Source organism: Aulonocara sp. 'chitande type north' Nkhata Bay, linkage group LG5, assembly GCF_057382095.1.
Source record: "Aulonocara sp. 'chitande type north' Nkhata Bay isolate Kocher_YH1m ecotype deep benthic linkage group LG5, A_spYH_male_GT1.1, whole genome shotgun sequence".
NCBI lineage: Eukaryota > Metazoa > Chordata > Actinopteri > Cichliformes > Cichlidae > Aulonocara > Aulonocara sp. 'chitande type north' Nkhata Bay.
In genome coordinates this window covers 45,741,397-45,975,557 of record NC_141348.1, presented here as the reverse complement: position 1 = coordinate 45,975,557, position 234,161 = coordinate 45,741,397, and the positions used below count along the sequence as shown (strand labels likewise).

General features: G+C 39.9%; 7 protein-coding genes across 14 annotated transcripts; 5 read left to right on the top strand and 2 right to left on the bottom strand.

Moving 5' to 3' along the window:
• Positions 1 to 2,769: 2,769 nt before the first annotated feature.
• On the top strand, positions 2,770 to 19,042 carry LOC147331492 (importin-9). Its single transcript, XM_086293852.1, has 24 exons — positions 2,770 to 3,072; positions 4,737 to 4,798; positions 4,909 to 4,995; positions 5,591 to 5,792; positions 6,027 to 6,115; positions 6,303 to 6,389; positions 6,549 to 6,668; positions 6,810 to 6,910; positions 7,318 to 7,376; positions 7,467 to 7,618; positions 7,711 to 7,809; positions 10,488 to 10,594; positions 10,677 to 10,816; positions 11,094 to 11,256; positions 13,348 to 13,574; positions 13,735 to 13,883; positions 14,293 to 14,421; positions 14,537 to 14,812; positions 14,933 to 15,099; positions 15,456 to 15,589; positions 15,681 to 15,800; positions 16,084 to 16,197; positions 16,311 to 16,387; positions 17,871 to 19,042. The coding sequence occupies exons 1-24, from the start codon at positions 2,925 to 2,927 to the stop codon at positions 17,979 to 17,981; spliced, it is 3,120 nt and encodes a 1,039-aa protein (XP_086149978.1). The 5' UTR covers positions 2,770 to 2,924; the 3' UTR covers positions 17,982 to 19,042.
• A 1,777-nt stretch (positions 19,043 to 20,819) lies between these two features.
• Positions 20,820 to 28,756, top strand: LOC147331491 (protein shisa-4-like). Its single transcript, XM_086293851.1, has 5 exons — positions 20,820 to 21,137; positions 24,253 to 24,430; positions 26,868 to 27,004; positions 27,097 to 27,288; positions 28,097 to 28,756. Exons 1-5 carry the CDS (start codon positions 21,059 to 21,061, stop codon positions 28,135 to 28,137), a joined length of 627 nt encoding a protein of 208 aa, XP_086149977.1. The 5' UTR covers positions 20,820 to 21,058; the 3' UTR covers positions 28,138 to 28,756.
• A 148-nt stretch (positions 28,757 to 28,904) lies between these two features.
• On the top strand, positions 28,905 to 41,233 carry LOC147331490 (uncharacterized). 2 transcript variants are annotated; one of them, XM_086293849.1, is made up of 4 exons: positions 28,905 to 34,795; positions 34,888 to 35,163; positions 36,483 to 38,171; positions 38,250 to 41,233. In XM_086293849.1, the coding sequence occupies exons 2-4, from the start codon at positions 34,888 to 34,890 to the stop codon at positions 38,274 to 38,276; spliced, it is 1,992 nt and encodes a 663-aa protein (XP_086149975.1). In that variant the 5' UTR covers positions 28,905 to 34,795; the 3' UTR covers positions 38,277 to 41,233. The 2 variants fall into 2 exon arrangements, with proteins under 2 accessions (XP_086149975.1, XP_086149976.1); XM_086293850.1 differs by lacking the exon at positions 28,905 to 34,795 and having other exon boundaries at positions 34,804 to 35,163.
• A 204-nt stretch (positions 41,234 to 41,437) lies between these two features.
• On the top strand, positions 41,438 to 46,714 carry LOC147331489 (mitochondrial import inner membrane translocase subunit Tim17-A). The gene is made up of 6 exons (XM_086293848.1): positions 41,438 to 41,506; positions 43,441 to 43,540; positions 43,821 to 43,884; positions 44,239 to 44,367; positions 45,034 to 45,144; positions 45,832 to 46,714. Exons 1-6 carry the CDS (start codon positions 41,481 to 41,483, stop codon positions 45,906 to 45,908), a joined length of 507 nt encoding a protein of 168 aa, XP_086149974.1. The 5' UTR covers positions 41,438 to 41,480; the 3' UTR covers positions 45,909 to 46,714.
• Positions 46,715 to 47,794: 1,080 nt separating this feature from the next.
• Positions 47,795 to 69,211, top strand: LOC147331488 (ras-related protein Rap-1A-like). 5 transcript variants are annotated; one of them, XM_086293841.1, is made up of 8 exons: positions 47,795 to 47,929; positions 55,089 to 55,177; positions 57,214 to 57,282; positions 57,594 to 57,650; positions 58,790 to 58,930; positions 62,941 to 63,084; positions 63,408 to 63,538; positions 68,134 to 69,211. In XM_086293841.1, exons 2-7 carry the CDS (start codon positions 55,121 to 55,123, stop codon positions 63,495 to 63,497), a joined length of 558 nt encoding a protein of 185 aa, XP_086149967.1. In that variant the 5' UTR covers positions 47,795 to 47,929; positions 55,089 to 55,120; the 3' UTR covers positions 63,498 to 63,538; positions 68,134 to 69,211. The 5 variants fall into 5 exon arrangements, with proteins under 5 accessions (XP_086149967.1, XP_086149968.1, XP_086149972.1 ...); XM_086293842.1 differs by having other exon boundaries at positions 47,844 to 47,929; positions 55,084 to 55,177; XM_086293846.1 differs by lacking the exon at positions 47,795 to 47,929 and adding an exon at positions 47,979 to 48,166.
• Positions 69,212 to 103,606: 34,395 nt separating this feature from the next.
• On the bottom strand, positions 103,607 to 117,351 carry LOC147331487 (PAK4-inhibitor INKA2-like). The gene is made up of 2 exons (XM_086293840.1): positions 116,934 to 117,351; positions 103,607 to 106,827 (listed from the first exon to the last, which is right to left on the bottom strand). Exons 1-2 carry the CDS (start codon positions 117,003 to 117,005, stop codon positions 105,574 to 105,576), a joined length of 1,326 nt encoding a protein of 441 aa, XP_086149966.1. The 5' UTR covers positions 117,006 to 117,351; the 3' UTR covers positions 103,607 to 105,573.
• A 10,801-nt stretch (positions 117,352 to 128,152) lies between these two features.
• Positions 128,153 to 225,539, bottom strand: LOC147331486 (A-type voltage-gated potassium channel KCND3-like). Of its 3 annotated transcripts, XM_086293839.1 has the most exons (8): positions 225,178 to 225,539; positions 223,135 to 224,294; positions 152,626 to 152,788; positions 140,170 to 140,271; positions 133,659 to 133,754; positions 132,536 to 132,637; positions 131,943 to 132,196; positions 128,153 to 130,236 (listed from the first exon to the last, which is right to left on the bottom strand). In XM_086293839.1, exons 2-8 carry the CDS (start codon positions 224,235 to 224,237, stop codon positions 129,999 to 130,001), a joined length of 2,058 nt encoding a protein of 685 aa, XP_086149965.1. In that variant the 5' UTR covers positions 224,238 to 224,294; positions 225,178 to 225,539; the 3' UTR covers positions 128,153 to 129,998. The 3 variants fall into 3 exon arrangements, with proteins under 3 accessions (XP_086149965.1, XP_086149963.1, XP_086149964.1); XM_086293837.1 differs by lacking the exon at positions 132,536 to 132,637; XM_086293838.1 differs by lacking the exons at positions 132,536 to 132,637; positions 140,170 to 140,271.
• Positions 225,540 to 234,161: the final 8,622 nt, after the last annotated feature.

The following is a 234,161-nucleotide window of genomic DNA, read 5'->3' as shown; positions in this document are numbered from 1 at the left end:
CAAAACATTGCTTGTTTCTACATAAACCAAATTCTTTTTGCTCAAACAAGAGGAAACGGTTGTTTTAGTCTTTGGTTTGTTCTTAGAAATCGGTATATTAGATCAACATTACACGAGCTGAAGCAGTCGCTGTCTAACACCTCAGCCACGCAGTGAATCCAGTCCTTAATGATTAGTGGGGGGATTCATATTTTATTAACCTTCTTTTCTTTTCTTTTTTTTTTATCACAAGTGGTAACTGTTCAGAGTATATCATGTTTTATTCATATAGAGAAAGAACAAAGAGTGCATAACAAATTAAAAAATAAAAACAAAGTCACATATACACTCACCAGCCACTATATTAGGTACATCTTGCCTGTACTGGGTTGGACCTCCTTTGGCTTCAGAACTGTCTTAATTCTTCATGAAGAAGGTGCTGGAAAAAGATTCCTCAGAGATTTCAGTTTATAGTCATATGACAAAATCGCACAGTTGCTGCACATCCATGATGCAAATTTCTCATTCCACCACATCCTAAAAGTCCTCTGTTGGGTTGAAATCTGGTGGCTGTGGAGGCCCTTTGAGTACAGTCAATATTTTAAACACGTTGAAGAAACTAGTTTGAGATTATTCAAATTCTGTGAAATTGTGCTTTATATAAAGGAGATGGTTCAACTGTGATCATAAAGGAATGGATATGGTCAGCAACAATACTTGCTGTTTAAAGTTTGGTACTAAAGGGCCAAGAGTGTGCCAAAAAAAGTCCCCACACAATTAGACCACCAGCAGCCTCAAGACACTCACACACAGCAGGATTTATCCGTGCTCTCATGTTGTTTAACCCAACGTCTGACGTCTGCAGAAAACAAGACTCATCAAGACGGAACATTTTTCTGCATACCTTTGTTGTAATGAGTTATTTGGGTTATCGTCTTACCTGTCTTGCCTTCCTATCAACTTGAAGCAGACTGGCTATTATGCAGAGCACCTCTGCTCAGTGGATATTTTCTGTTTTTCAGACTAGTAGTAGTAGTCATTTTAATTTAAAAAAACTCAAGGTAAAAATTATTAAAAGAAAATCAATTCTACAAATACGAAAATATAGAACAAGTGAAAGAGCAGCATGTTCACAATGGACTTGACAGAAACTACGAGGCACCTCAGACTTGACTAAAAGGTGAATTTCAAGAAATGATTGCTGCTTTCTGGATGAGCCCTGCAAAGTCTTGTCAACTTTGGTTCTTAGTCAAGAGCTGGGGTCTGAAAGAAGTTTGGAGGAGGACCTCAGTGACCTAGAGCCACAGTATGGTATTAGAACTATTGTTCTATATTGTGGTGCTGGCTGATCCATGGAGTTCTTTAAAAGCAAATGATAAATAAATTAAATCTGTGATTTGCGATCATCCCAAAAAGTCAAAGATTTTCTTCATACAGCATAAGTCAAACGTTTCATGGCATTATCGACTAATGTGGCAGCGTGGCAGATCCACATGTTGGCAATAATAAATATTCTCTTTTTGAGAGATGTAGCCAAAGAGTAACATGTAACGAGAGAGAAAAGGGAATAAAAGAGGACCTAAGATGGAGCCTTGAGGAGCACCACATTTAATGGATTTTCTGTAAGTATATAATTATAGGCCTGGAAACCAATGTCCCTTCTTTAGTTTGGGACATTGGTTTCCAGGTCCATGGACTATTGCTTTTACCAAGGTATACCTCATAACTGGCAACAGAGCGTATGGTTAGTTTTGATACTTTTTTTATGCTTTTTATATTTACATATTTGCCAAAGTCACATACGAGTGGGGATTTTACAAGAAAAAAATTATATTTTGTAATTGAGTTTCTACAATATTTGCTAGTTTTCCATAAGTCATTTTTCCTGTATGTTGTACATCTTAGAGCAGTGAATAATAACACAAGATTTTTATATTCAGACATCCAAACCGCCACACATTTTATGATTAACAGTGTGAAGGGAAAGTATTAGGGATGTAAATGTAACAGCCTTGCAAATTGCACACACTGTTTCGCTGTAGGATTATATGGTGAAGCTGGTAGCTCAGATTCCTCCAAGATTTTGCAAGTTGTTCACACTTAAGGTTAGGCTACGGTTACTTTGACCTCTTTATATGGCGAGACAAATATAAATATATATAACTCCATCCATCCATTTCCACTTCTGTCATGGGGCCAGGTGGGGTACACCCAGGACATGTTACCAGTCTTCTGGAGAGCTACATATGCCGTATAGCGCATAGAAACTGTTATGCCACAGCAGATCATCTGCCTCTGGCTCTCACCCCAACTTTCCTCTGCATGTCCTTCTCGACTCTGTCCACTATCCCTCCTCAGCACATGTCCAAACTAACTTTGTCTCCAAACTGTTCAACCTGAACTATCAATCTGATTAACTCATCTAATTATCCTGGCCACTCCCAATGAAATTGTCAACATCTTCAACTGGCACCTCCAGCCTCCTGTCTTCATGTTAGTGTGCCACCGTCTCCTTACCATACATCACAGTGGATCTCACTATCTAAGTTTCCATGAACCATGCCTGCAATAACACAAAATCTTTAATATAGCCTTTACTATGAGAGCTCTACTATACGCAATACTACAACTAGTATAATAATAATAATAATAATTATTATTATAATTATAATTATTATTATTATTATTTACCTGAGCTCAAAATCATAAATTTCCTCCGCTCCACCAGAGGGCGCTAAAATATAAAAACAAAAACAAAGGGAGAAAAACACGTGGGCCTAACCGGACGACAAACACACTTCCTCCCGCAAAAACCCCGCCTCCGCGTTTCCATGCATTGGCGCGCTTCGCCTCTGTGGCCGTGGCTCGTCGCTCCTCCCCGGGTGGTGGTGCTACAGCTGCTGGTAGACTGACTGTAGCGGGCTGCGGGTGAAAACACAGCAGGCATGAGTGCAGCGGGTAGCGTTCGGCCCGGTTCGGTCCAGCAGGGACTTAAAGAGGCTCTGATCGAGACGCTGACGGCCATCCTGTCCCCGGTCCAAGAAGTGCGCGCCGCCGCGGAGGAGCAGATCAAAGTGCTGGAAGTGACAGAGGGTGAGTGGCAGCCGGGGTCTGAACAGCGCTTTGAGAAGTTAACCGGGGTGTTGTCGCTTATTAACAGCACGGGGGCCTCCGCTTCGCGCCCAGTGCGCGAACAGCTGACGGCCGCCGTTATTGGGGCTAACTTTGTGACTAAGCTAGCAGTCATTACGTTAGCTGAGCGACTGTCCTGGCTCCCCGGAGCAAACATTAGGCCACATTTCCAGGAGTTGGTGATGATTAAGATAATAATGATGATGATCTTCGATTGGGGTTCGAGACTGGCCGGTTGCTTTGCTCAGGCGATCGGTTCGGACAGCCGGATGTGTCACAAGTGTGGTCAGTAGCTCGGACCTAGTTACCAAGTTTGATGAAGCACATGGGAGCTGTGTGCACCCCGGCCTCAGCAGCACGGCGGCGGGATCGACTCTGGGTTCAACATCTGCGTCAGTAAACCAAAGGGAAAGACAAGAGTCGCGTGGTCTTTTCAGCCAGGTGCGCGTGAACATCTTGATAAAAAATATTACCACTTTTTTCTGTCTCTCTCCTTTTTTGAGAGCAGCTACTTTGGTCACGTTCACGCAAACTCCAAAATCCGCTGTTTGACCGCCCGGACAATAGCGGATTCGCCGCCTGCCTAATATTAAACATTCATTAATTGCGCCGTCACTATGCTAACAATTGAATGCCTTACTGACAGATTGTTTTTTTTCCCCCGCGAAGATGTGTCCCCGGGGGGCAGGGGCTTCTCCCAGACTTCCAGCTTCCTGCACCATCAGGACCAGCAGGGAGGGCAGTACACACAGGATGGCCAATGAAAGAGCTGTTAGTGTTTCATATGGAGTGGGAAAAGTCTGAGGCTTCAGTGTAGGAGGAAACCATCAAAGTCACAGAATGTGTGTCAGAATTGTATTAATGAGGGGGGAAAAGAAAGTAGTAGTGATGCTTGTACTTAGAACATGTTAACGTAGATCCTGAAGTAATCTTGTGGTGTTGCTTTATGCAGTTCATCTGTTGGCAAAGTTTTAAGACTTGATTACTTTTCTTCTTTTTTTGATAGAGAAATAAAAAGACACTTTCTGTCTGATTTTTAGTAAAATTTGGACAGATGGATACTGTAGCCAGGGGGGTGTAGCTCTGACTCTGCTAGACCTCCCATTGTTTGTCCTGCAGTCCTCGTGCTGCTGGTGAAAGGCTAATTGTGCGCACTGATGTCGGCTGTACTGCAGTATCGCAGCGAGCCGACCCTTTCCGCTGGCCCCGCTCTAAGGCAGCCGCGCTATGGGATTGTCAGCACTAACATTGTCTTCTGGCGCCTGATGTCACCCTGATGTCTTTGGCACCCTGCATGCCATGTTCAGACTAAAGCATGCTCCGCTCGAGTTTTTTCCCTCTGCCTGTATGGTGTGTCTCATGTCTCTTACTTAATGTCACACACTGATCCCTTGTCATCCTGTTGCTGCTGAAGGATGCATATTTTCATATTTTGCCAGGCTCTTTAAACCATAGTGAAAATTAATAATGGAAATGTGTAGGATTAGCAAAAACCTCATTTATAAATTCAGTATTTATACATCCACATTTGGCTTTTTCTATATTCATCATGCTCTAAGCGAGCTGATATGCATTTAGTTGTGTATTTATATCCTGTTGTCCTTGCTGATTTGTTCACATTGCAGAGTTTGGCGTCCACCTGGCAGAACTCACAGTCGACCCTCAGGGAGCACTTGCCATTCGTCAGGTGAGCAGGAGAGAAACTGAAAAAGAAAAAAAATGAACCTTTACAACAAACACCACTTTTTCTGTTGTTCCTCATCATTTTCTTGTTTGTGTGGTTGGCTGTGTTTACAGTTGGCATCCGTCATCCTGAAGCAGTATGTGGAGACTCACTGGTGTTCCCAATCGGAGAAGTTCAGGCCTCCTGAAACCACAGATCAGGTAAACCCTGCTTCATCCTCAATCTCAGGAAGCATGTTCAGGCATCTCAAACACTTTTAATTATGTTGCAAATTCAAACTTTAGCTACATCATTTCTCACGCATTATGACAGGTGAAGAAAAACCATGTTTTAGGCCTGCTTTCAGATGTATTAAAAACCAAAAACGCTCTGCTTCAGGCACTGCTAGTATTGTTCCAACAGTGCAATGGCAAAAGGATGATTCATCATTACTGAGGGGGGTAAAGACATTGTCACTTACAGCAGGGACTCACTCTGTAGGCCACATGGTGCTGTAGTATCTGAGAGGTGGCTGCCCGCTCAGAGAAGTATAATAACTTATCCATAATTGAGAAGAAGTAACAGCAATGCTTATAAATCCTGCAGTGGTATTTAATTTGCCCTTTTTAAGAACAGCCTTCGGTATCCAGCCTCGTCTCAAAGAAGGAAAGTAATTGTAAAAGTGACCTATGTCTGATTATTAGTAAGTATAATCAGTGGTCAGAGTGAGGGAGCGGAGGGGCAGATCACCCAACTCTACACCCCTGTTACACGATTGAAGCCAAAGCGAGTCGGACTTTTGTTGTTCCCCTCCAGGCGAAAGCCGCCATTAGGGAGCTGCTGCCCAGCGGTCTGCGGGAGTCCATCAGCAAAGTCCGCTCCAGTGTTGCGTACGCCGTGTCGGCCATCGCCCACTGGGACTGGCCTGAGGCGTGGCCGCAGCTCTTCACCCTCCTGATGGAGATGCTGGTCAGCGGAGACGTTAATGCCGTGCACGGGGCCATGAGGGTGCTCACGGGTATGTAGTAACATATAAATAACACAATAAGTCTATCTGCTTGGGGAATTTTAAAGGTTGCACAAACATTTGATCCGTTTTGGAAGTCAACGCTTAAAGTGACTGTGATCTCAGGAGCAGTTGAGTTTTTTTGTTGTTTTTTTAGCTTAGACTACAGCTAAGTTCTTGAAGATTAGCTTTATGCATTTCCATTTTTCAGAGTCTTTAGTTTACAACTTCTTTTTTTTTTTGCAGAGTTTACTCGAGAGGTGACAGACACCCAGATGCCGCTAGTGGCTCCAGTCATCTTACCAGAGATGTATAAGATCTTTTCCATGGCAGAGGTACTCCTATATCTCCTTATGTGCTCCTTATCTCTATCAGTATTGAGCCTCTGTGGATGCAGGCACACATTTTACAGCTGTCAGTCTGAACAGTCCTGTTTTCTGTGACTGCCATTAATGACTGCACATTGCATTTGTGTGATACACCGGCATGGATCGCCTCCCTGAACTGTTTTCACTTTTGCAGGTTTACAGTATTCGTACTCGCTCCAGAGCAGTGGAGATATTCACCACCTGTGCCAACCTGATCTGTGCTATTGAAGAGCTTGAAAAGGTGAGGCGGGGTCAGCAAACGTTTCAGTTTTAAGTTGATGGCCTTTCAAAAAGGCTTCTACTCATGCATCACTTTTATATCTGCATTAAAGTGGAAGGTATAGACCTGAGTCGCTGTTGCTGTGTTTTTTAATAATCGTTCTTATTGACCTGGGTGTAGGGTGCAGCCAAAGCGTTGATCTTCCCTGTGGTGCAGCAGTTCACAGAAGCGTTTGTCCAAGCCCTGCAGATGCCCGATGGGCCCACGTCTGATAGCGGCCTCAAGATGGAAGTCCTCAAGGTGAGAAACTCTGTGCACTTGGACCCTTTTGTCGGACTGATTATGATCTGCAAACGTTAAGTCAGTCTTTTAGTTTTCTTTTTGTCTGTGGCTACTTTCCAGGGTTCAAATCCTTGTTTTCTTTGCTTATTCGTCTCACAGGCAGTGACAGCATTGGTAAAGAACTTCCCCAAACCCATGGTGTCCTCCATGCAGCAGATATTACCCATTGTGTGGAATACACTGACTGAAAGCGCAGCTTTATATCCTGTGATCTGTGTATTAGCTGTTTCCTCGCTCCCAGCAATCGTTTGAAGAGCATTTGTTTTGGGGCTGAACACTTCTTACCTCGAAGTTTGACTTCCTTTTGGGCATCTTGCAGACAGACAGGTCATTTGCTGTGACTTGTGATCTCTTGTTTATTTGACAGTTTCTCTAAACCACTAATCCACATTACTGTCGCAGTTTTTAATGTATGGAAATCACCTGCTTACTCAGCAGGATCAAAACCTCCTTTGACATACTTAAAGAAGCACTGGGGTGTGACAAGGTAATGGACTTCACAGACAAGCTGTCTGTATAGGGTCATCTCATATAATAATTAAATTTACAGCCATTAATGAGAGAAAAACGTTTTTGTGAGTGCATTGATCCTTAACCAGATCTTCACTTATGTGAGAACAGAAGTGAACTACACAGAGGAAGTGGACGACCCAGTAGACTCAGACGGTGAGCAGAATTCAAGTCTTGCTGTGTTACACATGGTTATTAATATTGTTATCCACTTATTTATTTATTTGGTTGCTTGTGTTTTTGCAGGTGAGGTTTTGGGCTTTGAGAATTTGGTGTTCAGCATCTTTGAGTTTGTCCACACGCTGCTGGAGAACAACAAGTTGAAGAGCACGGTGAGGAAGGCGCTGCCTGAACTCATCTATTACATCATCCTGTACATGCAGATCACTGAGGACCAGGTGAGAAACGACTGCAACATCTGGTAGAAGATGCACGTGTAGGTGGAAGTAAAAAAGAAAAAACTAAGTATATTTGTGTTGTTTCTCTTCAGATCAAAGTGTGGACAGCTAACCCGCAGCAGTTTGTGGAGGACGAGGATGATGACACCTTCTCCTACTCTGTCAGGATCTCTGCTCAGGACCTGCTGCTGGTGAGAGAACAACAAAAAAAAGTATCACTGCTTAGTAGGAGTGCAACGATACACAAAATTCCCGGTTTGGTTCAATACTTTGGTGTCACGGTTCGATATTTTTTTCGATGCAAAAAAAATGTTCATGCCTTTTTAAATTTGTAATTTATTAAAATTATAAATATATATTTTAACTCAAAAGTACAGTTTTTAAATTTAATGTTGCTGAAACAACAAAATAAAAAAAATAAATCTATCTGATCGAGAAATCATTCGTCTTTGGAAAAGAGAGTTTATTACAGAGAAATGGCTCTTTCCAAAATAAAAGCTATACTATACGCTTCTTCTGGGCTATATTCTCAGCAGCATATTAAACATATCAGGTCCCCATAAGGAGAATCATGTGCTAATGGCTGTCTAAATGACTCGGGTAAAGTTTGTAGCATGTGTGCTTGTTGTTTTTCTCTGCTTCCACTTGTCTTTGCACTAGGATGCTGTCGGCGTAAATCTACAGTCATATTCGTTGTGTTCCCACTAGTGCTGTCAGCGTTAATCTCGTTGAAATGACGTTAACGCCATAACGCGGCAGATCTCCGTTAACGAGCTACCGCGGATCGCCCCGTGCGTGGGGCTGGACGGCGTCAATACGTTAACAAGCTAACTGCGCTAACGCACTAGTTCCCAACAATTGAGCATTGCGTGGCACATCCAACATACTGTTTTATTTTTGTCCATGACACGCTTACCATCAGCAGTGTTGGGAAGGTTACTTTTAAAATGTATTCCATTACAGAATACAGAATACATGCCCCAAAATGTATTCTGTAACGTATTCCGTTACTTTACTCAATGACAGTAACGTATTCTGAATACTTTGGAATACTTAATATATTATCATGCTGTTTACAACTACGTGAATGTACTATTGCTGTGATTTATTACTGTTACTGAAGGTCCGCGGCTCCGAACCCGTAGTAAAGGGACCTCTGACTAATACGGCGGGGTCCCTGTCGGGCTCGTAGCCGAAAAATAGCTTTACTTTGTTGGGGGGGTCAACTTTGCTTGCGAGAGACAGAGAGAGGCGTTGAAAGACTGCTCCAACGGAACTTATTGTTTCGGAGGAAAACACGAACACGGTGTACAGTCGAGTCTTAATAGCTTACTTACAACTGGGCTCGTCAGGCACTCTTCTTGGCTGCAGTGGTTATTATTATATTTACATGCTTCCAGCTCCCGTTTTTGCTCGATGACAACTCGTACCTTTCCACTCGCTTTTTTTCTCCCTCCTCGCGCTCACAGACCCATAACGTGTATGGCAGTCCATTCTCCCTGCAGCACGGACTACACTGCCCATGATGCTACATTCTTTAGAGCTATGCTTGTAGCATTCTGCCTGTTAGCTTAGCACAACAACAACAACAACAAAAGGCACTCTCTCACCCAGGAAACACGCAGAGAGAGAGCGTCACCCTGTAACCATGGCAACCGTAACGCTGCCACCTGGAACAACAGAACATAGCTGTCAAACAAAACCCAAACAGTCCTGACCCGCCACGATATGAAACAGGAAAGTACTGCCGTGTAATCCATTTATTTCAACAAAGTAACTATATTCTGAATACCACCTTTTTAAACGGTAACTGTAACGGAATACAGTTACTCATATTTTGTATTTTAAATACGTAACGGCGGTACATGTATTCCGTTACTCCCCAACACTGACCTTCAGGGTCATACTTCACATGAAAACCAAAATAGTTCCAAAGGCCAGATCTGAATGAGGGTGGGGGAGGTTCAATTTGCCATGTTGCAACGAGCTTAGCTTCTGTCTTGCTAGCTTGCGCTGCGCTCAGTGGATCTGCACTCGACAGTGCAGCCTAGGCGGAGTAGTGGAACGCAGATCCACTTAGCGCTCAACACAGACAGCATCGTCAGATGAAAAGTTGATAAAATAAATAAAAAAAATTGTATTGTTCATACATATGCATACGACCGAAAGCACTGTATCGAACGGTTCAATATCAATACGAGTATTGTTGCACCCCTACTGCTTAGGTAAAGCAATCTTATTGGATAAAGGTCTCAGGTATGAGAGCTGTTATTTAATTGGCTGACAGATGACGCCTGCTTTTAAACACAGAGGCACTTTTTTTTGTAAATTAACAGCCTCCTTGATCTAGTTTAGTTTGACTGACTTGAGCCATTTCAGTTCCAAGATGGTTATAGAGAGGTATTTCAATAAGTTTGCAGGTTTTATCTTACAACTTTCAGTTATTATTTATATAAAATGAAAAAGAATTACAAGAAGTCGAACTTATCTGAGGCTGTAAAGCAGAGAACATGAGGATGTGCGTGTCTGCCAGGCAGCTGTATTTAGACTGAGGGAAATAATCCTCTTGGCTCTGCTTTTTCTTCTCCTACACACACACACACACACACACACACACACAACCTCCACGGACACTGGAGGCAGATTTTAAAGCTGTGAAAGAAATGGGAACAGTTTTGTTTTTGTTTTCACTATACACTGTGTGTGTTTCATGCAGTGTTATGATAGAAGAGGTTAGATCTGTGCAGTCAAACACATCCAGAAGTTTGTTGTGGTGTCAAAGTCGTACTTGCTCATGATCTCGCTTTTCAGCCTGGGGTTCGCCCTGATCAGGTGTATCATGACGGTAACCTTTGACCTCTTTTTGCAGGCCGTCGCTGCAGAGTTTCAGAATGAGAGCGCAGCAGCGCTGGCAGCAGCTGCAACCAGACACTTCCAGGAGGCAGAGCAGGCTAAAAACGGTGGCAATGAGCACTGGTGAGGGCAGACTCGGTCACAGCCAGTCTGGCTTTCTATGTTTTCGCTTTCTGTTCCTTATGTTGCTTTTATTTTAAAACAGGTGGAAGATCCACGAGGCCTGTATGTTGGCCCTCGGCTCAGTCAAGACCATCATCACAGAGAACGTGAAAAATGGCCGCATCCAGTTTGACATGCACGGTTTTTTGGCCGGCGTTGTCCTGGGTGATCTCAACCTGACGGGTGAGTCCGGTCAGCAGAAAAACAGGAACAAAGCTCCTGAGTTTTTTCTGCAAGAGCATGGAACTTCTGACGAGAACTAACTTTGAGTCCTTTGTTATATCTCTGACCTCGAATGATCTAACAAGCCGTGAAATTCCCCCATAAACTATAAAAGACTGCATTTTAATATTTTAGGTTTTTTTAACAAGTCAAAGCCGTCAAACTGCAATGAAACGTGAAAACGGTTATTTCACTCTTTATGTTTCTCACCTCATCTTGCTTGTTTTTTCTTTCCCAGCGGCGTCTCCCTTCCTTCTCGGTCGTGCTCTGTGGGCGGCCAGTCGCTTTACAGCCGCCATGTCTCCCGAGGTCATCCAGCAGTTTCTCCAGGTCACAGTCAGCGCCCTCCATGACTGCCGGCCGCCTTCTCTCCGCATCTCCGCGGTCAGGGCCATCTGGGGGTGAGCTAGCCGTTCATAATTGTAACCAGGTCACCGCCAAAAGAAAACCATCCTTTTATTTTGTGATTGAGCAACTTTGTCTTGGTCCACGGTACAGGTTGTAGCCTGTTACATTCGGGAGCTGTTTAAAAAAGCAGGCAGGTATCTCAGATTTGCACAAAACCTGGGAACAGAAGGAAAACCACTATCCTAGACTTGTCCGAATCTCATAAAAGATTTCTAAAGGAACCTCTAAATGTCCACTTTCAAGTAGAGCAGGGCGATATGGCCAAAAATATTTATCACGATATATATTTGAAAATTTGCGATAACGATATAACCGACGATATAATTGATGCGAGACAAAATACAACTCCACAACATTACTAGCGCAAAAAGACAACCTTCCTTTTATTTTCACTTAAACAAGAAGCTGGTTTTTATGTACATTAAAGCTTTATAAAAATGTAACAGTGCAAATGCAAATTCCTTGCTGAAAGTTTAACCAAAAGGCATTTCCAGTAGAAATGGGCTGACATATCCTGAGCATAACCATGTATAATATCCACTGAAGTTAAAAAAGAGGTGCTTTGCAACATTAAACTGCAGTGTGCAGTACGTATTTTTCGGACCATAAGGTGCACGGGATTATAAGGCACATTAAGCGAAACAAAGCAGTCAGATAAATCAAACTTTATTAAACTCATTCTTCTTGCTTCCTCCACTTCTGTACCATTGATTCCTTAATGTTGAATTCTCTGGCAGCTGCTCTATTCCCATGTTGTTGCAGTATATTAATGACTAACCTTCTATTGTGGATGGATTATCTCAGTTGTTCTCCTGACTGAAGTTTGGTCCGTTTACAGCATCCTGCCATGCGATTGCATTTGTCTCTAACTATCAGGAACCTAAGTGTTCGTCCTCCAGCTTCACTGTTTATGTTATGCTAACATAGCTGTGTCACTAGCGATCACGTAGCACATCATTATATACCAGCTAGCCCAACTTCAGTAACCCTACAAACGTCACTGCTGTTTAGTTTCCTGTCTTCATTTATGTTGGAAGTGATAGCAGAGCTGTACGTTTGAATTTTTCAGAAATCTCTCAGTCAGAACATGCTATATCATGCTTAGGTAACTAGCGAAACTAGCGAGCTAACTTCCGCTAGCTTCCTGCTAACTTCTAACTCCGTTAAATGTAATAACTTTTGTTTTCATGGATGCCTGGAAGTTAAACTTCATAGTTACACCTGGTAAAGCAGCAATGCTGATCGTTTTATTAAAGATGAAAGAATTTAGACAGTTTTTAACTCCCAGTGATGCTGCAGTGTTCGTTTGACCTGAAGATTACGGAGTTTAGGACCCAGATTACTCCCAGATTTAAGAGCATCTTAGTCCGACAAATACGACAATAACGACGGCCGCTTGCATGTTCTGCAAAAAAATGTGCTTTGTTGTGTATCTGACGGACAAACACCAAACCAGTTCCACATCACTGAAGTTGCACCATTTTTACAAACCAGTTCTGGTTCATCTGTTTCACTCAACAATCGGCCATGTGCGTATGAACACAAAGGCACTGCGCATGCGCGTTTTACTCCCATTCTATCGCGATATTTCATTTTCCTATCGTTGCCTAACATTATACCGGTATTACCGTGAACGGTATAATATGGCCCAGCCCTACTTTCAAGCATCTTGCTCTGTGTGGGTCTCCCATGCCATCATCAGTGACTTCAGGAAGTTACTCAGCCACAACATAAATTAGTTAAACTATTTAAGTGATATTAAGATAACCGACTAGTGGCTGTATGCTTAACTTTACCAAACACATTGATTTCTCGTCTAAATTTCAACAGGTAATCAGATAAGTTAATTTCTTTCAGCAGCTGTGCAGTTGGGTTTTATGTTTCGTAGGTTTTTCGCATCATATCCTTTCCTCGTCTGAACTTGAGTTGTTTCATGGTTTCTGTGCTTGTTAGTTTTGTCCATCACTAAAATATGAAACAGATCATGAAGTAGAGCCAACAGTCCCACATGAAAAGGTGTTACCTCAAAGCAGTGACTATAAAGTTATAAAAATATTAAGGATGCTGCGTGTTCATGTCTCCAGGTACTGTGATCAGCTGAAACTGTCGGAGAGCACACATGTCATTCAGCCCTTCCTCCCCAGCATCCTAGATGGACTGGTTCAACTGGCCGCCCAGTTCAGCTCTGAAGTGCTGACGCTTGTCATGGAGACGCTGTGCATCGTCTGCACCGTTGACCCGGCGTTCACCACCAGTGCCGAGAATAAGATCTGCCCCCTCACCATTGCCATTTTCCTTAAATATAACAACGGTACTTGACTCACACCTTCTTTGACTGTTGAACTAAATTCCCAGCATGCTCTGGTCATCAGCACCTGATTGCAAAATCTTAAGTTGTACCACCTTTTCCAAGCAAAGTGCTTCCCGGATGAGGACATGGTGTGATAAGATTTGTGTCCTCGTGTCCTCAGACCCTGTGGTGGCATCCCTGGCTCAGGACATCTTTAAGGAACTGGCACAGATTGAAGGCTGTCAGGGCCCCATGCAGATGCGTCTCATCCCCACGCTTATCAGCATCATGCAGGCTCCACATGACAAGATCCCCACCGGACTGTGCGCTGTAAGTACCAGGTGGCATATACAAAGCTGTTCAGAGAATTACGAGGTGCAATAATGTGTGTCAGTCTGCTTTTAAAAAATAATTTATTATGTTAGTTCAAAATAACTTATTTGAAATGATTGCACAGTGACATTTGCCACATTTAAAGAAGAAAAAGTATACAAGTAAGAGTCTTCATGTAACAGTGGGCATAAGTATTGCTTCAGTCAGCGTGCAGACCAACAAAAACAAGAACTGGCCCAAGAAATGTGGATCAGTGGAAGCCAAAAATGCCCTTTGTGGGGGTTTTTGTGTTTTAAATATGTAATACTTGACATTTTCTGCATCCAGCTGAGACGATTGCTGAGGATAGATCATGATTCTTTCTGAAAACATCGGTTTCTCTTTCTGTTCTCCTGCTCTGTCGCAGACGTCCATTGACATCCTGACCACAGTTGTCAGAAACACCAAACCCCCTCTGTCAGAGCTGTTGGTGTGCCAAGCGTTTCCTGTGGTGGCACAGTGCACCCTGCGCACTGATGACAATGCGATAATGCAGGTAAACAAAACAAAGACGAAGAGGTCCAGAAATAATTATGTCACACGTGGTCACTTTAACTGTGTAAAATGTAGCATGTGGTGTAACACATTGATCACTTCGCTCCTCTCTCCAGAACGGCGGTGAGTGTCTGCGGGCGTACGTCTCCATCGCCCTCGAGCAGGTTGTCCAGTGGCGGGACGACCAGGGAAACAGCGGCCTTTGGTACGTCATGCAGGTGGTCAACCAGCTGCTGGATCCCCGGACGTCCGAGTTCACTGCCGCCTTCGTGGGCAGGTTGGTGTCCACTTTAATCTCTCGGGCTGGAACTGAGCTCGGTGAGCAGCTGGATCAGATCCTCCGAGCGATTCTGAGCAAGATGCAGCAAGCCGAGACCCTCAGTGTCATGCAGGTAGGAAGGAAAGATGGTTGATGGCTTTGCCGAAGGGCCGCAGGCTGAATTTCTTTATTTTAATTGAGTTCCACTGGATGCCGGTATCTGAACCACCTCCTGTTTCTCCTCCCTCTCCAGTCTCTGATCATGGTGTTTGCCCACCTGGTTCACTCTCAGCTGGAACCTCTGCTGGAGTTTTTGTGCAGCCTGCCTGGACCGACAGGGAAACCCGCCCTGGAGTTCGTCATGACCGAGTGGATGAGCAGGCAGCACCTTTTCTACGGGCAGTACGAGGGGAAGGTCAGGTAAGAAAACTACAACGATTTTACTTTGGCCTACAGTGAAAGAAGATCTGAAAGGAAGAACATGCGTCATGTCAGAACATGAAAACCTTCAGCTTTGAGTTCAGGCTGTGTTGTTTTAAAAGTGATTGGGATGAGTGAAAGGTGGATCTGACTAAGAACCTGAATACACAAACTCTCAGCTTTGTCTATTATGGACTGTATCTGAAGAAGTGAACACCATGGTGAAAGCACTCGTGCATTTAAAAAAAAGTGCTTGTATGAATGGGTGAACAAGGCATGTTGTATAAAGCATTTTCAGAGTGTAAAAGCGATGTATAAGAACGTGTCCATTCAAATGTACTCTTGAATTCCTGCAGCACGGTGGCTCTCTGCAAGCTGCTGCAGCACAGTCTCAACACTGATGATAAACGTCTCCAGGACATTGTGGTGAAAGGTGAAGAAATCTACAGTCCAGACGACGGCATCCGCACACGCTCCAAATCTGCAAAGAGTAAGACACTAAATGATTTTGAACTTGAACAGAGAGACTGCTGAAAGCAGAAGTTTTATCATGAGAAAATGCAAATGTTTCGATTGAACAGATCCAGAGCGTTGGACCAACATTCCTTTGCTGGTGAAGATCTTTAAGTTGATCATTAACGAGCTTTCGACTGTAGTCGAGGCAAACGCCAGCAGGACGAACGCCGCAGACTGGAGCCAAGGTGAGTCAGTATGTACTCGTGGACCCCAGTACACCGTCACCAGAAGTCAGAAACTCCACACAGGCCTGTTGGGGGAGCTCCAGTCCTTTTACAAATGCACTCGTTTATTCAATTATATTTGTAGTTCCTAAATGTGATGTTGACTCAGGTCTCTAGAAGTGCATCATGTTGGGCAGGTGAAGCCTTCTGACTTACTGAAAAATCGCAGTTTGTTCAGTTGTTCTATTGAATTGCTGGGACAGCAGACCTTTCAGTAACCAGCTGTTATTTCTGCTCATCTTAGATTCCAGTGGTATGTGGGAGGACCAGGGGGAGGACGAGGTGGAGGATGATGATGACGAGGACGAAGGGCTGGCGGGGCAGCTCCTTTCTGATCTCATTGCCGCTAACAAATACGGTACCAGTACCTCCTCACTGGATTTCATCTTAATTTCTTCTAAGAGCAGCTCCCTCTCTGTGTTCATGACAGAACGTTGTTTCACCTCAGCGAATAAAATTTTATTTTTATAGATGATGATTATTACGAGGACGACGATGAGGATGATCCAGATGCCTTGAAAGACCCCATATATCAGATTGACCTGCAGGTAAGTGTCTTACTTCAGATCTAAGCGTGGGTGGGACACACTGGTTGGAGCTGTGGAGCGACAGAGAATAATAATATGAAAGCCAGCTTCTGTGTTTTTACTGCTGGAGCTGGTTTCCTCTGACATTTTATTGGCCTCTCTGTTGTCTTTCACTTAGTCAAACACAAGTCAAAGACTTCTGCTGGTTCCCTTTGAATGAGTAACAATAATTTAGATATTTATGCCAAATATCATGTAGATTGAACATTTAGTCTTCATTGATAAACTATCAATGAAGACTAAATGTTCAATCGACTTGCTCAGATTAATCTTCACTGGTTGATGCATAAGCATAAAAACATGGATCTTTGCTATTTCATAAATGAAAATGTCTGCTTGAGATAATTAAACCTCATTTAACACAACTCTATTTACAGTGCTGTACTTTTCTTTTGGCCGTAGCTGAAATCTACTTAAGTGATGCCAACAGTATATCTGTGTATGTATAGATTTTTAGCAGTTGCACATAAGTAAACCTCCTCACGAACTACCTTTCTGTTACCCATCTTTCAACCCGTGTAGATATTCTGCTCACGTGTTTGTAGCTTATACTGCCATCTTGAGTATCAATAGTGAGCTATTCAAAGTATTAACAAGGGAAATATGTATTGACTGTATTATGCACTTAACAGCCACTTTATTAGGTCACCTTGCTAGTACTGGGTTGTACCCATTATGCCAGCAGACATACTGTAATACATTATGTTCATATATAAGCTGCCCGGGAGGCTGCAGCCCTTAAGAGTGGCCAAGGTCATTGCTGCGAGTTTACCAGCGTTTTCTGCCCTAGAATGTCAAATCAGATGAGAAGACGCTCTAATTATAACAGAGCTTTAGGATAAAATGGCCTGCTGGATTAATGTTGGAGATGAGACACGCAATTTGCACTTTCATCTGCTGGTAAACAAGCATTTTTCAGGATGCATGGCATTGGGTCGAGTTGTGTACTATTGAGGAACCGAGCCATTAATAATGTTAGTCGGAACAACGGTGTTTACCGGCTGGTTCGTGTTGAACTGCTGCTGTAAACGGGGTAAATTGAGATGAGGCTGATAAGCCCTGTGAGTGCTGACTAAAACTGAATTCCATGAAAAAGTGCATTATTGGTTCCGGCTTTTTAAAATATGCTAATGTGCTGCTTTTCCTGTCAGTGATTACGATGAGTTCAAGGTTTGGGTTGTACAAAGAGTCACTGTGACAGCTCTGAGACCATCTTCTGAATCCTTAAATACAAACCATCCATTTATTTTTAGGTGGGTACAAAGACCGGCCGGAACCATTCATGCTTTGAATCGCGGGTGTAAAGTCACAACACCAAAAACTGATCGCTTTATCCTCGAATCCAACTGAATGTTTGAGCTAAAGCTGAAGAAATGTTTAAGTTGTTTTCCCCACAGGATTTACCACCTGATTACCTCCACTGTATCCTCTGTCTCCTCTTCAGGCTTACCTTACAGACTTCCTGACACAGTTCGCCCAGCAGCCATGCTACAGCATGTTCTCAGGCCACCTCAACCAAGCCGAGAGACAAACCCTTCAGTCTATAGGCCTCTAGCCCCGCCGTCTGCAGCTCCAGCACATCATCTTCCATCATCAGCCCCGTCACATGACCCTCACAATGAATTTACAGCAAAAGAAAAAGAGAAGTTGATAAAAGAGGAGGGGGATGGGGTGGGAAGAGACTCATGCACGTGTCCATAGCTCTCCTGTTACTACATTCTTGTGATGGGATGAAGGACTCTGTTAAAACGAGCAGCGTGGCGAGGTGAGCGACTGCACCGGTCAGTTCCCGAAGAGAGTCTCACCATTTTGAAGGAACTTCAAACTGGACGAGAAGGTTGAACCTTGATGTATGTACGGACTTTTTCGCCACGTGTTGTTTGTAATTTAGCCCGTTTATTTTTGTGTGTGTTTCTGTACAAACGAAACGAGTGAGGTGCAAGACAGAGAAACACTTCCAGGAGAACTTCACATGGACTGAAGGAAAACAAAACACCGGGATGTTCGAGAGGGAGAGAAACATTGGCGGCCTTATATTCCATAAAACAGACTGTTGACAACAGGAAATGAAGCGCTTTCAGACCCGCTGACGTGTATCTGGGTACGGTGGGTATTTGGGAATTAACACTGTTGCCATGGTGATTCACAGCCTTGTCATTTCCTTGTACCCATTGGCGTTTGGGATGAAAACATTTCTAAATAAAAGTCCCAGCAGGACAACATTTTCAGAATGATCACCAGATTCCTGTCTTTGTGTCCGACTTCAACTGAAACAGAAAAACGCTTCACCTACTCGGACTCTGATTGCTGACATGTCTGTTTTGACCTTTACTTGGAGTCCAGGGTGGAACAGAAAGCAACAAAATTATTATTAAACTACAGAATTAACAACTAATCACTGATTCAAAGAAAACAAATACAGGACTTAAGATCTCGCAGGTTTGCCACAAACATAAAAGCATCGTCCACTCAGCAGAGTGCAGTGTCTCAACAGGGCTACGTCCTGAGGCTTAAAATGCAAAATCTAAGAAGTCGGTGCTTTTCAGCTGTGGCAGATCTGGAAGCCCAAGAGGTAAAAAGAGAAAAGCAGTTCTAGTCAAAAAAAAGAGGCCAAAAGGTTGTGGATATAATGCCAATATGCAAACAGATTCTTTGAAAATGAGTTTCCTGTAGATTGGTTTCTATTTTAATAGAACTCATGACTAAATTTTCCAAGAAAATCTAAAAGGATGTGATGTTTATGCTCGCTCCTGAGCTCCTTACCCCAATGGACCTTTGTGGGCAACACAAGCTAATGTGGATTTAAAAACAGAATCTGCTAATCATGAATGTCAACATGCCAAACAGTCTGAGCTGTTTGGCATGTTGCAATTTTGGTCCACTGTTCTTTGCAGAGGTGCTTTGATTCAGCCGTATTGGAGATTTTTCTAGCATGAATGAACTGTTTAAGGTCAAACTAAAGCATCTGTCCTCCTGGGAAGGTTCACCACTGTTCCAAGTTTTTTCCATTTGTGCATAATGGGCTCTGCCGTGGTTCACTGGAGTCCCAAACCCTTAGAAATGGCCTTTTTAACCCTTTCCAGACTGATACATGTCATTGAATGTGTTTCTCGTCAGTTCTCGACTTCCTTCAGATTGTGCCATGTGTTTTTGAGATCTTTTAGCTTACTTCACTTTGTCAAACAGCTTCTGTTTAAACGAGAAGATGGAATAACGTTTTTCGCATAGGGCCAGCTGTGTTTGGATAACTTATTTCCCTTAATAAATGAAATCATAAATTAAAAACTTAATTTTGTATCTACTCAGATTATCTTTATCTATTGTTTATTTATTTTTAATGATCTGAACCATCTAAAAGTTTGTTAATATATAACACTACTTAGATGACTATAAAACACCACAAAAAATGTCCATAACACACATTATCGTTAAGCGTGTTTGGTGTGTGCAGAGTGGAGTGCTTCTCCTTTCAAATGTGTCATGTCTCCCAGCTTAACAGATTGTAGCAAAGCTACTAAGAAGGTCAAACAGGTGAGCAGGATCAGCTGTGTGGGCAGAGAGAGTATTTAAAAAGTTTTTCGTATCTCTATGTTTTTTCCTTCCACTTAATGAAACTTCATACAAATGAGGTTCATAGTTGCATATTTTCACAGAAAAAATAATGAACCCGGGCTTATATGGCTTAGTTAGGTGGTTTATTTTAATCTCCTATAAATAACAGGTTTTTCAAACATGTGGTCATTCCACGGTTTCAGGATATTTAGCAACAGTGTGACATTAAAGAAAGCAGTTTTTTTCAGGTACTTGCTAAAATCCAGACAGTGCAGGCTGGGGGTAGGAAGACTCATTCAAGGCGGCTCGACAACGCGAGCTCTTAACGAGACATCCTGCAATATACTAAGCATTCAAAACGATGTTCACGTCAGTTATGGAACGCCAGGGTTGACATAATGAATTGATTAAATACACCATTAAATAATTATTTAAATGTGTCAATAATTGATTAATTAAATATGTCAAAAATATTCATTTAATTAGTTCCCATTTAAGTTAATTCTTACCAATTTTAATTAATTATTGCCACATTTAATAAATTATTTAATGGTGTATTTAATTCATTCATTACGTCAGTCCTGGCGACCCATAGTCAGTGATTATGCTTTTTGATATACTGCGCATCATGCAGATAAAGACCACTGTGCATAATGAGTACCTTTGATATGTTTATTGCTAATAATAATTATCTTTTTGTTAAATGTGAAAGGCTTACTGTGTATTTGCGTACTTGAGTAAAAAGATGTATTTCCGTTCCATTATGATTTGTAATTATACTGGTGACGCGGTTTGGTTTTTGTTGTTGGTAACTGTCGACGGCCGAGTGATGGGGCATAATTCTAACGTTTCAGTCGTTCCGTGAAGGCAGCACACCCCTCGTCCCGGGTGAGCGGCGTCACAGCAGCGCTCTGTCATTTCCACGGATAAATTACGGACTGTCAGAGCCGTCCCGTCCCCCGTGCTGTTCCCTGGCCAGGATAATGCACGAGAACGACCGTTAGCGCGCCTCTTTCTGCTCGTGCACACCGATGAGAACACCTGCTCTTTAAAATTACTCGGTTTTAAATCCAAACGGGAATGATCTTTCCGGGGGGAAACATGCCCCTCATCTCGGTGACTTTGGCGGTGCTCGCCGTCGTCCTCAGCACTTCTCAGGGTAAGATTGTAGCGTTCCATCCAGGCCCCGCCGCTAGCTAACGGCAACGGAGTAACGGTTGATCCCTGCCTCCGTTTTTTTTTCCTTTTCTATTTCCCCTTTCTTTTCTGCGGCACTGCTGCTTATTTATCCCGCACACCGAGCCGCAGTCACCGTGATCTCAAAGCGCTTTTGGCTGTTTAATTGTTGGCCCGGAGCCTCGGTGTTTATTTTAGGCCTAAATCACTGGAACTAAACGCTGTTCAGCGGACACGTTTAGCTTTCACTGGCTCCTTTATGACGGGAACTATCGTGCAGCAGTTCATGTTTAAATGAACTGAACTGCCGTTGCTCGTTAAATCTACTATAGTTAGCGGAGAACCGGGAGCTAGCTAGTTTTGACTCGTGCTTTACCGTTAAGATACCTGTTCAGGTGAAAATCTGATTTATCTTCATGTAACTCATGGCTGATACCGCGCTAAGGGACTCAGACGTGTTTGTACATACTGGAGCAAAATTAGAAGTGTGTTAAAGCTTAATATATCAATAGAAATAAAAAAAAAAAGCTTTATTTCATATTTAAAAATAATAATTAATATTAAGCGTTCATATAGAAAAATGCATATATGACCTTTTAGTGGAGTTGGGTGACGTATAAGTTGGCTGATAATATACAAGCTTTTTGCATTTAAGCAAGAGTTGTCCACATGTAGTCGATGCAAAGAGTCTTTTCCAAGTCTTTATATATTTTATACGCAGGAAATAACCTGGTATATCGCTATTGTTATATATAGTGTCTAATATGTGGTAACACAAAGCAAAAAAAGATGTTTTCTCCAGCAGAACTGCTCAGACTAGAGTTTAAAGACAGTGCTGGAAGGCTAATACTTAAAACTACTTTTTAATATAACTTAAAAAAAACTGTATGAATGCACAGATAATACCAGGTAGTATATATATCAAGATCTGAATCATTTTTGCGCTTTTAGATCTGCATCAGCTGCTGCCTGGACTCTGTGTAGCATAGCAGATTCAGTGAGCAGTATACATCCCTGTGCACTTTATGGTCTGGCTTCCTGGCCCTTTAGACAGCCTAAGGGGACTACAACATTGACATATTTTTATATATAAAGCTACAATGCTCCCTGCTTATCTGTGAAATCTCCCTATCACTTGCAAACAGCTGTTCTGTTTGATTTTCGCTTGTCTTCACGGCACCCAGGATTTCTGCAGAACCTGGTAGATCTTAAAAAAATGTCAGATAAAGCTGAATTACGATCTATCTCTGTGATACGGTTTAAAGCACTGGTGAAATAAAGATTAAATATATATGTGGTTTATTTTTCAATCCCCAAGTTTGCATAATATGTGACGTCACGGTGGCCACGTCTGTCTTTTTATACAGTCTGTGACTCAAACTCGGGCTTAAATTTAAAAGTTTAAATGTTTATTGCCGTAGTAATTGCAGTTTGTAGAATGAACTACACTGTATTGTACAGACCACGCTGGTTTAAATGGCGTGGACTGATTAATACAATCAAGTAAAACTCCTGCCAGTATGATGTGTTAAACTTTGGCTCATAAAGTTAAATTAAAACCTCTTTAAATGGTTTCAAGTACAGAATATTGTAACAGAGGTAGGATTCACTGCAGCCGGGCTGCTTCTGTTACTCAGCAAGTTAAGCTGTGTCGCAGTTGGCCCAGTGGTGCTTTAGAGACGGGCCACACCAGTGCAAGCATCTAAATGATGCTAACAGCAAACAGTAATAGATTTTTTTTTTTTTTTTTAAATGAAAGCTTGTATAAAGCTGGACAACTTGCATTGTCAGGGCTAACACTCAAAGGTCATGAACCAAATTTAGTGTCAGCTAGTTCAGGAGCCAAGTCTATACAAGTCTTGGCTCGATACTGTGGCCTAGACGGCCTTTGTGAAGTTTCCATCAGTTTAATGTGCTCTGCTCAGTATGGAAAAGCAGCTCTCTCGGGCTAAATGTGTCATCTTATTTACATACGGGCTGCAGCTCGGGTTGGATGACCTAGTGTAATGTTTCTGTGTGGAAAACAAAATCACCAGTACTGTAGTAAAGTTATGTTTTTTTTAAAATGTGAACACAGTTTTATTAAAATGCCTTTCATTTATTTAAGCGTAGCACACATTGGTTGTGTTGTAAAACTCTTGGTTTTGCAGTATGTGAACCAGTCGTGTGTAGTCAACCCCCCAAAAGCCAAATGTGAAGCAGAAAAACCCAGAGTGTGTCGGTTTTCTCCCAGGCTCCACATGAAAACTGATGGATAAAAAAGCAGTGAAGCCTTCACAAACACACTGTGACCTGTAATTTAGCGCTGCCTTAAATTATACGATGTGGAAAGGATAATCATGCGTTCGTTTTTCAGCTTAATTAAGGGCTTATAATGTGTTTATTCTTTGAGGAGACGGCATGTGTTTCGCAGGTTTGTGTGAATCATCATTTTTTTGTAAGCCTGTCGACTGCGGAAAATAAACTGAGTTTTCTTTCATCCAGATTTTGTGGTGGCTGTGTGTGGATCTTTCTTAATAATGGCAAAAATTAAGGCCTTAAATTAACCGTTAAGGTCAGTTTTCACTCAAAAATGCCAAATATTTAATATGTACTTCATATTCAGATGAAGGACTTTGGTGCTTTACCTCGTCTTTTAATAGAAGAGGTAACTGTCAGATTTACTGAGAGTGAAAGTGATCTTTAGTTGCAGTCATTCAGGTCCTTTAAATCTCCTGGGTACCTTCCAGTACTGGAGCCCGAATCAGTTTTCAGCCTCTGCCACAGGGAACTGCTGAATAATGCATTGTGACTGTATGGTCTGGAATAAGAAAAATATAAGAAAGAAGTGCCAGGAAATGTTCAAAATACATATTTATGATTTGCTCGAGGCAACCCTGAGCCGGATCTGTAAATTAACAGTCAGGACTTTGATACAAACAAACAACGGCGTGTCAAAAAGGAGAGATAAAAAGGAAGATAATCACTTTAAAGAGCCATGTGAAGTAGCGCTTGCTGTTTTCCTCATTTCTCTGCTTCCTTCCATAGCCAGTTATTTGATCACTTCCCCTGTTGTGTCATCCTCCCTTTCACTTTGTGTTGCTCTTGTTGTTTTGCAGTCAGTGGGAACGAGCAGTGTCTGTGGTATGTGGATAAAAATGGCACCTGGCACAACGGCTTCGACTGCCCTCTCATCACGTTCTGCTGTGGGAACTGCAACCGACGCTACTGCTGCCTGGACGCCTTCAAGATGATCACGGAGAGAGAGCAGAAACGCTGCATGCTCTTCCAGTTCAGGTGGGTGTAGACGCAGCAGCAGGGGCTTCAGGTTTATTACTTATTTATTCATTTACTTGACACCAAGCGTCACGGTTTGTGTTCTCGAGTCAAGGCAATCACTGCAGGAGCTTTTTATCCCCTCGAAGCATGGTTTTCCACAAAGCTCCAACTTAGATTCCAGACCTTAAGCATAGACGCTCAGCTTCTGGGCAACTCTCAGAAAGTCTGTGAAATGTCATTATTTCCAAATAATTTGTGACACTTGGTTAAATAAACTGAGAAAGGAGGATTTGCAGATTGTTAGCTTTAGTGCAAACCTATAAAATGTTGAAAGTGAGAAACAGTATTACTGAAAGGATTGGGATGGGGCCTTAAAGACCGGAAAGGTTGTGTAAAGCCACGAAAACAGCTAATGGATCGATCAAAGTTTAGGATAATTAGCAATGGACAGTTATCCTAGAAAAGCTGAAACTGTATACTCATCCATCTTCTTAGATGCTTATCAAACTTAGGGTTATAGTGGGGGCTGAAGCTGATGGCTGCTGACATAGGGTGAAAGTCCATGTGCACCGTCACACGCTAATGAGTTAAATCTATGCTGTAGGTCAGGGGTGCCCAATCCCGGTCCTCGAGAGCTACCGTCCTGCAGCTTTTAGATGCATCCCTACTCCAACACAGCTGAATCAAATGGTTTGATCTCTTCAGCATGCCATCATGTTTGGCAAAGGCCTGATAACAAGCCATTCATTTGATTCAGGTGTGTGGGAACAAGGATGCATCTGAAAGCTGCAGGACGGTAGCTCTCGAGGACCGGGATTGGGCACCCCTGCTGTAGGTGCATCGTAACCACAAACTTCTCTGAAATCCCACTTTGTAACCTACGCTGTGAACCTCTCTGGAAATGTAACAGCCCACAGTGATTATGATTGGCCGGTTCTGTACTGTCGTCGACTCCTGTGCATTTCTGGCTAATTCTTCACTGCAGTTTTTCAACATGAATCGTCACATTGGTATAAGGAATAATAATCATAGCCACAATATAAGGATTCACAGATGTCAGGAAATTCCTGGAGGTAGATGGCTGAAACCATCAGAATGAAGTTGAAGAAATCTACGCAGAAGTGGAAAAACTTGAGGGAGAAATACTTTCAACTCTGGAGGGAACAAAAAACTGACCTCAGCCAAGAGAGGAAACCCAGGACGGTAAAAGAACCGTGACAGTTTATTTGTTTATGTCATGGCTGGCACCGCATATTAAACACTGTGACACAACCACAAGGTAATCAACACATAAAACACCACGCAAATGCACAAGGGCTGGACATGGCGTCGGCCACTTATGTGGATTACATCGTAGTGAGAGACAGACAGCCACGCAGTCTCACATCCACATCTATAGGCCGATTTAAACCTACAAATTAACCTAACGTATCTTTGGACTCTGAGAACACACAGGAACCGTAGAGGAAGCATCTACTTATACGCTCTCATGGCACTGCAAACAAAAGGATATTGAAAATGGATGTTAGCTGTAGATTCATAACTAAAGCCAAATGATAACACTTGTTAAAAATGGTAAAATGTAGGACACAATAATTGTAAAACATGTTTTCTGTGTGTTGCAGTGAAATGGAGTAAAGTCATTACACCTTAACTCTACTTAGTAACTTATTTGGAGCATTTAGCTTCCTCCCCTGGTTTTCAATCAGGAAGTAAAAAATGTAGTTTAGAAGAAAATTAACAAGTAGATCTTTGAGTTTGTTTTTCACACAAACCATAACAGAGTCAAGAATGCGCAAGTAAAAGTCCTGCCACAAACACGAAATGACAAAGGGGTTAGACTTTGTTACAAATGTCACTGTGTCCCCTCTTGTTGTGTTATGTTGGGAACAGCTGGATGAGGTTTATGATCATGCACAGACTTGTGCACGGCCTGTTCTGTTGACTATAATATCTGGTCAGTGGTGGCTCATCTTTCTGTGAGTCTCCTGTAATGAGAGAAATCATTTAGCTGGGAAAAATACTGATGCTAGTCTAAGCATGTTTGTATCTGAGGCTGCAGCATGACAGTTTTTCTCCACAGCATTTTAAACCATTCGGCACTGTTCAGCACCCAGCAGATAACGTGTGGCTTATTGAGCCTGGTGGGAGATCAGATCAGTGGGCAGAGGAGGCTAAGATAAAATGGAGGGCTTTGTTGCTTCTCTGAGATCATGAGGTGGTGGAATCGGGTCGAGACAGAGAGGTGGAGAGTTTGAGGCATTTGCTGGGATGCGACGTTGGGGTCAGTCTTTGCTAAATCGAAAGCTTCACATCACAGCCACCTCGGCTTTAATTCCCTCCAGAGTGAGTCATAATTAGCAGCACAGAGGGGGGAGGAACAACATGAGGCTGAATGATCAAAGGAAGAAATGAATCCTTTTTAACTTACATCCTCCACTCTTCTTCTCCTCAGCCCCACCACTTTAGCTGGAATTGCGTCTTCCATCCTCCTCTTTGTGGCCATCATTGCGACCATGGTCTGCTGCTTTATGTGTTCCTGCTGTTACCTTTACCAGAGAAGGCAGCAGAGGGGCAGGACACCTTATGATGGTGAGACCTCTCGTTGTCATGTCGATGTCTATGCAGACGACCATGAAGTATGGATTTTCCTTCGTAACTGTGCGATCTTCTTCAACCCACAGCTCAGCAGATCCCCATGGCCAGCTACCCGGTTGAGCCCATGTACGACGCTTATGGTAAACCAATTTGCCCCTCAGAGTATCCACCTGTTGGTTACCCTATGGCGCCCCAGTATCCTGGCATGCCTCCACAGTACCCAATGATGCAGCCTGGACCGTACGTACCACGCCCCATGGATCCTGCATACAGCCAGGGTAAGACCTGCATAACTTCCCTCAGAGTGAGCTCACATGGCTGCAGGGTTTCCTGGTCATGTCAGTATATGTCAAATCACAATCAAGAACAAAAACTGCTTTTGCATGTAAAGCAAAAAATGATGTGCCAACATACTGTGTACGTGGTTCTTTGGGTGATCACCTGATAATGTTTTTTTTAAATATTAGAGACTTTAGTGCAGTTCACCCCAGCATGTGTTGAATTTTGTTCTGTCCAATGGTTGGACATTGTCCTCTCTGATTAGGAACATTTCCTCCCTCAGAGGAGAACTGTATAGTCTCTTCACTAGTTTCACATCTTTGCTACTTTCACAACATTGTGTCATATTTTAATAGTGAGTCTTGCTAAATTTGAGGACTTTTCCCCTAATGCTCCCAGCCGATTAAAACTTTCACTAATCCTTTGAACAGATTGGGACAATTTTCCAGCTGACTTGTGTTTAATCATGTTTTTTTTATTCTCCAGCAACTGTTCCCATAAACTGTAAAATTTAGCATGGATGTTTTTCGTGCCCTCAGTATGAATATTTATAACTTTGTTTTCATCAGCTTCATTAAATCACCAAATACATAAATGTCAGTGACATTTAAAACTCTCTCTCACTCTTACCCTGTCACTATTTTGGTTTCCCAGCCATGTGTATTCTGTGTAGTTGTAGTCTGTTTCATGAACATGCCTAGCTCTGAGCTAAAATACTGGTATAATCTGGGCAAAAACTTCTAGATTTACAGTGAAAGGCTGACTGTGTGTGTGCATGTGTGTCTTCTTTTTCTACTTGTTTTTCAGCCCCACCACCGTACTCTCCACCTCAGTATCCTGGTCACTGATGGGCTCCTCTTCACGCACACAGCGAGACACTACTGCAGCTGAGCAAAGGGACTGTTTCAAAAGAAGGCAGCAGCACTTTCTCCCACACACAGACACACACACACATGCACACACATGCAGATGCAGTTAAGCACACAGTCACACGCTAAAATAACCGCTACGGCTCGATTAGCAGTGGGTTGCCTGTGAAAGAAAACAGGAGGCACTTTAAGTTCTGTTTTAGTTGTTCATTTGCAGCGTCGTCCTACTTTTCCACAGTATTAATGTAAATCAAAGTCTGTCCTGCAACCTGACGCCTGACTCCTGGGCAGGCGTCACATGATCCTGAAAGCGAGGCGACTTCTGCGTCTTGGCGCTGTTTCATCAGCCTCGTGATCTGAAACACTCACCTCAGTGACAGGTTGTCGCCAAAAGAGAGTGCTTGTTACCTTCTAGAAAAGAATGCTGTCCCTCTTTATTTGGTAAAAGAAAAAAAAATGTTTTACCTCCTCCCCCTTGTTAAGTTTGAATAAATTGATAACTGCCTGTGGTTCCATTCCAGGTAATCTCTGCCACTGATCCACTTTCTCCGGTTATCATAGCATCACGTGCTTCTTCTTTGTCTTTGATGTTTCTAACCAGAGGTGTGGACTCGAGTCACATGACTTGGACTCGAGTCAGACTCGAGTCATTAATTTTATGACTTTAGACTTGACTTGAAATAATGTTCTAAGACTTGTGACTTGACTTGGACTTTTACACCAATGACTTGGGACTTGAATTGGACTTGAACCGGTTTACTTGAAAAGACTTGATATTTTACCCCAAATATAAAATTTAACATGCATATTATATGGAGATTGAAAATGTGACGTCATTCACGGGTAGAACCGCAAAGGATTCTGGGAACTCGTGGCAAGCGGTACTAGCGCACGCAGGCTTTCAATTGAAACCAGTCACACAGCGATAAAAAGAAACACAAAAATGTCAAGAAGCTGTTGTGTTATTAACTGCAATAGCTGGTCGCATGACAGCCACGGGAAGCCGACGGGTAAAGAGATCGGTTGTTATCGGATTACGTCGTTGAAGAGAAATTGTTCAGCCATGTTTCCGAAGTAACAAAGAGGCGACTGGATTGCAGCCATTCAAAGACCAATTATAACGTCCCAGAACCCTCCAGCTCACAGGTTAGTCTGCTCCAAGCATTTCCACAAAGGTCAGTCTGCTGTTGTAGTTAATGCGTCATTTTTCTTAACATAATTGGTGATATAGGTTACAAGCAAGTCTGGTGCTGAACAGAAATGGTCGCGCTATGCTCCTTTGTTTATTGTGCATAAATAGTGAATTGTCCTGACACAATATTGTGTTTCGCTTCTGTTATTATGGTACACTGATAAAAACATATACTTTTATTCACAGGGTAAAACAGTTGTTTTGTATCACTAATTGTCCAGTACGATTACAGCATACAATATTATTGTCACTGCTACATTTCTGTGATGCTACCAGAAATTATTTCCACTGCTAATTAATTACTGTTGAGCTCAAAGGTCCTATTAATAAACGGTTAAGGAATGTGTATTTATGACGACAATTTGTGAGACTGGTAAACTTATGATACGTACGATGGTCTTTACTTTCTACACGGTGCATTTCAAGGTCCTGCACCCATCCGTCGGTAAACTGTACCTGGGCTTGTTGCAGTGACCGGAAGTTACTAAACTTCATGAGTGTATGCACTCACTCCAAGAAGCGTATAATTATAAATATGCATATAAATATGCTACGATGAGATAGCTGACTTCATCTAACTAGCAAATGTTTTCCAGGCTACGTTGGTGATGCAGTTTTTTTTTTAAATTATATATTTTTTAAAATATCATTTATTTATGTATGATATTTTTGTCATGCGATTTTAAAGCCGGTCCTACAAGCGCATCCAAGAATAACATGCAGCTTATCTCAGAACTGTCGGTGAAAATTATTCTTGGAGCTAGGTTTAATTGAGCTGCATTTTAAAGAGGTGCAATTTCACAATTTGTGTATATTTTCTAAGTTCACTATTTTGTCATGTGTTGAGAAAAACACAGATTTAAAAATTACATGGTCTAATATTTACATTTAGCATATAACTGCAACATGCTTTTTTTCGTTTTTTTTTTTTAAAGACTCGAAAGGACTTGAAATTCAAAATTTCAGACTTGTGACTTTACTTGGACTTTTACACCAGTGACTTGAGACTCGACTCTGACTTGCCTGACATTACTTGAGACTTGACTTGAGACTTGAGGATAAAGACTTGAGACTTACTTGAGACTTGCAAAACAATGACTTGGTCCCACCTCTGTTTCTAACTAAGCAAAAAAATAAATAAACTGGAAAAAAGGGATCCACGTTTGATTGCAAAAGTGATGTTTGGATCTAAGGCAGGTGGCTTTATAGATCTAAACGGTTCTCCCAGTTCTTTGTAAGAAGCCCTTTGTCAACTGTTGGTTTGAACTTTGTCTCGTCTTTCTAATATCTGACACAAGTAATTACTTTGAAGTAGTTTATTAGTGGCACCCTTTTTTACGATCTCAACATCAGCATGCTTCCTGGTCAAAGATACCTGTCCGCTTCTGCTTCTTTTCTGATTTTAAAATAAATTAGAAATTAGTCTTGATTAATTCCATAGTGACGGGTAGGGTGTTTCACAGTGAAATCCGTGTTAACGTCTATTCCTTCTAACATATCAGGACAGGGGAGTTGCAGGTCACGCTGTTTGATTAAAATAAAATATCCCGCCTTACAGTAACTAACCATGGGAAAAAAGAGATTAACTATTTAAATGAATATTTTGTAAATCTGTTCTTCAACTAAATATTTTATGATATTGTAACGAGTTATTTTAAAACCGTGTATTTTTATTGTACCATGAGATATGACGTTTGGCATCTTTCCATTTACTATTTATTACTATTTAAGTTACCTTTAACTGTGAATGGGTTCTCACCATCTGGACTAAGCTACGAAGCCAAAAACGACTACTGCTGAAAGATCCCCTCTCTTTAAAGGGCTCGTTTGACATTTTGGAGAAGGTGTTTGCTTTCTTGTTGACGGGTGCACATTTTGTTTTTGTTTTTTGTTTTTTTTGGGTTTTTTTGTTGCTTTCCCCCCTTTATTGGCACATTTGATATATTGGCAAAATGTAGTTATTGTCTGTAATCCTCTGCTTAAAAACAAAACAAAATTCTACATTGAATCAAGCAGTAACATTTTCTGTAGTTGTATTAATTTTGTGCTGCATAAATACATGCAAAAATAATTAAACCTAAAAGACTTTTTAATAAAGACTTTTTGGCTTCCTTAACACAGGTGTTGCAGCTCATAATGGTGTTGCTCATCGTAACTGCTTCCTGGGTACGTCAGTTTATTTGAATAAACTTGTACACTGATTATGTTTTAAAAATGTGAAACAGTTGCCATCAAGCCACAACAAAAAAAAAAAAAGTAGTAAAAAGTACATTTATCTTGAAATTTCGAGGCCTTGTAGTTGCAGTAAACGGTTGAGCTGTTGGGAAATGCACTCATGTGGTACCCACCACTCTCTGCTATCAGGTCAGTCCCTTTCTGCACATGTGTGGTTAATTATAGGAGAAGCAAGTGGCCGATAGCCTACCTCAGCATCAGACTAGAAGCAGGGTAAAGGTCTTGGTTTAAAAAAGAAACTTCCTACCGAAACTTTTAAAAAAATCTGAATGCTAGCACAGGGTGTTGCACAGAATAAACATATGTTAATAAGTGTCACTGTTTCCAGGCCTTGAGATTCGATTCTGGGGGAGGTGAAGTCTGTTTTCCTCTGTCAGCGTGAATTTCTCCTGATCATAACCTCAACATGTTCCCATCCGTAACCCCAGCCAGTCGTCCTCTAGCCGTCCACCTGCCAGCTCCTGGCTCTAACAGCCTTCTCATCTGGCTTTAAGTCGGCAAGAAAGCAGACGGTGGATTTCCCAAAATGTCAAACTGTCCTTTTCAATTTGTCCTTGCAGGTTTGGGCTCCAGTGAGGTCAGGGCCCGTAACCTGTAATCTCCTTTAGCTTCGAGGGCATCCCTGATCCTTCTTTAAAAGGTTCGAATTGGAAAAACACGATGCCTCCTAATAGGTGATCCCTGGATTGTCTTTTCAGGTGTAGTGTATTAAGCAGCTCAAACATAATGTTAATGCCTGAGAGCTAATATTACTGTCACAGCTAGTCTGCAGCATAAATTACTCACTCCGATGCCGACGTCCAAGTGTACAGATTTGTCGAGCCTTTGTAAAGCACAAGGAAGACGCTGGGATTTTCTTTGTAAAGATGCTTTCATAAGTAGTTTGATATAACATCAGTGATGTTTCTGTTCATTTGTGCTTCTAAACCAACCAACTCCATGAGTGTGTTTTAATGACTTACATCAGGTTCAGAGTCTAGGTATGGCTTCATGTCTGTCGTCATATGGATGGTATGACACTGTAAAATAAAGTGACTGGAAAATGTTTATTTCTTTTAACATAAAATTTAACTTTGGAATGTAACAAATTGCTGTCTGTGTTTCTTTCTGAGTTTAAAGAAAGAAGTGTGATTTTTTTTTATCTACAACACTGGCCACTAGATGTCTGCATTCACCCCCAAAACAGCTTAAATGTGGCGTTTGAAAGTGTTTTATATATTAACAGGGAACTTACACACTGGATGAGTTCATACCAGCAATACAGTGTGATTCAAAATACAATCATAATTCTAAAAAACATTATTTAATTGTTTTTTATCATAACTTTATTAAAGTAACCCCCCTTTTTAAATTGTTTTTTTTTAAATATATGTACTTATTTTGCCTGTAAATATTTGCATGTAAATATTGGGAGGAAAGAAATGAGAAAACAATGTAGGATCACAGGATTACTCACTGGAGGCAGAAGTTACAGCTTTTTATACATGACATAAGTTATGTTAAGTAATAATAATTTTTAAAAAGTCCCAATATTTCTACTCTTCACATGCTCTCTGGATTAAACAGTTTCATTATTGTCCATTCTGTTATTCATGGCTTTTAGTTTAAATAAATTCTTCTCCAAACAAAATTACTTTTTTTCACATAACTTTGTTTTTGAAGTTTTTAATACAATGCAAAACAAAATAAGCTGAAGTTAAGTAGACTTGGTCAAGACGACCTGCTGAGGTTCAAATTAAGCATCAGAATGAGGAAGAGAGGGGATTTAAGTAACCTTGAATGCGGCACGGTTGTTTGTCCCAGACGGGCTGGTATGAGTAGTTCAGAAAATGCTGACCAGCTGGGATTTTCCCACACAACCATCTCTACTGTTTACAGAGAGTGGTCCAAAAAAGAGAAAATATCCAGTGAGCAGCAGTTCTCTGGGGTGAGAGGAGAGTGACCAGACTACTTCAGGGTGACAGGAAGGCGACAGTAACTCAAATTTGTAGAATATTAGAAAAATGTGCCTTGATTTCTGTTGTGACATTCAGACGGTCGATCATAATTTGGTAAAAACATCATCAACAAATGGATCCGCCCTGCCCTGCATCAGCAGTTCGCCCTGGTCGTGGAATAATAGTGTTAGGGGTAATTTTTTGGACCCCTTTGTACCAACTTTGTGTCTTTTAAACACCACAGCTTACCCGAATATTGTTGCTGACCACATCTATCCCTTTATGATAACAGTGTACTTGTCTTCTGATGGCCACTTCCAGCAGGATAATGCGCCATGTGAAAAGTCTCTCATCTCAAACTGGTGTCTTGATCTTGACAGTGAGTCCATTGTACTCAAATGGCCTCCACAGTCACTAGATCTCAGTCCAATAGAGCACTCTCGGGATGTGGTGTAACAGAAGATTCATATCATGGATGTGCAACCAAGAGATCTGCAGCAGCTGTGTGATGCCTTCACGTCAATATGGACCAAAATCTTAGAGGCACGTTTCAAGCACCTTCTTGAATCAAAGCAGTTGTGCAGACAAAAGGAGGTCTGACCCCAGAATGAGCAAGGTGTGCCTAATGAAGTGTCTGTCGAGTGCACAATACCATAAAGTGTCTTTAAAAAGTAAAAAAGCTCAAATTAAGTATAGTAAATATACAGTGAAACACTAATGCAGTGTCACATCTTTGTATTAAATAATTAAATATATGTTTAATATATTATGGGAATATTTAGTATCATATATACAGTATGCATATTTTAAACATATATTCATTATATTTGTATTTATTTTTATTCCATACAATATTTTATTAACTATACACTGGCCTTTGTATTACAGCAAAACGTTATTGACTGTGTGACTACAATAGAGTAGCGATCCCCACTGGTTTAAAAGCGAGCTCTTATAAAACTTTTTTATTTGCGAGCGACTGTATAAACATCACTGAACTGGGCTCCAATATAAATACAGATTGTGTAATAGGAAGTCTGTGTAAGCCTGCTCTGGCATCTCTGTAAACTTCAGCCCTTCCCATTACCTTTAAAGGAGTGTGTACCCTGAACTAAATATGGACATGCACTTTCACAGGATTTCGAAGAATGTCCCAGCCTCACAGTCCACTTTGATGATGCGAGCCTCTCACAGTTCGTCACTTGTAACCCTCGCTGCAAGACTCTGAGACCAGCCTCTTTGCACCAGGATTGATGCCTCTGGTGGCTTTTTGGTGAGTGGGACACGACACAACAGCAGGACATCAGCACATAGGAATAGTCAGCTTATAATTTGAATTTAAATCGTGGGATTTGCTTGAGCTAGATGTCCAGACGAAAGATGAAAGGCCTGACCTGTATAGGTCGCCAGGTCAGCGAGGACCCAGACCTGGACAACCTGCTGTCCACCCTCTCCCCCGAGGAAATAGAGGAGCTGAAGATGGACATGATGAAGGTGCCAGACATTAACCCCGAGGAGGGGCTCATCATTGCAGAGGAGAACCAACCTGCGCAGCCACCTATGAGCAACAATGTCTGGGATGCAACGACGAAACAGAGAGACACCAAAGGGAGGCTCAGCCAGAGGGAACGATCATTTGAGGTTTGTGAGGAAATATGCTTTGGCTTTGACTCATGAGTGTTTTATGATGAAGTATGATCCTCATCTCTCTCTTCATATGTTTATATTCGACTTCCCTTTGCCAGTTTTGAGCGATCGTGGCTCAAGAGTTGGCAGTTCGTCTTGTAACCGGAAGGTTGCCGGTTCGAGCCCTGGCTCGGACAGTCTCGGTCGTTGTGTCCTTGGGCAAGACGCTTTACCTACTGGTGATGGCCAGAGGGGCCGATGGCGCGATATGGCAGCCTCGCTTCTGTCAGTCTGCCCCAGGGCAGCTGTGGCTACAACTGTAGCTGCCTCCACCAGTGTGTGAATGTGAGAGTGAATGAATAGTGGAATTGTAAAGTGCTTTGAGGGCCCCGAAAAGCACTATTAAAAATGCAATCCATTATTATTATTCATTATTATTATAACCAGATTTAAAAGGAGCTATGAAATCAAACTGACTGATAGGCTACAGCATTGCATAATACCCACAGCCCCCTGGATAGCTTTCATGTCTATTTTTCATTTCACTTGAAGCAACTGGACCTCATGCACCCCGAGTCCCATCAGCTTAAAAATAGTAGTCCCCAGAGTTGACTCCTGTGCCAGGAAAAGCAGTGAGTCCCCATCTATGACCCGCCTACATCCACTCCTTACCCTTAATTGTCATCTGCCAAACAAGCAAAGCACAAACATCTTCTCCAAGAGGCATTTGTGTAATTCATTGGAGATGCTACACAAATTTATTGCCATTAGTATTAGCATGATTTCAATCAGTTTGTGTGCTTAGAAGAGAGACACTTAAGTGGTTGGAGCAGCGGCTCTGCGGAGCTTCTTAATCCCGGCCTGGTGGAATTCCTTGGTTGATTGCTCCTACGCTCACTGCCTTTTAAGGATGCATCTGCCAGGGCCACGGCCTCACGAAGCAAAACAGATGGAGGCTCACAAATCAAACACTTAGCGAGCTCCTCACTGCAAATGTATCCCTGTGCTAAAAAAAATGGATAGTGTCCTTTTGCTGACTGTAAACACACATGCCCTATTGTGAGACGCTGTTGTACAATAAAAGACAGCACATCTGCACGATCAGATGTCTTATCATACTTTACATGTCATGCAATATTTGCTGTAATTCTGTGATACTACTTTTTCTGTGCTCTGTAGCTAATAAATTGAGACTCTGCTGTGATTTATTGTGCTTAGAGCGCTGCATCATTTGACATGCTGCTTTTCACAGACGTTAAATGACCCATGTAATTTTTTGTTTTGTCATACTGATGAGGAAAAATTTCCTTATCACACTCCTCATCTTCTTGCAGGGAGAGCCGAAGAAAGAGAGCCGGAAGCAGGAGTACCTGAGGAAGATGGGTCTCAGCCAGGAGGGAAATGACGATATGAAAGTGGGAATGCAAAGACAAGCTAGTGTCTCAAATGAAAGAGATATCAAGGCGGAGGACAGAAACAGCAAAGGTCCTGAAAGTTCAAAAGAAGACGGGAGCTGGTGTTCAAGTCGAAACAGGAAGCTGGATAGCAGAGAGAGCGACACGAAAGAGGAGGCCCGTGACAAAGAGAAATATGAGGACAACAGGCTGAGAGACAGAAGAGAAAACAGAGTGAGCACAGGCAGCAAAACACAAGACATGATCTCAAAGTTACAGGAGAAAAGGGATGAGAGCAAAGAGAAAGAAAGGAGGGAAGACTGCAGGAGACGAGATGACAGCAAAACCAAAGACATTATCTCAAAGCTACGAGAAAAAAGCGAGAAAGATGTGGGCAAGGAAAAGGAAAGAAAAACGGAGAGTATCAAGACACAGGGGCTTGTCTCTAAAATGGTGAAGCAGAGCAAGGCATCGGAGAGCCAGCTTCAAGAGTGTAAACCAGAAGAGAAGAAGGCTAAAGCAGAGGAGAAGAAATCTGAATACAAAAACAAACCTGATGTCAAACTCGAACGACAACCTTCTGAGAAAGACGAGGTGAAACGTGACAAGATGGAGAAAAGAACAGACAGAGAAGAGTTGGTTAACCACAGTGACCATGTGAAAGAGAAGTTTAATGCTGAGCGGAAACCAGAGGAGAAGGTGCAAAGAGAGGACAGTAAGGTTAAGAAAGCTGAGGATAGTGGGAAACTTGCTAACTGTGCTTCTAAAAACAGCCCTAACAGCAAGGCGAAGGAGGCAGAGGAGGAAGACGAAGACTCGAGCATGTTTGATGAGCTCATGCAGCAGGTGCGAAGCAACAACCCCTCCCTCACTGAGCTCAACGTCAACAACTCAGAGGTCATCAAGACGAAAACGCTCATCGAGTTTGCAGAAGCTTTGCACAACAACACCCACATCAAGACGTTCGCTCTCGCTAACTGCCGTGCAGACGACCATGTCGCTTATGCCATTGCCGGCACGATCCGCAGCAACAAGACTATCACCAGCATTAACCTCGACTCCAACCATCTCACCGGGAAGGGCATCCTGTCTCTCATCCAGGCGTTGCAGCACAACTCCACGCTGACCGAGCTGCGCTTTCAGAACCAGCGGCACATCTGCGGAGGGAAAACCGAGATGGAGATGGTCAAGATCCTGAAAGACAACACCACCTTGCTCAAGCTGGGCTACCACTTTGAGTTAGCAGGACCAAGAATGACCACGACAAACATACTGAGTCGCAACATGGACAGGCAGAGGCAGAAGCGCCTGCAGGAGCAGAAGCAGGCCCAGGCCAATGGAGAGAAGAAGGGAACACTTGAGGTGCCCAAGAGCGGAGGTGGAGGATCTCTGAGGAGTTCTCCCAAAGCTTCGCCTAAACCTTCACCCATCCCTTCACCTGTGCCTTCGCCAAAGCTTACTCCAAGAAAAGGAGCTGGAGGTCCGGCTCCACCTCCGCCTCCTCCTGGGGGTGGACCACCACCTCCTCCACCTCCTATGCTGGATGCAAACCGCCCAGGTGGTACGAAGAACTCAAGGGACCAACTGCTTGCCTCTATCAGAGGAACCAATAAGAAACAGCTGAAGAAGGTACATCAGAAGGGTTGACGAAGAGGTTAGCTCACCGATGCTGTGTTTGGATTCACTAACGTTTTATTTTTCTCACAGGTGCCGGTGCCAAAGTGGCTGCAGTGATATTTCCTGCTGGAATATAAAGTGAAGAAGAAGAAGAGCAAGGGAGGGAGAACAGACATCTCACCAGAGGGTTTCTAGGGGATAACCTTTATAAATTCCCCTGGCCGGTTAAAGTGCAGTGGGGCAGATGAAGACAGTGAAACATGAGACGTTTGGAAGAACAGCCATCACTATGAGTTCTCCCAACAACACTGGACCAAAAAGACTCTGTGGAGAATGAGTGATGAAGGCCTCTCTGCAGAGAGTGCCATGGGTTTGAGGCTGTTTGTCTTCCATTCATACTGACGCTTGGCTGGTTATTTGCACTAGATAATACGAGGCCGATCATATAACATGTTGGCTTGTATATGCATCTGAATGTGAGTGTGTGGGAGAGTGTGTGATGAGCTTAACAAGAGATTCAAACAACTCTATAAAACTCTAATATTCAACAGTATGTAATTGAGATTAATTTGAAAAGTTATTTATTTGTGGAGAGGAAATCCATCCTATCAGCTGTAAATCTGTAAATCAAACTGGGAATATCAGGGAATTAACAAACATGGCGGCCTGACTTAAGAAAATCTGGGTGGGTGGAGAAAACAAAAAGGTCAAGGTGGTCTTTGATTGTGTGTCTCAAATCTCAAGACATCTCAGGCAGGTTTCGAAAGCAGCCCATTGTCCCAGGAGTCCTGAGACATAACGAATGAGTCTTAGCATGGAAATAATTACATCGTGCATTTTATCAGGAAGTGCAGGGAGATAAGTTTCAGCATCTGATGTTGCGTTTTGTGCAGAATCATTCTAGCCTGGGTTTTACATCAAAATGTCAGAAACGCCATTAAATCAACACTACTGTTGGTTAATGTGCTATTTAAAAGTGAATATCAGTTCTAAAGGAAATTTAATGTGATTAGCAAAAACCTGAGTGTTGTAATGAAGCACATACATTATTACATGTTTTTCTTACAGAGCCTGTATGTTTTCAATAAAAGATTCTGCTATGTTTGCAAGTTTAATGTTACCCGTCTGATAGAAGTGATTGGAATCTGTTATTATATTATAATTTTTAGCTACAATAAATGAAATTATGTATATGATAATCTTGTTAATTCTCTATATATGTGCATATGATTATATTTGTACAAGTAAAGATGTGCTCAGACGTTTACATCACTGATCATGGGCATGTTTCAGGCTTTTAATGTTTTCTTTTAACTGTTCTTTATCCATGATGCAATGACTGTACAGCACACAGCTTTAATTACTTTGAAAAACAAGAACTTGAAAGGCTCACCTCTAATCTTTCAAATATAACTCTTGTCAGTGTAGCACAATTGGTCAATCTTTTTCCTTGTCTGACCATAAAACATTTCTCCAGAAGGCATTTGGTTTGTCCATGGGGTCAGCAGGGAAGTTTAGTTGTGCTTTAAGGTGTTGATTTTGGAGCAGGGACCCTCTCAGACAATTGTGATGGCATGCTTAGAAATGGTTCCATGAAATGTTCCCAACTTGTATAAATCTACAATTCTCCTCAACTTCATTGAGTTCTTTGGACTTTGCCATTATTCCTAGAATTGGGGAATTCAGTGGTTGCTGTCTAACAAATGCTTTTTATGGAGACAAAGAGGATCTACCAATTGTAATCTCTCGTGATCATTAACAAGAAGCAAATAGGCCTCGGCCTTGTCGAATTAAAAGACACTTTAAAACCTTCAGCAGCGCTTATTAAAAGGTTCGAGTCTGTGTCTGTTTTCAGCCTGTGTGTATAATTTTGACCCTGTGTGGATAGGAAAAAATCCAAAAGAAATGCAAACCCAATTCTTGCATTTTAAAGTAAATAAATATGTATGCTGTACAATCCTTCCACCCTGGAAAAGGAGCAGCTCGAAGAAATCCTTATGAGCCCCAAATGATCATCACATCCATCCCTATGATGAGTGTATGGAAGCTTCTGACCACAGCTGTATATACATTCAAAAATGCAATGGCTTGTACTCGCAGCAAGATTTTACGACATCACTATGACTTTTGTGGCTAGTTGGGGTCCCATGACTTACTTAGACTAAGGTGGAAACTTGCGGTGTCCGTATGCCAAAAAATACCTTTCCAGGAAAGCAGGAGGCCTCTCGTGTCTCGTACTTTAACTACTGAAATAAACATGGATTCACATTTTTTAAATTTATGTATCTGCATTTCTTGATGGATTAATTTTAAAAACCGCACGGCAGAACCTTTACCAGACACAAAACATTATATCAACTAGTGAATGTTTTCGTAGCATGCATATCTGTGCTTCTGCAGTGGACCATGAAGAACTTTTCTTCTATCTGTTGCTCTTTACATAATGTGTTTAAAGCTACGTGGAAACATTGGGAGCTGTCTAGTGTCCACCCACCAGCTGGAAAGGTAGCCATCATCCAGAGAAAAAAGAGAGCAGCAGCAGCAGGCCAGTTTATCTCTCTGCAGCCTTGCCTCAGTCTCTGCATCCACAAAATGCCTATATTTGGTCATTTCTCAATGAGGGCTTGCTCTGTAAGTCATTCCTTTCTTGTTCCTAATAATGGGCAGTGAGCCAGCCTTCTGTCTTTTAGCTGTAGCTGCTACTCTGACCAATAGTCTCAGAAGGAAGAAAAAGAGGGGAAGGAATGAAATGTTGAGATTACTGGTTTTCAGTGCCATCAGAAGGCCTCTAAGTACATTGCATTGCTATTACTAAGAAAACACTAGGAGCACAGCAGAGTGTGATTATTTTGCTATGAAGAGTTCTATTTGTGTTGCAGAAATGTGAAAAAAAAAGTTTATTAAGGGGTGTTCTTTTGTTTTTCTACCTGCTTCTTAACCTTTGTCACTGTAAATAAGACTTTATGTGATCAGTGTGACATTGCTTCTGTTGATAGAAATGTCAAAACTCTCTTATACCTGTCTGGCTGTCCTTTAATTTGCTTCATGTTATGTGAATTAGCAAACACTCAAGTATAATACAAGTCTATAGTGCTTGAACAGTTCTACTTTTTTACTTTACACTATTCATTACAAGATCTTTTTTTGTATTTCTGTGGATAGGTTTAAGAAATAGGCTGTAATAAACTCTCTGGACAGCAGCCTGAAGCTCATCCTTCGTCCCTGCATGCTCTGTTCCTTTAATAAATGACGTTGTCTCTATAGTGTCGTTACGTCAGGTGTTCGATAATCGTTACGTCAGGCGGAACAGCAAAGAACAAAATGGAGGAGTATGCCAGAGAGCCGTGGTGAGTCCTAAAATTAAAATTAATCCGTTTCCCACACCGTTTCAGCGTGTACTGCAGTGGGCTGCGTTTTGAATACATGCCATGTTAGTTGTGTTTAATGTTTTTATTTTATATCACGTGACACGACCGAAACACCTCGAAACCGGCCGGCTAGCTGCCGTTAGCAGAAATGCTAACTTCGCATACACAAGTGAAGGTAGTTTGAGCGAGCACTGCGTCGGGACGGCTAAGTCACGTTGTGACCTTGTCGGTTTTATTGCCACATGTCATTGCTTTAAATTTACTGACCCCACAAACCGGTGCTTAAAAAAGGCATATAACATCTATTGTAACCGCATACTGGTAGCCATTCGGGAAAAGTTGGAGTAGTTATTTTAGTATTATTTTGCTTTGGCGCACAAGTAAGCTAGCTGGATTAGCTACTTGTGCGCTATCTAGACTGCAGCCTGATGGCTTCAGCTAGCTTGAGACATGTCCTGTTCAAATAGTTTATGAACTTTTAACAGCGTCACTGAGGATTTAAAATAAATGTTTTTACAAATACATACATTTTTTCTCGGTGGCTGTCCTCGTGTATGCTTATTTTGGTTTAGGTTTAATTTATAAGAACCGTGAACTAAATAAACTTCTTAAAAGTTCAAAAAGGTTGGCCTGGTTCGCTGTTTTTCTCCCACTTGTGTTTTTAAGTATTTTGGCCAGCTTTTAATAACAATTTAAGATCGCATACTAATGGTCAGAAACACGAGACACAAGGTTACTGTCCTTCAATATCACTGCAAAATGTTCGTTTCGTGATTTAAGATGTAGTGCATCTGTTTACGTAAACGAATGGCTATGAGTAAATAGAAGATCCAGTTTTACATACATTATTTAAAACGGTTACATTTTCCTGATTTTGACCAGAAGTCATATTACATTGTATGCAACCATCTAACCATGTAAACCCTTTCTAATAAAGTCGTATGTGAGAAGTAAACGTGCAGTCTGTTTGTTTAAATTTGAGATGCGGTCATGTGAAGTATAATCCTTACTGCTCAAACAAACAAAATGTTGTAATGCTGTAATACTTCATGTTTTACGCTGGTTCAGAGGTGGTTATTAACATAGGACACAGAGAGAGTGACCCTGTGAGTTTGTGTGCGTTCACGCGTACGTGTGTTTTTCTTCGTCTGCCTCCATTTCACCCTATCCCTAGCATCGTTTTCTGTCACACCAACCCTCTGCATGTCCTCCTCCACTACATTGCCCCTCTCTGAGGGCTTCTGCTTCTGCTCATGTCTGGCAGGTCCATATTCAGCATCTTTTTTTTGTCAAATATATACACACTAACCGTCCGCAGCACACGTTCAGACCATCTCAGCCTTGCCTCTCAAACTTAGTTTCTGTTTAAACTGAGCTTTCTAATCCCGTCCATTCTCTCTTAGTTCACTGCCAGTGGAAATCTTAACATCTTCAGCTCAGCCTCCTGTCTTTTTGTTAGTGCCATTGTCTGCTCATCATACATCTCAGCAGGTCTCATTACTATTCTTTTGTAAACCTTCCCTTTCACTCTTGCTTCTGTCATAAATCAGCGCTGACACTAGTCTCCATCACCACCACCCTGCTGAATCTCTTCTTCACTTCTCTTGTGCATTGTCGGTTGCTTTTGGATATATTTAAACTCCTCTGACTACTCTTCACAGCTTCACTGTTACACCGGTCTCCTTCTCAAAGGCCAAGTCTGTGTGTGTGTATAGTTAGATTTTAGAGTTTTCAGATGACCTATATCTTATTGTCATATTACCAGTAATAAACTAGTTCTTCTTCCTTTACCTTTGGATTAATTTAGACTTACAGGGAACATTAAGAGATTGTTATGAACATGCAATGAGAGATCTCAAATGTCATGACATTATTAACTTAAACAAACTAAAATGTCTGTGTTCTGCTTTTAGCCCCTGGAGGATTGTGGATGACTGTGGGGGAGCTTTCACCATGGGAGCTATTGGAGGAGGAATATTTCAGGCAGTGAAAGGCTTCAGAAATGCACCCTCGGTAAGTTCAAGGACTGTTTTCTGGCCTCAGTCAAAGCTGACATTCAAGGTACTGTCCTTGGGGTCAGTGTCACACTCAAAGACACTCGATGATAAAGCAGTGTTTCTGTTCCTGTAAACAGGAAATTTTCTTTTTAATCCAACCTGAATTTCAAAGACCCACAATTTTTTCAACTTATGTTATTAGTCATAATCTGAAAATTCTGAATCTTTGGTCTCAGAAATCCTGACCTGACAGTGAATTTCCACTGATGCATGTTTTTTGTCTCTCTTTTTTGTAGGGGATGAGCCACAGAATGAGGGGTAGCTTAACTGCTATCAAGACCAGAGCCCCACAGCTCGGGGGTAAGAACAATTGCTGAACTGTTTCAAAGGTCATTTCTCTTCCTTTGTAAAGAACATGGGCTGTAGTCAGCAGCATGTTGTACATCGTCTGCAGTTCCGATGGTGACAAATTAATCTTGGGAAATATTTCAACTTTGTATATTAAAGTAATTATCGTTTAATTAAATAAGCTGCTATTGGAGCCTGAAGGCATAATCTGTGTGCAGAATTATTAATACTTTATTTGCTGTTGAAGTGTGTTAGTGGTAGAAGTCACTTATGTAAATATGTGACGCGGGTGATTGCTTGACAAAGTGACAAGCGTATCTTCAATGATAACTTCTTCAGCTGATGCAAATCTTTGGCGTGTTGCAGGTAGCTTCGCAGTATGGGGAGGCCTCTTCTCCATGATTGACTGTGGTTTAGTAAAAGTGCGAGGGAAGGAGGATCCATGGAACTCAATAACAAGTGGGGCCATGACAGGAGCTATTCTTGCTGCAAGAAGTGAGTAGTCAACAGAAAGCTTGCATACCTCATACAAACAGCAAATGTGCTTTCACATGCATGTCCACATTTATTACAACCCCTCCTGAGTGTGAGATTTTCAGGCTTTTTTCTTCAGTGGCTTCTTGTGGGAGTTTCTTAAAAAAGAAACAAAACCTGCAACAGCTGGTCCAGTAAACCCAGTTTTCAGACTTTCCTGCAATCAGTATGAGGAAATGGAGTTGTTGATTCTTGTAACTGGTCTGCATGTTTTCATTTTTGTCTACTTCTATTTATAGATTCGTTTTTGCATCACTTTCTGGTCATTTTGCTTACTTTACTGGAGCAGAAAAACTTGAAGCTTATTTGTACAGGGACTGTGGGGTCCTCATATAATTCTGAACAACTTTAACAAAAGATTGAATAGACAGAAGTGGTTTACACATTTGCCCGACAATGGTGAGCAGCCGAAAGTAGTTTGAAAACACTTGTGCTATATACCTTTCATTGAAATGGATTATAATAAGTTGTATCCAAAAATAGTGGAATAAAACTGATACAAAAATTGATGGTGGGAACATTTTCTAACAAACAGTACCATCTCAGTCTTGTTGAATATACCTTTTAAGTGCAGAAATGAATGTTTTATGTGATTTTAGTCAATTAATGCCCTTGGTTTGTCCATAGATGGACCGGTAGCCATGTTTGGCTCTGCCGCCATGGGGGGTATCCTGCTGGCATTGATAGAGGGCGCTGGAATCCTGCTTACTAGGTTTGCCTCTTCACAGCTTCCAACTGGTGAGTAATACTTTGGTGATCTTTTTATAAATTCAGTGAAAGAGACTGAAGAGTGTTTTATGTAACGAGCACCCATTGTGATAAATTACTGTACATAAAAGTCTACCTAACCACCAGAAGCCATCAGGCGTGAAAGAATACTTAGATGAAAGATGACATGACTGCGGCAAAGAAAAAAAACACTGAATGTACTGCGACTTCACCTCTTGTTGCCCAGCACCTGATATGTTTATCTTTGTTGACTGTACTTTAGGAGTGTTAGTCAACCCCCAGCTTGCTCACATGCTTTGCCGAAAACAGTATTCAGTCACCACACAGTAGCATGGATTATAAACATCAGGTCTAATATGTGTGATAAATCTCATCTGATTCTTCTGCAAATTTTCTAAATTTTACTGCTTGTGTTTGAATTGTGGGACAAAAATTATCAAATTATAAAATTTATTCTGAAACAGTGTTTATCAGTGATGATACTACAGTTATGGCAAAATGCGAATATTTGAAGATTGAGTCAGCTTTCTGAAGAAACTGACTATTTTAATTTGTGACTGTTTTTAAATAATTGGAAAAAAACACTCAGTCGTCATATGTCAGTGAGGACCTTTGGGAAGTCTTTTTGATTCATCAGTTTGCTCTTTTAGACTTTTGGCACCGATCTCACTCTGAGTTTTATTTTTTCCTCCTTAGGACCTCAGTTTGCAGAGGAACCTGCCCCTGCTCCCATGCCCACCTCTCCCTTTGGAGACTACAGACAATATCAGTGAGAGGAAGTCCTCACCTCTTTATCCTCTAGGCCTTTTGTGAATTCCTTGCTGAAGTTAAAAAGAAGAAATGGCGGTGCAGAGTACCACACATCAAACGGTAGAAAGTGCACCCAACTTTATGGACTGTCGGAGAAGTGAACGACAAAACACGTCACCATTTTCCTTCTTTCAGGAGCCATGTACACATCTGCCTTTTGCCATTGTCAGGCTTGTCGTGTGCATCTGTTTCACCTAGCTGTGGTAAAATACAGACAGCTGAGAGTTGTTGTGAGGATGAGATGTGCTTTTCTATTTTGTTTACATACAGTATAAACTGCATGTATCTTGATAGAGAATCTGAGATGTTGAATCTATCAAAAATATGTCACACATGGAACATAATTAATTATATGTACATACAGTAAAGCTTTCACTTATGTTAATCTATATTTGCCTTTTTTGTCATGCTTGGGTTGGCCAGCAACACTTGGTTGGCCTTTTTTTTTTTTTTTTAAATTTTTTGACTTTATTCAGAGTTGTGAAGGCAAGCATCTTACCACAGACACACAGATGCCATTCCTGGAATATTTTAGTTTGTTTTACAGTGATTTATTTATTTTTCAATGGTAAGGAGTTGTGTCAGATTGTTCTATTTTATGTGATGGTGGTTTTTACATTCAGCACAAGTGAGAAAAAGACTGCTAATGACAAACTGAGGCAGACATTTAATATTAAATGGAGAACTCAAGCAAGGGATTGATGTATTCTGTATTAAATCTGTATGACAGATTGTACTCTGGTACATTAAAGAAATAAGTTGTAAAGTATGTCTTTTGGAGCTTTATGAATACATTTATGGACTGTAGATTACAAGCTAGAGCAGGATTTTGCTTCTCCACTAGAGGGAACTCCTTGCAAAACAAACAAAAAAACCCCACTTTTGCCCTCTTTGCCTGCCCAGCTTGGTGCAGCTGACTCTTTAAAGATGTATTTACAAAGGACACATAAGGAAGCATTTTCCTCTCACATTCTTGCATGTGCGTGTCACGCACCAGTTATCTCTTCTAGAGCCAGTGCTTCAAATTTACAGGTGGACACCGGATGAGAAACTGGACATTAAAGGGGACAATTATGCAGCTCGCACGGCAAGTGGGCTGTTTGATTTTTAGAACCGTACTCGTGGCAAAGTTTCAGACTTTACTTCTGAAGCTGATAAAATCCCAGAACAATAAATAAAGATAGGGAAAGCAACAGCAGCTTCCCCTAAAAATATTTAATTATAAATGGTCAGGAAATTGTGTAAAATACCCATCATAAGCAACCTTCCCAACCATAATGTTTAGTTTTGGGAAGCCAAAACACATTTTTAACACAGTCACACACAAAGCATGCTTAATCAGTCCCAAAACTTGTTGGTGATTAGTTTACTGTTAATTTGTTGTGTCAGCTGTCAGCTCTACTTTGGCTCAATCATTAAAGGGAGTAGGTCATTTTTATATTAACTGCTTTCAAGGACCTTTTTCCCCTATAAAGTCATCAATAATCATTAAAGTCTTATAATTGATGGCTGGTAAAGTTTTAAGAATCAGCTTTGACTGCTTTTCAATTAAAATAAATTTTAAGTGTCTTCGTGGGGCTCTTGAGACTTGATTTAGACTTTATCTCACACAATTTATAATCTTAGTGAAAAGAAATTATTTTGTACACAAACTTTGTTTTTTATGTTTTGTTTTTTTACATTTGTTTGCATTTTTCACATAACTCACAACCAGAAAGTGCTTGACTTTGAGCACTGCTTAATTGTACAACAAAGGTTATTTGCTATAAAACAGTTATAATGCATGAATCCAGGTTACGTGAGTGTGTTAGTACTTAGCGTTACTGTGCAGTCCGTTATCATGCAAATGACGCGGGGCGCGCGGCCGATGTGTCATGCCCTTTTAAGAAAAATGAGAATCAGCGGGGAGTGACGTCTGCTGCGCGCACGGGCCCGAGGCAAACTGACACTTGCGGAGCGGCGAGGAGACAGCGAGCAAGATACGGTAAGTGCAGAAAGCCAAACTTTACTACGTGCTGAATGCGGTCGAATAATAAGTCATTTGCACGGGACTACGTAGCGCCGACGCTTGCGTGGCCATTAGCGAATTCATCATCACACGCCGTGTGTGTCTGTGTGTGTATGCGTGTGTGTTTTTTCGCCGAATAAAGGAGAGGAATTGCCCGCAAGTACATACCGGAGTGTGCACTCCCATTTTAGTCAAGGCCAGACGGAAGGGCAGGTAACGTTAGCTGTGGCTTTCCCGAGAAAATACACTGCAGTGTGGCTTGATTTAGTGCTTGCCACGTCTGGTTTGGTCGGGAATAGTAAGGTAGGGTTGTTTGAGGCGGGCTTCTGACAGGGTGGTTGTGTTTTGATAGTGCGCAGAGGTCGGGAATGTGTCGGCTAGTTAGCTCGCTTGCTAACGAGCCGCGGCTAGCGGTTTGTGAAGTGTCGGCGGCCCGCAGCAGGCAGTTAAAGCTAGCTAGTTAGCGGCATTTTGCTAACAAGCTTGATAACGGGACTTAGGCTAGTTGCTGGTTTGAAACTAGACTGCTTGCGGACACATGCCGGCCTCACTCGCGTGGATTATAGATTATGCCATTTTAAGGGTTTATCTGTAAGCGGGCTTATGATTTGACCAGAATTTGATTAATGTTGCTGGAGCTCATGTTGTAATAATCACACATCGACAGTGTTGTGCTGTGTGGTTTAGTCCGAGCCACAGATTGCAGGGACTTGGCATGACCTGAAGTGATAAGCATATGCCGCTGCCTTAAGCAAATTAGGTAGATTCACAGTGAGATAACCAAAGAGCTCAAATTACTTTCTCTTGTCTGACTCCAAGCTTCGTGACAGCCTATCGCATATTATTTCTGCTTCAGGGGGAGAGATGTGAAGCAGGAAAGGTGTGTGCCCCATCCTTGAAACTGTAAACACACAGCAGGTCACTTTCCCAGTTAATCGGCCCTTTTTACAAAGAGGCTCACTGCCTCAAGGGTACTTTATTTCACTTTTTCTTTGTTGAAATTACACACTTCCCCGAACCTGACTTTAAAGATGCCATCTATGCCAATAACCCCTACCCTCCCTCTTAGTAAGCAAGCCAGCCTGCTGTCAGGATTCTTGAACAGGAACAGAGACTGGAAGAGGTTATTTTAGTAGGTAGCTACTCCTTTTCCATCCTATCAGCATGAAGCCTTTTTGCGCTTAGGAAAGAGGATGTGGTTACAGGTCAGGGCCCCAGTAACACAGATGCATTCAGCTGACAAGGCTTGTCAGTTACGGGTCTTTGTCATAATTAAGTCACAGAGTTTGTGTGCCTGGCTGCAGTTTAGCTCTGACTCATGGGGGCATTTAAGGTTGTAGGAGATAAGAAAAAAAAGAGAGTTGTATAACTTGATTATTGGATTATTGGGTTATTTTATGTTAGTTCATGTTTTTGTAAGAGAAGAGTGATCGGCGAGTGCACCTAAAAACTCTTTGACACCTGTCTTTATTTCTTGAATGAAGTTAGTTTAATTGATAACACAAAACAATTTCTTCAGAAAGTATTTTACTCTAGTTACCTGTGAAAACATGGAATTCCCCTTTATTGTAACTCTGGTGGTAAGCGTTTATTTTACAAGCTTGTAAATTCCTAATTTCCTAGCGAGGTTTGTAATTTGGTAGTAATTGCAGGAAATTACAGACAAGTTTAAGTTGATACACTTCAAATTAATTAGTTACAATTAATTGCCAAGCTACTTATACAGCAGGACTTGAAAATCTGTTACAGGTGAAATTTCATGTAAAGACAAACTTAGACCCAACTAAACTAAGATCAAAGGAATGTTTGTAGATATTTTTTGTCAGCAGCCTCTAAAGTTAGTACTTTTTTTTTTTTTTCTTCTTTTTTCTTTCTTATGTGTAGTGAACTGCGGTTTTTAGTCGAGGTAACATAGGAGCAAGCACTTTTGAACACATAAAAACACCTATTAGCAGAAACTGTTGGAGCAACTGTTATCTCACCCTAAACCACAAGTAGGTTTTTTTTTTTTTTTGACAGCGTAGCTCATCAACATGTAGTTTGTCAAGCAAGCGAAAACCCACAAGAGTTGGTATTGTGCTGCTAGCGTAACCAGCGGATGTGTGCATGTTCACCATCCGCACTGGGTGGAGGATACGGAGGGCAGCTGTCAGTCATCCCATCCTGCTGAGTCAGTTTGTGTGACAGCTTCGTTGCTGTTGGATTAATCTCAGTAGACCAGGAAATTGTGGATCCTGGGAGGTTGTACTTTAGCTGAACAGCCTCCTGTTCACTAAATTAAGTTTTGCAGTTTATCCAGACTTGCATTCGTTGCATGCTCTTGCTACCGGCGCCACCTAATCCAATTCCCAGCCTTAGATGGATACATACCTTTGGCTGTAGAGGGTGAGTGATGCAGTGATGTCACAGAGGAGCATGTTTTCTGTGGCATGTGGCCTTCTCCCGCTCCTTATTTGCTGGGGTTACTACGAAAGCAGATTAACAGCAGTGGTGTGTTTGTTTTCTTGGGAATGACAGTGTGTAGTTGAGGGCAGTGGAAAGAGACTGGTTTGGTTTTAAAAGCTGATGTCCTTAAATGGCCCTACGTGTATTTTTGCGGGTATTGTGACTGTGTTTGCAGGCTTGTGCTGTGTGTAGTTTCCCTGATATCATGCAGGCAAGGTGTCAGAACGAGAGTATTCTTTTCACTCACTTTAGTACCTTTTTGCAGAACAGGCTGCAGGTAGCTGCAAGTTCAAGGAAAACTCAAAAAGAAACAAAAATTGTGTTGCTGGCAAATTAAACATGAAGCAGAGTCTCTTTGAGCTGTAATCAATATGTTCATTTGGGGTGTGAAAGATGGCACCAAGTCCAGTGATTCTAGCATCAATTAAGACACTCTGAGCTAAGAAATTTGGTCTGTTTCTCAATACTTTATTAGTAGCAGTATTTCTTTTTTTTTTTTTTTTTTTTTTTAGTGGTTTTTTGCTCTTCATTTGTATTTGAGCTTCCGTGTTAGTTCACCAGCACTTTGACTCATTGTTTTCATACATAGACTGCCATATGAAAATTTGGGAAAGCAATCAGATTTGAGATTTAAGACCTTTTTATATTTATTTTGGCACAAGTGCAACAAAAGGACAACTACTGATGGTGCACGTGCATAAGTAGCAACACAACTGTAAAATTATTAAATAAATAAAAAATGCGGCACATACATTACTTTACACTAAGATTATTGATATGTTATTGACAGGCTGTGTTCATCAATGTCACGGGTAAAAGCTGTGTTTCAGCTTGTTTGTTTGTGCATGCATGGATGGTTGTGAAGCTCCTGCCTGAAGGTAGGAACTGAAACAAAAAAATATATCAGTGCTGCCAACAGTGCTAATTGGTGAGAAAGTGCCGGCTGGGTGACTGTCACCTATGTTTAGCAGCTGCAGTAGTTTGTCTGGTACTGTTTTCACTGTGAGAATCTCTGTGCGCGAGTCATAATGCTAAAGAAATGTGCTCCCAGTGACAGGTCATGTAGGGGGAACTACCACCAAAACGGTTTTAGGTTCTTTGCCTGGTGTTCAGGACAGGATTTGTCAGTGTGACAGTATCACAACTGTACAAGAAATAGCCACAAAACTTTACAGGTGTGTACACGGTTTTCCCCTGGCTAGAAAAATGAGGTGTCTTTTATTTGTGGCCATTATTTCAAGATAGAGTAAATTGAAATGTTGAAAAATAATTTTATCAGTATGGCATTGAATAATGGAGAAAACCTTTTGATGGGACACTGCAATATTGTATACGAGGGGGAAATCCCTGGTCTGACTAAGATCAAAATGAAGGTTAGGTTTGACGGTTATGGTTTGACCTATATAATATTTAGTAAGAGAGGCCCATGAGGTTGCATTTCATTCTCAGCATGCTTGCCTCTGTTCTGTATTATTTTTATTAATTTGAAATTATGTAAAATAATTTTTTTAGAAGTTGGGTGTGGTCTCAGTACTTATTGGCAGTTCAGTTACTTTTATTTCCAGCACATGATGGCCTGTGACTTTTTTTTTCTTTTTAAATATATATTTGTTTATATGCTGTGGTAAGCACCCATAATTGCAATAAGGGAAACCATACCCTGTCAGATTTGCTTACAGTTAGGTAGGTGATTACAAAACTCCTTTAAATGTCAGTAACTTTAAACTTAACTTCTTTCCAGTATCAGAGAGACTGTGAAAAACCCTGAAACACGGATTGTAGGGCTTAATTTCCATTTTGTTCTGAAAATAGCATCACATTTGTGTGAAAAAGGGGATATGAGATCGGAACTAATGCTAAACTAGTCCAGTAAATGAAAAGATTATTTTTAACTTGCTGAACAGCAAACTCTTAGAGGAAACAAAATTTTGGCGACATCTCCATCTCTTGTGAAATGAGGAATCTCTCTGCTAACGTCAGAAGTAATTCTTACAGTGCTGAAAACTCCAGATGTACATGACAGATTTGGATTCTTTTTTTTGTGCTTTTACTTTCTAATTTGACTTTTGTCTCAACCAGCAGTCCTTGTTCTGCTGTGCAGCCTTGGAGTTCTTGGTGTAGTGGCTCTTGGTCGTGTTGTCCCCCTTCTTGTTAGGGGTCCCTCCAGCTTACAGCACCTCTAAAGAGCAGAAAAAGGACTGCTGTCACCAGCTGCAATTCATAAAGGCAGAGTTGGAGTTTTTTGGAGTTTCTGATTGTGGAAAGAGCTTCTCTTTGGAAAGGCAGATGAATGATATTGAACATCAACCTGTTTACCGAGCCAGGGATTAGTGAGACTTGAGACAAGAAGGGCCAAGGATGGCTAGTTACTAGTAACTGATCCTTCGAAATAAGTCTGGACTGGCTCTTATTCTGGTTTATCTTTTTTTTTTTTTTGAGGGTGATCCACACAGACCTTGTTTTGTTGTCATATTCGGCTTTGCACACTTCTTTTTTTTTTTTTTTTTTTTTTTTTTTGTACAGTAGTTAATCTGCCTGGTAGTTTGTGGTGCTTTCTTTCCTATTGTCATCTTAATTTTTGTTGGCAGACAGTTTGTAGGTGCATTCCTCCTAACATTTTCGTATCCTACCCGGTGCTGATAATAACATGTTAAATATCCTTGCTAGGCAGCCTGTCCAAATAAAGAAAACTGTCTTTTTAAACCTTTCTACACCTTTTTAAAAACATGTAGTTACTTTATTTGTTGACACATGCGAGGAATGGACCCTTAGAAACAATTGCTTCATATGCACAGGCTGCAAACTGAGGTTTGAAATGGTAAAGATGGGAGCTGGAATTTGACTGCACTTTTTTTGGAGGAACACTCATCCTCCATAATGACCTTTGAAGCTGGCACATAATAATCTGACTGCCTCTGTCACAGAGCGAGCCCCTGACGTCATCCGTCTTAGCAAGGGTCAGTCCACAGCATTCACAGTGGAATTGTGATGTGCACATAGCTGACAAGTGAAGTGTAGCCTAAATCTTAGTGTGACATTGTCTGTACCACATTGTATATGTGACACACTGCATGCACTTGACTTTGTGCTTGAATGTTTACATGAGCATACAGGGGCGCACGTTTGGATAGCACTCGTGCATCCCTGTTCTTTTTCTTCACCGCCCATTGGCTCCTCTCCCTTAATCATGCAAGGAGAACTTCTCTTTGAGTGCAGAGGATTAGAGAATATGAATTATGCACACTCTGGCCTTCATGTCCCACATGGTCCCTGCTTGTGATTGAAGCTGGAGGTCCTTCGTCCTTTGACCACTCCCCCTGAGAGTTTGTTTAGCGTGTGCTATTTAAAAAAAAGCAGTGCAGAAGAGGATCATCTGCTTCCAGAGTAGCTGATGATTGGGCTTTTGATGTTTGCAAAAGAGTTGATGATTAATCGAGGCTATATAGTTGTCCTTGGGACCTAATTTCAGCATGCGCTACTATCTTATTTTTATTTATTTTTTTCGTTACAGCCTTGATGTCAACAAGCGGCACTTTTTAGCCCTTGATCCAAAAGCGCTTGGTTCATTAAAACATAAGCTGGCAGTCAGCTGCCGTGTCTTTGAAGAAAACCGATATTAAAATGTTTTAGTGTTCTCTAAATACATCCCTACCACATTTTGTGGTTGTATCAGTAATTTAGAATATTGTTTATATTTCAAGTTGAATGTCTTTTTTTGACTGCAGCTTTGACAATTACTGGAAAATCTCCTCCTATTTAAAATATTGTTTTTTCTAAACCAGCTTTGTTAATGGGGGTTTAATTTCCTCAACTATAATAGACATGTTTGTGTATAAAATGTTGAGAAGTAACAAAGATTTCAGCCAAATAAGGTACCAGACTGATTGCTTTTAAAGTACACAGAGTTTATTCTTATTGCTGTGTGTAGACACTCATCACAGGCCTGTTCTGAGCCAGGAAAAACCCTGAGACACTGCTTGATATGAAGTTAGATCAGTAGATAAGGAATCAGAAATCCCCACATTGCTTAGCTACATCTAAACCCCTTCTGAGTCTGTAGCCCAGCTTGTAGTGACCCAGTTGGCTACCCAATCTGACTTTACGCCACAGTGTGTGCCAGTGATTCGTAACCTCCTTGTTTCTTAAAGGGATATTTTTACTTCACAATTTCCTTCCATCACATTTTCCACTTCCCTCAGCTGTTTTCTGTCATAAGCGAAGGAGACCGCCACCATATTGCTGTTTTATAAAACCAAAAATTGACTCAGTGACTAACAAATCTGTAAGCAGGGTGTGTTTTGTGTGTGAAAGCCAAATGATTGTGTCATTACGAGGAATATCTGCCAGATCAATGTATCATCTCCTCTCTCCTTCAGTTCCCCCCTACACATACACATCACAGCTGGTTTTTGTTAGAGAGGGGGTCACATACTCTTCACCTCCTCCACCCTGAAGCAGCTCCACTTATGGGTGTTCCCTCCATTGTTGTCCTGCTTCTCCTCTATATCCTCCAGGAATGACTAGAATCCTTTCTTTCTGGAGTGGGAAAAACTCAAAGACCAGACAGGAAAAAAATCCCTTTGATTTGCCTGAAAAGAGATTTCTTTTTTGCTTTTTTCCCCACTGTTTTTTCACACCTTTGCTCATTTTGTTTGTCCAATTTTTATTTTTCCCTGTTTGTCCAGTGCAGACTGTTGGGCTGTCCAGTGAAGCAATCCCGCCATGCGTGAATACAAGCTAGTGGTGTTAGGCTCTGGAGGTGTGGGCAAGTCTGCTTTGGTGAGTATGGCCTTCCAATCCTCTTCCTGCATCTGCTGCCTCTATTACTCCTGCCATGTGTTCCCTAAAGACTTTGTAGATAATTGTCAATAAAACAGCAAGAGGCTTTGCTAGCTTTTGAAGGAAAGCATGCGGTGAAACATTTTTAATTATGGAGGTTTATAGAGCACAGATGAAACTGTCTTTTGACTGTTTAAATTTTTTCCTAAAGGATTTATTGAGAACATGCTTGTTTGCTGACAAGGGTTTAATCTATCTCCAAGGCCTGTGTTATCGAAACTAGCTGCCTGTATACATATAATGCATATAATGGTTTTATTGTTAGGGTTTTTGAAATGTTCAAAGAGTGCCAGTCCTAAGCTCATCTGTGTTTACATGTATAGACATCGTAATCTGTTTTTTTTACTTTTCTTAAGGTTGATAGAGAACAGAACCAGAGCAGTGATGTATTTTATTGTCAGGAGACCTCAGATGCCTGTGAAATGTGTCGTATGCTTTGCTCAGCTAATTTCAACCAGGTGTCAGATTAATCCCTCAAACAGGCAGGATTAAGATGTTATCAGGTGAACTTGGTCTACCCCACTAATGTAAATCTGCCGCTCAGCACAGCACTTTTAACACAATCCAAAATTGGACATTGCTGTTTATTTGGAGAGTGACACATTTATCATAATTTAGGCTCTATGTACCATATGAGATTTGAAATAAAGCAACTGATATGCTGATTGAAGATCAGAAACATTGGCATTATAACCATTTTTATGCACAGGCCTAACATGTACTTGGAAAAACTAATATAATTATATATAAAATGTTCATTTTTTTAATACTGCCCAAGTCTGAAAGCCATGCACATCACCACAGATGGCTTTCCTTCTTTGTGATGCTTTGCCAGGCCTTTGGTGCAAGCTGACTGTAGTTGCTTGTTTGTGGGGCTTTCTGCCTTTAGTTTTGTCTTCATGTAAATTCCTTTCTTGATTGAGATCAGCTGATTACCTTGACCATTGGAGAATATTTCTGTGTTTTTGTTTTGTTTTTTCAACCTCCAAAACTTCTGGGTTGGTTTTGCAGTGTGGTTAAGATTTCTGGCCATCTGTACTCTGAAACACTGGCCTGTCAATGATCTGAGCTGACAGTATATTCCTATATGCTTCAGAGTTAGCTGCCTCTGTCTTTTGTCATATCACTGGTAAATGGTGAGTGCTATTGGAAGCTACACATCCTAATGTAGTCCTATTGACATCAGCATGTTTTTACAGATGGAGATGTGTGCCTCATTCCAAGCCTTCTCCATATTTATTTCTTCACATTATTCTCTTACTGAGTGATTAATTTCATTGGTCTAAAAAATGCTGTTTCCACACTGAACTGGCACCTCTGCATTTCTAGGTCTAATCTGGCCTAAACTACTGGATACTATATTCAACATTTTTGAGGCTAAATTGTTTTTACCTTGTTTGCCCTCTGTTTGCTGTCTTGAAGTCTTCTCATTGTGGTAGACTTGGATAATAGACATCTAGAAGAGTTTTAGTACATCCAGCCAAGTGAAGAAAAGGATTGTTTACCATGAAAAGGATCCTGTCTTCCACTATTGTTTTATGTGAATGTGCAGGCCGTTTTTTGTTTTTTACATTCAAGTAGCAAAGTGTTGATTTGGCCACTCTATTTTATTTTTTTTGCGCCACTCAATTTTTCGTGCACTGAAAGCTCTTAACTCTCTGCATCTTCTGGGTTCACAGCAATGATTAAACAAGTACAAATCCTAAACTGGGGATCAGCCCTTGTATTTTCTACATTTTACTATTCTAACTGAATATTTTTTGATAAATAAAAAAGTTCAAACAAATGCAGATTTAGAAGTGTGCCAGTAGAATAATTATGTTGTGCTTTTGGTCACAGCTGGGCTTCATGAACATCCTCATTCCTGTCTAGTTGTGATGATCGTAGGTGGACAAAGTGTTAGATGATATGGCACTTTGGCTGCATGCGCTACTCCAGCAGTTTGATGTTGGCTTTCTGTGTGTCTCCCCTTACAGACAGTTCAGTTTGTACAAGGAATCTTTGTGGAAAAATATGACCCTACAATAGAAGACTCATACAGAAAGGTGAGTGTCCCGTGAGAGGCAGAGTGCTGGCTTGAAATGAGCTGATTGTTACCAGCTGCTCCTCAGGTTCACATATTATTGTGCTCGGAAATTTTCTCATTCAACTGCTTCTACTCTGTTACCCTCTCATTCCTAGTTTTCATTCTTTATATTTTCCTGTGACTTCATACTACTGGTGTGGTTGCTTTCATGTTTCCCCTCAGTGTTAGCTGTCTCTTTCAGTCTTCAGTGTATGACCTATGAATATAACCTATGAATTTTGTTTGCTCAGTGACCTGAAATTAAAGATGCTCTTACATGTTTTCTTACAGCAAGTGGAGGTAGATGGACAGCAATGTATGCTTGAAATTCTTGACACAGCCGGCACAGTAAGTAAACTCACTGCCACTGAAATCTTCAAATGCTCAGCTTTGCTGGGCATATGCACTCCTGAATATATATTTTAGTAAATCTAGAGGCGTTTCAGATCGGACAATGCGTTAGGTAGTGTTTGGTAATTTGGCCTCTAGGGAAAACAGCCTTATTTATTTAAAGCTAAATTGTAGTCAGAAAGCAGTCGATTCTCTCTGCACACACTGTTTACCTGCATTCGACCGTGACCTGCTCAGATGCTATTAGTCAACGCTACTCGGGCTCAATCTGGGAGAAAAGAAACAGACTCCTGGCACCAGAAATCTTTTTCCTCGCCTGCAGTTTTTACATATTCATAAATAATATTTGATACAAGGTGTGACGGTCTCCCACACTGTGAAACATTAAAACAAGTTGTATTTCACAGATACATTGGGCAATGAGATCTTTAGTAGCTGAAATGACATCCAGTTATGAGCTGACACTGTGATGCCTTTTTATGGTGTATCTATGATTGGTGTACAAAATATTCTAAAACAATCTAACATTAGTCTTATTCTGCCCCCCCACTGGTGTCCTCGTGCAAGAACATTTCTGAAACATTTGTCTGTGTGGGAACTGGCGACTGAGAAACACATCATCTCTTATCCTAGAGATGTGCAGAAACTGTTTTAAGTGTGCGTTTGTCGGTAACAGACCACGTTGCATTGCACTGTGTGTGTGTCTTTGCTGAAAAACCTGACAGACATCCAAGAATTGTAATCCTGCACAATACTGTTTCTTTATCCACTGGGATTTCAACCAATCCACTGTGATTATTCAGTTGATAATAAAATGGTGTTCAGTTTCATCGACGTACACTGGCCTGAAATTGCTTATTTTCTTTTTTTTTTTTCTGTTTCAATTCTGACAAATGGACCAGTCAAAACAAAAGGGACAATCTAGAGCCAACACATCTATGCTTGACAAATGATTTAATGATTATTTAGACTTAACCATCCAGCAAAGTTTGTAATCTTGTCACAGATATGCAATGTAATCGTCAAACTGGTGCAGCGAATAAAAGAGTAAAAAAAGAAAAAACAATAAGTAAAAGTTGGAAGCTGTAGGACAGCGCTCATAGTCTCTCCATCTTTTTTTTTCCCCCCTTGTGTAGGAACAGTTCACAGCTATGAGGGACTTGTACATGAAGAATGGCCAAGGCTTTGCCCTGGTATACTCCATCACAGCACAGTCCACCTTCAACGACCTCCAAGACCTGAGAGAACAGATTCTACGAGTAAAGGACACAGAGGATGTAAGTATACTGGCATAAGCGTACAAGCGTTTTATAATTTTATCAGTTTGTGGCTAAAATTTTCTTTAATCACGTAGGCTGTGGAAAGCAGAGTAGTGGCAACGAGTACAGTTAGACCTAAACGCCCTGTGTCCGTGGGCTCAGCCGCCTACATTTTTCAGGGGCCTGATCAGACTGTTGCTATAGATACCATTCAACACTATAATCACTCTGTGTTATGCAATTAATTGCAGATTTGTATTATCTGAACATAACACAATCAGTGTCACGGTGTTATGTTTATAGAGTATAAACAGTGGCAAACTTGTGTACTCTGCATAACTGAGCACTGATTAATATTAACGTTGTGTGGGTATGTCCCTGCGGTTTCATCAGTGTTTGTTGTAGACACCGAGCACTCGTGCTCACGGGGATTTTTCTGTATACTGTGTGGTTTTCTCCATCAGGCCTGCCTCACATCGACGCTGCAAATAAGAGCATGTGTCATCTCCTTATTTTCCAAGCTTGTTGTTTGTCACCAGCACATTTCCAGTTTTCTATATATCTGCTAAATTGTGGGACTGCTGGAGCGAGTAAGCCCTCTATCCCCTCTCTGGTCGAGTCGATAGTGCGTCAGCAGGATCTAAGATGCCCTTTTTTGGTGATCTCTTGAGGGAATGAATGTTACCATAACCCACCCTCTTGGTTTTGCTTCCTTACGTCTCTCTGTTCCCCGTCAGCCATCTGCAAAGCCTCTCTCTAGCCTGGAGCAGAATACCTCTCTTTTCTCTGGCACTCTATGTGGGTGATTGGACTGTCAGGCATGAAGTGCAAGGAGAGCCTCAGCTCATCAAAAACTGGGTTGTGAGACTGTGGTTCTTCATTAGGCTCTCCATGGTTTGGGAGCTGAGGTTAGCCTCAGGCTAACAGATGGATTGCAGGACCAGTGGCTTCTCGACACGCAAGGAAAGAGTTGATGTTTCTTTTCTTCTGGAAATCTGTTCCCTTTGAAAACATCTTTTAGTTTAAACAGTTCAGCTTATCTGGCTATTATGGCCACTCTGCCAGCTATCAGTCCACTGGTCATTTGTGCCCTTACCTTTGATAGCCATGATATCTGTTTATCCTTTTTTGCCCCTTGCAAGAATGCATGACCAAAGGAAATGCTGGGCATGTTTTCCCTTTTTCTTCCAAGAAGGCAGATTTCTTAGTTTGAGAAATCTTTCAAGTGACTGCAGAGCTAAAGCAGAAACCGTTGATGCTGCTACAGCTGTTCTTATTCTCAGCTCTGACATGCACCATTTACTGCAAAGCGGGTATAATGTACAGATGCACCTAATATCACCAGGCTCAATTAAAAGGGCTTTTAATGGTTGTACATTCATTGAACACAGTAGGGTCAAATTCCATCTCTTTAGAAGAGCCATTAGTGGCAAAAATAAAGTAAGTGAGCAGACACTAGTGAATTAAAAGCTCACTTCCTTCATTTCCTTTCACACTTCTTATGTAAGAGAGGTCTTATGACTTTTCCGGGCCACCTCAGTCTCTGCCCGTGTGACTAGGATGGTAGTAATGCCTGACTCCAATGCTTGTGACTCACTGCTCCATTTTAAAGAACTAACTCCATTCATTTTTGTCGTTCTGTACCCGCCTGTTCACTGTTACCCACAATCCAATCTTCGGCGTGCCATTGTGGGCGGGATACGACCTGTCTGTAGCATGTTAATAAAGTCTGAACAGATTCTGTGGGTTGTGTGGATTCTTCAAGTAGGCTAATGCTGCCTTGTGTTCTGCTGACGCTGAACATTTTTTTTTCCTTTTTCCCTGCATACCTCCATCCTTTCAGCCATCTCACCATTCTTTTTATCCCAGCTTGACTCAAGAGTTTATGTTAGGAGGGCATACCACTGGTTCTCCCGGGACCCGTGGGAGAAGTGTCATTCAGCAGTTCAGCTTGAGGATTTGTTTAGATATCAAACATCAACCACCAACTTCTGTGGGGTTAATCTAAACATCTCAGTTTCCTGTCGTCTGCCCCATAGAAAGGGCACAAAATACTCACCCTATATCTTACTTTGTCTCAAGAAGCCTGACGGTAGTGCTCCAACAGCAACCTCTGAAAAGAAGACTTACTGGGGGGGAAAGAGTATGGACAAGTGAGCACATGTCAGGATACTGGTATTTTTCTTAAAAATATGTAGCTTTTCCACATCCACAAGACATGTCTGGGGGGCATTTGTAGGTCCTCAGAAGAGAGTGAAGGCAGGATTTCCCATGCATAAATTTATTTGGCGCCACAAATACTTTCCTGGCTGATATATTATTGGTGCCTCTTTTGTTGCATGCAGAATTTTTCCATCAGTTGATTCCTAAGCTGTATCACAAACGCAGATATCCCGTGAACGAACCCTGTGACAACATCTTAAAGTCTTCCTCACATCTGAGACGTTTTCTAACATCATACAGTTTTACAGTGATTAGTTTATTAAGCCAAGTTTCAATGTGGAAATGCAGCCCAGGCTGAATGAACACATCCACACACAGACCTCTCTGTGTCATATAATTCCAGAGAGCAGCTGGAGCATGGAATCCAGCTGAAACATTTGAAAATATTCAGGAAGGAAAGCGATGTTATCCCGGTTGGGCGGGGCTGTCATAACTTCCTCCGGGCCAGCATTCTCCCTAGATAGCCGGGCAGGAAACAGCAGGCAGGATGAGACTCATCCCGACACCCTGACTGCCCAGCTCTGCCTACTTTGACAGTTGAGGCTGAAGTTTTGCCCAGAATACTGTCCTCCTCAGGCTTTCTTTTTTTTTTCTGTTTTCTTTTCTTTTTGAGGGGACCTTTGGTTATTAAAACATTTGAGAGAACAAAAGAAGCAGCATTGCTGGTTTTAGGAGGTTCCAAAACTGGCTGCACTTAATCTCAGTGACTGTCCCCTCAGCTTTGCTTTTAATTTATTTCCCTTTTAAAGAAACAAAAGTTAAAAATAAACCACCTTCCTCGTCAGTTCCTATTGATTCTTTAATCTCTCTGGACACAGTTGTGTAACCTAAATGATTTTCTTTACTTTCCCACCGGGAAGGAGATCGTTTTTTTTTATTGATCATCTTTGTGACCCTCCAATTCAGGCCTCAGAGAAAAGCACACTCATTGACTGTTAATACTCATCTCTTCAGTCTTTTACTTGGGTTGTACATTTGTTTGCAGATATTGCTTTTTCACTACCTTTCACTCCAAGAGATTTAACCCCTTTGTTTATATGTGTGTGTGTGGCTGGTGTGTTCAATAAAAAAGCCTGGGCCTTTATACTGTTAACCGTTCCCTGAGGTAGAGTTAAAGGGTGACAAATGGATTAAAACAATCTTGATAATGTTTGTTTTCTAACATTCCCAGCTGCACCTCCCAAAGAAGGGTCCTTTTCTCCCTGCAAGATGGCATTTAAAGGTTTATGGTTAAGTTTACAAAAAGTAAAGTTTTTGTATTAAAATTTTGTATTTAAAGTCTAAAAGAAAAGTTACTGAAGCCTTTTAATGCAAACGTGTTTATAGGAAACACGTTTGCTTTTCTCCTATATCTAATTTCCTCTCTGTAGGGGAAAAATGGCAAAAAGGTATGAACGAAGAAGTTATACAAAGTCAAAAGTAAAAGGAAGGTTCTTCTCCTTCATGAGGAGACTTTGATTCATGGCTCATTATGTACGGTCTTGTGATTCAAGCTGTATACGTGTATCCTGTATACTTCTAATTTATCTGTGTTGGATGTGAACCTGGACTACAGCCTCAGCTGTGAATAATACAAATTGTAGGATTTATATTAAATCCTAAAACAGCCTGCTGACATACAGAGTGGAGTCTAGGTTGTAAGGACAAATGGATTTAGAGGAATCTGAACAGTTTTTCTGAATAAAATGTTAAGTTTTACATTAAAATAAATTTTAAAAATGCATGAACAAGGAATATGTGACCAGACAATGGGGGATAAATCATGTGGGCACAAACAGAACCTGCTTGCTCTTACCTGTCCTCAGGTGCCGATGATCCTTGTAGGGAACAAGTGCGACCTGGAGGATGAGCGTGTGGTGGGGAAGGAGCAGGGCCAGAACCTGGCCAGACAGTGGAACCACTGTGCCTTTTTAGAGTCCTCTGCTAAGTCAAAGATCAACGTCCTTGATGTGAGTACAAACGTCCCCTCCAAAAATGCAACTCTATATATTTTCAGTTTGTTTTCCATCTCAGTCACAGATGGATGTGTGTACTGCAATCATCAGTAGAATTGTATTTATTTAAGACACATAATTAAGGTTTCTCTGACATGTAGGTAATAATGAGTTTAGATGGATTATACTTCATTCTCTGGGCTACATCCTGTTAAACCTTCTGTCTGCAAACTGTCACACAAATCCATTTAGTGACGAGGCTATGTGTGGGTACTTAAAGGTATAAGGTTTAGAGCTTTATTAACATTTTATCTGTGTTGTCTCTCTCTCTCTCTTAGATCTTCTATGACTTGGTCAGACAGATAAATAGGAAAACGCCAGTGGAAAAGAAGAAGGCAAAAAAGAAATCCAACTGCGTTCTGCTTTAAAGACCTTTCTCCCTTCAGCCCCTGCAGCAGCTCTGAGCCAGGTGTGTGTGTGTGTGTGTGTGTGTGTGTGTTTGTGTCTACAGTTTCAAAACACATTAGTCTTAAATACCCATGCAGCCGGCATCTTCACAACTTCATGATTCATAGACAAGCTGTCAGATTAATTGTTATGTAATGGCTTTGATCTTCCTGCTGTCTCCGATGGTACTGCATACATCAGTTGTCGTTTTAGTCATGTGGGTTTGTTTGCGTGCGGTTAAGTCGAAACAACTTTAACTTTATAGTCTAAATAAACTGTTCACAGTGGTTATTGTACCTGTATAAACTCAAAACATGCAGTTTAGAGATGGAGCCCCCCCTCCAAGTAGCTGGAGGTATAACTGAGGGTTTAAGTAGAGACAATAGATTACACAATTATAGTGTGTGTATTAGCAAGCAACATGAGGTAATGCCTGACCTGGCTCCCTGTGATTCATTTAACTGGTTACAAGAGAGGTTCTTGGTTTAAAACGGTCTGAAGAGGAACTTTTCAACCTAACAGCAGATACACAACACTGATCTGTCGTTAGCTCTCTTACAGTCTACAAACAACTTCACTCGTCATTCAGTGAATATTATTTCATTGATACTGATGACGCATAGGCCCCGTGAATGTCTAGAAATGAAAGCATCCGTGAATTACCCTTCAGACCTGTGAAATGCTTTTTAAATCTTCATTCCTGTAATATGAATGAGTCAGTCTGCGATAACTGGAGATAAATTTCAGACCTCAGCAAGCTGCAGCAGCTCGTTACGTCTGGGAAATCCTGATCTGTCAGCATGTTGTTTCCCAGACGAAGAGCTGCTTCTTTTGAAATCTTTTTCACAGGATTTAAAAAAAACAAAACAACCCATGTTGAGTGGTGTTACGACCCGTCTAGCGCCAGGCAATAACATGAGTGAGGCACCTGCCCCCCAATGACCCAAGCAGCCACAGGAAACAAATCCGTTCTTTATAATGTGATTTATTTATAAAGTGGTAAAGACGGACAACAAAACGGGAGTGTCAACACTTCAGGGTGAGCCGAGGCCAAAATAATAAACAAAAACAAATCAACACAAATCCTGCACCCCTGACCTTACCAAAACAAAGTCAAAAATAAAGACTGAGTCTGACCTCCTTAACTGGAGAAAACTGGTGATCAAAAGAAACGGCAGCTCAACCCTACCCACTCCACTTCCACAACTTTCAAAACAGCACTGCAGCCAGCGGCTGCCACAGGTATACTGCTGGGTCATGAGGAGAAACGCGAGGACCTCTCCCGCCGCGGCACTCCAGCCTCCTTTTAACAGTGGTAATGAGGAAGTCTGAAAACTGTCACGCTAAGTGCTTATTTCTGTGAATCCTTCCAAACAGACAATCTTGTCTGTTAATTTTAGAACGACCGCAGGCAATAATTAAAGTCAATTCGTCAAAGTCTGGACTGCAACATGAGAGCAGATTGGAGCTGCAAAGCATTTTCTGTAAACACTAATGACATGTTTCCTTGTTTCTTCTACAGTTGTATAAATCTTATATGAGATTTTAATAGATGGCCAGCACATTGAGTAAGCTGTTAGCTACTTGCTTTTGCTTCATTGTTAATCAGAATCTGCAAAAACTACTAATTAAGTAAAACTGCGGTCAGAGAGCAGCCATCCTTTTTGTCATATTGCAGGCATACATCTTCAGTAACCTAAAATAAGTCAAAATTTTCATTATGTCCCGATGGAACTGTGCCCATTTAACCCACCTCTCACCAGTTTCAAAAGTTTCCACTACATATGTAGAACGTTTCCTTCAGGTGAAACTCAATCTATTCAGTTGAGGAAATCTTGTAAGAACTTAGGATGTGCAGCCACCCTCACATGGAGATTACTGAATTGGGCCTCATTGTTTCCAAACTTTGAAGGTAGTGAAGCGTAAACTGTTCAGAATGCTTCAAACAAACTAGTTTGCATGATGTGTCATTTGACCTTCTGTCAAAGGCTAAACCTGTTTGCTGAAGTAGCTGTGTGAAAGGTTGAATCTGGATCAGACGCTGTACAAAGGAGATGTAACTGTTAGCTTTTGTGAATTTGCAAATGATGTAACACTCTGCATGAGCTGTTTGGTCTGTGTTTGCCGACAGCACAGGAGCCTATTTTTGAAGCAGTAAATGCCCAAATATTTGCCAGCGTTTGGTTTGGGCTCGGGGACTAAATCTGCTGGTGATCGAAGGGCTGCAGGATGGAACATGAGTGGGTTTTAGGACTAAAGCCTGGGTGTCAGTGAAGCTGATGTGTCCTTGAGCAGGACTCTGACCCTTAACATTTTTTTTAGGGATCTGTGCTTTTTTTTTTCTAAGTAGACAAATAAGTTCTTCACAGTCGGTCAATACATTTCCCTGTCAGTAATAAAGTGGCATTGCATTTCCGCAATAATAAACAGCTGACTTTAATATAATCTCCAAACATGAACTACTTCTCCCGAGTCTGCTTTAATGTTTCCAGATCAGTAGTTGGCTATGTTTTCTTTTTTTTTTTTTTTTTTTTAAGTATACTGAACCCACAAATAAGGAGTACACATCCATAAAGCCTACAGATAAATAATAAAGGACTGACAAGCCTATGGGATATTTTGCCATAAGGATTGGAGCAAAAAACGAATCTAATTGTGAGCAAGAATAAAAAGCTTAAACAGTTTATTCGCTGTTAATTGGTGAATGATATTGTGAAAACAATCAAATGTCATTAAAAGAGCAAAATGGAGCTCATATGGCCTCTTTGTTGTTTGAAATTAAAAAGGGTGTAGCTGAACAAGCGACAGTTTGCACAACTTTTTTTTTTCTTCCTCCCTCCAGTATTTTGGTTAGAGTGCAGTCGCTTTTAGAAGCTCTTACAATCTGTTAGCTGGTATTTTGAGCTCTGTTGTCAGAACAAAACCCCAGTGTTGCCAGACCTGACAGGTTCACACAGCCAACAGAGAGATCTTACGTCTTCAGTTACTTTTAACTTCCAGGGTGGAGGAATAAAACTTTGATTTTGCAGATAAAACTGGATTAGTGAAACAGACAGTGCCATTGTAGCCAGCCCAGACAGCAGGGTCGCTGAACCACCCACTGCGTTCCTCCTCTGAACCCATCTGTGTTGGTCAGTTAGAGCTCCAGTGTGTGAGAGCGGGGGCCTCTGTTAGCATGCCCCAGGGTGGCGTCAGCACTCCCAGCACCCCCCACCTCCACCCTACCCGACTCTCACGCCGGCCAGCCCAATGAACCAGCACTAACGGGATTTCAACCTCGCTGTTCCACTGCTCACAGCCCACCAGCTCATACGCTGCGAGAGGGAGAGAGGGGATACAGTGCCAGGCACAGACGGGACGCAGAGAGTTAATGGGACATGTCAGTTTGTGGCTTCCAGCATGTTGACCTGATGAGCTCATGAACTTTGAGTCTCTGGTTTTATCTGTCACTGTATTCACTGGGAGAGGGATATATTTAGGGAGCTGTTAGCTTGCATGGCCCTAGATTCCAAACACCTTAATGAAATAAAGCTATCATTAATATTCTTGAAGGAGCTCTACTATGTGTCTGAAGAGGTCTGTTAATGAATACTTCATCAGAAACCGAGCAACAACATATGGAAGTTATGAAAGCTAACTGTAAGACTAATAAGAAAAACAAGATTTGCTGTAGCCAAAATGTGATTATAGCAACATGAGAGTAGACCGCATGAACACTTGAAATAAGAATGGTTACTGCAGGGCATCTGTTATTGCGCTCATTACCAACTTATTGTCACTGCCTCTCTGAAAGGTAGCTTGGCCTGCAAATGAATCACGAGCCTGCTAGTTGCACTTGTAGCATCATGCATATACTCCTATTATGTTATTTGTGTTCTGTTCTCATTTTGGTGTTTGTGAGTTGAACACCAGCGGCTCTCGGTGTTCGCCCAGACAGACGTTCATTTAATTGCAGCAGCTACACTTAAGCACAGGGCGAGCATGAGCTAAGAGCTCAGACTGTTAATGGAAAGATGGCACCTGAGCAGTGTTTAAACATCCCAAGCAGAAACTCGGCAGACCTCATCACATGACTTTTGGCACACGGACTGATTGAAGTTTTGCTCAGCTGAGAGAAGCCACAAAATGCTGATCACTCGGCTTCCTAAAGCCTTTGGCACTGAAAGTGCCTCTGAGGAACATAGTGCAGGAGTACTTCTCTGTGCTCCCTGTTGGACTGCTGGCTTCACTTTCTGCTCTGAGGTGTGATTTTCCCCTGAGGCTTTGTGTTAGACATTTGATCTCTTTTCCAAGGTCTGGTTAAGATGTAAGAAAAGCGCTAAGAAGTTTAAGAATGGAAAAACTTTGTATTAAGGGTCCAAAAAGCAGGTTATAAGTTTTTAATTTTATTTTTAAGCCTTAAAATCCCAGGTTTATACACATCATTCTTGTAATCATTAATGCTTTTACTTTAAAGTGGTATAATATATGCTATATGCCCGTGTATTTTTTTTTCTAATGAAATTGCAACACTTGCAATGCTGCTCAGCAGCCAGTAGAGGGCACTGCCGCCTTAATTTTCTTTCAGAGGGTGATTTGAGTTGGCTATGGAAGGACTGACAGTGTGCTGTCTTGCAGAAATGCTGTAATGAAGAACTGTTGCCCTGATTGGAACGTGCCAGCATTCCAACAGCCCTGACCCTACCCTTCCTCCATCAGCCATAAACGGTGAATCAGCTGACTGAACTGCTCCTATCAAAGATGAGGATGATCTACACCAGAGAGAATGAAAAGAGAAAGACAGTAAGAGAGAGTAGACTCTGGTCTCTCGCCTCCGAGGACCTTCCTCTGTCTCAGTTTGAGTGTGAACGCTGAACGGGAAGCGTCCACCTCTGCACCAACAACAGCACCACAAACTGACGATGTTCTGATTAAAATGCAGCAAAGCCTCTGAAAGTTAAAAAAAACAACAAAAAAAAGTCCACGAGCTGCCTACATGGCCAGCCCCTTATTTTTATTTTTTGACAGCTTAACATAAAGAAATAACAGCATTTAAGAAGGAAAACAAAGTTAGAACTTGGATTCAGTATTTTTCATCTTTTTCAATATTGTATTTGAAAGACATGGAAGTTGACCTCTTTAGTTGTATGATTATAAATATTCTTCAAAAACGAGCATGAATAAAGCATCAGTTATTACGTGTAGATGTTTTCAAGTGAAATCAAAGTGGAAAAGTGAGAATTTTTTTTTTTTTTTTATAGCCATACACCTATTCTCCATGCCTGTCATGTCAGTGATGGTAGATCGAGGTCTATGATATGTATTATTATTTTTTTTATTACATTTTTTTTCTTTGTTTGCCCTCTTGTTCATGGACTTCTCTTCTGCAGATATCTCTCTCTGATGTGACTTAATTTTATACTCAGTCACCGGGATTTCATAGCTCCCATAATATATTCTAATGCCATTTTTCTTTTTGCATAACAATGCTTCAGAAAAAATGGGTCTTTTATAGAAGAAATATGGGGAAAAATAAGGATTGATTTCTATGTCTCTCGAAGCTGAAATATATTATACTAAACCAACTCTAATAATGCTTCTTGTGTTTTTCTGTCAATAATGTTCCAGCTTTTATGGATTATTAAAGTACATTTTAGTACATTTTCATTATACTGGTCAATGTATTTTTGTGAATTAAACTTTTATTCAAAGTGGATTTGACTTATTTGGGATGAAATATGAGATCACAAGATTTTCTTGTTTTCTGGAATTCCACATTGAACAAAAATAGGAATTGTATGGGAATGTAATGTTGGTGGGAATCAGTTACCCAGTGATTTTGAATGGAGAAACTGTTCAGTGCACTGTTATTCCACATGCTTTGCTGTACTCTCGATGGCCATTAGGTGTCAGTATATGAACAAGAATAACACATGGACACGCTACCTCCTAGAAGCTCTCACAGTAAACCAATGCAAAGCCAGCAGTTCATTTTTAACGTATAATGCTGCTTTTAATCGGATAATGAAACTGCACACAGTGCATCTTCAACATCCTGCTTCACACCAAACACTGTGAGCATTTTTCACACCTTGTACTCTGAGCCTGCTTTTTAATCCCACTTTCTCACCTGAAAGACGGGATTTTCTGTAATCTCTTCTCTCTGATTTCCAGAGCAAAGGAAAGAGCAGAGATATAAATACAACAAACGATGAAAGGTTAAATCGTGCATTGCGTGGAGGTGAAGCAGCATACATGTAGGTTTTTCTAACCTCAAGAAAATAAGTGCGTGCTTGTACTCTTTTGTAATGCTAAGTCATGATTAAATAGTTAACATATAAAATTACAGCCTGACCTGTTTTAACCACAACATGCAACTGTGATCATAATTTTTCAACCATATATATATATATATATATATATATATATATATATATATATGGAATACAGTATACTTATTTTGACCTACTTTTATATTTGGTCTTTACTTGAGTTGCTTTAACTCTCTTCACTATAAGGCCACTGCCCCATTGTTTGATTGGATGGCCCTCTTAAACAGAAGGCTTAAACATCAGGTGTGTCGGCCGTCTGTGCTCACACCCAGAACCGAGTCCTTAAGATGACTGTATTAAGTTCAACTCCTCTTCGACCAAGCACTTAGAGCAGTCTTAATGTTGGGCTTTTGGTTCAGATTTGTCATGTTTAATAAAAACATCCATTCACTTATAACAGTGGAATGACGAAAACCAAATAGCATATGATTTCTTAATTATTCTGTAGTGAAAATAGTTGATAAACTAATTTGGTTAGCATTCACTGTGGTACAGTGATTTCTTTCTCCTTAGGCAGATTCTTCATGTTAAATGCTTGACAAGTCAACAAGAAGCAGCCAGCTTGCTATTAGTGCAAGTCTCCTTCAAGTTTTTCTTGTAGGAGGGAGGAAAAAAATGCTTCCTCATCTAAGCTCCTTATGCCTCCGAGGGGGATGTCTGTGTCACGCAGAGGAGGATGCTAAAAATCTGCTGGTGAGGACTGTGGTGAAAGGATCAGAGCGTATGACTCACTTCTTCTTGTTTTTGACTCTTATCACCAACACCCCAGCCTTCATCAGGCTCCTAATCCCTTTAGCGGCTGAGAAGCGGAGTAATATCAAAAAAACCACTTTTGCATTCATTACACTCTTATTGAAAGAATGCCCGCTGCCATCCGCCTGACTCTAAACTCTGAGCTTCCTTCAGCTTCTCCGACTCCCCTCGGAAAAGTAAGAAAGACTCGTTGGTACCAAGTGGGCTTGAGTAAAATCAAAGCACACCCATGCAAAATGTGATCGTCCTCACAATGTATTACTTTCAGAACCTGGATCAAACGTGGTAACACACCAGTCATTTCATTTAATCTTTGTTCTTTGTAGTATGAGCCACGTGAAGGCTGTACAAAGTGCATTATCTGCTTATGAAACCAGTTGTACCTGCACTTTTATCCTAGAAGGCAACAGCATGGACCACATGCATACAGAGTATAAAAACACTGAAATAGAAATGTTGGAATGTCCTTATTTATCTGAAAAGAACAGCTTTAAAGGTCCTTTAAAGGCGTTAACACGATGCTGACCGCTTTAAATGAGTCAATGTACGTTTGGCCAATCGGCTGGCACGATTCCTGGCACTGCTCTAATATTTCCTTTAAACACTGCTGCATTTGTAAAGCAACGCTTGATGACATTTTCTGCAGCATATTATTGACCGTCGTCTTTTGACTGAAATGATCAGAGTCATTAGTGTCGTTCTTTCACTCCAGTATCATCTCCTGGAGGTCCAAGTTTGCATTTACTGGATGAAGTATGTCAATATGTAGCCTACTTTAGAGATACGCTGAAAGCTTTTAGACATGCACACTTGTCGGATTCTCCCCATTTTATTATTCGTGTTATTTTTACATCAGGTTAACATTTGAGTTTTTAAAAGACGTTATTCCCATAACCATCGACCTTTTTCACATTTGAGATTTGACTTTTCACAGTAGGGAAAGCCCAGGTAAAATTAGCAATGGCCCTGCAAGCATGACCTCCCTTACTTATAATGCAGCACCATAAACACACCTGTACTGTGAATGAGGGCAGTGTGGCATGTAAAGACATCTGCGCCGAATAAGATGTAATTGTGGGGTTTCCATTTTGATAAAAGGTTTAGTGTTTCAGCAAATCTCATGTAAACTACCATAAATAAAAGGAAATAAAGCTATAATTGAGTTAAAAAATTCTCCACTTTTGACTGGATTAAGCAAATAGAGGCAATTCTAGCCTAAGCAGTTCTAGCCTTCTGCACTTATTTACCAAATACTTACATGCTGTACATTTATCCTCGGGTGGGTAATGTTTGCAACACTTTGTGTGTTAATGTTTTAAGTCAGAAATACCAAACAGAGAGTCCCACATTATCCTACATAAGCATGATCTTCTCCTACGTTTTACTGGAATCTCGTCACTGATGTATGCACACATATTTATTTAGAGGGAAATCTTTCTATATTGTTTCTGGTCTTAGCTGTAGGCTGCCAACAACAAACAGGTTTGGATGAATCCTTAAAGGGGGACTCCAAACAAAAGCAAGCTCTCATCCACTCAAGGTCCCTGAACCCATTATAAAAGATTATATATTTATTCAGTCGTGTCATCCCTCAGCACCGTATCCCCCACACATGCACACAACACACACACTTTTCCTTTCCCCTTGCCAGATCAATTAACAGATTAGTGGTTGTGTGTGATAGATTGAAGGCGCGAGTCCAGGATATCGTCTCTGTCTAATGCATTTTCTGTAGAGAGAGTGAGCATGAGCTTTACTCTCGGGGGAATATTGACAGGTTGGAGTGCAAGGTTATGTCTGCCCTCCAAGGATTCATCATCTGCCATTTCCTGTCTGTAATATATTTATTTTGATAATGCATATTGATGCTGTTCTGATGTTCAGATAATTCTCTTATATGCCACATGATTTACTGAGAATAAGCCCTTTTATAGCTGTTTTTTTTTTAATTGTAAGGTTTATTATTTTGCAATGATGCACACAAAAGATTGTGCAGAAAACTCATAATTTTTTCTTTTTTCTTTACTGATTTGGCGATTATACTTCAGTTACATTGGTTTGCTTCATTCCCTTCCACGCACTGTTAAATGTATAATATTTTCATTAGCACGGGCAGTCTGCCTCACTGTGATTGCAATCACACGGTTTTGTAATTAAATTGAAGGCCTCCAGTTGTCATTATCAGCTGTTTACATAAGAAACAAGAGCCCATGTTTTTACACTGAATTCCTCATGTATTTACACAGGCAGCCGTGCAGCACAGTCACTGTCTTTGTTTACACACACGCTCACAAAAAAATACAGCAGTATATATTTAGCAGCTTTGTGGTATGACTGTTTTGACAGAAGTTTGCCTCTTTTTATTTTGATGCTACTTTTAGTCCAGAGCAGATCACTGGGAGTAGTGTAGAGAGTCTGTTGGTGTGAATATTTTATTTAATATTCACATCATCAAAGTAAAAGGCAGAAAGTCCCACATAATATATCCATCCTCTTCTACTCTCGCGGGGGGCGGAGCCTATCCCATCTGCCTTTGGGCGAGAGGCAGGGTACACCCAGGACAGGTCGCCAGTCTGTCGCAGGTCTAACACATAGAGACAGACAACCATTTGCACTCACAATCACAACTATGGGCTTACCAAGTTACCAGTTAACCTAACCCCACTAACTACATGTCTTTGGACTGTGGGAGGAAGCCAGAGTAGTGGGTGAGAACCATGCAGACACAGGGAGACCATGCAAACTCCACACAGAAAGACCCTGGCCTGATGGTCAGGAACGTCTTGCTGTGAGGCAACACCGTGTTTTACAGATGAATTGCGCCTCTCTCCTGACCTTCTCTGTACATATTGATGATGATTTGAACCAAAAATGTTCAATTTAGGTTCTGTAAGAACTGATTTTAAGTCCAGTTTTTGTATAATTTATAATTTGACTTCTTTACCCTTCCACTGACACCATCCTTGAAGAGCCTTTGTCGAACAGTAGACCTGTGTGAGGTTTTTGCAGTTTTTTTCTTATTTCTTCAAGACCTTCAGATAGTGTTCATCTGCTGTAGTTTTTCAGGCCTGCCACTTGTTCAAGAATGCACTGCACACCACGCTGAAATATGCAATGTTTTTGGCTAACAACTCTTTAGGAATCTTGATGTTGGTTCAAAAATGTTATCTTATGCCTGAGAAACTGTGACTTTGACATTTTTCATAGATTCACCTAAAGAAATGGGAACAAAATGTATTATTGTGACAAGCTGCGGGTAAAAAAGGCCTAAAGATGCCATTTAAAATTGGTTCTTTGCTAAGTTATCTGTTGTGTATAGTACCAACATTGGTTCATCCCTTGAATGATTCATAGGTGAGTGAGTTAGTTACAGCAAGTGGCTTAAATAACAAAAAATAATCCTATAAAAATGGTCAGATACAAGGACTGGAATGAAAGTGAGTGAAAAAGCAGCCGATGCACAAAGAAAAACTTGTAAAAGAGCTCCAGAAAGCCTTGGAAACAAAATATATATAAATGTGGTGGCTCGAGACTTTTGCACAGCACTGTTTGTATATCAGAAATTCTCCCTCCTGGTCCAGTACCTAAAGTGTATTCTGATCCATGACCTGAACAGTATGTGATGACAAGAGCACAGTGAAAAAAAAAAATCAATGTCAATGTATTTAAGGAGCAGAGCGGCAGCCGATCTTCGGGGACCTTCCTGTGCCCGTTGGCTTGAGTTCCAGTCAATTACTCTTTGGTCTCAGCAGTGCTATGTGTCTGACTGGAGACTGAGCTGATGCATCACTGTTGGACTGACAGTGAATGAAAAATGACTCACATTATGCCACCTTTGAAAAGTAGTTTTATCACATGCAACAGACAGACAGATGGCTGGATTAGTTGACGGCAAAAATCCAGCACCCTATTTAGAGTGTTAACATCTTTCGGGGTTTCTTCTTCTTTTAAGACACAATGTTTTGTACAAATGTTTAACAGTGAGAGTGAAATCATTCACAAAAGCATCCACAACAGGTTTTCCATCAACACAAGCAAGAATCAGCTTCTTGTCTTTCCAGCTAGGCCTTTCGCTTCGTCTTGAAAAAGCTCTTACTCATGCTATAAATGTTTTCATTGCTATTGCTTCCTTCCTCCGCTATGAGTAGACTGCGACATGTCCAGGCAACATTTGTGACTGTTTATTACAGATATTCAAAGAAATGAGGAGCGCTAGGAAATGCAAGCATATGGCTGTAGCAAATGATGAAATTACAGGCCTTGACGGAAAAAGAATAACCACAAATAATTGTGGTCACAAAAGCAAACCCACAACAAGCCTCACAGAGTCGCTGTGTCAGCAGTTCTCTGAGGCTCTACTTGGACACAACAAATCTTTTGAGCTAAAGTCTAATGCCAGCATACCAACACGATGAAGATAAATCTTTAACACCATATTTCAGCATGTTAGCATAGTATTGTTTGCCTCTTTGTTTTTATTAATTAGCTTAAAACAAAAGTGGAGTATGTGTTCATAAACCAAAATACTGGGCACTTAAGCTCCATGAAAACATTAAAAGAGCAGTCATTAAAAAGCCTACTGGGGCTTTGTGGGTGAGCCAGGATGATTTGAATTTCCACTTTCCACTTCTGTAGTGAAAACTCTGGAAAAGAGCAATGAAGAAAACGTGTGTTTAGTTAGGGTTGTCTATTTTTTTTAAAGAGCTGATTTGAGTTCAAGCCTTTTACCTCAGTATAGGAAATTTGTGCTATTCCTTGTTTGCTCATATGCATTATATGGACAACAGTATTGCAGCCACCTATACACTTCAAATAGAGGACTAGCTTGAGCATAGAAACCTGTGTCATGAAGCTCCCTGTGCACAGGTTTTGTGCTGATGTTAATTGTAGAAAAGGTTTGGGACTCTGCAGAACATTGGAGAGCATTGGAGACTGTCATACCCCAGCGCTCTGTAACTTTATTTGGTGGTCATCCACCTGGTGTCTGAGCTGCTTTGATTGATAAGCTTTTTTTTTAACAGCTGAACATGGAATATCTAAGAGGGAAGAAATTTCACCAAAGGAGGCGCTGATACCAGTAGCACACTCAGATTTACTACGCTCTTTGGAGTGATCCAGTATTTGACAAATGTTTATGAAGGCAGGCTGAAAGTGCTTTATTTTACACACCTGTGGCAACCAAAGACTAAAAACACCCACATTCAAAGTTTAAGAGGTGTGGTCCAACACTATACCATATAGATATGATGCATCTATACTGGAGCAGAGAGTGTAATGCTGGTTTTAACCTTAGACCCAGAATAGACACAATAATGGAAATACGGTAGATGTTAATGCCAAAGGAATGGCAACCAAAACAGAACCATTTATCTAATAACAGGCTAGCAAATACATATATGTCCTGTAAATATGATTATATGCAGTTCATCCGACTCATAAAACTATGTTGTTTTAAAAAAAGACGACAAATAAAGCCATGTTGTAATAAAAATGTGTGTGTGATGGGTTCAGTGTAACTTTCTTCATTAACATAAATTACACAGTCAGTAGGGCCTGTATGCAGAATGCGTGATTATTCAGGACAAGCTGACCCTCATACTATAAAACACATTTGCCTTATGAGACTTCATATCACTCTGCAGTTATTTTTTATGCTTCTTAACTGTTTACAATTTGTATCTTAATTCATGTCAAGTTTATTATATTATCTTTGACTTTTCCCCATGACGTTATATTTATTTATTTATCCATAATTTAATTTGAGTTATGAGGGTTTTTTCCCTCTTTGTCTAAAATTTCTATTGTTACATAAAATCTATTATTTCTTTTCTCTGCTGTATTTTTTCATTTGAGTGTTTGGGCCATCTTTTTTAGCTTTAAACGTTAATCATTACTATTTTCTCCACGGCACATCTCGTGTTTTTCAATCCAGCAGCTAAGTACATCTCCCCTAACTCATCATCTGAAAATGTCAATAGCTCATTAGAGGAGGCTCTCTTCTCTTCTGGCTTTTTCATCATTACCTCATTCTCCCTCCTGGTCACTAGCTCCCACATGTCTGCAACACAATGAGTGTGTGTGTGTTTGTGTGTAAGTGCTGATATGGCTGTGTGTTTGTGTCTATGTGCCTGGTCTTTAGAGAGGGGTTGATGGCTGCAGAGGTGTTAGTGATGTTTCAATATCAATTTACTCCAAAGCCCGAGTCTCGGATGGTCTCCCTCTTTGCTAATCTAACCCCGTCCTCACCCCCCTGTGATATTTTAGCAGGTCAGTGACCTGAATATGTTTCATGGAGGTGATGCTGAAGAGGCTTTATGCATATCTGTCACCACATTTATGCAGGGTCTCTAATCAGGAGTGTTTCCCATCCTTTTTAAAAGTATTTTATATTTCCATCTATATCTATCTATATGCTCTGCAGGAAGAATAAGATTTATTCTTATATGTTATATACATAATATGTATCAGTGAAGAATTAATTTGACTACTATCTTAGAGAAACAAAGGCAAACAAAGTGTGTAGTTATGTTGCACATCATTTTTTTTGCTTTTTTCTATGTTACTGTTGGAGCACACCAGGTAGGCAATGTGATCTTTAATTGTGATGCTCAAAGCAGAGACACGAAGCAGCTGCTTGTGTTCTTTGTACACAAAAGGCTTAAAAACTGAGGTGACACACCGTGATGGCGACCTAGCAATGTACGCTGGAGAAAAACCGGTGCACAACAAACCGTACTCATTGACTCTTGATGCCATTATCCACCTTGAATTGGAGTCAAGGCTGCAGAGCACTATGCCGCTGATTTAAAATCCCTAGAGAGCAGAGGGGAGCTCATATTATCACATGACTTTATATTATGGGGATAGAGGAGCATTTTTCCTCATGGATGAAAACACATTAAGGGCACACGCTGGCCAATAAAGCCTCTCATCCAGTAATGAAACCTTATCCCAGCCCTCTTGGCATCGCATGTAGGATAGGTTTACCCTCCTGAGTGCGATGGCCAGTTGCTGCCTCCAGTCACGATTGTGGGCCGACATTGAGGGGAAAAATGGTGGGACAATGAAAAAACAAAAGTGGGGGTTTAGAGGAATGGGTTTCTGCAGCCATGGAAATGCAACACAGAGCATGAAATCAGAGCCACTGGAGATTGCTGCTCGCTCAATTGTGTCCTCCTCTTTTTCTGCTGACTTGGAGGTTTGTGGGTGTAATGAATACCTTGCCAGGGATTGTGGAGGCTTCCCCGGGCTGCTCTGTATTCACATACAGCTCAACACAAGGTAGACTCTTTGACTGTACAGATGGATGTTTGGATATTTTTTCTGTTCTCCTGCTCTGCTATTTGATGAAATTCATTGCTTGTGGAAAATGAGTTTTATTGAGAGCTGGCTTGGTTTCATAATCTGCCCACACTGCACAGTGGAGATAAATCAGCTCAGAGAAAACCAGTTTCTTAGACTTCCAGTGCACACCTTGGTTACACCGTGCCTTTGGTGAAACAAGAACAAAAACACCAGCAAATACACAATTCAGTAATTAATTATCCACTTACACTGTAGCTTCTCCTGATGTGTCTATCAAGGACATCACAAAATGGATTTATAATTTCTCTTTTTCACAATAGCCTTCATTAACAAGCTGTGTATAATCCTACCAGCTCTTCCATTTCTAACACTCAGCAACATACTCGAATTACAAATAATACCTTCTAGTGTTTGGAGAACTTGTATATTAAACTGTATAACTGCATGTAAAGTAGTTAAACTGGTCTTGGACTACTCATCATCTCCCTTAGTTTTTGCGAAGCAGTACTGATCATATTTGGAAACGAGCTGTAGTAAAGCAGCCTACATCCACAAACTTTGACACACATCACTGAATTAGTGCTAAACAACAAGAGTAATACAACAGAAGAACTTCTCTCACCAAAACTTGAAAATACATTTCTTGGATAGTCTCTACCCACTTATATGTAAAATAATAACATTAGGTCCTGGCAGAGAAACGTTTTCCCAAAGACTTCTAGTCTTTTTGCAGGTTCCTGTCTTCATGTGGGTCTTTTAAAAGAATGCAGGTTTAAGGCATTTCCACATTGGCTTTACTTTTCAGACCTGGAATCTACATCCATCTTTTATATTGTCTGTGAAGCAACTTCAAGTAGCCACTCCAAGAACTGTTTTTGCACTTCTGCACTGGCTTCAGTTTTCAGCCCCGAAGGGTGCTGCTTGAGCCCACGACCTGCTCCAATTTCATGTGCTGATGGTAACCGAGATCAGAAGAGAAAAACTCAAACTGTAAATGTAATAGTGAATAGCTTCAATGCTGCTATGATGTTAAATGCCAGTATTTTATGCAATCTTTCAACGAGATATTAAATTACTTTTGTAAAAAATAAAAACAGACCAATAAAAACAGATTTTATTATTAATATTTTGATTCATGACCACACTGCAGAAATCCATTTACCCTAAATCCATCTCCAGACTCATGTGCCTCATGTCAAAGGGTGGGAGGAAGAGGAGGTTGCGGCCAACTGGCTTCTCATCACAGAGTTCTCATCACCACTCCTCCACACACACAATAATAACTGTGTCGTAGTCCTCATGTGGCTCTCTACACACAGAAAGATGACTGCTCTGAATACTGAACGGCTTATTGGAGCATGATTACACACTAAAAGACCCGCAGCTAAATATCACCCACATGAACAGCCATTTTCCCCCCAACAATAGCTAATTGAACACAGTATGCAGCTTTTCAAAGGCGGCGCTGGGGCCTATTGAAACGGCGCAGGTTGATATTTCATTCAAAAGGGGCTCTCAAGAACTGAGTATTCACAGCTGTTGTGCGCGTTAAGTGGTCTGAATGGCTCTAATTTCCTGTAGTACAGTGAGGACTGGGTACAATGCTCCTGGTATGTTACTTAGGAGCTCCAAACTGCGAAAGATTTCAACAGATGATCCTGCAGAGTCACAAGGATACACAGTGTTGTATAAACAAAGCACGTGAGGCACATCATGGTCAAATTCTGCATCAAAAGAAAAACAATTGCATAAAAGTAAAGCCATCGCCTCTGAGAGCCTATTAGTGTCCAGACATGAGTCAAGAGAAGATGATCATACACCAACTGAGCACTTAAAAGCTTGATTTTTGAGTAAGAAACAACAGGAGCTAACACCAGACAACAGCACAGTTTTGTCCTTTACCATGAAAACACCAAAGTTGTCCTTGATAAAACAGAACACACAAAGAAGCACCAATTAAATGAAATATTTTTTAAGACCACAAATCACCAAGAGGCTCATATCCTCTCTGGCACAACAAATATTCACCAGGATAAGCCTTATCTTTGAAGTACTTGTTGCAGAGCTGTTGCACTGAATTGCATAACTTCTCACTGTGCCGTAGTGTCTTACTGTAGCTCTCACTTACTAATAACCACCCAGCTTTTTGGTACAACAGCCCAGCATGGAGTCTGAATATTTGAAGAATCCGCATTGAAATTCAACAAATCTGCTTCTATGGCGCCAATCAGCCAAAACTGGGATCCTTCTCCAAGTGTGTAATATCTCTGTAGAGCCCTGCTGCACAGAGTGTGTGTTTGTGTACACAACAGCTTTTAAACTGCATGTGTGTGTATGTGCTCTGAACAAAACCTTTAATGGTTACATTGCGCAGTCATGCATACTGATTATCATGGATAAATTGCTGAGCCTACAGACATATGGAAATGGCTTCAAAAATGGCATCTATCTCTTGTGATTTGATAAAAATGAAAAATGTAGACAGATTGGCAGTAAGATACTTGTTCATGATAGCTTTATGTAACTACCTGCTCAACTTCTATTAAAGCTTAGAATTATGCATAATCAGTGGCCAGGCGACAGATGGATTTTCATTTCATATTAGTTGGATTGTTGTGTTAGATTGTACTAAAAGATGCTCTGTGGAGGTGGATATTCAGTCTCTTCAGTTATTGTACTTTGTTTTGAATCTCTTTTTTAAAACAATTATCCAATGGTAACAATGTATTTAAAATATAATACAACAAATGATGTTAGGTGGAGGTTCCAGCCTCACCGCGACCTTGATAAGGGTAAGTGGAAAAGAACGACTACATGAATAGAAATCAGTACCCTCAACTTGAAATCTTAAAATATGTATTGGGACAAATGTCCAACAATAAATAAGTAGAATACCTACCAGTAAGTTCTGGTTTACTGTTTGTTTTTAGCTTCCCATTTAATATTAAAGTGAATTACAGATGGAGTTGATAAGTTAGCTAGCTAGCTAGTGCTAGTGCTAGCTAAAAATTCCTCAGTTCTGTCCTTTTGTCCAAATATGGTCACGTCCAGTCTAAAAACAACGACAAAAACATGAGTATGGTAAAAAATGCAAACTTGGTAGCAATGTCCATCTGATACATACATCCTATAATTCATAGGAGTTTGGTGCTCCTCCTGCTTGAAGGTCGATGGAAGCTGATTTTAGCTTCTAGGGGTTTCTGTCAGTCTGTCTGCTCCTATCATGTTTTCATTTCTACAATGATACGATATGGGCTTTGTGCAGGCTGTAGAGGCTCTAATGTATTCACTAACTATGGCAGAGAGGCACTGACAGCAGCTTATTTTAATAGTGGATATTTTACTGAGACATTTAAAATTTGAACAGCTAGCTAAACATTGAGATTTAGTCATTCTCATGGTTCTTATCACAGTTATTCTACCTGAATGCTTAAGTACTAATAGCTGCAGTTGTTACTACACGGAGCTTCTGCTGTCAGTTACTACATTAATATGCACATTAGTTTTCCTAAACTTTGATGACATCTGGTACATCTGAAACATGCTTATTTGATGTTTATTTCTGATTTCCTGCGTTGGTGCAGGTTTATCTTTGGTTCTTCTACATCCAACAAATATCGTATAAACCAGGCAACAGGTGGAGATTAATGTGATTTTTTTCTGTGTTTAAAATCTCATTTTACAATGAAAGTTCAAAGAGAGCTGCTCTTTAAAAATGAAAGATGACAGAGGTAGCACAGCATTCTCTTTGTGTTGAGTAACTACCGGCGACTATTGATTGGAAACATTGAGGTTACGTTTTTAAAAATATGTTGCTTTTTGTAAAACTACCCTGTCACATGCTAAAAGTCTATAGCCATGCTGTGATGCACAAGGTTACATCATCATGCTAACATTATAACATAACTACTGTGGGCATGCTGATGCCACTGTCTGACATGTTCATCTGTATAGTGAAATTTTCTGGGACATTTCATGCCGAAACACAAAACACTCCACAATTGTCTGTACCGTGCAACCTTTCAATGCATTTTTAGGGTGAGTCTTATTACTGTTTCATGAACAAAATACATGCCAAGCTAAAAGCAAGATGATGGTAAGTTTTAGTGAGATGTCTGTTAAGATTGGGGACATACTGAGGGGAGTTTAAGGGGACATGGGCATTTTCTGGTTCACACAGTTCAGTTGTGAGGACAGCTCGTTTGGATGTCAAAGAACAAAGCAGCTCTAGTTTCTGCTGGGGGGAAATCCTTGATTAGTGGCTGCACTGTGGCTTCGCAACGAGTGGGCTGTTCATGTTCACAAAGGCAAATTGGCTAAGATGGCCATGAAAGAAGACTTAATTTCTCTCCTTGGATGGATTTTCCTTTTGGCTTTTGTGGCCCAGATAAGCATATGAAAGCTTCTGTTCCTTTCAGTGTGCACACGTGTTTCTGCTGAAGATGCACTGATGTTTGAAACTGTGTCATCTGCTAACATCATCAGAGCACAGCGAAACTCCATTGGGAACATCACACCGCCAACAGAGTTTAAACTCAGTGCTTAGACGAGAGCAATGCTGCATCCAGCTCCACTAAAATAATCGAGTCTTTGCTTGAATTACCACCTTCGTTTGGTATTTACCTCATTAAAGACTAATTTGAGTGAACTTGAAAGAGGTTTGGATGAAAAACAAAGAGGTACACCATCCCCTCATCATTTTCTCTGGGCCTCTGGGCATTGGGTTTATGGTCTGAGTTCCTGCTTTGTAAATAAACAGCCACTGTTCTGCTTTTACTTCACCAAAGGGAATATTTTCATCGAGTTTAATGAATGTGAATCTGCGCTTGTACATGTGTGTTTGGGATTTTATGTGGGTCTAATTAATGTTTTAGTTGACTTATGTGTCTACTAGAGTGTTTGTGTACATGCAGGCATTTTGGGTGTGCTGTGCGAATGAGCCCGTGCAGTTGTCTGGTTTCCCTGCAAATAATAGCAGTCATTTTTCAGACAGCCACCAAAAATACATTCAGTCACTTTTTAAAAGGACTTGTCATGTTTAACACACCGTGCTGCTTTTTTCAAAGACGAGAACTGTTAATAGCAACAATTGCATCTGTCAGTGTGTTATTATTATTAACAACATATACGAGGCTTAATTGTTTAGGTGCTGAAAATGGTAAAATGACACAACATTTCTGCAAGAGTGTATGCACAATAGGGAGCACTGTGGGTGAGGAACAATACGTGTGTCTGTCACTCATTTTGCAGTGTTACAGCTCAGTCACAGCTGCGAGAATGAAGACGGGCCCCATTAAATTCAGACAAGCAAGGCTGGAGGAGCTTGGAGGGGGGGATGGTAGCAGCTACAGGGTTTTTTTTAATAACCCACTGTCACATGTCCTTTCTGCACCTTGTGCTGCCATCGCCTCTCTCTCCTCCAGTGTTGCTGGAGATGCGGTGAGCACTGAGAGCACTCCATCTGCCACCGCATCCAAATATGATCCACACATGCTATCAGACAGTTTTATCAATGATAAATAGGGTATTTAAAAAAAACAAAACAACCCACAATGAAGCCGTGGGAAGGATAACAAACAAAAGCATTATCAATCATACAGTAGGAGGGCATAATTTCTCGTGATGAGGCGTCCTGTTTTGTAAATGTTGGCTAATGTGAGGCTCGATGAAAATATTCCCTTTGGTGAAGTAAAAGCAGAACAGTGGCTGTTTATTTACAAAGCAGGAACTCTGACCATAAACCCAAAGCCCACAAGCCCAGAGAAAATAACCTTTGAGCCACTGTGTTAAAATACACCACACTCATCTACTAGTAAGAGCCCTGCATTAAATTAGAAATATCATTATAATAGAATAACATAAGGCAGAAATAGAGTTTTTACTACTCTAATGAGCTTGAAAATCAATATTCTGTGGGACCACCTTTATTCTTCAACACAGCCTTAAGCAAATTTCTGTGTAATTCCTTTCTGTAGTCTTCAGGAATAGTTCTCCAGGCTTCTGGAAGAAGATTCAAAGCTCTTTATTGGATGTTGTCTGCCTCTATTTCTGTTCTCTATCATTCTCTCTATCAGTAACGTTGATGTTTGAGCTCTGCGAGGACCATCCATGACTGATATTGTTCCAGTGTGTTTTTCTATTCAGGTATGGTTTTACTGCATTGGAATTGGGTTTGGAGTCACAGGCATAATGAAAAAGCTGCTTTAAATCAGATGCTTCCCACATGTTACTGCGTGATGGATCAAAATACTTTTCTTCATTTATAATGTGTTCCTATTTTTACAAGATCCCACTGTCTCAAATGGAGACCAGGACATACTGCACACCACACTGAGATATGCCAGGCTGTCAGAAGGTTTTTGGGAATCACCTTAGTGGTGCAAAGGGCTCTTTTGTGCCTGTCAAACTGTGTTATCTTTGGTGTTTTTATAGATTATAAAAAAAAAAGAAAAGAAATAGGAACAAGTTATGGGATTCTGCAATTGGCTGCTAGTGACAAAATGCCTAAAGACACAATTAAAAAATTGCTAAGCTATCTGTAATGTGTAGACACAACACTGATTGATCCCTTGAGTTAGAAGTCTTTTATGCCTAAAGGATAGGTGAGTGTCAAGTGGTTTAATAAACCCAAAAAGAAATCAGTTACAGTATACAAAGCTCACTGCAGTTTGTTATAAAAAGTACAATAATGTTACAGTAACATAAATATTTACATATGTACAGAAATTCTACTTGGATACTTGAGGGAATGTACTTACTCCACTGCAAAGAAAAAGGCTCTTTATAAAGGCAGGTGTATGTGCCAGACATGTGAAAAATAAAGTTTTGATATGAATACCTCTTTTTGTTGAGTATGGAGACAGACTGAGAGATTATTTGAACCAGAGTAACCCAGGAGAGCGACGACACTGCGAAGCTCTGTCTGCTGAACACACGTTGAGCTATGTTTTCATGTTGCCCCGAGCAGCAACTGGTTAATAAAGCCAGTAGGACAGTCTGTAACACTATGAGCCCTCTGGGGACAGGCTGACTGCACAGACACGCATACCGACATGGGCATGCAGTAAACACACAATCACACACACTTACAGGTTCATGTGCGTGCACATAAAGGACAGGCGTGCACTCAAGCGAAGGGCTTTCGTGTGTGTGTGTGTGTGTGTGTGTGTGTGTGTGCATATGCACACAGGCATGCATAGGTATGGCAGCTGAGAGCATCTCAGGCCATGCAAAGCTTTAATATTTCAATTTTACACCTGACTGCAGTGATGCATAAAGAGTTTGGTGGATCTTGCTTAGGAAAACGAATATCCATTGTGACTATGAGCTATTTTTATGTGACCTTTGTGGTTTGTTGGAGCCTCATGTTGCTATTTTCTGCTCACTGAGGGTCTCAGTACTGCATAAAACATTCCCCTAAAACAATCAATATCAATCACCTCACCCTGCAGCTTTCTCACAACTGATAAAATTTCAGGTAAACTTCAGACCTGATGTCTCGCTTATTTTGTCATGTGGCATTGAACACTTTATTATGTGTCTCCAAACTGGTGGCAAATAAATACACAGCACTTTAAATTTTGCATATTCAATTAAATTCAGCCATAAGCGAGAGTACCGATTTCCTGACTCATTTTCTTCTTCAAATAGGGCAGTGAAAGCCTAAAGGTTAGAAAAAAGTGTGTTTGTGACGTGTGTGTGTGTGTGCCAACTGGAAATAAATGGGGGATCGTACGAATGAGTAACTCTCCCCCATAGCACAGTGGTGCCTTTGAGCAAGTCACACAATGGTACAGCGTTGTGATGTTCATGGCCAGTGCCTTTGGTTCCTGTTTGTAGCTGGCCTTCATTTTTCTGTTTTTAGTAGAGTTTTGCAGAGGTGTGGACTCGAGTCACATGACTTGGACTCGAGTCAGACTCGAGTCATTAATTTTATGACTTTAGACTTGACTTGAAATAATGTTCTAAGACTTGTGACTTGACTTGGACTTTTACACCAATGACTTGGGACTTGAATTGGACTTGAACCGGTTTACTTGAAAAGACTTGATATTTTACCCCAAATATAAAATTGAACATGCATATTATATAGAGATTGAAAATGTGACGTCATTCACGGGTAGAACCGCAAAGGATTCTGGGAACTCGTGGCAAGCGGTACTAGCGCACGCAGGCTTTCAATTGAAACCAGTCACACAGCGATAAAAAGAAACACAAAAATGTCAAGAAGCCGTTGTGTTATTAACTGCAATAGCTGGTCGCATGACAGCCACGGGAAGCCGACGGGTAAAGAGATCGGTTGTTATCGGATTACGTCGTTGAAGAGAAATTGTTCGAGCCATGTTTCCGAAGTAACAAAGATGCGACTGGATTGCAGCCATTCAAAGACCAATTATAACGTCCCAGAACACTCCAGCTCACAGGTTAGTCTGCTCCAAGCATTTCCACAAAGGTCAGTCTGCTGTTGTAGTTAATGCGTCATTTTTCTTAACATAATTGGTGATATAGGTTACAAGCAAGTCTGGCGCTGAACAGAAATTGTCGCGCTATGCTCCTTTGTTTATTGTGCATAAATAGTGAATTGTCCTGACAGAATATTGTGTTTCGCTTCTGTTATTATGGTACATTGACAAAAACATATACTTTTATTCACAGGGTAAAACAGTTGTTTTGTATCACTAATTGTCCAGTGCGATTACAGCATACAGTATTATTGTCACTGCTACATTTCTGTGATGCTACCAGAAATTATTTCCACTGCTAATTAACTACCGTTGAGCTCAAAGGTCCTATTAATAAACGGTTAACGAATGTGTATTTATGACGACGATTTGTGAGACTGGTAAACTTATGATACGTACGATGGTCTTTACTTTCTACACGGTGCATTTCAAGGTCCTGCACCCATCCGTCGGTAAACTGTACCTGGGCTTGTTGCAGTGACCGGAAGTTACTAAACTTCATGAGTGTATGCACTCACTCCAAGAACCGTATAATTATAAATATGCATATAAATATGCTACGATGAGATAGCTGACTTCATCTAACTAGCAAATGTTTTCCAGGCTACGTTGGTGATGCAGTTTTTTTTTAAATTATATTTTTTTTAAAATATCATTTATTTATGTATGATATTTTTGTCATGCGATTTTAAAGCCGGTCCTACAAGCGCATCCAAGAATAACATGCAGCGTATCTCAGAACTGTCGGTGAAAATTATTCTTGGAGCTAGGTTTAATTGAGCTGCATTTTAAAGAGGTGCAATTTCACAATTTGTGTATATTTTCTAAGTTCACTATTTTGTCATGTGTTGAGAAAAACACAGATTTAAAAATTACATGGTCTAATATTTACATTTAGCATATAACTGCAACATGCTTTTTTTTCGTTTTTTTTTTAAAGACTCGAAAGGACTTGAAATTCAAAATTTCAGACTTGTGACTTTACTTGGACTTTTACACCAGTGACTTGAGACTCGACTCTGACTTGCCTGACATTACTTGAGACTTGACTTGAGACTTGAGGATAAAGACTTGAGACTTACTTGAGACTTGCAAAACAATGACTTGGTCCCACCTCTGGAGTTTTGTGGATTTCTATTAGAGTTGTTTGTTGTTTTTCACTCATTTGTACTCATTACAGGATTGTGGCTGATGTTTTTCAAGGATCAGTTGAGGTATTGATCCTCTGCTATACAGACCATACACACCATTTGATAAACTGCAGGGTTTTCACTTTGTCGATGTCAAGCACATAAATCACTTAACTATGCAGTGTATACAGTGTGTTTCTGCCAGCTGCATTACGCCAGCTGCAGTTGCTGTCCACAGCACTGATTATGTTAGCATGATGATATAATCTTCTAAAGAACCAAAACTAGCTTGTATCAGAATGAAGGAAAGAAAAAAATATGGAGAAGGATAAAAACAAGTCATGATCCATGACTCGTGTTTAGTGACGATGTGCCTGCTGATTGAAGTAGCCGCATGAAATCTGAAGTGTTCAAGGGCAAAGTTTGCTCAGAATCTGAAAAATGCTGCTGAACTGATCAGGCAGTGATTCACAGTACAAATTATAATGATCCAAAGCTTTCTGCAAAAGCAACCAGAGTTTCTTAAGGCAGTGAAACTGGATTACCAAGTCAGTCACCTGATCTCAGATCATCAGTTCGTGCTGGTCAGTTACTCAGGATAAAACTAAGAACAGAGAGATCCGCAAATAATTAGCCACTGAGGGTAGCTGCTGTAAAGGTCTTGCAGAGCATCTGAAAAGAGGAAATGCAGTATTTGGGTTCTATAGGCTTCAGATTGACTGCAAAGGAATTACACCCAAGTATTAAAAGCAATTCTGTTTTTTAAAGATTATGTTAGTTGTTAAATAATTCTCTGAAAATGTTTAAGAGTTACTGCAATGCTTTGGTAAACATATTAAATTAAAGCTAAAAGTCTGCAATTCAATCACAATTTGATTGTTTGTCATAAATTAGTTAAATTAATTAAATTTATTGATTAATTTAATGAATTCCTGGAACCGGTTGTCTTTTTATTTTTTTACATCAACATGTCATATTTTAGATTTGCTAAATAGCCATGAATAGATTCTTGAGCAGTAAATATCCATCCAACAATGGCTATGAAGAATTACTTTTGTAGTCTATTAATAAGGAACAACATACGTCTAAGTATCCTACAGCTACAGCTAAAAAAAATTAAAAAAAATTATACCACATAGAGAATTGTGAATTGAATTAAAATCAAACAAAGAAATCCAAAAACCAAGCCGACCAAACCCCTGCCTTTTTTGTGCATAATATAGAGTTATTTTCTCAAAATTTCAAATAATTTTCTTGGATGTTTGAGTGAGTAAATCTAAATTTTGAGATAATGACCCAAAAGTTTGACTTATGTAAGTCAAATCTGTTTTTCTTTCAGTGGTGGACAAAAGCATCTATACAGCCTATCGTGGAGAATGTAGGTGAATGCATTTCAGATGTAGCTCCTGTTTGGATCCATTGCTACCACTCTGCCCACCTCCTATACAAAACTAGCAAACAAGAGTGGGGAGGGAGGTGGGCGGGGTCATCCCTATGAGACCCCTCTTAGAAAATGTGGATTTTTATTTATAGACATTCATTTAACTTTCATAGTCCTACCCAACAAAAAATTCAACCCCTGCAACACTCTGGAGAAACCACAGACACGGCAAACCTGCTGACAACTCCACAGAGCCATTAGCATGGCCGTTCTCTTCTTACATGCTTACAGCAGTGAGATGTGAGCAATGTGGATTAACTATTTAAATGCAGAGAAATGGTTTCAGACAAGCAGGGCAACGTTAGATCTACATTTCACTTAAAGCAAATATTTTTTGACGTTACAAAAATATTCTGAGAAGGCAGGAAAATAAATGTGGTAAAATACATCTATCGGTCACTGGGTCACCTACTTAGAGGAGCTGTTTGGAAAATCCTGTCACAGTTGCAGAGTGTTGGACTTTTGACTTCTTCTACAGTCATGACACATAAATGAATTTCTCTGGGTGCAAGTCAAGAGACTCCCCCATTTGGGGATAACCACATGAATTTCAGCTGTGATGACACAGAAAAGAAAGCCATGACACAGAAAACCCCCCAGCTGAGATTGTAGCCTAATGGGTTAGTGTTCCAGTGATGTGCCTTTCTGCACCAGGAGATGATGTGATGTAAGGCTACACAACAGCAGCTCTCAGCCAGCAGTGTAATAGTGCCCTGGTCTTCCTTCATATTGCTCCAGCAAAGACAGCCTTCTTGCATATTCATGTGCAGAGGGAAAAGGATTTTGTTGCACTGAGAAAATAGTAAAAGTCTGATGCTAAATGTTTAATGGCTGCTGCTTTGCTGAACTTTCAGGATGAACCATGAGGAGATGAAGGTCCAGATGGAAGAAGTGCAAGTTTCCCCAGGGAACCCCTTCCTCCTCTAAAGCATGACACAAATAGTCTTTGTAAGATACCCAGCAACATCACAAACAGATAATGTTTCTGTCCCCAATTTTGCAATAAGGAAGCTCTCGTTCCTGTCACTTTGAAACATGACAGAGTTCCCTGCTGTCTGATGAGACAAATGGCAGAATGTCATCCACAGGAAGTGCTAAAATTATTCCTTTAAACTCCTGATCCACATTTTTCCTGTTTCAAGTGCTTCCCGGAGGATTGCACTTGTAGCTCATGTCATGTTACATGAGTTCTGGGTAATTAAGTTCATCAAAAATTCATGTACAACTTGGTACAACTGTGCAAGTTGTACAACTTATGTGACAAATTGTGATTTAAGGATATAAGAATAAAGCTGGTTTCATTTGAAAATTCTTTACATGGGTTATCTTTAGCATTTACTTTGAAACTCCATTAGTTTTATAAGCCATAAGCAGACAAACATCACCCAGTGTGGACATCAGAACTCACCCCAGAAAAAATGTGAATGTCAGAAATGATCCTGTGTGACAAACTGACCTTTAGTGAACATTTCTGTTTAGTCCTTAAGACCATCTCGTAATGACTTTCTAATTAAAAGTGGCCACATTCTTATTTTTTCTTACACATTTATTTATTATTATTAAAAAAGGACACTTTTATTTAAAACTCATAACAAAAGATGTAAATTTGATAAGAGATTAAACACACCTAAAATTGTGTTTTCTGAGTTTCTCTTTTTCTTTTCTTTGTGTGAAGATACAGCTCTACTCTTCAGGGAGGGTCACCATGAGTGTGAGAGGATATTTTGGGGGTCCTTGGCAGCTGTATTCTCCTCTGACTTTAGTCTTAGCTTCACCACTCTGGGTTTGCTCCAGATCAAACTGAAGTGCCCTGTAATCGCTACCCGCAGCAGCTGCACTGGCTCTGGGCAGGGCTCTGTCGCACTGTGCTGAACCGCTCCACAAAGTTAAAAAGCCATATGTTTAATTTGGGAAGTATGTGGGGACGTTGATCACAGGGCTGGGCAGCGTTGAGGTAAACTGGGGGTCATTCATTACCCTGTGCTTTGCACACATGCTGCATACCCACACACACGCACATACAGGGACACACTCACATCCTCTGCCCTCACTTCTCATCAGGCTTCAGCATGTACTGCTGTTCCTCCTCAGGGGTAGTAGTGAATGTCTCATCTCATCCTGTCATCATCCTCCTCCTCCTCCTCTTCTTCTTGCTCTCCCACCTCATATTTAGATTAAAATAAAGGGCAGATATGCTTCTCCTTCTTTCCCTTGAGTCCTCTTTCACCTTTGCTTCTTCTTACAGGGTGTATTTCTCATTTTCAGAGCAGGATTCAATAAAAACAAAGATAAAATCTTACTATGTTTCATTTATGGTACTAACCACATGATGGTCACTGTATTTATCTTCCTCAGGCCATCTGCCTGCTTCTTTTGACATCTTATGTGCAACAAGGATTGAAAGTATCCCAGTATATTATAGAGTTTACAATCACCCTAACGTAAGACTGCAACCAGCAATACATTCTAGCTACAAGTTAGCTTGTTATTATGAATTCATTATGTTTCTATTAAAATCCAGCTAGACCAGCCAAATAAGTCCAGCATAGTTTCATATACAGTAGCTTCTCTCTTTACCTGAGGCATCTCTATGTTTACAACCGTGGCCACACTTCCTGCCCCATCTTCCCTGCAGCGGTCTCTCAGACCTGCAGGCTAACAGCTTCACCTTAACTGACAGAATTCAAAAAGTCCCAGAAATGTCATCATCGCCATAAAAGATGTTTTTCTAACTGCATTTTAATTGTTGGCAAAAAGCTTGACATTACCTTTGCAAGAAGAAAAGTGAAGACAAGGTGTACAGACATGCATGCCAGGTATCTGCATACACCTTGCCTGTGCTGGTAAGTATACCCCTGCATGTTTCCTGGAATAACAGAAGTGATTTTTCCACCAGGTTTAACCCTGCCAGTTGAACATTTTTGAAATTAACATTTAGAAAAGTTGGACAATACATTATGACAGATGAATAAATTGTCAAGCAAATAAATATAATATGAAAAATAGAGAGGTGTGATGGTTCACAGCTAGAAGGTTCCCCAGCTGACCTCCCGGTGTTGCACAGTTTGCACATTCTGCCTGTGCCTGCGTGGGGGTTTCAGTTTCCTCCCACACTCCAAAGACATGCTTGTTAGGTTATTTGGCGATGCTAAACCTGCTGTAGGCGAGGATGAAGTGTGAATGGTTGTCTTTCTCTCTGTATGAGTGAAGTGTTTCACTGGGCCAGAGTTTATGCTACCATTTGCTGATTGTCAGGAAGATTTTTTCGATTCTTGCCTTATGTCTGTACTTTTAGAGAAGACTAGGTTGTTTGTTTCACTCAATTTGAAGAATTCACTTCTTTGTGTGAAATAAACATCACCTCAATACCATCAAGAAACTTTGGTATGTTATTTTCCCTACAAGAATCAGAATCAGTCACTTCATTTCATATTTATCACCTATTCATCTGCACCCCACCTGCAATGGCTCTTTGCCCTTCCCAATGGTTTAAGGACTACTGTGCTAAGATAAGGTAACTAGCTTTGATTCTAAGTTTGAAAAGAAGTACATTACTTTTTTCTTTAAGTTGCATTTCAGTTTGACTTATGCCTACAGACTGTGCTTTCAAATATATCAGCATAAGGGATATGAAAAATTAGTTAAGTCATCCTCACCATCTTCTTCTACTTCTTTTGTTAGCCATTATTTTTAGACCAATCTTGAGATTTCTATACATTTTAGAGCAGAGGTGTCAAACTCCAGCCCTCACGGGCCAGTGTCTTGAAACTTTTCCATGCGTCCCTGCTGCAACACACCTAATTAAAATTAGTAGGTCATTAGCAACTATAGAACCTGACTGCATGCTGAGGTGGCACTTCAGCCATTTGATTCATGTTACAGCAGCTCGTGAGTGAATGAACATGGTGCAATAAAGTAGTTTTAGAAGTAAATGTTTCCAAAAACTTACATTTATTTAAAGTTACCTGAGTAGGTTAGGGGTTGCTACCTCAGTATGTAGTCAAGTTCGATAGTCTTGCTAATGACCTACTAATTTTATTCAGCTGTGTCCCAGAAGGGGCACATTTAAAAGTTTCAAGACACCAGCCCTCGAGGACTGGCGTTTGACACCCCTGATTTAGAGTCATATATAAGAAATTTGACGATACAGGCTTTAGCCAGAAATTTACCCTTGACATAGAAAGTTTCCATATTTCTATCCTGCAGGTAACTGAACTGCAAGGAACTACACAAATGCAGTTATGTTTTTGTCGTATTTATGCTTGTTTCTTATTTATAGATGCTCCCCTAACAGACAACATTTGAAATTTTCTAATCTAATGCATATTCAGCATTGTTCACAGACGAAGCCTTCTTGGGAGCACGAAAGAAATTTCATTAAACTCTAATTTCAGCATCATTTACATGGAAATACACAGATGTAACAGACGCTGCAGTGCTCACACTTCGTTCTGCAGCAGAGCTGATACTCTACATGAAATTTTATTTTCTATTCAGCATCAAGTGCAGAAGAATAGATCTGTTAAGAGATAGCAGCAGCAGGCTACCGGTGACATTTCAGCTGTGACTATCGGTGTTCATCAGGCTGCTGGAGAGACATTTCATGTGCTTTGTTTTTGACTCCAGGCGACTGTGTTACTGAGCACAATGGTGTGTCAGAGAGAAAAATCACAAAGAAGAGAAACAGCCAAACAGCCAAAGCAGACAGAAATGAGTAAAAGAAGCAAGGGGGGGGGGAATACAAAAAAAAGGAGATGAAATGTAAGAGGGGAGTTGGCAAAAGTAAATGAAGGATGGTAAAGGAAATAAGTTAGGGAAATGGGTCAGCTGCAGTGCTTCAGAGCAGGAAAAGGACACTGAATTTTTCTGAGGATGCTGTTAAAATCAGGCCACCCTTTCGTTATTTATCCAGGTGAGAGAAGGAACTTTAAAACTCAAATTCTTTCTTCCGCTTCCATTAATTATTAACCCGCCATCTCCAGTAGAGGCCAGAGAGCATGAATAAACCTGATACAAAAGGTTGCAAACTGGGTCACAGGGACTCAGACTGCTGAGTCACATTAACGGTAAGAAACAGACCAAATACAGAGACCTATACTGAACCACACCTCTGTAAATTCACGCCCCCATGAAACAATAAACGTGCCCTGTGGCTCTCTTGTCTGCTGCCCACAATGTGGATGTCCATCCAACTTTCTTATGACTTAAAAAATAGCATCACAAAGGAATCCATCCTGAACATCTTCCTTTGCGTCTGTGTCTCCCGTCTCATCATTCAGCATCCCTCTCTATGTAGAGATTCACTCATGCAGAACGAATGTTCCAGCATGCACGATGGAGAGGATTTTAGATTTTGTGGGCCACACATTGCTGGGAATAGGCTGTGGTTGTGATACCAGACAGAAGAGGGTGTAGTATTCAGTGAGTCCTTCCCTTGAGGCCACATGCTGAGCGAGGAAGAGATGATGGGAAGAAGCAGATAAGCGGTTAGAAAAATGATGCCTTCCGTGTTCAGCTCTGTTGGCTATGAATTATCTTCACGTGTAACATTTAGTCCTGGAAGTGCACAAAGTCCTTTGATGTTCAAGAAGAAATGTGTATGGTGGTGTGACAGGTACAGTGCTGTGTTCAACATCTTTCTATAAATGTTTAAACATTAATTGTAGGAAAATTGTAGCAATAACTAAAATACACTGTATATCAAAGATGGACAACGCTTCCACGCTGATGTTTCTACAGTTAGGAGAAAATTCTCTGGTTGCAGAAGAAGTTCAGTTGTTTAGCAGTATGAGAAACCTGCCCCTCTCATTTATTACCTTTGCACTCTTAACACTTCTCTATTGTTACTTTGAAGTCTTCTTCAGTGGACCCGAATCCCTATTTAGTATATTATGGTCCCATTTAGACTAAAATAAATGATAAAACATGGTATGCTTTAGGGTGTGGCTACCCTAATTGGCAAGGCCCTGGCTTTGTTCAGTGTTTAGCTGTTTTAAAAGACTCTCTAAGGAACTGGACAGTCTACATTTTATTTTAAGCCTGTTTTCGTGGTTCAGAACTTGCAGTTCATTCAGTTTCACAGTAAACAGGAAAACAGATAAACCGTGATGACTAAGGTAAGCTTAGTCATCAAAGCTCTCATCCAAACATGTTCTGTACACGGGTTAAAACAAAACAAAAACACAAAAACAACAAAAAATACCAAACCCAAATCAAATGGAAAACAAGGACAAGCCTCAAAGCCGCTCCTGTATGAAAACTAGAGAAGAGTTGTAAGGCTTGTCAGACTTTCCAACTGCTTCACCAACACTGAGAATGTAGCCTAAACCGGATTTGACGGTTACAGTTAAGAGGAGCTTTCAGCCACCAACACAACTTACAGTTTATTAAATACTTGTAGCTTCACACAGTACAAGAAAACTGTACACGTTTCTGCAATTAACACAACAGCAGTGACTTGGTCAGTTATTTATAGTCATCTGTCATAGCTAGAAAAAATCAGTGGTGTTGCAGATCTTGTCAAAATTGACAGCGTTCAGATCAATAATGTGTTGTGAATTACTTTTCCTCTAATTGGAGATTTGAGAGCTAGATAATGGGTTTCTCGCCTACAGCGTATTTGTTGTCACTTTTACCCTTTCTCCACACACTTCAAATTCAACCAAGTGTAAAAGCAGAAAAATAACTTGATTCTGACAGACTGCTTCCCTTTTCTTATTATCATGCTACACTCAGGATGTCCGTCCTTCAGCTGTTATCATGTAGAAATGTCAAACATGTCTCACTGGTTGGAAATCATTTCGCTGAGCAAAAAGGTTTTATATTCCTGTAGAAGACATGTACAGTCTCACTCATTAACCAGCCATAATGAAGAACATTAGAAAATGCCTAGATTTAAAATCCATGTGCTTAAAGTATCAAAAATACTGGCTGATATATAGTTGCAGCTATATTTAGGATCTTATGGTTTAGTTAACCTAGATTACTCACGAAACAGCCAGCTTGTTCTGGGGCATGAGGCAAAAGGGTCAGAACGGTCACAAGATAAACCTGAGCAGTTGTGACAACCCTTTTCCGATTTGTTGACATTTTTCAGATCTTCGCCTTTCTGTGTGAACACAAAACGTTAGCTCTTTGACCTCAAACTGATGTGACCATGTGAGAAGTTTAGAGGGGATTGTCTCCTTTGTGGAACTGCAGTCATGAAATGTGACACGTGAAGTGCTAAACTTACAGACTGGAGGCTGCTGATTTAAAGTATTAAATATAATTCAAAATCCTAATATGTGAGTATCTGGAGATATATGTAGATGTGAGGGTTCTGCAGTGGATGTATAAAGGACAAAAAAGAAGTAGAAGTATTTGATAATTTCTCTGTACACTTCCCATCTTTTCCACTTTAATGAACTGTACCACAGATCCTTCTGTCCTTTATAAGCATATGGTTTTTTCATGTGTATGAAAGGCATGATTATTAATTCCGCTTGAATGTGAAGCTCCTATTTGTCTTCTTCAAGGCCGAGGTGTTGCGTCTAACTGCTGAACTTCAGTTAGATAGCTGTGTCACCATTTGCCCTTCTCTATATTTTATATTTGTCGTCTCTTGTGGAAAATAAACTCCGACCCTTTGGTTTGCTTTTATTGATACCCCCGAAGAGACTGTGCTTACTGTTCTTCTTGCAACACTCACCTTTGGCCTGGATACTATATTCTCTCATACAGAAAATTATGTTTCGGGAAAAATGTCTTCTGCCATTGATTCAGACATGGAGGAAAATGTGGGGAGACAGCAGGGGCAGTGAGTGGAGTCTGGGGACTGCCACTGCCACCACTGCTGCTTTACGTTAAGTAACATGAAGCGGTGTTAGATAACTCTGTGGGCATGAGTCAAAACTGGAGATTTGTGTTTAATCTGGATTAATGATTAATGCATTGGTTTGCAGTGTATGACTTAATGAAAGCAAGACCCCCTGGGGTGATGTGGGTGCCTGAGTGTGTGTTTGTGTGCAGGAATGACAGAAATAAAGGGGAAATTAATAGAGCAAAGGGTGGAGGAAGGTGGAAGCGGGCATGCCCGTCTGTGTGTGGAGTCTATTGGTGTTTAACGAGTACGAGTGCAAACAGCCACTTCATGAGAGCAACACCCTGCAGAGATAAGACCGGCTAAGTACGAGGCTCAATTATCCGCTGTTTGAGGGGTTTAAGGGGCTTCATGAAAATTGATGCTTTTATTGTTAGGAGGGTGGTGAAGTTTAAATGGAGGCCGCTGAGCTATTAGCAGGGGTCACCTTTAATCTGAGTGCATGGTGGCCATGTTGGTGGTGGAAGAGTCTTTCCTTCTGACTGCGGAGCGACTGCCATGACTGGCAGCATGAAGCCAGCTCCTGTGTAATGATGAAGACAGATCTGCACTCATGAAAGGGAAACAAAGCTCCACGCTGCGACTCTGCAGGTTCTCAGATCTGAGGCTGCAGCAAAGGGATGATCTCTTAAATTGTCAGTGAGGAGCAGTGAATAGAAAGTGCACCTAATGATATGTTGTGATGTTGTTGGTGTGGGAGGCAGCAGCTTTCATGCTGCTTCTGTTGACAGAACAAACTGATTGAACAAACAACTCATTGTCCTGTCCTGGTTTAAAGATGGATGGTAGGTGTGGTTTTATTAGGTTTTCAAGCAAAGTGATGTGCTGGTTTGCATATTTCCTAAACATATGATTGACTAAGTCTAAAAAGCTCTGTTTAGTTCATTGTTATTCAGTTAGGAAAATAGGATTCTGGAGATTTGCTTTTTGTGAGAGGTCAGTCAACTTTGGTTATGTATTACATCACTTAAGGTTTTTGGTTTGGATTTATTAACTTATTGTTGGACTCAAACAAGCAATAAAAGGGCATAATGAATTGTTGCCCACATTCCTCGGTTCACAATGTCTTCAAAAATAATAAAAAATTTCTCAACCTTTTATGCTTTTTGGAAAAACAATTTGCGCCTTATATTGTAAAGTAGACCCTACAATAATACATACAGAGAAAAAACCCATCAATCATATGACCCCCTATGAGGAAGCACTTTGGCGACAGGGGGAAGGAAAAACTCCCTTTTAACAGGAAGAAACCTCCGGCAGAACCAGGCTCAGGGAGGGGCGGGGCCATGTGCTGCAACCTTCTCTGCGGAGAAGGAAGACAGGATAAAAGACCAGGGTAAAAATGAGTGTAAAATGCACGTATTTAGTTCTTATAAAAGAGAAAAACATCAAATGTGTGGCCACCATGTGTCATCTGATTCAGGACAGCTTGGCACAGATTCTCTGGAACTCAAGTGGAGGGAAGAACACTATCCATCCATTTTTTTTTAAATTATGGGTCACACGGCGAGTGAAGCCTATCTCTATGTCACTGAGCAGGAAGCAGGGCACACCCTGGACAGGTTGCAAGTCTATTGCAGTGATAATGTGGAGCGAGAGTTTAGAATCACCAACTTAACCTAATAAGCATCTCTTTGGGTTGTGGGAAGAAGCCAGATTACTTGGTTAAACTCACACAGCCGTGGGACGAACATGCAGGCCCCAGCTGAGTGGAGGGTTCAACCCATCTTCCTGTGAGGTGACAGTTATAACTTCAATTTAACAGTTCCAGTGCTACATAAATCAAAACAGCCATATCCTCACATTTTGCAAATCAAGGTTACTGTGTTTTCTTTATAAGACATTTTGGACACAGTATTTCACAACTGTCAGAGTTTTCCAAATTATGTGGTGGAAATTTCTGTTTTTTAATGGTATCACAACCTAAAAAATAAAGAAAGAAAAGTCATGCATGAACTGGTAAATGGCACCCAGCAAGTAGGTCAGCAACTTTTAATTGTTTTATATTTTTGGTTATTCAGATATTTCTTATTCTTTCCCAAATTATTCTCTTCTAAAATGTCAGTAAGCAACCCAGGATGATGTTTTCTGGAATAAATCCCAGATGTATATTGAGGCGCAGGATGAAACCATCAGCGTGTCTTAGCTGACCCCCCAAGTAGATTACATGTGCAGGACACAGCAGGAGTCAGAGTCGAGAGCCCTGAAACAACAGCCGTGACGGCACATCTGCCAATCTGTGGTAGAGCTAGAGCAACGTCAGACTACATTTGTACAAGCACACTTGAATTCCTGAGACTTTAAAAACGACTGAAAGTCAGTAGGAAGATCAAAGCATTGGAACATTCCTGCGCATTAGGTTCACCTGTCAGAGCACCTAAAGATATCATCCATGGCTTCAGAGGAGGGTGGTCTGCTGGGAGCTTCATGGTGCTGTCTAACCCCCACCCCCCAAAAAGTTCTCCATGTGTCATGCTGAAATATTCAGCATTTCTGGGATCATTTGGATGAGTTCTCAAACTTTTCCAGCCTTAGTCACTTAATCACATGAGCATGTGCACTGCTGAGTAATCAAACTAATATATTAAAATTAAAAGTCTGAACAATAATTCTAATATTTGAATAAATGGTAAGTTTGAATGTTGAGACTGTACAATACACACATGTAATATTTACCTGCAAAAATATGTGTTTAATGTATATATATCACTTCCACTGCATGTTATGTACATATGTAAAGTTCTTTGAGTGTATTTATAATACATAGGAACATAGTCATTAGTAGAAAGTGCTTTGTATACTTGTAACTTGTGAATTCACCCACTAACTGTGCATGTACAATGAAACTGTAGGTGTAGCAGTGTTCTGTGAACTATCTTGGAAAAAGTGGGGGATTAATAAAGTCTATGTCCACGCCTCCGGTTATTCCACATTAAAAGGTGTCTAAATTAATTTTGAACCAGTCTTTGCATCTAATAAATATTAATATTTGACATTTTTGAGCAGTGACTAAAACGTCAAACTATAGACATTGTTTCTACAACATCTGCTAAAATGAATACTTCTCATTTCAAACTTACTTGATCACCCTATATTCTTAACAATAACTTTATATGTATCTACTTGAACATGTACTTGAAAGGAGAAGATTGAAAGCATATGCTCATTTGCACATTTAAGTGCTATCTTCTGAAGTGTTATGAATGCACTTTTTGAGTAATATGGTTCCTCTAGCACAAGCCCGTGTTAATAATGTTTAATGCAACATCATTTCATGCCTGTGAAGTTCCACTTTGCATGCATTAGCAGACTAAGAGAGGGCAAGACTTATCTTCAGCTATAAGCGCTGCACTGCAAAGGGGCCAGATGTTAAATCCCTAATAATTCGCCCTAGATTTAACTCTTGCATTTATCTCTCTGCCAAATCTGGCTCTGCTTTGTGGTTTTAAGATGTAGTCTTTCATTTCCAAAAGTTCGGGGTGTTTATGTGCTACTACAAATGACCGAGGGTTTCACTAGCTTCAGCATGTGTGACTGTGTATATAAAGAAGTCTCGTGTTTCTTGTGGGAACCTGCGGATAGCTGCACTGAGTGACGATTCTGGACTTTTAGTTGCTGACGATTATAAAAAGTGAAACATGAGCGCATTCCTGAGGGTCGAGGTAGAGCTGTGGGGCTGCACAGCTGAGGGGTTATTGAAAGACAAGTGCTCAGCAGGAAATTAGCCTGCAGTAGGATGCAGAGAGGTCACAGAAACAAGCATGCACACGCTAAAGTTCATGGTCCACACTGCCTTCCCAGTTCACTTCTCCCACTCATAAAACCATCCACTTATCTCAAAATGTGATCATCATGCACGTCATTATATTGAAGCATTAAATCGCAGTTGACTGTTGAGTTGTAACATGACCCTGTCTTTGTGTTCAGACCTCTCCTGAATCTAAGCGCTGCACACTCTCTGATTTGTAACGTTACAACGTTACTGTGCTGCACTGCATTGCGTGCCCCAGATTTGGGGTAGGAGCTGTGTTGTGAGGCAGTGAAAGAGCGACAGCTGACTATCTGGGACCAGAAATAAGGGGGGGTGAGTGGGGCTTGGACAAGAGGAGGAGGAGGTGGTCAGATAATAAGCATCCACTGCTGGGATCCCTGAGGAAGAGACGGACTACATCTGCAGCTGTTGCATGAGCACATGCACACGTGTTTGTGCACGCACACGCTAACACACAGAGTTTATTCTTTTATTTCAAATGTACCTTTTTTTAATCTATGATGCTCACTGACCTGTTCGCAGAGTGTTGTGTAATGTTCTAATGTGTTTTGGGAGATGGCATTAAAAGAAGAGAGAGATAATATTTATTTAAATTTCAATCAGACATAAAGATCAGAGAATAGCTTTTTTTATTAAGAAAAAACGTGATGAGAAGTAATTTCAAATGGAAAAAAAATCATTTTAGTGCTACATATTAATTTAAATTAAAGCAAGGATTAATTTAGTAAATTGTGTCATAAAATTAACAAAGAAATTGGTGAAAATGCCGACAACCAATGACGATTTCTTGAAATAGGTTTTGACCAGTTCAAAAATAAGCACAGTTAATTCAATTTAATTCAATTCAATTCAGCTTATTTATCTAGCACCAAATCACAGCAACAGCTGCCTCAAGACACTTTATATTGTAAGGTGAAGACCCTACAGCAGGGGTCCAACTCCAGGCCCCGAGGGTCGGTGTCCTGCAGGTTTTAGATCTCACCCTGGGTCAACACACCTGAATCAAATTACTAGTTTATCACCAGGCTTCTGGAGAACCTCAAGACATGTTGAGGAGGTAATTTAGCCATTTAAATCAGCTGTGTTGGATCAAGCACACATCTTAAACTTGCAGGACATTGGTACTTGAGGTCTGGAGTTGGACACCCCTGCCGTACAGTAATACAGAGAAAACCCCTACAATCAGATGACCTCCCTATGAGCAAGCACATTGCCAACAGCTGTGTAAAAAGCTAAAAGTGTCATATTTAAGAAGGTGTAACTAGTAACAATTTTGCCATTTTAGTTTTAGATTTGACTCATTTAAAACTTTCAGTGATTAAATCCGTTCTGCTCTGTGCTCGTAATGGTGCATCAGGGCTATTACGACACTTTCTCAGTTTTCTAGGATTACAGTGAGGAAAAATGTAATGTCCTATAAGATAATAAAGTGGGGAAAATGCTTAATAAAACAGAAGCGGTCATTTGCTTGGCTTGAATCAACAGAATAATGTTCAGCCACAGAATATCATGTAAGAGAGTTATACTATAAATAGGATATAAAAGCCCAGGACCGCAGTCGCAGTAAGAACTGCTTTCTTTTCTTGGACAGAGTGCTCGGGGACTGAAAGATAAACTGATTGATGCAGTTTGATGTGCGTCTCATAAAAAGCATCTCAGGGATTGAGCGTCGTGAAGTGCAGAGCAGCAGAGTTCATGTTAACTTTGCTTATTTATTGAACAGGCTGATGGAGTTATGGTCCGAATTTAGAATCAGTTTGGTGAAGAGTTGATGCTCTGGCTGGAAGTGACTTGCCGGCTTTCCCCTTGGTGAACCTGTTAGACACACAGCACCAACTTACTGTAGTGCAGATGTAGAGGTAAATAAAACCAAATCCCAGAAAATCTGTTCTGTTAATCTTAATGTACCATTTTCAGTGGGAGAAACATTTCACCGCTCATATGACGTCTTCAGCCTACATTTTCAGACTCTGGGATTTCCTTACTCGGATTATTGAACATGCATCAAGAACTGTTTTCTTCAGAAAATGGACATATAGATAAAATAAAATAAACATATATTTTAATGGTAGCAACAACCAGAGTTAAAATGATGCTGTTAGAACTCACTCAGGTGAGCAGACAAAGCATATCCCAAAAGGCCATTGCAGGGACCCGTGTTTGAGTCAAGCATTTACAGAAATATAAAGAATGCTAACTATTTTTTTTTTATTGGAAGGTTGCCGGTTCGAGCCCCGCCTCCGACAGGCTCGGTTGTTGTGTCCTTGGGCAAGGCACTTCACCCGTTGCCTACTGGTGGTGGTCAGAGGGCCTGGTGGCGCCAGTGTCCGGCAGCCTCGCCTCTGTTCCCAGGGCAGCTGTGGCTACAATGTAGCTTGCCATCACGAGTGTGTGAATGGGTGGATGACTGAATGTAGTGTAAAGCTATACAAATACAGGCCATTTACCATTTTGTTAACCTTTGATGTCCAGTTTCTATGTGTGTTAAAGTTGTAATTTTACTTTAAATCTGATTGTGTGAGTTTTAGTTTATTTTGCCTCCCCGTGTTTCCTTATTGTTAACTTTCTGTCTTTGTGGAAGTGGTTTCCTGTTTTTATTTTGGTAGTCATTTTTCTCTCGTGTCTTCTATTTTAGTTTTTATTGTGTGCCATTTCCCTAATTAATTTCAGCTGTATCTAGTTTCCAAGTTGTCTCCGCTTCCATTGTTGCCTATTGTGTCTTTCCAGATTGAGCTGGTTAGTGTTCTTGTGCAGAATGTCTGTGAACTTGATCATGTTTACCTTTCATTAGTTTGATTTCTGCTGTTTGCTTTATGTTTTGGACAAATTAATGCCTCTTGAATCTTCCATTTGTTTCCTCTTCCTGCGACACACCCTTTCATTAATTGCCTTGAATATATTATAACTACTGTGTCATAATGTATTAGTTAGCATTACCAGAAAAGATTTACATGGACTGTAATTATATTTCCCAAACATGTCTAGTTTCCGTGTCAGTTCTACAGTAGAGAAAGATGTTGCACAAACGAACACACTGATGCACAAAAGCAGCATTTCATTCTGAAAACAGATTTAATTTACAAAGAGTCAGTGACAGTTTTACAGTGCACATGACACAAGATCACCACTGAAGGTTCGCAGAACCTCGATGAAAAATATCAACAACAGTGCTGAGAATTACACTTAGAAGACAGCTTTAATAGGAAGAAATAAATGTTACAGTTACATATATGTACTACGTGTCATGACATCTCAGACTGCACTTTCTGGCAGAAGAAACTGTCTGTGTGTGTTGAACCCTCAGACTGTGCAGTATATGTATTGACCTGATTACTGAAACAGAGACAGCACCATATGGATCAACTGGCCAAGACACTCAAAACCACCTCTGAGGCCTAATCCCTGCTGGCTAAGATTATTGGTCTGGTATCACATCAAAAACTGAGTGAAAATAATGTTTTTTTCCTTTAATATTAAGTTAAGAATATCAGATTGTCCTTGCATATCAGTGGTCCCTTAATAATAATAACAATAAAAAAACACGAATCAATAGTGGGCAGTGTCGTCTGTGACCTGAGGGAGTTTGTGAAGGAAGCTATAGTTTGATTTGAACTGTTATGGTTCTGCTTGAAATGAAAAATACTGAAACTGTTTATTATGGTACAATAGAATAAATAATGTAGATTAAATATGACCTCACTGGTTTGTAGTTTAAGTACAAGAGCTGTAGCAATGTTTACACAATCAGCTGTTATGGTGACATTTATCTGCGCAGAATAATGAAAATCATGCGATGGGATATTACGGTAAATGAGTCTTATTGCTGCTGTTTGATGACAAATATGTACAATGTTCTGTACATTTAGCCTGTTCAGTTTGTTGTACCTTTCACAGATTATGGGTCCTATATCTGTTACAGCCCTGTAATGCATTCGCCTGCATATATACAGTATATAACACAGTCGGTTAATTCACAAAGCTCTGGGATTAAAGAAGCCCATTTTGCATCTTTAAGCTTGTGGCGAACATACTTTACATAATGTCTGAGTACCAGATGGCTGTCAGTTAGTCAGTACTTGGGGTTGGCTGTGCCATCTTTACCCCCTCCTCTCTCTGCATAGCAGCCCACGAGGACTTTGGTTGACTCAACATTTGCCATGTCTACATAGCAGAGAACTAAAGAGAGTGCTTCCAACATGACAGCAACCACAACATTTCTGATTACGAGGGACAGATCTCAAAGTTTAATGTACAAAGTTTGAACTAGTCATGCACCGTATTGCTGTTATGCTTTTAAAGCAAGACAAAAAAATATATATACTGGAAACCCATTCTGAATGTGGCAGTGCTTTCTCCTGTGTGGCATTCGCTCCCTGAGCAAAGGTGAACAAGACGAGTTCATGTAGTCATGAGTTTCCAGGTTGTTACAGCCGTTTTGGAAATAAAAGGGAAGCTGAGGACTCTATAGTGGCAGTGCGTTCAGTAACAGCTGTTTGTAGCATCATTTATAAAAACAGTAACCATGCAATTCAACAGTTGGTGTTGCTATTTATAGATGCAAAGAAGTGCAAAGAAGTGTGTCCTGTAGAGCAGAAGTGGAAAAAGTCTGCATTAAAAAGATTTAAATTGATAGTGACATTCTGAGAATGGTGTACCGTCTTTTAGGAGAACATGAAAATCCAGTCATACATGCACACGTGTGAAGGAGTTTGAATAATACAAAAGTTGCAGCATAAACCCTAAAAAAGTCTCATTCTTTCTCAGATGCATCGCAGCATACACTCACACGGACACATCAAGCGAGGTCTGGGTTTTTGGATTGTCAGACGAAATGTTGCCCTGATAATCTCTCAGTCGCAGGAGAAACACGATGTGGGTGTGAATTTAGCGGTTCATTTTTGGAAGTTAACTGTGTCCAAGCCTCTCGTTCATTCACGCTCCTTTATCACAGCCAAAATCCTACAGCACCTGTCACACGCTCAATCTGGCGTCACTGGCAGTCTGTTGGCCAGAGACTCGCTGTCAGACCCACACAGCTGTGTTGTAGTCAAACAAGGGCTGCATTTTCTCCAGACCAGTCTCTGGCTGCCTTCTGTCTAAATAAATCCCTGCAAATGGCTGCTGGTAAAACTGGTGCAAGTGTTGGTGGTGGTTCCTCTCTGTCTCTGGAAGATGCATACATGTGCTGCTTTTGCCCTGCTGTCCATTCGCCCAGAACGGCAGGTAAAAGCTGCCTTTTGAACTTTTGGGAAGCAATTTCTTCGGCCTTTTATAGAGGTCACCCTCTGGAAGCTCAGGAGCCACCCAGCCTGGCCTCTCCTTGAGCAGCTTGTCCCGGTCAGGCCGGACGCTTCGCAGGAACTTCTTGAAGATGTTTGTGGTGAATGAGAACTTTTTGCAGATCTCCTGTGAGCGGCTGAGGCGTAGAGGGTGAGCTGGGGTGTCTGGTCTTTCTGTCCCACCATCCATTCTCTCCTCTCTCCTCTTTGCCCTTTCTTCTTCTTCTCCTTCCTCCTTGTCCACCTCAGGCAGGTCTAGCCAGTTGCCCACAAGGTCTGCAAATACATTGTCCCCCAGAACTAATGGTTGACGGTTGCGACAGCGGCTCATGAGCGAAGAAGTCCAGTCACTGGCGTCATCTGTGCTGTCTTGGGAGTAGTCGCTATCTAAGGAAGGACCCTCTCTTGAGAGACTGTACAGGATTCCAGGCAGGTCCACTATCTGTGCACGACGGGGACGGGGATGGCTAGGGTAGGCCTCTGGTGGAGGATTTCCCACAACTGGTCCACAGAAGTCCACTTGAGGGGCAGTATATCCTGACCACCTTCTCGGTATAGACTCCAGGTCAGTTTCACTTCTTGCATTTCTTGCATTTCTTGAGCTCCGTGCACTTCTTTGACTTCTTTCACTCTCGCTCTCTAGGCTGGATGACGAGGAGGATGAGGTTTCCAGACTGCTTCTGTTTTCTGATAGACTAGTCGAGTTTCTGCTTTCCAAAGACTGCCTTGAACTCGGCATGTGATTCGGGCTGGGCTCCTCAGACATGGTTTCTCTGATACAGCGGCTCTGATCCTCTCCTGAAGCTGATGCTGCTGCAGCTGGTGGTTCAGCAGCAGCAGTTGAAGCCGTGTGGGGCATTCCCCGGTTAATAGGCCGCCCTGAAATGTCAAGATTTTCTAGTGCCGTCTGGACCTGAAGGAGCTTGAGTTCCTGAAGGGCTCCCATCATTGAATTCATCTGAGCATGGAGGCCATCTCCAGCTTCTTTCATGGATAACTGCAGAAAGACAGAGAGAAAAATAAAGATAAAGGACTGATAGCGGTATTCACATTTACATTTGTGTTTCACACACACAGACAAAAAAATCTCATTGCACAAGAGCAACTGACAACAGTCATTCATTCCAGCAAATATTAACAGTTATTATCCCTGGTAAAAAATTTGCTAAATTCAACATGGATCTATCTACTGCGATGACCCCCTTATGAATAATGGAGCAGGCTAAAGAAACTTATTAAAAAGATAAGTTATTGTACTAAGCCTGTTTTTTATCTCTTCACTTGTGGGTTTTAGGGTATGTTTAATTATGTGGTCATGTGACCTAGTTTTGGATGACAGGCTGGGGTCCCATATGGCCAGCGTATGAGCGAGAATCCAACTAGTGACAGCTGTAGAACACACTTGCTTTCATTTAAAAAAAAAAAAAACATCTATAATTTCCTTTTTACTTCCTTTCATTTGATTTATCATATCTGCTTTCTCCTCTGAGCCCATTGTATTCGTGTGTTCTACTCTCTGTGCAGCAGTAATCATCCTCTCTGCTTTTAACCTCCTCCGCCTCTCTTCCTGTTCTCATCTGTTTGAAAGCCTGCGTCATGTGACCTGGACTAACTGTCTTCTCCTGAAGGCAGCCACACAACCCAGAGCCAGCATCCTAACCCGTGTCTTAACTTCCAGCCTTGAATCACTGCATGCCCTCTGAATAACTGTCTTAGATATTATAGGTTTCTCTGCTATGATTTCATAACATGCTACTGATTGATGAATGAAAAATAAAGCATCTGTGAAAAGACACGAGGAAGCATGCAAGGAATTTTGAAAAATTAGTTCACGGGAAATTTTGGTGAAAATCTTGCAGAGCACACCTTCAGATGAACATGACTACACTTCCATAGAAGATGCTCTTAGTCAACCAACAAAAACAAATACCTTTAAACTAAACTTTAAGCCTTCAAATAAAATAAATTGCTACTATGAGAATAAACAGGCAGCTGTAATAAAAACCTACACCTTACCTTAAAATAAAATTTAAAAAAAGCAGCAGGTTTTGATCCTCCTGGCTGCACCTCAGTCAGCCCGTCACTGTCTCTCACCTTTCAAATGGATCAGTCTGACTGCCTCTATATGTATCCCCCTCCAATGGAGGGACACCACTGGGAGTGACAGCCAATCACCACTGCCCATCTAGACTATAATCCCCAAATACAATGTGTGTGTGTGAGGGGGTGGATGGGGGGACTCACTCAGGCGGAAACGGAATAACAATGAAAGGAGCGAGAGGGGTGGTGAGAGTCAGCCATATGAGCAGAGATGGAAAGGGTGGGGGCAAACAGGGGGGAATCCTTTGCCATATGTTTAGATGTCGAAGAGAAAACTGTTGATGGATTTAATTATGAATGACACCATTAGAACATAAGAAGGGGATGCAGAGGGCAGGAGGTTGGATGTAGGTGCAACAAAATTAGGCTGCGATACTTAGATCTCCAGGGAACAGTGATTATGCTGATCCTGGGTGGGAAAAGTTGCTGCATAGTGCAGTTGGCATTACAGCATCGTAATCAAAGCTTCTTATTACTGTGTGAGAAGGGATATGAGTTTTTTTTTAATGTGGGAAAATTGACAAATGTGACAAATTCTTAGACAACATTTTGATTTAAAAAGTAAAACACAAGGCATAAAAATGTGTGAAATGTATGAAAAAGTCAGAATTGCTAGCTCAAAATATGCTAAAGTTAGTCCTCACTTTGTTAGTCCACTACTTCATCCCAGAATGTGACATCAATTCCTGGCCATTCCTCTGGCACCATGTTTACATTTAGAGAAATGTCTCAGCAACTATTGGATTGATTGTCATTAAATCTGGCACATCATTTACTTCACAGGATGAAGTTAATTACTTGCAGAGCTACCAACATGTCAAATTTTTAATATGTCCTGATTTTATAACCAACCATGCCACGCTGTTCACATCAGCCTCAGCCTTATAGAGTATGTTCACTGTTAATTAAAAGCTTCAGAAAACGTTTTGAATGCGATTAACATTTAAACCTACTGAACATCAGCATGTTGTCACGGAGAGCCTGTCCGCATGCCCCATTTAGCTTAGACACCACTGTGTCCAAGTGCAGCATCTTGGAGTTCCAGTGACCGTGCAGACCCTTAAAGGAAGTTCATGGTTTCTGCATGTCTGTAAATGTCTGCAACACAGGAATTTTGCTGTCTGCTCAAGCAGAAAGGGAGCATGCTCCCTTTCTGCTTGAGCAGACAGCAAAATTCTATGTCTAGCACATGCACTTTTGGTGAACTTGCAAGTTCACCAAAAGTGCATGTGCTAGACATTTTTCATGCACAGAATAAATACAGGGCAGCATGGTGGCATGGGGGTCAGCACTTGCCTAACAGTAAGAGGGAGCTGGGTTCGAATCTACCATCTGGCTGGGCCCTTTGTGTCTCCACGAGTTCTCTCCGAGCCCTCCAGTAATTTTAAATTAGACCTATGTGTGAATGTGAGTCTGAGTTAAGCCTGCGACAGATTGGCGACCTGTCCAGGGTGTACCCCACCTCTATAATCAGAAGAAAATGAATGGATGGATTATAAATATGACAACATCTGCTCTGCTTTCATTTAGCACTTGCACAACTTCAATAATGAATTTACAAAATTTAACCATATCAAAACATTTTTGGAGAAACAGAGTCACACAGATGCAGTGATTTAATTATTGCAAACTATTCTGCATATTATGTTCTTAAATTATTAATGAACATATAAAATAGACCAACTTTCCTTTTCTTTCTTTTCTAATATAGAAAAGAAAGAAAATAATATTTCTATATATATAATATATAGAAATATTAGCTCACAGTGTCATAAAGTTTAAAGAGCAAAAAAAAAAATCTCTTCATTGAAACACTGGTTTATTACATGTTTGTCATTCATCCAATTTGGACTGTCTACATACACTTGAAGCACAGTGACCTGGCTTTGACACCAATACAGTATCCTTTACCATCAGCAGTAAATCTCTGCATTAAAACACTTGGCTTATCACGACATATGGCTGAGTAGATGCACGCGGGCGTGAATAACCTCTAAGATCAGATAATAGGCCTATCAATGCACATGCGGGGATGACAGGCCTCTGAGCTTCCCGCTGGCTCGCTAAATTAGGAAGTGAAGGTACATGTAATTAGCACAATAAGGTTGTCTCTTGTCTTTGTGCCTTTCACATATGGCTGACTTCATTAGCTGTAATTGTCTGCGTCCTGGGAAAGGCTGGGAAAGGGTGCATAATTACGGTTTACTTTCTTACACAAGAAAAGTCAACAAGACTTGAGGCAAAAGGGGAGTTATGTATTTATCATTGCATTTTTGGAGCCTTCAGTAAAGTTTATCCCAGGATCAGGATTGCTTTAATGTATTAAATTTGCTTTTGTAATATCATCTTCTAGGTATGCAGACTCAAAGAGCTGCACCTGTTTACACACGCTAACCTCAAACACTGCAGTTTAACATTCACGTGCAACTTTTCCATTATCCCTAAAATGCAGACACTCCCCACAGTTATTTAAAAACACAGTGTTGTTTACTGGCATTTCTATTCTAAGGCGATATTAATAATTCATACTATGCTCTGGGGAACAAACAGGGGAACAGCAGTAAGCCAAACCCTATTATTCTACCTTTAACATGCCAACTAACTCCAGGCACTCCGCTGCCATTTCAAAGCTGAACTTTGTGGCCCAAATATGTCAGCCTTTTCATCCCTCATCCGATATCTTACTCAGAATGCCAAAAGTGACTTAAAAATGTTGTCCTGCGGCGGTTTCTTGTTTAGACACAGATGTTACGGAAATCCTAAGATGTCTCACTTTTACAATGTGTGAATCAGCCCAGGGCCTGGCAGACCTGAGAGGACCTACACGCGCACCTTAAGGGTTTAAGGACAAAAACGGAGATGAGAAATAATGTCTGTCTAATCTAATTTAACAAGAGAACTGGGATGAAATTGGCGCTGCAGGGAATTGTTGTACTGCCCAGAAACACTTTAATCATTAATGCAGTCTTGTGAAGTTTGGTTAAATCTTCTTTTTTCCCTTTATTTAATCGAGAGAGTATGCATTTCTTTGAGAATGTGAAAAATTTGAAAAAAATAAGACAAACATTTAATCCCCCCCAAAACCCTCTACTTTCTCTTCTGGCTGCAGTGATGTTAGCCAAGGAGACATAATTGCCAATCAAGGGCTGAATGCTTCAGAGTTTAAGAACAAAGGCTGGCAGCCTTCATCTAATACTGAATAGAGGCTTATTAAAAAGTGGTGGGCTATTTAATTAAGAGCTTTAAAAAAAAGTTTATAGGTGATTCTTTATTTCAGAGTCACATGTCAGATCTTTCTAACTGTGAAGACGCTTCTAGAAAACCATTCAATATACATGCAAGTGAATTAAATACCACAAAGTATAAATAAATCAGTGCTCCTGCTCTGCTGTCTGTCAAGATCAAGTTCTGCCTTGATCATGGTTTCGGTATTACCTCATGTCAGTTATGAAGGGAAAAATAATGCGCTGTGCAAACACACTGAGCTCACACATCCACGCAAGTCCAGACTTGCCTCAGTAGAACGAAGTCAGTGTACTTTTTTAGAGCATGGATGCTGTGTTCAGATTATTAGGAGGAAAATAAACCCAAACAAGTAATCAAAAACAAACCAGTGCTCTATTCTGCCTACAAAATGCAGGCCATTCACTGTTGTTGTTTGTTAGTAGCTGAAGGGGGGAGGCCAAGGTTATCAGACCCAAAAGGTCTTCCTGTTTGGAAGGCGCTGACCAGCAGCAGCATCTATAGTGTGTACTCCCCTTCCTCCACCTCCACCCCTAATTAAATATGAATGGTGATCTGTGTGGGTCAAGGACAGGAATGGGTTCTCTGTCTGGGGGATACACACAAGGTCTCTGTGGATGGCCCCGAGGTCACGATAAAGAGGGTAATAAATCTGCGCAGCATTTAGTGAAAGAAATAAATTACTATGCACATGGCAATGAATGCCTCTTTGACAAAAAAAAGGTTATATGGTGACTCTGTTTGGCCCGTATGTCCTCCGGGTCGCATTCAGGAGACGAAGAAGTGTGAATGATAAACATAAAAGCCTTCTTGTACTTTAATTTTAGAAGATGTTCTCATTTTTAGGAAAATGTTTTGCTTCTCCTCCCTACTCAGATAATAGAGCTGTCTCTTTATGGTTTAGCAAAACTATCTGCAACACTTAGGGGTAAATGAAAATGGGGAACTAGGTGAACCACAACTTTTAAAATGAACCAGTCGAGAGCAAATATAACTGTTTGTAGGTCCTGCTGGCCAACAAAGACTCCCTGATGACCTTTTCAGAAAAAGGGAGGTGGTTTAATAGCTTGTTTCCTGCTTGAGCTCATTTATGCTGCCGTGGGAGATGTAGGATGATTAGGATCCATATCATCATCTTTGGCAGATGATATTTGGAGACGGTCTGGGACCCAATCTGTTGTTGTCCTGGCGGGAACTCCTCACTGGAAGCAATAATCGTCACGTAGAAGCTCGATAGCACAGGAGTTGACGTCAGCACCTCGTGTGGGGGCAGTGAAAGTGCTCATCCAATTCTCAGCCCCCCTCTAAGATCAAAAGGAGCGCTAAATCACACAAGCATTTCCTAAAGAAAATAAATGTGGTTGCTGATGCTGGGTTTTTTTTTCTGTGTGCATCATCTAGTACATTTTTCAACTGATAGTGAATGGCTGTGCAAAGCCTTTAATGCAGTGTTTTTTTTAAGCCATTTAAAAATGTGCAGCTTATTTACAGTTTTTCAATTTGGAATTTGAAACATTTTGGATATTTATACTTGTACTGTATTGGATTGCTAAGTCATAAATGTCGTTTTGATTTAAAGGAATTCATCTTCAGTATTTTTTATATTGTATTTTCATTTTTAAAATACTGGAAATGCTTATAATGACCGACTTCTGTAATATGAAAGTGGATCTAGAGAATTCTCCAAAAGTTGATTCTGTTCATCTGGACGTAGCGTATCCAAGTCACTTGGATGAGTGACGAAATGTTTCTCCCACAAAACGCTACGTCCAGATGAACAGAATCAACTTTTGGAGATTTACTTACCTGGATTATTGAGCATGCATCAAGAAGATCTAGAGAAGTATATCTTAAATCTTGTTTTTAGCTTTTGACCACTTTTGACCCAAAACCCTTGGATAAACTTACTCTACTGAATGACTGTCAGTGTTACTGGCTAGACAGTAAACACAGAAAGGCTAATTACTGCTGAGGGGAAGGTCAAATCCCTCAGGAGATGGTAAAGATCAAAACAGAGCTGAAAGATGAGCGAATGTATTGGAGTTACTTTTATCTGGAGGTCAGAGAAAAACATAATCTTAAATTCTAATATTGAGGTGTCAGCTGTTGTTAAGATGAACAGCTGTTTGATAATAGATGTTTCAATTTGTGGTTTGTTCTGAACCCTCAGTGCTGTATATATGTTATTTTTAAAAAGAACAAATTTATAAATATAACTTCAACAGTGTCAGACAAGATGTAATGCAAAGGTCAGAGCATAGAGAATACCGATCTATACCTCACACGTTGTTTCCAGTGAACGTATAAGGTAAGGAGGTCAGGACTTGATCTTACACTAACAGGATTGCACGTGTGGTCACAACAGCAGCATTAACTTAACTTGTTCACTCTGCATCCAAGAAAAAAAGGCCAAAATAAATCTGATATCTTGGGCAGTGATTTCATTTTCCATTCTGTGAACCATGAAAAAGCCGGTTACGTGTGCAGAGTCATAATGATAAACAGGCTTTGTTAAAGGTTTGTAGCTCAGTCTCAAACACAATGATCACCCACGCAAACCCCACAGCTGCCACTAAGAGTTGGTCCAATTTTAGCCGAGGGGAAGGAAGGGCAGTTTGGAGAACGGGAGCCACAGGGGGAGCCACAAAACAAACGGGCTTAAAGTTAAGCCACAACCCTGCTTTGTGTACAGCTTTCAGCTCCAACGCCCAAAAGGTAACAAAGAACTTTCCAGAAGACACAACAGGCTTGGCACTCAGGTGCACTTCTCTCAGATTTCATGACTTCATGGTTGCTGGCTTTGGTGTTGAATTCCAAGGTGACAGTCATGTTTCAAATTCGCCTCAGGTGTGAAAGAGAAAAAGGGGGCACGCTGCATGTGAAGTCGGCTTCAGCGGCGATGATATGAAACGCTCTGATTTATGTTTTAGTGTCTGACGCTGCTAACCAGGTGTGAACCCTACATTTAGACAATGTGAGTCAAAGACGTGTCACCGTTTGCATTTTCAACATCAAGTAGGCAGGAAGAGCTTATGTTTTCTTTGTCATGACTGTCTGTTTGCTGCACCAATCATGAGTCATGCATAGGTTTGAAATGATTTCATTGTTGTCATTACTGTCTATCCTCAGGATTTCAGAGGACTCGTGTATTTCTTTTAAAGAATAAAGTTAAACGACTGTTTTCAGTTTGAGTCACACAGGAAGACAGATGGTGCTATATACCTGACTGTCAGGTTTGATATTTAATGGATTTGTTGTGATGGACATGGTCAGCAGTTGAAGAAATTAGACCCCAAGCTTTTCAAGTTTGAGGGTCAAACTTTCAAGTGTGACCTGTCTGTACTTCCCACAAGGACCCACACCCTCAACCGCTGACACAGTGCCCACACTTTCATATCACACTCCTGTTGTAGAGCTGACAGGACATCAGGGTTTGGGTTTCAGTGTGTCTAACGTGAAACACTGAAGTCATGCTGGCATTCACGTGACTTTCGTATAGCCTTTGAATGCCACATTCAGGCTTCTTTGTTGCTATAGACACAAACAAACTCAACTATGTAGATTTTCTTGTTTCATTGTAACTTTTTAGTCAGGAGTATTAGAATATATCAGGTAAAGGTTTAAGGGACTATACTATTATTTTTGCTCCTTCCATTCAGTTGCCCTTGTGTGTAACGTTCACTGCATGCCATTTTTCAAGACATGCACAATCAGCTTAAGCTCTTACATGCATTTTTCTACCAGCTTGTGCCTATTTTCATTCATATCTATAAAATATGACATACAGCTAGCAGACATTTAAAACTTAGCCTGGTTCCAGCCCTCATACAACTGACATTTGCGCTCCTTACCAACTTTTTTCTTCCAATTCCAGATGGAAAGTAAGAAAAAAAAAGTAAAACGCACACAAAAGGCTGATACTGCTAAACACAACCCAACACAGAGAAAGAGAAATGGCATATTTCTTTGACTTATGTGATAAAAGTAAACTCTGCTCTGACTGGACATAATGTTGGCAAGATGGAAAAGTTACTCCCTGCTGAATGGTTGGGATAAAATCTAAACTTCTCCCAACAGAAAATAGATACCATAAACACAGAGGCTATAATTAAGTGAAAGCGATATCTGGTTTGATTGGAAAGCTACATTTCTGTGCTGTTTTTGAGAAAATAGTGTTATAATGCAGTTATATCAGTCTGCACTCATTGCGTTGCAAACAAATGACAAATGTGAATACGAACTTGATGTTGATTGTGATGGATTGTGTAGCTCGAGTTCTGTTGCTTTTATGCTGCATGGAAATGAATGAAAACACAGCAGGAAAAAACAAAACATCATGCAAAATGGTTTTTGGAATGATTTAAGGTCATGCTGTTTGTAGTAAGTGTTCCAAAACATGCGTAACTGGTATGGTCCAAAATTGCTGACTTCAAAGCCACAAATTCGCAAGAGATGTCCAGGAGCCGCTTGACTCGGCATCACAGCTGTAAGTCGACTGTTAGATGTTTGTGATCTCTGTGTTGCTGATAGAGCCGGTTTTACCGCTCTCCACTGAACACTGGATGAAAATCAGTCACAGTGGAAAGGAAAGTGACAACCTTGGCATAGACACCCCTTATTTCTGAACAACAGATTGCATCCCACATGGTCTTGAGAACAGGGGGAGACTGCCTCAGCTTTTTAACTGGCATCTGCTCCCCGTTCTCCTGTTTGATCCTCGGCATGGCATGACACTTTTTCTATTATGTTACCAAACTGCGATGTGGCAGCCCTAACACAACATGTCCTTCTGGCATCAACGTCAACTCCCCTTAAATCTCAAGTGCCACTTCACAGACGTGTGGCTAATTTGGAGCAGCAAGTCATGAAGTCACAGAGCAGATTAAGCTGCAAAACATGCAGCCACGCAAGGCCTTTCTGCAGGCCAGTGGCTGGACAAAAAGGGGGGGGGGGGGGGGGGGGGGGGGGGGAAATCAGTCGCTGCTTTGAAGATGATTCCAAATGAAATCTGTGCCAGTTAAGGCTCCTCAGAAAATGGGTCTACAGTGTGTCACTGCCAGATGATTTTGGGCACAAGGGTGAAGCTTACAGATTTTGTTTTTACATTTCAAAGAAGAGGAAAGAAATGGCAGACTAAATGTACTCACATCAAACATGGTAGATGAGAGGAGACATGAAAATATTAAATAACGGAGTCTAACAAATTCATTTAGAGCATGGAAACGTGATGAAACTCAATGTGACTGCCAATTTCACTCACTCCCCTGTGAGAGCTGGAGCTCCGAACAGTCTGTTGCAACACATGATTAAATTTACTACAAGGCACCAAGAATAGTGTGAACCTTAAATCGCTTTCTTTCAAGAATCCATAACCCAGCGCAGAGTATTTATGACAAGAAAAAACCGTCTTGAGCTCATTAAGCTTAAAACATCTGTCCCAGATGCGTGGACAGAGAGGAGGGAAATGTACACATGCCTCTGGTGTGCTCAGAGCTTTAAGCCCACACAGATTAATGCGATTTAAAAAGACACACATGCACCCTCAGCTGAAAACTAGACTCCAGAATATTAGACTTGGAAATGTAGAAATGTTTCAGGACACATAGGGCGCAATAAAGCGACATTTCTAAATTTAAAATGTGAAAATTGTTAAATATTTAATGTAAAACGCGTATAAGCGGTAAAAGTGCTCAAAATACACACGAATAAAGTAAAACAGCGGTCCAGGGTAACAACACAAGAAGATACAACGGAACCTACCAGCTCTTGCTTCAGTCGCCTCAGACACGCATCCATGTTTTTGCTTTCTTGTTTGGCGAGCCGCTGTTCCATTTTTCTTTCTTTCTTTCTTTTTTCTTGAAAGACAGGAATTCAGCTGAACCGCTTCGCCAGTCCCTGCTCGAACATGACTATTGACGCTTTAAGAAGAGCAGAAAACAATTGGCAATTGAAGATGCGCAGATCCTGCCGAGGAATGCGCGCGCGGCTCAAAATGACGCGAATCTCGTGGTTTAAATCCTGATGACGAAAATCTGTTTACTCCAAAAAAATTAATAAATAATACAAAAATGATAATGAGCTCCTTCATGTGGCTGCACCAACAGACTGGGTCCGTGTTTCTCTCTTTCAGTGGCCCCTGCTTGGCTGCTGTCAGTGTCGTGTGTGTTGCTCAGTCTGTTTTTCCCCCTGCTGCTATTTTCTCATTCAAGAGGAGCGCTTACGTTGGCCATCCAATTTCCTCCAATGAGCGAGCCTCCCAGGGCCTCTCAAGCCAGGATAAAACGCGGATCCATCATTTACTATGCGCGAGCAGAACTGTCCACAGCAGCTCAAAAGAGAGACCGACCATCTGGAAATATCCAAATAAAGGCTGAAAGATAAGATAGTTGGGTTTGCTGAAAGAGCGCATTTTCCATAAAACAGACAAATATATTCAGCAGTCCCTGTTGCATTACACTGGACTGAAAGAGGATGTGTTTAAGAGAAACCATACGCGTCCATAGGAACAGTTTCCTGGCCACCTTCGCTGCGCAGAGAGGAAACACCTGAGCTGTGGGCTTTTGTTACAAGACACGGGTATGATTAGAATAAGGGAAGGAAGTATTGCACATACAAAGAAGCAAATGGAAGTTGCTGTAAACATTCCCTGCCTCGCAGAATAGATTGGATTCATCTGAAAGTTTGCACATGCAGCTCGTGTTCAATTTGCAATCTAGAGATGCCAAGAAAACTTGATGAGGTCTCCTTTACTTCAAAATGATTTACTTTATATGACAATTACTATACCAAAGAAAGCAAAAGGAAGAAACTTTAGGTAAATTACATTAACAATAAAAAATACGATTATTTATAATCAGGAAGAATTACGTAAAATCCCAAGAGGATGCTAAATGGTGCATGGTGTCACCAGCTGTCATTAATTTTATTTTAATTCAGTATTTCCCCCTGTGTGATTTAGAGAAATACTTTCAAACAACTTCCCCCAATGAATAAATAAATAACAATTAGAGAGATACTCCGTGATTTTCAGTTTGCGTGGTTATAATGAGCCAGAATTGAAAGAAAATCACCAGTCACCCGTTTTGTTTTCTGCCAGGGATGAGCTTTGCCTGACATTCAGGAAACTTTGTGCCCCCTGACCTGCTTTCGGTCATGTTGAAGGTTCAGTGTCTTGCATGATGTTGGTGATGCTTCCCAGATGGATGCAGAGAGAAAGGGGAGGAAGCAGCTCTATCTCAGATTCCAAAAGCAATGAAACTCGGAAAATAAATAAATCATCTGAGTCTGACTCAACATCTGAGAGAAGAGCTTTAACTGACTTGTATGTTTTATTCTCATATTCTTTATAAACATTCAGTGTCTGGAAATGATAACAGAGTCTTCTTCTGTGTTTTACAGCAGATTTATTACTCTGTGTCTGTTCAGTGTCATTTTGACAGCAGATTTAGACCTGCATTGATTTTTCAATTAATAATAACAATAAAGAGCAACCTATTCCAGATACAGGATGTGATCCTCACCGCCCTCACTCTAATCTGGAGGGAGTGTTGAGAAACAGTGTTGAATCCAGTTTCTGTGAGATTACTAAAAGCCTCTTTGTGATTTCACAAACATCTATGTCTCCTTCTGACTGACATAATGCAAAATATTGTCTAGACAGTCCTGATGACTAACTTTCAAAACACTCTATTGATCTAAAAGTGAACACACGATTGTCCTAACAACACTTTCTAATTCAGTTCAATTAAATTTTATTTTACTATGCCAAATCACAACAACAGTCTCCTCAAGGTGCTATATATTGTAAGGTAGACCCTACAATAACACATACAGAGAAAAACCCAACAACCCCCTATGAGCTTTGGTGACAGTGGGGAGGAAAAACTCCCTTTTAACAGGAAGAAACCTCCGGCAGAACTGGGGTCAGGGAGGGGCGGGGCCATCTGCTATGGGAGAGAGAAGGAAGACAGGATAAAAGACGCTGTGGAAGAGAGACAGAGATTAATAACAAGTAATGATTCAATGCAGAGAGGTCTATTGACACATAGTGAGTGAGAAAGGTGACTGAATAAGAAAAACTCAATGCATCATGAGAATCCCCCAGCATTCTACACCTATTGCGGCATAACTAAGGGAAGATTCAGGATCACCTGATCCAGCCTTAACTATGTGCTTTAGCAAAAAGGAAAGTTTTAAGCCAAATCTTAAAAGTAGAGATAGTGTCTGTCTCCCGAATTCAAATTGGAAGCTGGTTCCACAGAAGAGGGGCCTGAAAACTGAAGGCTCTGCCTCCCATTCTACTTTTAAATACTCCAAGAACAACAAGTAAGTCTGCAGAACAAGAGCGAAGTGCTCTAATGGGGTGATATGTTACTAAGGTCACTAAGATAAGATGGGGCCTGATTATTTAAGACCTTGTATTTAAGGAACAGGGTATTGAATTCAAGTCTGGGTTTAACAGGAGAAGCCAATATAGGAGAAATATGGTCTCTCTTTCTAGTCCCAGTCAGTACTCTTGCTCCAGCATTTTGGATTAACTGAAGGCTTTTCAGGATCCTGATAATGACGAATTACAGTAGACCAGCCTAGAAGTAATAAATGCATGAACTAGTTTTTCAGCATCACTCTGGGACAGGATTTTTCAAATTTTAGAGATAAATTTTGCCCAAATGGAAGAAAGCAGTCATCCATATTTGTTTAATATGTGCATTGAGGGACTTTCTAAGCTTGTAATTGTTTGGCTTTGCTGTGTATTTAACATGAGCTGATAAGAGTACCAGTTTCAGGCATGTGTACAAACTTTAAATGGTAAATGGCCTGTATTTGTATAGCACTTTACTAGTCCCTAAGGACCCCAAAGCGCTTTACACATTCAGTCATCCACCCATTGGTGATGGCAGCTACATTGTAGCCACAGCCACCCTGGGGCGCACTGACAGAGGCAAGGCTGCCGAACACTGGCGCTACCGGGCCCTCTGACCACCACCAGTAGGCAACGGGTGAAGTGTCTTGCCCAACGACCCAGACTGTCCAAGAAGGGCTCAAACCAGCAACCTTCCAACTCTTGAACCACGATTGCCCTTTACTCTGAAGCCTTTTAACAATCTTGTATGTCAACAAAAAATTGCAGGGACAGCACTGTTGCATCACAGCCCCAGGAAAGGAAGACCAAGAGTCACCTCTGCTGCTGAGGATAAATTAATCTGAGTCACCAGCCTCAGAAATGACAGGTAAACAGCACTTCAGATTAGAGCTCAGATAAATGCCACACAGAGTTCCAGTAACAGGGACATGTCTACATCAACTGTTCAGAGGAGACTGTGCGAATCCTTTATGGTCAGACAGCTGCTAAGAAACCACTACTAAGGAAAAGCAACAAGCAAAAGAGATTTGTTTGGGCAAAGAAACACATGGAATGGACATTAGACCAGTGCAAATCTGTGCTTTGGTCTGATGAGTCCAAATTTGAGATCTTTGGTTCCACTTGGCGTGTCTTTGTGCGACACAGAAAAAGTGAAGGGATGGTCTCTGCATACATGGTTCCCACTGTGAAGCACGGAGGAGAAGGTGGTGTGGGCTTGCTTTGCTGGTGACACTGTTGGGGATTTATTTTTCAACAGGACAATGACCCCAAGCACACCTCCAGGCTGCGTAGGGGCTATTTGTCCAAGGAGGAGAGTGATGGAGCGCTGCACCTGATGGCCTGGCCTCCACAGTCACCTGACCTAAACCCAATTGAGATGGTCTGGGATGAGATGGACTACAGAGTGAAGGCAAAAGGGCCAACAAGTGCTCAGCATCTCTGGGAACTCCTTCAAGACTGTTGGAAAACCATTTCAGGTGACGATCTCATGAAGCTCATCGAGAGAATGCCAAGAGTGTGCAAAGCAGCAATCAAAGCCAAGCGTGGCTAGTTTGAAGAATCTACAATATAAAACATGTTTTGAGTTATTTCACACTTTTTGGTTTTACTTCATAATTCCAAATGTATTTATTCACATTTTTCATGCTTTCAGTAAGAATCTACAACGTAAATAGTCATGAAAATAAAGAAAAACCATTAAATGAGAAGGTGTGCCTAAACGTTTGACTAGTAGTGTATATTAGAAATAAAAAAATAAATTAAATTATCTCAACCAATAAATTTCTATATGAATGATCTGAGGGGGCAGCAGGGTGGCATGGTGGTTAGCACTGTTGTCGCACAGCAAGAAGGCCCTGAGTTCATCATTCTGGGGTCTTTCTGTGTGGAGTTTGCATGTTCTCCCCGTGTTTGCGTGGCTTCCTCCCAGAGTAAGCGAATGGATGGATGATCTGAGAACACTCATCATTAAGAGTTTTTTTTTTTTTTTGCAGTACCAGATTAAAAGGGACTTTTTCTCCTGCATGCCAGCTTTAGTCAAATGTTTCAGTCACATGGAAAAAAATGACTCCATCAAACTTTCTTTGTGCCTGCAAACTAATTTTTTTTAAAGGAAACTCATATGAGAATGAGTGTACTGTCCTCCTCAGGACTGATATGATGACACATGTGTCTATTTAACATTTAGCAGGCTGGTTCGTGATCAAGCAGATTCATAGCAAATGTGATCCAGACCTGCAACTGTTTCTTGTTCACGAGCCTACTTCCTCCCAGCTGTCAGCATGAGCATACACTAGATAAGGCAGCGTCTCCTCAGATCACTCAGCACGGCAACACAGGCTGCACAGCGGCAACTGCCTAACTGCACATCAGCACAGAAAGTTTTATGATCCTCACTGTGACTCACTTACTGTGATGACTTGTTTTGGTTTTTGCGTTCAGGCCAAAAAGGAATTTAATCACTGAGAAAAGAAAAAGCATAACAGTATGTGGATTTATTGTCATTAAAAAAAGCAGAACAATAAGCCAATTACAGAGCTGCTCTGCTGAAAATAAGACACCAAAAGCTAAACCATGAAACTAAAACATACTGCACATCCATTCATCCATCCAGTCCAATGCAATCATGTGCATCTCTTCATTTTAAGTGGCCAGAGACTTGTTTAGCAATGAAAGCAGTGAAAGATGACTTTTGATATCTATAGTTGCTTTGCCAGCAGCTTACCACCTCAAACAGAGCACTTATGTGTAAAGCTACACAAAGGCTACTGCACATGTTACTACAAGTTGCGCCTTTGGATTGCCTTTAACCAAATGTACAACATTTGAACAAGTTTGGCTAACAAGCTCTCTACATGTGCATGCCAGTGTGCAAAATCCTGTAGGACTCAGACGTTAATCACACTAATCATCTTTTCTTTCAAATAGCTTCTGATAGTTTTTAAGAACCCCTACGCTGGTTGAAATCCCACTATTATCAAAACATAAGATGTAAAATTACTTGCTGAAGTCAATCAGTGTAAACTGAGGGTTAACTGTGCCATCAGAACCAGTAATCTCTCTTCAAAGCTCAAATAAATTATACACCTGGTCTTTTAATGGTGGTATTGTGTGTGTGAGTGCGGTTCTCTCCGTGTGTTAAGTTACTTCATTTTACTGAACTGCACAAGATGCATGCTTTCATGTTTTGCATTATAAACAGCAGGCACAGGGATGATGTAATATCTGCCAGTTACTGTGAAAACCGGTAGAAATTTAAAGCTGTTGTTCTAAGACATGTAATAAAACCACATCGGCGCTCTGAGCTGACAGGTTATTTCTTTGGACCGCGGCACACAAAGGAGCTGATGAATGATGTGTTTGTGAGAAGATTCTGTAACTTGCACAACTTCGTAATAACAGTAACAACAGTGCTTGCATAATTTTGTTAGTATGTGGTAATTGTGATGTTTTTCTTATGGATGTAGAAGACATTTTTTTTTCACAGAATAACATTTTCTTTTTCTCTTTAAGTTGATTTTATCTGTAGAAAGATTTCATTTTTCATGTTCCCAATTACTACTTTAGTTTAATATCATAGTTTGCACAAAAATGGGAACTGTTAAAATGTGAATTATGTTTTATGAACACATCAGTGTCTTAATTAGCAAAAAAAGCATGGAAGATTTATCTAGTTTAATAAAAAGGACATCAAAATGATTACATTTTATACTACATATGATCTAAATGGGTCTAAATTAAGGGCTAATATGTACTGTGATAACCAACCATTTGGTAGTGCTGCATGGTCTACCAAATATTTTAGTGCACTGCCATCTAAAGGCTCAAATGGATAATTACAGGGCTTGCGGTAATCATGGTTAAAATTAATTAATCATGATCTGCAAACGATTTGGTCCAAATAGTTCCACAGCTCCGTTCTCAGTTCTCCAATCCAAGCATTAAAAGGTCACTTTTCCAAAACAGCTTGATGTCAGTGCAATTTGAAATGAAACATCAATTTTTATTTTTATGTCTTAATATTTTCAAACGTTTCTATAAACTGTGCCATAGACATCATCAGTCACTGGATTAAAATAAAATAATAACATGAGAATAAATTAAGTTCTCACAGGAGCAGGGTGGTGATCAGCATTTAACAGCAGTATAACACACTGCTTAGATATTCAAAATAATTCTGCTGACTATCTCTTTTTAGTCTTCCTCCTTCTTCCTCTCCCCCCTCTCCCTCTTTATTCTTTTGTCTTAGTCTCTGTGGAGTTACCAAAGAGTGAATGTACCAGTAAAACAGATTTTATAACCCAATTAAAGGCTGATATACATCACTTTATAACAATATTCTGATATGAATATGAGATACTGCTGGCCATTGAAATGCAACATCCCTCTGACTCACTGGAGCTGTACTGTACTGTTAAAGTAATACAATTAAAGTAATAAAATACATTAGTTCCTTGGCAAATAGCAGCATGGCACCAGACTACTGAATAAGAAAGCTAAAGTTATCTCATGGTCTCTATCTAGCATACATTAGCTAACTTTTTGGACACTATTTAAAGATCAGATGTACATCAGAAGACATTTTTCACATCACAGCAATTACCCTGCATTTTAAGATAAAATGTGTTTAAAATTAGCCCATGAAATTACATCTTCATCCTCTTTCAGCAGCAAAACAAGTCCTATTTAACAATTTATGTTTTAATTTATGTTTACATCATGACAGCAAGAAAACTAGACATTTAGACCTGATTTCCTTGTAACCTTTACCTTCTGCAATAGACAAGTTGAGAATATATATAAAATTAGAGACATCAGTCAGAAAATAATATCAAAATACACTATTATTGCTACCATAACTTAGTTATTTTTATGGATGGTATGTTGAAATTTAGGGGTACCAGAAAATAGGGTCTAAACTCACAACAGTTGTACCTAGTGCAAAATCTTCCAAAACTAGTAATGCATAAAACTGAAGTGGCATTTACTTTAATATCTTCAAAGCGGGTTTGTAAAGATGTGTTTGTTGGGTATGTTTGTGTTTACTTCAAGCAGTGTTAGTCATTGAGTTTGAGTCATGCAGTTCTTCCATGTGCTGATGTCAGTCACACAACCACTAATGGCAAATATTAAGCTTCAAATGGTTGTCAAGACCACACCTGTGGCTGAGAGTAAGCTGACATCAAAACACTCGTGCACACATGAAAGAGGTGTTTTAGAAAAATAACATGACTCAAACAGCATTTTAACGTAATATGATATGTAATTTATGCAGCGTTTAAATTCTGTTTTTCAAAGCATTCCTATCATGTCTGCTGCTTTAAGTGATGTGCTTACTTAACTGGGCTAGTTTTATCATTGAATAATACACCATCTGATTGCTACAAATTAAATTTTGTTTCATAATGAAGCACCTTCCCTGCTAAAATCACCACATGCTGAGTAACTGGCTGTTTTATAACAAATAAATCCTAAGAAGTGCATTAAAATAAACAAACTTGTCCTCAAGTACTAAAAGATTTGTTAACATGAAAATTTTTCTGTATCTGCTAAAACTCTGCAAGATTAAAAGAACATTAAAACGTTGTTGTATTAAAATAAATGTGGTCGCATGATCTTAGATACAGCCTACAACCTTACCCATTAAATATATTGCATTAGTTTTGGTGATAAAATATTTAATGTGTGTTTGGCAATATGTTTAGTAAACACAGTGGCATCGATTCTACAAAGGCTGATTCATACTTTCATCTCGTGAGGCATTTACTAATGTGCAGACAGATTCATGTTTGTGGTTATGTAAAATATTGAAGGGTGTAACATTTTGGCAATGCTAATCCTGCTTTTGAGAATATGAAACGTACATGAACAAACATTCAGTGGTTTTTAAAGCTCTATTTTATAGTCACAAGAAGAAATGTGGTGTTTATTCACAACAAAATAAATGTAACTGACACAATAAAAGATTCTGCAGAATATTGGGTTGAATAGACTTAATGGATAAAAGTATCCGGGCACATGACGCTCTGTTTTCAGTCCTATAGCTATGCAGTCTGCTTTCACAAACATTTATGACCGAACAGGCCATTCTCACTACATTTGAGTAATACCACACTAGATATTACATGATCAGCTGTGGTATTATTGCAAAGTGGAACCACAGCAAGTCAGCCATGAAGTAGCAGACCACATAAAGTTACAGACTTTACGTGGGGTCACTGTGCCAGTGCCGAAGTGAATAGTGTGCAAAAGTCTGTGTATGTATGATGCATACATGGGCTCTGCTTGAAGTCTGTGAAATACTATGTCAGTAATTCCACTTTTATAAAGCTCGACTTGAGTTGGAGATTTAAGTGTAAAATATAAGAGATGATGTGATTTATTCCTAAATTTAAACAAGACTGGGCTCATCTTGAAATTTCAATCTGTGTAAAATGAAACAATGAAACCAAAATGAAAATGCAGATTTCTATGCAAAGATACTGGTGACGGGAGCGAGAAGAAAGACAGCGTTTGACTGTTGTGGCAGAGTTTAATTTTCTGACACTTCATAGTTCTTATAACAAACAAACTGACAGAATACCGTACACACAGCAAACAGACAGAAAAAGCTCAGTTCAAAAAATAAAAAGAATAAGAAACAACACAAACAGCAATGCCAAGACTTTTAGAACAGACCTCAACGACGCCTTTGAAGTAAAGTCCATCAGATAATCACAACAAAAATCTTCATATATGAGTCACTCTGGTGTGAGAAAGGTGATTTCTCTTAATATACATTTTTAAAAAAGGTGAACGTGGTCTATGAAGCTGCAAAAAAGCCTTAATATGTAAATACTGTTTTAATGGTAACCAAAATCCAGCTTATGAACACCACGGCCGGGCAGATGCTCAATATTTCCAACAATAACGAGACAAAAAGTGTCTAAAGGGTTTGTTTATGTAAAGCAGCATAAATAATACCACTACTTTGTTGTTCTTACAAAGGACAGAAAAGTGACCATTTTCACACAATACTTTCACCTCGTTGTTAAAACGTGACAAAATACAGAAATGCAACACAAAAAATACCAGTACAGCAAAAAAAGACCTCACTTGGTCCCTCAGGTTCCACGTTAACAAACAAAACCAAGAGAAAAATAAACACATTGTATAATTGATACAGATAACTATAGCACACTTGGCACAAACTATTCCAAACACGCATCTACCGACTTCAAATGTGCAACAGTGTGCAGCAAGTAGGTCTAGAAATGATAATCCAGTGAGGAGTAAGGCCAGAAATCAGTCCTACGGGGCTCAGCTCATTTTGATTTAATGTTAGAAAGTATCTCTGCTGCCATCCTGTGAGCATCTCTGAGACTGACCGAATTATTAGCTGCATATTCTTTAGAATGAGTTTGTTTTTGACCTTAAAAACAGCAGTTTGACAAAACTATGCCAACTCCAGGGTCACTCACATGTGCTGTTTATCCTGCTCAGAAGCTGGTATAATATTGGTTTAACTGGCTTTCAAGATAAACACATTTAATGTAAGAAAAAAAAAACATGTTTAAGGTGGAAATCACTGAAAACACTAAGTGGATTAAGTTATTTTATTTTTCTAAACATTTGAGAAGATATGAGTTGTGCTTAGTGTCTCATGAACAGCACACAAATATTTCAAGTCATCAGTGAAATCACATCTTTTCAGAGACATTTAGAGAAGACACAGAGGGCTACAAATATGTCAAAAAGAAAGTAAAAAATAAAAAATCAACTAAAATTTTTAAGGTAAGACAGAATACCTGAAAAAACAAATAATTTTTTAGCTCTGGGTATTTTATCTACACTTAAAATATTTTCAAATATTCAGCGGATTTCGTTTTAGTTTTAGTTTTATAATGCCGAACCGAACACGAATACGTTACGTCCTGTAATTGTCCAGGTCGAGTGGTGCTCAACCTTCATGGCATTCAATACCCAAACATTCATGATGAACATGCACAGTATTATTTTCCATTTCAGTGTCCTGCTCAACCTTCAACGTGAGTGGCAGCAGTGGGCATAAAGCGTCAGTGCGCTATCAAATTCATACAAGCACTTAACCACAATTTATTTTTTAATATGAATTTTGTAGGTTGTTTGTCAGGATAAGCCCGGCAATATTCTCTGTTTCTGTTCCATAAGATGGCAACAATGTAACAATGAATTTAACCTAGCTCAGTAATTCTCAAAGTCTGGGCTGCAGCCCACTTGTACCCACAGTAGGTACTACAGGTGTTCTGTGAGAGGTATTTTATAATAAATAAAGTTTAACCTTATTTTTTAGTTACAAAAAATTACGATTTTTTTATGATGGCTATTTAAATGTAAACATCCTATCAATTCATGCCATGTATGTGACCTAATTTGATCTGTAAAGTTTCCCCAATGTTGCCAATGGCAGGAAAAAAGGTGAAATGCAGTGATTTAAAACCGGCAAATCAAGAGACGATCAAAGTGAATCTGTGCAAACACAACGATTTCCAATCTTAAGTTGTGAAAAAAAAATTGAAAATAATTTTTGATATTTGAAATTAAATTGTGGTGTTATTAAGATTGGAAATTGCTACAGTGACACCAGGAAAGAGTGCTTGGAGAGCATGACACCAAAGATATTGTGAGAGTGTGCAGTTGACTTGGAATCTTGCTTCCTTCAAAATGGCTTTTTCAAAGATGGGGACCAGGTCTGCAACCCCAGTTGCTGTCTTCAGTTTGCTGTCAGTTTGTGACAGAAGGGGCTCCAGTTGGCAAATTGTGAATCTGTTGCTGTCTGTTGCAAATCTGTTGCTATCTACATACACAGAAATTTACACTCAACAGAAATTTAAATGAACTACTTACATTCAGAGTCCAGTTACAACCTCATAGACTCAAAACAGAAATTTCTCCACAAATAGCGATGTGATGGTTGCTGCAAGACAGCGAAATGATATAGATGCAGCTTTGCTTTTATTTAGGAATACAAGCAGTTGGCAACAATTTGTGTTAAAATCAACTGCAAAGAGATGAGGCACAGATGAGTCCTGCACAGACTGACTCAGATTGATTGCTACTTGTTGGCAATCTGTCTACATTTATAAATTAGACGGCAATTATTTGCAAGCTTTAACCAGTCTGTCTGAGAGTGACTGGAGTCAGTTTGAGTCAGACTGTTTGGACACAGGCTGCCACGGAGCAGGTAACCTACAAAATCACCTTAGGATCAAAATTGGGCACCCAATTAGTTTTTGAAACTACCTGCAATCGGTTGCTGAATGCAACAGTTTTACTGTAGTGTGACTGAGCCATAAACGATACTTCATTCTGGGACACTGTCGATACAATCATGTTATTCAGTATCCTGGCCTTACTAACACTTGCTGTTGTACTGAAACCAAATGTTGTAGTATTTCCCCTCCCAAAATATGCAATGTTATATACCTTTTATTATTATCACTGTTTCACTGCATGGCTTGTTTCTTCTTTACATTAACATGTCAGAACCCTCATGTACATTGTCCTTCTGCTGTACAAACTACTGCAACACATATATTAATCTGCAGGAGAAAATTATTTAAAACAAGTTATTTTCCTGTGTTTTTGTAACACAAACAGTTAAGACTAGGATGAATGAATTTCAGCTAATCAAGTGGTTGGTTTTGGTCTTTTCATGGGATGTACTGTAACCTCATCCTTCAACATTAAATTACACATTTGCTTTATAGTAATTCTCCGGTCAGCTCAAGGCTGAGAACCACTGCTCTGTTTCAATGCAGTACGACGACCGTCAGCCTTCAGTCCACATTCAGTGGGATTTTTCAAATACAACTAAAATCACAGTTTGGTTTGAGGAATCAACATAATGTATCGATACAATTATCCAACGAAAACAAAGAAACGCTGTTTCCAGTCTGCAACAAATGAAATACACATTTCAGGGATGATATTAGCAGCATCAGGCATGGCGACTTTAAACTAAAACAGTTTATGTTTCTCAAAATACTATAGACAATCACATAACACAAACATGACCAATCAGATTCAACAGCTTTGTTCTTCAGTATTTAATCCAACAAATCTTCTTTTTCACTGTGAATTCACGTCAAATTTACTGTGAATTTGTGATGGTCAACAGGGTTTGTTGATGTTTCTGCCAGTTGCACAATATCATCAGTTATTTTCCACCATCTCCACTGCTGTAGGAAACGTTTAGAAATGCAGCAGCTCTCATCGTATCTACAGTACATACACGACATGACACGAGCGTGATTCTCAGGTCACATATCTACAGTCCTCTACCTCAATAATGTCTCCATAACTGGTGAGTCCTCTGGAGTACACCTCTCTTCTCACTGACCCTGTATTAGGGAACACGGTACGTCCATGAATGTAGTGTTACCTGCTTCCTCCTCTGCTTTTCTTCCCCCTGGTGGGATGAGTTACATCTTTCAGCCACACAGTCACAGAGCCGAGACTTTGATGATGTTGGCGCCAGCTGAGCTTGTTGTGGTCTGAATGCTCAAGGGTGGTGGGTGACTTGGAGGTTGGGGCGGCCTCCGCTGTGGGGGCCCGTGGAACCCGTCTCCATCAGGGGTTAAAGCAGGGGGTGTTGGGAGGCTGATGATGGCTGTGGTGATCTGGCCACTTTTGCAGTTGATCCTGCTGCTCTCGTCAGTTTTAAGGTTGAGGTTGGAGCGGCTGTTAAATATAATTAAATGTGGTTAATGTCTAGTACAAACATTGCATATGTAATTACATATCATTTTTAAGCAAAACATGTTCTGTAATTTCTATAATGTTTTTGTAAATTTGGGCAGGAAATGAAGATTCTGGAGAAATTTATATACCAAAGTTTTATCAGTTAACTGCACTCACAGTCAGCTTTATTATTTATGCCTAAAAAAATCTTTAAAACAACACTTTATGACTTTATGGACAGAAGTACTGGGCCACCTACACATTACACCTACAGGAGCTTTTATGACATCCCATTATAAATTCATAGGCATTAAAATGGAAATGGTCTCCCCTCTGCAGCAATAATGGCTTCTACTCTTCTGTGATGACTTTCTACAAGATTTTGAAGTGTGTCTGGGAATTCTTGCCAATTCAACCGGGAGAACATTTGTGAGGTCAGACACTGATGAGGGGTATGACTCACAATCTCCACTCTTGTTCATCCCAAAAGTGTTTAATGGGCTCTGTGTGGGTCACTCAAGGTCTTCAGCACTATCAGCTGATCATAATGTTATGGCCCATGCTTTGCGCACTGGGATACAGTCATGCTGGAAGAGAAAAGGGTCTTCCCCAAACTGATTTTTTCAACACTGAAGCATAGATCAGTCCAAACCAGACCAGACCAATCCTAAAAATAAACAACCCTATAAGGTAAAATTCGGTGGAGGAGGGGTCCGGCATTTGCCAAACCAAGACTAATCCGTCATTCTGCCTGGAACTCCACAGAACATATTTCCACTGCTCCAGAATCCAGGGGCAGTGGACTTTACACCATTCCAGCAGACGCTTGGCATTGTGCTCGCATGCTGCTCTCCAGACGTGAAAACTCATTCCACGAAGCTCTCGTCAGACAGTTTCTATGCTATCCGGAGGTTTGGAACTCTGCAGTTATTCAGTCAGCAGAGCATTGGTAAGTTTTAAGCCCTGTGTGCCTCAGCACTTTGTAACTTTACTTGATCTGACACTTAGTAGCTGAATTGCCGTGGGTCCTAAATGCTTCCACTTTGCAATTTGCATACCACTTACAGTTTATCGTTGAATATTAGAAAGGAAGATATTTCAGACAGACTTGTTGCAACAATGGTATCCTAGTACTGTACCGTGCTCAAATTAATTGAGCTCTTTAGAACGACACATTCTTTCACAAAGGTTTGTGAAGGCAGAAGTCTAAATGCTCGATTTTATACATCTGTAGCAATGGGACTGAAAACACCTGGAACCAGAGACCAAGAAGTGTGACCAAATACCTTTGTCCATATAGTGTATCTAGTGATGCATTTGAGAAGTAAAATATGAAACATGTGAGTCCTTAAAATACCTTTTATTTTGAGAGGAATTTGTGTAATAAAGCTGTACAAAACTAAAATGACATTTTTAAAAGTTAATGTACTCTGCTAGTTAAAAAGTATAACTACTTTCTCAAAGATATATTTTATTTAATTAGATTATTTAAATGCAGCTGGATTAATGTTGACAATTGCCTATTCAGATCCATCTATTAAATGTCTAGAGTCGAGTGAGGGACTTCAAAGTGTACCCCCAGAGATGTGTTTTGGAGTGAAAGATTAATGCTTGCACACATAAAACAGTTTCAATGGCCAAACACCAGGAGTTTGAACTTTTTGCCAAACCTCTGATGCTTGCCCCTGCATCTGTTTTTGTTTCACCTGGCGGTGTGGGACAGTGGGTCACCACACTGTATGTGGATGGCACTGAGCTCCTGCAGCGGGCCCTGGTGTGTTGAATGGGTGGTGGGCAGGCTGGTGTTAGGCAGAGGAACATTTCTCTTTCTCTTTCGACTACAACAGGTACGTGTGGAGCTGTCATGGCTGGATACAGAGGGACTGCGTGAGGGATAGGTCTGCAGAGCCGTTTCCAAACAGTTCTGCTCGTATATCTGCTCGTCCACAAACTCGTGAGCCTGGAGAGAAAAAGATGAATGAAAAAAAAACATGGGGATAGCAAAACAGGAGAGAGGAAAAACAGCAGTCTGTAAATAGGCTACACAACAGCGTTATAGGACTTGTTGCCCAGTTGTACTTCACTTATAATTTTACAAAAGGAACCACACCAAAACAAATACAATTTAAAGAAATTATAAAAAATAACCTTCATCTTATCATACAAAAATCATGCACCTGGCTGATTTCCTTTATTGGCTGCCTGGATAACACTGTCAGTGTTTAATACAGATCTTAGCCAACATCTTTTGCAACAGTAGCTTTAAAGACTTTACAGTGGATGCAGATTTGAGACAAACCTTTACATGACGATCTAAATCCTGTCCTGTCCTCAAACTGTAGTACGAACCAGTGTCTTCTGTGTCTTGTTGCACAGGTCTGCACAGGTTACCATAGCTAAACTTTAACACAAGTATACCACAGACCAGGTTTAAGTGAACTTAGGGGTAGTTATGTTTAACAGATACTGTGAATATTCCTTTAATATCATAATTTAAGTTCAAGAGTAGTTTCATCCTCATACAGAGACTAAAGGAATACATAAATGTCCAACATTATGATGTACAACTGTTAGCTTGAAGCCAGAAAGTTCTAATTCAAGCTCGACTGACTATCACAAGTATAAACTGACGTATTCTGTCTAATAGGGAACCTTAAATTTAATGTGATTCAGTACTGAAAGGAAACTCATTTAAATGTTGAATCTTTACTTCATTGTCATGCCTGAAAATCTGAACAACTGTGTACAAAAACTCAGTTTGAATAAATATAAAACAATATAGAAATGTGAAAAATAGTGACAACATCGCAAATCACAAGCGACAACACAGAGAAAATAATAAAAGAGAATATTCCTCTGTCCAAATACACACTGGTGTGCCGTCAGTGACGCCTCATCTGTGTGAACTGCATGACAAAACTGTGGTGGGCAGTTCAGAAACCAGGTTCACTGCAGTGTAGCAGATTTGGCATCGTAATATGCCAAATGTAGTTTATGGTGCAGCTGAGTTGTAAAACCCCGCAAGTTCCAGTTTTTACAGACCCACTCTAAACCCCACACCCACAAAGTCCCATAACAACTGTCAACCTGGCGTGCAAACATTATGACATTTTTTTTAAAAATTATTTATTTTACCAAGAATGTGTTTTTTGCTTCCAGCTGAACTCAAACCACAGATTTGAGAGCAAAGAACACCTTACTGTGACAATGACAGACATTTTTGGCAATGCCCTAAACACCTTTTTTCATCTGTTTTGGGGGAAGTTGGCAGCTACATGCAAAGTCAGTGTGAAGAGCAAGCTTCTGATAAGGTAACATTTGGAAAATCTAAAAAAGTTTCATCGCTAGCTTCATTAATGTTAGCCAAGTTTTCAGCCATAGCTACACAGTGGACATGTATATTTATAACAGAGTGCACTTACTGTTGTTTTCTCCAGACAGTGCAGTAGGTGGTGGTGTTGGCTCTCTAACAGAGAGATGGACTTCTGGGTCAGCTTCTGCTCATCCTCTTCTGTACCCTGATTGTACACACACGCACACACACACACACACACACGCACGCACGCACGCACGCACGCACGCACGCACACGCACACACGCGCGCACACACACACACACACACACACACACGCACGCATGCACGCACGCGCACACACACACAGTAGGTATTAGTAGGTATTATGAAATTATTCAGGAAGTTGCCCTTGGACATAAATCTCTAGACATAAAGACCCAGATGCTGAGATTGCTCTTTGATATTTACTCAATACTTAATACTTTGAAAATGAACTTTTAGTAATGAAGTAGTAATAAAAAGCCGGAGGTTCTGCCTCATGGCATTCAGTTTCATCTGAACTCTTTTTGTTCATGTTTGATGAGTTTCTCCTCATTTCAGTTATGAACAGGTAGACAACAGCTCCTGCCAATTGCTTTCAAATAATTTACTTGTTACATAGTGAACCACATTCCTGTTTGGAGTGAATTGATCCCTTATCTTTAGGTCTGCTTAGCAAGTGGTTTGTCCACTTTCTCCAATTTGTAATTTATTTCCTATTTTGTAGTTTTTTGTTTTTTTAAAAAAAATCCACAAACAGCCTACTGTTTTTCTTTGATTTGTTTCCTTGTCTAAGCAAGCAGCAAAATAACTTCCAATTTCAGTTTATTGAGCAAACAACATGCAAATTATAAAACCGTGCTACTGCGAATCCTCTAACTTGTCTAAGTAGGTACTGCTGAGTGTTATTTGATGCTGGAGTTATTGATGTCAGAAGCTTCAGAAAGAAGAGAAATCGCAGAGTTTGAGGAAGGGAAAAAAAACCCACAGAAGCAGAAACTTATGGAACCCTTTGTTGGTATTTTTCCTGACAGGCTTAGTTTGAAATTCAGCCTTTAATATTCCTTTGTCTCAAAGTAACTGCAATTACCAAATAACATGAAAACTGAAAATGGTTAATTCTCTCCCCACACTGTTCATTGTTACTCAGAGGATTGGGGTAGGAGGCAAACCAGCCCATGGACTCTCATTTGGATTCCAGGAACATGAACAACACCGTCACGTGGGCACGTTTTCCGATCGCTGGATTTGTGCATTTATCCTCTGGCAGAGGACCTATACACACATAATATAGATACAGAGCGAGATTCAATGGTCTTTCATGTAAATAAAGAAGCTGACTTTGTGCAGTCAGTAAAAGGAAGCTGATCACGATAACCGTGCTGCTAATGAATGATTGGACAATAACTAAATGTGTTTTTTCCCAATGTATTTGTAATAAAAAACTCCCCCTGAAGCAGTGGTTCCCATATTTTGTTATATTTTATTTTCAAACTCCATTGCATTTAGTATATTTAGTAAACAACTAAACAAATACAAGTAAACTGCAGTAAATTACAGGTAGCAATGAAATAAACTACTAACTGTTTTACGTCCACATCTACACGGGTATTTTTGAAAACGCAGCTGTTTCTACGCGTTTGGGCCTTTCGTCCACACATAAATGGTGTTTCGAATCACCGAAAACTGCGATTTTTTTAAAAACTCAGGCTACGCCCACGTGTACACGGGTATTTTTGAAAACGCAGCTGTTTCTACGCATTTGGGCCTTTCGTCCACACATAAATGGTGTTTCGAATCACCGAAAACTGCGATTTTTTTAAAAACTCAGGCTACGCCCACGTGTACACGGGTATTTTTGAAAACGCAGATTTTTCTATGTGTTTGCACCTTTCGTCCACACTTTGGGAACCTCTGCCCTTAAGTATTCAGTGTTATTCATGTGATGTCCAAAACTACAACAGTAATAATGAGATGTGTATAATTATGTGAACATATCTTTTTGAGGGACTGAGTAAATGAAATAATCCAAAAATTAATTGTCTTGATTAAAGATGTATTCAGGGATGCAGGACTCTTTTTATAGGTTATTTTATTTAATATTAAATGATGTATCAATTAATTTTGTTACTTTGTAGCAACTCAATTTATTTATTTCAGATTCAAGAAGGTCTTCTACCATCTGGGCATTTTTCAATATCCTCAAAATGGATGTATGACCCAAATGTCAAGTTCCTGGAGATGTCATTAGAGGGCTGTGATTTGTCAGTCTGGCTATCCAACTAATGTTGTAACTGCACTATTCAATCACATATTACCATAAATAGGTGTTCAAATCAGTTAGAGAATGACATTAATGCACTTTATCCAATGTTAAGTTACTTCTGTATTCTGGAGCTGGCCTGGCCATTGCCTCAATGGAAGTGTGAAGGGTAATATCAGTTAGTTTGGCATTTAGCTGTGAGTCAGGTCCAGGATGCTGTGAGTTCAGGATATATAGAGTGCTATGTGCTGTGGCCTCAGTCACACAGGCCTAGACCAGCTGGTCACCAACTGGCAATCACCGGTCATGAGGATTAAATGTGTATTCCTTGAATATGCCTCACCTTTGTCACAAGGTGAAATAAGTCACAAAGAGGTTTACACTGAACACCTGCAAACACTTGCCAACTGCTCTCTCCAAGCGGTAGTGAAAACAGAGAGTTGTACCTCAAAGTAAAAGGCATAACTTGACTTTGAAGGCAAATTTTCTCCATTTTTGGTAATAGTTAGGTTATAATTGCAGACAAGATTTTCTATACAGAACACAACAGCAGTTGTCTCAAGGCACTTTAACCCCAACAATCAGACGACCACCTATGAGCAAGCACTTGGTGACAGCGGGAAGGAAAAACTCCCACTCCCAAAACTACCATAACTGTGGCAGCCATGGCAAACTGCTAATGACCAAAGCCATCTGAAAGAGGTAATCGGTGCAGCATCGTCTTTGCAACCAATTTCACCAAGTGACTCATAATGACCTCCATGCACCCAGTTTTCCTGGTGAGTTGTGGATACCGGATCTCTAGGCCTTTGTGATTGAGGTCTAAGCTAGCTGTTGAGTTACTACAGCAGTGCCTCCCTTTAAAGTTGGGTCTGCTTGTTGTCACTGTTTGTGCAATTATGCATATGTTGAATATAAATAATACAATTGTGAAGCTTCCCACCTTTTTTCATTTCATTTGCTGAGTAACCAGTGAAATAATAAATATAATTTTATTTAAGCTGATATCCGAGTTGTTGCATACTTCTATAGCACATTGATCAAGATAGTACCTAAACTCAGATCTTATTCAAGATTCAAGATTCAAAGTGTTTATTGTCATGTATACAGAAGAAATAGCATTTCTCTGTGCAATGAAATTCTTCCTTTGGTGTCCATACACAAATGCCAAGTTAGGTAAGGGTTAAAGGAACAAGATAATAAAGATAAAAATAAGGATAAAAAGTGTGCTGATGTACAAATTGCAGTTGGGGTAGGTCAGCTGTTCATGAGTTTTATAGCATATATTCTGGATGTATGCTGCTATTTGAAAAAAAAAGCCATTGTTTCTTAATAACAATTAAAATAAATATCTTGTTATATTTATCTTGTTATGGTCCAGTGTTCCACGACCAGGACGAAAACCGCATTGTTCCTCCTGTATCCGAGGTTCGACTAACGGACGAACTCTCCTTTCCAACACCCTGGCATAGACTTTCCCAGGGAGGCTGAGGAGTGTGATCCCCCTGTAGTTGGAACACACCCTCCGGTCCCCCTTCTTAAAGATGGGGACCACCACCCCGGTCTGCCAGTCCACAGGTACTGCCCCTGATCTCCACGCAACATTGCAGAGGCGTGCCAACCAGGACAGCCCTACAACGTCCAGAGCCTTCAGGAACTCGGGGCGGACCTCATCAACACCAGGGTGAGGGCCTCCAGCTCGCACTGGAACGGTTCGCAGCCGAGTGTGAAGCAGCGGGAATGAGGATCAGCACCTCCAAATCTGAGGCCATGGTTCTCAGCCGGAAAAGGGTGGAGTGCCCACTCTGGGTCGGGGATGAGTTCCTGCCCCAAGTGGAGGAGTTCAAGTATCTCGGGGTCTTGTTCGCGAGTGATGGGAGAAGGGAGCCCGAGATCGACAGACGGATTATGGCTGCAGCTGCAGTAATGGTGAAGAGGGAGCTGAGTGTAAAAGCGAAGCTCTCAATTTACCGGTCGATCTACATCCCTACCCTCACCTATGGCCACGAGCTGTGGGTAGTGACCGAAAGAACGAGATCGCGGATACAAGCGGCAGAAATGAGCTTCCTCCGAAGGGTGGCTGGCCTCTCCCTTAGAGATAGGGTGAGAAGTTCGGCCATCCGGGAGGGGCTCAGAGTAGAGCCGCTGCTCCTCCACATCGAAAGGAGCCAGCTGAGGTGGTTCGGGCATCTGACAAGGATGCCCCCTGGGCGCCTCCTGGGTGAGGTGTCCCAGGCATGTCCCACCGGCAGGAGGCCCCGGGGCAGACCCAGGACACGCTGGAGAGATTATATCTCTCGGCTGGCCTGGGAACGCCTTGGTATTCCCCCGGATAAGCTGGAGGAGGTGGCTGGGGAGAGGGAGGTCTGGGCCTCTTTGCTTAGGCTGCTGCCCCCGCGACCCGGCCCCGGATAAAGCGGATGAAGATGGATGGATGGATAAATATCTTGTGTTTCACCTTTTTGAGCTGCCAGACAGATAATTCAGACTTATTTCAACAGACTTATTTATGTATCCTTACTTTCTGTAAAAGGAAAAAGTTATTTCTTTTTTTTTTTTTCTGAAATGGAGATGCTGTAAACCTTCAAAAATAAGTGGGTGACATAAGGTATAATACCTATGAAAAATTTGATTTGGTCTAAGCGCATTATCAAGACTAGGAACACTCAGCTCCTGGGGCGGAAAGTTGATCATTTTGGAAACCTGAAAGTGTACTAATGCATAGCTGATGGCATGGGCATGCAGGAAGTACAAATATATGTTTATATACATATTTCAAGGCTTGATGGCATCAAGTAAATGAGTGACCCACTCATTTATTTTATATATATTGTCCTAGTTCACTACAGCCTTCTTTTTTTGCGTTCTTGTATGTGCTGATTTTTGTATAAGTGAAGCTGGCTTTTATGGGTGTGTGGCTTCTTTCTTTGTTTCTTTAGTGCATGACGCACCATTCCTCTGTGATACTGTTTTGAGCAGTTTTTTTTATAGATTTAAATGACTCCAGGAAAAAAGATCAGATAAGAGATAAAGCTGTAATGCCTTCGTATGCAAGATTACCATAAAACTCAACAGGATTATCAATACCCGTGATCTAAGTAACAAATAAAAAAAGCCAAGATGCAACCAGACCCCGAGTGAACTTCTAGTCTAACTAATGACTGTGACAGAATCAGTGATTTTTGTCATATATCTCCACTCACTCCTACCTCGGACCCACGCAGCGTCACCGACTGTCAGAATTGACACCATCGTAATTTGATGCATCAGGACTCTGGCAGCTTCATCACAGACACGAAAAGGAAAGGGGGGTGCTCAGTGCTCACAGATGGCATTTATATGATAATTCTAACCACTTGCAGACACCCATGAGCTTTCATACTGGACTCTATTAGGTCCAAATGGATTTTAGTAACCATCTGCAAGGAGGGGAGTGTGTCACTGAAAACACGAGCGATGGTCTAGATGGATGGGATTTAGGCAATTTGCTCACACTTTACCTAACACATTTTTCCACGGTGGTTATAATATATGTATATATATATATATATATATATATATATATATATATATATTGTATAAAAGAGTGAGGGGATGATTGATTCAAAAAGTAGAAAGTTCTGATCTTTATGCGCAGACATGCATTACAGTAGAGCAAATAATTATTTATGTCCTCTTCTTAGGCTAGGCATTAGAAACTGAATTTCAAAACTACTTTCAAGTTAATCTCTATTGTCTCCACTGTTTCATTGTTCAGCGGCTCCGTTTTGCTTTGAAGCCTCCTTTAATGCACTAACAACCTAATTATTACCAAGAGCGACTCGACAAGCAAGTAAGAACAATCTTACATCCTAGATAACCTCAGCTTACCGTTTTCACAGACACAGATTAAATCAAGTCTCAGACTGATGAACAACCAAAAAAAGCACTTTGTGTTATTACACAGATAACACTCACATGGGGCATTATTAGCCTCTGCTATCACCTCTGCCCTGCATAACAACAAGAATGTAATGGCTCCAACTTCTTCTTTTATAGCCTCTAAATTACTTTTAAATTGTTCTCTGTTTATTTGACAGTAATTGCTGCCACTTTGCTTGTGTTTGCGTACTGCAGATGTGAAGTTGTTGCCTCCAAGCAACTGAGTTGCAGTGAACTGAAATAATTAGTACATGGGCGTTTGACAAGGAACAACATGATTAATACTGAATTACAACCTGCTGGCATTGCACCATTTTTAATGAGCACACTTAATTAAAACAGCTTCCAAGAAATCATCGCGCCCACTTTGCTGTTGGTGGATCTTCGCATTCAGAGGGTCAGGGGTCTTTCTCACCGTCAGCTCCAGCAGTTCGTTGAGAAGTCCGTTGCGTTTGCTCTGAAGGAAGGCGTTGGCGCTGCCGGACTTGGCTATTCTTATCCTGGCCAGTCTGGCTTTCTGGGTGTGGGACGAAGAAGAAGTCACAGCATCAGACAAGGTAGGCGGGAGGTCGGAGAAGATGACTAATACCTATTTAATGATAAGAATCTGCCAATTCATCACACAAACTCTGTAGTAATTTTCACAGCTACTACATGACTGCTCTTATCTCTGCATTTTCAAGTTTCTCTCTTTCATTATATATGACAGAGACTGCTGTCATGTTCTTGTGTCTGTAACATGCTGCTACTGAGTATGTCTGTAAGTCGGCACCCAAACAATACACTCATTTGGGATTGCTGAAAATTTAATTTCAAGTCTGAAATGAGCATAAATATGTTGCTATCTAGCTGCTGCAGATTTTTGCTCACATTTAGCTGAAATCCCAGTAGTGATGTTGGGCGATAAGGCCTGGCTCAGTTTCCAGTTTTTCCCAAAGATGCTGACTGAGGCTGAAGTCACCAGCTAGAAAAAGGTTTTAGACAGCAAATTCTACGATAATGGCTTGTCTTTGTGTTTGGGGGAAACATGATAGGATTTCAAGTTACTGGAGGCTTATACCAACTCTAGATTACAGGTGTGCAAGAATATGAGGACCTTTAAACAGGTTTAAAACAGTTAAATAATATGTAAATACTTTGATCAGTTTTTAGTCTAACACAGTGCTCTTTTTAAATATATAAAGATCTCTTATGTTTTATAGAGAAAACAACAATCAAAATCATGAAAGCAATTCTTGGGTAGTTGTAGCTTTAATTGGGATGTCTAACAACAATTTTGCCAAGGCAGTGTAGATTGAATCAAAAAGCTTTTTTTAATGAATGTCTTCTTTTAACTTTTTATTCTTTCATCTGTAACTTTAGCCCTTATATTTTCTGATTCTTTACAGCTTCGCTTTTTCTAGTTTTTCCTTCCAGTCCATTGATACAGAGTTTTTTTTTTTTGTTTTTTTTTTATAATTCATTTTATTTGGATCCCTGGAAGAGCAGCAAACTCTGACTAATCATAAATAAAGAATGAAGAATCACGATGATCTCTTTGAAACTCCAATTTTTGGCAGAAAGTTGTGAGACTTTTGAGTCTGAACCCTTCAGATTGATTCTTCTAAAAAGGATAAAACTAAAGAGTCGGTCCACCAAGAAAAGCAACAACAAAAAAAATGGGCTCAAACTAAGAAAAATATAAATGCAACATGAAGCCAAGTCTTGCATTTAATGGTGCTGCAAGCACAAATTGATAATTTGCTGCATTAGTGCCAATTATGCCCATGAGAACCTACTGAGTTCACAACATTGCAAAGTCTGTTTGCCAACATTTATCAGTTTATTTTATTCCCTTTCTGTTGCAGCAAAAAGATAAAATTGCTTTAAATAACAGATAAAATAATAGAACAAAGGAGGCAGGAAATGAGAGAGATATTACATTAAGGATTTCATAAAATGAAGAGGATATTATGACAACTGTAAGGTGAGCTTTATCTTTAACCTCACCCCACTGTGCTCTCTCTCTCTCACCCCCTTTATATACATTTAAGAAACAGGAGATACCGAAGAACATCTGCTTTCCAGACATGATTCAAAAGTAATATTTAGACGCTTCAAAAACTGCCTGTCAGACTAGTGAAGTTGTATGAAAAGCTGGAACCTGAGAGGTAATAATAGTGCTTGTGTATGTATGTGGTCAGTATGTGAAACAGGGGTAAAATGGGAGGATCATTGACTGCTTCTTTCTGCAGCTGAAGATTGAATGAATTAGGAACCAGTGAAATTACCGTCACAAGCTGCCTGGCTTTATGATTGATCAAAAGTACTACTTGACACAAGAAAGGGAAAAATATGAAAGAATAAGCGTCTCTGATTCTTCTGTAAGTGCAAAAGGTTGTGCTGAGCGTCTGTGATGAGCTGCTGAGCCCAAACAGTTCTCTAAGAAACTTTTACTCTAAACACATGACAACTCCAGAGGTGTGATTGAGTCTCATTTAGTTCAAAGTTAAAGACAGTGGAAAATATTGAAGCAGATTAAGTCAAACTGCTTTAAAATCAAGTCCCTGAATAGTTAATAAAGGTATCACACATGGATCAATATTTGTCTAGCTGCAATAAAAATGATTTGTTTTCCAACTGAGCACTGTAGTGTTCATTTTTATGCTGTAAACCATTGTGTATGCTCTTGAACGAACTGCAAACCAGGCCTTTTAAAGGTCAATTTGCTTTTGATGGCCTTAAAATCCCATTGATTTAAAAGTTTGTCTGAGCCCCAGAAGGACTGAATGAATCTTTCACTGACATGTTAGTGAAAATGTAACTGAAAATTCTCTACCAATGATAATGAATTTATTGTTTTGTCCTACAAAACTCATCATCATGAAAATGCCAAACAGAAAAAAATTATGTTTACTTAAAAGTAAGTAAAAAATGTAAATAAATAACTGAAACAAACCGAGGAATTTTCATATGTCAGATCAGGGCCGAATCCCAGTCCTCGAGAGCTACTGCAGCTTTTAGATGCATCCTTACTCCAACACAGCTGCATCAAATGGTTGGATTACCTTTTCAGCATGCCACCAAGTTTGGCAAAGGCCTAATAACAAGCCATTCATTTGATTCAGGTGTGTTAGAACTAGAGATGGCACGATACCACTTTTTTATGTCCGATACCGATACTGATATCATAAATTTGGATATCTGCCGATACCGATATGAATCCGATATAGTGTTTTTTAATCAACAAAACTGTTTTTTTTTAAATATCTTGCTGCATTTTGTATAAGTTCATACTCAAGTTTAAAACAACAACTACACTAAAGCTATTCTGTTATACCTGTATGCAAAAAAAAATATTTCATAGTTCAGTAATACTGATCAATCTAATAAACTTAAACCTGCACCATCCTTCCTATTCTGGTATTTTAAAGAGTACTTAGCGTAAATATTAAGCAACCTAACTAATAGGGTTCCAACTCCCAGCAACAACAAAAATAAATAAATAAAAAATAAGGAACCACCCCTCACGCTCCACCTCATGATGCTTAATCGACGTAATCAACCTTAATTTGATGCAGTGTGAAAAAAAATGCACAGAAATCAATTATTTTTCAAGAAATATTAAATAGATTCAACATCTTTCTTCAACAAAATTGCAGACTGCACAGATGGTACCTTCCCAAAGGAAAATGTACTATAGCTTACTAGGGTATATTAGACTTAACAGTTACTATATACAGTAATGGACTTCTATACATTTTACATCAGATTAAAACTTTGGGTGTCAGATTCAGATAATTATTTATTAAAAGCTCGACATTTTAAATGAGAATAAGAAAGAAAAGTATGTCTTTGTGCCCCCTTTTCCCTGTTCATGCCCTATCGGCCCCCCTGGCTAAACTTTGCTAGATCCGCCCCTGCACAGTTACAGCCGTCAGCTGCGTAGAAAAAGATCCTGGAGTAGAAAGTAATATTAAATACATTCTAACAACAGGGCCCTGTTTCAGAAAGCCGGTTTAGTGCAAAATCTGAGTAAGTATACCCTGAGTTAACGAAAACTCTGGGTTTTCGGTTTCACAAAGCGAGTTTAGATTAATTCTGAGTGAGTTACTATGACGACACACTCCGTGAAGCTAACCTGCCCCCTATCAGGTTTACTTCAACTAACCCTGACTTTCTCCGCCTCTTTGTCAGAAACCTGTAGATGTTGAAGCCCAAATTCTCCGCAGAGCTCTCCGCCGGGAGAGAGTGATTAGAGCGCATTTTATCATTTCCTGATGATTTTCTGTGTGAACGTTACCGTTTTTCAGCACAATCCATAATTTATTTGGATAACATCCTCAGGCCATATATTGCTCATGTGACACATCGCGGACATCCTCTCAGTTCTGTACATATTATTTGTATTGCACTTCGGTTTTTTGCAAACGGGAGCTTTCTGTATAATATTGGTGATGCTGAGCACGTTTCCAAGGCTACCGTCTGTCGGGCAGTCAGGAATGTTACAGTTACACTGAAACGTCTCCTGTACTCGTTTGTGGTGTTCCCCGGTCATAGACCCACAAGATTTATCAAAGAGGGATTCCACAAAATTGCAGGTATCAGGATGACCAAAACTTAATACATGATGTGGTGATACTTGAACTACTACTTAAATTTTACATTTATTCTCACGGTTCCCAGGCGTGATTGGCTGTATAGATGGCACTCACATTCCAATCATTGCTCCTTCAGTAAATGAAGGAGACTATGTGAACAGGAAGTCTTTCCACAGCATTAATGTACAGGTACATAGTTCCCTGTAGCATTTCAAACTAACAAATTATTTCATTATAGTAATGGATGCTAATTTGTGTTCTCTGCACTGTGAAGATCATATGTGATGGTCAAAGGAGCTTGCAAAGAAAAGCGTCTGGACTTCTTTAAGTTGCTTGAAGACGTTTCACCTCTCATCCGAGAAGCTTCTTCAGTTCTAAGGTCAAATGGTGGAGAGTCCCAGATATAAACCTAGTGGGAGTGACCCCCCACAGAGGGACAAAAGGACCCCCTGATGATCCTCTAATCGCCTGAGCCAAGGTGTGAAACTGGGTGTGGGTCCCAATCAGCCAGAGTTTCGGGTGAGTTCGTTGTGAAACCTGGCCCCACCTTATCATGCGAATTCCTGAGATCAGATGGCCCAGGATGTGAGTGGGCGTTAAGGCGTCTGGGAAGGGATCTCAAAACTGGATTATAGATGGCAGAGAGTTGGTGTCGTAAACCCCCGCCTCTGTTCAAAGATGGTCGCTCACAGTGGACTCTTTGTTTTTTAAAGTGTGTGTTCTCTTGTGCGCACCACGGGTCCATCCGTGTTAACTCCGTGTTTTCTCCCTGTGTATCTTAACCCATGTTTGCTCTGCTCTCCATCTCCTTCAGGTTTCAGATTTGTTTGTTTGATCCTTAGTTTTTCTAGTTCAGGTTTTCTTAGTTCTGATTTTGCCTCCCTTGCTTTTGTTTAGCTTTTGTTATCGTAAGTAAAGCTCAGTCGCATCAAGTAAGTGCCTTCATTTTGGGTCCTTCTTCATAACTCCACGTGGCTTGCCTCGCTAGCCGTTACAGTACCCAAGTTCATCATGAGAAGAATGTCTTCAGTTCATTGTGCCTCATTAATGTATACTAAGAAAGTGTACTAGGAAAATACAACTGTATATTAGGCTTTGGCTGCACAATTTGCAAGTTTAAAAGTTCAAAAAAAGGTAAAAGAAAGAAAGAAAAAAAGATGGGCATTAGTAAGTAAGTAAATCTCACTTGAATTTCTTTTTGTGCATAATAATTTGTTACTCTTTAAAAGAAAAGATACAACATGTCAATCTTGTAATCAATGCACAAAAATGTCCGCTGTTACTGTAGCCAAAAAGCTTCTGTCTTTATCCTTTATTCCAAAAAGTCTTTGCGTACACGTTAGCAAGCTGCAGTTTTACTCTAATGTTCATTTTGGATAGAAAGAACTTTTTAATGGCAAGCTTCACATGCAGGTTAAGCTTGTGATTCTCTTTCAGACTATAAATGTGTGCATGCTAATAGCAACAGTTGCAAGCATTACCTGCACATCCTGTAATGAAATCTTACATTATCTGAGGCTTCTAGTCTAACCCTGGACAGACTGGCATTTTTTTCTCATGTTGTTGAAAATCTTTTCTACTTCTAGAATATTTTCCTTGGACTGGAATGGTTAGCTTTTTTTTTTTTTTTTTTTTTTTTACCTCAGTACCAGATTCATAAATATCCCAAAGGTCTCAGGAAGCTCTTTAGATGTAGGCATGATGATGCTACACATTTCAATAACAAAGAGAAGACACTGGATGTTTGGTGTCACATATCATTCCCTACGGAGAATCTTACAACCTTACACCCAAGCTGAAATGTGATTGATCTGCTTTAACTTCATTTGACCAGGAAGTTCTACTGAGATCAAATTTCACAATTCTTGACCGAGGAAGCAAACATTAAATACAACCTCTACAACACAATATATTGCATACAAATACCCACAACATGAAGCATAAAACACAAGAGAAAAACACCCACAGCTCTAATTCCCCATATTCCCTACAATGCTTTTAAATTCACTAGAGGCCTCTTTTTTCTGAAATGTTATGTCATTTATATATTCAAATTATGAAAATGATTAAAAATTTTCTGTCTTTTTCATACAGCTTTCATCTAAAAGAGCTGTTTGAGAGTTGTTCATATGTTTGCTTGTTCAAATATGTTGAAAAAGTCCACAGAGTTTAATTGATATACTTTACTGCTTTATTCCTTAAGATTCTACTGTAAAATAAAATGGAAAACCCCATGAATGAATGTGTTATTTTTATGGCAAATACACTCAAAGCGCTTTATACAGCATCTCCCAATCACACAAGCACTTTCTAACATTCCCACTCTAATGAATGCATTGTGAGCAGCTCGAGGTTAAGTATCTTGGCCAAGGATACTTTCACAGGCAGACTGGAGGATAGGGATAGAACCACCAACCCTCTTATTAGCAGATGACCTGCTCTGCCTCCTGAGCCAAAGCCACCTGAATAAACCTCATTCTTCTATTAAAGTATAAAAATTCTGATGAAAGTATCAAATACTTGATACTTTGTTATTCTGATACATCAAATTCCCTCCATAAAATTAAAAACAAAGCATGATACTGTAAAAGGGGAGGAGAGGTTATGTTAAAAATCCGTCAAAATCCCAAAAATTGAAATTCACTAAACTCAACTTTAGAAGTAAATGCCTCCTAAAGGGTGATGAATAAGTATTTCATGGCTGGGGAAGTTCTTTAAGAAATTACTCTAAAGTTTGGTGTGCCCCGAACGAGCCTCTTCAACATCCTGACTAAAATCCAGTCATGATTGTGGTGATTTTACTTCATCGGTGGTCTCAGTTGACCGCACAAATCAGACCTATATGCTCCAACATTACCACCCACAGTCTGACAGTCAGACAGCAGAAAGGTTCAAAATGTTCTCTTCCAAGACAAGTGAGCCTTGAAACTACTGCTATATAGAGCCCTCTTCCTGTTTTTTCTTTCTTCTACCCCAATAAGACCTCTCTTACACTTCCTCCTTCTGCTTCCTCGGTCTTCTTTTTATTCTCTTACTCTTTTTACTCTTGTCAGACCTCCATCCCTCTTTCCTCTCTTGCTCCCATCGTCTTGTTTTGCCCTCACGTCTCTGGTCTCAGGACTTTTTTTCCTTAACAACCTGCCATCTCTCAGTGTGGCTCCACTTGACTTTGCTGTCCCATTACCGGTGTGACCTCAGTCCATTTACTGCCTCGACACTTATCGGCACTCTGACTGCACTGTGCTGCAGTGCTGATTTGCTGAAGGAATAAAAGAGGAACCTGTCTTTGTCATCTGCACGTTTGGTTTTCAAATTATTGGGGAATTAGGAACATTAGTATCAGGGCAGGGGTTGTTTCTGTGGCTAGTTATATCCTTAGTGGGTTACTGAACTTCAAGACAGACTGTACTTTGCACTGAGGCATACACTCCAGTAGTTAGCAGGCAATAACTATCATTAAGCCCAATTTGGTTTCTCTACTTTCTATTTAATGACTGAGAAGCCACGATGGATACACGAGAAGACCTTTTTGTAAAATCAAATCCCCTGATGACTACATAATTGTAATAGGAACCGAGAGCAGTGTGTGGTTATAGAAGAATGAAGACGAATGAGTTCTGGAGAGAAATGGGAGGCCAGAACATATAAAGTAATAAAAGGAAAATTAATTTTTGAACAGAGTTACCATAACAGATATTTCCCCTTGATTTTTCTTCCTATTGTTTTAAGTTATATTAAAGGCAGAAGAAGAAGAAGAAGCTACTTCATTAGACCAAATATAGCTCACTGGGGGACACTGTACAAAAACCATGAGCAGTAGTCCATAATTTTTTTATATTTTGCTGGAAAAACAAGGAATTGTTTCACTGGTTTATTGAAACATGTGCCAGCATATGTATACAGCCATCTTTATTCTTCAGTACAGACTGAACTCTCAGAGGGAAACTTTCCTGTAGTCTTCAGGAATACCCCCAACCCCCCAGAACATTTAAATCTCTTGGCTGCCTTTTGTTCCCAGACTGTTCTAGTTAATGTCAGGGTCCAGGCTCTGGGCAGGCTGGTCTACGACTGATAGTGTTGCTTAGTTTTTCTGCCCAGATCCCCAACATCACCTTTGACAAGGTCCCCAACGCCACTTGCTGAAATGAAGCTGCAAACCATGTCAGAGCCTCTGCTGTGTTTAACAGATGATTGTAGACACTCTTGTACCTCCTTTGTACATATTGACAATGAAACAGACAAAATAAACTCAGCTATGTTCCTGCTCCTGCCCTGCATTTGTGTTGGATTTCATTGTTGTTTTAGTTCATTCCTGTATTCAGAGTCCTGCATCAGGGTCTGTTATTTTGCCTGCTATAACTGTCATATGTCAAGAAGAGCTTCTTGACAGCCACCCTTCCACCATTTCTAATGAGGCTTCGGTGAACAGTAGATGGATCAATTGAAGGGCCAAATGCATCTCTCAGGGTTGGTGTCGGTGTCTTGTGCTATTTTCTAAGGACATCACTTTGACATACTGTTCATTTGCTCTTTTAGGCCTGCCGCTTTTTCTTTTGTCCTCCACTTATGCACTTTAATCATTTTGTTACCGACACACTGCACACTAAATAATCTAAATATTCCAAATCAGCGGTCCCCAACCCCCGGGCGTTTGGTACCGGGCCGCGAGAGTTGAGGCTCGGGTGTGAAATGTATGGTTTTCAGGGTTTTTATCAGTTTTTTGTTATTGTTTTTATCGTTAACTCTGTTTTCCTCGGTCTTTTCACGTGTGTTATGAATAAATCTTCTTTTTTCGGTACCGGTACTAGTTTTATTTTGTTGTATTTATCTGCGACACCTTAAAGGCCGGTCCCTGAAAATATTGTCGGGCATAAACCGGTCCATGGCGCAAAAAAGGTTGGGGGCCGCGATCTAAATAGCAAAAACACTATTTTATGCTAATTAACCATGTTGTTTTTCGCATCTTTTAATAAATTCAACTAAAGAAGTAGCAAGAAATTATATATTTTTGGGATGGGTTCTTGTTTCTTGTGCCTAAAATTTATAATCTAGAACTGGTTTGTTGCTAACATGTTTATTAGGTGTAAGCACAACACTGGCTCATCCCTTGAGTTAGGTGCCTTTTTTCTTCTTGAATGATTCACAGGTCAGTGTTAAGAGGCTTAAAAAGCAAAAACATTCCTCTGAAAGTGGTCAGATAGAAAGACTGGAAAAACTGAAAATGAGTGAAAAAGCAGACAATGACCAAGATAAACTAAAGCTTCACAAAAACACCAACGTGTGTGAGGGACATTTTTGTTGTGTAATAGGATTAAATCCATTTAAAGCCATGACAGAGTGCAGCTTGTCATGTTGAAATACCAGAACAAGTTATTTTTTCATTTCCTATTAATTGCAAGGTAACAATTTTTTTAATACAATACCAAGTCCAGACCTACTTTCTTTTTTTAAAATTTGTTTTATTTACGTGACACTTTAGATACAAACATTTATGCTAAATTACTATATTAAAGCCACCTATAGACCTTAACTCTAATTGCTGAATCAGATTTCTTTCTAAGCACTTTTGCACTTCCGTGTTTGCTTACATTTTGTTGTCCTGTCCGTTGTTTCAACTTTGAACATTAGTTTTTAAGCCTTTAAGCTTTTAAAATGTGAATAATGGTTTACTTGCATCAGGGATTTCTATTGAGGGAAGATCCTCAACGACCACGGCAAAAAGCAGCAATAAAATGTTATTTCTTTTTAATTATCCTTTAACAGCTTAATAATGTTTTTGTAAATTAATTCCTCATTGAGAGTTTCCCAGAGAGCCTCCTCACTGCTTTAATAGGCACTATAAGCCTGAAAAGCATCAAAAAGCTAAAAGAACTTCATTAGTGTGAAGAGTTTATGGTCCCTTTGTGGTCTAAAAATGTTTTACAACCACTGAAAGATGATATCTAAAAAAAAAATCCTTCAAGATCAATATAAAAAGCAACTTGCACAACAAATGCATGGGAAAAAAAAGCTGCTGGGTCATGGAGTATATTTGGTCAGCCCTACTGTCAGTCGCTGTTGCTTAGCAACAGTACGACCATGCCCACTTAAGCATGTCAATATCAAAACAATAGACATTCTGTCAATGAACAAGTAACTACGCATCTGTTATGAAAGTGTTACAGAAGAAGTGCTGCAGAGGTTGTATTTTCTGTATACTACATCAGTGAGAAACAGTGTTTTAAAGTAGCAATGACACGATAAAATTATTTAGTGCGTCATATTTTTATGAAACATACACAACTGGGCAGCCTTTCGAAAATATTATGAAACCAGATCTAAGTACACAAGGTTTTTCTCAATTTCTTGAATGTAAATATTACCAAGACTGACTGAGGTTTGATCTAACAGGATGAATCCAACTTCACCAGTTCACCAATTCATTACCTCTATCAGACCTATTTTACTCAGAACTGAGCCTCACTGGACTCAATAAAGGTGCGAGAGAGCCCATGCTGTTGTGTTTGAACTGATTGAAATCAGTATATTAATTAGAAAACCACACACCTAGGATTCTAATATCAGTAAGGATTCAAATCACACTTTTCCCTCCTCAATTAGCTATCAGCAGCTGCTCTCTAACTTAATAGCGCTCTTATCTAGCCCCATAGAAAGGTCAAGCCTACTGGGGGAATTGTAGTGAATGGCTGGCTAACATTTGGTACTTAGTGTGTGTCTAAGAAACTTGTGTGTGAGTGTGTCTAAAAGTATGTTATGTTAATGTGCATCTGAAGGGCAACACATTTCTTGTGTGTATGATGGTGCTGAAAAATGTGGGATGAATTATGGTGAAGGACATTCATTCGCAAAGCAGTTGTACAGTTCCTAATTGGGGTCAGTCCCTTTCACCAGCACCTTTTTTTAAGTTGGTAAAAATACCCGTGTGCCTTCCATATGAACGAAACTCATCTGTCATCAAGATCTTTAAACTCACATCCATTATTTTAATGATGTGAATAAAACAAAAGGGCTTTCAAAAGTTTTTATTCCCATTTTAGGACTAACTATTAGTACAGCACATCCAAAAGTTTTACTCAACACTTCATCCTTCCATTTATTCTCATTAATTTATTAATGTGTCATATTGCATTACAACTTCGGCCTTTTGAAAATAAAGAGCATGCACTCCTCTGGTAATATTTGCACATGATTTAACACAGCCACTGATTTCAGCCACACATATTCCTTAGAGGTGCAACGATACTCGTATCGATATTGAACCGTTCGATACAGTGCTTTCGGTTCGGTACGCATGTGTATCGAACAATACAAAATTTTTAATTTATTTGATCAACTTTTCTTCTGACGATGCTGTCTGTGTGAGCGCTCAGTGGATCTGCGCTCGACAGTGCAGCCTAGGCGGAGTAGCCGAACGCAGTGACGCACTGACCGCAGGGCAAGCTAGCGAGACAGAGCTCTCGTTGCAACATGGCAAATTGAACCTCCCCCACCCTCATTCAGATCTGGTGTTTGGAACTATTTTGGTTTTCATGTGACGTATGACCCTGAAGGTAAGCGCGTCATGGACTAAAGTAAAACAGTATGTTGGATGTGCCACGCAATGCTCAATTACATGGGTGGGACCTAGTGTGTTAGCGCAGTTTGCTCGTTAACGTGTTGATGCCGTCCAGCCCCATGCACGTGGCGATCCGCCGTAGCTCGTTAACGGAGATTTGCCGTGTTGTGGCGTTAACGTCATTTCAACGAGATTAACGCTGACAGCACTAGTGGGAACACAACGAATATGACTGCACATTTACGCCGACATCATCCTAGTGCAAAGACAAGTGGAAGCAGACAAAAACAACAAGCATGCTACAAACTTTACCCGAGTCATTTAGACAGCCGTTAGCACATGATTCTCCTTATGGGGACCTGATATGTTTAATATTCTGCTGAGAATATAGCCCAGAAGAAGCGTGTAGTATAGCTTTTATTTTGGAAAGAGCCATTTCTCTGTAACAAACTCTCTTTTCCAAAGATGAGTGATTTCTCGATCATATAGATTTATTTTTTTATTACTTTCAGCAACATTAAATTTAAAAACTGTACTTTTGAGTTAAAACATATATTTATAATTTTAATAAATGACAAAGTAAAAAGGCATGAACATTTTTTTCTATCGAAAAAATATCGAACCGTGACACCAAAGTATCGACCTGAACGGAACCGTGAATTTTGTGTATCGTTGCACCCCTAATATTCATTGTTGTCCCTGTCGAAGCACATGAGAAAAAGACACTAACTTGTACCTTCTGAGCACGCCGTTTATCTGCTCTCTGGTTCTGGTGGTAGATGCGGCTGAAGTTGGAGACAATGACAGGGACGGGCAGAGCGATCACCAGGACGCCACTCAGGGAGCAGATGGAGCCAAAGATCTTTCCAGCAATTGTCTTTGGCACCATGTCCCCATACCTACAAAAGGAGATAAATGAGAAAGGTTAGGAAAAAGATGAACGTTGATGCATAGTTTCAAATGCACTTTACTGTGTAATTATATGCACCTGTTTTAATGTGTTTCGAATATGTGCATGAAGAAACGAGAAAAAAAGAAAGAAAAGAAAACACTTTGTATAAAAAGTCCTTGCTCGTTGACTGATGTGAAAAAAAGCTGGCATATTAAAAGAAAGGCTATAGTTTTTGAATACACTTGATATTGTGGTGCTTGCTTCTGCTACTGTAGACAAAGCAGCAATTCACACTGCCTGCCACTCATCAGAAAGGTCAAAAAATACAGAATAAACACTGCAGTGGAAAACTGTAAGGACTCCCCTTTAAAGTCTGGACTTTTGTTACACATCACTATAGCAGAAGCAAAACTGAAACAAGGCACATGAGACGAGGGACTGACAAAATAAAACAGGAAGTAGCACGCATACGACATGCAAGCGTAAAATCTGTGAGATATATATATATATATATATATATATACAGTCCTGTTCCCAGGACTGCGCTCTTCTGGACAGAGATCTCCGATGAAGGCCAAGTTTTTTTTTATGATAGTAAATAAATAAGCAAATTGATTTTCTATTTTCCATTTTGTTTCTTAAAGAAATTTGCTCACAACTGAATTATGCGCCTTGAATGCAGTGCAATTACTGGCTCCGCATTGCAATTCTCAACCTTGAAAATTTAATTGTTAAGACAAGCGCCAGAAACATTCTTGTCATGCTGTTATTAAAGTGGGATATATGCTTTAAACACACAACTGATATCACCTTTTAAGATGCAGTGATGTATTGAAACATGGGCAAACATAATTTGAAACAGAATATAAGACAAAAACAAAGTCTGTACAATTCCAATAAGCTTGAAAGTCAGTATTTGGTATGACCAGCTTTGTTCTTCAACACAACTTTCTTCGGGAAAAGTTCTCCAGGCTTCTTGAAGGACATTTGAAGCTCTTCTTTGGATATTGGCTGTCTTTTGGTCTGTTCTCTCTAAATCACTGTTAAATATTATATATAATGTTGGGGTCCGGGCTCTCAGGAGGCCAGTGCATGAATGGTAGTGCTCCATGTGTGTGTTTTCTCTCCAGACACTCTATGCTTTTAAGGGATAGGCAGTGTTGGGGATCATTGTCATGCTGAAAAATTAAGTTTTCTCTAATCCAGCATTTTCCACATGGAATTCCATGGTGGATCAAAATCTGACAGCACTTTTCTCTGTTCATAATTTCATCAGTTTTGATAAGATCCCCACCATTTGCTGAAATGCAGATTCTATCTGTTATAGATAGCCGTAGACACTGACCTCGGGACGTATTGACAGTGACTTGAACCACAAATTAAAATTTTAGATTCATCACTCCACAAGACATGTTCACACTGATTTTTTTTTTGTCTTGCTCGTGAGTAATTTGGCATTTCCTCTTTTTTCCCCTCAACAATGGTTTCTTCTGGCTTCGGAGATTAGTCAGAACGGCAGTATAACAGCGAGTGTTTTCAAAGCCATCCACACGGTTCAAATCCACTCGCTGCTGAGACCTTCTCTGTGGCGGCTAGCTGTTCTCCCTGTGCCTTTATGGGTTCCCCCCAGGTATTCTGGCTTCAACATGGATGTTAGGTTAAATGATAAATTAGCCATAGGTGCAATGTTCCCTCTAAGCTGCGCACGTGCGCAATTGCGCACCCCTGGCACGGTCTCTGCGCACAGAAAATCTGCGTTGCGCACAAAAAAAATCTAACCTGAATTGAAATTAAAATTAATACTTTAACAATTCTGTTTTGCAGTGTTAGTCAGTAAGTGACTGGCTGCTCCCGTATGGGATTAGAACGATGCCACCTTATCCCATAGTCCAGCCAATAATGCGATTCACATTCGTATATACGCAGCTAATCAACGTGGTTGACAGGCTATGACAGACTGATGTCGCTCACAGTGGTCCAAGGGATCGCTCAGGGAGTTTGTGTGTTCGCTCAGACACATGAAAAATTAGAGGAACATTGCATAGGTGTGAATGTCTGTCTCCCTGTTAACTCTGTGATAGATTAGTAACCTGTCAAGGGTGTACCCTGGCTTTTACCCTATGACACCTAGGATAGGCTCCAGCCCCGTCATAACCCTGAACTGAATATGGGGAAGAAAATGGATGGAAAATGTAATCAGTGGGCGTTCCATTAGTATGTAAATGACCTTGAGAAAAAAAGTAAATCTAAGAACTAACGGGAAAGACAAGTTAAAGTATATGAGCTACAGCTAATTTTAAAGCTAAATAAACCTAGAATACCTCAAGTAAAAATAAATCAATTCAGCTATAATTATGAAAAATCTGCTTTTGTCATATGTTAAAAATAACACAACCAGTGCTAGCTAAAAGTCCTTAATCACATCATTGTTGCTGCTCTGAACCTTAACCCTGTCCTTGGCCACAAAATGAGTGGAAACAACATCACATGCATGCAGGAACATTAATTATTTCTGTCTTTACACTCCTCAATTTTCAGATAAATTATAAATACTTTTTATTAAATGAAAAAAGTACAAGAGTACTGAGCTCTGTACAGCTAAAGGGAAATTAAAAGTCAATTGTTCTTTGTTGGTTCATTGCTTCTGGTCTAGGTATTTATTACTGATTTACTACATCAATAATATGCAGTTATATAATTTTGGACATAGCATTGTACAGAAATCTTTGCTTCTTCTCCTTTCTTTGTTCCCTATTTTAATGCCTGTTGTCGTCTGCTTCTTTTGGGCCCCTGATAATTTGATTACACAGGTGAATGACTGCTGTGACAGGTGGACAGAAGCAGAAAGATAGGACCAGTGCTATCTATGTGGCTCAGACCAGGCATAACAAAGCCTTGCCAGTGGGCTCTGAGGCGAGGAAGAAGCCAAGGTGTACTCTCTGGTGAATGCTGTGAGCCATGATGGCATTTGGGGCAACAAATTGATTTAATAACGGACTTCCAGGACGTGCTTGTAAGTTGGCGAGAAGAGACACAAAATCATCACCTGGAGAGGATACTTACATCGACTTTAAGTACTGTGACATGAAACGATGTTCACCAGTGTTTGCTTGTGCACTTTTTTGTGTAAGAAGAAAACAGAGAGGACTATGCTGCATATAGTACCTCTGACTTTGGTCAACCCATTTACATAAGAGTCACTTAAAAAAGGCTCAAGAACCGAGTTGATTTTAATCCTCTAGGCTTCACTGGAACACTTGCACTTGTCAAAAGACCCTTTTTGCCTCCTCTCTGACTGTTTGGCCTCTTTGGCTCCAGAGTTTCCTCCCCACTGCGTTCTCGACACCAAGAGACCTATGACAGGTAAGACCCATGCACTGTTGACCACTGGGCCTCTTGAGGGATGCTCTCCAACTTTCTGACTCTTGTTTTTTTGACCTAAAGCTTCCACCGTGGCCTGCTCTCCTTCCCGAAGAGCAGTATAATACCAGTCTTACCCACCTCCTGCTCGCACAGAATGAAGACATGAGGGATTATCACAAACGCAGCCGTCCGCTCTGCCTGAGTCAATGCGCGCAGGTAGGGAAGAATATGTTTCTCAAATCGTAATTCAAAATGACTTTCCATTTTTGTTCTCTACACAGTAAAGACGAGGACAGATGATTCAGACCAGAAATAACAGAAGTAATGTCAGATATAATGAAAAAAAGAATTGAACAGACTGCTTTTTATTAACCACACTGAAATAAATTGGGAAAAATAAAGTCAATGTAGTCCATGCCAAGTTTAGCGATTTTGCAGAATTGCCATTAAAAATTTTAAATTCATTGCGCAATTTACAGTACGTTTGATTCATAGAAAAGGATGTGGTGATTTAAACCAGTTTCTAGAGTTCATGGTAATTAATTTGTAACCCTGCTTTGGTCTACCTGTATGTATCTAAAGTAAAGGACTCAGTGGTGAAAAACCAAAGAATACTGAGCTTGTGTTTTATCCATCCCTGTCAAAATAGAAAACTTCAAAGGCATAGCAGCATGAAAGTAGGGGACAGGTTTAGCTATCATCAATTATGATGGCTCTCTATGAATTATTATTTCTGTTCACATAAGAAGAATAATACATTTTTGTTGCTCTTCATTCACCAAACTGAATTTCGAACAGCTCTTTTTTTCTTTGAGGAGAACTTTCTCTCATGATGTTTCCTGGCAGGCAGGTTGACGCGTACACCAAGCAGAGAAGAGTCAGAAAAATGAAGGATTATTAACAAACGATGGAGAGATGACCACAGGGCTTGTTGTTATTGTTGCTGAGTCCTGCTCCTGGCTGCCAGACAATGAGACAAATTATTTCACAGTTCGCTTCGCGAGCTGTCTGTCAGCTGATGAGAGACGACATTCTCCTGGCTGTCTCCGACTGCTTTGTTGTAATAATGTTTGACGTTCCTTACCCGCTACGATGTGTCAAATATCATTACGACTGCGAACTGCATTACCGTGAAATATTCAAAACTTAGCTCTCTGCGGCGAGTTAGCTCACATCAGGCCGTCATGTTTCAAAGAGAGATTGGTGCCTAAACACTTAATGAATTAAGGGTTGTGGTTACTTTTGTGCTGGCATCAATGGATTTTGACCTCGCTTTCATTATGGAGGCACCCCTTCATTCACAGTGATGACTGACTGCCGTGCAAAATAGAAACATACTTTGTAATGAAAAGGTCCATTCTGGTGGAAATGTTTTTTTAAACTTGCTTCCAAATAATTGCTGATGATTTGACTGGATCAGTCTGGGGGTGAAAAATTATCTAAAACCACAGAATGTTGCATATCCTCATGTGCCAATGCTCCATAAGCTACGTTTAGAACAATTTTATCTGTGTGTCTGTAAAAACTCAGCCACCTCATTAATTTCAATGAAGTCACTTTCTTCTTGTGGGAGATGGTGCCAATACTGTACAGAAGTTGTGCCTAAACACTCAAGGGTGCAGCAGATGTATTTGAAGGGAATGTATTATTTTTCCTGTTTAGAGATTTTTGGTGTTTGAATAACAAAACTGTAATTTTTCAGTCTTTTCTGACTGGATTTGTTCATATTTAGTTTTTCATATTCTTATTCCTAGTGCTACTACAAGGATAATTATCTCAAAGGTCAATCAAGAACTACCAAAGAACATAGTATTTTCTCTCATCTGAATCCCTGTCTAGAGGAATCACATGACTCCAGTAATAAACAGTATATCAAAAATGTCTTGTTGGGCCTCATTTACACAGGACTAGAGACCAGTCAGCAACACCTTGCAACCTTCGGTTAGGCCTAATATTTGTATTCAACCACTGCTTGGTGGTTAGGGTTGCTTGCTGGTCGTTGCTTTCACTAGGTGAAAGTGGTTGCAAAAAAGGTGCTGCACCATCATTGCTTTGCTTACTGGCAGGCTACCATGGTAACATGTAGGTGGATGGAAGACGCTGACTTATCTGCCAACAGTGGCAAACTACTCGCTGAGCGATAGTGAAACTTGGAAAAAGTGTGACACAAAGCCGAATGTAGAATGTTTGCCTTCAGTTACCGCATTTCTACTGCTGTAACTAACACATTTCAAAAGCCATGATTCACTTCTGCTTGGGGAGTACCTGGACAGTTTGCACAGAGCATGCACACTATGGGCAAATGCTGCAATCTGCTGACAAAAAAGCAATTGCAAGGAGGCTTGTGGTGCAGCACCATACACCTGTATCCAACCAATTTCACTTAGATGCTGCCAGTAACGACCATTCGCCAACTGGCCAGTGAATAGACATGTTTCTCCAGTGTGCAGGGGTTGCCAAGAGCCTGCCAAGCGGTCTCTGTGGCCTAACGCTTCACAACCTATTTCTGAGATCATGTTGTAAACATAATAGTTTGCCAAGCAAGACAATTTAAAACACTAATGTGGCTGGACCATCGTAATTAACTTTTACTTGGTTATGCTAAAAGCCTTTAGTTCATCCAAAATACTACAGAGAGAGTACTAACAGAGACTAGAAAAAGAGAGCATATTTCTCCCATACTGGCTTCTCTTCGTTGGCTCCCTGTTAAATCCAGAATTAAATATAAAATTCTTTTCCTCACATAAAAGGTCTTGAATAATCAGGCCCCATCTTATCTAAATGACCTTATAGTACCGTATCACACCAATAAAACACTTCACTCTCGGGCTTACTTGTTGTTCCTGGAGTGTTTAAAAGTAGAATGGGAGGGAGAGCCTTTAACTTTTAGGCCCCTCTTCTATGGAACCAACTCCCAGTTTGGATTCTGGAGAAAGACACTCTCCTTTTAAGATTAGGCTTAAAACTTTCCTTTCTGATAAAGCATAGGGCTGGCTCAGGTGACCTCGATTCATCTCTTGTTTACACTGCAATAGGGCGAGGCTGCTAAGGGCTTCAAATGATGCATTGTTTCTTTTCACTCACTATGTGTTTATATACATTTCTGCATTTAATTATGAATTATTATTAATCTGTGGCTCTCTTCCACAGTGTGTCTTTCCCCCCTCTCTTCCCCCCAACCAGTGGCAGATGACCACCCCTTCCCTGAGCCAACCCCTTCCTGTTAAAATGGAGTTTTTCCTTCCCACTGTTTCTAAGTGCTTTCTCAAAGGTGGTCATTTGTTAGATTGGGTTTTCTTGGGGTATTATTATAAGCAACTGTTGTTGTAATTTGATGCTGTATAAATAAAATTACATTAAAAAAACAGAAATTAATATGTCTTTACTTTTAGCATTTGAGATGTCTCAATTTCCATGGTTGTTTCATAAAAAGTTGCATACTAGCAAAGTTTCACATCTGAGTGGAGAAGCAGACTGGGAGCTAGAAATGTGACAGCTGCAATTCCAAATGTTGTAAGTTATAAATCTCCTCACTCAATTATAATCAATTAAACATCCAACTCAGTCAGAAAATATACTACCAATGGTGTACCGGCCAGGCAGGCGCTTATCTGCCAGATAAGCATTCATTTTAGTTTTTCTTCACCTGTTAAAATGAAATAAATCAAGATAAAAAGATAAATAGTGAACTGATCAGTGACAGGTTGACTAAATGGTGTAGTGAGGTACAAAACACAGCAGTACAACCTTTCTCTGGTTAATGGACATCTGCATCAGAAGGACTCATTTCCTTGCTTTGTCCTCCTGCCTCATTTTAAAATTAAGACAGTAGCAGGTGGGAAAAATCATTTATTTAGTCTTGTGTTTAATCGTTTGAAATTGCTTGTTTTGGACTTTATTAAAAGAAGCTGCTGTTGCTTCAGCAACGTGTGACAGGAACAACATGATCCAGATAGTTATGATGGATATAAAATCAAAGAGATTCGAATGGACAAGCTGCAAAAAGCCACTATTGTTGGTGAATGGCTTTGCTTATGAAAAGCAGACTTTGGCACAGCCAAACCTCCATTTGGAGGTCCAACATTGTTACAGCTGTGATAAAGAACATTTAAAATCATTATCACAAGAGGAAACAGGCCAAAACTAGTTCTTAATTATACAGGGCCTGTGTTATTCTTAGTTTGACAGTTTACTCCGAGCTTACACTTTAATTTATCATTCCTATTTTCTATTCATGAAGATTGATCACCTCTATGGGAGTATCTAGAAAAATACGCTGAAAATCTGTAAAACAACCATTGTTGCTGGTCATCAATCAGTGCACACACTCTCACATGGGCCACTTTTAGCAATGAAGCCAACACCAAGTGCCAAAACAAAACAAAGAAAAACTCTGCAATTCTTGGAAAATTTCCACTTTTGGAAGCTCCCACGTCACAGCTATAGAGCCACCAGCAAATAATTAAAGCATCTTATCTGTCTGTCTGTCTATATATACACCACACACACCTCAAACTAACAAAACTCTTTGCTTTTAAATCTCTACAGCAAGAGAAGCAAATCAAAACCACCTGGAAAACACCCAGCAGATACAACTTATGAAGCAGTGGAGAAAGTGGCAGATGGGCGGTCACTGAAGGATTCTAATACTACCTGCAAAGTGATGTAAATTGTTTCTAATACTGCAGCTGAAGTGATTCCCAGAACTGATTTAATGGACTACTCTAAACTAGCAGCATATAATAAATAAATTACACCTTGATGCTGCAAGACTGCCGAGTCTTTTTATATTGTGAGAGGAAAAATTAAAGAGAAAAACGAACTTCAAAAATTTTAAAGCCTATTTTTAACTAGAACTCATCTCGGTGCTTGTAATGACACAGAATGCAGCACTTGGCAAAAAAGGGCTCTAAATTTGAGTTCATTATTATTCAAGAAATTCATTACACGTTGTAAACAGTGAAATGTCTCTGTTGTCCATCTGCAGATGGACAACAGAGAGCAATTAATGGAGCAATTAATTTAAAATTAACAAGTCATCTGTCAGCTTATAAACAGTTTTTCAGGTGGTTTCCATGGATGAAAAGACATATTTTATAATATAAGTTTATTTTAATTCCACAAAGTGAGACCGAATTCATTTTCTAAAATAAAGTAGCAATTTTGAAAGATAAGGCAACAGCTATTATTACCTTATGGGAAACATTGTCTTTAAATCTGCCACATGCACATGTAAAGTTTTGAAAACAGTAATTTGGATGGATTATCCTTTCATGTCTTTAAAGGATTAACTATAACAAATTTATATAAATCTCCTGCACATTTGCTAAGCTGCTCAATCCTGATTGCTTTTGGTAAGAGGCACACATTTGCTGTGTGACAGCGCAGGTTAACACAAGATCTCTGCATGATGTTTATATAATCTGCCTTCAATCTGAATAGCCCTAACAGTACAAGAATGAGTGTTGGATAATCTCATTGTAGATACAAGTACACAGCTTAGAGAATGTCAATCCACTTTGTCAGGCACTCCAACAATCGCCTAAACAAAGACACAATGAGAAGGCCCTCTTTCAAACACATGAAAGGACCAAAACTTTGTGTTAAATAAAACAAACTATCCTGTCATAACTGATGCACTGCGATAATTGTGGCAGGTCAAAGCTGAACCAGCAGAACTTTTCTGTAAATCTATTTTTTCTGTCTTAAATTTTGCCATTTATTTTTATGTCATTTGATTATTTTAGTCAACAGCTGTTGCTTTTTAAGTGCGCTACATAAGCAAACTTGAGTTGACTTAAAAAAGTCTTTTTTTAACACTTTTGTTATAATGTCTGTATATTAAAAAATGTACTAAAAACAAATGTATAATAATCTGAAAACATGCTTTACTCGTTAGAGTATGGGCTACAACTGTGCGAGGAACTTAAAGATGCTAACGTTAACTCTAACACTGCATTAAACACAAACTACACAATGTCAATAGGCACAAAAAACACGCTAATATTTGCTGTATGAAATATAAGATTGTATAAGAGTTGCCCTTGGGCTTTTTATACCCTTTCAAGTAACACTGCATCAGTGTTTGAGAACAGATCATGAAATAGCAAAGCTGCATGAATAACTTAAAACACTGCTGAGAGATGCTGTGTACTGAGAATGAGTAAAATTACCGCAGTTTTCTTTCCCTGCAGCTAAAGCAGCATTCACAGGTCAAACAGCACCCTGCAGCTCCACCATGTTTGTTGCTCTCTCTTTCACATTTCAGGACACATTTACGACCCTTTTCTTTTCCCCTCATCAGTGCGGGGCCAACCCTGAAACCAATCTGCCCTACTAAATCTCACAGAAGTGAACATGAGAAATGGGTGACTTGACCATCTATCCAGGGGGGACTGCAAGCTTATACCTGCCGTACTGATATTCACAAACAAGCTCACCTTCCTGTTTTCTACTAAAGGCAAACAGGAGATGGTGTGATAACAACGGAAACAAGCACTAGGAATGAAACGGGAAAGGGAGGGGGTGGAATGGGATTAAAAATGAGGAAAAGAAACAATTTCATGTCTGTGTGACCTCCTGCCACTGGAAAGAAAACACCATCCATCATGACCTCCGTGAGCTCCTTTTCAAATTAGAGGCTGGTTCATTTTAACAGGGCAAGTTAACATTGAGGACAAGCTAACCTGCCAAAGTGGGCTGATCTAAATGGCCCCAACAATAGTGAGTTTATTTAAAAGCACGAATAAAGAGGGTTCAACCATAGTTCAGTGTTAGCAGAGGATGATGTATGAGATTCCAAAAGCTGCACAATAGCTAAAAATGAAAGTAGAGAATTAAGCGTTTTGTTAAAGAAAAAAAAAATCTACTCACAGAAAAAAAACGTACTAATATTGATTTGCACTACCCAGTAATGTCACTGTCCTTTTCTTTGTTGCTCATTTGTTTTTCCTTTCCAGTATTCTTCTGTTGGTTTGTAGTATTTGCAGTTATAGTGGATTTTTACAGCACACCACAGATTTACAGCTGCATTTTGACATACTATGAAAACTTAAATCACTCAGGATACAATCTGGGTTTTTTCCCCTCTTGATCTCATCAAAGCCTTACAACTACACTGCCCAGTAAATAACTTCTGACTAATCATTCAGAGATTCAATGCAAGTGGTAGAGTACAGTAGTCTGAGACAGCCTGAAAAACGGATAGTGTGGGCTACAGAGGTCGAGCAAGCTCATTTCTTACTCTGAACCACAAGGTATTTTAATTAATTTAGCATTTCGCAAAGTTGCACTGCATAAGAACATAAGAAGAAATGCTTTGCTTTAATATTACAACCCTATAAGGCATGCCCAACTGTACGGCCCAGCCAGGTTGCCAGTCCAGGTCTAACACAGAAAGACAAAAAAACATTCACACTCCTATTAACAACCAATTAAGGATCACCAGTTAAACTACCACGCATATTTTTGTGCAGCGTGCTAATAATTAAAAAATGTCAATTCATGTGAATTATTCCCTCCCACAAAGGAGGCTCTTGAGTCAGGGACCACTAAACCGTAATGACAATCACACACTGTTCTCTTAATTTGAAATGCTCTTCTTACCAGTGCACCGATCACTATTAGTTCCTCCCACAAGAACTGAGCAGCACTATTGAGTGATGGTTTCCTTTTATGTAGCAGTGACAATTTGATGCATCCAAAAGACTAATCCACATTTGGAGAACAGGCCCCAGGTTGTCACTGTCCTCCATCTGCTTCCTTCTTTTTCATCCGCTCTGTGATTCTTTTTTCTCATCAATATTTTTCAGTCACCATTGTTACTCGAGACCATGCAGTTCTGAAAAGTAGTATTTCAGTGTGTTCAGTCAAGACATTTGCCTTCATGCTTAGTGACCATGCTTCAATCTAAAAACGTACCATTATCAAAAAGACTGGAGAAACAAACACTGGCTTATTAACAAGGCCCAGGTAGAATTCTGATTGTGCCTAAAAGATGCTCTACACACATTTGTTACTTTACTGTTGGTAGGTTTACTGATTATGACGGTCATCCTATTCTCTTTTTTGTCTGGAAGACTTACAAAAATCTAACCAGCATTAACAAATACGTTTTATTGTACAACTTAAACAAGTGTAGCATGAAACATATATTTTGTGTTTCTCCTCCATCCTAAAGGACTATATTTCTGAATCCTATATTCTCTGTTTGTTTCCTCTTGTTTTAGACTGCACAGGCTTCTTTGTGGGGTTCTCCCTGCACTTTTAGGGAGGTCTCATTGACAATTTTAGCTACACAATCATAAGAAGAAATGACGCATGGTGTCCTGAGGATATGACAGGAAATTCTTATTTATTTTTTTATTTTTTTGTATTTCACTCTGCTGTAGAAATGCAGAACTGTTTCCAGCTCTGAGAGGTGCTCAGTCAGTAGAACATTCTGAATCGCTAGTGTATCAGCGGTGGGCAAGGGAACAGAATTTGTCTACTTTCATTTACAATGATATAAAAAGTCCACACAGAATGAACATAAAGCCGCTAAGCCTTGAAGAAACAGAAGATCTTTTCAGATGTCTAAACACGCACATAAAGCACGATGTCATTCAGGAGGCTCTACTTTAACTGGCTTTCATGGAGTTCTTCCTAATGGTGAACTGAGAGTTTGAACTATTGCACTATACAGTACGAGTGCAGTGAATGACAGACATACTTACGAGTGCCAAATGATTAAAATTTCAGCATGTTTTGGATGCTTCAGGATGATGAAATACTGGGCAAAAACCACCTGAATGCTTGCAAAGACTTTAAGTATTTTAATCAAGGACTTATGCTTTTGAATGCCAACACTTCAAATCCTTTTGGTATAAAATATCTTTATCTGACAAGTCAGAGCATTGTTGGAGCTCTCTTTTCTATTGAGTTATTTCTTTTGCAGACAAACAGCAACACAAAACTCAGAGGAAAAGCTCAATATTTGGGGTTTGATAGCCTGTAATTGTACTGGATATCTACAACACCTTAGAGTATTGTTATAATACTTTAGGGTGAATTTTGCTGTTTCTGTGAAGGTAGATGTGACCAAATAATCCTTCGCTATTTTATTCAAAAATTAAACCTGGTCCTTGTTTACAGTGCACAAATATAATGCCTTTTCCCTTTATATATGCTCTTATATGTTAGACAAATGCAGCCAACAATTTTAAATCACAAACTTTTTTTTATTTTTAAATCTTCTGCTTCTCCTCCTCTTCCTCCTGGCCTTAATCACCATCACCATGAGTGTATCCAGTGGAGGGAGCTATAGCTTTTGATCAATGGCTCTTGAATTTTTGCCAGCATGATGTGATGGAATGCCACACAATTAGCAGTGAATCTGGGGAACTTGCCTCCTGTGTCATATCAGGGGCAAAGAAATGAAAATGTGGCAATTAATAAGCAGGAAGTCCTGTTCTGTCATTCATTCCCTAATGGCTAAATCTGGTAATTCTGTGACTGAGCTCCATCACTGAAGATATGACACACTCTCTATGCAGTGACTGTGCAGGGACCAGAACTACTATCAGAGAATAAGTGGATATAAATGCAGTGACAAAGCTAACATGGTGATGATTAGCAGCTGCATCACATTCCCATGGTCACCATCTAATTTTAGTGGGTAAGAGTCATATTATTAGTTAATTAGCAATAAAAACTTAATTAGAACTAATAGTGAGACCATTCGTTTTGTGGGTATTTAAAAAAAGTAAAAAAAAATGCGTATACAAAAAACAAAACTGCTCTCTCTAAAATGTCTTAAAGACATGAAAATTTTACAAAAAACATAAAATTTGAGGTTATGGTGGTTATGGTGGTTATGGTGGTTATGGCGTTAACGTCATTTTTACGAGACTGGCATTGACAGCACTAATAAAAGCATAAACTAAACTCAATATATTGATTGTTTTAGGAATTTCATGTTTTTGCTGGAAAATAATACTTTATATATTCACAGTATAGTGACCACACAAGCAGTTAATGGGTCTTTTTACCAAACTCAAAAGGTTAAAAGGTTATTGTGAAGAGTTAGTCACAGGTTATCAGTCTTATACTGCTTAGGTAAAGGAAGGGTTACTTATTCACTTAAGAGCTAGTTTTGAGATTCAAGACAGTATTTTCTCAGGCTGGCGTGACACAATATTCTTCAAGAGAACGTCATGATACTTTTAAACAAGTATCAGACTGTAGTCAGACAAGTAAAGAAGCTGCATTACAAAAACCAAAACAACACAGACAACTTAAAGACCGGGGAAGAACTTGGCAGGAAAAATCCAAAACTAAATGAGAGGAAACAGAAAGTAGGGACCTGCTATCCACCCAGATGGTAAACCAGACGCAGCTGATGACTAGCAAGTATGTGTGTTGAGTGGTTTACTGGATTACGGCCACCAGTCTGGACAAGACTCTCCAAACAGCTGCCCAATACAGGTCATCTTCAAAATAAAGGATTTTGACCATTAAAGGAGTATTTTCACAAACTCTCTCCAGTCCAATGACTTAACACTGCACCTTTTCTTCATTTGGTATGTGGCCATCAATGGAAATAAGTCCTAGGTCCACACCCTGCCCTCCCTGTGAAAGCGTCACCTGCTAGATAATGGGAGCCACGGGTCCACAGCGTTGAAGCCAACATAGTGGATCGGGAGAAATAAGTGGTCATAAAATGCATCAAAAAAAAAAATCCTGCAGCCAGGTGTAAGCTTTTAATACTAAACAAAACTCACAACAAAGAACAGATGGATTGACATTTATGGAATGCTTTTATTGCACCTACATCATCAAGTCTAGTAAGGTTATCTGCACTTCACCTGTCTCCTCTCTGCTCTGCTCAAAGTCTGTTGTACCATGACAAACAAAGGGAAGCAGAAGAGCAACACAAAAAATGTTAAAAAAGGAAACAGAAGACAGGAGAAAAATAAAATAGTGACCGCCTTACTGAAATGAAAAACGCGCATAAAAACAAAGGACTTTATCAAGTAGCTAATAATATGTTGCCAATGTTAGATAAACTTTGTTTCCTATCCTCAACTCTGACAAGTTTGTCAGGGGCAAAGAATTTATTCTTTAGGTCTGTAAAACCTTGGCTGTCTGAATCCGTGTTTTATTGGCACAGCACTGCGCAAGGTGGAATTACACAGACGTGGTCTTGACTGCCTGTTTCGATTATGCGAATAAGGTCACTAGAGTGAGTCTTTTCAAGAAGGAATGCAGTAATATTTCATGCTTGGTTGTCTGAATGATATACTGTGTTAAATAATAATAAATAAAAGAAAAATATCCCTATGTGATGTGACAAGAATGGCTGGTGAATTTTAAATCCACAATGCTGCAAAAGGAAAACTGTCAACAGGAAGGGCTTGACAGAAGAGACAGCACTGAGATCAATATCATGAAGGCTCGCTGCAGAGGTGTAAATCGGTATTACTATGAAGTAGCACCTGCACACTGTGCTTGTTCAAATTTCCAAACAGTATATTTTACCAGAATTTACTTCCCACCTCAGTTTACCTTTGTTTGGCTGAGAAACGTCCTACTGATGAGCCAGTACTGGTTGCATTGCTCTCCAGTAACACACGTCTCCCTTTCCACGTGTCGGCCTTTACTGGTGGTATATCCCTTCTCACGTTCAACCTCCAATCAGCTGTCTCTCCCATTAGGTTCCATTAGTGAGTGTGAGATGAGAACAGAAATGAAAAAAGCTTTCTTTGGGATCTTTTTAAAAAGCCTCCTAAGTAGGTTAAATGAGAAAGTAGGCTGCCAGAAAGGCTCCAGAGACCCAAGGAGCTACTGTTGTATCACTCGAGAGGAGTGGCATCCCACTTCAGGAGTCTACATAAAGAGATAGAGGATGGGAAAGGAGAGATGAGGTATTTGTGATGAAGCAGTCTGAGCGTAATTGGCCTCAAATGTATCAGCTGGAGTGAGGAGATGGCACATGTATTGCTTTGAGCAACACACAGTATCGATGTAGGCAATTCATTTAGGCTCCAAGCATTATTATGATAATATCTTGGAAATAAAACGACTCCCTTGTTAATTTTTAAGGTTTTTTGGCCCTTGGTGGTTCTGTGGTGGATGCTACTGAAATATTCCTTCTTAAGGTGGGAGAAGCCACAGTCTATATGTGGCTTTGCAGCAATAGAAGACTCCTCTCTGGTATCATATAAAATAGAGAAATATCCTATGCATTTGAAATGTAAATTTCACTTCCATAACACAATATCCCATATACACACTGCTGGGATAGATTCCTTTCATTGCCAGTCCTAGATAAACAAAGAAACACATATATAAATACATAATTTTTTTCCAAAGATTTTATCTTTAGGCATTTTCACTTATATTTTGGACAGGAGCTTAGTGTAGACTAATGCCGCAAGAAACTGAAAGAAAAGGAAATATGATTTTATGAAGCATGAATACAAACTGACGGTAAGTGAGTTTTACAGAGGTCAAAATGCATAAAAAACTGTTTCTGGAAATTTCATCATGAAGTTAACCTTGGAGCCTGAGGAGGCTTTCCAAGATATGCAGTACTTCAGTGCTTTTTCATTAATATTAAAAAAATGATTCACTCCAATACAAAAATGACTGACAGATATAGTTTTGTCAGAATAAAAGATACGTAGTGTCGCGAATGTCAAGAACATAAAAGTGGTTCAACCATATTTTAGTATCATAGACACTGGAGCCATACATGAATATGTATTCCAACCTGGCTGGAGCCTACAAAGCCACATCCCTCCCCCACATTGGACAATCGGACCATCTCTCCCTGTTCCTCACACCACGGTATTCACCACTCATCCAACGTGTGAAACCTGCTGTGAGGACAATTAAAGTGTGGCCAGAGGGGACAGACGCAGTGCTCCAGGACAGATTTAAAAACACAGACTGGAATATGTTCACCCACACAGACCTGGACCAGTACGCCTCATCTGTACTGGATTACATCTCCGAAACCACAGACAGTGTCACCACCCAGAAACGGATCACCATGTACCCCAACCAGAAGCCTTGGATGAACCGGGATGTTCGTCTCCTCCTTAAGGCCCGCAACACTGCCTTTAGGTCAGGAGATGCACACACCTACAGCACAGCCAGGGCTAATCTAAAGAAGGGCATCAAAAAAGCCAAACACCATTACAAAAAGAAGGTAGAAGAACACTTCTCCAACTCCAACCCCCGACGCATGTGGTAAGGACTCCAGACCATTACAGACTACAGGACCACCAAACCCTCCCCCGCATCCTCTGATGTCTCCTTCCTCAATGAGCTCAACAACTTTTATGTTCGTTTTGAGCGAGGGAACCTCACAACCACAACCGAAGCAGACGTGATGCCAGACCACCAACCTATGACTCTCTCCTCCACCGATGTAGGAGTGGCGCTGAGCAGGATCAATGTCCACAAGGCTGCAGGTCCTGATGGCATCCCCGGGCGTGTTCTCAGAGCGTGTTCTGGGGAGCTTGCAGGAGTGCTCACAGACATATTCAATCTGTCCTTGGCCCACGCTGTGGTACCGGCCTGCTTCAAATCCACCTCCATCGTCCCGATACCCAAAAACTCCAACCCATCTTGCCTCAATGACTACCGCCCAGTAGCACTCACCCCGATCATCACTAAGTGCTTAGAGCAGCTGGTCCTAGCACACTTCAAATCCTGTCTCCCCCCCACCCTGGACCCCCACCAATTCGCATACCGCCAGAACAGGAGCACAGAGGATGCAGTCTCCATCGCACTGCACTCTGTCCTCTCACACCTGGACAACAACAACACCTACGCCAGAATGCTGTTTATAGACTTCAGTTCAGCATTCAATACAATTCACCCCTCGCAACTCATCAGGAAACTGACAGACCTGGGCATCAGTTCCCTCATCTGCAAATGGTTACTGGACTTCCTGACCAACCGCCCCCAACATGTCCGATTGGATAACCACTGTTCATCTACAATCACGATGAACACCGGTGTACCACAAGGCTGTGTGATCTGTGTGATGAGCCCTTTCCTCTACTCCCTCTTCACCCACGACTGCAGACCTGCTGATGGTTCCAACACCATCATTAAGTTTGCAGATGACACCACGGTGATTGGCCTCATCAGTGACAACGATGAGGCCGCCTACAGGGAGGAGGTGGATCGTCTGGCTGAGTGGTGCGACAGAAACAACCTGCTGCTTAACACCGAGAAGACCAAGGAGCTCATCGTGGACTACAGGAAGAATGCTGACCCACATCCACCCATCCACATCAAGGGGACGGCTGTGGAGCGTGTGAGCAACTTCAAGTTCCTGGGAGTCCACATCTCCGAGGATCTCACCTGGACGACCAACTGCTCCAAGCTGGTCAAGAAGGCTCACCAGCGCCTCTTCTTCTTGAGGACTCTGAGGAAGAACCACCTGTCCTCAGACATCCTGGTGAACTTCTATCGTTGCACCATCGAGAGCATCCTGACCAACTGTATAACAGTCTGGTACGGGAACTGCTCTACCTCGGACCGGAAGGCGTTGCAGAGGGTCGTGAAAACTGCCCAGCGCATCGCCGGAGCACCACTTCCTGCCATAAAAGACATCTACAGGAAGCGGTGTCTGAAAAGGGCTGGGAAAATCATCAAAGACCCCAGTCACCCATCACATGAACTCTTCACCCTCCTGCCCTCTGGGAGGCGCTACAGGAGCCTCTGGACTAAGACCACCAGGTACTGGAACAGCTTCTTCCCCACAGCCGTCAGACTCCTGAACTCTGCCTCCTGACATCTGACCCACGTTAACACATGGACTGAACATACACACACCCACAATGGACAACCGTACCCTCAAACACACAATAATAACATGGACTGAACCACCACTCACAACCACTAGCACTTTATATAGCCTCTGTAGGAATTATATCTCACTTATCTTAACTGCACTACTGTATAGCTCTGTGTAAATAATCATTCTGTACATTTGATAATTTTTAATCCTACAACTTGTTTACAACTTGCATAGTTCCCATTTCTGTATAACTGTATATCTCAGATTTCTGTAAAGTTATTTATTTCATATTCTGTATAGTTTTTCATATTTATATCCTGTTCATAGCCTGTACATACTTATAGTTATAGAATATTCACAGCATACTTCATACCGTGTACATTATAACATGCCATAATAGACCCATTTCTGTAATATACAGAAATGGGTCTATCACATATCATTATTATTATCACAAATCATTATTATTGCTAACATATATTGTAAAATATGTATATCACTAAAGCACTTCTGGATGGATGCAAACTGCATTTCGTTGCCCTGTACCTGTGACATGTGCAATGACAATAAAGTTGAATTCTATTCTATTCTATTCTAAAATATGAACACAATCTTTTTTCCTATCACTGCATCTTAATAGAGATGTACACCCTACCCACAGCCATCTGTAAAGCTCATTCACAACAGCAATGACTTTCTTTCCTCTGATGTTTCTAATTAAGGAATCTGAGCTTCAGGCAATTTGTTTTCCCTTGCTGGTTCAGTAGACCGTGCCCCTACGCCAACTGAATTCACACATGATGAAAAAAAAAAAAATAACAAGACAGGGTAAACTTCTTTGCATATTCTTTGAACCCAAAGTAAAACATTCAGATTGCAATTATTCCTGCTAGATTAGTAAACCTGCCTACTCATCATCCAAATACAACTGGGAGTCTACAGCGGTGAACTTCACCTCTCTGTTGACACTTTAGAGTTAAAATGTATTGAATGACAACAATCTAAAAGTGGCTGGTGTGACAAAAATACAGAGAATTTTGCATTTTAAAGTTTTTTTTTTTATTTTTTCTGTTTGGTTGATTCCCCCCATTCATTTTTCTCCTGGCTTCCCAAATGCAGCTGTGTCACAAGATTTGGAACTGATAGTAGATTTGTGCTGTATCAAGTCTCACTCCTCACCAAATGGCAGAAACACACCAACACAGTATACTACAATAGGTAGAAGGCTATTAAAGTAATCTACTCATTCTAAAGTAATGTGTAAATGTGCAAATGTTTGACCCTAAAAGCAAGACACAGACAGCATGTGTTGTGCTATAAGTGCTGTTGTACACCTAGAACACACATTTTTGCTTTATAATGTACCTGCATACCAACGATATCAGTTGTAGCTGAACAGCAACATTCCAGTATTGTTTTGTTTTTTTACAGTCTCCACAAAAAGAAACAGAGTGCCTGTTTTCTTCTGAACATTTCCAACATGTGTCTGAGATGTGATCAAGATGGCGCCGAGTATGGCAGCCTCGTCGCGAGCTCCCCCAAGCAACGGCTTTCTTCTGTGTTTAATTTTACTTTTCCTTTATTTTTTCACGAGCAGCACTTGTCTCCTTGTGTACGACCGACAAACCTTACTGGACATAAAAGACGGTCTTTCTTATAACTTTCCGGAGTTCAGGTTTTGCAACACGGACGCTCCGTTTGCAGACCCCCCATTCATCTCACCTGAGACGCCTTTGTTCTCTGGCCCTGGAGGCCGCAAACGCCGACGCAGAGGGAGATGATCTGGCGTTCTGGTTCGACTGAGACGGCGCACTTACAGACCACCGTTACCCAGTTTATTACTGGCTAATATGCAGTCTCTGGAGAACAAGCTGTGCGAGCTTCGGGCACGGATCTCATTCCAGCGAGAGATGCGGGACTGCTGCGTGATCTGCCTCACAGAAACCTGGCTATCGGACAAAGTACCGGACTCCGCAATACAACTGCCGGGGTTCTCTGTGCACCGCGCGGACAGGTCACAGGATCTTACTGGGAAAAGCAGAGGCGGTGGTGTGTGTTTCATGATCAACAACAGCTGGTGTGATTATGCGAACGTGCACCCGGTCAAATCCTTCTGCTCACCGGACCTGGAGTACCTGATGATTAAGTGCCGGCCATTCTGGCTACCGAGGGAATTTACAGCAGTGATTATTACGGCTGTTTACATTCCCCCACAAGCCGACACTGACCGTGCACTCAGGGAACTGTACAGCGCGATCAGCAGCGAGGAAACCGCACACCCAGAGGCAGCGTTTATCACAGCCGGAGACTTTAATAAGGGAAACCTGAAGAAAGTCTCACCAAAACTCCATCAACACATCCTTTTCAACACACGTGGAAACTGGCAACTCGACCACTGTTACACCTCTTTCCGGGATGCGTACAAAGCCCTCCCCCGCGCCCCATTCGGCCAATCAGATCACTGCTCCATCCTGCTCCTGCCCGCCTACAGGCAGAAGCTGAAACAGGAAGCTCCAACCCGGAGGGCGGTGCACTGTTGGACGGACCAATCGGAGTCTGCGCTGCGGGACTGTTTTGATCACGCGGACTGGGAAATGTTTCACGTGGCCGCCAGAGACATTGATGAATACACAGACTCAGTCTGTGGATTTATCAGGAAATGCGTGGAAGATGTCGTCCCATCCAGAACAGTCAAATCCTTCCCAAATCAAAAACCCTGGATTAACGGAGATGTTCGCGCGGCACTGGCGGCACGGAACACCGCCTTTGCCTCCGCGAACACATCGGACTACAAACACGCACATTACCAACTCCGGAAGACGATCAAAGCAGCCAAACGTGAGTACAGGGACAGGGTGGAACAACAGTTTGACAACCCTCGGAGTATGTGGCAGGGACTAAACACGATCACAGACTTTAGAGGGAAAACCAGCACACCGCAGACCACGGCCTCTCTGTGTGAGGATCTAAACGTATTCTACGCTAGATTCGACACAGCGAACACCATGAGACCGGACAGTGTGCGCACCGCGGATGACGTCAGTGCGCACACTGTGTCTGAGGAGGATGTGCGGAAGTGCTTCAGGAAGGTGAACGCACGCAAAGCTACTGGTCCGGACGGGATTCCCGGCCGCGTCCTCAGGTCATGCGCGGCTCAGCTGGCTGGAGTGTTCACGCACATCTTCAACCTTTCCCTCTCTCTGTCTGTAGTCCCAGCCTGCTTCAAAATGGCCACCATCGTCCCTGTACCCAAATCCTCCACCATCTCCTCATTGAACGACTGGCGACCTGTAGCCCTGACCCCCATCGTAAGCAAATGCTTCGAGAAGCTGGTCAGGGACTTCATCTGCTCTGCACTACCCGACTCACTGGACCCTCTACAGTTTGCATACCGCCACAACAGGTCCACTGATGATGCCATAGCCCTGACACTACACACTGCCCTGTCACACCTGGAGAAGAGAGACACGTATGTGAGGATGCTGTTTGTAGATTACAGCTCAGCATTCAATACCATCGTTCCCTCGAAGCTGGACAGGAAACTGCAGGATCTAGGACTGAGCAGCTCCCTCTGCAGCTGGATCCTTAGCTTCCTGTCTGACAGACGCCAGGTGGTCAGACTGGGCAGCATCACCTCATCCCCCATCACACTGAACACTGGTGCTCCACAGGGGTGTGTACTGAGCCCTCTCCTGTACTCACTCTACACCTACGACTGCACAGCCACTAACAGCTCCAACATCATTGTGAAGTTTGCGGACGACACTACAGTGGTGGGTCTTATCACCAACGGTGATGAGACGGCTTACAGGGAGGAGGTCAGCGCCCTGACCCACTGGTGTCAAGACAACCATCTCACCCTCAACGTCGCAAAGACAAAGGAGTTGATAGTGGACTTCCGGAGGTGCAGAGAAGTACACACCCCCATCACCATCAACGGCGCTGCTGTGGAGAGAGTGAGCAGCTTCCGGTTCCTTGGCGTACACCTGGCTGAGGATCTTACGTGGTCAGTACACACAAACAAAACAGTGAAGAAGGCCCAGCAGCGCCTCTTCTTTCTCAGGAGACTGAAAAGATTCGGCATGAGCCCCCGCATCCTCAGGACCTTCTATCACTGTGCCATTGAGAGCATCCTCACTGGATGCATCACCACCTGGTATGGCAACAGCACCGCCTACAACTGCAAAGCTCTCCAGCGAGTAGTGCGGTGCTCTGAACGGATAATTGGAGGTGAGCTTCCCTCCCTCCAAGACATCTACAGGAAGCGGTGCCTGAGGAAAGCGGGGAGGATCATCAAGGACTCCAGTCACCCCAGCCATAAACTGTTCAGACTGCTTCCATCAGGAAGGAGGTTCTGCAGCATCCGGTCCCGTACCAGCAGACTGAGAGACAGCTTTTTCCATCAGGCCATCAGACTGCTGAACACGTCATAGACACCTCAGCTTCACTACTGGAACTTCAACATTATGCACTCCACACTGTATATAAATGCCACTTGTTTTGCACATATTCAACTCTGTATATTTTATATATTTTATTATTATTATTATTATTATTATTATTTTATTTTATTTTTTTACTATTTAATTTGTAAAAATGTGTATACACACACACACACACACACACACACACACACACACACACGTAGGAAAATATTTAGTATACACATCCAGAAATGCATACACTATTATATATTGTACATATATTTATTAGTTTCAGGTTGGCCATTCTTGTATTTTGCTCGTTTGTGTTGTTGTGTTTGCACATCTCTGTTGCTTGTGGGGCTCGCACACAAGAATTTCACTCGCATGTGCTGTGCCAGTGTGCCTGCACATGTGATGTGACAATAAAAAGTGATTTGATTTGATTTGATTTGAGATGTCAGGGGACCAAAGATTCAGCTTTTCAGGGTTGATATAAGTTCTCATTAACCACTTGCGCTGTAATAGCTTTATTCTTGCATTCACTGATTGCTTTGAGACTTTAAGCACGCTGTTTCCCAATCAGCTTCTCGTATGTTTTCTTCTCCATGCCTCCAACCCATCTTTGGTGGTCTTTTTATCATAATACATCAGTTGTGAAGAACATAGAAATTTTACCCTTCTGGTTTAGATTTTTAGGTGTGAGATTTTCAGTATGTGATAGTGCTGTTTTGGGGGTTAAAGGTTTATATTGGATGAAATAAAGTCTCTTAAAGAAATACATTTGGGGAATGTTTAAGTTTGACAAAGTTTGACATTTCATAACAGTTCATATGGATGATTTCCATTTGGGGGCTCCATGGGAGCTGTTTTATGTTAGTATTTGCAATTTTGTTGGGGGCTGATTTGTAGGTGTGCACGTGTTGCTCACCTCTGAAATGTAGTAAACTGACTGGCCTTTCTTTGGAATGAATAAAAATAAGGGCAAATCAACTAGAAATAATTCATTAAAGGACAATAATATATCCCAACTTTTATATCAACCAGTTTACTGCTTAAGATATTTGATGCAATAAGCTAAAATATAGACTAGAACTAGATCTGCGGATTGTAGGAAGGCTGCATCTTAAATCACCTTCTAGTTTTCAATTTTTAACTTGTGCTGAATAATAAAGAAACATAACACATACATGAAAAACTGTGTGTATGTACTACATGTACACATACCTACATCGTTAACTACCAGTCAGTGTAGATTAATTATTCCTAATGCTTAAAATCTGATCTTGCAACTTGCAGGTAACAGATCAGCAAATGAGAAATAAATTAGATTTTCCTGAAATATGAGCATTTCTAACACAGCTACAAACTGTAATGTAGCAGTGAGGTATAGCAAATTAGACTTGAAATTCAATATTGTTACATTAAATTATTAGAAGGAATGATTGTTATGATATTAGCTGCAGGGCAACTGATCCTTTGCTGTCAGGCGAGGTCAGTCAGCAGACATTTCAAATCAGTTACTAAGGCATTAGGCAGCTAAATTGTGAAGCGCAATAGCTGCACCCCAGACAAGGACTTTGTTATAATGTCAGTTTTAGGTGTACGTTTAGGTAATTCCAAGACTATTACCATCTGTTTGTGCTTGTCGCTCCATGTACTAGGCCTTTAAACAAACACTATTTACTTTGCCATTTCCCTGAGCAAACATCTGCTCAGCTGTGATAGGTTTTAAATATTAGGCAGAAAAGCTTCCCCGAGCTACCTGGCAGTCTCAGAATAAATTATAGTTGACATTTTCCATGAGGGTGATAATGCAGCGATTCTGTGCCGCTGGAAAACAGTTTATTTTCTTGTGTTATTTACATATGGGCTTCTTCCCCCTTTTGCTCGGCTTTCCTTAATGTGTGTGTCAGCTGTGAATGAATGAATACAAAGTATGAATACAGACTTGTGGACTTACCATTTGTGTCCCTGCAATTTTCAACATGTTTTTTGACTTTGTCTCTCACCTTGTATTTCATTTTAGTCTCTACATCTTCCGGTCTCATCTCTCAATCACTCTCTCTCTATGAGTCCATCCAACTGCAGGCAAAAGTGTGAGCAGTATGTAATAGCATGGGAATATGAGTAACCCTACAGGGAAAGAAGATGTAGATCTGGTACATGAGGAGAATAAAGATGGCATGGAGTCTGTCAAGTTTTCCTAGCTCTCCATAGCTTAAAGACTTATTTCATTTTATTATAGCCTTTATTGATAATGTATTTCTATGTTACACTTCTCACATTACTAAATATTTCAGTGCTTAAAGAAATGTCTTACACTACTAACCAGTGAAAAGTTTATACCACAGCTGCCCAAATTTAACAGTATTGTTAATTACAAAATTATTTTTTGTTTCTGTGGTGGTTAATCCACCAGTGTGGTCAAGCTATTTAATGGAAATTATATTTTTTAATGCTAAAATATAATTATGGTTCTTATCCATGAATTTTCAAATGTACTCTTTTATAAAAACAATCTGAAAAAATAGTAAAGCACATTATTATTTTTGATTAGGATGGCAAATTGCAGTTATTTACTTTCATTCATGAACAACAAAATTCGTTTTAGGTTTTGAATGCTTGTTTGATTCCAGTGTGCCGGCTCATTCCTGTATATATAACTATTCATTCAGCTTTTTCTTTTCCAAATAAATAACAATATAATTTTTTTTAGCATGAACCAGGTTTTGACAGATTTCTATAATGTTTTTGTTTTTACTTGTTTTTATGATTGTTGACTTGTTGTGCTATAACTGTCTATAGTTATGTTAATGCTCTAATGCTAAGCTTTACCATTTGTATACAAACAAGCGTGACAGTAATATGGCAGCTCTGTTGTCAACAGTTTCTCGCATTCTACCCTGTTCCACCATTAAAAAAAATCAACACTAGGATCTAACTGGGTAAGAGCCTCTCGTTGAACAACCTACTGCAGTGATTATCCAATTACCACATTGGAAGACATATCCCATTTTCTTGGAAAACGTGTTATTCTGTATCGGAAGGGTCAAATTACTGGCTGCCATCAAGCCACAATACAACTAAGGAGATAGAAAATGACCAACATTGGGTTAAGAGCTGCCCAATGCATCACTGAAAACATGGATGCACAGTGGTCTGTCATCTTTAATGAGAAATGTGGCGCAAGCATTTGGTGAAATCAGATTGTAAAAAAATTGAATATTGCACGTTTCTACATATACAATGCAAGGAGAACTCAAGGGATTGGGACCAAACAGCTGTGTAGCATTAAGTAAGCAACGTATGAATGAAGTTACTACTCCATCATGCCTAGTGTCTACTATACAAGCCCATGAGTGCAGGGTTATAGTCTGGGATTGCGTCAGTTAGTCACATCGGGGTTCAGCAATGTCATGTGTCCAGAAAATGTTGCCAAACTACCAAAATACACTGAATCACAAGGTTTTTCTATCAATGGATTTTGTTCTGCCCTGATGGCATTGGCATATTCCAAGATGACAATGCCAGGATTCATCAGGCTCAGACTGTGAAACTGTGGTTCAGGGAGCATGAGACATCATTTTCACACATGGATTGGCCACCACAGAGTCCAGACTTTAACCCCTTTGACAGAATTTGGGATGTGCTGGAGAAGACTTTACACTGTGGTCCAACTCTCCCATCATTAATACAAAATGTTGATAAAATATAAAAAGTGTCTCTCTGGATGGCTTATTAAATTATGCCACAGCAAATGTGTGCCATTATCAGAGGTAAAGGCAGTCCAATGAAATGTTAGAGTGACTGCTTTTAGCCAGCGGTGTATACTGAAGCAGTGTTGTGTGACTTATCGTTCATCCCTACCTTGCTGTGTGAATCTTCACAATCATAATGTCGTTGCTGTGCTTTTTGGAAGTCGAACTTCCCAGAGGAACCCACCCGAGGGATTAATAAAGTTCTATCTTATCTTATCTTATAAATGCATGTTACCATTATTTAAAAAAGGAAACACATGGCACCTGAAGAAAGAACAAGTCAAAATGTGTTTTACCAATGCATAAATCTTTTTCTCTCACCAGTCGTTATAATGATCCAGTATTAACTTTTAGAAGCTTGGAGAGTTCCTTGGGAATAGAGGATGGTGAATCTCACAAGAGCTGGATATCTGAGTGAACTACATCAAAATTAAATAAATCTCAAATAAACTTGTAGTTAAGTGCTTTGCCTCTTCTGGTCAAATAGAGAGCTAATCAGACCTTTGTTTCAAATGCCAGATTAATATTGCACTGGACTTTAATAACCGGTATGCCCATTTAATCAGATCAGGTGAGAATAATGCAGTTTTTATTCGTTTTGCTGTATTTCACGAATTTCACTGTGATGCACCAAACCACTTTTCTTTACTATGGGACAAATGCATCACAGAACATGTTGGGAGAAGCCAATAAACATGATAAATGAACACATCGGCACTGTGCCTCCGTGCCTCTTTCTGATTACATACAATATTGTCATTATTTAGCTGTCACACATGATGATGTGTTTGCAGGCTGCAGTTAGTGTTTGGACATTGTGGATGGAGAAGAGAGGTGACTACATGCATGATGAATATCGTTACTACCATGAATGATTGAGAATGTGAGGTACAAATCCTGCTTAATGCTTACTGTAAGGTGGATTTTATAAATTGAAAATTTATATCCACTGGGCTAACAGCAAGATTTGATGATTACAATAATCCATCAAAAAGCCTTTTTATTTTGAAAGTCTTTCATACCTGGTTTACTGGATATGGTGTGAAGAGTTAAGTGCAACAGTTAAAAAGACTACAGTCTTTAAACCTTGACCGGAGGCCTGCAGAGTTGGCAAAGAGACTGTATACAGACTGTATATAAAACAAGAATTTCTCTTTAAAAGTGAAGGTAATGCATAAGTGCCTTACACCTGGATTCTTTCTAAAGGTGAAAAAACTTCCTGTAGTTGCTAAAACAGGTCAGACTGTATATATGTCAGGGTTAAAAAAAAGTACTATACTTTCCTGATAGTTGTGATTGCCGGTTTTGAGTATTTTATCTCACATCATGCTAAATTTTTAAATTAAGGTCCAGTTTATAGTAAAATAGTCAGAGTTAGGGTGTGTCTGTCTTTTTTTAAATTAATAATTTACTTATACAGCAGGAGCTTGGAAGTACTGAGCAGTGTAACTAAAATTTGTTTCAAAGTATTCTTACAGCAAATCTGTAAAGTGTATCTTTAAAACAAACTCCAAAGTTTTGACTTAACGAATTAACCTGTCATTAGAAAAAACAGCCTTTTAATCTTGAGTAACACATGCTCTTACCTTGACCTGGTCCCCTGTTGCTATGTACAGATGAGCTGCTTGAGACTTGAAGCCATGTGACAGAAATAACAGAAAAATATATTTCATTTCTGAAACCCCCCAAAACAGCTGACACAGCTCCTCTTGGTCACATTTTGTAGCATCTTTGCTCATTTTTTCATCATCCTCCATCTGTCTTCATTGTTTTTGAATGCAGAGGCAGAGCCACTACCTGCTGGTAGCACACTGTCACACCACCTGGCCAATTAGCTAGCATTATCCAGCATGCTGTTTATAAATGTTGCAAATCGTCTGCTTTATAAATTGTGACTCATGATGCTTGTCCTTTTAAAAACAATACATTGTGGAGTGTTAACTATCATTTAATTTTTCTCAATTTTTGCATCATATGAAGCACGTGTTGTAAATATAGTTCTCAATTCAGCATGCTCCACAGTGCTCCTAGAGGTCAGTGCTCCAGCCCAAGCGAAAGCTTTACAAGTAAGTACATGAACCAATGGATGACATTATGGTGGCTATATGGATTATTAATTCAGAGTAGTGTATAATCTTGTAACAAAGAGTACATTGTTTTTTTTATTAGCTTGCAAAACATTTGCAAATGCATACATAAACAAAAACAAGTACACAAAACTTACACATTTTGCTCCATTTCATTAATAGGACTATGGCAGCTATGTTAATGTTGAACCTCTTATACTATCTATAGTGCAAGGCATTTTTGAAAATAAATCTAAGCTTTTTTCCCCCTTTTTCACTGCTAGGCTTCTATTTTGAAGTGTGCCAGGGGACGAAATGTCCATTTTAATCTCCTGAGATCAGTTCCAAGTCTCCGACAAGGTGGGAAGAGGAAAGCAATGCAGGGTACGCTTAATAAAGACACAGAGGTGAAATAAAAGTATGAGGCTCATTTTGAACAAATCCCTTTTGTAGCTGGAGGCTTGAGGATATAAGATGAAAGAAATGCAAAGCCATATCACAAAAGTACCGTAAAGATAAAGCGAACATCTCCGTATTTCAATGTATAGCAGGAAAAGGGAAACACGTTTCCATGTATGTACACACGGCCCTTCCCGACAGCCAAAAATAAAACAAAAGACAAAGCATAACAGTTAGAAATATACTATTATCGATTCCTCTGAAGCTGCATACTCCCCCTCACGCCACGTCTCCACCATCATCCCCCTGCTTTCATCTTGCAGAAGCTGGGGTTGGTGAGAGAGAACAGAACGTGCTTGTGCTTTTCAGAGCTCTCCACCCACCGTGGTCCACAGCAGGGGGAGTCTATAACTCCAATGTACCCTCCCCATCCCACTCAAGCTCTGAGGCTTCATGTAGTACCCTTTCAGCCTGACCTCAGCCTTTAACAGCAAGTACAAAACCATAAAGAGACCACCTCCCTGGATGCCATCGCATTGCACCAAAGCCTCTATTACCGAAACAATTTTAGGTGAATTCAGGGAAAACTGTCAGAGGTGAGGAAGGTAATATCTTGCATTCTGACCTCAAAGGTAAGTTAGCTGAAATGATTTCTAACATCTAGCAATAATGAGCCAATTGTGTTATATAGGTTTAATTTCAGTTAAAGTGTTGTTCTCCCTTGTAGAGAGCTGTATCCCTATTTTCACAAGATATTACATGTATAGAAAAAAAAATAACAAGGAGCTTCCAGCTCTTTAAAAGTGAAGCGAATCCAAAAGGGCATCTTTCTAAAGGTGAAAAAATTCCTGTAGTTGCTAAAAAACGTCAAATTGAACAGTAGTCTTGGTTAAAAAAAAAAGTATGTAGAGTAAAAAATTAATTATCTGTTAGGTAAATGCCAAAATATGTAAAAAAAATTCTCTGAAAATACACAAAAACAGATCGACCATTTCTCCAGTGCTAGTGACACAATACAAAGGGCAACGCAGGCATGAACATCCAATAAAAGCATTTGAACTTTAAGTTTGTTCACTGGTGCTCTGTTGACAGGTGAGCAGCTACAACTGAAATCAAATAACTTAGTCAACCTTTGCCAGCACTCACTGGTACTGAGTGCAATTAGAACAAGGCCCTGTAATTTACAAATCACCTTGTTTTGCTGTCTGGGGCATCTACGGTGTCCAGCTGTCACTGGGAGAACGAGATGTTTGTTTATCGCAATCAAACAAAGCAGGCAAAAGCAAAAGATTTCACAAATTACATCCAGCCACTTAGGTGCACCTATCCTACTTGGGAAGGAAAAAAAACTGCAACAGCGCACTGAGATCGAGACACTAGTAAATTCAGAGAATGAGAGATGAACCCGTTTTCTGTTGTATACACAGGAAAACAGAAATTAATCCCAGGACACACTGTAAAGAAAAACTCATACAGGAAATAATCATTTCATTTCCTCCCTCGCCTGTCTCTTTTCAGAATTCAATTTATTCTAACTCTTAATACAAGACATGCCCGAGAGGACTTGAGAGGTCAAAATTATTAACTTTTTAAAAGAAATTGCTCTCTCCAGTATCTCTAGCTTTTAGTGTTTAAACTGTGTATATGTGTGAGAGCAAAAGGTTCACGTTTCCCTATTCTACACATACAAATACAGACACTTTTACTATGGAGCTCTGAAAACTGCAGCCATGAAAAACAAAAGCTTTTTTTCTCATTTTCAAAAAGCAGCCACACAATTAATCCTGAATTAAATAAACATATTGCAGCATTAACGTATTGTAAGAATATATTAAATCCTGTGTGAATGAATGCTTACATATATTTACCAGCCAAAGCTGATATACTTAATCAGAATGAAAGGTAAAAGAAAAAGGGGTGATAGACCTTGTTTTTCAGTCTAGAAAGGCAATGGTCTTCTATATAAATATAATCTGTTGTTAGGTTGTTGCTAGGTAACATGGTATTAACTGATATATATATTTACCTTTGCAGATATAAATTACTGTAGCCAAATTAAAATGATACAACGCTTTCACAAGGTACTATACTGTTGATGCAGAAATGCTACAAATGGCTAATTTTGCCCTGTTGGCAGGTGGTTGCTAGGTGATGCTAATGTGGCAGTATGTCTTATAGATAAGAACCATAGTGGTCTAAGATATACCTGTTTTCCAAGTTTGGTTGCTCAAATCCTGATTATGTAGGAAGAATTGGGGGAGAGATGGACAGAAAGTCAGCTCACATTCAAAGCCATCTTCTTGTGCACCTCAGGACCATTTGCAACAGCTGCTATGTTTGAATTTTCAGTCCTGTTATGTTTCCTTGTACCCCTGTGTTGCATGCAGGATCTCCTTTCTTTCAAAAAAGCAGTCTTTTGAATTTAGTGGAATTCTACACTTATAGTGTGATACTGTGGCAATAAATCACAGTGTGCAACATGATGAATGTCGGAGAAAACGATGCGCATTCTTTCACTCTCATTTCTCACCTGATTTGCTTCCTTTGTGTTTGAGATTGTGGAAAGAAACAAACAAAAAACTGTTCAGTTTTAGCCAGATCGCCAGTTTAATGAGCCTTCAAGCAGGTAATCATAGTTTGAAACCAAACTGATTGTTTACTCTCAGCACACGTTTGAAGTCCCTGGTGAGATTACAGACTGATCTAAAAATAATAGCCACACTGGAAGCTGTCTGGATATGCCAGAGAGGATGACCTTTATTGGGAGATCATCCAATTATACATTTTTTAGGGTCATTTTCTCAGTTGAATGTTTCAATCACACTTTGATATTAGTCTATATTTGTTAGTCTATTCGTTTCTTATTTAATTCTATACACTATGTGAGGTTAGCATAACTGTAATTCAGTTGTTTTTACATGACAATAAATTAAAAATCTTGATTTGAAAATGGTGACTGTAAGGAGCTGAGTGAATACTAACTGAGGCAGACTGTAGTGTGCAGCTTCTTTAAAACTCATCCAAATAGTATGAAGTAATTTTTCAAAGCCCTGTTTTTCACTCTGTATGTGTATGCCTCATGTTCTACACGCAGAGCAGAGCGAAGCAGTCAAGAAAAAGGGAAACAATGTTAAAAACAAGTCGTAAGATGCTATGTTTTTTCTCTAAGAGCTAACAGAACTATCATGAAGTCCTTGGCCCAACCGTTAAAAAAATGTAACATCCAATATTTGATATTTCTGCAGGTCTACAGATTATCCTGGCATGTGTCATTCTGTCATACACAAAAGAGTGAAATACAGTCATAATCCAGTCGCCTGAACTGAATATTGTCTTTGAACTGCTATTGCCCAGTTTTCACTTAAAACTTTTCACTGATTTAAGCGTCTGGGCAATTTACAATTCAGCCTGCCAGCTGCTCAGAAATGGAGCAACAAGACTGATTTTAAAATTTTGGAGCTGGAGCCTGGGATATTTATTATTCAGAAGCTGGGCATAATTTCCACAGACTAGCAGCACACAGTATTTTCTGTATCAGAATACAAAGCATTTTAAAGACTATTCATAGTTTAACTCTAATTTTTAATCTTATGTATTAGGTTAAGTGGGTGCACATGTTTTGCCCTTCATTTTAGAGATTTGCAGCTGTGCGATTTTGCAGAAAGCATAAGAACACATGATTAGAAACCTAATTTCACATCTGGTGTGACAGCTATGGCATCATGTGGAGCTTGTGAGTAGTCACAACACTACTCATAAGCTCCACATGAATGCACATTCCAACTAAGACCACACTGAACTCAGTGTTCGTGGAAGTCCCTGAAGGATCACGGAGCGGTGTGATCAGGCACTCATCTGGCTCAGCCTCTGCCTGCAGCCCAAGGGACCCAAGTCTTGTATTAATGGCATGACAGTATATGTACACTGTACTACCACAGAATTAAACTCGCTTTAACAGGTGGCCTATTTGGCTACAGCACTTTAATTAATACCAACGAGGCTTTCAGCTTTGAGTTTTGGGTTCATCACTCAGTCAACTGTGCATTTGTGTATTTTGTTTTTCAGCTGCTTACGGCTAATTTGAAATATTGCCTCAGAGATTATCACTCTCTTTCATCCAGAGCAGTTCAAGAAGAGTTTTGATTGACTTGGCAATAACTGCACGGGAAAATCATAATGAAATTTAGGCGACATACAACAAACACACATCATTTGTGTTGTGTTTTTCTCTCACTAAGGAAGAGAATCAATTATAAAGCCAAAAGTAACAAATATCTGAACATACAGTACAGTTTAAAAATTCGTATTTTAATATTAGATGTTTATAAAGCATGTAATTGTATACAGTTTTCCACAATTAATCATAAAATGGCATAAAAAACAGTTCACACAGCCTACATTTTTAACAAATCCTTGCAAAATTCTCATTACACTGTAGTTGGTGTATTTTTACAACATTTCTAATATCACCCATGACCTAGACTTTCTAAATGTATGTTTTTTTCTTCTTCTGTCATTTCACACTCTATTACAGCACTACTTATTTCACCATTACCCGGCAGTGCTGTCTGTGAGAACGCAAGTGTCTGACTCAGCAGATCAGACATTTATTGGTCATTCTGATTGTGATCTAGTGAGAATAGAGCAGCTAATTTCACAGTATCCCACTGGGATTCACGTGTTTCCCGTTCTGCAAAGTCTACCCAGAATTTTCAGTAGTGGGGAGACATCAGACTCGAGTTCATGTCCTGACTTGAGTTCATGTGTGACAATAGCTTTATTTGGCTTTCTGATTTTTAATGTTCTGTTCCAAGTATTGTAAATTCAACATCACTGCAGATTCTCTCAAACTACCCATATGGAAAAGAAATAGTAAAAACTTATATGTGATTACTCATGAAAGTGGCCACTTTCATGAGTAAATCACATAAGGCTTACATGATTTACTCATGAAAGTGGCCACTTTCTCATTACTTTCATACATTGTTTTAGTAAGTATCCAAAACATACAAGTTTCATTATATAATTTTACAAGGGATCTTATATCTGTTTTCACTCCTATATGCTTTTCATACAAGTTTCACACAAGACAGATACAAACTTTATAAGATTTATATATATCTTTTCCATATGGGTACACACAGTGACCAAGTTTCATTAATGATGCACTGATTCTGAAGGCTGTTTACCCTGCTCTTCTACATGACAGTGCAATTAATCAAATGTTTATTTTCAATTAGAATTTTGACTTCCACCAATTCTGAAAAAAAAACAAACAACCCATACAGCAATTATCCTAATTATTATTCCTTTTCGTAATAGTGCTCTTGTTTTGTGTTGAGGTATAAATGCAGAGCACCTCTTTCTGCCCACTCTAAAAGCTCAAACTAACTCCCCACCATACTGAAGCAGGTTTAGCTCAGGTGCATGGAAAACGATGGAAAAAGGCCCATGATAATAAAAATGTAATTAAAAGTTTAACAAGTGCATGACGTTTCAAAAGTAACCGTGCCCTGAGCGATGACCATAATAAATTGGTACCTCTTCATGCTGGGTCTGGCTGTAATCTGAGAAAGTGACGTTAGCTGGTAGCAGAGATAGAGAGGCTAGCTACTTTCACAAGAATACAACACAAGTATATGCAGGATATTATCAAACATGCTTTCAATTACCTGCACTGAAAGAGACAAAGCAAAACAAACAACTCTTCCTGGTTTTTACCTTTAAGCAAAACCGCTATTTTATTTGTGTTGTTATTGCATTTTGGAAGTCTGAGTGAGACTGGATTAATTCAAAATTGCCACTGCAGTGCTTTTTCCTGTCATTAGTTTTACACCCTGATTGCATTTATGTCATTATTCATTAGGCTTTAAATCCAGGTTGCACCAATTATTGTTTTTCTTTGATTTTGAGAAAAAAAAATGAACGTGTGCCTGTGTGTGGACTTTGTTGGCACTGTGGAAATGTGGGGCTCATTCTTATACAGGTCTGCTTCAAATGTCCTAAAGTAATCAATCATATTCACTTAAAAATGAAATTAACCTCCCAACAAACATAGATGTTTACATCTGCGCTGTAACTGCAATAAGTTAATTAACTGATTCGCACTACAACCTGCTTTGCCTCTTATCTGTAGTTATTTTTATTTAATTTAATAACTGTACAGTACTCTCTGTATATAGTAACCATTGTCCTTAATGTAAATATGTAAGAAAAATTGTGTATGTTTCTGTTCCGTGTCCTGTGTACTGTTTGTTTGTATATGTGTCTTTTTGGCTGCTGTTACAACCAAATTTCCCCTTGTGGGACAATTACAGGATTATTCTATTCTATTCTATTCTATTCTATTCTATTCTATTCTAACCAGCAAGCATACATCAACCTCTAAATGCAATGCAACAAAAGTGCCTAAAGGTCACAGAATTAATTTCAAGTCTTAGACTTAATGACACACGATGCTCTTTAGGGTGTCAGCCTTCCTGACATGAGCATATTAAAAGTGGTAATGCCTTATTGTGGCTCCCAATTTAGACTTGTGTTAAGTTGTTTTAGCATCTTGCTTCACAAGTTGTACTGTTCATTTATGATACTACATGCACAGACAGACACACACATGCACCTATCTTTGCATTTTTCAAATAACAGACTTGAATGTTAACAGAATATTAGTTGGCCAACGTCTTATTGATGAGGTTGTGATTGCTTTGCCTGCAGGATGCCACCTGTTTGGGTGTAGGTGGACATCTATCAGTGATGCTGACGTACACAATCATTACCATTAATGCCTTCCACTCCCTTCTCTGTTTAAACGCAATAACAACATCAGGGATTGCCATGTGTGACTTTTCCTTAAGTAGAACCACATCAAGTACCTCCTGACACTGCATACATATCAGAGCATTGGCTCTCTGCCTGATCTCAGCACCGCAAATGATCTAGTATGAGCTCTGCATCTATAGAAGTTCTTGGAGTTAATTAGCATCAATATTTTTTTTAGTGGCTCTTTAGGAAAGGGTACATATCAATCTTAATGTGTTTCTGAACACCAGCTGCTTTATGACTTTACCTGTTTGCTACAAGGATTTGTTGCAACACTGAGTAATTATGTTACGCATATTTCCGAAGCTAATAAATATTAGATTGAGAAAATAGGGTCTAATGGGCTCTGAATGCAGAATTTGGAGCAGAAGGAGTGGGACGGAGAAAAACAGACAAAAAGACAGACGCAAGATATGAGAGTTTTGATTGGTGGGCTCGATAAGTTCATTTGAAAGCCTGGAACATTCATTGTGCTCAAGTGGTCATCTTGTGGCTCATTTGTAAGAGGGCTGAGCCATCATCATCAACCACTCAACCATTAACACAATGCAGTCCCTCTGTTTCTCATCTCTGCTTGCTGATACTTGGCTGTGTGTGAATCAGAGATGTTTAAAAAAACACAGAGAAAAGCTGGCCGGATCAACAACACTAGAAGTTCTGTTTTGACCACTCAAACAACAGATGCTGTAAATGCGTGGGATCTAAAAAAGAAGTACAATGAATGACATAAAACATGTATAGGTTTAAAGTGTTGCTGTGTTAATAAGCAGTTGGGCTGCTTTAAACTCAAACAACAAGGTGCTCCAAATTCATCAGTGGAAATCTAGTAAAGTACTGAAGTACAATTGTGCATTACGGCCTGGTTCTGCCGGAGGTTTCTTCCTGTTAAAAGGGAGTTTTTCCTTCCCACTGTCACTAAAGTGCTTGCTCATAGGGGGTCATATGATTGTTGGGTTTTTCTCTGTATCTATGAAGCGCCTTGAGGCGACTTTTGTTGTGATTTGGCGCTTTATAAATAAAATTGAATTGAATTGAATTGAATTAAATTACTTATATTTTACTTGAATATTTCCTCTTCATTACACAAATTTCAGTCAAAGCATCACAGAACCTGTAATGTGCACAAAATATAATTAACAAAATAAATACCATGGCAAAGGCAAAGATTTACAGTTATTTGTATCTGATGCTGCAGACTAAAGAAGGAGATACAGGGAGTGCAGAATTATTAGGCAAATGAGTATTTTGTCCACATCATCCTCTTCATGCATGTTGTCTTACTCCAAGCTGTATAGGCTCGAAAGCTTACTACCAATTAAGCATATTAGGTGATGTGCATCTCTGTAATGAGAAGGGGTGTGGTCTAATGACATCAACACCCTATATCAGGTGTGCATAATTATTAGGCAACGTCCTTTCCTTTGGCAAAATGGGTCAAAAGAAGACTTGACAGGCTCAGAAAAGTCAAAAATAGTGAGATATCTTGCAGAGGGATGCAGCAGTCTCAAAATTGCAAAGCTTCTGAAGCGTGATCATCGAACAATCAAGCGTTTCATTCAAAATAGTCAACAGGGTCGCAAGAAGCGTGTGGAAAAACCAAGGCGCAAAATAACTGCCCATGAACTGAGAAAAGTCAAGCGTGCAGCTGCCAAGATGCCACTTGCCACCAGTTTGGCCATATTTCAGAGCTGCAACATCACTGGAGTGCCCAAAAGCACAAGGTGTGCAATACTCAGAGACATGGCCAAGGTAAGAAAGGCTGAAAGACGACCACCACTGAACAAGACACACAAGCTGAAACGTCAAGACTGGGCCAAGAAATATCTCAAGATTGGTTTTTCTAAGGTTTTATGGACTGATGAAATGAGAGTGAGTCTTGATGGGCCAGATGGATGGGCCCGTGGCTGGATTGGTAAAGGGCAGAGAGCTCCAGTCCGACTCAGATGCCAGCAAGGTGGAGTACTGGTTTGGGCTGGTATCATCAAAGATGAGCTTGTGGGGCCTTTTCGGGTTGAGGATGGAGTCAAGCTCAACTCCCAGTCCTACTGCCAGTTTCTGGAAGACACCTTCTTCAAGCAGTGGTACAGGAAGAAGTCTGCATCCTTCAAGAAAAACATGATTTTCATGCAGGACAATGCTCCATCACACGCGTCCAAGTACTCCACAGCGTGGCTGGCAAGAAAGGGTATAAAAGAAGAAAAACTAATGACATGGCCACCTTGTTCACCTGATCTGAACCCCATTGAGAACCTGTGGTCCATCATCAAATGTGAGATTTACAAGGAGGGAAAACAGTACACCTCTCTGAACAGTGTCTGGGAGGCTGTGGTTGCTGCTGCACGCAATGTTGATGGTGAACAGATCAAAACACTGACAGAATCCATGGATGGCAGGCTTTTGAGTGTCCTTGCAAAGAAAGGTGGCTATATTGGTCGCTGATTTGTTTTTGTTTTGTTTTTGAATGTCAGAAATGTATATTTGTGAATGTGGAGATGTTATATTGGTTTCACTGGTAAAAATAAATAATTGAAATGGGTATATATTTGTTTTTTGTTAAGTTGCCTAATAATTATGCACAGTAATAGTCACCTGCACACACAGATATCCCCCTAAAATAGCTAAAATTAAAAACAAACTAAAAACTACTTCCAAAAACATTCAGCTTTGATATTAATGAGTTTTTTGGGTTCATTGAGAACATGGTTGTTGTTCAATAATAAAATTATTCCTCAAAAATACAACTTGCCTAATAATTCTGCACTCCCTGTAAGGACTCATATCAGTTGGCTAGGCAGAGAGACTGAGCTGAAAAGGATATGCAGCAGGTTAGGCTGATTAAGGATAGAAATGGAAACGTAGTAACAAGTGAAAACAGTGTGTTGAGAAGGTGGAAGAAGTATTTTGAGAAACTGGTGAATGAAGAAACTAAGAGAGAGAGGAGGATGGATGGAGGCGCAGAGGATTTCTAAGGAGCAAGTGAGGGCAGCTATGATAAGGAGTGAAAATGGAGTTAGCTCAGATGGCAAACCTGTGAAGATATGGAAATGTCTACGAGAGAGGGCAGCAGACTTTTTTAATGAGACTGTTTAATACAATTGTGGAAAGTGAGAAAATGCCAGAGGAATGGAAAAGAAGGGGACTGATACCAATTTTCAAGAAAAAGTGTGATGTGCAAAGTTAGCTAGTAACCACAGATGGAAAAAACTGAACAGCCATAGCATGAAAATATAGGAAAAGAGAAAAGCTAGGTCAAGGACAGATGATCAGTGAACAGTAGTATGACTTTATTGAGAGAGCTGGTGTGAATGAGGAGAATGCTAGGGAGGCAGATGATGTGCTGTGGTCACCCCTAAAGGGAAGAGCTGAAAGAATAACTCAATAGATTTCAACTAGGGGAAACATTTTTAGTTAATGGGTCGTCTAGATTTGATGTCATATTACCATTATATTCACTTCCACAACTGCATATTGATTATTATAGATTAACCTTCTGTTAATAAGCAGTAAAGCATTTTTAAGATATCTACTAAAATTTGCATCCCTTCAGGCTCTCAATATTCCACTTTTGATTGTTAATATCTGTTGTGCTAAAATGCTACAAAATGTTAATCTAGCTCATAAGATGCTTTTTGGGGCATTTTCACCTTTAGTGGGCAATTTATCCTGAAGAGGCTGACAGTGAACATGAGGCAAAAAACATGTACATACTTAAAGATATTGCTGTTAAGAGGTGTAAACCTTAGAAGACTGTGTAGGGTATGGAGTAATTGCTGCTCCATCTGATTTATCACTGCTGATGACTGCAGACAACGAGCCTGCATCTAAAATTTAACACAACCCATTCGAAAAGTGATAAATGGTGAGATACCAGACAACAAAACAGAGAACGAAAAAGATATTTCAGCAAATAAAATACAGTTCTCTTTTTGTCAGTGGTATTATTTTCTGTTCAGTGCATCACACAGAGTTACTGTATACTTGTTTAAACAACATTCTTACCTGTGTATATTCTAACTCTATTACTGTATCTAAAAAATGTAAAATTATATAAACATTCACTAAATGATTTTCATTAGGGTGATCGTGGCTCAAGAGTTGGGAGCTTGCCTTATAATCGGAAGGTTGCTGGTTCGAGCCCCGGCTCGGACAGTCTCGGTCGTTGTGTCCTTGGGCAAGACACTTCACCTACTGGTGTTGGCCAGAAGGGCCGATGGCGCGATATGGCAGCCTCGCTTCTGTCAGTCTGCCCCAGGGCAGCTGTGGCTACAACTGTAGTTGCCTCCACCAGTGTGTGGGTGACTGGGTGTGTAAAGTGCTTTGGGGTCCCCGGGGGGGACTAGTAAAAGCGCTATACATTTACCAAAATCTTTTTTGTATTTTTTTAAATCTTTTTTTAAGTTCACATTAAGCTATTTATATAAGCTATTCAGCTATATATCTATATCTATCTATATATCTATATATCTATATCTATCTATCTATCTATCTATCTATCTATATATATATATATATATATATATATATATATATATATATATATATATATATATATATATATATATATATATATATATATATATTAGGGGTGCAACGATACACAAAATTCACGGTTCGGTTCGGTTCGATACTTTGGTGTCATGGTTCGATATTTTTTCGATACAAAAAAAATGTTCATGCCTTTTTAATTTGTCATTTATTAAAATTATAAATATATATTTTAACTCAAAAGTACAGTTTTTAAATTTAACCCTAACCCTTGTGCGTGTTTTTTATTTTGACAGCGAATGCGCACCTGCGGACCACTTATGTGCAGCCCTGGTTATTTAGCTCGTCATATTGCAGCCACAGAAATTCTTTTGTCCATGAAACCATAAAGCTGCACTTTCTTTTTGCCTTATAGTCTGATTTGTCATAACTTCTCCATTTTGTGGTAAGCTTTTCTTTGGCTGTCACTTCTTCACCCTGACCTGTCTTATTTGGCTCAGCAGAACTAAAATATAAATCCTGCTGCTTTTACACACGGACTCACATAAGCTCAGCGATTCTCTGCGCGATCAACCTCTCACATGTTTAAGCTGCGGGAGATTTCACTTGTCATGTTTGCATAGTAAGCTAACGATTAATAAGACGATGTCAGAGGAATTGGTGCACAAATTATCATCACTCACAGATCAGTGCTGTCACTCTCTATACACAGTTTGCACGATTGCAAAGTGAAAGCAAAAAAACAAGCGCAAATTCAAACGCGACTTCAATATGTCACATATTGACAGTGGCTCACCGATGCCAATGACATAATTACCCAGCTACATTTCTGAAAGAATGCAAAAGCATTGACATATATTTTTCCTTCCTACAATAGCCCGACGGGCAGGGAAGAGATAGATTTTGGTAGCCCGTCTGAAAAAAATCGCTAGCCCCCGGACGTCGGGCTAGCGATTTTGCGAGCCCTGTATCTGATTGAGGAATCACTCATCTTTGGAAAAGAGAGTTTATTACAGAGAAATGTCTCTTTCCAAAATAAAAGCTATACTATCCGCTTCTTCTGGGCTATATTCTCAGCAGCATAAGGAGAATCATGTGCTAACAGCTGTCTAAATGACTCGGCTAAAGTTAGTAGCATGCTTGTTGTTTTTGTCTGCTTCCACTTGTCTTTGCACTAGGATGATGTCGGCGTAAATGTGCAGTCATATTCGTTGTGTTCCCACTAGTGCTTTCAGGTTAATCTCGTTGAAATGACCTTAACGCCACAACACGGCAAATCTCCGTTAACGAGCTACCGCCGATCGCCCCGTGTGTGGGGCTAGACGGCCAACACGTTAACGAGCTAACTGCGCTAACACACTAGTTCCCACCCATGTAATTGAGCATTGCATGGCACATCCAACATACTGTTTTACTTTAGTCCATGACTCGCTTACCTTCAGGGTCATACGTCACATGAAAACCAAAATAATTCCAAACGCCAGATCTGAATGAGGGTGGGGGAGGTGCCCTGCCCTCTTCCTTCTGACTATGCTGTCTGTGTTGAGCGCTCAGTGGATCTGCGCTCGACAGTGCAGCCTAGGCGGAGTAGTCGAACGCAGATTCACGGAGCGCTCAACACAGACAGCATCGTCAGAAGGAAAGTTGATAAAATAAATTACAAATGTTGTATTGTTCGATACATATGCGTACCGAACCGAAAGCACTGTATCGAACGGCTCAATATCGATACGAATATCGTTGCACCCCTAATATATATATATATATATATATATTCATATTTAACAGTCACATAGATGGGTCTTAGCATAAAAGAGGGTACCAATTATGAATCTTTGTCTAACTAAAGAAGTTAGACTAAATATGGAAAGTTGTGCAGAAAACTATGAGTTTGACACATTGGCAGGATGAAGTCAGAACCCAAAACGAGTGGCTTCAAAATTGTTATAGATATGTTATAATGAAAATGTAAACTGTAATGTAAAAGTTTAGTTAGATCATTTGCCTTAAAATTGATAAAGAATGCCATTTCTGGGGAAAAATCGATACCTGAAAGAGCTTTTCTTATGGCAGCAGCAATACTGTTTCGGAGCCCAAACTCCCACAGTCACATTGCTTTCCAGGAAAAGCACCAAACAAGGCAGCCTGTCTATTGTGTTGAGGACAGTAGAGGAACACATTCCTGACAGCTCAAGGGAATGAAGCATTGTGCTGCTGCTTCGTCTGAAGAGACAATGACAGACGAGAAAAGGCCACAGGAGACAATTTAAACTGAGTTGGTTCGTCTCCATGGTGACTCCCTGCTTTGAAAAGCTGCCCTGGTTCTTCCAGTCTGACTTGGTGCTAACAAGAGGTGTTGTCTATGCTTAAGTCTAAGCATAGACAACACCTCACAATGATGAGGTCTTACAGGAATCATCATGAGTTATTGGAACTTTAAAATAAGTTGAGAAATGTGTTTATAAACCTCCATAACTTTTCTTTTTGGTCAGACAATTGATATTTCAGTAAGATGAACAGATGAAAACCAGATGTTCAGTAAAGTTTAGATCCAGAATCTTAGCTGTAGACATGTTGTATACACCAACTGTAATATGTTTTTGTTCTTTGAAGTTCTGAAGCTCTGTGGTTGCGGCTGTAAAAATAGTTAAAGCCACTGAAGCTATTTAAAAGCTAAAATCTTTGCACTTCACTTACGCTCATTTCATGATTTGACATCAGAACATTATGAACTGTGAGAGGTTTGAGGGCATAAATGGGTGGAAATAGGTGGAATTATTCCACGTAGTATAAGTGCAGTGAACTCTGTGAATTCTTTCAAGAAGAAACATCTTTGAACACCTTGAATGAAACGAGAAAAAGAAACATTTGGTTACCTTGTTATCATGAACCTAGAAGAGTCAAAAAATGGTTCAGTGACACTGTGAAGCCCAACCAGAACCAGTCTTCTGATTCAGCTTGATTGTGGAAAAAGAGCAACTACCCAATGACTTCCATTTATGTAGTCCAATTCGTGTTCTTCTATTCTTCTTGTGAGAGTTTCCTCCTAACTGAGAACTATCTTCCAGTTCTTATGCGTGCTTTCTTGCACAGACAGAACAGTAGAATTGTGTAAGTGCAGTCACTTCTGTGCAGATATACTAACAAGGAGAGCTAAATATCAGGCAGTTTGCTTCCCTTTTTCAGATAAGATGAGCAGGGGTCACACCACTGGGAGAAGAGCGTTTGCATACATCAAGAATGATTCTGCCAGTATAAATCTTGGAAAAAAATTCTGAAACACAGCATCTAACCAGATACTTAATATAGATGGCATTACCTTCCCCTCCGAATCTACTGTGAGGAATCTTGGAGTAATTTTTGACCAGGACATGTTTTTTCAACACACACATTAACTCTCATCCCACCGACCTAACATGAGGTCCCTGGGGACCCCTAGAATTATTTACTGTAAGAAACAATCATAATAGCAAAATCATAATAACAGCAAAACTATCTTCTCAGAGCAATATTAGTTGTGTAATACACGTCGATACCATTAATTTGTATATTTTCTAACATGGAAAGCTATGCTTTTTCTTCAATACAACCTGCAGCTTTTATTCAAAGTACAAAGGCTTTTTCTTTAGCCTCTGGTATCCCTTAGTTTTCAGCAATATCAAGTAATTATTTGTGCTGGATTTACATGATGAAACCAGTCAGGGTCATTTTCACTATAAAATAACTGAAATAAACATACTAACATAATAAATACCGGCTAGCCCAGAGATGTAATCTCTCCAGTCTGTCCTGGATCTGCTCGGGGCCTCTTCCCAGCAGCTGATGGCTGAAACATCTCACCTAGGAGTCCAGGAGGCATCCTTGTCAGACACCCATCCCACCTTAGGTGGCTCCTTTGGTAAAGAGGAGTAGTGGGTATACAGTATTCAGAACCCCTCCCAAATGAATACATTTCTGCCACTTGTATTCAGTCTCATTCTTTCAGTCACTACCCAAAGCTTGTGAGATAGTTAGATGAAGATTCAAACGCAGATTGATCTGTAACTCAGCAGCTTCATTTTCAACATGCCAGCACAACATCCTCGTCACTGCAGACACCACACCACTGCTCCACACTCACACTATACATGAACAGGACACTGCTCTGTCTACAAAAAGTAATGAAGAGAATCTTGGACAAAGGGCAGCTCTGCTAGAGACCAACAACCACCAGGAATGAATAAGACTTTTGCGGACAGTGTGGTCCAAGCTGTCACTTTGGTTGTACAGGGACCAGAAACAACTAAAGCTAAACACACAATACAGAAATAACATCTACTTTGCCTCATGCTATGCTCAGGGCATGCTGGTATATCACTAGAAGAGCAAACAGTTTCTATCTTCCTGTCATTGTTTCAGGAACAAACGTTAACAATCTTTTCAGTGTTACGTTAAGTATTTTTTCAGTATTTTTCAGAGACGTGTTTGACAGTAACAAACTTTTTGTTTTTTTTAAACATTTTTTATTGTTCAACAAAACCTTTTGAGTTAATTTGCTATAAATGTCATACTGTCAGGAAAATACTCACAAATATTATGTTTATAGTGCTCTTAGAAAGACAGTTAAAGTGATATCTTTTATTTTATTAAAATGTATTTATTATATTATTTATTTATTAAAATGTGCCAGCCGCTAGCTTTGTTAGCCCAGTCAAATTTAGTATTAATATTTATGTTACCAACCTTATGGACATTTTCAAATCACACATGTGGAACCAGTGTGGTCCACTGCATAGAGGTCTACTCTAGTACATGTAGAGTATATGTGTTTTTGAATATGCTATAACTGTGGTATAACAAGGTCCACAAGTAGGTGACATATACCGGACAACAACCCATACAAAGAAAAAAGCACAATAAAGTAGTGAAAAGTGGCATTATTGTACTATTATTGTATTATTATTGTAATTTATTAAAGGTGTCAAATTAGGGCTTATCTGTCTGAAAAAAAATCTTGTGAAAACAACACTCCTTTATCTCAACATGCTTTCCACAGCAGGAGACTAGGACATTACACACACGCTTACTCGTCAATGATGGGATTAGAGAGACATGCTGTATCACGTACGTAAGAGTATGACTGCCCAGCATGCTGGCTAACTGAGTCAGCCAGGGAGTACTCAGATACACTGCACAGAAACAAACCAATGAAGAGGCACTGAGAGAGCAAAGATGCTACTGTGCATATGTCTGCAACAGTTAAGGCTCTTGCAGAGTGAACACAGGCGTCCTGCAGAGCCTCTGATCCTGTTGTGTTGTGTGGTTGTCTAATAGCCAATGAGACAAACACTATTTTGAAAGAAAGTTATTTGTGTCAGATGAAAAGTTCTTGCATCTGTCTGATGGTGGCTATATGCCAAACATAACGAGCGTGCACCAAGCACCAAGCACAGCAGGTGAGATGACTCTTATGCGTCACTCTTTAAAGGTGAGAGAAAAGAGACAACCCTCACCCTAAAAGAGCTGTTCATGCTGTTAGGCACAGTATGTACAGTAAAAAGATGGTTTTGGACGTAAAGTAGCAATGCTCCCATCCATATGATATTAAGGGAGGATGGCAAGCACATATGTCATTCACTATCTTAACTGAAGTCAAGATTAAAATTAAAAGAGAGTATTTTAAGAGGTTTGTGCTACTGGATTAAAAAGGGACTGCAGTCGGTAAATTACACAGATGCTTACAGCAGCTCTCCATCCCTTGGACCCTTTAAGGAAATGCTTTATTTAAAGTGCACTGTTTGTACCCAAGACATAATCTCTCCAGTTTAATCGTCATGACAAATAGCTGATTTAATACAGACGACACATGGATGTAAAAAGTGGGAAACTGAAATTTTTTCCGCCAGTTTATGCCAAAACCAAGTGTTCTACAAGAGGCACTCTGATAAATGGAAGGAGGCCATTATGATCAGGTCACCCAGATAAAACCACCCCTTGCAGAAACCTTTCTGCATAGTGACTTCAAAGAAACTTCTACACAGTTGGAGATGGTGTGCAAAGCAAGAGAATGGCTGAAATATTAACTGCGTGTGCTAATACAGTGCTCCTGTCAACGTGCAGGAATCTTCTGTTCTTATGAATGATTGGCAGCTTTCTGCTTTTTAGATGTGAATGAATCACCAGGATGCATATTGTTGAGCACATGTTGATGGGCAACATGTGGGATGGCCACTATTAAGTTGCACATGTTGAATGGAAATGCCATTTTCTTTATAGAGAAGAGATTTTCTCCTGGCAGCCCTTAAACACAAACCATACTTATTCAATCTTTTTTGATCTTACTGAATAACTAACATTAAAGTCTAACATTTAACATGCTAACTGAGGCCTGCAGAGTCTAAGACGTAGCTTTTGGGGTTTTTGCACTTTCTCTGAGCATTGCACAACCTGACCTTGGGGTGAATTTGCTGATATGTCAACTCCTGGGAATATGTGACATTGTGTTAACACACACCTGAATGCTCCAGACCAGCACACTGCCAGAACATCTGCTTTTATCTGGCTGCGACCTTTTTAATTCCCAGCAGTAAGGTTGTATTAAATATTTCACACGATTGCATTTAGTCCCGTGAAAACATAGTTTTTCTTTTTTTGTTTTATTTCATATTTTCAGCAACTTAATGTTTTGTGGTTCATCTCATTGCAATTTTAAATTCTTAAGAATATCACAACTAAAATCAGGTAAAGCACATTTTACTCATATAGTATTATATGCATATGTACTTTATGCATACTACTATGGGCCAGACTACCTACAACTTTGCATGTTGCTTCTTCTGTGGGATTCATCACACAGACACAGCATCCTGTGAGGACAGTTGGCATTACATATATGGCACAGTCTTTTTTGCATATGTATTTAAGCCAACTTTGCACAAATAATTGGAGTGAATATCAATCAATATCATGATGCTTTCACTTTGAATCAGTCAGGGTAAGTTTTGCTAGTAGTTACAGGTATATTAAAGGAAACCTGGTGATAAGAGCGAGAGTAGACAAAGGTGGGCACGCCACAAAAAATATATATAGTTGATCATCCCAAATAATTTATTTAAACACTCAATCACAATACGTGTCAGTGGTTAAGTTGTTGCATAAATAAGAGTTCAAATCTGCTGCAAGTTATAAAAGATTTAAAAGTTCTGTCATAAAGTAGTGACACTAGCTGAATACCTGAATAAATATTGTAATTGTAATGATTATTTGTATCAATGGTGTTTAACAGTGCTAAGAGTCTGGGTTCTTAATATAGCCTTTGTGTTAAGAAAAGGTTGGTTTTTTTTAATCAAATATGAATAACTACACATGCATAAATGTTTCAAAAAGAAACAGTTGTAATGTTATTTAAAGTTGTTGCACACATTATATATTTAAAAAAGCTTTATTTATCTTCAATTACCAGAATATAAACCGTATAAACATTCTGGTAATGGAAGCTTCAGATTAACAGAGGATACCACAATAATTACAAGGTGGATTTTATTTTGAAGGTGAAACTGAAATATACTCAAGTACAAGAAAGTCTAACATTTTATAACTTCAGAGAATAAAAACAAACAGTTTGAGCTCAGCACATGATATTCTCTCTTATGCTTGAGTGGCATCTGCCAAAGACCAAGATTATTGCTTCTCAGTAAGCCTGGGTTCCATCTTCTCAATCCTTTCTTAAATTATTAAAACAAAAATGTTCAGATACTACAAGCAGAGATGTGCTCTCCGGAGGCGGCAAACACAAGAAAAATCAATAGTGGCAATCACTGTTAGATGTGAGGTGACAGCTATGTGGAAAACAAATCTATGCAATCTCCTGAAGAGTTTTATAAAGAATTGATAAAAGGTAATTCACAGCAGCAGAATAAATAGAAACAAAATGGTCTTGTTTGGCACACACACAGAGCCATGAGCAGCAGCGGGGAGCGTGTGTGCACTCTTTATATTTGACCCTTTGCCACTAAGAAGAGCCATCAAATTACACCAAAAGTGCAACTGACATTGGTTCCTCATTATGGGCCACTTAGAAAAATGCAATAACCACAGCGGTGTCCAAACAAGCAAATCAAGAATACACAATAGCATAATGAGACCAATAATAAGTTTAATAGCCCAGGAAGTAAAGGCCTAGAACTATCGTTGAGTTCAGTGCTGAACTTCTGGGTTCAGATGAGACAGGGGTATATAGCTGAAGCTGTGGAAGAGTTAGATTACATAAAACACAGAGGACTCCATAGACAGATGTGCACACAATGACAGAACATTAATGGGAAGCTTTTTTTTGTTTTGCACTTTCTTTTATAATTACAGTAGAATCAAGGCCATTTTTGTTGCCACATGTAGCAAATAATCAATCTGTTGTTGATGGGATATGTGACTTTATCAAGTGGAAAGAAACATTCAGTACTGTGCAAAAGTTTTAGGCAGGTGTGAAACAAATGCTGTGAACAAAGAACGCTTTCAGAAATATAAATGATTTTTTATTTTCCCCAAATATATTCTGCAGCAGGACGACGACCCCAAACATAAAGCTAAAGTCATTAAGAACTATCTTCAGAGTAAAGAAGAACAAGAAGTACTGGAAGTGATGCTATGGGCTCAACATCACCGAGCATGTCTGGGATTACATAAACAGAGGCAGCAGGATGTGAGGAAGCCTACATCCACAGAAGATCTGTGGTTAGTTCTCCAAAATGTTTGGAACAACCTACCAGGCAAGATCCTTCAAATACTGTGTGCAAGTGTACCTAGAAGAAGGCAAAGCGTGGTCACACCAAATATTGATTTGATTTTGAGTTCTCCTTTGTTCATTCTCTGCATTTTGTTGATTGATGAAAATAAGTTACATTTTTGAAAGCATTCTTTGTTTACTGCATTTTTCCTCACCTCCCTAAAACCTTTGCACAGTACTGTATATTCAACGTTTAAGTGATGTAACAGAAGTGAAGACATTGTTTTATAATTTTGACCTCTGACTATTAACGGCTGACCGGGCATCAGCATTGTAAACTGCTCAGTCAGGCAGAAGTGGAACAGCAGAACACACTGTACAGTAGCATAATGCTGCGAAAAAAATACTACACAATCACTCCCAAAAGGGAGTATATGAGTAAATGCTTTTTGATGTAAAGAAGTCTAAATCAGATACGCACTCATTGGCCACTTTCTTAGGTAAAATTCTTCAACTGCTCATTAACGCAAAGCCAATTAGATGTCAGCAACATTCACTGTCAGTGCATTAGGGATGTAGACATGGTCAAGACAGCCTGCTGGAGTTCAAACTGAGCATAAGAATAAGGAAGAATGCTGATTTAAGTTACTTTGAATGTAGCATGCTTCTTAGTGGCAGAAACTGCTGATCTACTGGGATTTTTTCACACAAACATGTCTAGAGTTTACAGAGTGTGGATAGGAAAAGAGAAACTATTCGGTGAGCCGCGTGAAAATGCATTGTTGATGTCAGAAGTCAGAGAAGAATGGCCAGACTGCTTCAGGCTGATAGGAAGGCAACAGTAACTAGAACTCATTATAACCATTATATGCAGAAGAGCATATCTGAAGGCAAAACACAATGTAGCAGATGGGTTACAGCAGCAGACAACTGGTGGTGGTGGTATCTATCTATCTATCTATCTATCTATCTGTCTGTCTGTCTGTCTGTCTGTCTGTCTGTCTGTCTGTATGAGAGAGAGATACAGATGATGCAAATGATGATACTGGACAGAGTCACGGTTCATGATTACTCTGTTGCTCACATGAAAAAGGAATATCAATCTTCCAGCTCAAAACTGCAATTTATTATGGAGCGCTTCGAAATGGGTGCAGGGCTTTGAAATTCAAATTTGATATGCAATTTACTTGATCAATTTAGTTCTCCAGTTGGTTCCAGCTTGTTGCTATGTCCTGTTGACCACTCAATAACATTTCAATGGCTTTAAAATTGGTGTTTTAGTTTCTACATGTTTCCTATTGCTTTTTCAAAAAGGAAAATGTATTTTCCTGTTCTAAGAAAAAGGTGAAAGTACAAGGCCAAATGTATCAAAAAGGGGAAAAATGATTAATTGAATAGTCAAACTGCAAAAGACTGAAAGGCTGAGTGTTGGTGGGGCAGCCAAAAAAGCTAAAATGCATGTGCTTGTGTAAGTGAACAGCTATCATGAGATAGTATTTTTAGAAATGCACTGAATCCACATTTTATTGACAGTTGCAACAGTTAAAAAGTACTGTTTAACAACATTTGCTTGTTCAAATACACAAAATTTGCCTTAAATAGACTATCAGCTCAGTTTCACCTCTTTGAGCTGAAACGTTTTCTGTTGGAACATTTTGGAATTCATAAAGAAGTTCCACCCAGGCTGGGAAGTCAGCACAGACAAGGAATACAGGTATACATTAAAGGTATGCTTGAGGAAAAATAAATGCCTTGCTGATGCTTATGGCTGAAACTGCTTGGTGCGTCTATGAAGATATGTCATTTGGTCTCATCTGTGGGCCATGCCTGTGTGTATTTCACATTTATCAGTCTACTTTTTAAGCTTTTCAGCTTGACATTTTTAACTATCTAAAAGGATTTAACACAGCTGCATGGTGAATTCAACAGATGCAATTCAACACTTGTCAAAAATATAACAGTCAGACAAATTTCAGCACATGGTCATTACCACTCCTGTCATTACAGATTAGCAGTAGATAAGCAGAACACACCAATAATTACTCATCTGGTCATAATGATCTCTGCAGTGACTCCAGCAGTTCAACAAAGGACAATAACATGCAGGCACCGAATAAAGATCAAAGTTCAGAGATGAGAGAAGCATCAAAAATGAAGACATGTTACTGGAAACAGACAAAAAATCAACATGTTAATTATGAGGGAAGCAATTCATGCTGCACAAAACAATTTTGTTTAACAAGCCGTATTCATAATGATCTTTATGTCTATGCTGAATATAATCAATGTCATTATCACCAAAACAAGAGATTAAGGGCTGTTCTAATCAACACACTTACAGTAAATAAAGAAAAATGAAAATGTCATGAATTAATGTATTTGTGAGCTCTGACAAAATAATTTACAGCCTCATAACGATGCAGTGATGCAACAATCATTAGTCATCAAAATGACGATTAACATAAATAACATTGCCTGAACAGGATGTTTTAGTGCCAGGTGATTAAAAAAATAAATAAATAAAAATGAAAGAACAAGAAGATTACCAAACGATCCTCAGTGGCTGAACATGCCCTGTAACTGCAGTAAATGCAGTTTGAATATGTAATGATGTTTGTCTGACAAACTTTGAAGAGGCTTCTTGTGGTGAAAGGACACATAGAAGTCAGCTTGGTCTGTAGATGCCAACATAATTGGCATCCAGAGCAGCTGGAGAGATGCGACATGTTGAAGTGGCCACAGACAGAGCCGGGCCCCTGTTTGACAGACGATAACAATTCTAAATGGAGGCTCTGACTCTGTAAGAATGGTAATCAAAGCACACCTCAAGGCTCCTGTTTATCTGTTTACTTATACTTTGAATGATATCATAGCTGTAGAAGATTTGAAAAGTAGGCAATACTTGAAAACAGTTAAAAAAAAGCCTAAAGCAAACTATCACAAGATTAAGACTTGTTGGAATTTCATCAAAAAAGCTGTGGTTGTATTGTTTACTAGCCCAGTGGCGTATTAACCTAACCAGCGCAGACAATCTGCAAACATCATGTAAAGGCAGTAATCTGTGAGACACATCTGTTTCATTCTTTAGCATGTTTCCGCTGTTTCATATTTAAAAGTAATGTCACTGTTCACTGGTGGCTCACAGGCAGTTTAGAAAAACAGCACAGCTGGAGACATTAAAAAGCAAAATCAGGCCAGCTGTCAGACTGTCACCTTACAGTCCTTTTATGGCAACTGTTAGTTAGGCCACCCAGCTTCTATGCTCTCAAGGGTTTAAAGGCTTTGACAAAGCGATGGCTTAGTAGCTACGATGTCCAGCTGAGTGACAGCTTTCACATTTTAGCATCATTATACAACTACTGTACATTTTGGTTTGTTAAACTATCTCAAGGGAGCAAGTTTACACTAAGAAAAGAAGTGGTAGTTCACTGTCTCAACAATTAGCTTTCTCTTACATAACTTTTTTGTTGTTGTTACATATCGTGTGGTAAAACTGGTTCATTCCTCATTTTTTTTTAAAAATACTTGTTTTGGAATATTTATTACTTGGTAATTAGGGCCAGTGTTTAATGCAAAAATACAAAATGAGTCAACATGTGTATAATTACTAAAAAATGACTTCTGAAATTTAACCCAGTACTTTTGACTAATGACAAACTACCAACATTTATATCAGATGGAGGGAAATTTCCAGGGTAGGGAATGGAAAATGTCAGAGGGGAGGAGTGGGGGAAATAAAAGATTAAACACATCGAACATGTCACAGCTTCACTACTGGAGCTTTTGCAACAACTGCACAAACAAAAATCATGACTTCCTACAGGGTGACATGATGGTTAGCACTGTTGCCTTTTTGCAAGAAGGTATGTGTCCTTTCCATGTGGAGTTTACATTTTCCCTGTGCCTGTGTGGGTTGTCTATGGATACTCTGGCTTCTACCTACAGTCCAAAGACATGATTAGGTTACCTGGTGCTTCCAAATCAGCTGTAGGTTTTAACGGTTGTCTGTTTCTTTATGACAAACTGGCAACCTGCCCAGGATGTTCCTCACTTTTTTTTTGGCTTTCCTGTGGAAGTTCCAACCACTTATGACCTCAACTGGATCACTCCTATGCAAATACAAAATGAGTCAGTTTACAAATTTTTCAAAAGGTTTTTGACTGAAATTATTACTTTTTCTCTTCATAAGCTCGAGAGCGCAGTGACGCTCCTCACTCCAATAAATTCATGGAATGCTACTTAAATTATGTGTTTGTATTTGATTAACTATTTTGATCTGTGTTCAAATGAATGCTTTCAGAAATCACTAGTGGAAATGTGATAGCATTTCCCCAGTTTATGAAAGCATAGACTGAATAAAAAACAGGTACAGGTAGAAATTATCAGAAAACTCTCTTATTACATGTTAACATCAGACATTGGTTTGCTAATGAGGCCAGATTAAGGTATAATTATGGTAATCACCACTTTGCTTTTTCAAACTGGTGCTTAAATTAGCCAGAAAAGTAACAGAATAAGTAACATTGTCATTCACTTATGATGGCACAATATAAATGCAACACCCCTCTTCCATATGAATATGCTGTTTGTCCTCATTATAACTGATTTAAATGATGTAATGTTGATTACTTTTGACATCCAATCAGAAAGCTTCTTTTACTTCCTTCATGACTTGACTTGCAAGTCTGATATTGAATAAAAAATAACACTTGATTCGAAACATGTATGGAAAACCAACACTGTGTATTATTTAACCATCTGCTGAACTCTGGCTGAATATAAATTGATATTTAAAGGTGAGGTTAAAAAAAGAAGGAACTGAGTCTGTATCCTAGAGCTACATTTGAGATAGTAATGGAAAACATAAATAAACATGCTGGTGTTATTTATAATGTCAGTTAGATATATGCACTGGAGGCTTGGACACACACACACACACACACACACACACACACACACACACACACACACACACACACACACACACACACACACACACACACGCCAAGTAACATTCATTTACATCTCATTTAAATTAGCTCACACAAAATTCTACAATCAGACTTTTCTAATTCTCTCTTTGTTTCATGCATTTTATTTTATCTTTAAGGTACGCTCAGTTAACCTTGACGGTCCACTCAGATAATGTAACTGTTCCAGTTCTGTTCCCCTGTCTGCATCCACCTTCACATCACATTGAAGGTTATTAATACATTTTCTTTACCTTTTCTGTGAGCCAAAACCTTGCCAGCTGTGTAGTGAGATAAGGGCCAAGCATCTAAAAATAACGCACTTATTCGGGGTAAAGAGCATGCTGTGTCATTCAAGGTTCGTCTTTGTGTCCTGATACAAACATCTTGAGATAACTTGCAGCGAGCTATACTAGATACAATCACATCTTCTATCCTCCTTGCTCCCTTTTGTCCTTTTCTTTTTAATTTGATGTTCACCTACTTCCTTTTTCCTTTTTGCCTTTCTACTACTTGCTTTCTTTTTCCTACTTTCTCTCATCTATCACTTCCCAATGTCACATTCTTCAGATAATTTTATCTAAAAATGTTTTCAAATTCCCAATCCTTCTTCCCTTTGTACATGTTGATTTTCCCCTAACCTAATTTTACATAATCTTCCTACACTTCCCCTCACTTTGTCGAACTTTGTGTACCAAATTCAATCATATACACTCACTCAGCCAAGTGCAACAGACTGCTCCTACTCTCTCAGAGGGTGAGATCATACAGCAAGCAAAACATGTCATGGACAATTTCACAAACATGCAGAGCAGACAGCCTGACTTTTTTTTTGTGTATTTTTCACATTAAGTAGCAGAGAAACAAACTTAAACTTGTTTAAAGGAGGCAAACTTGTGCCTTTGTCACAAAAGTTGCCATATGCTATTAAACAGCCATCCTTTTAGTGTTCGGTGTAAGACAATCCATAGCGACAGACAGACAGACATGTCCACACAGTTAAACTGTTAAACCAGTGGTTCCCAAACTTTTTCTGCTAGGCCCCCCTTTGTTTTACAAGAAAAATGTTCGCGCCCCCCCTCCACGCACAAACACATCCTCCAACCACACACACCCATATTTTGCTCGATTGCGGTTTATTTCACACTTCAAACATTCAAACAATTAAGCAAATACAAGTAATCTGCAATAAATTACAGGTAGTAATAAAATAAACTGCTAACTCTTTCACGCTACGTCCACACCTACACGGGTATTTTTGAAAACGCAGCTGTTTCGTCCACACGTAAACGGTGTTTTGAATCACCGAGATTTTTTAAAACTCCTTTTTTGCATTTATGTGTGGACGAGGAATACAGAGTTCATCACGCAACGTCAAAGGTATGTGCCTTTTTTCATGTGCGCCACGTTATTGTTTACATGAGATGAAATGCAGAATGGCAGATAGAGACAATATACTGTTACTGTTAATCTTACTATCCTCAGGTTTTACACGCTTGCATATACACACGCAGTTACTGTCTCTCCATTTAGAAAGGCAGTGTGATAATCACGGTGTGATTATTTTACGTGTAGTTGGTTTTTTTCCTGTGTAATAATATTCAACATTGCTATCAATACATTTTTCAAAAAATGCCTCTCTGTGCAAAATGGATTTAAAAACATAAACAGCTGTAGGATACTGTTTGTCCGTGATTTGTACAGGGGGAACAAATCGTAGCAGGATCAGCCTGATATTATTTGTATCCCACTGTAACTTTACTGTATAAAGAGCTAACATCTCCAAAATGTCAGGAGTAGTTAGTCATTACAAGAAGTGTTTGTGAACTAAAAATCAAGAATGTGGGATACTGTTTGTCCGTGATTTGAAGAGCCCAGGGCGCTCCCGACCAAGGGAAACCCAATTCTGCAGGGGAGACCTACCTTGGCACTTGTGCAGGTGAAACCAAAGGGCAGATATGCTTCACCATATTTTCTAGTCTTTGGCTTAGAATGAAGTTGGTTTGGAAACATATTCAGCGATGCTTCACTTCCTGCTTTGCGTTTGTGTGGGCGCCCCATGCTAGCAGTGTCCAAGCAGTTTTTTTCTCCCCCTTTTCATACCGCGCTCCCCCCTGCAATGGCTCTGTGGCCCCTCCTAGGGGGCGGGCCCCACACTTTGGGAAGCTCTGTGTTAAACTAACATTTAAAAAATATATTCATTCCAATCCATATGAGTTAGAGCTTATATTTATATTAATATAATTATTATTTATTTAATTTAGATTCACACTGGCATAAAATGGCCTAATAAAAATGTTTACAGCTCCTAGTAAAAATTGTGATCTTCAACTCTTTTACTTTGTAGCAACTTTACTTTGTAAACAAACCACACATATGAGACAACCCATTTTTGTTTAAAAGGAAATTCTGACTTTGTGAAACACACCTAAAACAAATTTAAAAACTATATTTAATTTGTTTTTCCCAGATTATTCAGAGAAAAAAGTATGAAATCATCAAAAAATCCATCACAATTAATGCTTTATTGCTCGCCCTCAGGCTGTAAGCCTTAGAGGTGCCATACCTCATGGTCCGTACCTCAGGCTGTTGCACCTCTTAGGTCGTGCAGCCTGAGGTATGAACTTCTCTACTGAAAAATATTTTTCATCCAGCTGGTTCCAACTTTCTCATAATTGTAGCTGACAGATCAGCTGTAATTTTTTCCCTTGGGTTACACCACTAGTGTCCCTGCAGCTCGCTAAAAAAGCAATCCCTCCATATTTCTGCTATGACTGGCACATAATCCACCTGGTTTGTCTGTGTTCTTAATTACTGTTTTATCATAGTATAAGATGTGATCCCAGGTGTTATGTTGCCTGGTGCAATGTTACCCAACAGGGCCTAACCCCAGCCAAATAGCTTCACCCACTTTTGGGCTCACCACCGGTAGGATCTCATCTCTTTGGTGGAGGAGGCCCAAGCTTCTAATGTTGAGAGATACAGGCAGTCGGGTTTACGTCAAGGCGTGGCTAAAGAGGGGTGGGTGTACTTCTGTCCAACCATTTTGGTTCGTGTATGTTAGCGTTTCTTCCATGTCCATTTAGGTCAGGGAATGGACTCTGAGCATCATGTGTGCTTACAGGCCAAACATCAGCTCAGAGTACCTGGAGTACTGGAGTCTCAGGGTAGGTTACTGGAAAGTGTTCCATCTGGGAGACTTCAGTTCTCAAGTGGTCATTGAGAGGGAAACCTGGAGTAGCGTGAGGGAGAAATGACCTGCACTGGCTGAACCAGAGAGGTGTATGTTACTGAACTTCGGTGTTTGTTTGTCTGTAACAAATACAAATTTTGACCATGATGGAAGTCATAAATACACTTGTCACCAGGACACGGTAGGTTTAAGGTTGATAATCAATTTCTTTTTTTACTGTGGTCATCTGTGACTGCATGTCTTGGACATTTGGGTGAAGACAGCAGCTTATAGTCTTTATGTCTATATCACAGTTTTAGTTTATAAAATGTTAACATACCGGTAGTCACATACACTTTACACTTGCATGGATCATCTTCCGTGGCAAACAGCACATGTTTATATGTAGCCTGTAAGTGAAGCACTGTGGCAGACTCTCTGTGGAGTGTTTTGTAACACACTCCCACTTATGACTTATGACACTTAATGTCACGGCACCTCCACGCAAAACACGCAACTTGAATGGAAGTGGGTAGAGAGAGCGTGCACTATAGGTCATGGTTAAAGGAGGCCCGCTGACAGCTCTTGTTTACAGCAGAAAGACTTTTACAAGTAATCTGTCATGAAACAAATTTGAAACCTAAAAATGTAGCGTTTTCAAAATGCAATGACTAGAAAGAAAAGGAAGAACTTTATAATAAGCTTTTGTATAAAGAAGTTTTCAGCTGTATCAATAATCATTTTTATGGCTATATTCAGACTATATGAAGAGAACGTTTTCCCCTCACTGCTTAAAAACTAATAGTGAATGGACTGCAGTATGTTTATTACTGCAGCTCAACTGTTAAAAGCAATCAGGCCTTACTGGCAACAGAGCACAAAAAAATCAGGGCCAGAAAGAAAAAAGAGATGAAAGAAAAGAAGATGAAAGAAAAAAAATTGGAGTCCAGGGACAGCAGAGAACGAGAGTGAATAGTTCAGCCTTTTCAAGCTGGATTTCTATGAAGATAGATAAAGGACTGTTCAGTAATGCCCCAACTGCTTGTTTTAGGCAAGTGGTGTCATAAAAGAACTGACTTTTGAAATAAAAATAACTGAGAAGTTTTTACAGAGCCCGTGGACTGATGGTGTAAAACTATTAGATGTCTAGGAGGGAGAGAAATGGTACAAAAAACTCAGTTTAAGGTTGCAAAACTGTGAATATAAATGTATTAATTCTTTTTTTTTTTTTTATAAAATGCCGCAGTTGTTAAGACACTCTAGCCAGCACTGAACACAAGAAATATCATTTTGAACAAACTGAAGTAGTTATTACCTTTTACAAAAAGAAAACTGAATGTATCTCAGGGGTTCCAGGCCAAAAACATCCTTTTAGTGGGAGTATACTATGCTTCTCAGCATCTACAAGATGTGCAAGTAAGCAACAGCTTCCCAGTTTTCCACAACTGTTTAATTTCCAGGTTATAACTTTACCTGCCAGTGTTCCTGTCACTGGATGTTTATACCTGGGTTATGCAGAAGTAGGTGGAATTCTTTGACAATATTAAAAAGAAATTTAATGGGTTTAGTATTACATTATATCTCTGACAAGCTCGTTAGCCTTCTCACTCCTGTAATGTCCTCTAGCTATGGCATTTCATACACCATTGTTTATATCATTTGTATTTAGAAAAGCTCTTGTGAGAACTTACTTTATGTTAGATTTACCTTTAAGGTGGTATTTTAATAGGTTATTGTAAGGTAACATCTTCGAACCAAGGATAATTGCTTTATCGTAGTAAAAAAGCGAATACCCTTCTTCTCTTCTTCTGGTGCATTTAACCTCCTAGGACCTGTGGACATCACATTTTGGGTTATTTAGACCAAAATACTGAATTTTGCTCTACAAGGGCCTGATATCCACTTACGAGGACATTATACTGCCACTGTTCTATCAAAATTTTAAACAAATATCCTCATATGTGGCTCTTATTTTTAAACGTATGCCATGGAAGAGTTCGGGTCTTAGGAGGATAAGCAAACATTTTTCTTAAAAGCATTAGCCTAAAAGTGAGGCTAGTTTTGTACACAGATAATAATGAGGATTGTTAGTATGACTATTAATCCTGCTTCTGCATATATTGCCTCATGATTCATGCAGAAAAAACACAACTTGATAATTGGATGAGCAATTTTTTGTACACTATGCTGTGCTGCTGCTCCACCAGAGAAATGATGTAAGCACACTGCTGGTTAAACATAGTTTGAAAAAAAAAACCCTTTGCAATGTTACCTGCCAGTTTCTCTTGTTCCCTGCTGTCAAACTAGTATCTGAATTTCATATGGGACGAAGCTTTGGCCATTTTACAATCCCAGTAAGAGAAAGAGAAAAATGTCAGGAGAGTGTAGGGGTTGTTAAGCTTGCCAGAGACTACTATCCTTTGCAAGTTTAATTCCTTTAAAATGAGTTTAGGTGTTAAATGAACCCGTACTGGAGCTAAATTAAATTCCACAGCTATCATTAGAAAGGTTTCTATTAAAGAGCCTTGTGTTGGGAAATTAGCTCCAAGAGCATCTTGGCCCGATAAAGGCAGGAATACTTCTAATTTCCTACTAGCTGCACTCATTTTGACCCCAGGGGTTCTGCAAGGCAGCAAAATAGCCCATTAATTTTGTCTGAAAGCAGACTGCCATAGAAAACTACAACAATCTGTAACAACGTCAGATGATTTGTGTGAAGGAATAATCGCACTTAGAAACTAGAAAGCGCTGCCTCCCAGTTCTGTTTCAGCTTGGCACAGAGATCCTGCATTATTAACAAACGTATGACATTCCACAATTAATTGACATTTATTGCTTTCTAAAATGCAATCCAACTCCCCACTTTTGTTACCAATGATCCATAATTAACTGCAAACACAATTTGCAAGTACTAGGGAAATAGACAGATTAGCATAACAAGCAGAGGCTAGAAATCAAATTCGCATCCCATTTTCTTGCACAGTCATAATCACGTTTCCATGGAAAAACAAAGAATCCTTCAGATAGTACATGCAGTCTTTAAACAACTATAATACTCAGCTTCTTTTACAGACTGTTAATTCAGTCCCAACATGAGAGGCTTTGTTCTTCCCAGTGTTAATTAATCCCTTTACACATAACTGAGTGTTGAACTAAGAAAGGATTTAAGAGTTAAAATCAGGTCTAAGATTGTTGCTTTCTTTATTGCTTTCTTTATCATCACCAAACTTAGTGCTACAGACTTACTCATTATAATTTAACATTACCCTTGGGATCGGTGGTGAAGTTGAGCAATTAAACCTATTTAGATTTTGTGAAATATTCATAGGGTGCACAAAGAATAAGAGTTTTGGAAAAGCTCAAAACAACAAAAATATTTATGTGATCCTATGCTGAAATATTATTAATAATAACATTCAAAAAGACAAACACTGTGTGATCTGAGCTCTTTTTGGGGACGTGTGAATAATTTTGTCAGTGCCTCCTAAGACTACTAAATAAATCAATGAATGTATTTTGCACATTTTGCAAATATCAACCTGCAGGTGTATTGATGTGAACCTGCCATAGTTATGCTGTTGTTTGGTTTACGTAAGAAAACAGCTGGTATGAGATCAGGAAACCATGGTATTATGACTAGGGGATGAGGATGACTGGTTAGAATAGGTACCCCATGGTGAAGGTCAAAGAAACCAGACTTGACTATTGGAAAAGGAAATCTAGCAGTGCAGAGATTGGTATCTTGGGACAGAACCTTGAGAAGTCATTATTGCAACATGGTTTGTCACCTGAGCCATGTGTTGTTATTGCATAAAAAACGAATCCCAGTTTTCATGGATTGCAAACACACATGCTGAACTTTACACTCAAGGCAAACATTTGCAGAGAGGAGCATTGGAGCAATATATGATACACACATATCAGTTATCAAGTCTGTTGCTGTTTATTTGTTTTTTGGTTGAATTTTGCTGTTTTAATTTTACTGATTAAGTGGTCTCCCTCCTTGAAAATGTAATTCAGTATCAATAATTAGCCTTTAAACACAATTAAAGGCATTTGCTAAGTGGAAGTGCTAGTTGGATTGAGGCCACATTATGCATATTATTATTGTATTAATATTTGTCTTTCACAAAACTGCCCACTTTCCAACTGACACACTAGTTTAAGAGGTACTTTGTCACTGCTGGATGAAAACCACACGGTGGTACCTTCTTGCTTTTTTAATGAATTGACACTGGTTATGTTGTTTGTGTTCTGCTGTTCAAGTGTGACTTGCCAATGCAGTGCCACGGAGACCCGGTTCCTTTCTGAGATAAAAAGTTATTCTGGTGCCTGCCATTGCAAATTTTTCACCAACCCCACCACACCTTACAGGTTGGACCTTATAGGCATACATTTGTTCATTTGCTTTCACTTGAGTCAGTTTGATCGAGGTTTGAACTCAAATAACCCAATTTAAGTAATGTGTTTGCAGAACCTTCCTGAAAAGTTTCACACGCACCTTCACTTATATATCAGCCAACGTCAGATGCTGGACTGAAGGTAACCAGTGGAAAAAAAATTAATTCCCACCTTCACGGACAAATAAATTTACATTAGGCAATCCTTCATGGTTCTACAGTGTAATTTGAGCCTAATGGACACACTGAAAAATTAATCCCTATCTTGATCGATGATGAAAATAATGATTAGTTTCCTCTTCAGGTCTGCATGCTTATGGTTGTGTGGTTTAGGAATTTGAGCACTGTATTAAAAATAAAAAACTGAAGCAACGTCTATGACAGGAGTGACTTTGGCGAGTTTTGTTTGTCTTTCTCAGCCTATTCATTTTTCCCAATACTAGAACAAAGAGCGCTTTTGAACAGGAAGCACAACTCATCTGAACTCTCTAGTCCTGCCTTTGGCCCCTAGGCCCAGTCTACTTTATCTAATAGAGATGTTGAGCAGAGAACACAGAGGGAAGCGAGCTTAAAGTCTCTCTGAAGAAAGAAGCAGATTATATATAGCCACTGATTAAGGCAGAGATGGGAACATGACCTACATGCATAACAACATTTTCTCTCACTTTCTGCTACAGAACAAGCCTCCGTCCAGGACCAGGACTCTACAACTGGGAGAATCAATCTAATTATAACACCAGAGTCAGATTTCAATGCACACCTCATTAATATTTCTCTCATTATTGGGTTAATAATGTTTTTAGAGGTGTGGGAGACTTGGGAGAGATGATACCTCACCAGTGAACCTTTGCTTTCAGTGCACCTGTCATTCAGGTAAAAATGACTGCTTTCATGCATTGTGTCTGGATCATGTATCAGATTATAGTTGAAACTGCTAACTCCCTTTCACACACAGTGCATGTGCTCTCAAAATAGCTGTTCCCCTGGGAGACTCATGGGGGATGAGGGGAGGATGGGGGAGAAAAAGACAGTGGGAGGGAGAAAGAGAGCGGGAGAGAGGGATTTCTCCTTCCTCATCAATCTTTCGGATCCTGTCCCACTGATGCCGGTGCCCGCGTATCCGACAGCGCCAGCGTCGGCAGGCAGCGGCAGGCAGCAGACCTTGCTGAGATTCAATCCAGATTCTTTTATCAGCCACCTGAGGTTGATTTAACACCCCTGTTCCTGGACAGTGAAAGTGGCTGATTATACAGCCAGTCAGTCCCTTTCCCCCCTCATCTCCCTCAGCTCCAGCCCATTACCCAAAACTGCTGTGCTGTGCTGTCTGGGCTCATGAAGACGTGGAGAGGGCGCAGGGAGGCAGGTCATAAACCCGACAAGATCAAAGGCAATAACTACTTATGCGTGTAAATGAATCAAAATCTGAATGTGCATATATGCTCTTTGGGGTTATAATTTAAATGCGGCTGATAAATAATTGACAGACTCAATTATTGGCTATCAACATCAAAGACTTTGATTTTTTTGTTGTTGTTGCAAAAGAAACTGGTAACTGAGTATTTTTTATGCAAATCTTAATGGCTTTTTTAAAAATTCCAACCCATAACATAATAGCCCACATCCAATTTTTTTGTAAAGGTGCTTGTTGTTTTGTATATTGTGTTTCTGGACTTTGTAGCAGTCTCACAGAAATATGATCGCTAACCAAATTGAATGCAGTAACCATTTCACCTTATGCTGAACTATAAGGGTACTTCACTGAATAAGTGTATTCATCATTAGAATCACTGTGTTGAAGCTGGGCATGAGCTGTGATACTCAAAAAGTTGTGTATTTCTAACGTGACAATGTGGTTGTTGAAAGATGTCGGAATAGATCTAATAAAAGACAAGTTTAGAATTTCAGTGGTTTTGAAGCTGTTTCAATCTAGGGAGAATATTCAGACCCCCTTTGTTAATGTTTCTTTTACAACTTTGAGAAAATATGCAGCTTTAGGTTGTATGAAGGCTAAAGCTGAAATTCTATCAGAAGGTTTAGACTGAATGTTTTTTATATGGTATAAAGTGTGTGGTTAGCTAGAGTAGATGGGTGTTTGCTTGCAAGTTCAATGGTAACTTTATTGTGCCCAATGGGCAATTGATTTTCCTTATGTCCACACATGATCCAACCCCCCCTCCCCCCTCAAAAAACATTACCTACATTACCTAAAGATAAAAATAAAAATAAACTTACAGCAAGAAACTTTTTCATATCAATATCTGCTAAAAGCATTTTTTTGATAAATAAAAAATGGAAATACAAACTTAAACTGATTTGAAAACAAACACTTTAAATGGTTTTTATAGCATTTATAACATATAAATAATAAAACACAGACAAGCAAATATAAACGAGCGCAGATAGATTTTCTCAGAAATCAAACAGACCAGTTCAAACAGAACTCAAGGGAATAAAAAAACAGTGTTAGATAAAAGATTTTCTTCTCCAGAGCTTTTTATATGCATTGACAGATGGGATATTGGTGACCTCATCACCTGAGCATATGTTCCTTCAGTAGGTGAACAGACTGACAGGCGACAGGCAGGAGGGAACACTGCGCCTCATGAAAGGCTGGTGAGTTTGTTCAGTTGCAGTTGTACTCATATGTACATATTTACCCATACTAATTGAAATATAAGAAGCTTTAGAGAGTGGGGGGTGGGTGATGTACAGGCAGAAACATTTGAACTACTTTCACCTGACTTGCTTTGATTTTATAGGTGTGGGTGTAAGCTGTAAAAACAAAGGGTGTACTATACTGTGTCTTTGCTTGTTTTTTGGTTCCCCTTTTAAATATAGAGTTTTTGTTAGAAGTTTACATCATGACCTTATATGTATGGTTATTTATATACGGTTAAATGTAAAGGTTATTTGGCACTTTTTTATAATTTCTTTAAACTGTTCTTTTTTCAGGGTGGATTAGCTGTACAGCATACATTTTCAATGACTCTAACAAATAATAATTGGATGCACAAGTTTGAATTTATTTTGAATTTTCTGTAATCCACACAAGTATACATAAAGTCTCTGATACATACACCCAGTAATATAAGGTTAAATGTTCATTCGCAAGGTGCAGGTCAGATCAGACGATTTTAGTAGCCAGCAAGACTTTGGGCATAATTCTGGCTGGATATTTGACTTGATGAATCAGTAAAGTTTATTTAAGTTTGATAGTGTGTTGCAAAGAATGAGGTTGGGGCTTTGGGAAAGCCATTCCAAAACCTTAGCTTGTTTTATCATGAGCATGGCCCTAACCGCACCATACTTGAGAGTTGGTACAGAGTTCTTAGGTTTAAAGCGTCACCTTTACACTTCCAAACATACCTATTGTAAGGCAATTGGCTTGTCCATATGGGCGGCAGCAAATTTCAGTCAAGCTTAAAGGTGTCAATTTGGAGTAGAATCTTCCTTTGTTGGGACCCTCTCAGTCCACGGCAATTCAAAACTTGTTTCATTGTGGACAGTAATGCTGGTATTCAAGCAGTTTGCAGTTCATGGAAGGCTTGGTAGATCCTGAGTTGTTCCTGAACATCCTAACCAATTTCCTCTCATGTGAGGGTGACCATTTGGGTGGCGATAAACTATACTTACATGCAACTGTTTGTACAGATGATCCTCAAATCTGCAGTTGGATAGAAATGGCTTCAAGCAACCTTCTCCCAACTTGTGTAGATATATAGTTCTCCTTCTTAGAGCCTCAATGAATTCCATGGAATGTCCCATTGTTCTGAGTGTTACTCATAAATTTTGTTGGGTCATTAAAATATTAAGTGCATTGATGTCTTGTGATCTGGCACTATATAAAACTAAACTGAATGAAATTGAAATTGGTCAGTCTAGTGTGTGCAGACAAACAAATTGCTAGTTGTAGTCAACCATGACCACTAACGAGAAGCTAACAGGCCTTGGCCTTGGCAAATTAAAAGACACTTTAGAACATTCAGCTCCACTTATTAAAAGTTGAAATGATTGTATGTGTATATTTGAGCCTATACGTATAGTTGACCCTGTGTGGATTACAGAAAAAACAAAATAAAGCCAAATTCTAGTTGTTTAAAGTCATTAAAGATATATGCTGTACAATCATTCCACCCTCAAAAAAAGAAGATTTCAAAGAAATAATTAAAAAGCCCAAAATGACCTTGATGAGTTTGTGAATCTATTCTGATATATGTCTACTTTATGATGTGTACTACTGCACACATGCAGCCCACCTCAACATAGGAGAGAATGGTGAAGTGATTATGATATTACTCAAGCTGAATACAACTCTTATAATATTTTAAGATTTACTATATACTATATTATACACTATAAATATATACAATATACAGTAAATTACACAATATAATATATTTTACAATATTGCAACGGATCTCAGTGTTACTTTGCCTAAAAGCACAGGGGACAATGACTCAGATTAAAATGAATCTTTTACTTACAGAGTCAATAATACTGAACAGATCTTTTTCAGGTAATTATACAAAACCCTATGGTATAAACTATGGTATGAACTGTATGGTATAGTTTAGCTTTATACTGATCTATACCCTGACTTTAGGGCTGTTCGATATATCAATATATATCAGATGATGATATAAAAACATCTATCTTTCATTTTACGCTATCGTTTGTTTCGTGGTGTCGCAAAATAAACTGTTTACGGCAATATTTTTTCATCGTTTTGATGGTCACTGTAGTGGCTATATTAATTTCGTAAAGTTCTCTCTTTCTCTTATATTTAATATAACCACACTATGGACAGACAAGTGCCTGTTTTTATGCGTTGTGGTTAGCAACAACGACGGTAACAGCATCGCGTGTCCGCTTGTTTATGTTCCACATAAACCTTTCACAATAAAGCTCAAGATCCTGTTGAGACCTTTCAAAATAAACAGAATCACGTGAAAGAGCAGATCATTTACGGATGAGAATTAAAAAAAGAGCCGCCAGGTGTTAAAAAATAAACCTTAGACTCAAACGTTAGAACAGGCTTTTCCCCGCAGCACGCTGTGTAATAAATACTCACAAAGAAAACGGCGGCCTTTACAACTTATGTCTAAAAATATATCGTTTCATGCATCGGTTAAAACACTCGACTCCAGCTACATGATGCGCAGCTGGAAACACTTCCCGCAAGTCGAGCTGCCCGAGATTCACATAATTTACAGAAAATGTTAAATTTTTGTGATTTATATCGTTATCGACGATAGAATTCTTATATCGGGATATGAGATTTTGGTCATATCGCACAGCCCTACCTGACTTCATACATTCGATTTGCTGCAGAATTATTTCCAACAGTATCCAATGTTAGGTATTGAATTTCAGCCCTTGAATTCAGCACTTACAAAATGATGCGTGTGTTTGCTTTGAACGCGCATCAATTGATAGTTTTCCCAATTACAAATAACTGTCCTTGGGTAGTGATGAGGCTCACTTTGTCAGAGCTGTAGATAGACTCTCAGTGTCACTGCCTATTGTGCATCACACATAATGGGTCTTTGTGAAAACACATTGTTCAGGTTTACAATTTACATAATGCTTTCACCTTGGCATTTGTATCCGTTAGTATGTGTGATACAAAAGAAAGCACTTGTACCACACACAGCAAACCACACAAATATTGCACAGGTAAGGTCAGGCAGTCTGTCTGGCTTTACACAGCACAGAGACTAACAGGACTATTATGGTCCATGCTTGTCTTTCGCACAATACTGTATATACAACAAAACAGAAAAAAGGCTGTTTGCCACAAGTCAAGCTGGGAAATGTCTAGTTCAGGAAGTTTTAGGTCGACTAGCAAAACATGTCATTTGACTCCTGACCAGGAATCTAACCATACTTTATTTAATTTCATTTTAGTTTAGGAAAAAGGCAGAAGCTCGTGACATTTGCAGTGTAGTTATCTGTAGTAATCTGGTGCAGCATGACAGCTCCCACACATGCTGTCCAATCCAGTATTTATGGTTTTCTCAATGACTCAATGATAAACAGCATAATTATTTTTGAAAATAAAAATTATTATGTCACTAAACATAAATATTTGTAGTTTCTAGACAATATAAATCCTGATAGACGGTAAAAAGCCATTTTTCTATAAGGTTTTAAACTCTATGTGTAAAACAAAACTTCCACATATAAATTAAAGCCATTCTTTGGTTCATCCAGCAGCACTAATATCTGCACAAACAATATCACTTTCACCAAACGGTACAATTCAAAGTCCTAACTAAAGCTAGGATATGGCTTTTGTAGTCAAATAGATAAATAAAACAAATGGTTAAAGTGCAACGTTAGTTACTTTGCTTTGAATTAGAGATGATTTCCTGTAGTGAAATCATCTCTAATGATGATTGCATCATCTCTAATGATGATTTCACTACAGTGTCTTTCGTCTTGAACTCATCTAACCTTGTGCCTTCATCTCGCTGGGATGTAGGAACAGGTCATGGTCGGTCAAGCTAATGCTTGTGATTCCTCCAAATATGCCACTTTGCATTTCAGAAGCTCCCCACAAGTAGCTCTGCTAAAAGTACACTGATGGAAGCAACGGCAACCTGCACAGAGCTGATGAGCTGGGCAGCAAGTCAGACACATGAACAGCATAGAACATCTGGTCAGTTTAAAAAGAAATGTTATGGAAATGTAGACTTCATTTCAAAGAAGATCTCAGCAAGGCGGCATTTCTCTATGAAGATGGCCAACTCAATAACAAATGGTAAGCTGACTGGTCTGCAATAGGATGTTACACAAACTTTTCTGCTTAACGCTTGTTTTAGAGAATAAGAATATCACAATTGTCAGATTTCATAATTTCTTGTCTAATCTAATCAGATCATTACAGCAGACACAACCAGTGTCACCTTGTGACAGTGTCACTCTCACATGTGAGGCCTCCTGTTCTTAATCAATACAGAAAAATCAAAAAGGGAATTCGTAGTTCATAGCACCTATTAGCTTTATTCCTTGATAGGAATAAAGATCAGTGTAGGTTAAAGTAATTTAATGTTGTAAATACAATTCTTAATGTCTATTTATTAGGTTTATAAATATGTATAAATAAAAATTTATTAAGGCTAGTAGGCTACCCCCCAGCAATCGGGGCTGTACAACATAACTATATTTATCAAATGATGAAAGAAAAATGTCTATCCTTGTGGTCATTATATAAAATTATAAATTCACTACATTTACAGACATTATTGTAATAATTGGTTAAAGAATTGGTAAAATTTCAGTGAGTAAGGCATTTTTTTAGAGTTTTTCCTTATTTTTTAAGTTGATCAAATATTGTAAAAGAGCTGAAATAATTAATGAAATGTAGAGTACATATGTATTTTTAATAAATGTTCAAAAAGTTCTCGATTCTCACTTGTTGATAATTAGAAAATACATATCTTTGCGGTCACATAAATCAAACAATGTAAAATCCAACCCATCAGTTCTAGTATAGTAATAGCATCTTTCAATGTTTCTCTAAAAAAATCCAACTCATAGAAGTTTCAAAAATATTCATAATAACTGGTTACCACCAGTTATTGTGAATATTATTATCTTAAGTCCATTTTTCACAATTTATTAAATTCTTGAAGACTCATATAAACTTTGTCTTTTTATCCTGAAGTTTAGAGTCCTGCATTGCTTTCACTGAAATCACATGAGGTGGGAATCTTTTCACAATTGCTGTGGAGAGAATGAAAAATGACAGAGGCCAAAAATGTTTTCAATACATATAAAATGTAGGTATTCCTTTTAGACAGACTTAAAACGATAGGCATTTCCTTTAACGCGTTTCCTGCTCACTTGAAAGTTTTTTATAGTCAAAAATACATTTACATTACCCATGTGAGTCACAAAAACCATTAAAATTATTTTGTGTCATGTCATTTCTTTCCAAAAGCACATTTTCCATTTACATACATAGCATTATCTACAAAGAGAGCCTGAGGGAAGAATGCATTTTTAGGAATTTGTAATTATTCTTCAATTCTGCTTCTTTAATAGAGTAGTACACTCGACCAAACTTCGGGAACACTTTTAAGTTCACCTTGCCATTCATGGCACAGAATCTCAGCGAGCTCGAAGGAAAGATTAAGAGCAGAGTGGAATCATAATAAAGGTGACAGAGGATGCCTCATGGGACGCTTTGCCTCCAGGAGTACAGAAGAAAATCTCACTTTATAATGCAGTTAAATTATTTCACGCTTGCAAAGCATTTTTTAACTGAAGCTTTAGCTGTGCATACGGAGCTCCTGGTTTAGCCCCAATTAGCAAAAGGAAAATTTGTTGAAAAAACTGTAGAAAAGCTATTGTTTGTCCTCTGAAAACAATCAAACTTACTATTTATTCAAAGATGATTAGAAGTCATGCCATAAGAGTGTGGAGGTGGAAAAGAGTTGTTAGTTAATTGGAGGGTTATGAATAGAACTGTTTGTTTCAATATTAGTAAAAATGTTCAAATGTTTTGGTTGTGGCAACCTAATGACATGTGGAAACTTTTTTTTCCATGAATTTACACTGATCAAAAAAGAAACTACAAGATGTGGCTCTGCATGAGCTGTACATCCCTTGCACAAATACAAATCTATTATCTGAGCATCTACTTGTGTATTGCATGTATTCAAACAGTGTCTTCTTATTTGGAGAGCTCTAACTAAGGCAAACAAAACGCCATGAATGTTTGTGCTGATAGATAAATGCTACACTCCCCACCATTAATCACACTGGCAGTTTCAAATAAGCTGTAGCGTACTGAAGTATGGGGGAAGGCTGTCTTAATGCTCATTTGAAATTCAAAGTGGTTTTCATAAATTATTCAGTTTATTAAAATCATAAGCAACTCTGTTATAATTCCACAAACAAAAATACACATATACCACAACGTGTAACTGTGTGTGAATGCATTTACCTGTGTCAGTGTGCGTGTGTGGGGGTTGCATATGTCTATTACTCACCCCAGCGTCGTCATGGTGACAATAGTGTACCAGAATGAAGCTGGGATGCTGGTGAACTTGCTGGAGCTGGAGCCCTTCTCTGCATAAAACATGACCGTGGCAAAGATGATGATGGCCATGGTGAGTGAGAAGAGGAGGAAGCCCAGCTCCGAAGCGCAGCTCTTGAGTGTATAACCCAGGATCCGCAGGCCTTGCGAGTGGCGGGAGAACTTGAAGATACGAAACACTCGAAACACACGCAGTGTCACGAAGGCGCCGCTGACATCCTCGTTGTTGGTCATCACTAGACCAATATAATATGGCAAGATAGCCACCACGTCGATGATGCTCATCACAGAGCGCATGAAGCGGTAACGACTAGGTGCGGCAAACAAGCGCAACAGATACTCCACGGTGAAAATCATAACACAGGCGGTGTCCATGCAGAAGAACGCAACAGTGTAGCGTTCGCCACATGGCATGTCTTTCTGATTGGCAGTAGCACCACAGGGCACGGTCTCCACCACATTCGTAATGACCGAGACAGCAATGAAGAACCCAGTGACATAGTAAAAGACCAGGGCCATGGTGGAGGTGTGGGGGTTTTCAAAGGCGCGCCACATGGTCTCTCTGAAGTTCATGTTGGGCATCTTCAGGTCCATATTCTCTTCCTGATCATCCTGCAGCCGCTCTAAGTTCTCCCTCTTTCTGTCCTTGTATTCTTCATAGCAGCAGTCACCGATGATCTCAGGTATGATGCCAAAGAAAGTCAGCTCCTCATCATAGGCCGAGATGCACTCGTGACGAGGATAATGGAGCTTTCCCGTTCGGTAAAAGTTGAGAATGCTTCTGAAGGCGTCAGGGTCCCGGTCGAAAAAGTACTCCTTGGTTTCCTCGTTGTAAAAGAAATCTTTCTCAGAACTGCCCAGTAGGGTGTCTGGGTAGCGGTCCAATGTTGTTCTCCAGGTCTGAAAACGACGGCCGCTGACATTGAGGATGATAAGTTCATCTTGTTTCTTGCTGTTGTCTCTTGGCGCGATAGGCATGGGGCAGTTGGCCACAGGCATCCAGCCAATTGCTGCAGCCCTGGCAAAGGGGAGCCACGCTGCTACTCCTGTTGCCATTGTGAAGCAAAGTCTTCCACACCTTCAGACTTAACTGCCCTGAAAATGATCTGGCATCTGAAGAAGAAAACACAAAAAAGGGAATGTGGATAATTAACAGCAACACATTCAGTCTTCAACCAAATGACCAGTGCTGACCATCAAGGTGCTGTGTACCATCATGCCTATTCTACTATGAGTTTCAAAACATTTTTCCTCTCTGTTAAATCTCCTTTCACTTTCAGCAGTCTCTTGTTTAAATATCTGAAAATGTCATCTATACAAAATGCCACCTGAGCTGCTAAAAATGGAAAGAACAGCTAAAGGTGGATGTAAAAGTTTGTGTGAAATGTAAAATCTGATTTCTATGAAAAAAATAAAATGTGCACGAGTTCGACTTAGACCACAATGAATTGGTATGCATGTGAATCAAATGACTCGCCTTTTGTGTCCAAGCCTATGTCGAAAAGGAACAACTAGATGTACAATTTAACCAGCATCAGCGACATTAAGAAACAACTATAAGGCTTCTGTTCTGAGCAGCTTCATTAACTATCCTACGGTGAAAAACAGTGACAGCCAAACCTGTTGAATCTAAATAAGGAGGAAATCTACTTCAGAGTTCTCCATGCGCTGATAACGTTACGCGGTTTTCCCTGTTAGAATTTTAAAGTACATAAATTACACAATGACCTGATGACGTTTCTTTACTGACTTGTATTACCTGGTCGAGTATAAGCAAACATCTTGTGTCCGTGCACGTTATACTCAAAACGTGACAAAAAGTGATTCTGAAACGTTCACGCCTTAGAAACACCGCTTTTCGCCTCCAGCGCACGAATCGCACAACTTCCCCAACAAACGCATTTATTCACCTGATAAATGCAAATTTCTAAATTTATATCAGCCCTTCCAAAGATAAGAACTGAATAAAAGGGTCGGCGAAAACAGGAATACTCACAGAAAAGGAGATGGAGTGGAGGAGGGAACAAAATCCCAACTCTTCCAAACCGAGTCCTCAGTTGTAAGTGAGAAAGGATGAGCTCGGATCCATCCAGCGAGCTGAGGCAGCGAGCAACACCTCTCTTCTTCACCTCGGTCGATCGGCAGACTCCCGCACCGAGCAGAGCGAAAAAACTGAAAGCAGCAGAATTAACCGCAAGACTCTGAAGAAACGGTCTGTGTCTGACGGATTCTACATCCTGCCTTCTTTGATTCCCCGTCACTGTTTGAAAAAGTGAAATGTGATGGAGAGGAGACGCACGCTTCCCTTCCTTCACCACAAAGTACAATGTACGACTCGCTCGCTGTGCCAGCTCCGTGTCATCAGTCCTCCTCCCCTCTGCCTCACTTTGCCATCATCTGTGACAGACTTCAACTCACTTGGCACTTCCAGTATGGTGGTGATGCACTGTAAAGCAGAACGTGACGTTGTGATGCAGGAAACTGGACTTGATCAATCAATCAACTTTAAATCCGATTTAAAATTTCAAGTTATGCATTTGTTTACTCATTATTATTTTTATAATCTCAAAATGAAAAATAAACCCTGTTGGCAGACAAGAAACTTCTATTCTTCTTCTATTATTATTATTATTATTATTATTAGTAGTAGTAGTAGTAGTAGTAGTAGTAGTAGTAGTAGTAGTAGTAGTAGTATTATCAATAATTCCCCTTTGCACATGTTTCATGCCATGCAGGCCTAATGTTTTACACCCCGCCTTAACCTGCTTGGTACCCTTGTTAACGTTTGACCTTAACAAGTCCCTCATCTAAATGATCAAATCGTCCTTTCACAAACAAGCAAACAAACAGCTCGGAAGACTTCCTCCAAGCTGAAGAATTATAGAAACTCTGCTTTTGCCTTTTCCTGTGGAGATGAAAAAATAAAACCTTGCCTTACAGTGTCAAAGGTGTGCGCCCTCATCTCCTTTTATGAAGTCAGTTATATTGCCACTTGATGCGTTGGCATGCTGCTGACAGTTTTCTCGTGGACAAAATATTTGACAAAACAGCGCTTGTTTGGAAGGAATTTAAAAATACCTCTGTCTGTGTTGTCTGAAGAAATGTAATATACTCCCCCCCCCCCCCCCCCTTTTTTTTTTTTTTACACAAATCTGCTCGAAGGTATAACGGTTAGATTATTTCTCTGGCATAACTTTCATTTTGGAACTGTTCCTATACCAAATGTCAAGACAAGATTGTCAGCCAGCGGTAATTCATCGATTAAGTGTTTGCTGGGACATGACAGATATTCAGGTTTTTGCACTTTTCAAAAAGTGGAAAAGTTTGCATTAGAAAGCAGGAAGGGTAGCGGGAAGGTGGCAAAAACACATCTAACTTTTACCTCGAATGTTGGAACGTGACTGTTGCTCAAAGCCACTTTAAAGTTTTATTTTAATTTCTTGTTTACTTTCATTTTTTATTTATGGTAGGTGACATTTTGGCATATAACTGCTTGTTAGGGATAGGACAACAACGTGTTTTGAGTTAAAATACAGCTTTTTACTAAATTAAACACACAGAGCTCAGTGTTTGTTTTCAGGTACTACTTTCCATCATGAGTACAGGTGGGACACCCGTGGTGCATATTATGCAGTGATTAACACAGCAGCTAGAGGTCACTTCACTTTAAAACATCACCATGTACTCTAGGACGTAATATTAAAAACTGCTGTCTTGTATTTCCATTTAAACGATGTTAAATTACCTTAAAATGCATCGTGGTGTAAAGTAATAAAGTGCTGTTACATACAGTCATGTGAAAAAGACTTTTTACAGGACCCTGTGCAGCCCTTTGAAAGCCTGGGTATACCCCATGATTCAGTAGCTTGTATTGCAGCTAAACTACATTTAGCTGCAATAATTTGAAGTAATAAATTTCAGTATGACTTTAACATGCTTTAACATCATTATGGAGGAATTTTGCCCACTTTTCTTCTAAATGTTGCTTCAGTTCATCAGAGTTTGTGAGCATTTGTTTATGCAAGTCCCACAACAGCATTTTAGGCCAGTTGAGGTCTGGATTTTGACAGGGCCATTGCTGCACCTTGATGCTTTTGCAGCCATTCTGTTGTAGATTTGCTGGTGTGCTTGGGATCATTGTCTTCTTGTATGATCCAAGTTCAGCCAAGCTTTAGTTGCTAGAGAGATTGCCTGACATTTGCCTCCTGAACACTTTGGTAGCCTATACATGGTTAACTGAATGACTCCAAGGTGACTAGGTCCCATGGCTGCAAATCAAGATTCAAATTGTCATCCCTCCACCAGAGTGCTTTGTGCTGATCTGCTCTGTATGTTTTCGTCAAGCTTGGTGCTGCGTATTATGGCAAAACATTTCCACAATGGTCTCATCTTTCTGAAGGACATCTTTTGATTTGTTAAGATGCAACCTCGCAAACCCAAGCTTTATGGCATGCTCTTTTAAGAGAGACAAGGCTTTTATTGGAAACCCTTCCAAACAAGCCATACATATTCAGACTTGTTCCAGTTGTATTGTTATGAACTTTAAGATCTAACATACTAGCTGAGGCCTGTAGATTCTGAGATGAAGCTCTTTATTTTATTCATTGAATTTCATTCTAGGATACTGGCATACATTAAACACAATGTCGCATTTAGACCACAAACAGTCCATAAAGGAGTGTTTTTGTAATGTAACAGCCTTACTCTTTCATCCATGCTACACTACGTGATTTATAAAGAAACGATATTGGCGTTGCGAAAAACTAAAAGTCAATTACACGTTCTGAATAATGCAATATGCCGAAAGAAATCACCTTAAATTTGTGCCATTTGATGACTCATTTGATGATGAGTGGTAATTTCAAAACACATAATTTGGGCAGACTTAAAATACAAGCAGTAATGCAAAAAGTCCTCAGTAATAATCAAAACAGTGTGATGCAGTTTATTATACCTTAGTGATGCATATTCCTGGAAGAATTTTCTATTAAATCCAGACAACCCAGCTGACACAGAGCAGACTGTCCAGATATTTTTGTTGGTACATAAAAGCAAAGTACCGCATGAACAATTTAGAGTAGTAGCTAGCTAAAATCACAGGACACCTCTCATTATGATTTTTTTTAACACAGTTAATGTGAAAGAAATACAGGGCAGGATTATAATGCAGTAATCCAATTGTTAAATGCTTTTAACTATTGGTCTCTTATACTGTACAAGAGAATAACATTAATATAAAGCAGCACCAAAAACTCCATCCTCTATAATTTTTCCTCAAATAAGCCTTCATCTTCAAACTGTGAGCCAAAGCAGAGAGGGGGTGTCAAAGGAAGCCCTACAGAGCCTCGCCATCAGCTAGGAAGAAGCAGCAATCCCCACTAGCTACTTCTATCTTACACTTTAATCCCAGGCAGCATGGTCTGAACGTATAGACGCCTCAGGGGATTGCTGGGGCTGGACGAGGAAGGCCTTTGAATGGATGGCCTTGTGTGTGGCTGTTGGAGGGGAGAGTCAGAGGGAGAAAATGAAAGGGAGAGAGAGGCTGTGTGGCTTTGGTATTAAGACAGATAGGCTATTGATGGACTCCAGTACATTCAGATATTCAGATCAAGTTCTGCCACATGATGTACAACATCATGCCCAGGATTTAAAATTTTAAGTTGCATGGATTTTTCACACAGGGGTTTGCTTTTGTTTTATCTACCATGTTATGGTGCTGTGGCACATTTGTAAACCAGTTTTCCAATTTTCCTGTATAAATCTGTAAAATTTAGTGTAAACATAGAAGTTTATGCGTTGTACGTTATGTGATATGCACACCAAGTCAAATAAAATGTAGGTAAATGTGCACTATTCCAAAATCTATCACTGTTCCCTGCATAACAAAGACAAAAATAAATAAATAAATGAAAACATTCAGCCTAAAAATAAAGACTAATGCAATTGTTATCATTGTCTGCATCAGAATTATATATTAATATATTAAATAATTTGACATACTATTACCTCAATCTGTCAATTGCCTGATGATTTCTCATACTCTTTACTGTGACACGTTCAAAGCTTTTGGGTGCCATCTGAACTTTAGAGAATACATTTACTAGCAATTTTTCACAGTACTTTACATTAACTAGTGACAGTAGAGACTTTCAAATATTCACCAAAATATAGGATAGCGGGAAAATGTCGTTTAAAATTAATTGTGTGGATATTTTTTTGACAAAATTGCATTTTTGGCAATGTGCTCTTTTTTTCATTGATAAAATTGTAACAGCATATTAAGGTTTAGTTTAATCTTTGTAATTAGATTAAAAAAATACAGGTGCATTCAGACTATATGCGTCATACGTTCCAATCTTTCACAATGACTGGGAAATATCTTAAATAGTTAATTGCCCATAAGGCTGAGTTTTGAAGGTTTTTCTCATGTCACTGTCCTTCACCTGGGGCAATGCTTGCTGAGTGCATGAGAGATATTTGTATGTCATTTAGTCTTTTTATAGCTCCTTATAAAACAGAAAAAACAATCTCTACAAGGGTACCACATTTATTTGGATTGATTTAAACTTGAGTGTGTGTGTGTGTGTGTGTGTGTGTGTGGGGCACAGTTGTTGGTGACAGATGAGCTGTTCTGAGCATTTCAGAACCTGCTAATCAGCTGCATTTTTCCCCACACAACAGAGAACGTTCTAAAAAAGAGAAAATATCCAGTGAGCATTCACTCTGTGTGGGAAAATGTGTTGTTGATGCCAGAGGTCAGAGGAGAATGGCCAGAATGCTTTAAATTGATAGGGAGTTAACAGAAACTCATTAGAACCAAGAAATACAGAAGAGCATCTCCAAATGCAGAAGAGCATCTCATCTCTAAATGCAGAAGAGCATCTCTAAATGCTAAACATATCAAACTTGAGGCAGATGGGCTACAGCACAGGTGCCACTCATCTCAGTTAAGAACAGGAAACTCTGGATAGAATTTACACAGATTCACTAAAACGGGATAGCAGAAGATTGGAGAAATGTTGTTTGGTCTAATAAGCTTCAATTCAATTCAGATGGTAGGATCAGAATTTGTCAGAAACGACATCAAAGCATGGATCCATTCTGCCCTGTATCAGTGGTTCAGGCTGCTGGTAGGTATGATGTTGTGCGGGTTATTTTCTTCACACACTTTGGGGCCATTAATACCAACTGAGCATCATTTAAACACCACAGCCTATCTGAGTATTATTACTGACCATGTCCATCCATTTTTGACTGTGTCCCCATCGTCTCATGGCTGCTTCCAGCCAGATAAGGCACTGTTCCACATCATCTCCGGCTGGTTTCTCGAACATGGAATGAGTTCACTATACTCAAATGGCCTCCATTCACTAGAGCTCAGTGCAAAGAGCACCTTTTGGGATGTGGTGGAATCGGAGATCACGGATGTGAAGCCAATAGATCTGCAGCAAATATGTGATGTTATCATATCAATATGAACCAAAATCTGAGAGGAATGTTTCCAGCACTTTCTGAATCTATGCAATGATCCACCTCATCCAACTCAGTACTAGCAAGGTGTACCTATAGTGGGCAGTGAGTTAGTTTCAGGTTTGCATGGACATTTTTTTTCTCTGTACTTCAACTGCTGTATTAGTCCACAAGGAAATAAAAATAATTCAAGGTCTCAAACACACAACAGCATTTGAGCTTTTATCTGGACTTTTTTTTTTTTTTTTAACTAGCACAGCCTACAGCTTTTTCAGTTTTTTTGATTCTCTTTCACAGACATCATCAGTGAGAATTTTACTGCCTAAAAGGCTCAAAAACATTTATGATCTGAAAGAAATGAAAAGGAAGAAGTTACAGGACTTGTAAACATAAAGCGGCTATGTCACACGTTCCCTTTAAGAACTGGTGAAGATCAAAGCAGAAAGGGGGAAAGAAGCACAAGCAACACAACTCCAGGTCAATGCAATTTTGCTAATATGTTGCAGACGTATGAATATATTTAATTATATTACTATACTTGCATTGTAGATATGTATTTGCCTTTATAGCATATTTAATATTTTGTGTATAAGCCCAGCGAATGCACATGGAGATTAACTGTTAGCAAAATCTAGTGCAAGGCAACTTTTCTCTTGTGAGATCAATATTTTAGTGGATGGTTCCTGACAAATAATGAATAAAACTAAAACTATTCACATTAGCTTCATGAAGTGATGATACATTAGTGTTGTGTTGATAGGCTGCTAAGAACTCTATCAAAGGGAAAAAATTGATTAATGCATGATTGAAGCATCAAGGATAATTGATTTTATTTTTAAAAGGGATTATTTGCATCCATTTACTTTGTGATGCCATGATGAAAACCAATAACATGATATTTTCATAGTTTACTCTGCACCATCTCACACGGCACAGCTCATATACATAATATCCCTCGATATATGACCCATGATGATTGCAAATGATTTCATTTGGACTTTCTGCCAAGCCTCAGTCCAATGAATATTAATCATGAGTACAAATGTTGTAAATATAGTGGTTTTAATGTCCCTCTTTATTTGGTAAAACCCTTTCTACAGCAATTACTACAGCCATTTAACATTCATTACTGCAAGATGCATGGTACTGTTATTCAAGATACATGCAGTGGAAATTCAAAATGGAATAAAGGCAGATATTTCTTCCTTGTTGAAGTAAAGAAACCCTTTTTAATAGCTGTTAGAAAAAGAGATACAATAGGTTGAAAGGGGGATTGAAAAAAGGTAGCAGTCAAGAAAAGGAAATAAAGGCAATGAGGTGGACATGGGCCAAAGGTGTTTTCTGATCAGTTTCAATGCATGAACAACTGGAGAAGCAGAGCAAGAAGGTAAAACATGTAGAAAAGATAGTGAAATCGTGACTATGCCAAATACAAAGATTGCATTTACAAAGGAGAGAAAGCAGCTCAGATAATCAGTTTGCTACAGAGCCAAAAAAAGAGAACAAAAAACAATGTGGGTGTGGATTAATAAATTCACAGGGACCCCAGTAGCCTTGATTGTACTTGAGTAGTCATCTTATGACTCACTTACAAAACATCAAAGCCCACCCCTCATTATCCAAAACATAAAGCCACACTACAGAGTAACAAGCATGTGAATCCCGTTCATCCAGCCTACTGCAGGGATGCAAAGAAAATGCACAATCTGAAAAGACTCATCAACTGCAGTGCTGACCAACATCTTAGGACCGGCTGCTGTGTAGCAGCTGCTCATGAAAGCCCACCACTCAGAGAGAAATGATTTTGACTCTGGGAACCTCTTAAGCTTTGAGCAGCAGAGCAAATAAACACCACACAAAAATCCTGCGTGAAATTCATAACAGCCAATAGTGCACGCACAAAACAGATTCAAATCAGGTGGGGGTGGGATGAGGAATTCAAATGTAAACGCAGTACCCCGCCATAAGGATGAAATGGTGAATAGAAAGCTTTGTGGCAGAGTGTTAAAGCTTGTTTGTCAACAGCAAATGGACCCAGAAAATGCAGGTGTGTTAAAGTAACAGACAATTTAAGCAATTAGACACTAAAGCATTGATGGTAGTCGACTCTAATGGTGATGCAAATGATCCTTTCTGAAGGTTGTTTGTTTATGACATACTTCTGTGGATATTTAGTGGTAAATTTTACATTTGCATTCACCCATGTTTTTAAATTATATACAGCCTATGGAAAACCCATCAGCAGCAGGGCTGACACAGACCCATCTATTGATGCTGTAACTGTCACGGTCCGCTGTGACGGACCGAGTGGAGAGTGCGTGGAGGACTCAGGTGCAGACACGAGTGATAAGGAAGTGAACTTAAACAAAAGCGAGCCTTTTATTGTGGCTGATGAATACAAAAGAAGCAAACCAGAATAAGGGCAGCACAAGAGCAATAACTAAACAGAAACCTAAACTGGGAATAAACTAAGGTAAGGCTATGACTTGGAATACAATAGACCGGGCATGGAAACACGGAGGGTGGGAACACAGACGACGCGACACAGACTGTACGAAACACAGAGACTAAATACACATGAGGGATGATCAGGGGAAGTGGATGCACACGGGGAACACAGGTGACACTGATAATCATAACAAGACACGGCAGGAGTGAACGTAACACTGATGTGAGATGGGCAAAGTAAAGCAGGAAGTACACAGAGGTTCAAACAGGAGGAGAGAGAGCACGGGGAGAACGCAGACATAACGGGCTGGGGAAAACATAGAATAAAGCACAAGGAGAGACGAGGGCTCATAAATACACAGAGGGGCACACAGGGGGTAAGAGTCACGAAGGGAAAACACATAAGGAACAACGTAACAGATCAACCCAGGAAGCATGGCCTAAATAAAGAACAAAATACAAAAATACACGAAAACTAAGAATACTGGGCCCACATGGCCCAGGACCATGACAGTAACTGTCACATGAATAACTCCAACCCACCATTTAAAGGACAAAGCCAACTTTGCAATCTGAAAGCAAATGTGTGAAGATGCAGAGCACTGCGTGTTTATGTGGTGAAAAAGCCCCAGCAAAAGAGATAAAACCTTGTACTGTACAATAGAGAAAATTAAGAGGAGATATAGTGATTCTACCATTATATTTCATTGCCCTTCAGAAAATCGCAACGTTATCGTAGTTCAGTGCTTTAATTAAAACTCTAATGAGCACACTGGATGGTCCAAGAACTCCAAGGCTGATTTATGACAAATATTTTCAATTATAGCAGTCCTGGCTGACAAAAATCATCAGCCTCAGTGCGTTCAAATGTGACAAACCTCACTCTCTGAAAGTTTAGCGCGATTTCATGTGAGAGGCACAAGAATTTTCTAATTCTTGTCTTGTATTACAGCAACATGTATGCCCACACACACGCACATAAAAACGTGCTGATAGATGAAAATGCTAAAACAGTAGGATCTTATAGCCCAACCTCCTGTTGGGTTACTAATCGTCTGCATC

Excerpts from the sequence above, each read along its gene's own strand:
- LOC147331488 (XM_086293841.1), top strand. The coding sequence starts at position 55,121 with ATGCGTGAATACAAGCTAGTGGTGTTAGGCTCTGGAGGTGTGGGCAAG. Across the intron at positions 57,651-58,789 it reads TTCTTGACACAGCCGGCACA|GAACAGTTCACAGCTATGAG; the intron begins GTAAGTAAACTC and ends CCCCTTGTGTAG. Across the intron at positions 58,931-62,940 it reads GAGTAAAGGACACAGAGGAT|GTGCCGATGATCCTTGTAGG; the intron begins GTAAGTATACTG and ends ACCTGTCCTCAG.
- LOC147331492 (XM_086293852.1), top strand. The coding sequence starts at position 2,925 with ATGAGTGCAGCGGGTAGCGTTCGGCCCGGTTCGGTCCAGCAGGGACTT. Across the intron at positions 6,669-6,809 it reads TCAAGATGGAAGTCCTCAAG|GCAGTGACAGCATTGGTAAA; the intron begins GTGAGAAACTCT and ends TTCGTCTCACAG. Across the intron at positions 7,377-7,466 it reads CGACCCAGTAGACTCAGACG|GTGAGGTTTTGGGCTTTGAG; the intron begins GTGAGCAGAATT and ends GTGTTTTTGCAG.
- LOC147331486 (XM_086293839.1), bottom strand. The coding sequence starts at position 224,237 with ATGGCAACAGGAGTAGCAGCGTGGCTCCCCTTTGCCAGGGCTGCAGCA. Across the intron at positions 132,638-133,658 it reads ACTGTCTGGAGAAAACAACA|TTTAGCTATGGTAACCTGTG; the intron begins GTAAGTGCACTC and ends CTTGTGTTAAAG. Across the intron at positions 130,237-131,942 it reads CCACTGTCCCACACCGCCAG|CCGCTCCAACCTCAACCTTA; the intron begins GTGAAACAAAAA and ends TATATTTAACAG.
- LOC147331489 (XM_086293848.1), top strand. The coding sequence starts at position 41,481 with ATGGAGGAGTATGCCAGAGAGCCGTG. Across the intron at positions 44,368-45,033 it reads AGCTATTCTTGCTGCAAGAA|ATGGACCGGTAGCCATGTTT; the intron begins GTGAGTAGTCAA and ends GTTTGTCCATAG. Across the intron at positions 45,145-45,831 it reads CTCTTCACAGCTTCCAACTG|GACCTCAGTTTGCAGAGGAA; the intron begins GTGAGTAATACT and ends TTTCCTCCTTAG.
- LOC147331487 (XM_086293840.1), bottom strand. The coding sequence starts at position 117,005 with ATGGAACAGCGGCTCGCCAAACAAGAAAGCAAAAACATGGATGCGTGT. Across the intron at positions 106,828-116,933 it reads GGCGACTGAAGCAAGAGCTG|TTATCCATGAAAGAAGCTGG; the intron begins GTAGGTTCCGTT and ends GTCTTTCTGCAG.
- LOC147331490 (XM_086293849.1), top strand. The coding sequence starts at position 34,888 with ATGTCCAGACGAAAGATGAAAGGCCTGACCTGTATAGGTCGCCAGGTC. Across the intron at positions 35,164-36,482 it reads AGAGGGAACGATCATTTGAG|GGAGAGCCGAAGAAAGAGAG; the intron begins GTTTGTGAGGAA and ends ATCTTCTTGCAG. Across the intron at positions 38,172-38,249 it reads ATAAGAAACAGCTGAAGAAG|GTGCCGGTGCCAAAGTGGCT; the intron begins GTACATCAGAAG and ends TTTTTCTCACAG.
- LOC147331491 (XM_086293851.1), top strand. The coding sequence starts at position 21,059 with ATGATCTTTCCGGGGGGAAACATGCCCCTCATCTCGGTGACTTTGGCG. Across the intron at positions 24,431-26,867 it reads TGCATGCTCTTCCAGTTCAG|CCCCACCACTTTAGCTGGAA; the intron begins GTGGGTGTAGAC and ends TCTTCTCCTCAG. Across the intron at positions 27,005-27,096 it reads GGGCAGGACACCTTATGATG|CTCAGCAGATCCCCATGGCC; the intron begins GTGAGACCTCTC and ends TTCAACCCACAG.